Source organism: Amblyomma mixtum, chromosome 3, assembly GCF_055824585.1.
Source record: "Amblyomma mixtum isolate Tamu chromosome 3, ASM5582458v1, whole genome shotgun sequence".
In the NCBI taxonomy this organism is placed as follows: Eukaryota; Metazoa; Arthropoda; class Arachnida; order Ixodida; family Ixodidae; genus Amblyomma; species Amblyomma mixtum.
Window position 1 is genome coordinate 197,287,610 of NC_143014.1, and position 288,358 is coordinate 197,575,967.

A 288,358-nucleotide genomic window follows, 5' to 3' on the forward strand; every position below is an offset into this window, starting at 1 on the left:
CCTCTTTCTCTCTTCGTTATTTCATTCCCTCCTTCATCCTTTCCCTCCTGGTAAGGTTGAGGTGCCCACCCAGAGAGACAATTACTGCGCCTTTCCTTTTGTCAAAAGCAATTCGAAGCGTTTGGTGGCGTTTTACGGCCGCGCGTCCCACCCGGCGACAGCAAAGGTTGCACGAGCTACAAGGCATGCGCTGCGAGGCAGCGTGTTAGCCAGATCACGGGAATGAAACAGGTGTGGACAACGGGAACCATAGACAGGGCGTTTCACGTAACTTGAACCGAGCCTGCTAAAATAGTCGCGCACTGGAGCTGGGTGAAACCAGTGACATATTGTTTCCAGTCGTGTGGCGCTGCTCCGAGTAGTTTTTTATTTTACGTAATTTGTGAATTACCTAAAATTATTTATGCAAGCTTTATAATTTTCCCTTTAGAGTCAAATGCGCTTCGTTAAGTTGTAGAGGGGATTATGAAAGGACCGATCCAGTTTTTTATAGCAACGAACCTCTTTCTTGGCCCTTTTTTTTTTCGGCATTTAAAGAAAGGCCGCGAAATATGAAAAAAAAAAAAAAACCGTGACTGCGCTCATGCGCGATCATATTCCAGCGCTCCCAGCCGCGTTTCGAACTAACGAAACGTGCGCGCTGGCTGTGCCCAAGTTAGCCGCCGCCGCTCAGCTTGGCGGGATGAAAAATGATCAAAATAAAATAAATAAAAAAACGAAGGCTACCTTCAAGTATACGCGAAAAGTGGCGTACCGGAGCTTTTCCTTCCATTTCGTTTCCTCTGTGCGATATCTCAATAGAAGCTCCACCTGTATTGCCTGTCGATAGCGTGCCTATCCCTTATCGCAGACCACGGCGCGCGCTTTTCATGTTCTAGATGAATGTGCTGTCGAACTTTCAAACTATGCCGAGAGTGGCGTCGGCCGCCCACTCCGAGACGGTAGGCGCGCGCGCTTCGCTCACTCAGGCCGCCCTTGGGCACGCACTCGCGTGTTTATTTTTATTTTTTTTTTTCGTATTTGGCGGACTTTCTTTAAATGCTGGAAAAAAAAAAAGGACAACGTAGCAGACACGTTGCTACAAAAAACTGGATCTGGGGCCGTATTCTGCACCGCTCTCAATACTAAACGGTCACAATGCTGCCATATGCAACGCTCCCATTGGTCGGCCTTGGCCGGCGGTTCTTGCGTCAACGGCGACTTTGTGAACACGGCTGGAGTGGTGACGTTGCGCACCTAATTATGCGGGCTGAAACTCGAGAGCGAAAAAGGTAGCCCATAAACCGCTCACAATCTTTGTGATCGAAAATGGCGGCTGTTCCGAGCGAGCAACGGTTTAGGAGGGTGCCTGGAGGCGGTTTTGAAGTGCGAGACGGGTTGTTTCGACGCTTCAAGGAGACTGCACAATGGATGTGCGACGACTTCGCCGTTGAACTGGGAGTGTGCGGGTGAGTGCGCTGTCGCTGGATCGGCAAGTGTGCTGTGCGCGCTGCGCTTCTTCGCCACTGGTGGGTTTCAAGGCACTGTAGGAAACGAAGCAAACGTCTGCGTAGCCCAACCGACTGTGAGCAAGTGTTTGCGGTGGGTTGCGGAGACTATTTTGAACGTTGGGTCGCAGAAGGGGATGTGTTCGCTTTCCGGCGAGACCCGAAGAGAAGGCGGCGGCGAAGGAGGGCCGCGGCAGTATCCACGGCTTCGTCGGGTGTGTGGATGACATACTTATCGCCATCAAGAAGCCGCGGGCCAGCGCTAGGAGCAAGTCCCAAGGGGTTCTACGCTGCGAACATGAGTGAGTAGACCTCGGCCTCTGTTATCGACCGCATGAGTTCGGCTACAAGTGCGGGCCTCGGCAAAGAGAGTAAGTTCGTTCTATGCGTGTTTTTTCTCAGATCTGTGGTGCGAACATGCGCATTCTGAACGTGGACACGCGCTGGCCCGAATCCTTCCACGACGCGGTCGTCTGGCGCCACTCCGAGGCGGAGGAAGGCCTGCTGGACGACGGTGAAGTTTATTCTGGGTAAGCAGTAACAAGGCCCTGTCAGCCGTCGGGCGGCCTCAATCACATATGCTGAGCTCCAGCGCACTGCATTTGCCCTGATATGCTAAAGCTACACGAATGAGCCTGACCAACCACAAACAACGGGGAGTTTGTGGCTGTGCAGCCACAAACAACGGGGAGAAAAAAAAGAGCGCCCCTTGAGACCTCTTGAGAGGCTTGGATTGGGAACAGTAAGGGATAAAAGTTAATGCAGAATACCTTAGTAATCTGCGATTCGCTGATGACATTGCCTTGCTACGTCACTCAGGAGATGAATTTCAAATCATGGTCAATGACGTGGTCAGGCAGAGCAGAACGGTTGGTCTAAAAATTAATATGCATTAGCCATCCTCATCGTTAACCTTTCTTCATACCAGTTGAATACGTGCCTGCACTGTGTGGTTTTGGCACGCTACATGCAGTGCTGTCACTGTGCCATTCTGGCACTACTGTTTTATTGGTGTGTCATTTATTTCACCGTGCTGTTTTGCCGCGCGCCCCATTTTCGTGTGCTGTCTCCTCTCCGTATCATTTTTTTTTGGTGCTGTTCTGACGTGTGCTATTTTGTCGTTTCGCGTTTAGATGTGCACCCCCAAAAAGGTTTGAAAGAAAAAATAAAACAGGTATTTGCTTCGCTGTAGCTTACTGATGCAGAAATGCAGTGTGCAGATTTTTTTTGCGCGAGACTGTGCAAAGTCGAATAGCAAGCGTGAACGTTCTCTCACTTGTTTTAATCTCTGTCCGTCTCACCTCTTTTTTAGACCTATTATTCAGGGTATGATCGAGGTGCATGCCGACCCATTTCTGTACCGCACCTTTCTTTTCAAGTACACTGTAACCCCCACGCAGACGCACTCAGAGAGCCCGAGAGGGGTCCCCACTGCGCACGAGTGCCGTATGCATTTCCCCTCAATCGAAACGGGCCAGCCGGGTTTCGATGTAAGCGAAATGCATAAGGCGACCGTGTGCTGTGTGATGCATGTGGAAGAGCCTAAAGTAGTCGAAATTATTTCGGAGTGCTTACGGCACCTCTTTCTCTCTTCGTTATTTCATTCCCTCCTTCATCCTTTCCCTCCTGGTGTGGTGAGCGCGCTGCGCTTCTTCGCCACTGGTGGGTTTCAAGGCACCGTAGGAAATAAAGCAAACGTCTCCGTAGCCCAACCGATTGTGAGCAAAGTCTCTGCGGCGGTTGGCGGAGACTATTTTGAACGTTTGGTCGCAGAAGGGGATGTGTTCGCTTTCCGGCGAGACCCGAAGAGAAGGCGGCGGCGAAGGAGGGCTTCCTTCGCTTAAAATTTCGCCGCGGCAGTATCCACGGCTTCGTCGGGTGTGTGGATGACATACTCATCGCCATCAAGAAGCCGCGGGCCAGCGCTACGAGCAAGTCCCAAGGGGTTCTACGCTGCGCACATGAGTGAGTAGACCTCGGCCTCTGTTATCGACCGCATGAGTTCGGCTACAAGTGCGGGCCTCGGCAATGAGAGTAAGTTCGTTCTATGCGTGTTTTTTCTCAGATCTGTGGTGCGAACATGCGCATTCTGAACGTGGACACGCGCTGGCCCGAATCCTTCCACGACGCGGTCGTCTGGCGCCACTCCGAGGCGGAAGAAGGCCTGCTGGACGACGGTGAAGTTTTTTCTGGGTAAGCAGGAAAAAGGCCCTGTCAGCCGTCGGGCGACCTCAATCACATATGCTGAGCTCCAGCACACTGCATTTGCCCTGATCTGCTAAAGCTACAAGAGTGAGCCTGGCTAGTTACACCAATGCAGACACTTTACACTATGATGCAGTGTAATTTCACCATTTTGTTATTTATAATTGCACCAGAAACACAGCACTCATATAACGTTGTTGAAATACATGATATTTTCTGTCTAAGAAACCAAGGCAAAATGCACCTGACAGCATTTGTGTTGTGTAGGCAATCATAATGCATGATTTCTATCAGTACGATGGTAGAAAACTGACCTTATAGCGGTGCTCACTTATATATCACCATCCTGTGTTGTCTGTATGCTCATGAATATCATATTGTGCAGAGCCTGGCTGAGGGCTACATGGCATGAGTCTTGAATTGTATAGCAGACCGTCGTGTAAGGCTGTTGAAATCACCGAGAAATCTTTTGTAATTTTTTTCTTATGCAGGAGACAGTGTCTACGCATTGGAGCTAGCCATGGCTGCTTGCATCAGTGGCGTGGCATCACAGACCGGACCCAGCTGAAGACCTGTACAACATGCCACATTCTTTCGTGCTATTTGTGGTTGAGCGCCGCATCGATGGGCCGAATAGCTACTTCCAGTGCTTTCAAAGGCACTGGACGCACGACCACCTGTGGGAGTGGACACTGTGCATCATCATTGCGCGTGCCGCACTTCACAACCTCACCTTGGATGCATCCATGTCTGCAGAGGGCTCAGGGGACACTGCCACTGACCTAGATAACAACGGGCTACCTCTACGTGCTGGCTGCCTAGTAGAGACAGGATTCCTCCTCACCTACCTCCAGGGGAGAGAAATGCACAACTCCCAGTAAACCATAAAATGTCACATGGTCATCAGCGATATATTTACGCTGGACATTAGACACCTCCACTAGACATTCATTTTAGTACCGTTTACGAAAAATCTACGTACCTACAACACGAAAATTGCGGTCCAGTCCACGGTATAAGTACGTAGTGCAGGCATCCAGCTCGACATTTATCAGATATTTGTAAACGGTGCAAGTACGCCCAGTCTACGTAGTCTAGACGTCTATATAGAGAGAATATGACTATACATAGATCTATATCAAGGTGAAAATTTGTAACTGGTTCCAGTCCAACTGTTTTATGGGACACATTTCCAGTTGTTGCAGCTGGAAATTTGTTCCTTAAACCAGTTGCGACTGGAACCAGTTGCAATACGAGATGCAGCTGACACCTGTTACAATTCCGGATGGAACGGAGACCTACTGCATCCCAGCCACAGACTTTCCTATGGAATCTTTGGGACGTCCAAGTACGCCAGCTAGCTCAAATACAGTTGAGTAAGCGAGTACATGGCCATCACGGGAGCCAACACTGCAGATGACTCTTGAGTGCGTCAGTGTTTAATTGTGCTCGGCGCTTTCACTGAATCTTGAATCTTCTCGTTGAGCATAACCGTCGGGTTTACAGCTGCGGTGGCATCAATACTCTTCTGCCGAGCCCAGTAAGTCAGTCAGGGTTGCTGCAAAAGAAAGCATAATTGTTCACTTTTACAGGTGACAAGAGAATAGCACAGCAACCGCAACAAACAAGCCCAGTAATTTACGCCATTTTTACCGACGCAAGTCTATGAAGCGTCAAAGGTCGCCCTTGCGGCCCTAAAAGGCAGTCGTGCTGAGCGGATTGTGCTTGCACACGCACTTCGGTACACCATCCGAACGCATGTCCACATTTCGCTTGTAGAGGCCAGTTGCATACATCACCAGCCTTTGTTTCAATGCACAGCGAGCTTTGCAAAGCAGCCAAACAAGTGAGCGTAAAAATATAACGTGCCGATAAATGCGTTAGAATTTTTATGCGAAGCATGTTACTAGAGGTACACTACAGCCCTTCGCCGTGGTTACGCGCCGTGCACACTACGTGGTACAGTGACGTCACACCACGTGACATACCACGTGACACATGACGTCACGACAGAGGAAGACGGGGGTCCACCTCGCGCCGTCGCTGTGGTTGCACGCCGTGCAGACCACGTGGTACAGTGACGTCACACCACGTGACACATGACATACCACGTGACACATGACGTCAGAACAGATCGACGTCACGCGCTGGGAGAGGGAGAACGATGCCATCGCACAGACGCCGGAATGTCCTCGAGCGGCATTCCCGCGCATTTCGAACGCGCGTTCACACTCGGTGTAGGTGAAACGCTCGCTCCACCGGGGAGGCAGACGCGGCTTCCGTGGCAATCCAGGCGCTCACCCAACGCGCGTCTCGGGGTTAGTCGGCGTTCCGCTGTAGCCATGCCGTTCTCTTCCCCCACGACGAAGGCTTCTAGTGGTTGTATTAAAATGACCAAGTATTCAACCAAGGAAAGCCATGTATTACCAAGCCTAGCCACCAATATGCTTCGCATCTGACTAGGCTTAACCTTAGCTAAGCCTCAGGCATTTTGTTTCATTACGAACGCAAAAATAGCATAAAATACACTTCAGTGAGTGAACGGAGACTGAGTACGCACCAGGAAAGGTCACGATTTCAGCCGGGTCCACTTCGCTGAGTAGTAAAAGCAGGCAAACTGTCTTTCTTCAGCTCCATCAAGGAAAGAACTGTTGAACAATCTCGCCAGCAATAATAAGCGAATAATTAATTCTAAGTCGAGGTTCTTGAAACACAACGTTCCCACGGAACACGATGAGAAATCGCTCACGCCGTGCGCCTTGGAGGAGCCGTGCGCTCAACCACTGCCGCCATGGCTGACCCTCATGCGGAGTGTGCGAAAGTGACACATGTTTGTATCGTCTCTTTTTTATACTTAGTAGTCTGCTTGCTGTGGCACAAAAAGTAAGTTAATAATTTTTAAATTGTAGCATATTACTTTTTTCACAGCTGTAATCGCCATGCGCAGTTCGCGCTAGTATTGATAAAATACGATACGAACGTCAACGCGATGGCGGCGTTAACAATTTCATCGCGGTTTCCGAACACCCGCTGGTCCGCAGCAGTCACGGCATGGAGGAAAGAACTCATGAGTCACGGCATGTCTCTGTAATCACGGTCTCAGCATTAGAAGTTCGTTTCGGTGGTTGGACAGTTATAAATAAATAATGATAATGTTACCCTGCCCGAAACGCTTATGTTACAACGGGCTGGAGATAGAAAGAGAGCGGGCCTAATAAAAAGCAGAAAAATAGCATTGCTATCAAAGGGACATTGAGGAGAAAGTGAAGTTGGCTTGTATCGACAGAATACCAGCTCCTGATTACAAAAACGTCACTCACACTGACAACAAAGCTCTTTTAACGTAGAAAAGTCCAAGAATCAAAATACAGGTATCGCCGACACAGGCCAAACTCGCAAGTACAAGCGTGATGACGTCGTAGGACAAGACAGTGTTGCTGGAACCAATGGTTCTAGAAACACTGCGATACGAAAAGTCATGAATCACTGAAGCGCAGCCAATCCATGCGCAAATCTCTTTGGCGTCGTCAGATGGCGCCACGTACCCGACAGCTACGCGCGTGCCTGCTGCATCGCCGGCGGTAGGCGGGCTCCCGGTATTGGTACACGGTATGCTAAAGGGAATGCGCGCGCTGCCTGCGAATCCCCCCCCCCCCCCATCCCCACCCCGCTCCAAGCAGTGCCCCCGTTCAAAAGGGTGGCAGAATGCGAGCGTACCCCCCCCCCCCCCCCCCCGTAGCCACAAGTAGTAGTAGTAGTGCTAAAGGTGTCTATTTGCGAGAACTTCGTTAATGACTTCGAGAACGGGATCGATCGTAACGCTTGCTAAACGCCGGTGCAAACGTAAACAAAGCGACAGTAGCGACGGCCGCAATAGCCGATAGATGCCTTCAACGTGCGGCCGGCGGTAGCTTTCTTTTCGGCTGCTGCTAGGCCGCACTGCTGGCTGCCGGAAATCACGCAGTCTGCGTTACGTCATGTGCACGTCATGTTTCACGTCACTTAGTCCTGTGTCGTCATAAGAGAGTCCCAAGTTTGAATCAGAGCGGCGGGAAAAACTTTTTCAACTTCGAATCCAAATTTCTTAGAAATAAATGCATCTTTCGCTGCCGGCCTAGTGGCAGCAAAACCATGAAATGCCGAACTATCGGATTTTGCTATAAAAAATATTAATAGAGCTCTCCTCACTGTCCCTTTGACGCGGGCACACGATATGTTCGCTGCAGTGCGACCCGTGCTAAACTCGCAATGCAGAGTTTTGAGGGAAGTGGCGTTATTCGCCAGGAGAGCGCTTACCGGCATTTTCGCATGCAGTGCACACAGTGCTATCGGATTGATATTCGCCGATAAGCTAGATTCAATCTAATTTCACAGTACGTACATTTCTGCGCCTAATGACTGCTGAGCCACAGCAGCATTTATTTCCTTCTCATCGTCCCTCCAAGCCGTAAAAAAACTTCCCATTTGGTTTTTGCCCACGACTAGTTCTGCCCAGTTGGCCCTCAATTGGGAATTTTTGCTTCCCACTTGACCCACAAATGGAACCACTTACTTCTCAGTTGGTCCCCAGTTCCTCCCCTTTGGCCCTCGACTGGGGAACGATGTTTCCCAACCCAGTTTTCCGATGTTTCCCACTTGCTGGAAAATTGGAACAATTTGCCTCCCCCTTGGCTCCAACTGGGACCAGTTGAATTCCAACTGAGTTTCAAAGGGGTACCATGTTGGCTTCCAATTGCGTTTTTTTTCCTTAACCCATGCCGGCTTTGTTATTTCAACTACGATGTTATTAACCTAAGTTAAAAACATCATAGTCGAAATATGGGCAGCGCATGTAAAATGAAGGCAAGACAACTAATTACCATTAGGGTAACGGGCTGTATTCAGAAAGAATGCAAGCACAGCAGAGCGAATCAGGTCAGGTGGGCAGATGAGGTTCGGAAGTTTGCTGGGATAAGGTGGCCGCCGCTGGCACAGGACAGGGTTAACTAAAGAAATTTTTGGCCAGCAGTGGACATAGGCTGGTGATGATAAAAAGTTGGACTCAAGAAGTTTGTTCCAAAAAAAATATCAGGTCACACATTCAGCTGCACAAATGCCAAACAAAGCTTTCCTCAATTCAACATTCCAATAGTTAGTTATCATTGCTAGCGCGATTAACAGATTTAACCCATTTTTGAGAAAAATTAACTCCCAAAAAATGAACTGAACCACTTTTTGTACTTTAAATAGTTGGATAAGTTAAATAAAACATGCGTAATCACAAAAAATGGTTATTATAGTCCTGGCTGCTGATTAACAAAAGTTTTTCAGTGTGTCCTCACTTTTCAGTGTGGTTGAGATAGCTTGCATTGGCTGTAGCACAAGGTATAAATTGAATGTAAGAATAGCAATGAAATAACAATGCGAATCCTGACCAAAGTGACTGGCATTTTAAACCAACTGCGTACAGTTGAGTCAGAAACCTGATGGGTGTGCATTCAGATGTGTCTTTACTACTTCCCGTATTTTTCTTCTTTTTAGGTAGGATAATGTTGCCGTGAAGCGAGCACGAAAACACTCAAAAAACACGGGCAACACTGGTCATGCCTCCAATTTCTAGTCAACGGCAATTTCCAACTGTAAATGCAGTAAGGCAACACGAAATACTGAACGATTGAAAAATATGGAATTCTTAAATTATATATCTCACTTACATTCCCAGGACGTGACAACTTATATCTACGAGGAAACTAGGTTACGGCAGATATAATGTCGTGGGTACGTCTCCAGCTTTTCCACGAAAAAAGGTTGGTAAATAAGACGTCTGAGAGATTTTGCTTCGGTACATAGACGTTCAGACTTAATCTGTACACCTCTTGGAGGTTTGTGGTTTGCTGGGCTGTATTTTCGGCCTCTTAGGACGACCCGTCTACAGAGGCAGGCGTACTTAGGGATGGTGCAGGGACAGTTGCGGTGGCAACTCTAGCGTAAGGCAATAACTCACCATGCTGGCTGGCGTGGAGAGTCATATCACAGCCACTGTTCCTGTTGCCACTGTCATTGCCTCGTGTAGGTGCACAACACACATCTGCAAGTGTGTGAGCAACTCTGTGATGTGGTTGTGCCCTTGCTCACAGCCAGCCTCGTGGTCTGAATGGATTGCCAAATACAAGCCTTTATAACTGTGTTCAAAGAAGTGCCCCACCAGCTGCCACTTTATTGACAGTGTATTTGCCAGTATACTTACCAGTCCCTCAGCAACGTGTTGCAGTCTCTCTGAAAGCGGCACAGGTGTTGAAACAGCTCGCTCTGTGTGTTAAACGCATCAGAGCGCACTCTCTTTTGCCAATACTTAAGTCGACCGACCTGCCCCTTCCCTGCTATCTCTTTCCGCCTTGGTACAGTTCCTGTGGTCATTACCCGTGTGATGAATAGGCATAAAACCAAACGTGTAGTGCTGAGTTAAGGCATAAATGTTCGTGATGGTTGTTGGAATCAGAAAGCGCCACCAATGCTTTTTTTTTTTTGCCCAACATACATTCAGTAAGTGCGTTTACTGTTTTAGCCAGCATTTCACATGACCGTTCTTATTGCAGAAGAAGCAGTGTATATACAAGCATGCTTTACCTTGATGTACAATGATCATACGGAATTTTCAAGTGCAATTAAGGAAAATATGTTGAGATCAAAGTGCCTCTTTTCTTTCATACAGAGGCTGTCTGTTCAATAAGTACTGCATGGTGCAGTGTACACAATGCATTTTCAGGAGTAGAAAACATTTTGACCGGTATAAAATGCGTTAATAGCAAAGATAAGCTTTTAGCTTGATGGTATGTGACTAGGCGTTCTGCTCTGTGGTAAAAGCGAACTACAGCAAGGAGAATGCTGTACATATAACAATTCATAATAAATATTGTGAGGTGCAGTGGCCACAGTGAGCGTTGAATGATTAGAAAATCCTCACTGATAGAAAAAGATGTGTAAACATCACAGATACATCACTGAGGAGATGGTGTGTGAGTCGAGGTTATTTTACAATAACAAAACACGCAACCATTACTGGGAATGCTCTACAGCTCGAAGATTATACAGACAGCTCCATTATGGGAAAGTTTCAGCACTCAATAATTGCCCCCATAACTGACACTTAGCTTAGTTTGTGATAGGGCAAAGCTATCAAGCCTTACCCTTGATGACACGATACTGTGACACTGCCAGATGGCCTGACAAGCTCCTTATGCTGTTGCATAACGTGTGCAGCAAGTACACCTGTGACTGTTTTCAAGTTACTTTTCCTCTTGGTATTTAATATCCTTTTTCAACTTTAATGCTTGTCTTTTGTACAAACTAGTTGTTCCTTTTTCTATTGGAGGGGCCTATATACAACGCGCCTCAGCTACAAGAAACCAAGATATATAAAAAGAAACCAAGTGTTCTTCTGAGCTGAAAGAAAGTGCATGTTAGAAGCTATGAGAAGTATTTAAAGCCCTTCAGACACTGCCCCCACCAAACCCAGCGATACCAACACGATCACTCCGCCAGTGCTGAAACATGCAATTACATAATGCACACCACTGCACCGTCTCACCTTTATCGCCTCCGCACTACCTCACTGTCCTGGATCATATGCGAACTTGAACATTGCCTCTACACAGTCATTGTGGAAAATTCAGATTACAGTGTACCAGCCAACGCTCAAGAGGCTCAACTTTCTGCCCTGAAATTGGCCTTCACACAAGTCATAGAACCAACCTACTTCTTCCATGGTTGTCCCCTGACCAGTTAGAAGATCAGCAAATGACCTTTTTGGAACAAGGTCGTTGCACCCTAGGTGACAATAGCAAATTTACCAAATCAAGTACTGTCTGCCTCTCTAAACAAACTAAATGGAGCATAAAACATCACAATTTCTGCATCTCGCGCACGCGAGATGCGCGCGCGCGCGCGCACACACACACACACACACACACACACACACACACACACACACACACACACACACACACACACACGCGCGCGCACGCACGCACGCACGCACGCACACACACACACACACACACACAAAATATTCCGCAGCAACTGAACATCAACCGAACGGAACAGCCACAACACCAACGGAACATCAAGTGCTTAGCCCGAGGTGAGCGGCATCACTTGGTTACGAGGCAGACGAGTGATTGTTGCACCGGCCGTCTGCCATGTCAGACCCAGGTGCACCTGCCTGCTCCCGTCTACCGGCAGTTGCTGCATTGTAATGATTCATGGCCGTCCGGTATTTTCTAAACAAAAATAAACAGAACCTCACGTCACCCTTAGAGCACATTTGTCATCGATAGTAGGTGCCGACCGAGAACAGGGGCTAAAGTTGTCTTCGTCTCTTTTCGAGACGAGCGCTCCTTGCAAGTCAATCTTGGCAGACCCGCGGCAATCACTGCCTTCAAACAGATTTTTCCGCGCACTTGAGACATCCGGTCAGTACCTTGATTCCAGACGATGTGTAAAAAAGCGGCACAGCCGTGAAATCAGCTGTTTTTCATTCTGGCTGCCATGCAGTGCTGCCAACCTCCAGCGCCGCTTCTCCACAAATATGCCATAAAAAATTCCATAGATTTCTGTAGATACGAAATATAGCGTTCAATTGCGAAAAACTGTACATTTATACGTAGTTCAGTAGCAAGTTTTAGCCTGTAGCTACCCAATTACCAGATGTTGATAAGCAAATTGATAAGATGTTGATAAGGATCTAAAATGAAGAGCTTCTAAATGAAGCTACAAGAAGCTACAAATAGTTCTTTGGAAATTACAAATTAAAGGCTCTTTATCGTGTATGTGTTTTTTTCACTGTGCGGAAGATATTAGTAAACATGCATCAGCATGTGGAATTAACTGAATTTTATTCCAGTGGCTATGGTGCTCGGCTGCTGACCCGAAAGACGCGGGTTCGATCCCGGCCGATGCGGCTGGAATTTCTTTGGAGGAGAAATTCTAGAGGCCCGGGTACTCTGCGATGTCAGTGCATGTTAAAGAACCCCAGGTGGTCGAAATTTCCGGAGCCCTCCACTACGGCGTCTCTCATAGCCTTAGTCGCTTTGGGACGTTAAACCCCATAAACCAAACCAAACCAATTTGATTCCCTCATGTTGTGTCGGTTTCGACTTCAGCCGAAGGATACCGCATGCAAAATGACTGGAGGTCACTTGAGGAGTGTACGGAAACTGCGATATAAAAGCTGCCTGTCGATTTGCTGCGATTGCTCTAGAAGGTGGCTGACGTAACAGTTTGCGTCAATTAAAACAATGAAGCAGTGATTGTTGCAGCTTTTGTGCGCCTCATGTGACCTCGACTCACTTTGTTGAGTTGTTGAGTTGTCAACTCATTTTGGACATCTCGAAAAGCTCTAATTTCACCTGCATGTTACCCTCACTCATTCTTCAGGCAGTCAACTTTGTTCGCCCATTTTTCGGACTACGCACTTCATCATCATTAGTCGCCGATGCACTATACCATGGTACTCATTTAGTGGCCGCATTTGATCTCCTCCCCTTTTCTATTTCTTTCATTTTACCTTTTCTGCACCGCTCTCCTTCGGTCTTTGTCTCCCAAATTTCCTTTCCCATGCAGAGTAGCATGCCAGCGATTTTTAGACGCCTGATAAATTATCTCTGGTGGTGGTGGAAATAATTGTTGCGGGCGGAGCCCCCTACATGGCACTTGGGACCCCTCTCCGTGTAGGGAGGGCTCCCTTACAAAGCAAAGGATAGACCTTGGAGGGCTATCCTAGAGAGCGCTAGTAATGACCTTGCCCTGGTCCTAAGTTGCCACTGATCTCCACTAGGTGGCTGGATGTCGCATTTCCACTTTCCGAGACGAGCGCGAGTGAAGCCACCGGAAGTTGGACGGCTTGTCCCAGAAGTCGGGTGTCTGCTGTATATTTCAATGGAAAAAGTCGCGTCTTTCGCCCTTTTGTTCTCAGTTTTTTGCGTTGTTCTCGTGTAATCTCTCCTGTTATATGAAAGTAACAAGCACGCTGAACGCGAGAATTGTGAGCGTTGTGTGCAGAACCCTGTTATTTCAGAGAAACCGAAGAAAACAGGCACGCAGGTTTCACCCTGCCGCGGCAAAGGAGTACGTGCATTAAACACTATGTTCTTGTTGGGTTCTTGTCTTCCGAGCGTGAGGGAGAAGTAGTGGAATGACGATGAGGCTAGGTCATCATAAAACTGAATTTTCGTGCAGCAAAGAAAAGTCACAGCGCGAGAGGAACGACTGGCAAGAAAAACGAAGGCTGCAGTGCGCGTGAGAAGCGCTGTTAGAACTGCACTAAGCACCACGAATTAAAGCCCATTCGGGCTTAACTTGCTACAATACGAAACAGTACATGACACGCTCCGTCGAAAAAGCAGTATCATACCTTTTGGAGGCGCTAATGTGAACCAACCGAACACCGTCGACACCTCACCAGATAGTAGCCTAGCCCTCGCAACGGTTCGGTCTAATTATAATTTGGTAAAAAGGTCACTGCAAAGTCGGCTGCTTGGTGAAGGTTTCCACCTATTCGTTCTTAAATTTATCCCCATTGATAGAATCATTTGGGCATGAGTGCGGAAACGTGCAGCACAGTTAAGAGCAGAGTTGGCACGGGACGACACAGAGCTGAGCATACGAGGCTTCATACTTGCTGTGTGTAGCGACGTCCTGTCGTCTGCTAGTGTCATCCCATTGAGATGCAATGGACCGTTATTTTTTAAACGTCTTTCCCGAAGACTTTGCTGTTGTTCTCGCTCAGTTGACGGCGCAACAGGTACGCATTGTCGTGGGAAAAGACGAGAGCGGAGAAAAGACAAAGTGGGAAAACAAAAACTAAAGAACCGTGCTGAGGTCCGATTTCGTGCACTGCCAAAGGCTGACTTCCGCGACAAGGTCGATTACTTTCGGTGGCTTCACTTTCTGCCGCTCCATGCGCCATCCAGCCCCCTAGTGGAGATCAGTGTAAGTTACCAATGGCCAGGTTTCCGAGTGATATCGTCACGAGCATGGAGGTAAAAAAAAAACTTTTTCCTCCATGGTCACGAGCACGACTAGTTGCTGAATACTTTCCTTTGCTGCCATGGCGTCTTTGCGGAGATCACGGTGTCTCCATCCGCCAATGTTGTGTCGATTTACAAGCGATCCTCGTGCCTCAGCCCATCGTTAGTACTAGTTGAAATAACAGATACCTTCAAGATAAGTCGATTTTTTTGATAAGATGTATGATGCTGCGTGAGTGAAAGCTGGTGATTGTGCTTTTTCTTTTAGACTGTGCGCGTACCTGGTACTACCTGGTGGGTCGGCTGGGAGGAGGTCTGGGTCGGCCGTGTGCCAGGCATAACCGTGTATCTGCTTGAACATTCAATGTCCTTTGTAGGGGACATGTTCTCTGCGTCATCATGCCCCTTTAGGGGACATACGCAGAGTTCTCTGCGTCATCATGCCCCTTTAGGGGACCTACTCTCTGCGTCATCATGCCCCTTATAGGGGGATATGGTAAGCAAAAGTCAGATATACACTTACGCGAAGCTTTCGGTGGACTTATGTGGCTGCGCGAAAGGAGTACAAAGAAACTCATCGGCAACGAAATCCGGCAGCGCTAAACACCAAGGGGCTTTAGAGAATTTCTACTCTAGAGAATTTGGACGTCGCTTAAGGGAGAAGGGTATTTTTCTGCAATCTAGGGAAATTTCATTTGCTCGGAGAGTATGTTTTTCTCTCTCAAGTTGGGAAGACAGTATAAGCTTTTCGTTTTTTTCTCTGCAACTAACGGAGGCGGGCCCGTACAAAACCGGACGCGCGCTCGAAGCCTGTTTCACTTGCAAGTTAAAACGCTTTGTTGCTGCGGCGCAAAAGCTATTTAGAGCCATCGGGGCGACTCCAGCAGTCAGAGTGGCGATGTTCAAACAAGTTACATATTTCTCGCAGCAGCACGCTGCTCAATTTTCAGTCGCTTGCATGTCAACCAGTCTTTACACCGACGTAATCGGACGTGTATGGTCCCTGACGTGGCCAGTGGCACCCGCTGCTGTGATCTGGCGTACCACCTCCTTCCCTCAACACGCGGAGCCCTTTCCTCACGCTGTATTTGGAGCTCGCTGCACGACGTGAAATTCCTGTTTAGTAAGCATACCTGCATGTTTGTTTTGATAACTAGGAAAGAACAAGGGCGTCATTATTTTTAGAAAGGAGCGCCTTGCTGGAAACCTTAGCTATAGTCTAACTAGGGGAACGATTCCCAGTTCTGCTGCCGCGGTGGCTCAGTTGGCTATGGTGCTCGGCTGCTGACCCGAAAGACGATCGAGGCTTCGATCCCGGCCTCGGCGGTCGAATTTCGATGGAGGTGAAATTCTAGAGGCCCATGTACTGTGTGATGTCAGTGCACGTTGAAGAACCCCAGGTGGTCCAAATTTCCGGAGCCCTTTACTATTTCATCCCTCATAGCCTGGGTCACTTTGCGACGTTAGACGCCCCAGAACCATAAACCATAATTCCCAGTTCCACCATGATGAACAAATTGAGTTGAGGTCACATGAGGCGTACAAAAGCTGTAACAATCACTGCTTCTTTGTTTTAATTGACTCAAACTGTTACGTCAGCCACCCTGTAGAGCAATCGCAGCAAATGGACAAGCAGCTTTTATATCGCAGTTTCCGTACACTCCTCAAGCGACATCCAGTCACTTTGCATGTGGTATCCTTCGGCTGAAGTCGAAACCGACACAACATGAGGAAAGAGAATTCAGTTAATTCCTCATGCCTATGCATGTTTAATAATATATTGCGTACAGTGAAAAAAAACACACATACACGATATAGAGCATTTAATTTCTAATTTCCAAATAACTCTTTATGGTTTATCTTGTAGCTTCATTTAGAAGTTCTTCATTTTAGATCCTTCAATTCAAATTAACAGCTAATTTGATTATTAACGTCTGGTAATAGAGTAGCTGCACGATAAAACTAGCTACTGAACTGCGCATAAATATACATTTTTTCAAAATTTTCAAAATCTAGGGAATTTTTATGGCTAATTTGGGGAGAAGCGACGCTGGAGGTTGGCAGCGCTGCTGTGTATTCAGGCCCGTCGTAACCATGTGGTTACATGCAAAGGAGGGGTGCGCGGCAGCCTCATTTGACTGGGGGTGAAAGTAGGCTTAGGGCCAATAGGAATACATGGAAGTAAAAGTTTTAAAAGCATTTTTTTTTATTTCAATGCACCTATGATGTCGTCCCTTCGTGAAGAACAGCCAAGTTCATCCTAGAACAGGTTATGGAAGTAGGAAACATCATTTTGAAGGCAATGTATATTTAAAGACCGTGTTAAGTGTACGTGGAGGGGATTCCCTACATGTAAGTAAAACTTTCAGAAATATTTTTCTCGTTTCACAGACTACCCATGGAGGCGGCTGATTGCCAGCAGTTGCCGAGTGCTTTGAAGAAGAAGAGTGTGTGAAAGTATGCTACATTATTTAGAAGAAATTTTTTGTTGCGGAAGCAACACTACTCTAGGTGTGAGCGATTTTGTGAAGCCCCGGAGAGCCACAACTGCGCATGCGCGAGGAGCGAGTGTGAAAGTAACTGCGCAATTTCCTTTCCTCAAATACAATTTTCATTTTCTTCATTACGGCCCCACTTTCTCTTTCTTCTTTCACTCCCACTTCCTCCCTTCCTCTACAAACGGATGACGGGTGTCCACCGAGATATGTGAGACAGTTACTGCGTAATTTCCTTTAATCAAATACAATTTTCATTTTCTTCATTACGGACCCTCTTTCTCTTTCTTCCTTCACTCCGACTTCCTCCCTTCCTGTACTGTGCGGTTTAGGTGTCCACCGAGATGACAGAGAATTACTGCGCTATTACATTTCCTCAAAAACCGTTGCGTTCAAAGGGCAAGGGATCGCGCCGAATGGGCGGTGGCGTTCCGTGGACTCCCTGGCAGCGCTACAACACGCTGTCGAGGTCCACTCCTAAAGGCGAAGCAATTAGTCATTAATTATGTGGGACGTCGTCCAGTGGTGACGTCACCAGTGCCACAGAGGCAGTCAAAGTGGTGCGGAAACGCTTTCGCCTCTACGCACTTCAGACAGTCAAAGTGCCCCCTGAGATGCCGCCGCCGCTGCGATTGCCGCGCCGTTGCTTCCGCACTTCTACTCGGGATGGCCATGGGACAAACCACAGCCAATTATTTTTTAAACGCCACAATAAATGCGTGTTCTGAATCCGGACATACCCCCCAAAGGCGCTCTTCTATAATCAGGGTGGTTCCTGAATCACGCAAGCTTCTGGTGTAGTCCCACATTTCTGCCACGCACGCTACATTCCCTCGCAAATACTCCTTTTCAAAAGACAGCAAGGCTTATATTCAGGACAGTCCTCAAACAGCATGATAAACGAAACTCGCACTGTAGCAGACGACTAGCCTCGTGATTACAGACATAGATGGCGCTGGCGGACGCTGAAGCAGGAGGCGGCCTGGGGGCATTAATAAGCACGTTATAAGCAAATTAGCTGTAAATTTGAATTGGACGATCTAAAATGAAGAACTTCTAAATGAAGCTACAAGATAAACCGTAAAGAGGGCTTTGGAAATTACAAATTAAAGGCTTTATATCGTGTATGTGTTTTTTTTTTTTCACTGCACGCAAGATATTAGTAAACATGCATAGGCATGCGGAATTAACTGAATTTTCTTTCCTCATGTTGTGTCGGTTTCGAGTTCAACCAAAGGATACCACATGCAAAGTGACTGGAGGTCTCCAGAGGAGTGTACGGGAACTGCGATATAAAAGCTGCCTGTCCATTTGCTGCGATTGCTCTAGAGGGTGGCTGACGTAACAGTTTGAGTCAATTAAAACAATAAAGCAGTGATTGTTAGAGCTTCTGTACGCCTCATGTGACCTCAACTCAGTTTGTTCATCGTGGTGGAACTGGGAATTATGGTTTATGGTTTTGGGGCACTTAACGTCCCAAAGCGACCCAGGCTATGAGGGATGAAATAGTGAAGGGCTCCGGAAATTTCGACCACCTGGGGTTCTTTAACGTGCACTGACATCGCACAGTACACTGACCTCTAGAATTTCTCCTCCATCGAAATTGGACCGCTGTGGCCGGGATCGAAGCCTCCATCGTCTGCCGGGTCAGCAGCCGAGCACTATAACCACTGAGCAACTGTGGCAGCAGAAATGGGAATTGTTCCCCTAGTTAGACTATAACTAAGGTTTCCAGAAATGCGCTCCTTTCTAAAAAAAATGACGCTCTTGTTCTTTCCTAGTTATCAAAACAAACACGCAGATATACTTCCTAAACAGGAATTTCACGTCGAGCAGTGAGCTCCAAATACAGCGTGAGGGAAGGGCTGCGCGTGTTGAGGGAAGGAGGTGGTACGCCAGATCACAGCAGCGGATGCCACTGGCCACGTTAGGGACCATACACGTCCGTGTAAAGGCTGGTTGGCATGGAAGCGATGGAAAATTGAGCAGCGCAGTGCTGCGAAAAATTTGTAACTTGTTGGAACATCGCCGCTCTGACTGCTGGAGCCGCCGCGATGGCTCTAAACAACCTTTGCGCCGCAGCAATAAAGCGTTTTCACTTGCATGGGAAACAGGCTTTACTCGAGCGCGCAGCGCTCTCTCGCGACATCCCGAAAAGCTCTAATTTCGCCTGCATGTTACCCTCACTCATTCTTCACGCAGTCAACTTGTTGTTGTTATTGTTGTTTACCTTCTAGAATAGCGCATACCCTCACAGGGGATCGACCATGAAGAGGGGTGCATAGAGAATTTTTGTGATGTTTTTTTGTTATTTTCTTTGGAAAATAAATAAATAAATTAAGTAATAAATTGAAATAACAGAATGCTGGGGAAGAGAAAAGTCAACAGAAGACAGAAAGACCAAAAGGAAACTGGAAATGCATAACGCACGCAGGAGATGGACTCTGTAAGATCTGTAGCAGAGGGAGTTGAAAAATAAATAAATAAATAAATAAATAATAATTATAGTAACAGCAAAAAAATTGAAATGTTGAGAAAAAAAGAAAGAATATTAGCAAGGTAAGCGATTAAATTCCAGTAAAAAATTTTGAATGGCGGTAAAAACAGACCTGCGGCTGTGACCAAGAATGGTGGCACCAAATGACAATATGATCGGGCTCCTCAAACTAAGGCCAAGCTGTTGCAGTGGTTGCTCTAAAGATCGTCGTCTCATCATGGTGAAGCGTCGACAAAACAACAAAAAATGGTCTATTGATTCTTGTTCACCACAGAATGAGCAGACGGGAGAAAGCCCCAAATAAAAATTTAAGAGGGGGATCAGGCAGCGTAGCCTAGTTAAAGAGGCTAGTGCACTGCACGGGCTCGGGCCGGCCCGAAAGCCCGGACCGGGCCGGGACACGATCTGTTTTGCCGGGCCTGAGCCGGGCCCGGGCCTGAAGTTGAGGGCCTGGGCCGGGCTCGGGCTTAAAGCTGCGGACGCGAGTGGGGCTTGGGTCCGTACAGAAACGGCTGGTGTCCGACTATTCATTCAGTATTGCAGAGTGAAGTACACAACTGCGACATTGAAGCAGCGACATGGATGAGCTATGGGTTATAGTACGCGCTGAGAAAGAAACTAAGCTTTATTCATTGACTTATTTATTTCCTTATTTCCACGCCGTGGTGGCTTAGTGGTCAAGGCCCTTGATTACTGAGCCGGGGAACCAGGGTTTGCTCCTAGCCTCAGCGGCCGCATTTCTGTTTAGGCGGCAAGCATGACAGCCATGTACTTTGTAGTATCATTGCTCGTTGAGGAAACCCAGGTGGTCGAAATGATCCGGAGCCCTTTGCTTCGGTATCTCTCACAGCCTGACTCCCCTTAGGCCCTTAAGCCCCAAAAACATAGCCTTAATTTTATAGCTATATTTTTCTCATGTGAGAAAATTCACAAACTAAAGCGCGTTTTGTTTTCTTTTTGATGAGCTGACCGGAACGTCTCGTAAATGAAATAGCCACAAAAGCTCGCGAGAGTTTGTAAATGTCATCGAATAAGCACATCTATCTCTCCTCGCTTCTTCAGCCTGGTTGTCATGACAAGGGTTTTGCCCTGTAAGTTATCACGTCGTTCGCACGTTATCTTCTGCTCCACCAGTAAGAGTAAAATTCAACCGGTCTTAATTGGCCATTGATCATTCGTCATCCCAAAGTTTAGGACCCTTATAGTCTTCAAAACACACACCATGAAATACTCAGGTCATTTAACTTTTCGTTTCTGCTGAAAGGCGACCAGTTCGGCTATGATTTCAACCTGTGAGATCGCGTTCACTAAGAAATGTCATCCCACTGCTTGCTAGGCAGCTTTATTGTTTATTCCTCCAGGCGGCAAAATATAACTGATTAAAATCATGGGGGAGTGTAAAGTAGTCTATTACGCGCGTATGCAGCCCTTTTTATTTCGCTTTCGGAACTTCCGAGTTTATCTTTGCGCACCTACACGAGGTCACTGTCCAAAAGAGGGCCTGGCGAGCACTACTCTTAATCACTTCCTTCTGGGTTAAAAAGAACCAACTTTCTGCAAGCCAAACTGTGGTTTCAGAACCTTTGTCGGCCAGTTCCTTATCGGTCTAGTAGCAGTCTACTTGCTCAGAGTGAGCAGTGTACCTCAAGCGTTACTGTGAAACGGGCCGGGCCGGCCGGGCCCGGGCTGGGCTTCACTCCGGGATTCACGGGCCGGGTCGGGCTCGCTAGAGCGATAATTTTGCGGGGCCTGGGCCGGGCCCGGGCTTGAAGCCGCGGGCCCGGGCCGGGCTCGGGCCCCAGATTGAGGCCCGTGCAGTGCTCTAAAAGAGACTTCAAGCTGTCGTGAATGGCATGATTTCCTGATGCACGAATACTGAAGATGCATGAAATCATCAGATCTTAAAATTGATCCAGATGTCATGCCTAACCAAATACTTCTCCGAAACCTCGCTGCTGTGATGTACGCCGTAGCGGGGAGGATAGGTAGCACGGGACCATTGAGGGACACTTTTGCCAGGCTATCAGCCACTTCATTGACTGTCACACTGCTATGACCTGGTACCCATACCATATGTAAAAGCCTCAAATGTGGAGGAAGTAATGATAAGAAGGTGTTTAGGATTGGAGAATCCGTAGCTGAAGCAAGGGACGAGCACAAAGAAATCGAGTCTGTAATGACAGCCACTGCGGAGAAAGAAGGGTCTAGTTTGCGAAGAGCAAACACCGCCGTCAGAAACTCCGCTTGGAAAATTGGGGTGAAATCCAGAAAACGCACCGAAAAAGACCAATCTAGAAGCGGGCAATATATCCCCACGCCTGCCTTTTCATTACATTGTGAGGCGTCAGTAGCAATCATGATGGTAACAGGTAGGCTTTGTAAATGGTCTTCTAATAATCCATTTAAAATGCGTGATGGTAAATGCTTTGCATTCTTCGGGAAAATGTCGTCATAGGCAATTTTCACGGAAGGCCCACTGTTTGGTGTCGGAACTGTCAGACAGGAGTACATTTAACGGGGGAAGTAAATTTTGTACCAGTACTACCTGCGGGGTATGAAATCGAGGCCAGTGGATTCCAAAAAAGAAGGTCGGCTGGCAACAAAGCACAGACGAGGAACGATAGAAACATGAGTCATATGTCGTGAGGTACGTCTGAACAATGAGAAACTTAAATCTTGATACTAAAGGTGGAATTCGTGCTTCAAGGTAAAGCACGCTGTTAGCTACAAATTTAGGGAGGCCAAGGCACAACCGAAGAGCTTCCCGCTCTAAAAGAACGAGCGGGCGAATTTTGTAAGAAGCTGAACCAGAAAACAGCACTGATCCAAATTCTAACATTGGTCGGACGTACATAACATAAATCATTAAAAGTGCATCTCTGCGCATTCCAGACCGGGGATTACTTAATCTACGCAACATACCCACAGCACGAGTGCCTTTCGCTGCAACATGATCAATGTCAGAGCGCCATGTGAGCTTGTCGTCATAAATGACACCAAGATATTTTAAAGATTGAACTTGGGGAATAATTTGTCGCTGGTAAGTTAGAGACAGAGCAACCGTATCTTGGAGACAAAAAACAAGGATAGCGCATTTGTTTACATTTAAGGTGAGTCGTAGGCCACACAACCAACTCTCAAGCAAGTTCAGGTACGATTGCAGACGCACGTAAAGAAATTGAATGTCAGGAGCAGCCGAGAAAAATGCAATGTCGTCCGCATAGACGTACGTGCGAATTTGGTGATGGCTGGGAATAGAGCTCAGTAGAATGTTGAAGAGTATGGGCGAAATGATTGCCCCCTGAGGAACACCTCTTGTTTGTTTATACCTTCCAGAGTTGACACCATGGAGTGTACAATAAAACTGGCTGTTATCTAGGAACGCCGATATCCAAGCAATTAAGTACTGTGGAAACTGCATAGTCTGCAGTCTTTGCAATAATATGGTGTGTTCCACACTGTCGTAAGCTTTGGCTACATTTAATGTAAGTAAAGCAGCATGCATTTTTTGACGCCGCGCAAGGAGAATTCGACTCTCGAGGTCGACATGAGCATTCCATATGGAACATTTACGACGGAAATCGATTTGACAGTGACTGAGGATATTTTTCACGGTCCACAAACTCCGAAACACGTAGGAGCAATACCCTTTCAATTAATTTAACCACATTGGATGTCAATGAAATAGGTCTAATATTTTCCAGAGAATAGCTGCCGCCATTATTTTTAGGTAAAGGAATCACTTTGGCGAGTTTCCATTCAGGAGGAATCCAAGCATGTTTGATGGAATTATTTACCAGCTGTAATAAAGAGTTAGGACACTCCTCAAAGAGGATCTTTATCATTTTTGACGTTACCCTATCAGGTCCAGGAGCAGCTGATGGTAACCTCATCACTATAGGGGAAAGTTCTGAAAGGGTAACCTGTGGGTCATGTTTATTCTGATCCACTGACGCTACAAACACGGAGCGCAAAGGAAGTACAGACGAGAAACGCTTCTCTAATTCATTGGCAATGGTTTCAACGGATTCGATTGCTTCTTGCGGAGTCAGAACACATGAGGGAAATTTACCTGGAGCCGGTATTTTTTTCCGTGAATTTAAAAATCTGAAAAGGGCACGTCGGTTTCCCGATTTCGTTAGGAAATCGAAATACTCAGATTCATAATCGTATTTCGCTCGTGAAATCGTGCGTTTAAAAGTGGCTGCAAAAAACTTATAATCACGCCAATTTTTCGGGCACTGATTGTGGAGGAGCTTCTTCCATGCAGCCTTTCTGCGTCTGTAGTCCCGCGAACCATCTGCATTCCACCACCTAGTTGAATTGGTCCCTTTTGATGTACGCACCAGGAATTCGGACTTTTTACGGCAATCCTCAATAGCCAAGCAAATGCCTTTCGAATTATGTTCGTAGTCAGAACTAATCGCTGATGCAAGAGTAGAGCGCAAAGTAAACTGGAACTGGTTATAATTAATATATGACCTCAACTGTGAAGACGCTGGAGTTAAGCAGCAATTAACCTCAAAAACAATAGGTATGTGATCACTAGATGTACCACAGTCAACTGCCGACCAATTTTGAACAGGAACACAAGAGCTGGAGAAAGTTAAATCAAATACAGATACGGTTTGAGCACGAAGAAAGGTGGCCAAACCCGAATTCATGCACGTAAGGTTGTTATCTGTAACCCAATCCCAAAGGCGTTTGCCACAGGGATCTGTTTTATATCCCCACAATACATGGTGCGAATTGAAGTCACCTGCCAACAGAACTGACTTCTGGCAATTGACTAGTAGAAGATCTAGAGGCCTGGTATCCTGAAGACCACATGGAAAATAAACATTCACCAATGAGAAGGGATAACACCCTGGAATTACAAAGTCTAAAGCCATCATCTCACAGTCTAGAGAAGAGGACTGAAAAACAACTTTAGCCCTGTGACAAAATTTTGTAGAAACCAGAATGAGCAACCCCCTCCTCTTGACTGTAGGTCTTTGCGAAATGAGGATTAATTTTGTAAATGGAAATGTTTTTCAGGTGAAAGCCAAGTTTCTTGCAAAATGATTATGTCTGGAGTATGTTGTGATAAGAGGTGAAGTAAATCCGTTGAAGCTGAAATAAGTGACCGACAGTTCCACTGGAGTATTCGTAACACCCCTATGGTTGCGTAATCTGGGCAGCAGCAACTGCCTGCCCCAAAATATTTTGGTTTGGCTTAGAGCCCAGCTGTTGTTTCTTTGATTTCGGATTTAGCCCATTTTTAGGACTGCGCACTTCATCATCATTAGTCGCTGATGCACTATACCATAGTACGCATTTAGTGGCCGCATTTGATCTTCTCCCCTTTTCTATTTCTTTCATTTTGCCTTTTCTGCACCGCTCTCCTTCGGTCTTTGTCTCCCAAATTTCCTTTCCCATGCAGAGTAGCATGCCAGCGATTTTTAGACGCCTGATAAATTATCTCTGGTGGTGGTGGAAATAATTGTTGCGGGCGGAGCCCCCTACATGGCACTTGGGACCCCTCTCCGTGTAGGGAGGGCTCCCTTACAAAGCAAAGGATAGACCTTGGACGGCTATCCTAGAGAGAGCGAGTGAAGCCACTTCTGCTGTGTATTTCAATGCAAAAAGTCGCGTCTTTCGCCCTTTTGTTCTCAGTTTTTTGCGTTGTTCTCGTGTAATCTCTCCTGTTATATGAAAGCAACAAGCACGCTGAAAGCGAGAATTGTGCGCGTTGTGTGCAGAACCCTGTTATTTCAGAGAAACCGAAGAAAACAGGCATGCAGGTTTCACCCTGCCGCGGCAAAGGAGTACGTGCATTAAACACTATGTTCTTGTTGGGTTCTTGTCTTCCGAGCGTGAAGGAGAAGTAGTGGAATGACGATGAGGCTAGGTCATCATAAAAGCGAATTTTCGTGCAGCAAAGAAAAGGCACAGCGCGAGAAGAACGACTGGCAAGAAAAACGAAGGCTGCAGTGCGCGTGAGAAGCGCTTTTAGAAGTGAACTGCACTAAGCACCACGAATTAAAGCCCATTCGGGCTTAACTTGCTACAATACGAAACAGTACATGACACGCTCCGTCGAAAAAGCAGTATCATACCTTTTGGAGGCGCTAATGTGAACCAACCGAACACCGTCGACACCTCACCAGATAGTAGCCTAGCCCTCGGTACGGTTCGATCCAAACATAATTTGGTAAAATGGTCACTGCAAAGTCGGCTCCCTGGTGAAGGTTTCCACCTATTCTTTCTTAAATTTATCCCCATTGATAGCATCATTTGGGCCTGAGTGCGGAAACGTGCAACACAGTAAAGAGCAGAGTTGGCACGGGACGACAGAGAGCTGAGCATACGAGGCTTCATACTTGCTGTGTGTAGCGACGTCCTGTCGTCTGCTAGTGTCATCCCATTGAGATGCAATGGACCGTTATTTTTTAAACGTCTTTCCCGAAGACTTTGCTGTTCTTCTCGCTCAGTTGACGGCGCATCAGGTACGCATTGTCGTGGGAAAAGACGAGAACGAAGAAAAGACAAAGTGGGAAAACAAAACTGGAACTAAAAAACCGTGCTGAGGTCCGATTTCGTGCACTGCCAAAGGTTGACATCCGGGACAAGGCCGCTTACATCCGTTAGCTTCACTTTCGGGCGCTCAATGCTCAATGCGCCATCCAGCATGCCATCCAGCCCCCTAGTGGCGATCAATGTAAAGTTACCCGAGCGAGCGCGCCCCTCTCGAGACCGACCGTGGGCCAGGTTTCCGAAGTGATATCGTCAAAACCGCGACTAGTGGCAGAATAGTTTCCTTTGCTGCCACCAGGTGCCGCCACTATTCCGTCTCCACAAAGATGGTGTCTCCGCGGAGATCGCGGTGTTTCCGGCCGACGATGTTGTGTCGATTTATAAGCGATCCTCGTGGCTCAGGCCATCGTTAGTGTTTGAAATAACAGATACCTTCAAGATAGGTCGCTTTTTTTGACAAGATGTATGATGCTGCGTTAGTGAGAGTAGGTGATTCTCCTTTTTCTTTTATTCTGTGCGCGTACCTGGCACTACCTTGTAGGTCTGCTGGGAGGAGGTCTGGGTCGGAGGTCAATATAGGGTATTATGAGCCCATATACCTTCAGAAAATTTTTGAAAAGTGGCGTCCTGTAGCGCTGCGGGTTGTCCCGATATAGCACTACATTCGGGTACACATCATGCCCCTTCCCAGGGGCAATATTGTAATCAAATGGCAGATATACTGTATTGTGCGTTTTAATAGCGAAGACTTTCAATGTTTTTTTTTTACCTCTATCGGCGCCTCGTTTGCGGTGAAACTGCACACAGAGCTAGCGTATTAAACTAACGGTACTTAGTTGAGCCCTGCATGATGCAAAAGCGTAATCGTCTGCGTCGAGATCGGCGAACCGAAACCCAAAACACCGAGTTTTTGCTGAAGGGCGTCAGTAGCGCCATCCTCCACAACGAAATTAAACAAGAAAAAGACCCGCCGCGCGCGCGTGATTGAGACGGCTGTGGAAAAACACAGCTCAGGACTTCGCGACGTCGTCCTCGGACGCTTTAGGAGAGCCACGACAGCAGACGATATAACCTGAATTGGATAAAGTCAGTAGAAGAAAAAAAAAGACGTCAAACAATATTCTTTTAATGGCACAGCCTCGTTAAAATAGTTGTTTCTTGCATTTTTTCCGCTGAGTTGGCCGAAAATGTTCGAAGCGCTTCAGTTGAAGCACACGAAAAGGGCGGAACGGCGTATTAAAAGGGCCCGCGCTCCTTGCAACGCCCGCCTTGGATCCTTGTGACGCTTTCCACCGCAGAAGACAGATGGCGCTACTGCCGCCCTTCAGGAGACAAATTTTGTGCCCGCCCGCTACAAAGGGCAATGCCACAATATTGACGCGAATCTTTCTAGCGTTTGTTTGTTGTGTTTATTTGTTCATGCTTCAAGGCTGCCGGCACGCCGCTTTATCACTTCGTTTGTGACGCAAGACGCGCCTAGAATTATCTCGATTCATCGCATCCGGACGGAACCGATTCTAGTTTGCGCCAGAATGTTCTAGTAACTTCTAAAGCTTTATCTCGAAGATTCGCTATCAGCTTTAAAAAGAGCACGGCCGACAGCGGCGGTCATTCTGTTCGACGACCGCCGAGCACGCTTGTTGCTACGCCGCCGCCGAGTGATTCAGTTCTTTGCGGGCGCAAGTCAGCCCGAATAAAGAGTTTCGTTTCGAAGACGTTGTCGCTGTTTTCCTGTTCGGCGTACTGCAGTTACGTGACATCTGGTGGAGGTGCTAACGGATGTCCCTGTCGCCCTCACCCCCTGGGAGCCGTCAGAGCAGCCCGAGCCGTCTCGATGAAGATCACGCGAAAGCCGCCGGCGCCGTCCCCCCCGAAGGCGAAGGGCGAAGCAGCCGTCGTCTCCAGAGGTGTCCACCAGAATTCGGACTGCTACCGGACCGCACGCGAGCGAAAAAGTACCCATCAATTTTGACTTCAGCCATGGCTACGACACCAGCCTCCGTTATTTTACACCAGCCCCGACTGCCGCCCACGTTCCACGCTTCACCGGGCGAGGATCCTGAGGAATGGCTGGAACAGTTTGAGCGTGTCGCCGTGTTCAACAGTTGGGACGACCATACTAAAATGAGCCATGTCTTCTTCGCCTTGAAAGGACCTGCGAGAATATGGTTCGAAAACCACGAAGTTTCTCTGCCGACATGGGAATTATTCAAACAGGAGTTCCTGAAGGCCTTCACGAGCATAATCAGGAAAGAAAGAGCTCAGCTGCTTCTGCAGTCACGCATCCAACACCCGAACGAGTCCGTGACCGCATACGTAGAAGATATGAAACGCCTTTTTCGAAGAGTCGACCCTGACATAACAGAAGATAAGAAAGTGGAGCTTCTGATGCGTGGTGCCAAAGAGGCACTTTTCGGCGGTCTGACCCGCAACCCACCGAAGACGGTCGCGGAATTAACCAGTGAAGCAGCCGCCATAGAGAGAACCTTGGAAGCGAGAGCCCGTCATTTTCCTCGACAGCCCCAAGTGACCTCGACTACCCTCTCAGATGGCACAGCATTCGGTGGCAGCCTGCGGGATGTTATCCGCGAAATTGTACGGGAAGAGCTGCGTCGCCTGCTACCATCTTTCAACCAGCCTCAAGTAGCGACCCTTGAGGAAATCGTACGCGAAGAAGTGCAGCATGCGCTTGGCACCCCGTCATCTGCGCCTCCAGCTGAAGCTCCAACCTTAACCTACGCTGCTGCACTACGCACTCCTCAGCCCTAACGCGAGAGCCGCATTCCGCCTCTTCGACGTGAACCAGCTGTTCCCGAACGCCGTCCCCCTGCCCCCGCCCGCCCAGCCTACGACCGACGCCCAAGCCCCAGGAAGTGCGACGCCTGGAGGACTTCCAACAACCGCCCGCTGTGCTTCCATTGCGGCGAAGCGGGTCATGTACTTCGCCACTGCCCGTACAGACGCATCGGCCTGCGTGGATTCGCCATCGACGCCCCACGACCATTCCCCAGCCAGCGACCAGGGGAAATCGACGACTACCTGCACAGAGGGGAGCACGCGTCGACAAGCCGTCTTTCCCGCTCGCCATCGCCGTCCACCGCACGTTTTGCATCACCGGGCCGCAGCTACGCCGCGGCTGTACGCGGTAGGTCCCCTAGCCCACGTAGGGGAAACTAAACAAAGCAACGTGTGGAGGTCAGGTTGCTTGCCGAGGAAACGACGAAGATCCTCCAGTGACCACACCGTATGAAGACGTCGCACCCACTACGCCGACGCCGCATACAACGACAACCTCGGCCACAACGCGAACCACTTTCAAAACGACGCCGTCATCAGGAAAAGCTTCGATCACACGCCCCACCCACAATTCACATATCCGACGAAGCCGTGACCCGACGCCGAAGACGACGCGCAACGCTAGAGCCAGGACATCCGACTTAGAAGTGGTTATCGACGGCCAGAAATCACCGCTCTAGTCGACACAGGAGCCGATTATTCGGTGATGAGCGGACCATTCGCGGCGCAACTGAGGAAAGTAACGACCGCTTGGGGCGGTCCACAAATTCGCACCGCAGGGGGCCACCTCATCACGCCATCAGGACGATGCACAGCGCGAGTGACTCTCAAGGGACATACCTATCCCGCGACCTTCGTAGTGCTACGGCAATGTTCCCGCGAAGTGATCTTGGGCATGAATTTCCTTAATGAGCATCAAGCGATCATCGACCTGCGATCCAAGATGATCACACTTTCCACGGACGAGGCCATCCTGTCGACGAGAACTCCGGAACATCACGTTGCGCTTAGTGTCCTGGAGGAACAAGTGAGTGTCCCACCCCGCTCAAGCGTCATCGTCACCGTAGGCGCCACGGACGCGAGTGACACTGAAGCCATTATCGAGGGGAACATGCAGTTGCTTCTCGACCGAGGAATCGGCATCGCAAGAGGCATCGCACATTTCCGCAAAGGCCAAGCTGAAGTACTGCTGACTAACTTTAGCGAAGAATACCGCCACATTAACAAAGGAACGAGGATTGCTTTCCTCGACAAAATATCCGACGTACGAGACTTCTTCGCCCTCTCCGACCCATCTGCAGATTCGCCTGACCAAGAGAACTCGCCCACTTTCGACATAAATCCAGCCCTGCCCCGGAACAGACAAGACCAGAACCGCAATCTCCTTCGAAGCTACAGCGAGTGCTTCTCGTCATCGCCGAAAGTCCGACAAACGCCGATTGCCAAGCATCGCATTATAACCGACCAGCCCGCCCGACCTCTCCGCCAGAGCCCCTACCGAGTGTCGCCGCGAGAACGACAAGCCATCCGGGACCAAGTGCAAGAAATGCTGCGCGACGACGTTATCCAGCCTTCAAAGAGCCCCTGGGCTGCACCTGTTGTTCTAGTGAGAAAGAAAGACGGTGCACTTCGATTCTGCGTTGATTACCGGCGCTTGAACAACATCACAAAGAAGGACGTCTACCCCCTCCCTCGCATCGACGACACACTGGACCGGCTCTGCAACGCCAGATATTTCTCATCGATGGACGTCAAGAGCGGCTACTGGCAAATTGAGGTCGATGAAAGAGATCGCTAGAAGACCGCTTTCATCACTCCAGATGGCCTCTTCGAGTTCAAGGTGATGCCGTTTGGTCTCTGTTCCGCACCAGCGACATTTCAACGAGTAATGGATACAGTGCTGGCAGGCCTGAAGTGGCAGATTTGTCTGGTATATTTAGATGACGTCGTTGTCTTCGCCTCGAGCTTTGAGGACCACCTGAAAAGGCTTCGAACAGTACTAGACGCAATGAAATCGTCCGGGCTAACCTTGAAAGCAGAGAAGTGCCACTTTGCCTATGAAGAGCTGCTGTTTCTCGGCCACATTGTTAGCAAGGAGGGAGTACGCCCAGACCCGCAGAAAACAGCTGCTACCGCAATGTTTCCGCCACCGGCCGATAAGAAAGCTGTGCGCAGATTCCTCGGACTGTGCGCGTATTACCGACGTTTCGTCAAAAACTTTTCGCGCATCGCCGAGCCACTGACCCACCTGACAAAGGCAGATGTGCCATTTAAATGGGAAGCGCCGCAAACAGAAGCCTTCAAGGAACTTCAGCGCCGTTTACAGACCCCACCGATCCTTGCGCACTTTGATGAAAACGCCGAGACCGAAATTCATACCGACGCAAGTAGTGAGGGCCTAGGCGCTATCCTCGTTCAGAAAATTGACGGAGTGGAGAAGGTCATCGCGTACGCTAGCCGTTCCCTGTCCAAAGCCGAAGCTAATTATTCGACAACTGAGAAGGAGTGCCTTGCCATCATCTGGGCGACGTCGAAATTCCGCCCCTGCCTGTACGGACGACCGTTCAAGGTGGTCAGCGATCACCACGCACTGTGCTGGCTCGCCAGTTTGAAGGATCCCTCCGGCCGCCTCGCTCGATAGAGTCTACGGCTCCAGGAGTTTGATGTAACCGTCGTTTACAAGTCCAGACGCAAGCACTCTGACGCCGACTGCCTGTCACGAACCCCTGTAGATGCACCGCCGCCGGACGACGATGAGGGCGCCTTCCTGGGACCTATCAGCTCCAGCTCTTTTGTACAACAGCAACGCGCGGACCCCGATATAACATGCCTCATCGAATACTTGGAAGGCAAGGTTTCTTCACCCCCCGCCTCGTTCAAGCGAGGATTGTCTTCGTTCTGTTTACAGAACGATGTCCTCGTGAAGAACTTTGCAGCGAACAAGACAGCCTACCTCCTTGTTGTGCCTGTAAGTCTGCGCGGAGAAGTTCTTCAGGCCTCACACGACGAGCCGACAGCTGGACATCTCGGGTTTTCTCGCACCCTCCGCCGCATTCAAGACAAGTATTACTGGCCCCGACTGTCTGCCGATGTCGCACATTATGTGAAAACCTGCCGAGATTGTCAGCGACGAAAGACCCCTCCAACCCGACCAGCAGGATTTCTGAACCCCATGGAACCCCCCTCAAGGCCCTTTCAGCAGATTGGCATGGACTTGCTTGGCCCGTTCCCGAAATCAACATCTGGAAATAAGTGGATCATTATAGCGACCGACTACCTGACCCGCTACGCCGAGGCAAAAGCCCTACCGAACGGAACAGCAGCAGAAGTCGCCAAATTCTTCGTGGAGAACATTCTTCTGCGACACGGCGCCCCCGATGTGCTCATCACTGACAGAGGAACAGCATTCACGGCGGAACTGACGCAAGCCATCCTCCATTACAGCCAAACCAGCCACCGGAGAACAACTGCATACCACCCGCAGACCAACGGACTGACCGAGCGCCTCAACAAAACCATCGCCGATATGCTCGCCATGTATGTCGATGCCGAACACAAGACCTGGGACGTCATCTTGCCTTACGTAGTCTTCGCCTACAACACTGCAGTGCAGGAAACCACCCAGATGACGCCTTTTAGGCTCGTCCATGGCAGAGAGGCCACGACCACCCTGGACACCATGCTGCCGAACGTTACAGAGGAAGGTAACGTCGACGTCGCCGCCTACCTACAACGCGCAGAAGAAGCCCGAAGACTTGCCCGATTAAGGATCAAAGACCATCAGCGGACCGACGCCACACGCTACAACCTACGAAGACGCAACGCGGAATACAAGCCAGGAGACCGAGTCTGGGTTTGGACGCCCATTCGCCGCCGAGGATTGATCTAAAAGCTTTTGCGACGCTATTTCGGCCCGTACAAGGTTCTTCGTCGGCTAGGTGAATTGGACTACGAAGTCGTCCCTGACCAAATGACTGCATCCCAGCGACGCCGCGTACGACCCGAAGTAGTCCATGTCGTACGCCTAAAGCCCTATCATGCACGCTAAAGGACGCCGTGTTTCCACATTCGGTGTTTATTTTTGCACAATCCGTTTTTGATTGTTGATAGCCGCATTATGTTCTAAAGCATCGAGTCGATGCTTCTTTGAGAGGGGAGTAATGCCGCGAATCTTTGTAGCGTTTGTTTGTTGTGTTTATTTGTTCATGCTTCAAGGCTCCCGGCACGCCGCTTTATCACTTCGTTTGTGACGCAAGACGTGCCTAGAATTATCTCGATTCATCGCATCCGGACGGAACCGATCCTAGTTTGCGCCAGAATGTTCTAGTAACTTCTAAAGCTTTATCTCGAAGATTCGCTATCAGCTTTAAAAAGAGCACGGCCGACAGCGGCGGTCATTCTGTTCGACGACCGCCGAGCACGCTTGCTGCTACGCCGCCGCCGAGTGATTCAGTTCTTTGCGGGCGCAAGTCAGCCCGAATAAAGAGTTTCGTTTCGAAGACGTTCTCGCTGTTTTCCTGTTCGGCGTACTGCAGTCACCACTACGTGGCAATATCATCATCATCATCATCAAACACGGTGTTTTGGGTTTCGGTTCGCCAATCTCGGCGCAGACGATTAGGCTTTTGCATCATACACGGCTCAACTGTTGTGCCATAGGGGTGGTCCCGTTGCGCTCGCCACCCGTTTCGTGACTGAGCGTTGCCAGCTCTCTTAGCGGTAGCGAAGACTCCGAGTCAGGCGTCGGTGAGACTAAGAAAACGCTTTATACATTATGTACAGGACATAATAAAGTTCAACATCGGCACGGGGGCCGAGAGCTACACAACGCGACTGTTCTCGCACAGCGACGATCAGCGAGACACCAGCACGTCACACCATCCGATTCCACTCGTGAGCAGCACTCGACTCACGGTGGGTCGGTCACTCGGTCACTCACTTCCTAAGCTGCAGCGGTGGGGCTTTATAGCCTGAGGAACGGTGGCCCCTCAGAACTGGCCAATCCAAAGGCAGCACTCGACGGCAGTCCGAAAGGACCAACCAGCGACCGCGCCGGCCACCCGCTTCAAATTTTGCCGCGCGCGGTGACACCCTAGGGAAAGGGAAACGGGCGCCTCGTAGTCTGGCACCCAGCGACGTGTCCAGGCATGCTACTCACCGATGCTTCTCCTCAAGACCCTGCTGACTTACGGCACAGCATCGTGGCTTGTCAAGGGAGCGTTAGGGCGCGTTGCCTTGCGGCGCAGCACCAGGGCTTGTCAAAGGGACGTTCGCAGGAGAAAGTTTGCGGCCTGCAGATTTGGAATCTGGGCGGGTTTCCCGGCATAACAGCACCCCCGCCATCAGATAAGGCGCCGGGAAGACGAGCTGCTTCCACGTGGCTCGGATGCCAGGCGCGCATCTTCTCAGGCTCTTCCAAGTTCACGTCCAGGTAACTCGGAGGTGACTCGGAGTCTTCGCTACCGCTAAGAGAGCTGACAACGCTCAGTCACGAAACGGGTGGCGAGCGCAACGGGACCACCCCTATGGCACAACTTCACGTGCACCAGGTCCCACTCGCCGGGCCAGGAGCTGTGCTCACAGCGTTGTCGTCAAGGCACCTCGACCAGCTTCGCAGCGCTCGTTCCGATCCCCTTGCTTCTCGCCACCGGTCAGGGTTGGTCGTTCTGCAGACTGCAAAACCGACCGGCAAAAGGCAGCACCCAACAAGAGCAAGTGTCCTTTGTCTCCCGTCAAACACCAGACAAAGCCATAATCCAAATCAACCTAACTAAATTGCTGTCCCCATTTTTTCCCGCTGCAACAAGAGGCATGCGTACGATCTGGTACACAAGGTTCAAACAACCATTTTACAAAGTATCCACACACCAAATTAGGAGGAGAACTTAAGTTCCACCACGATGAACAAATTGAGTTGAGGTCACATGAGGCGTACAAAAGCTGTAACAATCACTGCTTCATTGTTTTAATTGACTAAAACAGTTACGTCAGTCACCCTCTAGAGCAATCGCAGCAAATGGACAGGCAGCTTTTATATCGCAGTTTCCGTACACTCCTCAAGCGACCTCCAGTCACTTTGCATGTGGTATCCTTCGCCTGAAGTCGAAACCGACACAACATGTGGACAGAAAATTCACTTAATTCCGCATGCCTCTGCATGTTTACTAATATCTTGCGTACAGTGAAAAAAAAAACACATCCACAATATAGCCTTTAATTTGTAATCTCCAAAGAACTCTTTACGGTTTATCTTGCCGCTTCATTTAGAAGTTCTTCAGAAGTTCGAATCAACAGCTAATTTGCTTGTTAATGTCTGGTAATAGGGTAGCTACATGAGAAAACTTGCTACTGAACTGGGCATAAATATACATGTTTTCAAAATTGAACGCTATTTTTCGTATGTAGGGAAATTTAGGGAATTTTATGGCAAATTTGGGGAGAAGCGGCTCTTGAGGTTGGAAGCACTGCTGTCTATTCAGGCCCGTCGTAACCGCGCGTTTACAAACAAAGGAGGGGTGCGCGGCTGCCTCATTTGACTGGGGGTGAAAGTAGGCTCTGGGCCAATAGGAATACACGAAAGTAAAAGTTTTAAAAGCATTTTCTTTTATTTCAATGCAGCTATGATGTCGTCCCTTTCGTGAAGAACAGACAAGTTCATCCTATAATAGGTTGTGAAAGTCCCAACATCATTTTTATGGCACTGTATTTTTAAACACCGTGTTAAGTGTACGTGGAGGGGATTCCCTACGTGTAAGGAAAACTTTCTAAAATATTTTTCTCGATTCACAGACTACCCATGGAGGCGGCTGATTGCTCGCAGTTGCAGAGTGCTTTAAAGAAGAAGAGTGTGCGAAAGTATGCTACATTATTTAGAAGCAATTTTTTGTAGCGGAAGCAACACTACGCTAGGTGTGAGCGATTTCGCGAAGCCTCGGAGAGCCCCAACTGCGCATGCGCGAGGAGCGAGAGTGAAAGTACCTGCGTAATTTCCTTTCCTCAAATACAATTTTCATTTTCTTCATTACGGCCCCACTTTCTCTTTCTTCTTTCACTCCCACTTCCTCCCTTCCTCTACAAACGGATGACGGGTGTCCACCGAGATATGTGAGACAGTTACTGCGTAATTTCCTTTAATCAAATACAATTTTCATTTTCTTCATTACGGACCCTCTTTCTTTTTCTTCCTTCACTCCGACTTCCTCCCTTCCTGTACTGTGCGGTTTAGGTGTTCACCGATATGACAGAGAATTACTGCGCCATTTCATTTCCTCAAAAAGCGTTGAGTTCAAAGGGCAAGGCATCGCTCCGAACGGGTGGTGGCGTTCCGTGGACTTCCTGGCAGCGCTACAGCACGCTGTCGCGTTCGACTCCTAAAGGCGAAGCAATTAGTGATTAATTATGTAGGACGTCATCCAGTGGTGACGTCACCAGTGCCACAAAGGCAGTCAAAGTGGTTCGGAAACGCTTTCGCCTCTACGCACTTTAGACAGTCAAAGTGCCCCCTGAGATGCCGCCGCCGCTGCGATTGCCGCGCCGTTGCTTCAGCAATTCTACTCGGGATGGCCATTGGTTAAACCACAGCCAATTATTTTTTAAACGCCGCATTAAATGCGTGTTCTGAATCCGGACCCCCCCCCCCCCCCCCCCCCCCCCCCCAAAGGCGCTTTTCTATCCTCTGGGTGGTTCCTGAATCACGAAAGCTTCTTGTGTAGTCCCACATTTCTGCCGCGCACGCTACATTCCCTCGCAAATACTTCTCTTCTAGAGACAGCAAGGCTTATATTCAGTACAGTCCTCAAACAGCACGATAAACGAACCTCGCACAGTAGCAGACGACTAGCCTCGTGATTACACACATAAATGGCGCTGGCGAACGCTGAAGCAGGAGGCGGCCTGGGGGCAATAATAAGCCCGTTAATAAGCAAATTAGCTGTAAACTTGAATTGAAGGATCTAATATGAAGAACTTCTAAATGAAACTACAAGATAAACCGTGAACAGGTCTTTGGAAATTACAAATTAAAGGCTCTATATCGTGTATGTGTTTTTTTTTCCTCACTGTAATCAAGATCTTAGTAAAGATGCATCGGCATGTGGAATTACCTGAATTTTCTTTCCTCAAGTTGTGTCGGTTTCGACTTCAGCCGAAGCATACCACATGCAAAGTGACTGGATGTCGCTTGAGGAGTGTACGGAAACTGCGATATAAAGGAAGCCTGTCCATCTGCTGCGATTGCTCTAGAGGGTGGCTGACGTAACAGTTTGAGTCAATTAAAACAATGAAGCAGTCATTGCTACAGCTTTTGTACGCCTCATGTGACCTCAACTCACTTTGTTCATCGTGATGGAACTGGGAATTATGGTTTATGGCTCCGGGGCGTCTAACGTCCCAAAGTGACCCAGGCTATGAGGGATGAAATAGTGAAGGGCTCCGGAAATTTCGACCACCTGGGGTTCTTTAACGTGCACTGACAACGCACACTACACGGGCCTCTAGAATTTCGCCTCCACCGAAATTCGACCGCCGAGGCCGGGATCGAAGCCTCGATCGTCTTCCGGGTCAGCAGCCGAGCACCATAACCACTGAACCACCGTGGCAGCAGAACTGGGAATCGTTCCCCTAGTTAGACTATAGCTAAGGTTTCCATAAATGAGCACCTTTCTAAAAAAAAATGACGCCCTTGTTCTTTCCAAGTTATCAAAACAAACATGCAGATATGCTTACTAAATAGGAATTTCACGTCATGCAGTGAGCTTCAAATATAGCGTGAGGAAGAGGCGCGCGTGTTGAGGGAAGACGGTGGCGCGCCAGATGACAGCAGCGGGTGCCACTGGCCACGTCAGGGCCCTTACATGTCCAACTACGTCCGTGTAAAGGCTGGTTCACATGCATGCAAGCGACTGAAAATTGAGCAGCGCAGCGCGGCGAAAAATTTGTAACTTGTAACATCGCCGCTCTGACTGCTGGAGCCGCCGCGATGTCTCTAACAGCCTTTGAGGAGGAGGAGGAGGAAAACTTTTATTCTCTATTTACAGTGATACGTCGATTGGGCGAGCCGAAAGGGCCCGCCCCTTACAAACACTAGTAGGGATCCCCAGCCCGGGATCCCTGTAGCTTCCGCAGCGGCCCGGGCTCTAGCTACCAATGCCTGTTGGGCTTGGAGTTCGGAGCAGCCGCGCAGGGCAGCTTCCCAGTCTTCTCGAGTGGGGTGGGGTGGGGGTGGGTAGGTAGAATTGGAAGGGCATGCCTTCATCATTGGTAGGTGTACGAAAACTCCTTATCACAGTGCGGGCACGCGCCCGAGAAACAAGAATTGAAGTGCTTAATTACTGCCGGGCACAGTACAGTATTGGTATAGAGGCGGAGAAGCCAGCGCTCTTCCCCTCTGGTGAGGCCTTTACAGGGAGGGGCATTGAGGCCATGGAAGGCTTGATAAGGTGGTGGCCGGATTGAAATTGAATTCTGGATCTGGCTGCGGATGAGGCGATGCACGGTGAGTAAGCGCGCGGGCGGCGGCGTCAGCAGCCTCGTTCCCTTCAAGACCCGCATGAGCCGGAGCCGACACGATGGTACGGTGGGTCGGAAGCCCCGCGTACTCGCATTCCTGGAAGATTTTGAAAGCACGGTCTCGAATATACCCTTGGTCAATTTTGCGGCAGGCGCCCCTGGAGTCCGTGATAATGACTCGGGACTCTGGATCTTATCCTGCCAGCGCAATGGCGATCTCTTCGTCAAATGTAATGTTTGGGGCACGGAACTGTAGTGTTTTGGTGGATGAGGGCCGCCGTGCACCAAGCACCATGGTGTGGGCCGGCCGCATCGACGTAAAAGACACCTGGCTTATGGCCATATTGTTGAGAAATAGCCTCCGCCCGCGCGAGACGGCGACCATCATGGGTGTCTGTAGTCATGCTGTTCGGAAGGGGTCGTACCTGGAGTGCAAAGCGCCAGGCTTCAGGGATGTGGACCTGTTCTTCTGTCTGTGTTGCGTAGGATATGAGTAAGCGGGTAAGAAGGCGGCAGTATTGATTATTAAGATGAGCTTCTCGTAACTCCCCAAAGGTGTTGGTCATCCCCAGACCGAGGAGACGCTTGTTGGACGTCGTTATGGGGAGGTCGAGTGCTCTCTTATAAATGTTAAGGAGAACTACTTCTAAGGCGTTCTCATCGCATTTGCGTAGGTGGAGGTGGGTAGCCGAATATAATATTCGGCTGGTTGCGAATGCATTGGCCAGCCGCAGGGTATCCTTGCATCGTGGTCCCCCCTTTTATTGGATACCCGGCGGAGCATCCGACCCACCTGGTCCCCCACCTTACGTAGCTTGTTTAAGGCAGTGTCTATCTTGCGTCTATGGCGAATGAAAAGCCCCAGTACGCGGATCTCCTCGTGTTCAGGTAGCAGTCCGCTAAGTAGGGAAAGGGCAATTTGGTCGTGCACTTTGAGTTGGGGCGCATGTGCACAAATTCCGATTTGCTCGGTGAGCATTCAAGACCACAGCGACTAGCGTATTCGTCCACAATAGCTGCCGCTTGGTGCAGGTTGGTCTCGATGTCTCCAACCGATTGCTGTGCTGCCCAGAGGTTGATGTCCGCACACAGAGCGTGCTGCACACTGGCGACGTCAGCCAACTAGATAGGGAGCTTCATCATGGCCAGATTAAATAGTAATGGTGAGAGGACAGCTCCCTGTGGGGTCCCTCGTGTGCCAAGTTGATGTGGTCCATGTTCTGTGCCTTGTAGCCAGATATAGGATTGACGATCTGTAAGGAATTGTATGATATAATGGAAAGTATTGCGCCCACAGTCTGTGTGCGATAAATGGGATAGGATGATCTCGTGGGTCACATTGTTGAAAGCCCCCCGCAGATCAAGTGCGACGACTACTTTATCATTGCTAGGGTGCTCGATATTGTCGAGAATCTCCTTGTGAAGCTGCAACAGGACATCTTGTGCGGACCGGTGTGGGCGAAAACCGTACGTGGTGTCTGCGAAAATGTTTTGCTGTTCCAGCTGCCGGCAATCTATCGCGGACCTTAGCATCCATTAGCTTCCCCACATACGAAGTGAGGGAGATGGACCGGAGGTTGTCGCTGTTAATGGCTTTACCTGGCTTGGCAATGAAAGTTACTAGTGCCGTTTTACAATCTATGGGGAGGGGTGTGCCTCCAATCCAGATAGTGTTGAAGTAATCGAGGAGAGTTTCGTAGGCGGGATCTGGGAGGTTGGCAATAATCTTTACGGTCACCTTGTCCCGGCCCGGTGCTGTACCCCGCTTCATTTTAGCTAGGGCCGCTTTTAGGTCATGGAGCTGCAACGGTTGATCCAAATTCGCGTTCTCGGAACCTGATACGAGTACGCCTGACCACGGGGATCCTGGTGTATGCTTAAATCTTTGTCGCAGAGCGCATCGGCCAGTTTGGCCGTGTCTCCAGTGAAGTTATGTATAGCCCTTTGAAGGTGTTTTTGTGTCTCAGTACGGGCTTTTGCATGATCAATAAGGGCGCGGAAGAGGCGCCACGCCGACTCGACATTTGCCGAGCTTCAGTGTTGCATCGGTACACCCAATTCGAGTCGGCGAGGTGGGCCGCGTAATGAGCCGCCTGTTGGGTGATTTCCACGATGCGAATTTTGAGTTTCCGATTGTGTTTTTGACTACGCCAGCGGCGGGCTAGGCTGTGTCGGGCCTCCCAGAGGTGGAGGAGGTGGTTATCCACCGCCGGGCTCGACTCTGAGAGCTTAACATTTTGATCGACTGATTTCAAATGGGATACTAGGTGTTGGGACCACGTTGAGTATCCTTGGTCCATTATCGACTGATGATTAGAGTAGTTGGTGCTAAATGTGGTCCAACCGGGTAGTTTTGCATTGGCCTGTAGTCTTGTGAGTGGCTTGGTATTGATTGCGGTGGTTATTATGCAGTGGTCGCTACCGAGGGATTCCTTGGTGTTGCTCCAATGTGCATAGCGAAAATTTTTCGTAAAGGTGAGGTCAGGACACGTATCGCGTGTAACGCAGTTACCTATACGAGTGGGTTGCGCGGCATCCTTGTGAACAGTGAGGCCCAGTGTGGAAACAAGCTCCGCCAACTTGTGTCCGCGTTTCTCTTCACGTGTGTACCCCCATAAGGTAAAGTCCCCAACGATTATGAGGGGATCCCGATTGGCGATCTTCAAAGCCCGGCTGAAGATGTCTGCGAATGTAACATTTGGTAGCTTTGCGGGGCAGCAAAAGTTGAGTATGTGCCCAGAACGGCGGCTCCAAGACGTGGGTGAACGTTGTCAAGCAACACTCGCCGGTGAGCGGCGCGTGCAGGGCAGCTCCCCCCCGTTTTCCCGATCCCAACCACCGGCAATCACTGCCGAACAAAAAGAAATATCTACTCTCCGCTAGCAGGTCACAAATTTTTAAAAGCGCCTCGCAATAGCGGAGGCCTACCAAAATTCCCCCAACCACACCTCCGCCCCACCTGCAGCAGAGGCGATGGAAAGCGACTCAACCCCTTCAGGACAGGCTACGGACGCCATCGCGGCACTCGATTCGAGAGTGAGCGCGCTCGAAACACAAGTTAACTCTAGAATATCCGCATTGGAGACGCAAATCAATGCCACACTTACGTCGCCCCTCAACAAAATTAGTCACCATGCGGCATCTATCCCAAACCTCATAACCGCTCAGTTCGCTCAACTCACCCGCGCTCCCAAGTACGCTGCAGCCCGCTCAAAACATTCGCGGGCCGGCAGCTCAAAGCGTCTAGGCGTCGGATCGCCTGCGTAGAGGAAGAGGTCCCCTGTGCCAACCCCAGTTTAGAGGACGCTCGTGTCCTTGGAGCCACTGGCTCTCAAACCTCCTCTCTCCGAACTCTCAACTCTACCCTTGATCATGGCGGGCGCCCATAGACATAGGAAGCATCCGCGAACCAAGATAAAGCAAGCTAAGGATTCCTTTTTCAATGTTACGCTTGGGCGCTTTCTGAGTGAAGCACCGGAGAAGTTCAGGCGATACATTAATGGCGATAAACAACGCAATGTGTCATGAATAGTTGATGGTTCAGCTGTCAAGATATTGCTGGTGTGTTTAATGAGTATTTCGAATCAGTGTATACCGATAAAACCATGCGCAAGGACCGGCGCATTAACCTGGACCACTTCTACGTGGCCCGGTACGACCTAATATTCTGGGTGCTGGAGCGTCGCAACGAGATATGGCTGTCCATGAAGTGATAGCTGCCGGCCGCCGCCACCGCTGCCACGATCTCCACCGCGGCGCAGCCGGAGTGCTGCGCGCGGCCCCCACCGCCCGGTTCCTGCCTCTTCCTCAACGGTGCCACCAGCTCGGCCACCCGCACTCCACACCCAAGCCACGAAGTCTCACGTAGTGGTGCTTATTCGTCTCCTCTTTTCTTTTTGCGCGCTGGGCACCTCCCAGTCAGGAACGCGTACACAACGTGCATTGAAATGACATCTGCGTGTCTAGGCACGTCTTCGCTGCAGGCGAGCTCTGCAAGACCTGTTCAGCCTATTTGTTTCCGGACTTTTCAAATCGGCCATTGGCCTCCCAAATACCTAATATATAACGGAAGACAAGTGCAGAAAAGCGCGCCCGTCACGAGGCACGATTCAGGAACCACTTAGCCGCGCTTTGCCGTCGTCGACCGCGACATGCTGTTGATGATAATCCCACTTTAAACCGTATTTGCTCATCCCTTCACCGCGAAAGTTTGCCTGGATACTTGTGAGTCTTGATAAGGCAGCAGATGTCTATCGTTGATTCAGTGGGCGAGCTAGGCGGTAGTGATTTTGTTAATGATGACAACAACCGCGTATTTCTGTTCTTTATTTATAGGGCTATTTTAAAAGTTTTACGCTCCAAAGCTCTGGATGTCCGCCGGCAACTACACCATGTATGCTGCTTCGCGTTGCGCTCCCTTATTTGGAAACAAAGCAAAACGAGACGGTGAGACAGTCGCTTGAAGTTTTAGTCGGCCTCTTAAACATTAATTTAGTATCCGTGCGCCAACAGTACTAGATGAAATTATCTGTCTTTCTCCGCAGCCGTGTCGCTACTGGCACAAGCACTGAACAGGATCGGAGAATGAGTGTAGGCGTTATGAAACAGAATGCTCTCCTCCGGGAGAAGAGAGGCAACGAACAAGGTCGCGGGCTTCCTGTCATCGCACAAGGGGTCAGAATTACGACGCTGCATTCAAACATCTCTGAGTGGAAGTCCGCTTTATGATGCAGATTGGTGCGAGACTTTGCGGACATGGCCAATGTACGGTGGCATTCCAATGTGGCACCCAGTTAATACCTTCTCCTACTGTCAAAGGCCTCCGCGCGAGTGATCGTTTCCTGTTGCGATGCGGTGACACACAGCGCAATTTCAAGCTCTACAATCTTCCTGTTTTCTTTTCCCACCCTTTATTTTTTTCTGCTGCTTTTTTTTTCATTTTCGCGGAGGGGTGTGCCAACAAGAGTGCAACGCCGTGCTATACATTATATATAGGTCTATGTGCAATACTTTACGTGCCGGTCACGATTATTTTATTTATTATTTATTTCTTCGCAACGCCGAAGAGAGAAAAGTCGCACACTATGTGCCTCTTTCATGCACGGGCGTACGGTAGTACCTCGTGTTTTTGCGCCTCATTCCAAAGAATAGTGATAACTCCGTGTTCGTCATGTGCACATATAGTGTGCAAAGTATGTGGCGTTCGCCTTCTCGGAGAGCACCTCAAGTACCACGTTATACGAGTGCTGAACGCAAGCGGAACGCCGTCCGCATCGTATACAGTGTTCCTCGGCGTTTCCTTATGTCATATTTCGGGTCACTGCAGACAATAAAGTGATCACAAAAGCAGTGTCTTGTAGTTGCAACAGCACCAGTCTGTCGTATACGCTGCTGCGTGCTCAGCCAAGCGCGGGTCGCATTTCCGAAACTTCCTTTACGGAATTTCTTTACGCATTAACTTACATACGGTCTATAGAAAAGATACTGTCTATTGAAAACTTTGCAAGGGATTGTAAGGGCCCGAAAACGATAGTTGGCCGATAATGACAGCAATAACTACAAGAAAGATGGCAGCCGATCATAACTGCCATTAAAAGGGTCGCTGTGAATAGACGCCCCCCGACGTTCATCTCAGACCGGCGGCAGAACAGTATGAGAGTCCCGAGTTTGAGAAATTATATGCGAAGTACCGCCAAACAGACCGCGATTGCCCGGGGTGTTCGGAACAAGTTTACGTACTGCTCCCCCTTTAACCAGTACTACAAATGCAAATTGGTGCGGGTCAGCGACGCCACAGTTGTTTAAGTCGACAGAAGAGAAGATCGTTATTCCTAGCGCAATCATCATCAGTTTTCGGACATTTAAACTGCAGGGTACAAGTGTAAAAAAAAAATTGGCTGGTGGTTTAGCATTGCTAAGCACGGAGTATTGCGCGAAAGCACGTTTTTTGGGATATGGACATCCCCACTACGTATCTGAAAGCGCGATTAAGGTGTCCGCTGACCCAGGGGGCCAGTTATGCGCCTTTATTTTCCTCAAAATCATCGGAGTCTGCAACGTTGTCGATGCCAATGCGAATTCTCTACCTCCTTTCACATATACCAATATACCCAATGAGCAGTCAAGGGAAGGGAAATGAGGGGGTCGTTTGACATACATAATGAAGGAAGCCAACAGCCACCGAACCCAAGGTGTTCAGGGGAATGTTTCAATTTTTTTTATCTGTGGTGTTGATGAATGGGAGAATAATACTGTGATTAATCTGTCGCTTAAAGCAGAAGAAAAACAACCATGCCAGCGGTGCGATCCGAACTCACGACTTCCGAATTTCGCATCCGGTGCTCTACCAACTGAGCTACGGCGACGGCTGTCCAACCTTCTACATTCGGGGGTATTTCTGTTTGCGTGCAACCGAACCTTGAGAGTGGTCACCAGGGCCACCCTCGTCCATAGCGGCGGACGTGGTACGTTCTGTATTAGCGCGAGTGCCACGTGGGAACGTGGTCGAACGGTGAGGGCGCAAGCTGCGCGAGAACCCTCTTACGCTATAGACCTGTGGCATCAAGACGGCCAGAACCGTGACCCTCCCTTCCCTTGCCTGCTAAATAGCTTAACGGGCATAAAATAGCTTAACAAAGGCCCCTCACGTCTATGACCAGTGGGCGCAAATAGAATAGGCAAATGGCCACTAAATCGTCTGCTAAGCACGGCGACGAGCAAGTGATGGTTTGCCGTTTTAAAAAAGAAAACCATTGAAACAAGCTGATGCACAAACAAGGGCAGGAGACAAGCTCCACCCGACTCCAGAGGATAGACAAATTGTCTGGACGCATAGGCTCCCAATGAGAGCACCACAAAAAAACCACGAAAATTCTATGCATCGCCTGTACGTTTTTCTTGCACAATGCAACTCTTGCATTGCGTGATGAAATCCTAAACCAATAAGGTATCGCATACATGTGCTAGTGCAAACACAGACAGCTCCCTGCCCATCCAAGCGTGTGTTTGCCGCCTGAGGGACGAAATTTGAGAATCCCAGTGAGGCCCACTATTGCGATACTGATTTAAGGGAACCAGTACCAGCAACCTGGCACTGTCTCCGATACCGAATGTGCGATATGGATATGGATTCAGATACTACGGGCTTTGATTTTACACACTTGGTGCGGCTCTAATAAGTCTAAAGCCACAAGCTGCAGACGAGAAAAAAGAACCTTCGCAGATATCTTGTAATGCACGTTGCACAAGGATATTGGACGATACCATTCAAGAGGTTTACACCAGTCTCCCTCTGTTTTTTGGGTTTAGTATGGTGTGACCAGTGTGGAACGAGGGAGGTAAAAAGCCAACATCATAGGCAGGACTGAAAACTTCCAACAAGGTAGGTGCTAGGCAAGGCATACACGTATTATAGAACTCAATACTTAGGCCACCCGGGCCAGGATACTTCTGGCCCTGTAGTGCCACCGTCACGAAGGCAGTGCGTGTCAGCCGAAGACACCATAAGTTACCCATGGCCAGGTTTCCGAAGTGATATCGTCAGGACCGCGACCACGGAGATAGAAGCATTTAGGAGGCGAAAGTCGCCTCTCTCCCGCGACCGCAGAAAGTCACAGGCGCTGTCTGCTTCCTTCGACCGCCGCCGGATGCCGCCCTCGTCAGGTTCCCGAGGACGACGCGCGCTCGCGCCGTCGCGCGCATTTCAGTGCTTCCGCGGGAGAGCATTTGCGCGGCCAACATTTTCTTCACAATAATGTCATGCTGCCCTGAGTTATCGTGCGGTAAAACGTGGCTTCGTAGTACGGGAGGCAATCGACATTCGAATTCTAACCGTTGATGTTTCCTGCGGCTTGGCGCTCTTCCGCCTATTGGCGGGCACTGCCGCGCGCGATGGCTGCCCTTTTTTACTTGATGGTCCTGAAAGAAATTCGTTGGATACACATCGCTGCTGGTCACTGGGAGCCTTGAAGGAGATGACACTTTCTTTGCAGGACTTGTATCCGCTATTACAGTTCGGAACAAAGCACTTACGTCCCATCGTATGCTATAACGAGGCAGTAAGACGTACCAGGTCCACGGAGATATATATAGACCAGGACTCGAGCGCGAGCACTCTACCACGCCGGTCACACAGATTCTGGAGACTAGAACACACGACCCCACTCGCTGTTTCGAGGGTGTTACGTGTTACAGTGTATTCCTTATTTTTTATTTTTTCTTGGTTTCTTGTCTTCCGCCAGTTTGTGTCCGAAGCTGCTAAAAGATTTGGCGGAGCTCCTCTGCAGGGAGTGAGGGGGGGGGGGGGGGGGCGTTTCCCAGCCGTCACTGTGCACAAGCAGGGCTGTCTTGCTCGCCATTCTCAGGACAGTCTGACCGGGGCAGCGACGCATTGTGTTAGCCCATTTTGACCCGAATACCCAAATAGAAGAGCTCAAGCATGACTAGCTACAATGGACCGCTCCACAACAAGATGAAAGAGGCCGCTCGGTGACACGAAGCCGTATCGATACGTGCAGTGCCCAATTAGCAGTGACAGCGTTGTGATGCCCTTGCAGCTAAAGAGGCAGGGGAGATAAGGAGCCAGCTGGGCTCGTTCATCGTGGGATTCGACCCGCCTTACAGGGAAAGTACAGCGTTTGGAAGCCCACTTCGGCGTCCCTCTGACCGCAGGGGATGAAAAGGGAGCGGTGCAATGTTAAAAAAAAAATGTGAGCCCGTCCGTGAGCTGGCTAGTTTAGCCACAGCTACAAGCACGGCGTCTACAACTACTTAGCCGCCGTTCTCCGTGCAAGCCGGCTGGAATGGTAACATTCTTGATACCCCATCAGCGGCCCCAGACCACAAACGGAGGGGTTCCCTGTAACACCCCGCCAATATATTCCCGCACTGCTTTTTTTTTTTGCACGCTCCGCCGTCCCCACGGAGATAGAATCGTCCCGAAACCGCGCCATGCACCGCGCAGCGCGGTACCTCGCGCTGCCCAAGCGGGCACAGCGGGCACCGCGCGTGAGCGCCATCCACCGCGCGCCACGGAAACCGACCTCCCTTCCTCTCCTCCACGTGACGTTTTCTGGCCGCCCGCGCCGGCCGCGGGGGCCTGGAGTTGCGCCTCCTAAAAGCCTTCTATCTCCGTGACCGCGACTAGTGGCCGAATAGTTTCCTTTGCTGCCACCAGGTGCCGCCACTGTCCCGTCTACACATAGATGGCGTCTTTGCGGAGATTGCGGTGTCTCCGGCCGACGATGTTGTGTCGATTGATAAGCGATCCTCGTGTCTCAGGCCATCGTTAGTGTTTGAAATAACAGATACCTTCAAGATCTGTCGCTTTTTTCGACAAGATGTATGATGCTGTGTTAGAGAGAGCAGGTGATCCTCCTTTTTCTTTTAGACTCTGCGCGTAACTGGTACTACCTTGCGGGTCAACTGGGAGGAGGTCTGGGTCGGAGGCCAACAGTAGGCATTATGTGTCCATATACCTTAAGAAAATTTTTGGAAAGTGGCGTCCTGTAGCGCTGCGGGTTGTCCCGATATAGCACTACATTCGGGTACGGCCCATGCCCCTTACCAGGGGCAATATTGTAATCAAAAGTCAGATATACAGCATTGTGCGTTTTTGTCGTAAAGACTTTCAATTTTTTTATACCTCTACTGGGGGCACGATTGCGGTGAAACAGCACGAGAGCCAGCGTATTAAACTAACGGTACTTCGCTGAGCCCTGCATGATGCAAAAGCGTAATCGTCTGCGTCGAGATCGGCCAACCGAAACCCAAAACACCGAGTTTTTGCTGAACGGCGGCGGTAGCGCCATCTGCCTTCCACAACGAAATTAAACAAGAAAAAGCCCCGCCGCGCGCGCGTGATCGAGGCGGCCGTGGAAAAACACAACTCAGGACTTCGCGACGTCGTCCTCCGACGCTTTAGGAGAGCCACGAAAGCAGACGATATGAGCTGAATTGGATAAAGTCATTACAAGAAAAAAAAAGACGTCAAACAATATTCTTTTAATGGCACAGCCCCGTTAAAATAGTTGTTTCTGGCATTTTTTCTGTTCAGTTGGCCGAAAATGTTCGAAGCGCTTCAGTTGAAGCACACGAAAAATGCGGAACGGCGTATTCAAAGGGCCCGCGCTCCTTGCAAAGCTTGCCTTGGCGCCTTGTGACGCTTTCCACTGCAGAAGACAGATGGCGCTACTGCCGCCCTTCAGAAAAACTCGGTGTTTTGGGTTTCGGTTCGCCAATCACGGCTCAGACGATTAGTCTTTTGCATCATGCACGGCTCAGCTAAGAAAGTACCGTTGTAAAACTTGCTACGGTACAATAGTTACCATAATACGCAAGCTCTGTGTACAGTTTCACCGCAAACGAGCCAGCGGTTGAGGTAAGAAAAATTTTGAAAGTCTTTACGATAAAAACGCAGAATACTGTACACTTATGCGAAATATTCGCTGGTCCTATGTGGCTGCGCGGAAGGAGTACGACGACACTCATATTGATTGCGCGCCTTAAATACTTTTACGAATGCAGATGTCTTTAACGGCCAATTGACAACCAAATCCGGCGGCGCTGTTCAGAATAAATGGCTGGCGGTTTAGGATTGTGCGAAAGCATGGTTTTTGTGGTGGACACCCAGTGCTACCTAAACATCAAGGCGCTTTAGTGCTACCAACCCTAGAGAATTTGGGCGTCGTTTAAAGGAAAAGGGTATTTTTGTGCGGAAATTTCATTTGCTCGGAGAGCATTTTTTTCTCTCTCAAATTGAGAAGACAGCATAACCTTTTCATTGTTTTTTTTTTCTCTGCAACTGACGGAGGCCTGTACAACACGGACGCGAGCTCGAAGTCTGTTTCACATGCAAGTGAAAACGCTTTGTTGCTGCGGCGCAAAAGCTGTTTAGAGCCATCGGGGTGGCTCCAGCAGTCACAGCGGCGATGTTCAAACAAGTTACATATTTTTCGCAGCAGTGCGCTGCTCAATTTTCAGTCGCTTGCATGCCAACCAGCCTTTACACAGACGTAATCGGTACGTGCATGGTCCCTGACGTGGTCAGTGGAACCCGCTGCTGTGATCTGGCGTACCACCTCCTTCCCTCAACACGCGCAGCTCTTTCCTCACGCTGTATTTGGAGGTCGCTGCACGACGTGAAATTCCTTTTTAGTAAGCATATCTGCATGTTTGTTTTGATAACTGGGAAAGAACAAGGGCGTCATTTTTTTTAGAAAGGAGCGCATTTCTGGACACCTTAGCTATAGTCTAACTAGTGGAACAATACCCAGTTCTGCTGCCACAGTGGCTCAGTGGTTATGGTGCTCGGCTGTTGACCCGAAAGACGATCAAGGCTTCGATCCCGGCCTCTGCGGTCGAATTTTGATGGAGGCGAAATTCTAGAGGCCTGTGTACTGTGCGATATCAGTGCACGTTGAAGAACCCCAGGTGGTAGAAATTTACGGAGCCCTTCACTATTTCATCCCTCATAGCCTGGGTCACTTTGGGACGTTAGACGCCCCAAAACCATAAACCATAATTACCAGTTCCATGACGATGAACAAAGTGAGTTGAGGTCACATGAGGGGTACAAAAGCTGTAACAATCACTGAATCGTAGCAAATGAACAGGCAGCTTTATATCGCAGTTTCCGTACACTCCTCAAGCGACATCCAGTCCCTTGCACGTGGCATCCTGCGGCTGAAGTCGAAACCGACACAACGAAAGGGAATAAAATTCAGTTAATTCCACATGCCGATGCTTGTTGACTAATATCTTCCGCAAAGTAAAAAAAAACACATACACGATGTAGAGCCTTTAATTTGTAATTTCCAAAGAACTATTTGTAGCTTCTTGTAGCTTCATTTAGAAGCTCTTCATTTTAGATCCTTCAATTCAAAATTACCGCTACTATGCTTATGGACATCTGGTAATAGGGTAGCTGCATGATAAAACTAGCTACTGAACTTCGCATGAATATACATTTTTTCAGAATTGAACGCTATTTTTCGTATCTAGGAAAATCTAGGGAATTTTTATGGCAAATTTGGGGAGAAGCGGCGCTGGAGGTTGGCAGTACTGCTGTCTATTCACGCCCGTCGTAACCGCGCGTTTAAAAGCAAAGGAGGGGTGCGCGGCAGCCGCATTTGACTGGGGGTGAGAGTAGGCTTAGGGCCAATAGGAATACATGGAAGTAAAAGTTTTAAAAGCATTTGTTTTTATTTCAATCTACCTATGATGTCGTCCCCTCGTGAAGAACAGCCAAGTTCATCCTAGAACAGGTTGTGAAAGTAGGAAACACCATTTTGAAGGCAATGTATTTTTAAACACCATGTTAAGTGTACCGGGAGGGGTATCCCTACATGTAAGTAAAACTTTCAGAAATATTTTTCTCGTTTCACAGACTACCCATAGAGGCGCCTGATTGCTAGCAGTTGCCGAGTGCTTTGAAGAAGAAGAGTGTGTGAAAATATCCTACATTATTTAGAAGCAATTTTTTGTAGCGGAAGAAACACTACGCTAGGTGTGTGCGATTTCGCGAAGCCCCGGAGAGCCCCTACTGAGCATGCGCGAGGAGCGAATGTGAAAGTAACTGCGTAATTTCCTTTCCTCAAATACAATTTTCATTTTCTTCATTACGGCCCCACTTTCTCTTTCTTCTTTCACTCCCACTTCCTCCTCTACAAACGGATGACGGGTGTCCACCGAAATATGTGAGACAGTTACTGCGTAATTTCCTTTAATCAAATACAATTTTCATTTTATTCATTACGGCCCCACTTTCTCTTTCTTCTTTCCATCCGATTTGCTCCCTTCGTGTACTGTGAGGTTTAGGTGTCCACCGAGATGACAGAGAATTACTGCGCCATTTTATTTCCTCAAAAAGCGTTGCGATCAAAGGGCAAGGCATCGCGCCGAACGAGTGGTGGCGTTCCGTGGACTCCCTGACAGCGCTACAACACGCTGGCGCGTTCCACTCCTCAAGGGGAAGCAATTAGTCATGAATTATGCGTGACGTCATCCAGTGGTGTCGTCACCAGTGCCACAGAGGCAGTCAAAGTGGCGCGGAAACGCTTTCGCCTCTACGCACTTCAGACAGTCAAAGTGCCCCCTGAGATGCCGCCGCCGCTGCGATTGCCGCACCGTTGCTTCTGCACTTCTAATCGGTATGGCCATGGGTGAAACCACAGCCAATTATTTTTTAAACGCCACAATAAATGCGTGTTCTGAATCCGGACATACCCCTAAAAGGTAATTTCTATCCTCTGGGTGGTTCCTGAATCACGCAAGCTTCTGGTGTAGTCTCACATTTCTGCCACGCACGCTACATTCCCTCGCAAATACTCCTCTTCAAAAGACAGCAAGGTTTATATTCAGGACAGTGCTCAAACAGCACGATAAACGAAACTCGCACAGTAGCAGACGACTAGCCTCGTAATTATAAAGACATAGATGGCGTTGGCGGACCCTGAGGCAGGAGGCGTCCACATTAATAAGCACGTTAGTAAGCAAATTAGCTGTAAACTTTAATTGAAGGATCTAAAATGAAGAACTTCGAAATGAGCTACAAAATAAACCGTAAAGAGTTCTTTGGAAATTACAAACTAAAGGCTCTATATTGTGTATTCGTTTTTTTTTTTTTCACTGTACACAAGATATTAGTAAACATGCATCGGCATGTGGAATTAACTGAATTTTCTTTCCTCGTGTTGTGTTGGTTTTGACTTCAGCCGAAGGATACCACGTGCAAAGTGACTGGATGTCGCTTGAGGAGTGTACGGAAACTGCGATATAAAAGCTGCCTGTCCGTTTGCTGCGATTGCTCTAGAGGGTGGCTGACGTAACATTTTGAGTCAATTAAAACAATGAAGCAGTGATTGTTACAGCTTTTGTACGCCTCGTGTGACCTCAACTCACTTTGTTCATCGTGGTGGAACTAGGAATTATGGTTTATGGTTTTGGGGCGTCTAACGTCCCAAAGTGACCCAGGCTATGAGGGATAAATAGTGAAGGCCTCCGGAAATTTCGACCACCTGAGGTTCTTTAACATGCACTGATATCGCACAGTAGTGGGTCCTCTAAAATTTCATCTCCATCGAAATTCGGTTTCAGATACTACGGGCTTTGATTCCACACACTTGGTGCGGCCCTAATAAGTCTAAAGCCACAAGCTGCAGACGAGGAGAAAGAACCTTCGCAAATATCTTGTAATGCACGTTGCATAAGGATAGTGGACGGTACCCTTCCACAGGTTTCAACCAAGCTCCAGCTGTGTTTTTCGGGATTAGTATGGTGTGACCAGTGTGGAACGTGGGAGGTAAAAAGCCAAATTCATAGGCAGAACTGAAAACTTTCCCACAATGCAGGTGCTAGGCAAGACATAAACGTATATGTCGCTACTTAGACCATCCAGGCCAAGATACTTCTGGCCATGTAGTGCAGAAATAGCCGATTTGAACCTGATTCAAGCAATAGGCCCCTCAGTGACCGCACGTTGCTATCTTCAAGTCGAGGAAATTCTTCTTGAAGTGGCTGAACTCTGACCCACTAATCCGGTTTCTACTACCCTCAAAGAGTTGTATATAATAGTAAAAAAAAGCACCAATAATACCTGGCGTGTCAGCGTATGTATGGCTTTCGTATCAAATTTCTAAAATCTTCTTGGAAACAGCAGCCTGCCTTTCATAATCAAACGCGTGGCCAGATAGTGTCTCATTAACGAACCTCCGTGTCCGCGACCTTATCAAGCCACCCTGATATTTTTCTGCGTTAAACTGTTGCAACTTTGCTTTAATATTGTTGACGCCATCAAGATATGATCCCGGTGCAATATTTTCGAGCACATGGAGTACATTTATTCACTAATTCTCGAGGGTGAAGACGCTTCAGGAATGAGATCCGCGATGATGATTCAATAGCAAAATTTTTCAAATCCTACTTAAATAGATCCCACCTTTGAAACACTGAAAGATCTGCGTGTTCCCACGTATCTTGGAAGCAAGCAGCTACAGCGCGCTGAAACGTTTCATCTAAGAGGAGAGAATTATTTAGCTTCCATAGCTTCAACCATGGTAAGGAGTACGCGCTGAGTGTACCTTCCTGTCTGAGCAGACACCGTGCAGTGGTCGATGAAAAATATCGGCCTTAACGAATAGCTATGCACACTATAGTTAATGTGCCAGCAGAAACGTAGATCCTGTAAAGTCGAGAATTCAAAGAGGTCTGCATAGCAGGATGCTGGTGTGACTACGTATGACGAGTTCGCGGAATGCGGCCTGGCTAAGCAAGGCTTGAAGCCTGTGGGTATCGTACTCCCATACAAAAAAAAAGAAGAAAAAAAAGGGCCTGCCTCGGAACCTAAGGGTGAGTGTTTCGATTCCCGACTACTTATCCCAATTTTCTTCTTAGAGAAATTCATTTACTTTAAATACTAACACGACGTAATGACGTTTGAGTCACGTTGCGACGCCTTGTAATCACCAGATTTCGAATATTTTAATCACTTTTCTAATCCGCCGCTTCACGTGTGGCGTAGCCACATTTTCGATCAATCCATATTTTTTCCTGACGGCAGCCACGAAGGAAGCTGCCAGATTTTCTGCAGAACAGCTGCAGGACAGCAGCTATCGCTTTAATGAGGGTTAGGACGCCATGTAAAAACTGTGTCAGCCTTCCTGTCAGAAATTACGGTGTGTGTGTGTGTGTGTGTGTGCGTGTGTGTGTGTGTGTGTGTGTGTGTGTGTGTGTGTGTGTGTGCGTGCGTGTGTGTGTGTGCGTGTGTGTGCGTGCGTGCGTGTGCGTGCGTGCGTGTGTGTGTGTTTGTGTGTGTGTGTGTGTGTGTGCGTGCGTGCGTGTGTGTGTGTGTGTGTGTGTGTGCGCGCGCGTGCGTGTGTGTGTGTGTATGCGCCTGCGTGTGTGTGCGTGCGTGCGCAGCGTTGAATCCGCCAGTAGTTTTCAAAAGTACAGTAAGCTCCGCTAAGGATTATCTCGTGTGCGAGCTGGCTAGAACTGACTTAAACTTGTCTGAGTCGTTTGTTTCGTGCTATGCAGCCACAAACAATGGGGGGAAAAAAAAGAGCGGCCCTTGAGACCTCTTGAGAGGCTTGGATTGGGAACAGTAAGGGATAAGAGTTAATGCAGAATACCTTAGTAATCTGCGATTCGCTGATGACATTGCCTTGCTACGTCACTCAGGAGATGAATTTCAAATCATGATCAATGACGTGGGCAGGCAGAGCAGTACGGTTGGTCTAAAAATCAATATGCATTAGCCATCCTCATCGTTAACCTTTCTTCATACCAGTTGAATACGTGCTTGCACTGCGTGGTTTTGACACGCTACATGCAGTGCTGTCACTGTGCCATTCTGGCACTACTGTTTTATTGCTGTGTCATTTATTTCACCGTGCTGTTTTGCCGCGCGCCCCATTTTCGTGTGCTGTCTCGTCTCCGTATCATTTCTTTAGTGCTGTTCTAACGTGTGCTATTTTGTCGTTCCGCGTTTAGTTGTGCACTTTACCGCGTTTAGGTATTTGCTTCGCTGAAGCTTACTGATGCAGAAATGCAGTGTGCAGATTTTTTTTGCGCGAGACTGTGCAAAGTCGAATAGCAAGCGTGAACGTTCTCTCACTTGTTTTCAATTTCTGTCCGTCTCACCTCTTGTTTAGACATATTATTCAGGGTATGATCGAGGTGCATGCCGACCCGCTTCTGTACCACACCTTTCCTTTCAAGTACACTGTAACCCCCACGCAGACGCACTCAGAGAGTCCGAGAGGGGTCCGCACTGCGCACGAGTGCCGTATGCATTTCGCCTCCATCGAAATGGGTTAGCTGAGTTTCGATGTAAGCGAAATGCATAAGGCGACCGTGTGCTGTGTGATGCATGTGGAAGAGCCTAAGGTAGTCGACATTATTTCGGAGTGCTTACGGCACCTCTTTCTCTCTTCGTTATTTCATTCCCTCCATCATCCTTTCCCTCCTGGTGTGCTGTGCGCGCTGCGCTTCTTCGCCACTGGTGGGTTTCAAGCCACTGTAGGAAATGAAGCAAACGTCTCCGTAGCCGAACCGACTGTGAGCAAGTGTCTGCGGCGGTTGGCGGAGACGATTTTGAACGTTGGGTCGCAGAAGGGGGTGTGTTCGCTTTCCGGCGATACCCGAAGAGAAGGCGGCGGCGAAGGAGGGCTTCCTTCGCTTAAAATTTCGCCGCGGCAGTATCCACGGCTTCGTCCGGTGTATGGATGACATACTCATCGCCATCAAGAACCCGCGGGCCAGCGCTACGGGCAAGTCCCAAGGGGTTCTACGCTGAGCACATGAGTGAGTAGACCTCGGCCTCTGTTTTCGACCGCATGAGTTCGGCTACAAGTGCGGGCCTCGGCAAAGAGAGTAAGTTTGTTCTATGCGTGTTTTTTCTCAGATCTGTGGTGCGAACATGCGCTTTCTGACCGTGGACACGCGTTGGCCCGAATCCTTCCACGACGCGGTCGTCTGGCGCCACTCAGAGGCGGAGGAAGGCCTGCGTGACGATGGTGAAGTTTTTTCTGGGTAAGCAGTAAAAAGGCCCTGTCAGCCGTCGGGCGACCTCAGTCACATATACTGAGCTCCAGCACACTGCATTTGCCCTGATCTGCTAAAGCTGCAAGAATGAGCCTGGCTAGTTGCACCAATGCAGGCACTTTACACTATGATGCAGTGTATTTTCACCCTTTTGTTATTTATAATTGCACCAGAAACACAGCACTCATATAACGTTGTTGAAATACATGATATTTCCTGTCTAAGAAACCAAGGAAAAATGCACCTGACAGCATTTGTGTTGTGTAGGCCATCATAATGCATAATTTCTATCAGTACGATGGTAGAAAACTGACCTTATAGCGGTGCTCACTTATATATCACCATCCTGTGTTGTCTGGATGCTCATGAATATCATATTGTGCAAAGCCTGGCTGTGGGATACATGGCATGAGTCGAATTGTATAGCACACCGTCGTGGAAGGCTGTTGAAATCCCCGAGAAATTTTTTGTAATTTTTTTCTTATGCCGGAGACAGTGTGTACGCATTGGAGCTAGGCATATGGCTGCTTGCATCAGTGGCGTGGTATCATAGACACGACCCAGATTAAGACCTGTACAACATGCCACATTCTTTCGTGCTATTTGTGGTTGAGCGCTGCATCGATGGGCCCAATAGCTACTTAAAGTGCTTTCAAAGGCACTGGACACACGACCACCAGTGGGAGTGGACACTGTGCATCATCATTGCATGTGCCGCACTTCACAACCTCACCTTGGATGCATCCATGTCAGCAGAGGGCACAGGGGACACTGCCACTGACCTAGATAACAACGGGCTACCTCTACATGCTGGCTGCCTAGTAGAGACCGGATTCCTCCTCACCTACCTCCAGGGGAGAGAAATACACAACTGTATTTTCTGCCTCTTAGGACGACCCGTCTCCAGAGACAGGCGTACTTAGGGATGGTGCATGGACAGTTGCGGTGGCAACTCTAGCGTCAGGCAATGACTCACCATGCTGGCTGGCGTGGAGAGTCATATCACAGCCACTGGTTCTGTTGCCACTGTCATTGCCTCGTGTAGGTGCACAGCACACATCTGCAAGTGTGTGAGGAACTGTGTGATGCGGTTGTGCCGTTGCGCACAGCCAGCCTCGTGGTCTGAATGGATTGCCAAATACAAGCCTTTATAGCTGTGTACAAACAAGTGCCCCACCAGCTGCCACTTTATTGACAGTGTGTTTGCCAGTATACTTCCCAGTCCCTCAGCAGCGTGTTGCAGTCTCTCTCTGAAAGCGGCACAGGCGTTGCAACAGCTCACCCTGTGTGTTAAACGCATCAGAGTGCACTCTCTTTTGCCAATGCTTAAGTCGACCGACCTGCCCCTTCCCTGCTATCTCTCTCCGCCTTGGTACAGTGTCTGTGGTAATTACCCGTGTGATGAACAGGCATAAAACCAAACGTGTAGTGCTGAGTTAAGGCACTAAATGTTCGTGATGGTTGTTGGAATCAGAACGCACCACCAATGCTTTTTTTTTAGTGCAACCTACATTCAGTAAGTGCGTTTATTGTTTTAGCCACAGCGTTTCGTATGACCGTTCTTATTGCAGAAGAAGGAGTGTATATACAAGCATGCTTTACCTTGATGTACAACGATCATAATTTTCAAGTGCAATTAAGAAAAATATGTTGAGATCAATGTGCCTGTTTTCTTTCATACAGAGGCTGCCTGTTCAATAAGTACTCCTTGGTGCAGTGTACATGATGCATTTTCAGGACTAGAAAACATTTTGACCGGTATAAAATGCGTTAATAGCAAAGTTAAGCTTTTAGCTTGATGGTATGTGACTAGGGGTTCTGCTCTGTGGTAAAAGCGAACTACCGCAAGGAGAATGCTGTATAACAATTCATAATAAATATTGTGAGGTGCAGTGGCCACAGTGAATATTGAATGACTAGAAATTCCTCACTAATAGAAAAAGATGTGTAAACATCACAGATACATCACTCAGGAGATGGTGTGTGAGTAACAAAACACGCAACCATTACTGGGAATGCTCTACAGCTCGAAGAATATACAGACAGCTCCATTATGGGAAAGTTTCCGCACTCAGTGATTGCCCCCATAACTGACACCTAGCTTAGTTTGTGATAGGGCAACGCTATGAAGCCTTGCCCTTGACGACACGATACTGTGACACTGCCAAATGGCCTGACAAGCTCCTTATGCTGTTGCATAATGCGTGCAGCAAGTACACCTGTGACTGTTTTCAAGTTACTTCTCCTCTTGGTATTTAATATCCTTTTTTAACTTTAATGCTTCGTCTTTTGTACAAACTAGTTGTTCCTTTTTCTATTGGAGGGGCCTATATACAACGCGCCTCAGCTACAAGGGACCAAGATATAAAAAAACCCAAGTGTTCTTCTGAGCTGAAAGAAAGTGAGAGTTAGAAGCTAGGAGAAGTATTTAAAGCCCTTAAAACAACGCCCCCACCAAACCCAGCTATACCAACACGATCACTCCGCCAGTGCTGCAACATGCGATAACATATTGCACACCACTGCACCGTCTTACCTTTAGCGCCGCCGCACTACCTCACTGCCCTGGATCATATGCGAAATTGAACACTGCCTCTACAGAGTCATTGTGGAAAATTCAGATTACTGTGTACAAGCCAACGCTCGCAGCCGGGTCAGCAGCCGAGCACCATAACCACTGAACCACCGTGGCAGCAGAACTGGGAATTGTTCCCCTAGTTAGACTATAGCTAAGATTTCCAGAAATGCGCTCATTTCTAGAAAAAAAAAGAAATGACGTTTTTGTTCTTTTCTAGTTATCAATACAAACAAGCAGGTATGCTTACTAAACAGGAATTTCACGTCGCGCAGCGAGCTGCAAATACAGCGTGAGGAAAGGGCTGCGCTTGTTGAGGTAAGGAGGTGGTACGCCAGATCACAGCAGCGGGTACCACTGGCCATGTCAGGGACCATACACGCCCGTGTAAAAGATTGAAAATTGAGCAGCGCAGTGCTGCGAAAAATTTGTACCTTGTTGCAACATCGCCGCTCTCTGACTGCTGGAGCCGCCGCGATGGCTCTTAACAACTTTTGCGCCGCAGCAACAAAGCGTTTTCACTTGCATGGGAAACAAGGTTTACTCGAGCGCACGGCGGGCTTGTGCGGGCCTCCGTCAGTTGCAGAAAAAAACAACGAAAAGCTTTTACTGTCTACCCAAATTGATGGTTTGGTTTATTGAAGTTTAACGTCTCAAAGCGACTCAGGCTATGAGGGACGCCGTAGTGAAGGGCTCCGGAAATTTCGACCACCTGGGGTTCTTTAACGTGCACTGACATCGCACAGTACACGGGCCTCTAGAATTTCGCCTTCATCGAAATTCAGCCGCCGCGGCCGGGATCGAACCCGCGTCTTTCGGGCCAGTAGCCGAGCGCCGTAACCACTGAGCCACTGCGGCGGGGGCTATCCAAATTGAGAGAGAGAAAAACAAACTCTTCGAACAAGTGAAATTTCCCTACATTACGCAAAAAAGAAACCTTTTTCCCGTAAACGACGTCCAGATTCTCTAGAGCTAGGGAAAAATCTCTAGGGTTGACAGAACGGACTGGCGTAATGCTACTGGTGGCATCTGGCCGCCTTTGGATATGCTTGCAGTTCCTAGCAGTTTTCTTGGGTTTGGGCTCTAGGTTAGACAGAAGTCAGTCTCTTTGGGGAGGAACTGGGGAGAAGTTGGTGCCTTTAACAATGAACAGTGTTTTAGGTCCTTTAGCCTGCCCTGTGCAACAGAGACATGGAAAGAACTTTTTGTTTGCGTATCTAAATGACATTGGACATCTCGAAAAGCTCTAATTTCACCTGCATGTTACCCTCACTCATTCTTCACGCAGTTAACTTTGTTAGCCCATTTTTCGGACTACGCACTTCATGATCATTACTCGCCAATGCACGATACCATAGTACGCATTTAATGGCCACATTTTATCTTCTCCCATTTTCTATTTCTTTCATTTTACCTTTTCTGCACCGCTCGCCTTCCGTCTTTGTCTCCCAAATTTCCTTTTCCAAGCAGAGTAGCATGCCAGCGATTTTTAGACGGCTGATAAATTATCTCTGGTGGTGGTGGAAATAATTATTGCGGGCGGAGCTCCATACATGGCACTTGGGACCCCTCTCTGTGTAGGGAGGGCTCCCTTACAAAGCAAAGGATAGACCTTGGAGGGCTATCCTAGAGAGAGCGCTAGTAATGACCTTGCGCTGGTCCTAAGTTACCCATGGCCAGGTTTCCGAGTGGTATCGTCAGGGGTGGTATTCTCCCGGTGTCGCCTTTTGCGACATGTCGCATTAGGGCGGGGCCTAAAGAAGTGCGCACAGTTGCTCGAAGAAACGGAAAACGCCGCCAGCACTTTCGTCGGTGGTGCTTTCATTCACTCCGAGAAGCGACAATTTACCACTGCTGATTCACTAAGAGCAGTAGTTTCGTATCTTTGATTAGTAGTTGTTAATTATAGCAGAGATTATTATTTTTATTTCAAGCAGCATAATGTACATATTACAATCAAGGGGTACTTATGATGTCATCTCGTCGCTGCGGGCAACGTCTGCTTCGTCGTCTGTTTACGACGGTGCTAAATAAGTTCGCATGGCGAGCGTTAGCCCGGCTCAGCAGACGGTAATTTGGCCGTGCCGCAAGAATTCCAGCTTCACTGCTGCTAGAGTGTACTAGAATAGGTTGTACACTCTACTGCCGCTCGCTCCGATGGAGTGCGAGGAAAGGAGACCCAGTGTTGTCGTGTGCCGAATCGCACGATAGCCGCGGCGACACTGAAAAGCTTCGTCGGTCAAAGCAAACGCGGCGCGGTGTCCGCCGACACAGCACTCTTCGCGGCTCAAAAACCAGGCAAGGAGAGTGGTATCCATGGCGTCTAGTATCAATTTCCTAGCCCGTCGCCCGCACGAATCGCTTCAGCGCATTCCGTTGTTCGACTAAGAGTAGTAAATTGGGGCGACGTCACGATGACGTAGCAGGAAGGCGGATCCGTGTCGTCACGCCGCCGTCACCGCGGCTCGAGCCAATCAGCGAAGAGCGAAGGCGACATGTCGCAAAAGCAGTGTTGTCGGTAATGTGTTACAAGTAACGGCGTTACCGGTGATGCGTTACTTTTTTCGGTAACTTAGTAACGTACTCGATACCATTTAGGAACTGTAACGGGTAACGTTCTTACGGTAACATTTTTCGGTAACGTGAGGTGTCACGTTACTAGTTACTTTTTATTTGAATTGTCCCCTTCCGCCTCTTTTGCAAAAAAAAAGCCACCGAAAATGATGTTGCAAATAAACAAAATCGACCGGCGTTCTCGACCACCCTTCTTGCGGCTCGCATTCATGCCAAAAAACACCTGCCCTTGACGACGCACTCAACTAAAAAAAAAGCACGAACACGCAGTCATGCACTTGTCTTCACTCCCAAACCACTCACACACACACACCTCTCCAAAGAGTGGACGCATGCCGAGCCACCAATGGACCATTTGCAGAAATCTGTAAGTCAGTTTCTGCATAAGCTTGTTTTCCAACCAAAAGGTCTCGTTCCCAGGCGACACTCTCGCATTCTTGGTGGAAGCAGTTCCCTCTTCTGAGCAAACTCAGGAATGTCGCCAGTTTCCTTCAAGATGGTCCCGAGATAGCCGTGGAAGGAGTATAATAGTACAGCACAGAAAACGGGATTGCAGTCAACAGGGCTGTTTCCAACTGCAACTGCGGCTACGTTTCTGGTTATTGAGTTCCTCATCGAGCGAAGCTGACCTTGAACACCCTGACGTAAACACTCGAATTTTTGCGATAATTATGAAGGTTCAAGTAAAAAAAAATTGTTTATGTGCGCAAATATATCTTTTCTGGAACTATGACATTTAAGCATTTCTTTATTGCTACACAATTTCCGCGTAATCTCGTAAGCAAAAGCACACCAGAATGACAGTAAATTCGTTGAGTTCAGCTGTGTTTTCTTTCTGAAGTTATATGAAGTATGAGCTTTATAAAATTGTTATTTTGAGTTCTTACAGCGAAGACGCACTGATTAAAATTTATGGCGATTGAGTAACGGCAAAGTAACGTGCGTTACTTTTTTTCGGTAACGGCTACGGTAACGCGTTACCTTTTTTGTAGGTAACGTAGGGCGGTAACGCGTTCTTTTTTTTTTAGTGTAACGAGTAACGTATTTAGTTACCTTTTTTTGGTAACGCCTGCTACACTGCGCAAAAGGCAGTGTAAAGGCCTTTAGAGTACCTTCGATTAAAAATCGATGACGTTGACAACATTGATGAGAATACCTTACAACACCGGGAGAATACCACCCCAGGAGCGCGACTAGGGGCAGAATAGTTTCCACTGCTGCCACCAGGCGCTGCCACTGTTCCGTCTCCACTGAGATGGCGTCTCTACTCAGATCACGGTGTCTCCCGCCGACAATGTTGTGTCCATTTATAAGCGATCCTCGTGCCTCAGGCCATAGTTAGTAGACGAAATAACAGATACCTTGGGGATAGCCTCTTATTTTCGACAAAATGTATGTTGCCGCGTTTGTGAAAATTGCTGGTTCTCCTTTTTCTTTTAGACTGCGCGCCTAACTGGTACTACATAGGGTGTCAGCTGGGAGGAGGTCTGGGTCGGAGGCCGTGGAAGTTTGACCTCGCGCGGCGCACTCAACGCTTAATTTTTGGAAAATGGCATAGCTACCGCTGTGCCGCGGGTTGTCCCGATATTGCACTATATTCGGGTACAGCCCTTGCCCCTTACCGGGGGCAATATTGGAATCAAAAGACAGTTATACACTTATGCGAAGTGTTCGCTCGTCTAATGTGGCTGCGTGGCAGGAGTACGAAGAAACTCATATTGATTGCGCGCCTTAACTACGTGTACGCATGCGGATATCATTTACAGAAAAGTGACAACCGGATCGGGCGGCGTAGTTGAAAAGCATCGTTTTTGTGGAGGTGGACACCGAGTGCTACCTAAACATCAAGGGGCTTTAGTGCTACCAACCCTAGAGAATTTGGGCGTCGTTTAGGGGAAAAGGGTATGTTTGTGCAATCTAGGGAAATTTCATTTGCTCGGAGAGTATTTTTTTTCTCTCTCAAATTGGGAAGACAGTATAAGCTTTTCGTAGCTTTTTTTCTCTGCAACTGACGGAGGCCGGTACAACACGGACGCGCGCTCGAAGCCTGTTTCACTTGCAAGTGAAAACACTTTGTTGCTGCGGCGCAAAAGCTGTTTAGAGCCATCGGGGCGGCTCCAGCAGTGAGAGCGGCGATGTTCAAACAAGTTACATATTTTTCGCAGCACTGCGCGCTCAATGTTCAGTCGCTTGCATGCCAACCAGCCTTTACACGGACGTAATCGAAAGTGTATCTTCCACGACCTGACCAGTGGCACCCGCTGCTGTGATCTGGCGTACCACCTCCTTCCCTCAACACGCGCAGCCCTTTCCTCACGCTGTATTTGGAGCTCGCTGCACGACGTGAAATTCCTGTTTAGTAAGCATACCTGAATGTTTGTTTTGATAACTAGGAAAGAACAAGGGCGTCATTTTTTTTTTTAGAAAGGAGCGCATTTCTGGAAACCTTAGCTATAGTCTAACTAGGGGAACAGTTCCCAGTTCTGCTGCCACGGTGGTTCAGTGGTTATGGTGCTCGGCTGCTGACCCGAAACACGATCGAGGCTTCGATCCCGACCTCGGCGGTCGAATTTCGATGGAGGCGAAATTCTAGAGGCCCGTGTACTGTGCGATGTCAGTGCACGTTGAAGAAACCCAGGTGGTCGAAATTTCCGGAGCCCTTAACTATTTCATTTCTCATAGCCTGGCTCACTTTGGGACGTTAGACGCCCCGGAGCCATAAACCATAATTCCCAGTTCCACCATGATGAACAAAGTTAGTTGAGGTCACATGAAGCGTACAAAAGCTGTAATAATCACTGCTTCATTGTTTTAATTGACTCAAACTGTTACGTCACCCACCCTCTAGAGCAATCGCAGCAAATGGACAAGCAGCTTTTATATCGCAGTTTCCGTACACTCCTCAAGCGACATCCGGTCACTTTGCACGTGGTATCCTTCGGCTGAAGTCGAAACCGACACAACGTAAGGGAATAAAATTCAGTCAATTCCACATGCCGATGCTTGTTTACTAACATCTTCCGCAAAGTAAAAAAAAAACACATACATGATGTAGAGCCTTTAATTTGTAATTTCCAAAGAACTCTTTGTAGCTCCTTGTGGCTTCATTTAGATGCTCTTCATTTTAGATCCTTCAATTAAAAATTACCGCTACTCTGCTTATGGACATCTGGTAATAGGGTAGCTGCATGATAAAACTAGCTACTGAACTACGCATAAATATACATTTTTTCAAAATTGAACGCTATTTTTCGTATCTAAAGAAATGTAGGGAATTTTTAAGGCAAATTTGGGGAGAAGCGGCGCTGGAGGTTGGCAGCGCTGCTGTGTATTCAGGCCCGTCGTAACCGTGTGGTTACATGCAAAGGAGGGGTGCGCGGCAGCCGCATCTGACTGGGGGTGAAAGTAGGCTTAAGACCATAGGAATACATGGAAGTAAAAGTTTTAAAAGCATTTTTTTTTATTTCAATGCACCTATGATGTCGTCCCTTCGTGAAGAACAGCCAAGTTCATCCAAGAACAGGTTGTGAAAGCAGGAAACATCATTTTGAAGTCATTGTATTTTTAAACAACGTGTTAAGTGTATGTGGAGGGGTATCCCTACATGTAAATAAAACTTTCAGAAATATTTTTCTCGTTTCACATAGTATAACCATGGAGGCGGCTGATTGCTAGCAGATGCCAAGTGCTTTGAAGACGAAGAGTGTGAGAAAGTATGCTATATTTTTTAGAGGCAATTTTTTGTTGCGGAAGCAACTCTACGCTAGGTGTGTGCGATTTCGCGAAGCCCCGGAGAGCCCCATCTGCGCATGCGCGAGGAGCGAGTGTGAAAGTAACTGCGTAATTTCCTTTCCTCAAATACAACCTTCATTTTTTTCATTACGGCCCCAATTTCTCTTTCTTCTTTCACTCCCACTTCCTCCCTTCCTCTACAAACGGATGACGGGTGTCCAACGAGATAAGTGAGACAGTTACTGCGTAATTTCCTTTAATAAGATACAATTTTCATTTTCTGCATTACGGCAATTCTTTCTATTTCTTCTTTCACTCCCACTTCCTCCCTTCCTGTAAGGTGCGCTTCAGGTGTCCACCGAGATGACAGATAATTACTGCGCCATTTTATTTCCTCAAAAAGCATTGCGTTCAAAGGGCAAGGCATCGCGCCGGACGGGTGGTGGTGGTGTTCCGTGGAGTCCCTGGCAGCGCTACAACACGCTGGCGCGTTCCAAAAGCGAAGCCATTAGTCATTAATTATGTGGGACGTCATCCAGTGGTGACGTCATCAGTGCCACAGAGGCAGTCAAAGTGGTGCGCAAACGCTTTCGTCTCTACGCACTGCAGACAGTCAAAGTGCCCCCTGAGATGCCGCCGCCGCTGCGATTGCCGCACCGTTGCTTCCGCACTTCTACTCGGTATGGCCATGGGTCAAACCACAGCCAATTATTTTTTAAACGCCACAATAAATGCGTGTTCTCAATCCGGACATACCCTCCAAAGGCGCTCTTCTATCCCCTGGGTGGTTCCTGAATCACGCAAGCTTCTGGTGTAGTCTCACATTTCTGCCACGCACGCTACATTCCCTCGCAAATACTTCCCTTCAAAAGACAGCAAGGTTTATATTCAGGACAGTCCTCAAGCAGCACGATAAACGAACCTCGCACTGTAGCAGACGACTAGCCTCGTGATTACACACATAGATGGCGCTGGCGAACGCTGAAGGAGGGGGCGGCCTGGGGGCATTAATAAGGACGTTAATAAGCAAGTTAGCTGTAAATTTGAATTGAAGGATCTAAAATGAAGAACTTCTAAATGAAGCTACAAAATAAAGCGTAAAAAGTTATTTAGAAATTACAAATTAAAGGCTCTATATCGTGTATGTGTTTTTTTTTCACTGTACGCTGGATATTAGTAAACATGCATCGGCATGTGGAATTAACTGAATTTTCTGTCCTCATGTTGTGTCGGTTTCGACTTCAACCGAAGGAGAACACATGCAAAGTGACTGGATGTCGCTTGAGGAGTGTACGGAAACTGCGATATAAAAGCTGCCTGTCCATTTGCTGAGATTGCTCTAGAGGGTGGCTGACGTAACTGTTTTAGTCAATTAAAACACTGAAGCAGTGTTTGTTACAGCTTTTGTACGCCTCATGGGACCTCTACTCACTTTATTCATCGTGGTGGAACTGGGAATTATGGTTTATGGTTTTGGGGCATCTAACGTCCCAAGGTGACCTAGGCTATGAGGGATGAAATAGTAAAGGGCTCCGGAAATTTCGACCACCTGGGGTTCTTCAACGTGCACTGACATGGCACAGTACATGGTCCTCTAGAATTTCACCTGCACCGAAATTCGACCGCCGAGGCCGGTATCAAAGGCTCGATCGTCTTCCGGGTCAGCAGCCGAGCACCATAACCACTGAGCCACCGTGGCAGCAGAACTGGGAATCGTTCCCCTAGTTAGACTATAGCTAAGATTTCCAGCAAGGCGCTCCTTTCTAAAAAAAAATGACACCCTTGTTCTTTTCTAGTTATCAAAATAAGCATGCAGATATGCTTACTAAATAGGAATTTCACATCATGCAGTGAGCTCCAAATATAGCTTGAGGAAGAGGCGCGCGAGTTGCGGGAAGGCGGTGGAGCGCCAGATCACAGCAGCGGGTGCAACTGGCCACGTCAGGGCTCATACATGTCCAACTACATCCGTGTAAAGGCTGGTTCACATGCATGCAAACAACTGAAAATTGAGCAGCACAGCGCGGCGAAAAATTTGTAACTTGTTGTAACATCGCCGCTCTGACTGCTGGAGCCGCCGCGATGGCTCTAACAGCCTTTGAGGAGGAGGAGCAGGAAAACTTTTATTCTCAATTTACAGTGAGAGGTCGATGGGGCGGGCCGGAAGGGCCCGCCCCTTACAAACACTAGGAGGGATCCCTAGTCCGGGATTCCTATAGCTTTCGCAGCGGACCGGGCTCTAGCTACCAATGCGTGTTGGGCTTGGAGTTCGGAGCAGCCGCGCAAGACAGCTTCCCAGTTCTCTCGAGTGGGGTGGAGGTGGGGTAGGTAGGTAGAATTGGAAAGGCATGCCTACACCATGTTGTAGGTGTACGAAAACTCCTCATCACAGTGCGGGCACGCGCCCGAGAAACAAGAATTGAAGTGCTTAATTACTGCAGGGCACAGTACAGTATTGGTATAGAGGCGGAGAAGCCAGCGCTCTTCCCCCCTGGTGAGGCCTTTACAGGGAGGGGGTGCATTGAGGCCATGAAAGGTTTGATAAGGAGAGGTGATCTCTCTAAAGGTGGTGGCCGGATTGAAATTGAATTCTGGATATTGCTGCGGATGAGGCGATGCCCGGTGAGTAAGCGCGCGGGCGGCAGCGTCAACTGCCTCGTTCCCTTCAAGACCCGCGTGAGCCGGAGCCCACACGATGGTACTGTGAGTCGGAAGGCCTGTGTACTCGTATTAATGGAGGATTGTGAAAGCACGGTTTGGAATATACCCTTGCTCAATTTTGCGACAGGCGCCCCTGGAGTCCGTGATAATGACTCGGGACTCTGGATCTTGGCTTGCCAGTGGAATGGCGATCTCTTCCTCAAATGTAATGTTTGGGGCACGGAACGTAAGGCCCTGAACTGTGGTGTTTTGTTGGATGAGGGCCGCCGTGTACCAACTACCATGGTGTGGGCCGGCCGCATCGACGTAGAAGACACCTGGCTTATGGCCATATTGTTGAGAAATAGCCTCCGCCCGCGCGAGACGGCGACCATCATGGGTGTCTGTAGTCATGCTGTTCGGAAGGGATCGTACCTGGAGTGCAAAGCGCCAGGCTTCAGGGATGTGGACCCGTTTTTCTGTCTGTGTTGCGTAGGATATGTGTAAGCGGGTAAGAAGGCGGCTCCCCGCAGGTGCTTTGCTCAGGCGCAAGTATTGATTATTAAGATAAGCTTCTCGTAACTGCCCAAAGGTGTTGGTCATCCCCAGACCGAGGAGACGCTTGTTGGATGTCGTTATGGGGAGGTCGAGCGCTCTCTTATAAATCTTAATGAGAACTACTTCTAAGGCGTTCTCATCGCAATTGCGTAGGTGGAGGTAGGGAGCCGAATGTAAAATCCGGCTGGTTGCGAATGGTTTGGCCAGCCGCAGGGCATCTTTGCATCGTGGTCCTCCCCTTTTATTGGATTCCCGGCGGAGCATCCGACCCACCTGGTCCCGCACCTTACGTAGCTTGATTAGGGCAGTGTCTATCTTGCGCCAATGATGAATGAAAAGCCCCAGTACCCGGATCTCCTCGTGTTAAGGTATCGGTCTGCAAAGTAGGGAAAGGGCAGTTTTTGTCGTGCACTTTGTGTTGGGGCATATGTGCACAAATTCCGATTTGCTCGGTGAGCATTTAAGACCACAGCGACGAGCGTATTCGTCCAAAATAGCTGCCTCTTGTTGCAGGTTGGTCTCGATGTCTCCAACCGATTGTTGTGCTCCCCAGAGGTTGATGTCGTCCGCATACAGAGCGTGCTGCACACCGGCGACCTCAGCCAACTATGTAGGGAGCTTCATGATGGCCAGATTAAATAGTAATGGCGAGAGGACAGCTCCCTGAGGGGTCCCCCGTGTGCCAAGTTGATATGGGCCATGTTCTGTGTCTGGTAGCCAGATATAGGATTGAAGATCTGTAAGGAATTGCTTGATATAATGGAAAGTATTGCGCCCATAGTCTATTTGCGATAAGTGGGATAGGATTATGTCGTGGTCCTCCGGCCGCGCTGCGACAGACTGCCTCCCCGGACGCCTTTGTGCGGACCCGGAGGTGGCTGCCGCGCCATATTCGGCGGAAATAAATGTTCTTCCTCCTCCTCCCCCCGCAGATCAAGTGCGACGACTACTTTATCATTGCTGGGGTGCTCGATAGGGTCGAGAATCTCCTTGTGAAGCTGCAACAGGACATCTTGTGCGGAACGGTGTGGGCGAAAACAGTACATGGTGTCTGCGAAAATGTTTTGCTGTTCCAGGAAAGCCGGCAATCTATCGCGGACCTTAGCATCCATTAGCTTCCCCACACACGAAGTGAGGGAGATAGACCGGAGGTTGTCGGTGTTAATGGCTTTACCTGGCTTGGCAATGAAAGTTACTAGTGCCGTTTTACAATCTATGGGGAGGGGTGTGCCTCCAATCCAGATAGTGTTGAAGTAATCGAGGAGAGTTTCGTAGGCGGAATCTGGGAGGTTGGCAATAATCTTTACGGTCACCTTGTCCCGGCCCGGTGCTGTACCTCGCTTCATTTTAGCCAGGGTCGCTTTTAGGTCATGGAGATGGAACGGTTGATCTAAATCCGCGTTCTCGGAACCTGTATACGAGTACGCCGGACCGCGGGGATCCTGGTGTATGCTCAAATATTTGTCGCAGAGCGCATCGGCCAGTTTGGCCGTGTCTCCAGTGAAGTTATGTATAGCCCTTTGAAGGTGTTTTTGTGTCTCAGTACGGGTTTGTGCAGGGTCAATAAGGGCGCGGAAGAGGCGCCACGCCGACTCGACATTTGCCGAGATGCAGTGTTGCATCGGTGCACCCAATTGGAGTCGGCGAAGTGGGCCGCGTAATGAGCCGCCTGTTGGCTGATTTCCGCGATGGGAATTTTGAGTTTCCGATTGTGTTTTTGACTACGCCAGCGGCGGGCTAGGCTGTGTCGGGCCTCCCAGAGGTGGAGGAGGTGGTTATCCACCGCCGGGCTCGCCTCTGAGAGCTTAACATTTTGATCGACTGATTTCAAATGGGATATTAGGTGTTGGGACCACGTTGAGTATCCTTGGTCCATTATCGACTGATGATTAGAGTAGCTGGTGCTAAATTTGGTCCAGTCGGGTAGTTTTGCATTGGCCTGTAGTCTTGTGAGTGGCTTGGTATGGATTGTGGTGGTAATTATGCAGTGGTCGCTACCGAGGGATTCCTTGGTGTTGCTCTAATCTGCATAGCGAATATTTTTCGTAAAGGTGAGGTGCGGACACGTATCGCGTGTAACGGAGTTACCTATACGAGTGGGTTGCGCGGGATCCTTGTGAAGAGTGAGGCCCAGGGTGGAAACAAGCTCCGCCAACTTGTGTCCGCGTTTCTCTTCACGTGTGTACCCCCATAAGGTAAAGTCCCCAACTATTATGAAGGGATCCCGATTCGAGAGCTTCAAAACCCGGCTGAAGATATTTGCGAATGTAACACTTGGTAGCTTTGAGGGACAGCAAAACTTGAGTATGTGGCCAGAACGGCGGCTCCAAGACGTAGGCAAACGTTGTCACGCAACACTCGCAGGTGAGCGGCGGCGCATCAGGGCAGCTCCTCCCCTCCCTCCACCTTCTCAATCCCAACCACCGGCAATCTCTGCCGAACAGAAAGAAATATCTGCTCTCCGGGAGCAGGTCACAAGTTTTTAAAAGCGCCTCGCAATAGCGGAGGCCCGCCAAAATTCCCCCAACCACACCTCTGCCCCACCCGCAGCAGAGGCGATGGAAAGCGACTCAACCCCTTCGGGACAGGCTACGGACGCCATCGCGGCACTCGAGGCGAGAGTGAGCGCGCTCGAAACACAAGTTAACTCCAGAATATCCTTAGAATATCCGCAACGTCGACACTCAACAAAATTAGCCACCGTGCGGCATCTATCCCAAACCTCATAACCGCTCAGTTCGCTCAACTCACCCGCGTTCCCAAGCACGCTGCAGCCCGCTCAAAACATTCGCGGGCCGGCAGCTCAAAGCGTCTAAGCGTCGGATCGACTGCGAAGAAGAAGAGGTCCCCTGTGCCATACCCAGTTTAGAGGATGCTCCTCTCCTTGGAGCCACTGGCTCTCAAACTTCCTCTCTCCAAACTCTCAACTCTACCCTTGATCATGGCGGGCGCCCCTAGAGATAGGAAGCATCCGTGAACCAATTCGATCAATATTCAAATTATACAGTGGAACTGTCGCAGATTCAAGGCACGCACCAAGCGAGCAGATCTACGCCTTTTCCTTACAACTTTTCCAGAATTACCTGCTGTGGTGGCCTTTCAGGAGCCAGGACACGGCGCCACCTTCGCCAACTACAGGGTGTACCAGCAGGATGCGCAGAGCTGCCTCTGCGTACATAAATAAGCATTAGACGGCTTCCCAGGTTGACCTGGATCTTAGCGCTAATTTCTCCTATGTAATGGTGTAATGGTGTAATGGTGACAAAGCGTTTTCACTTGCACGTGAAACAAGCTTTACTCGAGCGCGCGGCGGTGTTGTACGGGCCTTTGTCAGTTGTAGAGAAAAAACAACGAAAAGCTTGTACTGCCTTCCCAATTTGAGAGAGAAAAAAAAAAGAACTCTCCGAGCAAATGAAATGTCCCTAGGTTATACAAAAAATTCCTTTTCCCTAAACAACGTCCAAATTCTCTATATCTAGGGAAAAATCTCTAGAGTTGACAACACTACTGCCATGTTCCCGATGGAAGGATATGTTGGTGGATGGATAAGGCTGAATGCTTTGAATCGGGTGGCAGTTCGCGTCACCTAGCTAGCCGACGCTTTTCCGCCATTAGCGCACGCTTGCGGCAGCAAAAGCCTGAAAAGCAAATTTAATTGCAAATATAAGGACGGTTCTTGTTTTGCTTGGAGTTGTTGTGTTTTATACACAGCTTGTTATCAAAATAAAACATTGTTCATTTTATTCATTGCGTCTTTACAGCAAGATGTTAGCCTATGGTCCCTTGTTGTGCAAATAAATGCGTCCGGGGAGGATCCGTGCTACTAGCCGCTAAAGCCCATAGTTAATATGATCTAGGGACTTCACTGGCCACCGCTGATTGGTTGATTCCGCAGTTCGCATCTCGGGGTGTCGTCGTTTTGACGTCACGCTCTCAAACTTGAGTGATATTGAGAGCAGTACAGAATACGGCCCCTGTTGTTTCTTAATGCCCCTCTACAACTTAACAAAACGCACGTGACCGTAAAGTGAATATAAATTGTTTGCCTAGTTAATCTAAGTTAATTAACTATTTAAGCGGAATTAAAAAATACTTTGAGGAGCGCCAAACGAGAGGAAACAACATGTTGTATAGATTTCACCCAGCTCCCGTGCGCCACTTTCTTTTTAATCCTTGGTTCAAGTTACCTGAAACACCCTGTATAGTGCACAGAGCTGTAGCGAAGACACGGAGTTCTACACAGAGAGAAGTTTATTGTGTACAAACAAACCAAAAACAAACAAACAAACAATTCAGTGCATGATACACATATACACACTATGACTTCCGCGTCTGGTAGGAGCACATGTTACGGCGTCTTGGCGCGCATATCCAATACTCCTACACATGGGGTCGGGATCTGCGCAAGTAGTGGTCAGCCGGTCAGCAAAGTTATGTCCATTATAACTATTACTATTTATTTATTTCATGTGTAGTAGAAGTAGTCAAGTTCACGTGCAACGTTCTGTTAGTTGAAGACCTATAAACAACAAAAATAAAGCACTAATTAAGCGCCCTTTTTTACGAGCGCACATACGAATCCTCCGAAGTTGGTATGCCTGAAAGAGCATATTTCACTACTAGCACTTTTTTCTGGTCTGCATTTGTTAACTGGATTGGGTTCTTGGAATATTGCCTCTGTAAATATGAATCAACCACCTGGCGATCCCTGAGGTTTGTTTTCTGAAAATTTTTTCATGCCCATGTTATTATAAGACTGACTCCTCCATTTCCTACCAGCGACAGGTCTGGAGAGAAGACCGTCGTTAACCTGAAAAGCGACAAAATAAGTGATAAACGAATTGCGCAACTAGGCTGACTTTTATCGCTTGCTGAGAAATGGGTACAAAAACCGGCTGCGGTCGCATTGTAGCTATAGCTAAAAGTTACGAATGAATGCTATAGCCCAAGCAATTACGCATTGGCATGCCTCCCGCCATTTTTTCTTTTGTTTGTTGTTTTATTTTTTGCGAGCGCACGGAAATGAAGTTAAAGCTTCAGTGCTTTAGAACAAGTTCCAGGGCGCAAACGTCTGCTGCTAAACGGAGTCCTTTCACGAGGCGCTCAAACAGAAGCACGCGCCTCGCTCCGATGGACACCTCATTACCGCGTGGCACTAACGACGTCCACACAGTGTGTGCCTATAACTTCTTACAGCCGCATGGCGGCGGCTTTACTGCCGTAGTTTCGTCCCAGAAGAAAATAAAACCAGAGAAGAGCAAAGAGAAGGTGGCGAGACTGCTACACGTCCCACTAAACGCCAAACATAGTTAAAGGAAGGGCTCCTCCTTCACGAAATTGGGGGCGGACACATTCCGGTAAAATGAACGTTTCCCCCCGTAACGACGCATAGCGATGAGCCATGGGCAGTGGGGTGTACAAAAAACAGCAAGCTCGCTTCCTTGCGTACAGCGCCCGTTCCTTCCTCTAGCCGCACATGGGACGGGGCCCCGCTGCCCAATGTCGAATTACCTAAGCGCGCATGATGTGTGCCGCGGTGGTCAGCGTTGCGTGCCGCGTCCGAAGGCTCCTGTGCAGCGCGCGATAAAAGCTGAAATGGCAGTAGGTGGCTGGGTCATTCGTGCTTGCGGTTAGGTCGCAGGCGCTTCTTCTTCCACGAGTACGCGGTCGTCAAGGTAGGTGTATACTGATTTTTCACCGCCATCGACAAGACATGCCGAACTGTTTGGGCGTGATGTCTAAGGGTGGGAGGACTATTCACTTCCACCTATCCTGGAAAGACAGGAACTTTCTCGCTGAACAAAACCTAAGTGTGTGCCGCATTCAAGTGACATGGTGCATATGTGAGAATAGGTGCCGTGACTCACAGCGTCAGACAATGCGCGCGACGGTGCCTCGATGTTGCGAACATACGATGCTGATGATGATGATGTGTGTGTATGCGCGCGCGCGTGTGTGCGTGCGTGCGTGCGTGTGTACGTGCGTGTGTGCGTGCGCACGCGTTGAATCCGCTATAGTAGTTTTCAAAAGACCAGTAAGCTCCGCTAAAGATAATCTTGTGTCCGAGTTGGCTAGAACTGACTTGAACTTGTCTGAGTCGTTTGTTTCGTGCCATACAGCCACAAACAATTGGCAAAAAGGCGCCCCTTGAGACCTCTTGAGCCTTGGATTGGGAACAGTTGGGGATAAGAGTTATTGGAGAATACCTTAGTAATCTGCGATTCGCTGATGACATTGCCTTGGTAAGTCACTCAGGAGATGAACTGGAATGCATGATCAATGAGGTAGATAGGCAGAGCAGAACGGTTGGTCTAAAAATCAATATTCAGAAAACCAAAGTAATGCTCAACAGTCTCGGAAGGCAACAGCAGTTTGCAACTGGTAGCGAGGTGCTGGAAGTGGTAAGGGAATACTACTTTTGGCAGGTAGTGACCGCAGATCCGGTTCACGAACTAGAAGAATAACAATGGGGTTGAACGCACCTGGCAAGTTCTCTCAGATAATGCATGGCAGTTTACCAATATCCATCAAGAGAAAAGCATATAACAGCTGCATCTTACCGGTACTCGCCTATGGGGCAGAAACGTGATGGATAACGAAAAAGGTTCAGCTTAAACTGAGGACAACGCAGCGAGCCATCGAAAGGAAAATAATAGGTGTAACGTTTAAAGACAGGGAGAGGTAAGAGTGGGTCATTAAACTAACGAGGTGTAATGACATCCTGGTAGAAATCAAGAGGAAGAAATGGGCTTGGGCAGGGCATGTAATGCGAAGGCAAGCGTGGCAGGGGGCGGCAGAAAGTTAGGCGGGCGGATGTGACTAAGTTTGCAGGGATAAGGTGGCCGCGGCTGGCAAAGTACAGGGTTAATTCGAGAGATATGGGAAGGCCCTTGCTGTGCAGTGGGCGTAGTCAGGCTGATGATGATGATGAGCCGATAATGATATCACTTCGCCTCGGGCTCAAGCTGTCGGCGTTTTCACTAACTTGAGTTCGGATCTTGTGCGGCGTGGTTATTCTTTTCTTCGGGCCTGTTCAGCAAGAAGCGTTGTCTCTACATGACTCATGCTGCAGCCTCACTCAAATGACGCACTCTTTCACCACTCCCGAGTAAATCAAACATATGGCTGTTTTTGAGATGCGCGTTTAATCCCATTTTTGAATCTGACTTACGGCGTCGCGTATAACCCATGTGAAAACAGCCAGCGTTACGCGGTTGAGTCGTTAGCGAGCGATCTTACCTCACGTACCGATTCGCATCCAGCGCGGCCTGCGTGCCCGCTCATATGGCATGTAACGTGCCGGCTTTTCAGGCTCCTTTCTTTAGGAATTTGGGCTGCATGCAGCTTCATCCACCTCTGTCGTTTCGTTCCATTTTTTGTCATCATTCTGCCAATTCTGCTGCAACCACCCTGAAGTATGAAAGAACTAGCTCAGTTAACCAGTTTTCAGCCATTGCGTATTTTACAATGTCGCGTTGAATCTGTTACACGCTCTGTATAAGTGTGAGGGCTCTGAGTAAAAAATGGGTACATAGGGCAAAACACTTGTCTAGAATGACCGAACTGTGTGTTACGTAGCTCCCAAAGACGCTGCGACCATGGAGGCGAAAAATAAGAATGAAATCCTATGAGTTTGTAATAAGGGAGTAATTACTCATTGACATCCACCCAAGCGCAGCCATACGGCTACAAAGGAAAGCTATACAGCTTTCTCAGAAACTTCGCAGTTAAAGAAAAATTCGTCCTGGTCCGGGGTTCGAATCCGGGACCACCGCTTCACCGGAGCAGTCGCTCTACCAATTGAGCTAACCGGGACGGCAAGCTTATGGTAGGGCGAGAGCGAATTGATCAATAACTCGAAGTGGGAACAGTGTTGGTCAAATGTTTAGGGGAATCCCCCAAGGTGGAGTAGATTTGTAATAAGGGAGTAATTACTCCCTTATTCGCTCTCGCCCTACCATAAGCTTGCCTACCACAAGGCCACCGCTTGGGATTTCTTTTTAAGAAAAATGGCCACAAATTACTGCACGGAGGGGGATTTAAGTTGTGTGACGGCCGAACGAATCACTGACTCGTCAGCGCAACTGTTTGGTCCGAGACCCTTTTTCCAAGCATTTTACTCCAGAAAAGCCGAGTACCAGGCCGAGCACACACTACTGGGTGTTTGCAGCACCACATGAACGCGACGTTGCGGCAATAAAGTGTGAATACTCGTTGCCTGTTGAAGCAGATGTAGCCCGCGAATTGCATCCGCAGTGGACCTACTTTTTTTCTTTACTTGAATACTCAGTGGCAGTCTCAGAATGTCCAAGAGAATATCTATGCTAAAACATCAACCCAACAGTATTCTCTATGAAATTTCAACTGTATTTCAGTGGCCACTATTTTAAAATTCTCAATGCACCCTCAATGCTGTATCAACAGAAAAGCAATGTAATTTCAACGTGATTTGTCAACACTGACGAAAAATATTTAAATTATTTTTCAACAAAAATTTTTTTAAGGGCAGGGATGGCAAGGTGTTTCCTTAATGCCCTTGCGAAGGCACCGTTATTTATTTCGTATGCTGGTCGCCATCACTACACATAAATATTCAGTGTGCGGCAAGACTTAAAAATGTTGATTCCCAAGGCTGTACTTGATCGGTCCAAATCGAAATAATGCACCCTTCTAAATGAACGGGGTCGACGTGCACGCCCGTTTTCCGCAGTTACCGCGCGTGCGACCGCGCCAGTCGGGTTCCGAGACCGCAGCGGACAGCATGCGGCTCGGCTGGAGTCTGCTGTGCGCCTCGACCTGCGCGGCGCTGGTTTGTTGGGCGTCGGCGGCCCCTCAACAGCTCGGAGACAACCCGCTGCTCGAGCGCCAGGCCGAACCGACGCCCCAGCCGCCGCAGGCGCCGCAACCGCCGCCGGGATGGTTCAACTTTCCCGGCATCACTGTGGTGGTGCCGGCCTTCCAGGTTCCAAACTTCCAGGTCGCGGTGGTCAACTGGACGTTTCCCGGATTTCAGGTGGGCCCCTCAGTGTCGTTGCCTTAGTACGGCCTCAGAAACGACCGTCGTGCGATATTTTATCACGTAACAAACCCCGTCATGCCTTGCGAAAATTTCCTCGTAGCTGCACTTCTTACTAGCCTTCAACAACCACATCAGTTGTTCCATTCGTGCACACGTGATAAAAAAACTGTATTTTAGTGATTCATAATTATAATACTTCATTTTTACTGCGATAGCGTTACGGGTCCCGTTCAGCGGCAACCCCAGCGTCGTCGGCGTAGGCGTGTCGAGAAAAGCGGGTGGCCCACCTGTCACCTTGGTCACGTGGCCTTGTGACGTCATCAGGACCTTCCCACCGTTTCAGGTGGAAACTTGAACATCGGAGTGTGAGCAAACTGCCAACCGTGGCAGGCAGCAGTTCAATTAATGATTGGTCGCGAGAGGTTGCTCGGCAAGAGCAATCTGCAGGGTCTCACAAGCGCATCGCTTAAACGCTGCACCACTGCGTCAGTTGTGGTATGAGGACTCCCCGCGACCTATGAACGTAGAGAATGACTATTTCCGCATATATGGGCATGTAGGCAGAACCTAGGCGACAGAGAAGGAGTACTTGCGCGAAAAGGATCTCTAATGATATCGCACTATACTCTTAAAGGTAGGTTAAGCGTTATGTGAAGGTGAAAGAAAGAACAGTATCCTATCCATGTCTGCGAAGTGATACGCGAAGGGAACCTCAGGCCGCAGGAGGGACCTAGCTATTAAAGCTATCGCGCCTTACCCCTAGGACGGAGCTTAATTGTCCCCTCAAGTTTTTCTCCGTGCAGCTCAGCGCTTATGAAGCCGAGAGGCAAATTCTCGTGGCGTATAGTAGGCGCCTGGTTTTTCGCTTACTTTAATTCTTCAATTATCCTCCGCAGCATGCGCACATTGTCTTCAGGGGTCAATATTGGCTAAAACAGATTCCTGTTAAATAATTCGCACTTGGAGTAGTCCTTACAAGTAAGGGGAGAGGATTTGTGCGTAAAAATTTCTTGCTTGCGCGGCAGAGCAGTAAACTATGACACCAACTACCAGATGCTGGCGTTATTAGTAAGGTTATTACCATGCTATCTTGAAGCCAGAGAACAATGATTAACCGCATGCTTTGTTAACTTAGCGACAAGAAGCGCAAGAGTATACTACAAAATCTATATTACAGCCAATGGCCATCAGTCACCCGCGCGATGGCAGCGGAAGGGCAGTAACCGTATACGCTGACACAGATCGTCGTGACAGTAGTGCACTGCGCCTGCCAGGAATTAACGGCTTCGAAAATATATATCCGTCCCTCTGGGTAACCCGCGGACTGTATGCCGGAAAATACTGTGCCAAAATTATATTGCTAATGATGGCCAGGTGCTATGAAAATGTGAATAGGATGTCAAAAGCGCAGCAGAACAATGATAAAAGGACGAGATGTGGGAGCAGTCGTGGGAAGTCTGATGATGATGATGATGATGATGTCCTCGGGCTGAATGGCACATACCCACGGCGGGGGATTGGCCAGGGTGCATAGCGGACACAAACGTTTTTTTGCTTCATTAATCTCTCTCTTTGTCTTTCACCTGAGCACCAAAATTATCACAGCTTTTTTTTTTATCGAGTATTAGAGGCTTAGTTACTTACACCGCCTGCTAACGGTACTGTGAGTTCTTAAGCCCCTCTACAAAGACTTAACAGGGTTCAAAAACACACATGGTAAAGAATGGTACGCAGTTGCGTACTCGCCGCTTAACTTTAGTCATGCAAAATATTACATTTACTTGAGAGAGTAAATACCAGGCTCCTGTACCAGCTTAGATGTGAGTTCGTGGTCTTCGCATGCAGAAGCAGAAGAAAGGTTGGTAGGCATTAACCAACTATCAAGAAAACTAAATTTCGGTTTATTACAAAGTTCGAACAAAAACGAAACTACTTGAAGTAGCAGCGCTACTGCAGTAAGACACACACTACACACATCTTTTGGGCAGAAGGATGAGACAACCACAAGTGCTTCTGCACCACAAAAACTCTTAGGCGATCCTCGGTGGATCGTTTCAATGCTTAGCAGCCAAGCGTACCGTCTTTGCCAAACGTAACCGAGAAGCCGCGTCGGCGGCCGGAGTGGGCTTGCAGCCCAGCGGCGGTGCTAGCTGCGTTCTCTGGCGCTGGCCGTTGTTGCCCGGCTGTGAGCGTAAAGTGGCTGACGTAAGCCTTCACCCTCACTCTCCCTCCTTAGATAAGTGAGCGGGTAGCATTTGCAGCAAGCTGTTTCACTTTTTCGGAGCGCTGTCATACTAAGCGAGGGTGCAAGCTTACGTCAACCAGTTCACACAGCCGGGGAGCAGCGGGCAGCGCAGCAAACCGCAGCGACGTTGCTCGGCTGCGAGTCCGCTCCGGCCGCTGACGCGACTGTTCGGTTACTTTTGGCCAGGACGGTACCTAATAACCGCGGTTGACACACAGAAGTTCGTTATATCCGAGGTGGTACAGTTAGGTTCATTATATCTGAGGTCAACACAGGAAAGGCCGTTAAATCCGAGGTCCAGACACGAAAGTTAGTTATATTCGAGGTGGCATACTAAGGTTTGCTATATCCGAGGTTACCAGAGGAAAGGCTGTTATATCCGAGGTGGCGTACTTAATTTCACTATAACCGAGGTAGCATACTAAGTTCATATAAGTTGTATACTAAGTTCGTTCGTAGCCCGGCGGGCAGGTTTACCACTGACTACTGGCAGACGGCGCTCGCCATTTCCGCTAGCACAGTTCTAATGCTAACGCATAATAAAAAAAGCTCTACTGCTTATGTTTCCACAGCAGCGCTGATACTTGAGAAATACAAAATTTATTCACAGCAATGAAATTACAACATTACGTTATCTAACGAAACTGTTCTTTAAGACCGCACATCCAATAGAATTTAAAGACCCAGAGTGTAATTACATACATGCAGGATGTTCTGCAGCTTTATGGAACCGCTGTTTGAGAATATACAAAGCATGAACATCCCTGGCTTGCTTGGCCAATTACTAAACCATCGAGAGGCTACACCTCTTTTAAATATTACCACTAGGGTAGCGGTTTATTCAATAAAGTTTGTCCTCCTCTCTCCAAGACAACAAGGAGGCTTCACATTATCTCAATGAGACTTTTGCAAGTGAGTGGTACGGAAGCCCCTAGAATGTCCACCCTCTGGACTATACCATGGCCCCCAAGGCTAGTTGCTCAAGCATTTACCGCACAGTCAACAGCAACAAAAACATGCAGAATGGTTTAGATGGCATGCCATGAAGGCGGTATCAGAAGTTTGTAGGACACTGCGAGCAGCCACCTTGTCGTGTAGCGGGGCTCCTACGACCTCCATGCCACTGAGCAGTGAGGACAGTCCTCTCTGCAAATAAAAGCGCAAGAAGATCTGTTGTTCCCTTACACGGTCCAGCTATTATTCGAGCAACGCGTGCAGAAGCCTACAAGCTTTTGACGCAAAGGGCACACCAAAGGGCTAGAAGCTTGGCTAGATGGTTCGTGCCGGGGAAAGTCCAGCCGGTAGAAAACACAAAACACGGAAGAACGAAAAATGCGGGCACTAGGGAACGAGGGGAAGGGGGGAGGGGGAAGGGGGGGGGGGGTGAGGTATAGCTCTACCCTCGTCTTTGATGCGCTTCCGTTTCATACGTGCTGGCCATATGATGAGGATCGATAAACTAGTCCCTTTTTATGGACCTACTGGCATGTGTTACAGACCGTTTCGTGCGTTTTAATATCAGTTTTCGTCACCGTACGGAGAGCAGTTAGAAGGGCATTCTACAGCTATAGTACGATAGCATTGTATTCCACCCACAGTGACTTCAATGACTTCTCATTTAACTGCGAACTGTACTAGCCCGTTTTACAATGTTAGCAAGCACCGGCCAAACCTGCTAGATACGCCTGAAGGCGAGGGAAGCGTCCTACCGAGCGTGTTATATTAGCACGGAATGCTTTTAGCTCTCGTTGTCAGCGCACCGAGGGTGACCTTGGCCCGAGAACCGAGAAGACGGAGCCGAACCTGAACGAACATTTCACCCCGTGCCGTCTACGTGCTGCGCCGCCACCGAACCGGCGCTTGCGTCAACACAGCATCTTCATGGTCCCGTGGTGGGCGAATCCAGCGAGCGGCGCGTTATGGTGGCTGGAATAGACTTGGTGGGCAACGAAGAGGAGGAGGCGGCGGCAGCGTCGTCTGGCCGAGGGCAGATTGCCAGTGTTCTGTGCAGCACGCACTGGCACCCTCTCCTCTTCTTCAGAACTGGCGAACGCTTATCGCGTTTGTCGTCTTCGTAAAAAGCGGAAAAGAAAGCCGAACACACAGTCGCTCGCGAAGAAAAGCTAATGAAAGAAAAGCGGCTGACGAGGGACGCTCCCCAAGAAATCGAGTGCGGCTATATCAACATCTAATAAGAGTCGTCCCACGCTGTGACTTTCCTGCAAAGCGTTTCATGCTTGAATCTATACTCTCGACGACGAGATATACTCTGTGCATTTTACTTTTATTGCAGCAGAGACACCTTCAGCTCATCAATCTCTTCCAAGAGAAAGAATCTTAATAATGCTTTATTTTAAATAAAATGAACGCAAGGAGGAGGCCGAAATGGGTCATAGTTTTTGCCTCGTGCCAGCTCCAGTTTTAGACTGGCGAAAATTATAACTTGAGCAATGATGGAGTTATTAGGGTATTTTTATTGATCTGTAGCACTATTAGCTGTGCAGCGCGTCATTTATAGGGCAACTTCCACTTTCGCGACGATGCTATTGTGATGACAAAACTGCACTAATTTTATTTTTAACCTTATGTGGCGCAGATAACCTTAGTCCATGCGCCAGTAAACCCAACATAGCTTTTCTCAGTTCTTGCTTGATACCACGAGAAGGGACACGATGCATCCTTATATTATGCAGATGATATCACTTCTTCTCTGCAAGTATAAGTTTCGGATGTATCATTCAATGCGAGCTGACGAAACGAAGAGGCATTCTGACAGCTGTAAGGATGCCATCCGCCGCATGCGTGTACTGCCGCGATGGACAGAAACGCGAACAACGCGGCGCCTATTGGAGTCGTCCGTGATGCATTCTACGACGACTCTAACACCTTTTTCTTACCATCCAGGTAAAAGAGCGATTTAAAAAAAATTCGAACAACGTGGCGCCTACGCGCCCCGCTGTTCGAATTCCTTTTGATCACGCTTTTACCTGGGTAGCAAGCAAAATATGTTATAGTCGCCCTAGAATGCGTCACGGACGACTATAGCGTCTTTTTGCTACCACAGTAAAAGCGTGACGAAAAGAAATGCGAACAGCGGGGCGCCCACGCTCCGCTCTGTTCACGCTTGTTTCCACCGCCCGTGTACAGGCGCGGACAAAAGTAAACGGAGCACGCAACTGTCTTCGAATATTTTTCACGCGTCACCTAATTGAAATTTCCAGAAGTGGTACGCGCATGCTGGTAGAGGACGTTGGTGGGCTTTCTTGTGGACAAACAACGCTTCTTCATTGCCAATGGAGAAAGCGTGATTGCACTTCGAACGCAATAGCATGCTCCGTTTACTTATGGCCACGCCTGTACATATTAAAACGCTTAAAGATTCGCTCAAATTATTGGTCGCAAGCCACGCCAACATCTCGGGTTGAAATTTCGCCCTAGGCCCGGGGGGAATTCGCCTCCCGCTCTCCCCACGCCTTCCTCGAGAAGATAAAAAATGTGGCATCTTCGTAAACTGTGCGCCATAAGAAGTCATTAAACGCGCGCTCTCAGTTCGTCGATCGTGAAGCATGGCCTGAAGCATGGCCCACTCGCGATGAGTTGTAACACAAAGATGCAAAGCGATTGTTTTTTTTTTTGTCAACGCACTTATTGCTCCATTTGTCCGATACCCCAGATGCCTCAGGGCCCGTGGATGCCGTGGATGCCTCAGATGCCTCAGATGCCACAGATGCCTCAGATGCCTCAATTCAACTTCACTGTTCCCGGGTTCGGCAGCTTCCCAGGTCTGCCCAGCCTTCCAAGCCTTCCCTCCGTGCCTGCCATGCCTGCAATGCCAAGCTTCGTAGACCTGTCCGGAGATATCCCCGACGTGCCTGATATCCCCGACGTTCCCGATATCCCAGACGTGCCAGATGTCCCTGATGTCATCGGGGGCACGGGGGCCTCACGGACGATGTCCGTACCTCAAGACCTACCCCCGTCGGCGCCAATATCAAGCGACAAAATTACAGCCGCAAGTTCGATGGCCAGTGACAGCGGGAAGTCGTAGTGAGCGAGCAGAATATGGACGGAGCCGGTAATACCTCTCTAAAACGCGATGTCTGCATTGCAGGATTTCTGAGAAGAATAAGAAAGGCTGCGCTGTATAAGCGAAGTGTTCGAAGCCGTATGACTCCCATTCGCAGTTTAGCTTTAACGGTGATCGACAGTTAAACTCGCAGGAAAGGGGTTTAATTGTGTTGTGAACAAGTGGGCGACTAGTAGCACAACGCAACCAGCGTAGCAACGAATCTATGCAGAGGGGTTGTGTTCTGGATAAAGGGGGCCCAGTGCTGCAGAAAAGCAGGAAAAGCAGGCCATCCAGGTCCCGAAGCGCAGTCTACTAAGAAGGCTCGATCGGTGACGGCTTTCACTGCCATTATAAGTGCACCAGCATAGCATCCAGCACGCGAGAGATTTCGTAACCCCCTCAACTTTGGTCTCCCGCAAAAAGCTCAGCGACAACGAGCTCTGTGAACAGACGGTCAATAAACTAGCATACCGCGTTTTTTTTTGTCCTCACTGATTTCCTGCCTGCATAGCAATGAATAATGAAAAGTCTTCTGTCGAATGCACCGACTTTTGGGCCATCCTTGCGTGCTGGCAGATCCCGTGTGTTGCGAAAAGTTTGGCATCGCATGCTTTCTCTTTGGTTTCGAGGTAAGTCGTTTTCTAGTTTACAATCTTCTGCCTGCAGATATTCCTATATTCGGTTCAGAGCTAAGGCGGCCCGGCTTCCTTGGCGGAACCAAAATATCTGCCGCGACACGAGCGCCCGTGGAGGCCTGTTTGCTGCCGCTTCCAAGCTTGCGCTTCGAGCAAGCGCTGCCGTACTCCCTATCAGCGTGTGTGAATGACAGGAATATCAGGCGATTCTACAGTTTTGCACGTTTGGTTCGAAACGTGTAAGAAAGATGCAGAACAAATATTTCATTATGTGCACTTTTTTTCTTTGACGTGCGTCTTGTCTATTAAATCTTTTTCATACATCAAACAATTAACAGTTTAATAAACGTTTATAAATTAATTAGCTGGTGCAGAATTAAAAAAACGTACATTTTTTGGCTAACACATCGATGTGTGTATACGGCAGCATTTGTGACAATTCCTTTTTGGTATTTTGGACTAGAGTGAGTGAGAAAAGCGTTTAATGGAAGAATAAATCGTTGTTAGTTGGGTGGGCTCTCATTCGAGGAGCGCATTGGCTTCTGCCTTCGCTCTCGCCCGGTTCCCCAGCGAAAGCTGGTCTTCCGAATGTGGGCTGGACAGCGCCACCTCCCAGTCCTCACTTGCTGGGTTGTTGATTCTTGGAATACCTGATTGTTCTTGCATGCCCATACCATGTGCAATAAGTTAGCCACTTATCCGCAGAAGGTGCAATGCGGATCGTACGGATTTGGAAATATACAGCTGAATTTGACGGGGTTTATATAAGTATTTTATTGCAATTTCCTTAGGATGACCCCTAGCTCCTTGTTTAGATTTCTGTGCGGTTCGGCGTATACTTTCCTCGTTAATCTCAAATGTTGGAGTAATTCCCTATGACTTAATAGCGGTTCTGAATAATTATGTCCCGGCGAATGTTAGGGGACCCGGGTATAAAAGCGAGCGGGCAGCGGCGTGAGCACCTTCGTTTCCAACATCCGCAGAGCGTCCTGGAGTCCATATGACTACGGACTTAAAGTCTGTTTTCTTTAGTTTTGAGTATTATGCTTGCGTGCTTACCAATCCTACCTCTTGTATAGTTTCGACATGCAGTCTGGGAGTCCGCAATAACACACGAGACGTTCCGGGAGCGGTTTATTTATTGCCTTGCCTATCCACCTCAGATAGGCAAGGCAATCTAAGCTAAGCAATCGAGCTAAGCTAGACCAACACACAAAGAGCAGCTGTCCATTCTAAGAATACGAATTTCTGAAGCATTGCATTCGATGCTCAATTACTGATCCAAAGATGTTCACCACATTTCTAAATTACTAGACGAGAAAAGTAACGCATTACGTTACAAAATACCGCAAAAGGAGAATAAATTACTGTAATTGCTTTGCAGTAATTTAGTGATTGTCACGTCTGTTTTCTTGAAACAATTTGATATAGCTGACTTTGTCCGGTAAATCGCCTTCTTTTTCCTCCGTCGAAGTAAACCATAAAACGTTTACGAAATGTGCTTGTTTTAGGTCAGAATGATCAAGAGCAACTAGGCTCCTGAATGGAAGCCTTAATACGAGCACACCGGTTCGGTGCAATGAGAGAAAACTGTACGGCTGAAGCAAAGGTAGTCTCTTGTTTGCGCATGGGTTGTCTTATGTTTAGTCTCACGCTATATGCAACAGCTTTCCTGTGGGCTCTTATAGCTACCACTATCAGTTAGGCACGCATGTGCACAGACAGAACAGCTTGAAAGGAACAGGCAACAAAGGGCATTGAGCAACATTGTAATAGACAAAGAGCAAAGCGCACATCACTTTGCAGCTTCCTTACGTTCTTAGGGCAAACAACTGTCGCACCATTTTCCCAGTCGATCGTCTAGCTTGGAAAAACAAGCCGGTCAATAGCACCGATGTGATACAACACTGATTCATTAAAATATTCAGCTAAGCAAAACTAAAAATAACAAAAGCTAGAATAAGTGAGAAATTTAATCAGTGTTTACCAACTTTAAGCAGCCGGACGAGTTTAGACTGAACGCGTGCCTTGAGCTTGCACCCAACCCTCGCTCTCACATTTCGCGTTAACAATCCTGTGTAGGCAAAAACAAGTCGTCGTTGTTGTCGGCGTCCGTTTTGTGTGCGAAAAATCGGACGGTGTAGGGGGGTCCAGGTGGCCACCCTATGCCTACCTTGAAGCACAAGATTCTGCTCGGCTTCGCGCAAGCCGCCGTGGTTGAAAAATGGCAGGTGGCAGTTCAGTTAATGACTGGTCGCAAGAGGTTGCTCAGAAAGAGCAACCTTCTTCTGACAAGCTCCACCGGTGGCAGCACCTGCCATCGCAGATCACTGGTGCATCGTTTAACCGCTGCACCACTGCGCCAGGAGTGGTATGACTCTCGGTGATCTATGAATGTAAAGTAGAGAATGTCTAATTTCGCGTATAATCCCTAAGGCGAAGCTTAAGTGTTCTCTCCAGTTCTTGATTACAGCCCTTGGCATTCGCATTTTACCGGAACTTGAAAGTTCGGAGTCCACTAGAGTTCTTGCAAAGGCACTGAGCATTACTGGCACTGTATCCGCATCAGTTGGTGTGTGTTCTGATATGGCCTTGGTGACGCTGCTCGCTATTCGTTGCTGCTTCAGAGCTAGTTTGGTCCAGTGTTGGTAGGGCTCCCTAATGTCGATGCTTCATTGAGGCGTCCTCATCCGGGACACCTTAGGATGCAGAAGGAACTGGGGTGGTACTTGAGCACAAACCTGAAGACTACTAATGTATCCCAGCTACCACTGAAGACTACTAATGACCTTCTGGCGACCACACATGCCATTGTGCCTCTCTCCACATGCTTTCACATACCTCTGCGTGCGCTCTTGCACTGAATCACCTTTCTTGGCGGGGCGTTGCTGTCTGTGGAGTTTTTCTATGTGTGTCAGAGCAGACAGCTTTTTCACTCTTGAGCAACAACCACATTGCCTAGACGAGTGTTTCAGCGGCCAGTGGTCTCCCTGCAGGGGGGCACGCAAGGCCAGGTGAATATTTTGTGGTGTTCAGAAAATTTGTTAGCCAGATGAATATGGGTTGCAAATTCCGAGAGAGACAGAAATTTCACCTTGGGTAAGTCCGCCTTGGTCAGGAGAGACATTCCTTTCCACCGCCGAGGTTTTTTCACGAAAATTAAAGGGGGGCACTTAAGCCCCGCCTTAAGGGTATTACGCGATAGCGTTAATGTGTTAATGACCATATATGCAGAAATGGTCAGTCTCAACTTTACATTCATATATCCCTAGGAGCCATGTCACATGCCGCAGTGGGATGCGCCACTGCACTGCGATGGCTGGTGCTGCCACCGGTGGGGCTTGTGCGACTCAAGTTGCTCTTCCTGAGCAACCTCTCGTGATCAATCATTAAGTTAACTGTCACTTGTCGCGGTGGCAAGTTATTTCACAATCCGCTGGGAAGATTGTGATGACGTCACAAGGACACGTGATCTATACTCCGTCTCACACGATGTTTGCAGCACTACGAAAGGTGGAGCTCTCTCGACCAATCAGGATGGCGCGCGCTACATTAGTGTGTTCCTACGCGCCTGTGGCTCGATCCACCTGATGTCCAGGTGGCTCGATCCACATGAAAGAAGGCGCACTAGTAGTTAGCTTCTTTCTACCTCTAGCAGGTGGCGCTTGATGTCTTTTTATTCTTTCTTTGGTTTGTTTTTGCACAGGCGGACGCCCGTTCCAAAGGGACTAGCCCCACTTTTTTTTTTCTCACGACCTGTTCTCATCAGTTCCTCTGTTGTCACGTCACAGCAAATTTCAGTGATCGTGTCATGTGCATATAAATTTATTTACTCCAGCGCGCCGAGGCAGCCGAATGTCGATGGTGGCGAAATGCAAAACAAGCCCATATGTGCTGCGCGAAAGTCAACGCACGTTAAACGGGCTCGACCATATCATCGTCCTCATCACAACTGAATTCATCACTGCTGGTTGTGTCTTCCTCCAGGCTGACAACAATGGCCGGTCCATGGTCAACAACATCGTCGATGATGTGGTCCAGTTTTCTCATCACATCTTCCTCACTGATAATATGTTGCACGTAATTCTTCCATTTCTCAACAGTAACTTGCGTGATGCCTCGCCAAACCAGAGGCTCGACGTCTTGAAGCTTAAACGTCTTGTTTTGGCCGGCCACGAAACCCTTGACGTCGCTCCAGACAAGCTCTATCGGGTTCAGTTGGCAGCGGTACGGTGGCAGGCGCACAACGAGATGGCCAGCAGCTTCAGCAATGCAGTCCACACGATATCGCTCCCCACCACCTGTGTTCACACTGCTGACAAGCTGCATGAGCTCGGGCTTCACCATGCCGCTGCTCCACGCGACACCTTTTCGGGACAGCCAAGCTTGTACGTCCTTTTTGAGGCTACTCATCCGCGGCACTTTATCCTGCTTCACAGAATGATATGGCGCGTTGTCCATCACTATAACGCTGCCGGGTCTCTTGGAGAACCAGTTTTCGTAGCGTTCCCCGTTCATTTACTCGTGGTAATCGCCCGAGTTTTTCTTAGCTCGGAAAACTCCGCTGCGCCTTCGACAAAACCTTGCTCACTTCCGCAATGCGTCACAATAAGCCTGCCACCTTTGCCACTGGGGTTTTGTAGACCAGTCGACAGTCCGGATCGATGCGCTTGGTGTGCAGATTGGATGGTACAGACAGTCCACACTCGACTTCGCGTGTGGCCGGCGTTAACCCACGTTTCGTCGGTGAAGAAAATAGGCCGACCCTGGCGTCGCAGCTCCGCTATCTGGCGCAGGTATACCGGCGGCGACACTGCAAAATGTGCGTCGCTTCGGTTAACATCGCATTCCGAGAGCGCTTCTTGTATCGGAAGCCAAGTTTCTTCAACATCCTCTGCATTGTCGGTGTGGACACGGTCGGTAGCGTGTCGTCCTCTTCGAAATGCGCAACCACCTCCGCGGTAGTTGGAATTTCCCCTCTCTGGAAAAAGCTGTGTACCACCCTTCGCAACACGCTCAGGTCAAAATTGTCCAGCTTCTTCGTCCGGTCGCGGCCTCTTCCGCCAGCACGCTTCTTCGGTGACAACACTCGGCCCGCCTTCAACGTCTCCGTTGTCCACTTGTAAAGCGTTCGCTCGCTCACCTGCGTGAGTTTTGCCGTCCTCTTGATGAGCGCATTCGTACTCGAACTGCCCCCGCACTCGACGCGAAGCGCTTCAAGAACATTTAGAGCCACCTGCTTCGCCTGCTTGGGGAAACAGCGCACTGTAGGTGTAGAGCACACAGGAGACACAACACAATCGACCGACGCCATGTTGGAAAATGGCGACGCATCACTACCTCGCAGCAGGCCTCCGCAGAGCTGTGTCCGTACGGGCTTTGTCTGGTAATATCACCAGTGATTGAAACACTCTCTACCATTTAAATATACCTGTCCAAACCATGTTTAAAGTTGCTATGCTTATTGTTTTTATTAATAGTCATACACTCCTCAAATATTTGAGAGACTAGTTTTTGTGTTTCTGCAGTCCTGATTTAACGAGAGAGCTCTACCTTCCGTAGTGCTGCAAACATCTTGTGAGACGAAGTACTTCGTCTCACAAGATGTTTGCAGCACTACGGAAGGTAGAGCTCTCTCGTCCAATCAGACACGAGGAGAGACACGGGTCGCGGGGTTTGTTTCGCGACAGGGCCGCGTCGCGCCAGACGTACAAGGGGCTATAAAAATGTTAGCAATGACACTGCGTCGCACGCCGACGGCTCACCAGGTCCTGACGGATACTAGATGCTGTTCAGTCAAGCTGCGAACGCTTCGATCAGAGGTTCGACAGCTTTTCTTTGAAAAGGGAATACTGGCAGACGAAGCGGGGTCAGGATAAATGGGAGTTGTCGGTGACAGTGCGGCTAGTTGGTATTGAAGAAGCGTAGCTTGTTGGGCCAGTTGATTCTTGGGTGTTCGCTATGGCGCCAAAGCCGAAAAGCTAAAGTCGGAACATAGCGGTTCCCGAGAAACGGGCGTGCGCGGGAGACGCCACCAGAGAGAAGGCCGCCGCTTGCTTAAAGACAGTGAAGACCAGTTGAGTTATGACACCGCCCAGACCCCGGGGGGCGGCCGCTGGGTCAGCAGTCCAGGGTAATCCGACTCGCATGGGACGCGGTTCGGTGCTCCCGGTTGTTGTGCGCGATGGTCGTGGCTCGCGTTTGGGACCGATAATTACCCTAATTCTGAGAGCCGTCAAAGTCAAGGGTCCTGTGGAGACCAGCGCACCCGTGGAAGTGTTTTGCTTTTTTGTTTTTATGTGTTTTGCTTTTTCTTCCATAGGGGAGAGAGTCTGTCTAGCACAGTGGAAGTGTTGGGCGTGGCACGTAACCCAGGGCGCCAATCCGCTTGTGTGTCCATTCTCGGAATGTACGAAAAAACACGAAAAGATGTGCGAATGAAAAAAATAAAAGATCTGCCTTGAGATTAACACAGAAGAACAGCACAGAAAGATGGAACAAGAGGAAAAAAGGGCAACACGAGCGCTAACTGGCAAGTTCAAGTTTAAATTCGAAGTAACGTATGACGGCAGTATGCCCGACTGCCAGTATGCCCGACTGAGTGGATAGAAGAAAGAATTGTTGTCTCGCTCCGTTCGACAAGCTGCTCAAGAGTAAGAGCCGAGTATAAAAATGAACAGTGAAAAATGATCTTTAACGATTTACGCATTTTGTATGACATTCGCGATTGAAAGTTGACAAAACGCATGAAAGCAAGCGGTTCGCTCTGGTTTATTGTTGCCCTACTTGGCGGCGGCGGCAGCGGCGACCGGCACGTCCCCGGCCCGCTCCACGACACCGTCCTGGCCGGCCACTTCAGCGGCGTAGTTGGAAGGCGGGATGTTGTCGCCCACCTCGGCCATGCCGGGAGCCTCCTCGCGGGCGTAGAACCTGGACGGGTCTTTCCTCGGGTAGGCAGCGGCCGCCTGGCCGTAGTCGTACTGCGGGTAGCGCACGTTCCACGTCTGCTGCACCTGGCCGCCGTAGTCCTGTTGCCACGAACCCCACTGTTTGGGCGGCTGCCGCAGCGGAGGCATAGCCGCGCGCCGCTTCTGGTAGCCCTGGCGCTGGTAGCCGGACCTGTAGTCGTAGCCGGCGGCTGCGTAGTCTGCCTCCCTGTGGCCTTCGTTAGCCTTGAAGTGCTCCGCTTGCGGCTCGAGCGGAGCCGCGTAAGAGGCCTGGTAGGAGTCCGGCCGCCTGGCCGCCTCAGCCGACTCACGCGCGGCTTGCCGGTGGTAGTTGTCCCAGCTGATCTCGGTGTCTGCCGAGTAGTCCCCATTCGGGTAGTAGTAGCGCGGGTTGTCCAGACGCCGCCGCCGCCGGTGCCTCAGAGCGGTTCGGCGGGGCCTGTTGCGCGGCACTGCGTCGTAGGTGGCCGCGGGCTGCGCAGCGACGTACTCCTGGTGACTGGCCGGCGCCAGTGCAGGGCTGTCCAGCAGAGGCCCGCCGGCCGATTCGGCCACGACGACGGACCTTGCCGCGGGCTGGGCCTGCTGGTTGTCTTCGGCGGCCTGCTCCTGTGCTCTGGTCGTTATGACACTCAGCCTAGCAATCAGTACCACCAGGAAGAGCCGCAATGTTAGCTTTCTGACCAGCGCCATGGCGTTCCTCTTTTTTTCCTCTCTGTCCGCAGCACGCGCAAGCCGCGGGACGCAGGAAGATGCTGGCGCCAGAGGCGCTTTGCACAACGTGCACAGACGCACGAAGAAAAACAGCCGAAACGAAAAGCGAAGGAAATGGTCAGGGACCACAGTAGGTGCATTTTGCACAGACGTTGAAAGCAAGGCGTGGCTCTAATCCGAGCATCTGCTGGTACACTTGGTACGTACAAGCCTCGAGCTATACTGCGTCCTGCTCGGCTTGCAAGACGGCGCTCTGACTTTACACGCTCCTGTTCAAACATAAGTCAGGGACCAAGCGAATGCTAATCGGTTTGAATACGATGGTTTGGTTTGGTTTTATGGGGTTTAACGTCCCAAAGCGACTAAGGCTATGAGAGACGCCGTAGTGGAGGGCTCCGGAAATTTCGACCACCTGGGGTTCTTTAACGTGCACTGACATCGCACAGCACACGGGCCTCTAGAATTTCTCCTCCAAAGGAATTCAAACGCCGCGGCCGGATCGAACCCGCGTCTTTCGGGTCAGCAGCCGAGCACCATAGCCATTGAGCCACCGCGGTAGCCCCGGTTTGAATATGACAACTTCGCAATCTCAAATCTGCAAAGTGACCTTCAGTGTAGAACGCGCCGCACTGAAGACGACGAAGACGGCCGAATACTGGCACGCTCTTACCAAGATGTTTTAAGTCTAAATAAAGCTTGTTCATTCACTATCAGCTATCGCTTTCACCATTTTTTGTGGAATGAACCTTTGACAGCCTGCGGGACTGCCGCAATCTCAACTTCGCTGTTCAACTTTATATGGCACCCTTTGCGAGAACAAGCGGCATATAACCGCCGGAGTTCCGTGCGTGTTGTGAGGGGAGGGGGGGGGGGGGATAATATGACTGCGTTGCTAACAGGGCGGATACCACCAACCCCAAAAAGGGCTTCACTAAGCAGGTCGCCTGCTGCTTAAAAGGAGAGTGTTCATGCAGGCTACATTGACGAGGTACCATTGGCCCATTAAGTTCTAATTTTTTTGGAACCCTTTGCAGAAATCGAGATGCCTGCACAGTTCGCTGAAGCGTTACACAAAAAAACGTGAATCGTCGATAGAGGCTTCAAAGCCCATCGGCGCCAAGCCAAGGAAAATCAAGCAAAGAGAAAAAAAAAGAAAGGCAGAGAAGATAGAAGGGTGAGAAAATGGAGGGACGCCACCGTGAACAGAGAAATGGAAAGAAGGGAAAAACATTACTTGCCAAATAAGACTATGGATTATTTACAGCACAACGGCTCTCGCCGAGTTTTTCAACTAAGCTGTAGCCTAATTTGCGCAATTTTTTGCTCAGTTTTCCTTTCCCGCGATCACAGAAGGGTGGCGTAGCGTCAGTGCTATTTTAATAGTTTAGTTTCGGTTTTAAGCATTGTATCTCTATTTATTCGCACTCTATTTAAGCACTTCCTCTATATTTTATTGCTAAAAAATGTTATGAAACAAAAAGAAAAATAACTACCCTCTCTTTGATGATCTAACTATTTTACAGCCCAAAATTAATTGCTATTCAACACGTAACGACGTCCGTCAAATGCTTAAGTTCAATATCCCTAACCTTCTTAATTTGCGCAGTAAGTCCTGAGGGCATGATTATGCAGCTTAGTCAGCCGCGCACTTTCTGCAGTTTTTATTATTATTATTGTTATTATTATTTGTTCCGCATTTTCAGTTTTTGTGCATTTAAGTCATGTTATTCTTACCGTTATCACTTAATTTTTTCAAAGCAATGTTTAGCTATGAACTATAGTCATTTTGTTATTATTGATCTGTCTGTACTCTGTTGCTGCTACTTTTTCTTCCGACTTACCCATCGATTACGTCAATGGCAAGCTCCATTTCTGCAAGACAGTCATGGCATCTAAGGTAAACTATTAAACGTTAAGAAATATTTTTGTTAATTAGCTAGGTGAATTGCCATAATATACGTTTGGCTGGCTAGTTGGCTGTGCATACTGAAGACTACAGCGTAGTAGCAACACAGACAAGCCAAGGACGCGAACACAGGCGCTAACAACTGCTTTATTGCCTCGACCTGGCTTATATATGCGCCAGGCTCGTGGAGACATGGGAAGCAAAACAGCTCACGCATCTATGGCAAGATTATTTCATGCTTGTCTTTGCAACAAGTTTTTGCTCAGACGTATGGAAGCCTTGCTGACACATCTATCAGGGCATTCAGAAATGGCATGAGCTTCAAATATCAACCTTGCGGTGGTGTCCCGGCACTTGCGCAGAATAGCTGTTCTTCCGAAGTAAAGGTCGCAGTCTTTTTTGCACTGGTTACAGTGTTTACAAGATGCGGACAGTGTCTCGCCATACAGTCGGGTTCTCTAGGGGTGTCAGAATTAACCCTTTTACATAACTGGTGCAATTTTTTTGGGGGCCAAAAAGACAAAATCAATTCCTGCTCTATTTCCTATCTTCTTCAGGTTGTGTGATACAGCATGCAGATATAGGGTATCACCGAGACATTCCTTCTACAGCCACTTGCACAGGATTCTTCCCTTGGCTTTCTTCTTTCCGCTACAGCAATTAGCCCATGTGCTGAGTAACTGGCTTCCACAAGGCGATGAGCTTCGCTTCCACACATCAGATAGCACAAATTTTGTGTTATCTCATATGTGGAAGCAAGCATATTGCGGCGCCACTCTGTGCAGCTGCACCTCACGGGACAAAAGCTGCGAAAGGAATGAAAGCACAACAGAACAAAAGTGATTTCTAGCATATGGCCAGCGCGAGAGAAAGAATGATTCATTAGAATATGTCCAGATTGACACAGATGTTTCGGAAGAAATCAACCCAGCCTTCGATGCGCACCAATTTACCAGACCAGGGCGAACAAGAGCTGATTAATATAACACAGACAATGTGAAGGTGCGTTGCAGGTTGCGTGAACTATGCTCCATCTCACAGGCGTTTGGCAGTACTGTGGAAGATCCCTCTCGTCCAATCTGGGCTGCAGGAACACGGCAAAGAGACCCACAAACATTTAAGCAGTGTTGTGGCTATATTTCAAACAGCTATTGCAGTAAGTGAAACGGTAGTTCAGGCTGCTGTTTTGAAAGTACAGCGAGCATCTCATTCACTGGTTAAATTAGGTTAAATTAATAGAAAAAGTCCGCCCGAACAAACCACTGCGGAAGCCTGCTGCGTAGTGGTGCGCCGCCATTCGTAAACGTGGCGTCTGCCGAGTAGACTGAGCCTCCTGCGCGCAACAGCTGTACACTGGTGCTCTTTCCTTCGCAGTGATGGAGTCACCAGCCGTGGGGTGACTGGTGTGGAGGAACACATTTATGCAGCGCGCGCCGTTCCGATAGGCTGACATGAACCGTAGCCTCCACAGCGCTGCAAGCAAATTGTGGGATTGAGTATCCGGTATGGGCGCGAGATAAGTGGCTATTCATGACTTGAGTACTAAGCGCAACACTGAAAAAAAAAAGAAGCACAATACCACTTGAGTCTCACTCTGGCATTTTTTTAAGTGTTGCGCTGTCGTACTTTTAGTGACGTTCCGTGAAGTTAACGCAGTTACCGTGCAAACGCTATCCGCGGAGAACTTGCACAGGTCTGTGTGTTTACTTACGCCAAGAAGCCCCTGCACTGGCTTGAACGAATCGCGGTACTCTCGGGAGTAAGAGAAGGTTCCAGTGCGACGCAGACGATGACGCTTAGCCACGAAAGTCGTAATCTGCAGTCATTTCCGCCAGCTGGACGAGTCTGTTGCGGAGTTGCTCTGTGCGTCGCGATTCAAGAATGCTATCGCGGGCGCGCTCTTCTTCGAGCTTCTCAATAAACTGTGCTTGCTCCTTGTTTCTGAAGTCGTATGTCCGTCTCGAAGGAAAAGAATGCGAGTTGTGCTTGTGATGATTATCGCTACTCAAAGAAGGAAGGGGGGGGGGGGGCTTAATGTTACCAGGGCGACGCAGAAGTTGTTGAAGCCATTGTGGGCTTCATTCACGCAAATGGTGAAGAGTGCAGAGAACTTGCCATGCACCTCACCGAAGTGCACTTGGTAGAGATTAGGGAGAATTACCATTACATTTTGTGTAATAGCTGACGTACTTAGGTTCACCGTAACGCAAGTAAATTTTGAGTGAGGACAAAGAGAACTTCGAATTGTATCGTGCTCGATATTTTGCACTAACCGTGGACAGGTCCAGAGACGTCAGCAAAACAGAGCAGCTCCCCGTGACAACAAGATGTATTTCCTTTATAAATCGGGCATGTCAAGAGTTCCTCGATCGGATTCCGCACAGCGGGACAACGGGATTCCGCACAGTGGGACTAAGACTGATAACTGCATCGCACTGATTGATGGTAGCGCAACCGTCATGTTCAAGCTCTTCTCAGAAACGAGGTGCCTCAAGTCTTGTATACAGGGTCTTCCAATATATGAAAGGGGACAACCAGTTTGCACAAAAATTTGTTATTTCTCCACAACAGTTGAAAATAACTTTTACATATTATAAGCCAAGAGGAAAACTAGTTATAAAACAGGAAAAAGTGTGTTTGTCACAGATAATCACGAAGTAATCATTAATGACTTGTTCCCTATCATACTGAGGACCCTGTGCCGCCACTGTCTCGACCACCAAATCAATTTGGTAATGGTTGACGCCTGCAACAGTTTAGGCTCTACGAAAAACCCTCATTAATAGAGATGCCGTATGCATCATTGGGCGGGCCTGCAACACGCCCAACGGTATCGTCCAGAGACGTGCATATGTGGCTCAACGATTCAGCGAGAAAATGTGGACATGCCACGCTGACAGAGATTGTCGAAAGCGCGAAAGCAAGGACGGTAGCTGGACACGGAATTGCGCGAGAATTAGATTTAACATTTAGTGCACATTTGCGCAACGTCAGTTAGGTGATAGGCGAGATACATGCCCTTTCTCATTACTTACAGGATAAGAAAAATGAACTTGCTCCATGTTGAACGCCGAGTACACGAGCAGCTTAAAGAACACCAAAGTCAAATTGGCCAGCATCCGTAGATAACCGCGTTCTAATGACAAAGAGGCTGCTTTCACTGAAAACGAAGCAGGTCAGTAAACTAAATACAGTTGACGCCACCAGTGGCTGTTTTCGCAAGCAAACCACGGTGACGTAAAGAGCGATTTTTTTTTCTCTTCGCGCGGCCTCCATGATCCCTTGAGGCCTCTTCATCAGGGACATCGTCACGAGTTTTGAATCGAATGGCGGGGAAAAATAATGTTCCATTTATAAATCCAAATTTCTTCAACGATAAATGCGTCTTTCGCAGCCGAGCAAGCCACCAATATAGCCAGAAAGAGCCACACAGTCAAATTTTAACAAGAACAAAAGTTGGATTTGCTAGAATTTAGAGGAGGTGCGAAAGCATCTGCGGGAACCTGTTGGTAAGAATGCGAAGACGAGACCACAGAAAAAAACACACCACAAGCGCTGACTGACAACTGGCATTTTATTTCAGAAGGGCACGAATATATGCACTGCATCGCCGCAACCAGTAACGCAAACAGATTCAAGGCGCACAACACTGAATGGTGAAATGGTAGGCACGTGCCTCGCTATGTTGAGATGAAATAAAGTGACTGTAGATTTGCTAAAAAACCCAGGAAAACAAAAACAAGTGTGAACGATGAAACAGGCAAAAAAGCGTAAACGGGGACAACAACGAAACAAGATTAAGAAACGTTTAACTTGCAGCTTGGCGCGCGTCATGGTTATGATGATCAAGAAATGCCACTTCTTTAGGAAGCAACGTGATGGATGACGCACTCACACAGCTCTGGTCTTTCTTCTTGATGACAAAGGCTTCTCAGATTTCTCTGGAATTCTGGCTAAGATAACGCCTTGTAACGCGGGTTTGATCAAAGAGGGGGAAGCAATCTTTGAGTGAGCAGAGAATAACGGCAGCAAGCTCTTCTGCGAACAGGGCGCATAATGCCAGATGTGGCTTGGCGTTACCTGCAGTATCAAATCGAGGAAGCGCAGCTTATTATCAGAGGGCTGTTCTACAGTTATTACGAGGCCTTCCAGCTGCGCGGAAAATTCAGTGAGCTGGCGCTCTCTTTCTTCTGACGCGTATTGGGATGGGGAGCGCTTGAACATGACGAGATTATCATCAACGTATCTGCAGATCTTGCAAACAGCTGAAGTAATGAGGCTGGCTGCCAGGTTCCTATCGTAGCGAGCAAGTAACAAATCGCTTAGTGCAGGAACCTCACACACAGTCGTCGTCTCCTATGTGCATGGTGCGTCTCACAGGTTGAAGAAGGTAGAGCAAAGGTTGGAGTACGCGTCGTATTTCCGGCTCCCCAAAAAAACTTGCTGCCCTGTGCAAGCGGGTAATCAGTGATGACTGTCAACGTGTAGAACGCGCGAAAAAAAACATCACAACCAATTCACAGAGTGCAAGAAAGGCGTTGTCTATGAAATTCCGCTTTCCTGCGGCATGTCCTACGTAGGGCAGACTGGAAGGTGTTTTAACGATAGGCTGCGCGAGCACGCAAATACTCAGAATGCGACAACCGGCTTCAACAAGGTAATTCACGGTGCGAACTGCATACTTGCTTCCCCCTCCATGATCAAACCCGCGTTACAAGGCGTTATCTTAGCCAGAATTTCAGAGAAATCTGGGAAGCCTCTGTCATCAAGACGAAAGACCAGAACTGTGTCAGTGCGGCATCCATCCCGTTGCTTCTTAATAGCATTTCTTGATCATCATATCCACGATGCGCGCGAAGCCGCAAGTTGAACGTTCCATAATTGTTGTCACCGTTTACACTTGTTTGCCTGTTGTCCTCTGCTTACACTTGTTGGATTGTTGGCATCATTTACACTTGTTTTTGTTTTCCTGGGTAATTTGGCAAATGTACAGTTACTTTATATCATCTCATCATGGCGAGACGCGCGCCTATCATTTCGCCATTTAGTGTTGCGCGCCTTGAATGTGTTTGCGTTATTGGTTACGGCGATGCGGTGTATATATACATCTCCTTCCGAAATAAAAATTCCAGTTTTCAGCGCTTGTGTTGTGTTTTTTTCTGTCGTCCCGTCTTCGCACTTTACTAACATGATCGTGAACCAACAAGCCCAACTCACCACTCTTACCTGTGAGAAGAGCAGAATCCTTCTCTAAACAATAGACCGATGAGCTATGGACTGCCAGCCATCTGGGAAAATGCATCACAGAAGGTCAGCTAGGCGTTTGAAGATGGCAGGTACAGTCTGTCAAAAGTAACCAGGCTGCATGGTTTGCTTCTCATTTGTATAGTAGAGCCTTTACAGCTTTCCCTAAGGTCGAAAAGTTCTTTGAAGGTGAGGACAGGGGTTTTCCTTACCATGCAGAGATTTAGAGCTTGAGGGCTGGCATAGTTTAAATATGCGACTGAGAAGCAAAACCATGCAGCCTGGTTACTTTTGACAAAGACTGTACATGCACCGAAGATGACTATCGCATCTACATTCTTCTATTCACTCTGAAGAGAATGTATGATGAACTGGAGCTGACTATTTTTGCAAGACGTAAACGCGCAGTCAGGTGATTCAATGGTGATGTAGCGTGTACGTCGTGTCTGCGTGCAATCGGCAGTTTTAGTTTGTTTATTTCCATTTTTTTTTTCCCGCGGACTGCAAAGTAAAAGCCCGATCGCTCATTCGGTGAACCGAGTGCGCGGGAAAGAAGAATGTCGGAGCTGGTGGGCTTCGAAGGCAGTGCTATACGTACAGCTGTGCTGCCGCATACATCAATGCACGGCCCAGCGCCTCAGGGTAAGTCTTCACACACGACCTGTGTTGCCGAGGGGAGCGCGTGGCACGCCCGCCCCGCGGAAGAGTTTCCAATGACGGCTTCCAGCTATCGAATCTGCGCTCGCTTCTGGGGAGTTGACGCACTGTCATCGGGCGCAAATCCCAGTGCAGCAGTGAACGCTTATGCTTTATTTCTCGTCTTCCATTCGAAATGACATATTTCTCGGGTGTCGAGACATATTTTTAAAACGAAACGTCGCCAGCAGAAGTATTCGCAGCCATACGGCTACAAAGGAAAGCTATACAGCTTTCTCAGAAACTTCGTAGTTAAAGAAAAATTCGTCCTGGTCCGGGGTTCGAACCCGGGACCACCGCTACACCGGAGCAGTCGCTCTACCAACTGAGCTAACCGGGACGGCAAGCTTATGGTAGGGCGAGAGCGAATTGATCAATAACTCGAAGTGGGAACAGTGTTGGTCAAATGTTTAGGGGAATCCCCCAAGGTGGAGTAAATTTGTAGTAAGGGAGTAATTACTCATTGGCATCCACCCAAGCGCAGCCATACGGCTACAAAGGAAAGCTACACAGCTTCCTCAGAAACTTCGTAGTTACAGAAAAATTCGTCCTGGTCCGGGGTTCGAACCCGGGACCACCGCTAAACCGGAGCAGTCGCTCTACCAACTGAGCTATCCGGGACGGCAAGCTTATGGTAGGGCGAGAGCGAATTGATCAATAACTCGTAGTGGGAACAGTGTTGGTCAAATGTTTAGGGGAATCCCCCAAGGTGGAGTAAATTTGTAGTAAGGGAGTAATTACTCATTGGCATCCACCCAAGCGCAGCCATACGGCTACAAAGGAAAGCTACACAGCTTTCTCAGAAACTTCGTAGTTAAAGAAAAATTCGTCCTGGTCCGGGGTTCGAACCCGGGGATTCCCCTAAAAATCCCCTTGAGGGATTCCCCTAAAAATCCCCTTGGGGGATTCCCCTAAACATTTGACCAACACTGTTCCCACTTCGAGTTATTGATCAATTCGCTCTCGCCCTACCATAAGCTTGCCGTCCCGGTTAGCTCAGTTGGTAGAGCGACTGCTCCGGTGTAGCGGTGGTCCCGGGTTCAAACCCCGGACCAGGACGAATTTTTCTTTAACTGCGAAGTTTCTGAGAAAGCTGTATAGCTTTCCTTTGTAGCCGTATGGCTGCGCTTGGGTGGATGCCAATGAGTAATTACTCCCTTACTACAAATTTACTCCACCTTGGGGGATTCCCCTAAACATTTGACCAACACTGTTCCCACTTCGAGTTATTGATCAATTCGCTCTCGCCCTACCGTAAGCTTGCCGTCCCGGTTAGCTCAGTTGGTAGAGCGACTGCTCCGGTGTAGCGGTGGTCCCGGGTTCGAATCCCGGACCAAGACGAATTTTTCTACGAAGTTTCTACTACGAAGTTTCTGAGAAAGCTGTATAGCTTTCCTTTGTAGCCGTATGGTTGCGCTTGGGTGGTTGCCAATGAGTAATTATTCCCTTACCAGAAGTATTCGCGCGTGGAATTTGGGACGCGCCCGAAGCGCCGGCTTTTGCACCTTTTTCTTTTTGCTTCTGTGCATCGTTTATTAATGTTTGAAGTGTTCGATGAGTTAATGATCAGAATGTACCGCTCCCTCTCCTTGTGAGGGCATTTATGGGTAACATGGATAATAAACATGTCACAAGTTTCCTACTTAGCAATGCTAGATCGACGATTCGCTGCCAGCATTGTTCGCATTGCAAGACACAAAAGCGTCCCGAAAGAAGTTCTGTTCAAGGGTGTTGAACCGGAACCGAATCCGTATTTTCGCCTGGAACCGGAACCGAATTGAACCCATATTTTTTTCGCCGTCTTGGAACTGAGCCCGAATTGGAACGATTCGAAGGAACCGTTCCGAACCGGTTCGGGACTCGGTTCCGCCCCAAGTTTTTTGCAACTCGGCATACTTTTTTTTTTTAGACAAAAAGAGAAGTGCTAGCGTGTACATTTGCCCACAGAAAGTTGCAGCGAAAATGGCACCTAGTCCATGCGGCAACAAAATTGAAGGAAGTCTAGTGTCCAGGAAGGAACTTAACTAGCATTTCTGTAATGTGTTTCCGGCAATTCTAAAGCACTGTACGCCAGATTGATGCGAAATCTTGAGTTTATTACAGCATCCCCTCTTCACATGTTCGAGTATGGTTTTCATCGAATTGTTAGAACTGCTCTAACACATAAAGCACCGTGCGAGAATAGCTACCCCTTCTTTGTGTAATGTGCCACAAATATGCGAAACATAGGCGAAACACACAACCTCCTTGTGCAACATTTACTTTCGGAGGTCGCGGGTTCGATATGGGCACACGGTGGCCGCGATTCGATGGCGGCGAAATGCTAAAACACGCGCGTGCTGGGCGATGTCGGCGCACGTTGAAGAACCTCAGCCGCTCTACGTTAATCTGGAGCCGTCCACCACAGCGCCCCTGATAGCCTCGTGTCGCTTCGACCCGTTAAACCCCAAATATTGCGGTTATTATTACAAAATTATTATCTTTGCCTGCACTTCTATACTACTAACCAAGATTTTTCAGCTATCTCTCGATACCTCAACATTGCCCACAAAATGGAAAATCGGGTAGGTGGTTCCATTCTACAAATCAAAAACTAAAACGTCACCTGTGAATTATCGTCCCACCTCGCTTACCAGTATGTGCTGCAAATTATTAGAACACGTAATTTTTACAAACTTTGTTAATTTTCCTGAGACTAATTCTTTCTTCACTCCCTAGCAGCATGGTTTTCGAAAATCATATTCAAATCCGGGTCACGAGAGGGAAATAACCAGAAGATTGCGAATTGGGTGGAGCGCATATGGCAGGTTCTCTCAGATCATGAATGGCAGTTTACCGATATCCCTCAAGAGAAATTCCTCCCTCAAGAGAGATATCCCTCACGAGGAATTCCTTTCCATTCTCTTTATGAACCACAGTTGAACAGTGACGAGGTCGCGGCCGCACACCGCCGGGGAAAATTCTGAATTTTAGTGACATTCAAAGCGGGCATGAGCAATTTGTATTTCTAGCAAGACCATGAAAACGCCTCTTCACGTCGTCGGTACTGGAGTACCGTGCACGTACAGCGCACAGCATGATGAATGAGTTAGACAGGCAGAGCAGAACGATGGGACTAAAAACTAACATGCAGAAAACCAAAGTAATGTTCAACAGCCTAGCAAGGGAACAGCAGTTCGCGGTAGCGAGGTGCTGGAAGTAGTATGAGAATACGTCTACTTAGGGCAGGTATAGTGACCGCAGATCCGGATCATGAGAGGGAAATAACTAGAATAAGAATGGGGTGGAGCGCATATGACAGGTTCTCTCAGATCATGAATGGTAGTTTATCAATATCCCTGAAGAGAAAAGTACACAACAGCTGTATCTTACCGGTACTCACTTATATGGGTCAGAAACCTGGTCTAAATCAAGAGGAAGAAATGGGCTTGGGCAAGGCATGTAATGCGAAGGCAAGATAACCGCTGGTCCTTAAGGGTAACGGAATGGATTCCAAGAGAAGGCAAGCGTAGCAAGGTTCGGCAGAAAGTTAGGTGGGCGGAAAAGATTAAGACGTTTGCAGGGATAGGGTGGCTGCAGCTTGCAAAGGACAGGGTTAATTGGAGAGACATGGGAGAGGCCTTTGCCCTGCAGTGGGCGCAGTCAGGCTGATGATGATGATGACCCAAATTGTCCGTTTCACTAATAAGCGTCACCTTATTTTAGACTGCGCATCAGAGGTTGACTGCCTTTTACTCGACTTCTCTAAAGCTTTCGAAAAGGTATGTCACCATTTATTGCTTTTTAAACTAAATCAACCGAACATTGATCCTAACGTTTTGAAATGGATCGAATGCTTTCTTCACAACCGATCAGTTTGTTTCCGCTAACAACTACGATTCACCTTTCAGTGATGTTCATTCGGACGTGCCTCAAGGATCAGTTATTGGACCGCTTGTTTCTCATTTACATCAATGATCTTCCTTCCAAAGTAGCATCTAACAATCATCTGTTTGCTGACGACTGCGTTGTTTTTCGCGAAATAAAATCACCCGATGATGCTAACCATCTTCAGAGCGATGTTACCTATATTTCTACTTGGTGCACGCGCACAACATCCCGGGCCAAGCGCGAACTACAGTACGCGAACCTCGCGGAGCGGAAATGAGCCGTCACGTGACGCCTGGTCCGCGGTGGTAGCGAACCCATATCGTACTGCGCCCGTACAGCGACCGTATCCGTACCTGGCGCGAAGCGCATCTAGTTCTGCAGAGCGCCAGCACGTAGCCCCCACCAAACCTTATAAGCCCTCCGTTACCGAAAATCAGAACACCTTTCTTTTATTTTCCGGCTCAGCTCCACAACCAAGGCAAAAGCAATATTTTCTCTGCGGCGGTGGAGCGGCAGCGCCGAAGGCGAAGTAAGTTAATTGGCGTGCCTACTTAGGCGTGGACAGACCACGGGGGGAGGGCTAATATGACAAACCGCAAGCGTACGGCCAGTGGGGATTTGATTCGCTAATCGCGCAAGGCGTTTCGGACAATGAGTGAAACTTTGGGGGGAACCCAAAACCGAACGACGAGGGCTCTGTTCGCGACACGGGCAAAACATTTCGCGTGACGGCACCGCTCGCTGCCATTACTTGGCCCTAAAGGCTGGTTCACATGCAAGCGACTGAGCGAATTGAGCGGCGCGTCGCAGCGAAAAATTTTAAACTTTTTGGAACCTCGCCGCTCGAGTCGCCGCTACGACTCAAAACAGGTTTTTGCGCCGCGGCGGCAGGATTCGCTAGCGTTTTCGCTTCCACGTGAAAAAGGCTTCAGCGTGAAATTTTGCAGTCTTTCAATAACAGCGTATTTTCCCATAATGACGAGCTTTCCGAACAGGAACTGTTGCATTCTGTCGTTATGCTGCCAGTTCCAAGTTGACAGCATGTTCGCGAGCGATACTTGACGCCTCCCTAGGAATTTGTTGGGATCCCACACCTCTCTAGCGAAGACTGCATTCTGTCGCGTCCTCACCCATGCCCAGGTAGCAGGCGTCGGGCATTTGCAACTTACGAAGCTAGGGTTACGGTTGCAGGTGAGATCCGTGTGAATGAGTGAACTGATACAGACATAGCTTGACTTCCAGGCCCACGTACGAATCTGAAAGGACCATCCGTAAGAGCTCCAACGCAATGTGTGTGCAAGACCAGGACTTCTGGTGATGGTGGGCCGCGGGCCAGACGCCATTGTGGAGGTAGGTCAAACGTTTAGGAGAATCCCCCAAGGTGGAGTAGATTTGTAATATGGGAGTAATTATTCATTAGCATCCATCCAAGCGCAGACATAAGGCCATAAAGGACAACTACATAGCTTTCAGAAACTTCACAGTTGGAACAAAAATTCGTCCTGATCTGGCCTCCCGGTCAAAGACGGATTTAATGCGTTAGCATTAGAACTCTCATGTTGAAAAAAAATCTGTCCGTCCGTCTCAAGTCTCGGCTGGCAGATTGCAGAGTGGGAGAGGGAGGCAATGGGCAGAAAAGAGAATAGAAAATCCCCCTCCACTTTCAGGGGAGTAGGGAGAGGGACGGCGACGTGTGGAGAGGGGGTAAGGTGTTTCTCACGGTAATTAACGTACTGGATCACGCCACCCGCTCGCACAGTCTGAACCAGTAAGCAGCCATGGCTGCTTCGTCCAGGCGAACACTACAGTAGGATACAACTTACCACTGAGCCGCTTAGCTGTTGTCTGTGCAGTCCCTCTGCGACAGCTGGGTGCGCATGGGTGGCAGGTCGGTCACGTATGTCACGTGAAATTGCGACGTCACAACAACCTGCCCACCGTGGCAGTTCAATTAATGATTAGTCATGAGAGGTTGCTCGGGAAAAGCAACCTTTTGTCTAACAAGCTCCATCGTGGCAGCACCTGCCATCACAGGGCAGTAGTGCATCACTGCGCCAAGAGTGGTATGAGGACCCCCCAGCCATTTACGAATGTAAAGAAAAGAAGCAAGAAGGACCCACTCTACGATTTCACGCAGACAGCCTGTTACACATGCAAGCGAAAACACTTGCAATTTCTGTCACCACCGCACAAAAACCTGTGTCAAGCCATCGCGGCAGCTGGAGCGACAGGTTCCAACAAGTTGAAAATTTTTCACCGTGACGCGCCGCTCAATCACTCGAACGTTATCATCAGCAGCGTCATCAGCTTGACTACGCCCACTGCAGGGCAAAGGTCTCTCCAACGGTTATCTTGCCTTCACATTACATGCCCTGCCCAAGCCCACTTCTTCCTCTTGATTTCGACTAGGATGTCATTAATCCGCGTTTGTTCCCTCACCCACTCTGCCCGCTCACATGTGAATCAGCCTTATTTGACTGACGCCTGCTTGACCTTCAAAACCAAGCCTCGACCCGATACTGAAGTGAAAACCGAAGTGCTAGCGCACCTACAGGCTGGTTCACATACAAGCGACAGAGTGATTGAGCAGCGCGTTGCAGCAAAATTTCCAACTTGTTGGAACCTTGCCACTCACCACTGCGACGACTCAAAACAGGTTTTTGTGCCACAGCGGAAATATTCGCTAGTGTTTTCCCTTGCATGTGAAATTGGCTTAATTTGCATTTGGCCTAACCATGCTAAATTGTTTGTCATTTTCTGTTCAACAACTTAGTTTCTGTGACCCTGGACCAAGATGAATTTCTTTCAACTACGAAGTTCCTGCTTGGGTCGATGCTAATGAGAAATTGCTTTCTTTATTACACTGCGGGGGTTGCATCCTGCCGTGAGCCATATTTTGCAGACCATTGTTCTAAACCATCAAACAATACCAAGCCCAAGTCAAGGATACTCAACACTGTGTCATGCCCCTTCACGTCATGTCTACACTGCTGACCAAGAAAACAAAACTGGTGCACTGTATTAAAAATTAATACAAGCAAAATGGCTAGAGATTCATGTCTGCAGTTTATGCACATAAAAATGAAATAAACCCATTGATTTCATTACCTAACAAGTGCATTAAATGTCTAACCCCGTATTCCTGTATTCACGAACGAACCTCTCACTTGTCCCTTTTCTTGCCAGTGCCTTAACGTGTCTCAGAAACCAACCTTACACTTAAAAGACCTTTTGAGGACCTCATTGCATCGAAAAGGAAGCTGTATCCTCTATATCCAGCATTCAGTTGCGAGTGGCAAGCAAATATGTGTAGCTCTCATCTCACCATTGTGATTTCATATTTACAAGGACATGCCATGCTCCACAAAATTTGACTTGGCCTGCATTTCATGGACCCACTCTTGAAACACACTGAAAAGCTCACTCAGACAACAATTAAGAACAGACAACTTTTTAAACTCTCACATATATGGTCATGTGCTGAGTACATTGACACATGGCCGGGGAAGATAGGAGGCTACTGGATTAATTTCAACTACCTGAAGTTCTTTAAAGCACACGGTCACCTGCTGCATTGCAGCTCATCTAACTGCAGTCACTGGGGCTGCATTTCAATCCCTCGATCTTGGCTCAGCAACCTCAAAGCCACAGAATATGTGGACTTCAGTCGGTAATTTGGTGGGAATGAATTACCGCAGCAGTTGCATCTAGCATATTTGACAAGTGCATGTTCACTTCTTTTTTTATTGTACTTCCCAGGTTCAGAAATCCGCTTGTACAAGCTCACGCTCACATGAACAGAATCCTGTTCCAGCCTTTCATTCTTTTGCTTAGTGGCATAAATCTTTGCACTGTACCAAACCCCGAAAATTCTGCAAGCTTCTTTTTAACCTTAAGTGTGGAGCATTTACTATTGTTAGGATCACTTACTATTGTTACTTATTTGGTGAATGATTCCTGGTCAGATACGGTATGTTACTGCCATCACATGTGCAGCGACTTATTTAGCTGTTTCCTACGCTTATTTGTGCACTTGTATAATTCAAATGCATTTGAAAAATGTTTTATGCTTTAACCTATCAAAAGGAACACATCTCAAAGACAGGGGAGCAACAATGTAAACAAGCACGTTGCACTATGAGCCTTATGCTTACAAAACGAAAACCAAGTCATACACCAACATTTTGTGGGGGTTGGCCTGTGCATTGCAGATACTCGTGGTAGTGGCAGTGAGGACGAAAGATAAAATGCAGGTGACACAGCAGGCATTTTGTAGAGGAGGCCGAATTTCAGCATGCCTCACTAAGCAATGCCTAAAGTCCCTTTAGTGAGGTCATGCACTTCCATGCTCACGCTAAACGAGATGAACAGTCTGTGCACATATGCAATCCACTATATTTGAGCTCAAATATGATGTAAGCTAAAAGGGACATTGGGACAAGTCATTTTCATTCCGTACATCTGCTGGTCTTCATGTACCCGCAATTACCCATATCACAAAAAAAGAGAAGCCGAATTTCAAAACAACATAGTTTTTTACTGAGCAATAATCCCTTGGGCACAATATGTTGTACAAGTAAATGGCACATTCATCCTGGCAACTCATCGGCCAGGTCAACAGTACCAGCCACACACTGGAACAGACAATGCACAAAAATTAAACCAGCTGTTTGAGCACCCCGCACAACAATGCACTGCCAAACCCAAACAGCACTCCCACACATCACTTGCAACAAAACATCCCAAATAATTTCAACCCTGCGATTACTGTCAAGCCATTGCACTTTCTTGTAATGACATAATACAATGCTTTCTTGAGACTATATATGCCTTAGATTGCCAGTAACCTTGTGTTGATTAAAAAAAGCTTGGTCTGCAGAATATTGAACGCAAAATAGAACCAAACAAAAAAAGTTCATCCATGGCATCAAACAAAAAAGAGCATGTCTGCTCTCATGAGAACCAAAGTCGAATTGTGCCTCAAATGATGTGCAAGGCAGTCACTAGCAGGACAAGTACGCCAATAATTTGTGTAAATGAGAATATCGCTATGAAATATTTAGACAGGTACGAAGAGAAAGACAGGCACGCTTAGATGCAAACATTCTTTCAAGCGGCCACGGCTTCAAAGATATGAACTATTACACTATTTCTCTTAAACATGTTCACTAATTACTAATTAAACAAGTGTATCTCTCCATTCCTTGGCATGCCAATTGAAGCTCCAAGGAATAAAACCACCACAGCGGTCAAATTATTAAAATACTCACTCAAAGACTCTCTATCAGGGAAAACAAGATTCAGAGTCTTCACGCACGAGCACAACGTTGCCTGTGACCCTGCTAATGATGGCAAACCTTTGGTTGGAGTCCATAGACTCCCAAGCACTGTTAAGTGCAGTCTCAGCAAGGCGATCATACTCAGTTCGTTCTCTTTTGCCAGATACATCTTCGTGCTTTGTGAACACAGTCAAAATGTATGTCACATTTTTGTACCGAGCATTTTCCTGGTCACATAAAGGATGCAACATCATTGCTGCATCAGGGTTCCACTGTTCAAGGTGTGACGCTACCATCACATGTCGCTGCCTTTTCTCTACCACTTCTTTGCACCGATTGTCAATAATATGCCGTGCTACATCTTCAGAGACTAATAACTCATCAGCATCTATAGTACCATAATCTCCACCATCATCGAATGTATACGACAAGGCTGTTGCTACTTTTTTGGAAAGGCATGTTGCAAAACGTTCATTTTTGACAGACGCAAGAAATGTGATCACAGCAGGGCCTGTATAAAAACCGGTGTCATTGAGCATGTCCACAACCGAGCTACGTATGATCTGCCAGCTATATTCTGGCTGCGCTGTATAGGTGTCCTTGAGCCTACGAAGGTGTTCTCGTAATGTCAGAAGCCGCCCATCTGCCAATGGTACTGGTGCTGACGTTTCATTAAACAGATACTGCACAAGTAGTATCAGTCCACAGAAAACGGCTGCAGCACAAAATATATAGTATGATTGCTGGCCTTGTGGTGGTACTTTTTTCTTGAGCTGGGCCGGTGAGGGACTCCTGGGTGTAGATCTCCTCCCTTCAGGTCTCTTCCTGTAGATTTCTTCCTTTCTTCGGCCAGGGTAAGATGGTTTTGTATCACTTGGTCTACATGCCTAAAAGAGAATGAATAATAAATGAGTAAAAAATTAGCAGGAAAATAGATGCCTCTTTAATGAAGACCAACTGAATTCCTATCAAACAGATGAAAAAGTAGAATTAATCCGAACCTATAAGGTTCCTCAAAAAGGCTGCAACTTCCACAATGTTCCCCATACACAATCTATATCTTTATATGGTCCATTTCTTTGCTATCCATAATAACTGGTAAAAGATTTCTATGTTTCCTTGCTAAAGGTGTTTAACAAATAATAAATAGTTGACAAATCAGTTGCTATTTTCTTAATGCACCTGCTGTGAGCAGCACACAAACAGTATAACTGCTATGTCACAACAATATCATCTATTAAATAATGCCAGTTTAAACAAGTTAGCAAGCAGCACTTCAAAAAAATTCTCTGCCAACACTGCCTCAGTGTTCGACTTTTGAGTGTTAGCTAGGGGAGTTCGAATGTTTACACCAGTGTGCTCAGCAAACATGGAGAAGACCAAACCCAAACCTCCGCGGATGTCTCCTTTCCAGAAACATCCCTTCTAAGACACAAGCAGCACCATCTACCCCATGGATTTCGCACTGCTATTGCGATTTACTGCCACCTTTGCTACACCCAGTATATTTCCTTGTTATATCACTCGAGGAATCATTTGACATCACCCCGGACCCCCTGCGACAAATGATTCAGCCATAATGGCTACCTGAAAGTCCTCGGAGTGCACAGTTTGGGGGCAGAAAGGTTTTCATTGCGAATCCTACACATATTATGGGCTTAACCTCAATTGTTAATTTTATCCTCAGGAACATGCCAAGTCATTTAACACCACCTGGAACATTCTGCGTCAAACGATTAAATTTGGCCCCAAATTTTATGCAAATGATGGTCCCAGAAGGATCCAACTTCAATGGCCACTATACTGGCACATATATAACGAATCAAAAGTATAGGTATGAATTGAGGCGCTATGTGCCCACTGTTGCTCTGATATAGTGTGGTCACGTGGTTGCTATTTGATCAATTTGACCTTCATTGCAGACAGATGCATTCTTGACAAACATAAGCAGTAAGAGCTAATGCTCTTAAAAGAATAACTGAACAAATAGCAAGTCACAGACATAAGAATGTCACAGTACTACTCCCTTTGACAAAAACCTAACATACAATCTGCATGTTTCAGAGTCATTAGTGCACCAATCCTTAAAGGGCAATTTTTGGAGTTCCTCCCACATTTTGAGTTAATTATTGCATCATAATCATATTCCTTGAAGTCTCTTGCTTCCAGCAAAAGAAACCATTTCTTCGAAACACCAAGTAGAGTGAGCAAGTAAAAACTTTATTAAGGAGAAGGCCTTTAATGCCTCATCGTTGTCGACAGAAGGTTGTCACCAGAGGTGTCACGCTTTTTTCAGTCAGACCAGATGATTAAAACATTTATTGAAAGCCACAATGCCTGAGTTGAAGGGAAGGCTGATCGGGTCCCTAGACCGGGACGCCGTTGGCAAGAGCCGCTGCCCGTGCTCTGGCGACGAGACCAGAAAAAAAATCTTTCTGCACGATGGGATTCGAACCACCATCCTTCCGTTCCGTAGCCGAGCGTGCTAACGGCTACGCTACTTCCTGCCAACGCATATGTAGCTCTCCTTGCCTAGGGCGCTGGACGCTACTTCCTGCCAACGCATATGTAGCTCTCCTTGCCTAGGGCGCTGGAGAGTGTTTGCAGAAAGGCGTTGAATCAGACGGATGCCTCCCAAACACCCTCCAGTGTCTCCAGCATTTAAGATTCCCAAACAATTGTGTACTTAATTAACATCTTAACCACACATCAGCAACACCATGCTAAAGGCTTTCGCCTCACTGCACTTTAGGTCAACAAAGAGCCCCCCTGAATTTTTGTCAGCTTTGGGGGGTGGGGTTATTGGGTTATTCTAGCTGCTCCAGTTTTCTTCTGGCGACGACCTCTTGTGCCCTCATTGTCGCCGGATCTGGATGGTGGGATACGAGCTGGCGAGAACAGCTTGCCATTCTTTCAGGGTAGAAGATGTTTCTAGTTCTAGTGGAGGTGGATCCTCTGGGCAGTCCCAGATCATGTGATCTAACGTGGCAGGGTTTCCACATAGATGAAAGTACGGATTAATTAGTTCTAGAAAGATGTTCGCATACGCCTACTGGTTGGGTTGCGATTTATTTTGTAGTCTTCTCCAAGTCGTAGCTTGTACTTAGTGAGTCATGTGGAGGGGGCAGACACACTCTTAGGTTTTGTGTAACCTCCTGATGAGAGTCCAGAGTCTCGCTTCTAGAGGTGCCCGGTTCAGAAGTCGACTCATCTGCTCGGCTGACAAATCCTCGAACATACTGATGAGTGGCTTCGTTCCCTGGGTTACCTGAGGGAGCCAGAACCCATACAAAGTTTACTTCTCTAGTGCTTTTTGGGCATTTGCTTAGGCCACAGCGAAGATATGGCGTTTCACGTAGTTGCGTAGGGCTGTTTTAGAGTTTCTAAGCATAGTCTTAGCTCCTGCTTGCATGATCCCTAGGGCAATGATGGCCTCTTTGGCTGTTGCTGCACTGTTCGTTATTATTGTGACTGCAGTCGTGCGGGAGGTTCTCACCGGACAGATGGCAAAAGCCATTTTTCTACCTATAGTCGGGTACAACTTAAGAAGGCAGCGGCTTTTCCTCGTCTAAGAACCTCCCTCCAGCCAATGGCATCGGCCGATTCTCATGACCCTGCTAGGGTGACAATACAGGGAGTGGTGTCACAATGGAGAGAGGGGTTTATCCCCGACTATGGAGGGAGAGGACTATCCCCTTTCGTCTGCCACTCCTTGCATTGTCAGGCTAGCAGGACAATGAGAATCGGCCGATGCCATCGGCTGGGAGGGGATCCTTTGAAGGGGAAAAGCCGCTGCCTTCTTAAGTTGTATCCGACTACAGTTGATATTCCACCGCGTCTAAGTAAACGGCATTTTTGTGTCTGTCGTACTGTTTGCTAAGCACTTTTGACCTGGCCCCTCTCCTGGCATCATGTTGCCCCACGAGCATGTTTTTTGGGAGCGGTTTTAAGCGAATGAGCTTTCCTATTTCCTAAGTATTGTTATTAGTGCAGAAGCAGGGGAGTGTCCTATCTGCATATCTAGAGTGTTTAAAATTTTGAGTCCCGCCTTGGTTTGTCTGAGGCGTTGTTTTTCTGCCATGAGTGAGGCTCGTGGCCAGGGACAATGCTCTGGTTGATGCAGTGAAGACATCACAGACATTATAGGGAAAACACTTGTACGCGCGTTCAGTGGCTGAAATAGCGACTGGAAACATCTGCTCGGTTTATAAAATGCCTAAGATGACCTAACAGAAGGCTCAAAATTTGTTCCTCCCATGGCGAGCGGGTAATAACCTGCGATTAATGTTTGTGATGCTGCCAACACAGTGTTGTCCACAGAAATCGCCTGAACTAATGCTACAGAAACAGCAAATTTTGAAATCGATTCCTGCAGGAATGAATTGCTGTATGGCCGTCAAACTTGGTGAAATTATCAGTACGAGGTGAAAATGATCAGGACGGGGAGGAAAACCTACAGTAAAAGTTTTCATAAGAACACGTGAAACTCGAAAAACTCCCCAGACTTGTTAATGTTTGTGACATGCTTACGTAAACAATTATTAAAAAAGTCGAGCAGATGCCTGCACTAAGTGAAGGCGACGTACCATTTTCTGCTGAAGCACACGGTTTTCAAGCATTTAATGTACTGGGTGTTACGAACTATTCAATACAGATCTTTTTTTTTTAAAAGCGACAAATGATATGCTGGTGCAGTCTGTGCAGATGGATTAAACAGCAAGGTGGGCATAATTTACATGAGAAAGTGTAAGTGAAAGAGGATTAATAAAAACGTAACGAATAACTTTTTGAAGTTTTGGTTTTAGGGTACAAGATTATTTTGGGAAGTTGAAAAGTGTCAACAAAGAAAGAGAACCCGCTTTTTTTTTTAATTTATAAATCAGCAATGTGAACATGCAGCGCTGGCAGACGAGGGACGAAGAAGAGACGACAAACGTCCTGTGTGTGTCGTCTCTTCTTCGTCCCTCGTCTGCCAGCACTGCATGTTCAGGCAGCAAAAAAAGATGTCTTTGAATGCTCCTGAAGTCAGCTTTCCCACATTGCACATTCATCAAATGACCCTGCTGCCTGTGGTGTCATCATGGAAACAGCATCAACCTCTTCTATGTCAAAGTAGAGGTTGGACTTCTCAGTTTTTATTTTTCGAAAATTCAGTGGACTTTTTCTGATACTGACTTACTGATTTACCAGTAATTAACGTACAAATAGTAGTATATTTGGAGCTGTGCTTGTAGAAGAGTAACTCAAGATAAATGAGATAGCCGGCAGACAAAAACGGAAGTGTAACTTTACTTCTAAGAACTAGGCCGACATGTTATCATCGGGTTGTCGCGCTAGGTTGTGAGCAAGGGTGGGGCATCACATGGTTTACGAGTTAATTGCAGTGATGGAACTGCCGCTCATTGTCCGCGATAGCCAGAACTTACTTTTTTGTGACATCCATGCACAGTTTGCTGTTAGTGTCCTACATGCAGTTGATTAACTTACTTTACTGACTAACTGCTTTGCCGGTGATGACAGTGAACAAACACTTCTCAGAAGGCAGCGAGCAGTTGGTGCTTACCGGTCTGCAGAGGCGTGTAAGCTCGAACCACACAACTGCGCTGCTTATCCAACTATACCACCATCACATCATGCCCCTAGCTTCCACACATAGTTAATTTTCAACTCTGACTGAGTGTAATTTGCATTACAGCCAGCTAGCTATGCCTTGCACGCCAAGAATACTGACATTTGTAAGCTAAAACTGAATTTCGACAACTGAATTCAGCGTACTTTTATTGTGTCTCAGTTTAAACCGAAAAGTCCAACTCATAGTCATAAGACACACAAACTGCATAAGTATTTCCTGCATTAAATATTCGAGTGATGCCACAGATCAACGCGCAAAGTGGGAAGGCCAATCAACAAGTTTTATAAACCGCGCATTTCATGTTAGGTACCTTGAGCCAAAATGCCAATTCCAGCACTTTAAACTGAGCTTGCCATCTGTCTTGATGATCGTCAATATTGCAATATAACGTTCCACACTAAGACCGAAAATGAGAATGATTAGCAAATTTCAGTTAACTGATGGCCAGTACTGCTGCACACTCCACCTGTACAGTCGACACCGAAGTAACTTTCATGGCTTCCAAAGAAAAATTTGTACTGAATAACTTAAAGCGTTTGGTACACCCAAGCACTTTGCACAAAAGAAAAAACTAGGTCACGTTTAGACAAACATTGGAAATGAGAAATCCAAGCAACCTTTCCAGCAGTAATGTAACTTTTTCAAGGCCTCAAGCGTCTTTCAAGAACAGCTTAATTGCCATAACATCCGTCTTCCAACAGAGTTAAGACTATGCCAAAATGAGTGCCAAGGGCAGAATTATCACACTGTGATGGGAAGGTTAAAGCCACTCAGAATAGCAGTCTTATCTTAGTACATTAAGCTATCATACACTTTTATTTTAAAGGTGCACTAAAGAGGATTCTGAGCTTGTTTTCTTTACCGTGGGAACTCGATCTGCATACTCCGAGCATTCTCAGAAACTTCCGAATTATTGTCCTGTGTGACCAAGTTCCCTATTAAATTGAATTAAATGCCCCGTTCCTGCTTATATTTTCAACTGACCTCCGAAAAGAGGAGGAGTCAGCCAACACGTGAAGAGCAAGTTTCTGGGCTAGTGGCTTCCAGCCAGTCGCATGGCGGCTCGCCGCTCCGCCATCGGCGGAGTGATACATAGCGATTGGCGAAAGCAAAGAGTCCACATGTATTTTTTTCCATGGACCTAATTTGTGGCTATGTAGCCTGCGACTGAAACTATTTATTCATGGAAACCTTAAAAACAAAACAAAAGCGAAAGAGAAGCCACCATGCAACTGGCTGAAAGGAACTCAATGCGTTGGTCGACTCCTCCTCCTCTCAGCGGTCAGTTAAAAAAAAGGCGGGGGTACGACGTTTAATCCGATTTAATCGGGAAATAGGCCGCACATGACAATAATTCGAAGTTTCTATCACCGCTCACAACGTGTAGATCGAGTTCCCACGGTAGAAAGACGATTTCAGATTCCGCCTTAGTGCACCTTTAAAGGGTCCCTGCAATGGTCTGCACAGAGGGTAAAAAAAAAAAAAAAGTGACTAACAGTTACTGAATCGTCCACAATACTCCCGCAAAAATTTTTGATCCAGCTTATGCAGTTCGAGAGATATCGGTGATTAAATGACCCTCTACCCTTTCCTTCTCAACTCACACACTGGTGTGAGCCAGAAGAATGAAAATAAAGATTACAGGCCGGAATCAGGCTCCACCCATGAATGCATCACCCGGCTTGGTTGTTTTTTTCTTTTCCCCACTCACTGTCCTGCCACGCCATGCAACAGAGGGGAAAGTGGAAGGGTGCCGGCGCCATGTATCGCCGTCTCCAGCCGGCTGTGCACCCCACTTCTGTCATCTACAAACGCTGTTGCACTTTTTGGAGCACCAATGAAAGCCCCTTGCAACCGATATCACGCAAGCCCAGGGGTGGAAGCAGGCTCCAGCTTTCTGGAGCAGGCACGGGAGCAGCAAAAGCGTCATTTTGGAGCAACTTTGGAGCAGCAAAAGGCCCATTTTGGAGCAGCTTTGAGCAATTTGTAGGCTATTTCGGAGCACTTTTGGAGCAGACTTGAGACATTCAAATGCGACTGAAAGCAATTTTGTTTGCAACTAGTCCAAAAACTGCATAAATATTGATCATCAATCCTACAGGCCAGAATTCATTTAAAGGTCTGCAATTGTTTTAAAGATATTTGCTAGAGTTCATAAAAAAAATAATAGACACGTGGCAGCTGCTAAAAACAGTAGTTGCAGTAAATTAGCTGTTCTCAATTTCAGTTCAGAAAAAAAAGAAAACAACATAATGGTGACAGTTCGTCAAAACTGTCAAAAGAGTGCAGCAGAATCTCGAATATACTATGCCAGGTCCGAAAAAAAAAAAAAGAATCAATACCCGCCAACCGGTGGATTTTAAAATTCGGAAAACTGCCGCAGCCAAACCAACAAGAAGGTACTCACATAATTTGCGCTCTTGCGTAAATGCGCACCAAAATTTATTACCCAAGCGTATATGAAAACAAATGCACCATCGTGCACGCGGGTGCACGCTAGGCAGGCTGTGGAAAATCTGCACGATCGCGTTGCTGTGTACGGCTGTGAAAGGTGGAGTAGCGAGGGGACGCCGGCCGCGCCGCTGTGAAGCTGTAACCCCGTAATTGGCCAGGCCAAGCCAAAGCAACGTCAACTGCGTGCGAGGTACGAGCACGACGGTACCTCCCATGACGGGTAGTAAGCCCGGTGTCCATTCCCTGGCAGCTCCACGCGTAAGAAGTTCGTAATTCGTGTTAAATTAGCTCCGGTAAATAAAATTATATTCGCGTGCAGTTTACCCGTCCCACTCGCGCTGGCAGTCGCTTTCCAGGACAAGGTGTCCGGAATCCTAAACAACCGAACCGTTGTCGGTTCGGTCTGCAGCTAGTCAGCCGGGCCTATCGTGAGGATGCCGTTTTAGCATCGTTTATCTCCATAGGAGGAGGCGGAAGAACACTTATTTCCGCCGAATATGGCGCGGCAGCCACCTCCGGGTCCGCACGCAAGCGTACGGGGAGACAGTCTGTCGCACCGCGGCCGGAGGACATCCGATCCCGTCTAGAAGAAGAGGTCTTCAGCCTCGGCCGCCAGGCGGACGCGAAGCGCTGAGTTTTTTCGTCGGAGCTTCTTAGCGTGGTCTCCCATTCATTACTAGTTTCAATCGTGTTGCGCTCTGGGGTACGAACGCACTCCATATTATGTGATCTAATGTTGCCACGTGGCCGCAAAATTTACAAATTTCGGTTTCTGCACCTGTCCCCAGAGTTTTTCCTTCCAAGAGCGAACCAAGGAGCGAACCCAACTGTCGATGCCAATGCGGTTGCGTCCATTTCGTAGTGAGCGCCCAGTGTTGCCCAGCCGACAATAACACTCGGCTAAATTTGGCCCTGTATACTTGCAATGGGCGTAAATTGCCGTTTAGGCGCAGCTTGGCGCAGGAGTTCAAATTGGCGCAGCATGGCGCAGCACTTCCACCCCTGCAAGCCTCATCATGTCGCGAGGAAAGATTTTTGCACGAGAAACTGGCACTAGACGTCGCTGCGAGGGACATGAATGGGAATTAAAACAAATTATTTGAAAATTATTGGCTCGCTTTTTATAACTTGCACGCGGTATGAATGCACGATTGCCTTTACTCTACGTAACACATGCATCTTATAGCCACCTTTGAAAACATTACAGGAAACCTTAAAAGGGACCCTGAACCATCTTTTGAACATGGTTTTACAAGACACAATGCACTTTTGTACGAAGCACAACGTTCTGCTTTGCTCTATATGGTTTATGCCAACAATCCCCAAGGTAATGGTGACAGCAGGGTGACCAGCATGCTGCAGCCTTACACAACACATCACTCTCACAGGTGCAGGTCAGGGGAGAACGGAAAAATTAATTTCCCTGCTCTTTTTGCGCATAGGAGAAATAGCCTTGAAACAACTCTGTTCATGATGAACCCTCTCAATCCAAGGCAATTCTCAAGGTCAACAAACAGGTGCTTTTATCTCCTTTGAGTGTAGCACCCTCTCCTGTAACGTAAGCAATCCTCCCCTATAACTATTTGCATGTACAGATTTTATGCATGCAGCCTGCTTTCTCGAACAAGTTTGACATTCTTTGCACTGATTAGTGTAAATTCATTTTTTTCATTATATCAATTAGCCTGATTCCACGACGAAATTTTGGGACAATCTGCAAACTTCATAGCAGTGATGGCCAATATATTTACGACTGTACCAATTGACAAGTGAGAATAAAGCCGTTCAGATAACTATCAAATCTGAATTTCACATTATTATAATAGAAACTGCATGGCCATGATATAATAATATTCAAATATGTCTTTTAGTGAACTACAATTATGCTGGCTAGTAAATAATGACCAGAAGTTGTGGGGACGCCTTCGTCCCCTGCGTTCGCTTTCCCGCAACGCACTGGTTCCCTGTGGTTTGCTTCCACGCAACGCACTCCCCTTAGTTGTGTTACTTTAACTAAAAGGGGAGGGCGCTCGCGTCGCAGCGACACCAGCGCCACGGATGGTGTTTTGCTGCACGCGTGCGGGGAGAGACGGGTCTCTTCTCCTTGGGATCGGGAAAGCTCGCGGACGTATCGCGTGCGGCTCCACTCTTCGCCGGCGGGCGACATCGTGTGGAAACATGTTCCCCTCAGCTCGTCCCGTCCGGCCTCGGAGTTTTTCCCCTTGCCCTAGCGTGGGCGAATGTTCGCTCGTAACCGTGCTGGTGAGTCGGACGTCCTCGATTCCTCAGTGTATTTTGTTGCTAGCGGCGTTATTGTTGTTATAGCAATAAATGCCTTGTTTGTGTCAGCCAGTGTCGTTCCTTTGTTCCCGCAGAGCAAGGCCCGCCGTGGTCGGCGAGCGCTCAGTAGCATACACGACCACGGGGTGGGGTCCGCGCGGTTTTGAACTGGGTCAGTCGCGGTTACACGGGGAGAACGGATCTATCTCCCCATTTTAAACGCCATAAAGTTCACTGGAAAGACTGTGATTAGGACCCTAGAGAGAGTTAGAGCATGTGAGGACTCGCCTCGCTCAGTCCCCTTCGGTTTGCTTCTTCAAGATGAGCTCTTTGTGTGAGCCAGAGGGTCGTTCCTTTGTTTCCCTCAGAGCTAAGCCTGCCCTGGTTGACGTTTCTGGACCGTCAGTCATGGTAAGTGGGGAGAATGTATTTATCCCTCTATACGAGGGGGTACCCAAAAGAAACCGGACTAAATTTTTGGTCGGCAAAGCTTCTGTGGTACCGCGTTTTGCCACTAGGAACGCATAGAACGAACATTCCAGAGTCAGTGCCGTCGTTGAAGGAGGTCAGACTAGTTTAGGCAGAGTTTAGGCAGAGTGACGACTGTTTTGTGTGAATGTCGTTTTTGCAATGGCTGATTTTCGTGAACAGCATGCGCCGGTGAAATTCTGATTTTTGCTCGGAAAAAGTTGAATGGAAACTCTTGAAATATTAAGAAAGACGCACAAGGACGATGTTATGGGGACAACTCAAGTGTTCCTGAATCGAATCCTGAATCAAAGCAACAATCATGCCAATGGAAAACTTCAAGTTCACCTCGCCTCAAGAAAGCTCGTCAGGTGAAACCAAACCTCAAAACAATGCTGATTTGTTTTTTCAACGTGAGAAGAGTCGTCCATTGAGAATTTGTTCCGCAGGGTCAGACAGTTAGCCAGGCTTTCTATTTGGATGTTTTGAAAAGATTGGGCAACAATGTGCGGTGGAAGCGGCCAGATTTGTGGCGGTTGGGCGACTGGTTTTTCCATCATGGCAATGCCCCTGCTCACACAGCCCTGTCTCTACGACAATTTTGGACCAAGAATGGCATGACCCCTATTCCTCAACCCTCATACTCTCCCGACCTTGCCCCGTGTTACTTTCTTTGTTTCCTAGAATGAAAAAAATAGGTGAATGGAAAGCGTTTCGCTGATGTTGCTGAGGTGAAGAAAAAAACGACGGAGGCACTGTCAAGCATCACAAAAGATGAATTTAAACAATGTTTTGAAAAATGGAATGAAAGATTCGACAAGCGTATCATTGCAAGTGGGGAATACTTTGAAGGAGATTGAAGGTGTGCTTAAAATGTGAACAAATAAGTTCAAACAAAAATAAGTCCGGTTTCTTTTGGGTACCCCCTCATACAGCCCCACAAGTATAGCCAAACAAATGTATATATAAATAAGTATGCTACTTAGTCCTGTGTGGTCCTCTCTTGTGTTCGTCTTGGTTGCGCTACTGTTCTTTTCTTACATAGATATCCAAGTTTTATTTGTGGCAGCGTGCACTGTACAAAGTACAATTTTTCACACATCATGCATTTCTGTTAAAATTCTGAAAATTTAGTCCTGAAAAAAAATTCAGTGATTTAGAGCATTCCTTCAATAAAGTTCATAAACTCGTCTTTACAATTTTTGACATTCTCCTAAATTCAGCCATTTGGGGCACTTAACCCCAGTGAACTTAAATTCTTCAAAATTCCTGGAACTTACCATATCTGAAACATTTCTCACAAATAACTGCTCTGGTCACACATGCGACGTCAGAAAGTCCTCTATCTCAGGACTGATAAGAATAGAGATAAAAAATTACATTTGGAGCTCCTTTAGGGGAATGCTGATTGATGAGTCAACTTTTTAACCGCTCTGCTGTCTTCAATGGCACTTTCAGGGATTCTTTATATCCTTAAGCCATTAGAACAATCAAAATTTTAATACTGTACTTTATTTTAAAAAAAGGTATGCCCATCACTATGGGTGTTTAAGGAAAATTATCACTTTAAATTTTTCAACATAGGCAGCCCCAGGAAAGGCCGCCATATAGGGTAACGGTAAGAGTGCTGTTTTATGTCATACCATTCGAAATTCATACACATTTTTTTTCCATCACTGCCATTTAAAAATTTTATGTATTTTGCTGTACAGACTTAACAACTGAAAGCTTTAAGTAGATAGCCTTGTTCCTCAAAAAGTATTGGCCCAGAAAACACTTTCAAACTAAGTTTTGGCTATATAACATGAAAATGATAGCTGTCCTAAATGTGCTCTTTGGCCCAAAAAACGCAAAAGAGAAAAACAAGTTCAATGATGTGATGTCCTTTCATTTTATTTCACAAGCTTTTTTTCCTCAATGAAAAGTTCCTCCTGAGTAGGCAGGACCTCCTCCTTTGAACCAATGCTGCTATGAGAGAAATGCTTGAAGTTTTTGCCTCTTAATTTTTTGCTTTTGAACTGCTGAGCGACCTTGTTCGTGCTTGGAAACTGAGACATAAGCTGAAAAGTAAGAACTGTTGTAGACAGCAGTAAAAGCAAGGACCAGTAAATAAAGGCAGCAAACTGCTCACAAAATATCCCTTGATCCATTTCTGTCAACCACAGCCTCAATTTTGTTTTGCGCCCAAAGTTAAGATTACGCATTATTTCCTCAAGTTTTTAAGCATTTCTGCTGTAGTCTCTACACAAAGCCTGAACAGGACACAAAGAACAAAAAAACCAACTGCGATATTACTTTTTCTCACTGTGCCACGCATTGAGAATGACGTTTTTGGGCCACTGCAACATCCGGCATATTCAATCCCACCACATGCCAGTGCTGACTAACCAGGGAAACAGCACCTCGTGGCCACATTTCGGCAAAGCGCAAAAGGCACCCATGTGCTGTGTGGATGTCAGCACGCGTTAGAGAAGCTCAGGTAGTCCACATCAATCTGGAGACCTCCACTACGATGACACTCATGGCCCGTGTGTCGATTCCGGATGTTGCACCTCACAATCCTTCGCACCAAAACAAAGTGGCAAGAAGAGTGAAGGTATGCGCACACACACAGAAGATGTGAAAGTGCAAGCATTATTTGTAAAGCTGTGTCCTTCATCACGACATGGCTTTTTCCTTGTAGCTGTTCATCACTACCAGCTCATATGCTTATATGCTACTTATATGCTGCTGGCGCATGTACTTGCAGAATGCAGTTGCAATAGTGTACTACCAAATGCCACACCTTCTGCAGAAGGTGTAGACGCCACAAAGGTCAGCCCTCATGCTCCAGGCCTGCCTTTAGCGATAAGGTACCCCGTATTGCACGACTTTCAAAGCAGGCACACAGCCACAACCCTCCTGGCACTGCTCACAGAGGTGGTACTGAGCAGTTGGCTTTGTTCAATACAATATTTACATGCAATATGTGGCAATTAAGAGTGTGCCATAATATTTCACAGCCCAGAGAGCAGTGACAGCATGCTGCTACAAACACAGAAATCTTGCCAAAACACAATGCAAAATTGGAGGGGACACTTAGGCTCAGCCTTAAAAGTATGACACGATAGCATTAATGGGTTAATGTCCATATATGTGAAACTGGTCATTCTCGAGTATACATTTATAAATTCCTGAGAATCTCATACCACTCCTGGCGCAAGGGTGTAGCGGTTCAGCGATGTGCCGCTGCACTGCAATGGCAGGTGACGCCACCTGTGGGGCTTGTGCAACCCAGGTTGCTGGGCTAGCAACCAATCTTTAAAGTATAGACACCTAATTTTGGTGGCATGTTTTATTCTTCCCAATGTTGTGGAAGACACTACTATGCATGGATTACCATGTGGTATTCTCCGACGACCACTAAATAATTTATAATCGAATTTTTCTGTCATGCTGTTTCGATTTTGGTTTCAACAGTCGAACGATGGCTGTGACGTCAAAGTGTAGTTATATGTCACGTGAGGCATGGAAAAACGTCGATATAATTGCTGCTTCATCGTTTTAATTCATTACAGTGCTAAAGCCAGCCTTCCTCAAGAGCCGGAATAACAACAAATGTAGAAGCAGCGTTTACATTGCAGCTTTTTCATGCCTCACCTGACCTAAAACCACACTTTGATGTCACAGTCATCGTTCAGCTGCTGAAACCGAAACCGAAACAGCACAAGAAAGAAATTCAATTAGAAATTATTTAGTGATCGCAGGAGAATACCACGTGGTAATCCATATATAATAACGCCTTACGCATCATTGCAAACAAGAAAAATGCACCTAAAACTTAAGCGTCTAAATTCCTTTAATTTAACTGTCAACTGTCAAGGTGATTAGCTTGCACACGATCCGGTAGGCAGGTAGTGAGGACACTACAAGGTCACGTGACTTATAGGTGGCCCACGTAGGTTGCTTCTTCGGGGATTTTCAACTCACAACACCAATGACGCTGCCGCCGCATCTTGTGCAGAACGACATCTTTAATGCTATCGCGTTCAAAGTGACGAATTTAACGCAATGCATGCCTTTGTGACAGGCGGTTTGCACTGCTGGTGAACGATGGTGCAACCACTCTTTGTGCAGTGAAATTCTGCTTTTTTGGAGTCTTATCACCATAGGTTACAGTATACTTCAATCTGTTTAAGACACAGCAGGAAAATATTACAAGTAAACGTGGCATTAAACAATACCATGCCACACCAGAAAATTGTGTTCTGTACATAACAGTAACCCATCACATTTGTAAAGGTTAAGATAAAGCATAGCTGCATGTGCGCGAGTGCAGTGTGTTTATTCATGGGTAAAACATTTTGTGCCCACCACATATAAGCAGGCAGGGCTGATGTATAGCACTGAAGGGGTGAGGTTGTACAGGGGCGATGGAAAGAAATGTGAACAGAGCGAGGACTAGGCGCTCCACTGTTAGCACTTCCTTTCATCACGCTTGTACTTTGGTGGCAGCAAAAAGAAGCTAGAGTCGTCCGTGATGCATTCTAGGACGACTCTTACATCTTTTTCTTGCCACCCAGATAAAAGTGCGATGAAAAGATATTCGAACAGCGGAGCACGTAGACGCCGCATTGCTTGCGTTTCTTTTTATCACGATAGTACATTAATGAGGACAGCCTTGCAGGAGACCTTTGCACCCACCCATGCTACCTACATATGTACTCAACCCATGCTGCCATAAGGCGCTGCCCCACTGGTTGGCCAATGTTTGTGGAATTCAGGAGGCTATAGCTCGCTAGGTACAAGAAACTTACATGTAATTCCTGGTCAGATGGCTCCACGCTGGCTGTGTCAGACGATATATGCTGGGCTCTGTCCGTCTCGTCTTCAGATTCATCACACACTTCCCCTGTATTAGAGCCACCAGCGGGAATCTTGTTTCTGATGTCATGAATGCCTGTCCTCACCAGGTCGTCGTCCTCACTCATTGCGTCCAGGCTGAAACACAAGGTAAAGCAAACACATGAAAATACATGCCAGCTGGCCACACTTTTTTTTATTTGACAATTAGTTTTTCCAGGAAACAAGCCCCACTTGTGGTTGTCAAAAAAAAAAAAAAACTAACTAAAAGTAAGCTTCCTGCCTTTCACCAAACAAGCTGTACAGTAAAAGCCACACACAAAGGAATATATCAAGTGTTGATGATTACAGTGATGCAAGTGCTCGTGTTGTGTTGTGTTGTCGTCTTCTTCTCTGCGTCTTTTTTGCGCTCGTCAACCATAGATGCTCATAGCACTCTTGACAAAATATGCACATTTTTACACATTGCGAGAATAAATTTAGTTTAGTTTACGGGGGTTCAACGTACCAAAGTGACTCAGGCTATGAGGGACGCCGTAGTGAAGGGCTCCAGAAATTTCGACCACCTGGGGTTCTTTAACGTGCACTGACATCGGGCAGCACACGGGCCTCTAGAATTTTGCCTGCATCGAAATTCGACCGCCGTGCCTGTGATTGAACCTGCATCTTTCGAGTCAACAGCCGAACGCCATAACCAATGAGCCACCATGGTGGCTTACACTGTGAGAATGAAGACAGCAAAAAAGTGTTAAAGGCACACAAAGGACAACTGCTTCTAAATACTGCTCTCAGTAAAAATTTATTCTCTGGCTTTTTCTGGCCACGTTGATGTTTCCCGGCAGCAAAACACACACTTATCAAAGAGAAAATTGTATATAAAAATATTCCTGCCAGTCAATTCAAACTCGTGATATCCTTACTGTGAAGGATGGGTTACTACAGTTTTGAAGTGAATGGTGGTGTAGCCTAGCCTCTGGGATTTGCGCCCAGAAATCGGTGTCGACACAAGCAGTTTACTTGCGAAATCGGGCCAGTGATGCAGACACTTGTATTTCTATTTCAATCTTTTCTATCTTATAGAAGCTCTGTTTTCAGTGATAGTGGTCTCTTTGCGATTAGAAGGCGGTACCTTATCGATACAGGTTGACTTGAATTTGTCCTCGCTGTCCAAGAAAAAAAGAGGTGCAGCAGTTATGCAGCCCATCCCTCCTCTATCACTGGCCTACTAAGGATGTTGCGGGCCAGCTGGTGGTTTTTTTATGCTACCACAGAACTTATGCCAGTGGTGCACTAAAAAAATAAGGGGGACACTTAAGCTCTGCCTTAAGGGTATGACGCAACAGCGTTAATGGTTATTACTTACTTTCTTAATTGGTACCTCTCTCCGATTAAACACACTCATTAGTATACATCAGCAGGCATGCTAGACCATGTGATACATTACAAAACACACAAGGTCTCCTTTTAACCATGTCGAACGAACGTGCCTCGGTGGTCTAGGGGTAGCATGTCCGACTCTCAACCCCAGGGTCATAGGTTCGATTCCCAACAAATTACCCCAATTCTCTTTCCAGCGTAATTAATTTACTGCACATCCTTACATGTCATAATGACATTTGAGTAGTGCTACGGCCTCAAAATCAGAATTTAAAGTTTTTCATTTTCATTCCACAGCTGAACGTGTGACGTCCAGACCCTCTTTACCAATCAGGATTTTCTCGATAAAATCAACGGTGGTTTCTCCGCTGAACGGGAGCTTAACGCTGTTGCATACCGCATTGTTCCCATCACTCGATGTGCTAAGAGATCAAATGCACCAGAGCCAAACAAGAAGTCACTTTTTAGAAGAAGCAGGTCGCAACAACCGTGACCATTAACAGGAGACCAGGGGTAAAAGGTGAAAACTTTAACCACTTCTCTGACAAATATAATTTTCAGCATTATAGCACATTAGTGCTCTTACTTGCAGCGAAAGTAAGTACACCCTGCTAGGAAACCTGTCATTCTGAAAATACCAGATATTTTTTAATTTTAATTTTAAGAGGCGAGTCCAGATAAGCCATCAGTATTTAACAGTGGAAAGAAGTCATAGTAAATAAATAAAATAAATACTGTCAATTTTGTTGTATGCATGGTGCGTCTATGTATGATGTAAATTCTATTCACAACTCAACACAAACATTCCCACCGCCTATATATTGCCCCTAACTCTACTGTTCTTACAACTGCTGGCCAAACAATCTTTGTTAGCGTCACTACTGATAATCAAATTTCGGCAGTATGTTTTCTCTCCAATAAAAAAAACGGGCAACAATCAAGATCTGAACAAAAATCTACCTCTTAGTGCAAGGCCAAAGCAGAAATGAAGGCAAAACACAATAAAAGCACCAAAAAACATAAAAGGACAGCAATTCCTACAACTCTCAGTTCCGATGCAAAAATACAACTTCCTGCTCCATTAATGTGACACAAGGCTAGGTTACGCACCTGGCCTGGTTGCTGCAAGGCATGAGAAAGGCATCGACTATTTTCCGAGTGGCCCTGTCACTTTAAGAAAAGAAAACTGACCGATGCTTACTGTACTCCCTAATGCGAAATTTGGGAACAGCTTGACTTTGCGATATACTGAAGCAGAAAACTTGGGACGACGCTTAACCTTTTCAGGCATTTTCGTATACAATTGTGTACACATTGAATTCCCAGCTTTTTCTCAATGTGTGCTGCCCCCTGCTGCGATTTCATTCATTGAGGTGAATTTAGCTCACTCCTTGTCGCGATTAAGATGGTTTTTTAAATCATATAGTGAACGCAGTAAATAACATTTCACTAAACAGTGAGCGAAGTAGGGCGCCGTCCGCCATTTTTTGTGCAGCCACATTTTTGTCACCAGTAATATTAAATTCTTTTTCATAATTCCATGTCTAATGCACATCTTCGAAACAAATTTATTTGGCGATTCTTCGGATGTTTACATAAAATTCATGGCGTTTCTATGCAGCAATTTTCATCAAATATGACACTTCATACGCAAATCTGCACATCCTTGTAAATTAATAACCTCTGATAACCTGCGCTGGAAAACTAAATAATTACCTTTCTTGAGGTCTCAATATAATATTTAGGCACAAAAATATTTGTTCCCGATGGAAACAAAAAATGGTGGCCGAAAGAGTTAAGCTACCCTTGAGCACATTGAGAAGCATTACCACTTTGCCGCACAAGGTTTTTAAGCTATCGCACTAAAACAAATGCTCCTGACGTGGTGCAAACTTTGCCCAGTTGTGGTGTAGTCTCCTGCATCTGCTGCTCCCTGCGAGACCGCGTTGCAATGTGCTTGTCTCACTGATTCGAGGAAGAAAACTTAAGACCTCAAAGGACGCGTATTCAGGTGCAGCAGGCCACGAAGTGCATGGCCCACACATTCAGTGCAGCGCGTGCCCTTTCCCATGGTAAACGGCGTATACTCCCCAAATAGCCTCCTTAGACGCCCATGTACAGGGTCTGTCCTGAAAGTAATGAGACAAGTCGCGGCGTGACGCGCGCATGCACTAGATTGGGAAAGCGCTTTTGAGGGAGGGAGGGGGCGCCTTCAGCTTCACACTGCGACGAGCTTAGTTGGCTGCGAGCAGGCGAAGCGAGTGGACGTCTTCGAGTGGGTACCCATGTTTCGTCGCTGCGTCGCGGAAACCATGGAGTGAACGTTCGAACAGCGCTACGCAGTGAAGCTTTGCAATAAACTGAGCAAGTCCCTTACCGAGTCAATCAACGTGATCAAGACAGCATGTGGGAACGATGCGATGTCCAGGTCGCATGTTCTAATGGCACAAAGCATTTACAAACGGTCGTGGAGACCAGTACTGTCAAATGTCTCAGTAGGTGATTTACTTAGTTTATTGCAAAGCTTCACCGTGTAGCGCTGTTCCAACGTTCCCTCCATGGTTTCCTCGACGCAGCGACGAAACAGGGCTCCACGCTCGAAGACGTCCACTCACTTCACCTGCTCGAAGCCAACTGAGCTCATTGCACTGTGAAGCTGAAGGTTTCCCCCTCCTTCCCCCAAAAGCGGTTTCCCAATCTAGGGCATGCACGCGCCATGCCGCGACTTGTCTCATTACTTTCAGGACAGACCCTGTATATGCTGGCTGATGGCTTGATTGCCGATTCATGGCTGACTCGAGTTGCGACTAGCAGATCTTGCACTGATTTGAACATAATCAGCCATGCACCAGTGCTACAATTAAGGGGCCCACAACCTTTACACAGGGAATCACCTCACTCGGGCAAGGCAGTGTCATTTTTCACAAACCCTCAGATGTGTGATGCCTGAAATGAAGGGGCTACAGGGGTATCTGCATGCTACCACATCCACTGCAATCACTTTTGCGCAGGTGGTAGAAGTGCATGTTCTAAGCATGACTTCCATCTGTAAATGCATTTACGAAGTCATTATGCAACAGCCGGCGCAAACTGAGCACGGCCCCTCCTGTCTACCACTGCTGTACCCTCCTCCTCCACTTTCCACCTTACACTTCCGCCTTTCTCTCTTCCACTGCTACCCCCTCCTCTGCCTTTTTTATTTCGCCCTCCCTTCGCCTCCTCCCTACTTTCCCCCTTCGCTATACTCTTCGCTGTGCTATAGCTCTGCCGGTTATGCCGACAAAGACGAAGCGCAAGCCAGGATCGGGTACTAAGAGCTGCGCTCTAAAAATACATCAGTACGGTCAGTGGCACACTTGTCGATGCCATCCTGTCGCACAAAGGAAGTGAAATTTTTAAGCGTACTCGGTTCCTGAGACAATGCTTGTGCTGGAGTGAAGGCACAAAGACCAAAATTTGCTCTGGAAATTGCACTGTGCCAATTATATAGAGCACCTATGCCAAGATTTAACTTTCTTTGTTCTGCAACAAACTGCTCCAACGCTTCAGAAAGCGTGCAGACGACCGTAGCACCGTAAAACTTGATAGCATCCACACATCTCACAATGCGCAAAAAAAAAGAGAAAAAGATACAAGTAGTGGAAGCATTCTTTCAAATTTCTGTGGTTACATGGGATTATGTTGACACACATTATGTTGTCTGTCCAAAGTATTTGCACTTAACAGCTCTTATAGGTGGCACAGTGGCAGTTCAACATGGAGGACGCAGCGGTGATAGAATTGTTACAAAAACATGTGCATCTAGAAAAGCAAGGCACACTAAGTCCAGTAATTTCCCTGTCAGCAATTTCTGGTCTTGATAAAGGAACGCAGACTTCTGTTGTTGAAGGGTAGGCAGCACTAAATACTGCCAGTGCACTCTGGCATCAAAGCAGTGATGCACACACCACACTCAGCATCACTTTTCCTTAAGACAAGTACTGTAAAAGGCCAACAGAGCTGTGAAAATGTCGAAATATGCAGGATGACTGGCCCTCTATTAGAATGGGAACATTGGTGCTACTTTCATTCTATCACTCTTTAATAAAAAGAACTATATAAGACAGCAGTTCTTCGCGTCTGTGTTTTTGCTGCCCCCGTAGCCCCATGAAGTGTGGTTCGAAGGCTCTCGCATTGATGTCCAACTGATATAAATGAAACCTGAGTGTAATATTCATTACTTCAGGTGCTTATATTGCGACTTGGAGCTCGTAGACACACTAGGGGGCCCCATTTATGTCTGCACAGTTCTAGTACACAACGTGTGGTGTTCAGCAAACTGAGCCACTTTAAAAAAAAGATAGCTAGTTAAAGTAGCCTGAAGCTGCATAGCTAACTAGGGCTTACATTTGTTTAGCTCGCAGCCGCGCCGAGACCACAACATGCAGACGTCAGCATACTGTTTTTGTTGTCACTCTTGAAGAGCCGCTGCTTGGCTACAGCCATGATACAATATGCATTTAAGGCAGAAAGGAAATCCTTGCAGAGGGAAGTGCGGTGTTCCTAACAAGATAGAAGGCACAGCTGTGCTGGTAACCGGATATTTCTGTAGATTTTTCAGAATATGTTCCACTATTACTGCAAATGAAGGCTCCATGTATTTCACAACGCTCAGGAAAAAAAGAAAGTAAAAGAAAAATAAAAGAAAAGCGCCAACAAAAATTGTACTCATGAACGTTCCTGATGAAAATACTAGACTGCAAGTTACAAAAAATGTATGAGGTATTTATGATTCTTACACAATCGGCAGTCGACCGGCAACACGCGGACGGTTCGTCCTTGTAATTAAATGAGGCCCACTGTCTGCATGGTTCTCTTTTCCAGTAATCAATTTCTATGCAGTCATGCTTATACGCAGTACAACTGTATGCGTGACCAAATTACGCTGGTGCGGTCCGCTATACTGGTGCGTTTCGTGCAGTACAAAAGGCCACCGTGACAACACTGTCACTTTCTGCTCAGACCGCGGATCACGACCTACTGTTATTGTAGGTCGTACTCCGGTATTAGCACGCTCTCTTTGCACTATAATTAGCTGAACTAACGTTCAGCTAAAAGGCAGCCAACCTAGTTAACTTTCGCTAACGATCAGGAGTTGGTTAACCTTTCGTAGTCATTTTCTTCGCAGTCTGTTCTCACCACGCGCTGCGTTTTCCCCACGAACCAAAACAAACTTGCTCAGTTATCCGTCATTCTGCAGACCTTCGACACGCGCGCGGGGCCCACCCGGTTTCACTCAAATTCCTCGTTTTCTGAAACTTTCTGGGCAGATGTTTGAACATTTGAGGGAATTGAATGCAGCAAAGGAACAGCGACCTGTGGCCCGCATCCGCTCACATTTACGGCGATAACGTATCGAAATTATATTCTTTTTGCGTTAAGACGAACTGCCAGATTTCTGAAGGAGCAGCAAACAAAGATTCTTCACATAACGCGGAAAACGTTAGTACCACCCAAGCGAGCAAGCATGTATTTATCGGCAAGCTCAATCTCTTTCTGTGCCTCCTACAGCGCGAAACTATTTTTTCTGGCGCGGTCTAACTGCCTACTGGATTTCGTACTACAATCCGCTGAAGAGTGGGCATTAGAGCAAAACAGGAAACAGAATACCTACATTAATGCAGAAGCACTGTTCAGGCAGTTACATTGGTGCGATAAAACCAGCGCGGCAGAGAGAAAATGATAAATTGATACTGCGATACCGCAGATACAGCCTCGAACACCTCTGTGCCCTCTCTTCTTCGTCAATGGCTGCACTTGGATTGGGTTGGATCGCGGAGTTGGATTTGCACTGACACCATAACCATGCTAGAGTTAAAAAAAAATACAACAGTATTTGTTAAAGTAGTAAATTGTAGTTCACTTGCACAAGATTGTAAAATCAGCTTTTGGCCAGTAACATTGCTCACCTTGCTTATGACACGATTTTTGCCGATCGTCGCAATCGTCACCAGCATCATCGAAGTTAAGAAAACGAAGCAAGTGGAAGCAACGCACGTTGACTCACGTGTTCGGTGTTTAGCGTGCCTACTGTTAGCTAGAAGTCAGGCGCTCACTGATCGCTATGAAAACGAAAAAAGGCGGGTTGAAAGTGAATGAGCTATCTTTGAAGTCCCCCGACAGATCAAAGATTCCGAAGCAAAAGTACAAGGATGCCGAGGCGAAATCTGAACAATCGCCGAAGACCTATCAGGCAGGTGACAAAATCAGAGGCAAGTACGCAAAAGGAAACGCTCGGAAGACCTTTCCACCCACGGCCGGCAAACTTGGAAAGCACGGAAAACTAGGCAAACCCAAGCCCAAACAACCGCAAGCGGCGAACGATACAACGAGCTCGGTTATTGGAACACAGGCAACAGCAACCGAGTGTTCAGCGGAACGACCGTTTGGCGTGGCTGCGTCTAGAAAGCGTGGCTTGGAAGTGGATAATGACGACGCAGAGGAGCCTAAGAAAGTGAAATTGGTTGAAATGAAGAAGAAGCAGCGGAAGCAAGAGCGAAAAAAACACGAGAGCAAATTTTACGAGATATCCAAAGCTGCAAAACGTATCTGGGAAGAACTGCGGTGCAGGGCGTGCACACCGGTAAGACGTGAAGAATTGCTAGCCCAATTGACTAACGTAGTTAGGGGCAACATAAAGCAGCTGATTTTTGCTCATGACACCTCTCGTGTTATTGAATGCATGGAGCATTTGGGTACTGCTGTTCATCGTAACATGATCTTTGATGAAGTTAAAGATATCATTGTACCGATGACCAAATCAAAATATGCCAAGTTCATGGTGAAGCAGATCCTTCGGAATGGCACAAGTGAGCAGAAACAGCACGTCATCAAGGCATTCAGTACACACGTCGTCACCCTCCTGCACCATGCAGATGCAGCGGCCATCCTGGAGGTTATCTACAACGAGTATGCCAATGCATTGCAGCGTTCCTGGTTACTGCAGGAGTTCTACAGCCGAGACTTGGCTCTTTTCAAGAAGGATAAAGTGATGACATTTGCGGATGCACTATATGAGTCAGAAGACCGCGCCAGAATGATTGAGAATTTAAAGGAAACACTAATGAAAATCATTGGCAAGCCAGTCATTCGCCACAGTATCATACACCATGTCATGCTGGAATTTTTTAAGAACGCCGACGCTAGTTCAAGGTCTGAAATGATTCATGCGTTAGGAGCGTCACTGGTAGAAATGCTGCACACTAAAGATGGCTCACGTGTGGCTATGCACTGCATCTGGCACAGCTCTGCAAAGGACCGAAAGGCAATAATCAAATCGTTCAAGACATATGTTGCTAAAATTGCACGAGAAGAGCATGGCCACATGGTGCTGCTGTCCATCTTTGACTGTGTGGATGATACAAAGTTGATTGAAGGAGCCATCATTGCAGAGTTGTTGAAAGAGCCTCTTGATCTACTGATTGATCCACATGGGCAGAGAGTGTTAGCTTACCTGGTTGCTCCGAGGGATGCTCGCATCTTTCACCCCCACATTGTGGAAATCCTCAAGGAAGGTGACAGCAGCACCACAAGCAAAAAAGACCCCGAGGTGAGCCTTTAGCTTAGTCCTTCTACTTTATGGCGTCTTCAGTTCACTAGCACAACCAGTGCATTGCATTTCAGTGCCAGTTCCACCCTTGCGTAAATGTCTGTATGAAGTCCGCTTGGACGGAAGGTGTTAATTTATTTGCTACATGTGCAGTCATTCGAGTCACTTGGAATTGTGCATATGTTGCGTGCTACACTGGTAAAATGAATAGGGGTGTTTGGCACCTTATGGGCTAATTTAGGAAATGCAGGTAAATTGAAAGCCCTGTTTGCATGCAGTCTAAATTACCAATTCTCTCATTTCCAGAAGTTTCACAGATATTCACTGCCATGTGATTTTAATGTATTTGTGCCGAAATTCGTTATTAAGCTTTGTAAAACGTGACAGACGTAATTTTTGTGCCTCTCTCATTGCAGTATAGATAGTTTGCATGTGATGTCACTGGCATCATCTTTGAGTGTAGAGACAAGCTTTCGCAGTGTATGCCAGAGAAGGGGTAATAAGCGGATTAGCAAAACACCCTAGTTTTCATTGCGCTTTCTGGTCCCAAACATTGTGGCTGCTATGACCTTGGTGCAAACTGTGTTTAGTATCATGCTCTTGTGTACTGATGTCTGCTTTCATTGTTTTAGGTACGCAAGCAGCAACTTCACAATGCAGCTGCTGGTACACTTGGCTCGGCAATCAGTGACAACATAGAGGAGCTGGTGACCTCTAGTGGGCCTACATCTGTCGCCCTTCACGTTATCCTGACAAGCCTCAGCACTACTGAAGCAGCCCCTGCATACAAAAGCCTAGCCAAGCTTCTTGATGCATCACCCTACAAAGTAGGAAAGGATCAAGGCACTCATCTTTTTGACCAAGCCCCTGCTCGGTTCTTCCTGAAGAAATTAGCTGCCCACGATAAGAATATTGGTGACAATGGAGAGGATTCATTCTGTGGAGTGATTGCTGAAGAAGTGTCCCAGGAGACCATGTCAACCTGGATTGGATGCAACTTCGGGGCGTTCTTCCTTGTGCAGCTATTGGAAACAGGCATTACCAAAGCAATTGCACGTGTTAAGGCTGCACTAGAAGGAAAGCACAGCATTCTAAAGAAGAGTGACCTAAAAGGTGCTGAGATCCTGAGCAGAAAACTTCACGAGGTGTGACCAGCGCACTGATAACAATAAATGTGTTACTCTTGTACTCATGTTGCCTCATATATGAAGGCATAGCATATTTTTGATTTCTGGGTTGGGTTACCTTGAAAGTACGTAGCGGAATTACAAAAAGACCGTTTTTACCAGAGACCAGTTTGTTATGCAGTGAATAAGATGTTTTCTTTAACATGGCTTTTGTTTGCTGTCACCTTATGGCAGTGAATTCTGAAACACAACTAAGAAGTGGAATCTCTCTTGTGACTGTGTCGACACCAAAAATAGTAAAGCTTTGAGTGCTTTTGTGTTGTTGGGTGACAAACAGTGAAGATTGGTCCCAGAGTAAAGCCCAACAGCTAATATTGCCTTGTTGGCACACTTCTTGCTACAGGAGGAGGAAAGGTAGTGGTTGATAACTGCAGGCATACCCTGCACTTGAACCCTTGCTGCCCTAACCTTTTACGTCCTCTTTGCAAATTTGTCTACCCCTGTTGGCATGTGTAAATTCATGCTGAAAAGAACTGTCTTCACTCAGTCTTAGTGTCTGCCAAATGTTTAAAACGAGGCGACTGGGTGCAGGGTAAATCTTTTCATCATGATGGGCAAGGGTAAAGCTTACCCTTGCCCATCATACCCTAAAATAGAACCTGCTGCTGTCTGGTTGCTGGTGTGGCTGTACAAAAGAAAATTGTATGTCCAGGCATGACATATGAGGTTTTTTGGATTTTTTTTAACCATTACAAAAAAATATTTGCATTATGTACAGTCACGCCTTGTTAATATCAACACTTTGGTTCCCGAGCAAAACTGTCCATAAATCGAGTCCATAGTAAAAAATCATGAAGGAAAAAACGTAAAAAAAAATATCATTATGGACAATTTCTGCATATCAGCAGGCAGTGAAATGAAAATCTGGCAGTAATGGAAGCTAAAGGGGATTTTTTGGGTCTTAATAGTATTTAAAATCGTGCAGTGCAGGTTTTAACCCGTTTGGAGCATCTAGTGATCTACGAGGTGCTTTATGGTACCTCCTGGTGTGATGAAGTATCTCCTATTGCGACTGTAGACATCCAAAGGATTCTGTACTCACTTGGCTGACAGCTGTTGATTGTGGTTTTCAGTGTAGCACCCAGAAAGAATTTTCTGTTTGCAGCCAGTCATGCAATGTGGCAAATTTGTTAACTGGGCACCTTGCCGCTGCAAATCACCACACATGCACAAAAAGGCATTTGCACTTTTGCACTGCCTTTCGCTGGTATTGTACCACTAAAATACAAGGGCCGGAACGTCTGGCACAGGCACTTGGGATTTGTTCTCATCGCTGTTCATGTCAACGGCATAAAAATATGTGGGTCCCAATAGGCTTCGTACATTTTTACCCTGTCCATTGTCCGGACAATGAGTTTCCATATTAACGAGGCTTAAATGCATTGAGAAAGTTTGGCCCCAGAAAAACTGTCTATAATTCGAGTTGTCCATATTAACGGGGATCATAATGACGGTGTGACTGTATTGCCATGGTGGAATTGGGTTGCAAGCAGGTTTCCTTGTGTAGTGGTGGAAAATTTTAAACAAAATGGTGTTGTGTTGTGTTTGGTTTAGTGGTGCATAAGCATCTAAGGCTATCATGCACCAAGCTCGAGGTGTAAGAAAATTGTTCTCTGCAGAATATTACAAAAAAGCGAAAAACATGGATGGTGTAAAGGGCCTAAAAAGTCAGTTGCTATTAGCTCGTCATGCTGGGAAAAAAATTTTAGAAATGTCCAGCATTAAAACCTTTAAAGAAGGTAGAATAACCTCAGTGGCAATCCTTGACTGGGCAAGGATCCCGAGGCTCCCAACCAATCAAGTAAAGACCTGAGCATTCTTCTCAGGAATGAGAAGGCTGCTGAGGTGCATAAAAAAGTGAAGCAAAGAAGTGGATCAGAATTTATAGTCTCTCGAGAAAACATGCTTTTCTTAAAAAGCTAGTGGTAGTAGTAGAAGATTTTTATTCAGCCATAATTTACAGGTCGAGCATGTCGACCGCCTGGGCGACCAGAAGTCGCTGTTCTTCCTCTCCTTCAGCGCCAAGCCAGTTGAGCCAGGTAGTGATTGATGAAGAAGGTGGTGGGGGGTAGGAGCAAAAGCTAAAAACACAAGATGTGTCAACAATTGCATTGTTGCTTAAGGCCAGTGTTGGGTGGAAAGGAATGCGTTCATTGTAAAATTGAATGAAGTGCTTTTTTCTTGTTTTTTTTTTTCAAGTTTTGTTCATGAGAATAAAATGTGATTAATTGTAAGTTCATCTCCACATATTTCCCAAACTGGTTTCTCTTGTTTTGTCAGTAGGAAGTTGTGTGTAAGGTGTGTGTGTACGATGCAGACATGACATATTACTTTTATGAAAACCCTGCCGTGGTGGCTCAATGGTTATTGCGCTCAGCTGCTGGCCCGAAAGACACAGGTTCAATCTCGGCCGCAGCGGCTGAATTTCGATGGAGGCGAAATTCTAGAGGCCCATGTACTGTGCGATGTCATTGCACGTTAAAGAACCCCAGGTGGCCGAAATTTCCTGAGCACTTCACTGCGGCGTCCCTCATAGCCTGAGTCGCTTTGGGATGTTAAACCCCAATAAACCAAACCAACTTCTATGAAACGTTCATGGTGCCTACAGGTCTTCCATTTACCCCGTACGGGCTAAACAAAATAGCATTCAGTCAGACCTAGGCAGTTGATACAGGTGCTGCTGACAAAGTGGAAGGTGATGCCAATTCATATGCTAAAACTGCTACACTATTTTGTAGAGAGCTACTAATGTGATGAAATGACCATAGACAGATATTTGGCTATATTAGGTGACAGACTAAAATAAAGCATACCTATTTCCAAACAATATTGTAGTGGCATGTATTTATATAGTGGGCTGCAGATATTTGACAGCTTGCAGCTCTGATAAGCATAACTACAAGAGCAAAATTACAATAACCCAGTTTGTATTTTTTGGATAATGGTAGAAATATATTGGTCCTGTCCTTTGCTATGGTCGGGTACCACATAAATCTACAGTGAAGTTCTGCTCACATTCATGACCGTTTTCACAGATTTCATCCGCGACAGAAAAGTAGTTTTTCTTGTTGCCTAAACAAGGAGCATATCGCAAGAAAAAGCTGTAAGCTCAACAATTTTGATGCCTGTGGCTTGTTTGATATAGTAGTGGAACATTAAAAAGCTGATTTCGTTTACCACTGTCATTGATTGGCCCGCAGAGTAATACAGGATTAGATGGGCTCAACGTTGGGCTGGCTGTGGCCTATAATTACCAACTGCTGTTTATTTAAAACATGCTGCATTCTGCAGCTGGTTTACAGATGTAAATTGTTGCCCACTCATCCCAGCTTTAACCTCTTGTGGCCGGGTGTCTGAATTCGCGACAAACCGTTTATGAGCTCCTGCATAGAGCTAGAATGCACAAACAGCAATACCCATTTCAGACAATATTTGAAGGTGTCTGGGACCCACATAACAGCGAAGTGTCAACAAACTCCTCATACAAAGTTCTATATGCTGTTGTTTCCACAGAAGAAACCACAGAAGCCCTGCTAGTTTTCGTTCACCTTCATAGTCATCATAGAAATGCGGTAAGCTGGTGAGTAGCAAAAAAAATGTATTTCACTCCATTCGCTTCCATATAATAGCCCTGGTTTGTAAAAAATGCTGCTGTTGCAACATCAGGGCTAAATTACGTTGGGAACAATATGTCGCGTTTTTTCATAAACGGGCTATAAGGGATCATTTAGCGGCAGTCTTTTTTCTACCTGAATTACCAGTCAAGATTAAGAAATCGCATTATATTAGCTAAAAGGCAATTTTTTAGGTTTCCAGATAGACCAGAAGACATTAATAGAATAAGTGTGAAGACAGCTGAGAGACAGTGAAAGCAGCTGTCTTCGCAATAGCGCCAGCAGTTCGGACCAATCCTGATCGTGAAGCAGATGCGGCTGGTGGGCGAGCATCACACCTGGAGCCTTTGAGAGCAAATTCCTAACTACAGTTTGGTCAGCGGTGCTGAGATGAAGAAAGGAGGGGGAAGTTACGAACAGAAAGAGGACTGCCAATGGAGCAGATGCAACAGTCGCAAAGTGGTATGGCAACCAAGAGGGAACAATGGCCAGTACAGGCGATAGGGCTGTGGCAATAGGACAGCGCAAGAGGTATGACAGGACGGAAAAGAATATCTGGGATGTGCTTGAGCCAGCAATTTTCACATACAACTCATTTACTGGTGGTGTTGATTTACTTAGTGGACTGATGGCATATTACAGGATTTCTCTGAAGTGATGGTGGTGGAAACAGTCACTGAGAGACATACTAGAGCAAAGTTGCCAAAGACGGGCCTTAGCCCAGGGCTCCAGTGCTGAAGGCCACAGTGTAGGACAGCAGCTAGCCATAAATGAGAAACAGCAGCGCTTCAAGCTGCCATGATGCAAAGGTTAGCCAGGGTTCATTTGTGCAAAATGCAGTCGCCGCCTTTATACTAATAACAACTGTTTTACAAGTTTCTGCACAACTGTGAGTAGCTACTCTGTACTGCAGTAAGTGAAAGCCATTGAATAGATGTATTTTTGGGACTTGACACATGTTGTTTTTTTGCGACGAACTTACAAAATGCACACCATGGCAGCAAATGGTCTGAAAGCTTTTTGCATGTCCCCAGAATAGAAACAAGGAGTTCCTGGTAGAAATCAATTCTTTTCGCTGAAGTGAAAAAATTCAGGTCATAAGAGGTTAACAAATTCTATGCACCATGACAACATTTTTTGGCGAAGGTGCGGAAGCTACATAGGGAAAGCATGCCTTCTCTTTCTACACAGCAGAATATAGTCCCTAGCTTCAGTGAATAGTTTTTTCTTAAAACATTATGTATTGGCAATATTTGTTATTTAATGCATATGTCTGACATGACTACCAACTTTTAATGCTTGCAAGTCCAAGGCAAAAACAGTTTCTTTGATTACGATGAATTTGCTCAGCACGTCTTGTTACAAGAAGCTTCCCTAGATGGTGCCAGCTAACCAGCAATGGAATGCAGCGACCGTAAAGAGAGCAATGCAGTTAGGCGCACCGTCGTGTGGCTCAACTAGTTGACGGAATGACACAGTTATGGACGCTCCGCACCCTAGGCCATCTCCTCAATGCTAAGAAATGCTGCCCCTGAGTATAAAACGCATACATTATTTAATGTGACATTTCTAGTGTGTCTTGTTACACAGTTGCAAAAATATGCTGGAAAAGCAGTTTTACAAAGCTTCACATGCTCGCCCATCATTTGACCTTGCCTACAACAAAGTATGAAAGCAATGCACATCTTTTTGAGCAGACGAATTGAGAGGGTAAAAAGTCCTTTATTTATCTTACATTTGCAGAACACTCCCTTTACAAACTGCTGAGAATAGCGTTCATCTGTTCCTGAAGGCGAGAAAGGCGTGGCTTCATTGCACCTATGTTTTCTGCGTGCAGCAACTTTGAAACTGCAGTCTCAATAGTTGCAATGAGCTTTTCTGTTTCATCCTGTGGAGAGAAAAGGATGAAGTGCAGTCTGATCAAGGAATGAGCTCTCGCAAGTAATTTTAAAATGAAATGCAGCTGCCATGGCTGAGATTCGAACCTGCAACCTGCTCAACCCCAGGCCATGGGATCGAATCCAGGCGATGGAAGTTGCATATTGATGGAGGTAAAATGCCCATGCGCCGCGATGTTGGTGCACATGAAAAAACCCCAGCTGATCAAAATTAAACCGGAGTCCTATCTTCCAATAAAACATATCGCATAGTCCATGTGCAGTTTCGGGACATTAAACCCCACCTACTATACCATACCATACCAAAAATCCCATTGCAGTCACATGTTACTTTCTTGTTAAGGTTGCACTTTTTAATTTAACTCGAAGACTTGCCATCTGGTATAAAAAGAGGCTGTCAATAAACTAAAGTAGGTCGTTAATTTATCGTCTGAGTAACGTTTTGTTAAAGAAGTTCACTGCTAATAGTAAAAAAAATACACAAGAATTTGCAGTCTATTATCACTAAAACTTGTATAAACAGGATGGAGAAAAACTTTTTCTCTTTGTTTTTGTGAGATTAATCAAATGCTTGGTGCACTTGGTGCCCAGTCCGCCGACAGAGGTAGAGTCTGCCTTGCCAACCCTCTTTGTCCAGCACCTGGGCATGTTGTTTGTTGCTGCATCAGTGAAGTAAACTGACTTGTCCAAATTTTTACACGCACATTGACTGAAAAGCATAAAGTGGAAACTGAATACTGTGCGCATATAAATGAAGGCTTTATTAGAAGAAACAAGTTTTATCATAATGTTTAAAGGCAAGAAGTGGCAATAAAGTACCCATTCATCCCGAAATAATGTATGATGGTAAAGATAGCATAATGCCAAACTCAAATTGCAAGCCACACACTTCTAGGTTCACTAATCCTAGAAGTTACTTTTTGTTCTGTACTTAGAGCACCACAAGTGACCATGTCTACGTAAATCTCCTCATGAGCAAAACCGTAAAAGGCTTGATCTTTGTTGCATTTAACCAGATAGGAGCTGGTTTAGTACCTGAAGAACAGAATGCAGGTAGCATGGAGTAGGTGATAAATGTAGATGAAAAACGATTCTGCTACTACTCGAGTTGACAGAATAAAATTTTCAATCAGTTTGCAGTGTTAAGAACAAATAAATGCGAAGTAGCATACTGGGCACCTTTGCAGTAGTTTGACATGTGACAAAAAAAAAAAAAACATCTCTCTTTGTCCGAAAATATCAGTGCTGTGCACATTTTTTTTTATCAGACCATGTGGAATGACACTAGGTCAGTTCTCAGTATAAACAAAGAAAAAAAATTTCAAGTGCACAATGCAGAGCAATGATCTGCATTTGTCTGTTTTTCTTTATCCAATACTGAAGCTGGCTTTAGCATGGTAAACCAACTAGACCAAATCTACACATTGTCAAGGTACCTTGAGGAGCGAGTCCAAGTAAGACTTCCTTATTTTCGCCCATTTTCATCGGAGTTGCAAAACAAAAAGTTAAAGGACTATAGACACCAAATTTATGCTTGCACTCTTCCCATTCAAATGGCACGTTATGCATTAGCACACATAGATCACCCCGTGGTATTCTCTTACGACAGCTAAATAACTTATAATTCAATCTCTTGATGCGTTTTCAGTTTTGGTTTCAACAACCGGACGATGGCTGTGACATGTGAGGAATGGTTAGGTCACATGAAGCATGAAAAAACTGCAATATAACCACTGATACATTGTTTTTTGTTATTGCAGATATTGAAGCAGGTTGGCTTAAGCGTTGTAGCGAATTACAACTACGTATAAGCTATTATACTGGTTATCATACTGGTTATCAAGTGCTTTAAAGTTTTAAACGTGCAAACAATACTAGAAATTAGCCATTTTAAAGAAGCCAAGTTCAATACCTCACACTTCCTGCGCTTTTCAGGAATCACTTCTTCTGCCACATGGCTGGCACTGTTGCCTCGGGAATCCTTGGCAGCACCCTTCCAAGAGCAAGACAACATTTTCTCCTGGCAGCTCACAAAACTGGGCCAGCAAAAGGGCTTTTGCAGGTCCTCCTGGAGTGACACAGGCACATTTGCTAATAAATTCAAGGCACAAGTTATCAGACCTACAGGCTGTTTAAGGTGAAAGGTGCTCAAGAAATGTTCTTAGTGCATAAAGATTCTCAATTATACAAGTGAGGACAATCATCTAACATAGGTAGCAATGCAACTTTACTGTCACATGGTAAGACAGGAACATTTTCATTTTTTATTGTCCCAACATAGTATTTACCACATGGTGAGAAAAAAAACTGTTTATGAGGCCTGTGTAAACTTACGCCCGAAAGAAGAAAAGAAAGCTCAGAAGTGGCAGTGATAATGCAAAAACTTGGCCATCATCAGTCAGTCAGCTTTGCTGTGGCCCTTAGCCTCACTTCATTTAAACTCTTTACAATTTTCAAAAGCATGCACGGTGGAGAACAGTCTTGAGCACTTCAGGATTGGGCTGTGTGACCATGATCTTTGGGAGAATATGGGAGATTCTTGCAGCTAGATTAACACAGCTGTGCTGACTCTATATACTAATTGTAGGTTCATAAGATGGTTAATTGGAGAGATATGGGAGAGGCATTTGTCCTGCAGTGGGCGCAGTCCGGCTGATGATATGACGGCGTTCATAAATGACAAATATTTTTGGTTGGTTTACTGGTTTATTGGGGTTTAACGTCACAAAGCGACTGAGGCTATGAGAGATGCCGTAGTGAAGGGCTCAGGAAATTTCGACCACCTGGGGTTCTTTAACGTGCACTGACATTGCAGAGCACACAGGCCTCTAGAATTTCGCCTCCATCGAAATTCGATTGCCGCGGCCGGGATCGAACCTGCGTCTTTCGGGTCAGCAGCCGAGCGCCGTAAACACTGAGCCACCGCGGCGCTGACAAATATTTTTGGTCGACGGTTGTGTCACAGGCTCTAATGGGAGGGTCAGCTACATGGCTTATAGGATAACTCAGTATCTGGATGTGTATGCACCATGATGTTGATGAATGATCATTTCCAGTCCATATAACGCATGGCTTTCAATATGTCATTTGCTCAGTTCACTCCTTGTATTCGACAGTTTGTGTTGTGATGGCTGTTCTGGCTTCATCTTGCATACGTTGTTAATGTTGTAGTGCGGCAGCGCCATCTGTGCTCTTGAATGAAAACAAAAACAAGAAAAGCCTGTGCTGAAAGGGACAGTTGATAATCGTGGCTCACTCTGCTGGACCACAGCACAGGCTTTTTTTTGTTTAAAATTTTTATTAAACAGCACAGGTTGGAAAATTATACGAACTCCGCTGGGTGCTTGGTACCATCGGATCAGTGAGGACTCGCTGGTGGGCTACCAGTACCGCTACACTGACTCCAACGGTCCAAGGTAAGCTTAGGGAAGGGAGGTTAATTAGCACCAACACTTTCCTGCAGCTAGGGGAACTACTGCCTGCCTTTGCTCCTGCTTGCCTTTTTTATACCCTTCAGACTGCACTACCCTTGCACCAAGGGGTTGAAAAGGACAGCAAGAGATTGTGGCACCCAACTGTCAGGCCTGAGTGCAGGTTTCTTGTTTTTATTTTTCATTCAAGAACACAGATGGCGCTGCCGCTATAGAATGCTATGCAGGCATTCTAAAGGATTGTCCATTTTCTTTTATGCTTCAACTATATTGCAAGCAACAAAGCATTTTCAATAGTGGTAACAGCAGTGGGGGCTTGCAGCATTAGATGATGGCTATAGTGCCAAGGGCAGCATACTGACTGGTGCTCATAGGGCTTTCCACAAGAAAAACATTTCATGGCTAGTGAAGTCTGCTTCACTGCTCTGCACGCCCAAGCATTGTAGCAGATACGGCACCTCAGTGCGTGCTCCCTTGAGGGAGAACGTGCCACACCAAGGTGCCATAACATGAACTGCCTCTCCAATCCCTCTTCCTTTGCCTGCAGTAGTTGGCTTCATTGCATGCTAGCACTGCTGGCTGCAGTACACGGAGATACACAGACCACAGTCGCACACTACCACACCATACCGCAAAAGTGGACATGATACTGTATATAAATCAGTAAAGCCCCGGCCATAACAACACGGAGCACGCTTCGACGATCAAAGTATTCTTACGCCCTATTTAGCGAAAATTGCGAAGTAATTCTTGCATATGTTAGCACCTGCCGCTGATGCACTTGCACATGAGAACAAGAAACCATCATATCTTCTCTATGAAACGTGTGAGAAAATTTCAAACGCGAAGCATGCATCATAATATTTTGGTTGCCCCTGTACGTACAGGTTTTGACTACCAAATTTTAAAGCTGATTCTTCAGCACTTCTAGCAGCAAGGAGAAAAACTAACTAAACAAGAGTTATGCAATCATTTATCCGTGACACATATTAGCTTAAGAGTCAATGTTCACTGGAGCACACAAAAACACAGTAATACGTATTATTTATTCAGTATTTCTTGAATACAGGACTGTTGTTTGCCTGTTTTATCTATTAGGGCTCATTATGACTTCAAATTCTGAATATCAAAGGTGCCCAACTTACCTTCATAAGAAACGATGTCACTGCTTGTTTTAGTGGCGGACATTCAACTGCTTTAGTAATGACACTGTTGTACTCTGTGACTTGTGCAAACTGAGCGAATGAAAGCATTGCCATGTGCTGCACAATGTAGTTCTCAGATGACAAAACCAGGGCAAATGACCTTGACAGCCTTTCGCAAACATCAGTTTTCTGAAAGTGAATAGAAAGCTTGGCTAAGTTGTGACATTGCAAGTCTTGCAAAATAAGAAACAAAATTGACCTGATGATTCAATTTTTGAGGTTAGAAGTTGTCATGCAGACAAAGATCTGCTTAGTAGCACTTAATGCTGATGGCAAAACTGCTTTGATGAAATATTAAACTTGGACAAAAGCCCACATAGACAAGGCTACTCAACTTATCATACTGTCCGTGGGCAATGCAGTGACAGAAAAACAGTACCGCACTCCACCCCACGCCCTAACGAGCGAAATCACTTCAAGATCCATTTAGATCACATGACTGCTGACCACACTTTTTCGAGAGCACATATTCCAAAGCTCACGTGCCTCTTGTGGCCCACTGGACACAACATTCTGGGAAACAAAAAACAACACAATATAACAACAACCAGCTGAGAAACATTCTCTTTGGGTCACAGCTAGATGAACTGATGATTTGTGGTTTATGGTTTATGGGGGTTTAAGTAAGGCTTTTTGACGGGCTAGTTGGTACGTATTCACATTTGATAGGCTGTGCGCTAAACAGACATTCACAGGAAAACGGATAGAGACGACAGGAAAGAAGCGCAACTTTCAACTTTAATGACGACAAAAGAAGCCAGGCGCACTTATATATCCGCTGGTAACCAGAGATGACCTGCGTGGTGGAGCGTGAACCCAACAACCAAACAAAAGAGAGAGTAAAAAAGGCATATCTAAGTGAGATTATAACAGCTGAGGTATGTTAAAATAGGGGGATTCATATCGGCTGACAACAATGCATAACAACATGAGAAAACAGAGCTGTATGAAAGATGACACTGAAAAAGAAGGGAATAACACCATAAAAATATGCCTGACAACATGACGAAATTTATAACAAAGAAAAGAAACAAGTGAAAGATGGAGATAAAAACCATGTAAAGGGCGGCAAATAAAATACAAGCACATTAAAAGTTCTAAAAGGAAACAAACACAGAGAAGAAAAAAAAAACGGGTTAAGAGTCTAGATGTAACCATCCAAAAAGGCAAGTTCTTTCCTAGAAAGGTTAATAGAAGGCGTGCTAATGCACTTGTCTTTCCTTATGTCAATAAAAAAGGCCTCAATCACTTCTCTTTCAGTCTTGTCCTGAGCCTTGGCTAGAAATTTAGTTTCATTAAACTTGGGGTAGCAGTTTTGGCAACTGCTGCAGTGTAACGAAAGGTTACCTCCAGATTTGTTCTTCAGGGTGACGTTGTGCCTGCGGGCGCGCTCATTGAAACATTTCCCGGTCTGACCCACATACACTTTGCCGCATGTCAAGGCAATCTCGTACACAACATTGGCAGTGCATTGTGTGTACGCGGTTTGATGCTTGATATTATAGGCCTTCTTAACACGATTCTTGGTCACCATCGGACATAATTTCACCAGTTTGCAAGGAGCCGAAAAAGCCAGCTTAACCTCGTGACGAGACGCAACTTTCTTCAAATTGTGCGAAAGACCGTGCAGGTAAGGCATAACCTGCTCAGGTTTCTGTTCTGTCTGATGTTTAGCATGGTCCAATTTTTTAATTTTTTGCAAAAGGTTTTCAGACATATTGGTGACCAGATGTGCAGGGTAACCTGCAGAGGAAATTCGGTCGATCTGGCACTGGAAACTTTCACCTATCTTGTGGGTGCTGGATTTTTCTAATGCAGATTTCATGCAAAGAGATACTATGCCACGCTTTAGCAGTTTGGAGTGGGCACTATCATAGGGCACAAGTGACCTCTTTGAGCGCGGCTGATAAGCCTAACACACATGAGCATTTGTAAAAATAAGCTGTAGGTCAAGAAACTGGAGTCAATCACGATCTGCACGTTCATGCGTGAATTTTAGCTAGGTGAAAGTTTCCAGTGCCAGATCGACCGAATTTCCTCTGCAGGTTACCCTGCACATCTGGTCACCAATATGTCTGAAAACCTTTTGCAAAAAATTAAAAAATCGGACCATGCTAAACATCAGACAGAACAGCAACCTGTGCACGTTATGCCTTACCTGCACGGTCTTTCACACAACTTGAAGAAAGTTGTGTCTCGTCACGGGGTTAAGCTGGTTTCTTCAGCTCCTTGCAAACTGGCGAAATTATGTCCGATGGTGACCAAGAAGTGTGTTAAGAAGGCCTGCAATATCAAGCATCAAACCGTGTACACACAATGCACTGCCAATGTTGTGTACGAGATTGCCTTGACATGCGGCAAAGTGTATGTGGGTCAGACCGGGAAATGTTTCAATGAGCGCGCCCGCAGGCACAACATCACCCTGAAGAACAAATCTGGAGGTAACCTTTCGTTACACTGCAGCAGTTGCCAAAACTGCTACCCCAAGTTTAATGAAACTAAGTTTCTAGCCAAGGCTCAGGACAAGACTGAAATAGAAGTGATTGAGGCCTTTTTTATTGACATAAGGAAAGACAAGTGCGTTAGCACGCCTTCTATTAACCTTTCTAGGAAAGAACTTGCTTTTTTGGATGGTTACATCTAGACTCTTAACTCGTTTTTTTTTCTTCTCTGTGTTTGTTTCCTTTTAGAACTTTTAATGTGCTTGTATTTTATTTGCCGCCCTTTACATGGTTTTTATCTCCATCTTTCACTTGTTTCTTTTCTTTGTTATAAATTTCGTCATGTTGTCAGGCATATTTTTATGGTGTTATGCCCTTCTTTTTCAGTGTCATCTTTCATACAGCTCTGTTTTCTCATGTTGTTATGCACTGTTGTCAGCCGATATGAATCCCCCTATTTTAACATACCTCAGCTGTTATAATCTCACTTAGATATGCCTTTTTTACTCTCTCTTTTGTTTGGTTGTTGGGTTCACGCTCCACCACGCAGGTCATCTCCGGTTATCAGCGGATATATAAGTGCGCCTGGCTTCTTTTGTCGTCATTAAAGTTGAAAGTTGTGCTTCATTCCTGTCGTCTCTATCCGTTTTCCTGTGAATGTCTCTTTAGCGCACAACCTATCAAATGGGGGTTGAACATCCCAAAGTGCCTCAGGCTATGAGGGACGCCTTAGAGACGGGCTCCGGGAATTTATACCACCATGGGGTTCTTATGTGCACCGATACAGCACATGGGTATCTAGAATTCCTCCTCCGTCAAAATGCGACCACTGCTGTTGGGATCGAACCCACATCGTCTTTCAGGTCAGCAGTCAAGTGCCATAACAATTGAGCCACCGCACCGCCACTAGATGGTTTGACAATGCCACAGTACTACAACAGTGACACCGACCCCAGTAAGAGCAAGGAAAGTTCCTCATAGAGCTATTGCTTTAAAATATTGCAAAAGCAAAAAAAAAGCAGACAATTACAATGTGACAAGAGTGCATTATGCATAGTGATGGCAAGTGAACACACCTGTGAGCCGGAAAGATTGCGCATTGCTCCAAATGAAGAAAGATGCAACGTAATGATTGTCTGTAGAGAGTCAACTCCACTATCATGCAACGATTCAATGTTGCTTAGTACCTGTGGGATGCAAAAAGTTAGTATTTATTTCTTTTCACATAGTGTACGCCACAGTGCTTCTATAACGCTTCGACATCAGGTTTGTACCAGGTGCAATAACCAAGCAGTGCAATGTCTCCATGATTTAAATAAAAAGCTGCCCATGACTCCTAACTAACTGAAAACTTGACACAAGTCCAAAGTTTGAAACCAAATCGAAGGGAAACAGAGTACTAAGGTAGGATAATACATGCTACATTTGAATTTTCACTTCTAAAGAAAAAAAAAATGGCCATCTGTGAGGCACAAAACTTTAGTAAACAAACAGTGCTGCAGACAGTAGAAGCATTTCAGTGAAACTCAACAGTCAAAAGGGCACTACTCAAAAATAAAAGTGTCTACTAATCAGACAGCCGTGAATAAATTATATCAGAATAAGGTGTTAACAATGAAAGACACTGTGCCTAAGCAATGAAATATTAATAACAAGACACGTTTCAAACCGTAGATTAAGAAAAGCAGTATACTATGCAGTTGAGAGTGTGCAGTAGATGGATTAATCAGTACAGAAATATGCCAGCCTGTGGAATACACAAATGATGGTCTGCAAAGTGAAACATAGTAAGAGAAAAAGGTTTCACTGTGTTACCTTGGATGCAAATAAGCAGGTTAGTTCCAAACATTCCAGTAGTTTTTGTACCTTTAAATGCATGTTAATATTTAACCTTTACAAGATAATTCTTGGCCATTTTCGTTTAATTGGACCCTAGAATATTCCCCATGAGTTCCTCTTCCTAACAAATGCTTTGACCACGATAAAATTGGAACAACCTGCCTTTTATGTGTCCAATAAAATCAGGCATCTACAACATCATTCCGCAGGAAAATGCAATTCACTCATCTTTGACAGAAAATCATTGAAGTTCATTTTTATGCAGAATAAACAAAATTGTCTGAATGTACCTAGCTGGCAATCGAGTGAATGCATTCCATGTAATGCTGCTGCTTTCCTGATATTGTTCTTTTGCCTTAGTACACATCTGCACCCATGAAGCAAAGTAAGGGATCATTTGTTTTAAACAGAATTTCTTGGCCAGTGAGCAGAACTGTTGGCATTATTTGCTGCTAATGATTCGGTTCACTTCCTAAATAGTGCACTGAACAACAAAAAGCATCTTTATATGGGTGTGAATGCAGTTCAAGGTGGGGTAGGGACCTCTTACTTAGATGCTACTGGGTGCACACGGTGGTTTCCGAAGGGCTCAAGGAACATTAAGAAAGGCTTTATAATATAGTATATCTGAACAATCAGACACTTGCGAACTATGCTGGCAAAGGACAAAATATATTTCTTGGCCATATGTTAGAATGGGCAAGAAAAAGAAAGAAAAATAAATGTGCCCAGCCCGCGCCTCTGGTTGGCACAACGGGGTACTTTTTGGACCGTGGAAATATGCATTACTGCTACTCCGAAGGTACAGCTAGAAATGCATTATGCTCAATTCACGTTGTATCAGTCCCCAGATAGAGCCACTTCACTGCACATGGTTTATGGGGGTTTAACATTCCAAAGCGACTCAGGCTATGAGGGACGCCATAGTGAAAGCCTCCGGAAATTTCGACCACCTGGGGTTCTTAAACGTGCACTGACATTGCATCGCAACCGGGCCTTTCGACTTCACTACACAGTACTGCCTCAAAATAGAAATACTGTTCCCTGTTGCTTTCAACACAACTGGGCTAAGGTTCTGGTTTGTTTGCCCCTTGGCCCACTCCTATCCAGCAGCCTTGAAATTTGGCTGAACTTGGTATTTAAACGGCAGTAGCCAGTTCACAAGGGCCAACAAATTTCCAGTAGAAATAAGCTGAAAACTAGTTGAATTTCTAACAAGAATATTATATGGGATGACTTCAACCAGTGAAGTGTGCTAACTTTACTCCTCTTTCCTCCCTCAACTGTATGCCCTTTTTGAAAAGTTGTTTAAATTTCTTCCCACGCAAGGCTATGGGGCAAAGTCCTATATGTGCTACCATGTTTAAAGAACAATTTTCTAGGAGCTGCCAATGATCAGCTTTGCAGTGTCACTTAGGTCAATGAGAAATGTGCTAATGTAGGTGACATGCAATGAAAACGCTGCACTAGCTGTGAAGAGATAGTAGAATATGCAATGCAATGTATGAACTGCTGACCTCAGACTTAACCCAAATGCATGAGTGCATGGCTAGCATAAGTGCCAGTTGTGCCATCAACCACTATGAACACTTCACAAACATATGCAATAAAAGACAAAAGACTGGCCAAATAATTTCAACTCAGTAAGATGACCAAGTATCTGCCTACAGATGGTTGCACAATTGCAATTATGCTTGCAAATGCTTACAAAAAAGGGGCGAAACTGCATGCAGAAGGAAGGAATAAAAGCCTTACATCAGCAATGGAACTGGCACTCAGGTGAGGTACTTGCGACACAATTAGTGAGATGAGACATTCAGTCAGAGTGCTGCAAATCAAAGACTGGTCATACGGAATGCTCCTGAGGGCTTTCAAGAGGACGGAAACAGGCAGGTGGTCACTCTTTGTTTTGGAGCTAATTTTGAGATACTGAAGGCAGTGCTCCTGAAAAATAAATACAATCCATCTTCAACATGGCTCCAAGTGGCCTTTACCCGACAAGAATCACTGCAGTCACCCGCCACACAAAAGGGCAGATGCGTAGGATCAAAAGCCATACCAACGCTTTCAACTCCACGGATGTTATGGTCTTGAACAGGAACTTAGTGAAAAGTTGCATTGCATTAGCCTTAGCTGTAGGCATCACTTTGGAAAATGGCAAAAAACTCAAGACCTGCAAGTCCTCAGAGTGTAACTGCATCAGCAGTGCCTGAAAAGACAAAAAGACACAAAACTGGGATAAACAAGCAAACTGAATCTGCATCCAGCCACATTCGTTTGCTTCATGCAACTGCACACAGTGCTGGCTCAGTGGCCATCATGCTGGGATCCAGAGTTCAAGGCCCAGGAACCAAATCCCAGTTGCAGCAGTCACATTTCGTTGAAGGCAAAATGCAAAAACGCCCATGTGCTGTGTGATGTCAGTTCACAATCAGAGCCCCAGGTGGTCGGAATTAATCCCGAGCCTTCCACTACGGTCGCCATTTCTCTTTCCCCCATTTTACCCCCCCTTCAACCCTTCCCTCATGGCACAGTTAAGACATACACCATGAGTGATAGTTACTTTGCCTTTCCTTTTCTCATAACCATCCCACTCTACCATCACTCAATCTGCTACAATTGCACCTACTTAAAAGATATGAGGTGCACACTGCACCTCCAATTTTGGTTCCTTTCGGTAAGGATGCACTTGAACGGTGGTCACAGCAGCTTTCACACAGCTGGCTGCATAGCTGAGCAATGCAAATAGAATCATTTACAATTTCAAAATAAAATAAACTTAAGAATGACTAAAAAATCAATGTTACATTTCTTTGTTCTCACTTGCCTTTAAAGCAATATGTTAAAAGCACGCAAAGCTACACAGCTGTCACCTAAACACCCTGCAGACAAACACAGATAGCAACATATTCTGGGTGCTGCATACGCATAAAAGCCATAGCACGACCACGCTTAAGACAACAGTGAATAACTTTTCATCGTATCTCCATTTACTTATCAAATGTTCAATGTTCAAAAAGCTGACGAAACCTAGGATGCACACATATTCACGACATAATCACCTTGTGTTCATCAGCCATGAAGTCAAAAAGGCGTGCCAAAAGCTGCTTCACATGAGCACTGACTGTCACGTGCTTCCTGGTAGTAAGCTTGACAAGCCGTACAAGAAGCTGGACATGATCATAACAAAGCTGTGGAGAGCCATACCTAAAAAGGTAATTTAAAGGACCAAGGAAGAAAAAAGCTGATTACCGAGTGAACACAACCTTGGTATAAAAAAAAAAGAAATATTGTAAAGAAGGATATGCACATCACCTAGCAACAAAACACCACACATCAGCTGCCAGGAAAGCCCTCCAGTGGCTTTCAGAAAGAGCATTTGCGAGCAGTGTACGTTCCTGGCAGAAATAAAAGCATGAAAATACAATGCTCAGGCAGTTAGGACATTAACATTATTAACTAAGCATGTATAGCACTGTTAGCCTTTCCATGAAAAAGAAACAAAGTTTAAGCACCTTATTCTCCCTTCAGAATAACAGCATAATAAACAAACAAAAAGGAAAACAAAATGTTGCATACCAAAGTTGGAAAATATTTTGCAGGAAGTGTGGCCACAAATCGGCACATGTGGATGCAAACGTTTTCATAGAGTCCTACTTTTCTGTAACACGGAAGTCAGTAACATGTCATACAAAACTTCTATGCTTGTTTATTAAGCTATGAAGCTTAATCTGCAAATGCTTTCACTGCTCATTGCAATTACCTTGGTGCTCTGCCATCGCCTGTTGAATACTCCAGAAACACAGGGCACTGCAGCTCAACTATGCCTAGAGGTGCACGCAAGAACCAGAGTTGCAATTAAAGTAAGTCAGAACCAGTGAATATTGCAGCATAAAACTTCAAAAGTGCTCCACAAAACAAAGCAATAACAGTTAAGGCACCACAGCAGCTCAAAAGATTAGCCGCAAATGTTGTGGCTTGCCTGATAGAGTTCGAATCAGTGAAAAAGAAACACTGAAGCATGCATATTGAAGTGCTGCTCATTGAAACATGTTGTTCTCCCTGCCACAACAAAATATTGATAGACAGTCCCATGCCAAGCTGCCTCTAAGAATGATTCCTAATCTGCAAACAACCTTCAGCTGGGTTAGAATGGTCACAAAAATAAAGCACAAAAACTCGCGGTATTTTCAAAATATTTGTGCTAGCCTTACAGAATGGTCTACCAGCCAAAAGAAACAAGTTTGGCAGTAATAGTAAAATGAGTTTAACTGGTAACCTTTCCAATGTTGTTTACAAATTTTTGTGGGCACCACATGCCCATGCTTTACATCTAGAATGCAAGGTGTGAGTAAACTCAGACTTCATGAAGTAGGCCTGGAAGTGTGCACAAAACATTTATTTAACAATTTTAACAGCAGTCATTTGGCCCATACAAACTAGCATACTAACACGGAGCAATGAATTTATTTGAGCATGGCTTATACTGCCTCCAAACTTGTTTTTAATTCATACTTAGATATGCTACAGTGCTATGCAGTTGCCATATTTCCTTGTTGCAATTTTGAAAAAAGCAACTCGGGGCACAAAAATCAAACATCCTATGACTGCTACACCTCATCCCCAGCAAACATACAGATTCATTACCACTGTCAATGACTGGGTTAGTCACTTTGTGATGCTCAGATTTATAGTCCTAGGCTGCAATACAAATGAAAGAAAGCATCCAGAATGTTGCATGTGCTCATCTCCTTTTTTTTGTGCTCTTATAACACATAACATTCACACAGAGGTCCTCATTGTCTAGAAATGAGTTACGTCAATTTGCATAACAGGTTTCTGTTAGTACAAAGTTTTATGCACAGAAAGTGACATTTAATTAAATCTTAATTATGGCTGTATGTTCTGGAATCAGCTGCACAAGATGCTATTAGATCATTCAAGCTATGTTCCATAGCTTCCATTTGTTTAAGAAACACAGGAACAGAGACCATTTATTGCAGCACCACTGGGAGTAGCATTAACTATGTGCGTTACTTAATAATGGATTGTGCATCATTTCTGTGACCTTGGCTTGGGTGTGCTTATTTAACCAGTGGTGAATGTTGCTAGCTGAGCCAATATGGCCCCTTTCAAGCTTTATATAAACCAAAATTTGCTGATGAGTACTTTCATAATGATGTCACAGACAACAACCACTGCTTCAACTGCCTAATGCAAAAACATAAACAATGATCATTTGGAATAATATAAACATGCACAGACAGCTGTAATTCATTATAAATTTAAACATGCGAGGCACTATTAAAAACAGATAAACTCACATTTGTCAATACAGCTGAAGATAAGGTCAAGAATATTTGTTTGGCTTGGTGGCTGTAACCACATGTCTTGACCATCAGAGAATGGAAAGATATTAGTAAAGCATAACAGCATCATAATTCCGTAATTAATATCAAGATTAATATCTAATCATCACAAATATTGAGACAGCCGAAGAAAAGCCGCAACTGCAGCCAGAGAGAAGACATACCACTAACATAAACAGTGTGATCCAGGATCGTTGTCAGCAGGAGCAGGTTCCCACATGAGAACCTTTCACACAGATCTGCAGAAAAATTGAAGCACCTTACAATGAAAAATAATAAGACTGAAATAATGAGCAAGGATCTCAATTTTCTCCTGATTGCTTAAGATTACAAAAGTAAGTAGCAAGGAAATGCAAACTGAAATAAAGTCATATTTGACCACCTTTTCTTTTTGAATGTGAATTTGCCCATACCGCCATTTTCACTTCAAAAAGAAAAGAAAGGAATCCATCTTTATAACCACGTCTGTATTCTCCATTATCTTGGCATGACGCTTTAGCAATTAATCAACAACCAGCTCTCTTATGAATTTATTGACCGTCACTTGATGAAAAATAATAATCCAACTAGGTTTGCTGCAAATAACCAGTGCTTTTTTCGAGAGGTTCAGACAACTCTGATCAAATGACACTTTCCTGGTACTAAATTTTGGAACTGCTTGCCACTTCAATAAAATCCTGCCAATGTTTTTCTAATTTAAAAACATTACTGAAAGATTTAATTTCAGACAGTAAACTTTTTCAGTGCACTTTGTTTTACCACTGTTTTTCATTTCTATATACTTTGTTTATGTCACTGCCACAATATCATTTTAATAAGGGAGTAATTACTCATTGGCATCCACCCAAGCGCAGCCATACGGCTACAAAGGAAAGCTATACAGCGTTCTCAGAAATTTCGTAGTTAAAGAAAAATTCGTCCTTGTCCAGGGTTCGAACCCGGGACCACCGCTTCACCGGAGCATATATATATATTTGTGCACGAGAATAATCCCACTGGTGGCTATTCACTAATCTGATACTAATGCTGTCAATCCGCATAGGTTTCCAAACGGCATAATAAATGTTTCCACACACCCACTTAATTAGAATTAGCTTGCATAAATATGCTATCCTCCAATTCATGACTGCTACAAAAGAATACTTATTTAGAGGTTAAGCCAAATTCCTTTAAGGAAAGCTCCAGTGGTTCTAAAGGCTGAAATATGCAGCCAATAATGTAACTTCCTGGCTTAGTATGAGTGCAGTAGCAATACACCAGCTTTATTTTCCTTACGCAGTCTTGCATATCCACACCAAACCGCTTCAATACACCCGACATCAGACAGGCACCCCAGAACACAAAAGAGGAGCACAGCTGACTGTAACCAAGGTTACGCACATGACATAATTGTGGGAGCAAAACTCCTGAATTTCATTGGCTCACAGGTATCCTTGATAGCTGCAGCAGCTATAATGATGTCATCACCATGAGATGCATAAAACAACAAGCACTGAATTTGAACGTGGCATTTGCTAGTGGTCTGAAAGAGTATGAATATGTTTTGCTGTCCATAGGCGCATGAAACAAGACAACAGCCATCAGCTTTTGGAGACCATACTCACATAAAAGTTTCTGAAACCCAACTTCCCTTTAAGACTCAACTACTGTTACACAGCAACTTTATGTATACAGTGACATGGGACCTCACATGCATAACAAAGCTCAGGTATACACGTCACCACTTAAAGCAAGAGGTAACCTACCTATTTCAGCATTTAAGCATGCTTTACACAGAAAAACTGAACAGAAATTAGAGGAAAAAAAGAAAAATGAAGTGACTGTAATTATTTCTTTTGCCAAATTTAATAAAAAAGTACTGGCACAGTTATAAGGTGGAGGGAAGTAACAATGTTCCTGTACAAGTTCTTTCACACAGCTGCATGCAGCAGAAGTGTCTATATCTCAGTAGAGGTAAGTGCCTTTTTGAGGTTCTCAGTAGATACACCACAGTGGCAGAAACACCGATGCAATGCAACACATGCACTCCTAGCATTCACCATATACAAAAGGACTTACAACAGGGCGCAGGATACACAATTAAGGCAAAAATGTTCTCTGGAATATAGATCCAGTTAGTAAAAATATAAGGTTAAAAATAATCACATGTGGTGTGTGCTGTTTAATGTTCCGAAACGACCCATAGGCATGGGCTACAAGGGACACCGTAGTGGAGGGCTCCGGATTAATATAGACCCCTTCGGATCTTTTAACGTGCCCTGACATTGCACGGCACACACGGATGTTGTGAACTTTGCCTCCACTGAAATGCAGCTGACACAGCCAGGTTTGATTCCACATCCTTGTAAGCAGCCGAACGCCAAACCCACTGAGCCACCACAGCTAGTTAGAGAGCAATAATAAAGTAGCAGTCAGCTGGCAACACTGGGGAGGGCTGAATAACTCATTCACTTGAGCCAACAAATGCACACACAGTGAGACTCCCTACAACATGTCAAATGACCATACCAAAGCCAAGAACAGCTCCACAAAAGTCAGCATTGGCTGCAAGGACTGCCACAAGGTGTTCTGCTGCTATCCAGACATGCAGCATCAGACTGCTCCTATGGGATGCTAGGAGGCTGGCAGCATAAACCTCGAGAGCAGGCAATCTGCACACAGAGAGGCAGTACATTGGTGCAAGGTGTGTGCACTAGAAGCCTGGCAACACAGTTGCCTCACTCACTAAAGACGAAAATTAAATGAGTGCATCTGATAACTTCCCACTAAAATAAACTTCCACGAAGAACACAATTAATAGCTAGCATCAAAGTGTCAACACCACTAAAGGTCTGCATTCACCACAGTGGCATAGGCAACACTAAATTCATTGTGCAGCATGCATAGAATCTGCACATCTGCTAAGCTAGATTCCATTAGTAGAACTCACATGCAGTCACTTCCTTAGCAGAAGAGAAAACAACTTTTAAAATGCTGATGTCATGTGCACAAACATAAGACTTGCCTTGAGAGGATGACAATCATCTCAACAATGTTCTTCATGCTGCTGCTGTAATAGCCTTCATATTTAGAAAGGAGGGAGTCCAACAAGCGCAGGTGAAAAGCGACAGCTTTCATCTCCACCAAAAAACTTCCTTCCTAAAAAAAAGAAGAGCAGCATGCAATATAAACAGTTTTAGCATATGCACGAGCACAAAGCTAGCAAATATCACGAATGCTGTTCACATAGCAGTGATTTCTTTATATAGGCTCATGATTAAGTCAAACATGCGCAACCTTTCATTTCCAATCAGCTGTCACAGAAAACAACAGCTGAAGAATGCAAAATATTTCCTTGCAGCTTGTTCATTGTTTCAACCGCCACACTTGAGCAATTAGATGCTTCTGATCAGGCTTTTCTGGCTGAGTTAAAACGAGATGTTGCAAAGAGATTCCCAACTAAAACATAGAGAATGATAAAAACAATGCTGATAGTAGTAGTTATGAGTGCAACATCAACAAACATTGAAAACAAATCAGGCAGAGTGCAAATTTTCTTACCTTTCTTTGTTCCACCTTCTCCAGCTCCAATAGCCATTCAGTCACATATCTACAGAGGTCACTTACAGCAGAATCAATGCTAAATTTGTGTTTCAAGCCATCCCTGAACTGAAGAAGGGTCCTGGCATAGCAAAAAGGAGAAAAAAATGGATCCTTATATGACTATCAGAAAGCCATCGTATGTTTGTCAGTTCATTCATAACACTGCTTTATACAGTCTTTTGTCTTTGTGAACAATGATTACCCCCTTGAATCACTTCAGACGAAGTATTTCAGCTCATTCATGCAGTTCATATAATGTGATTAGCAGAAAGAGTAAATTATGAAGCACAACTAGAAAGAATAATTAGGCCATTGAGCTTGCATATGTTCATGTGCTATGATCAGTAGTTGGCACTAAGTGATGTTATGTGCAGGTGATCACAATGTGGTTTAGCTAACACCTCGTGTTTTTTGCAAAAGCTTTTTCCACTTATTGTCTTATGCTGACAATTACATTTCCAGCTTTCAGTTTTTAGTTGCAGTCATTGAAAAGCTTGGCTAACTAACTAAAAGCTTGGTTGGTAAATAAAGGAAGAGTTATTGTCACAACAAGACAACAGAATCATTAAGGCTGCATGCAAGAGTATTCAAAAGCAAATAACAGCCAAGATTTGTAATGTAAATCGTAGACCTTTTGGTTCTTCACCTATTACTGATGGTCTTTCTGCCAGTACAAACAGCGCTAGAATACAGGACTGCTTGCTGTGGACTGATGGAACTCGACAATGCTAGGAAAAATAATTTAACCAATGCAAAGCAATTGCAGAACAACTGAAATCGAAAGCAAATGATTCCATTCCACAGTTGAAAGAAGGAACTGCAGTTAGGAAATGTGAGGTACCACCTACTTGACTAAGATCTTGCGAGCTGAAATGAGCATCTTGAGATCTAGGCCTTCAAGCAGCAGTGCGAGTTGGCTCAACTTCTCACATACATTAGCGAGACTAGCAAGCTGCTTCTCATGAGATTCTCCAATGTGGAGCTTTTCAAGGCACTGAAGCAAAAGCTATACAAAGAAAAAAACAGTAATTACAGTACACAACTAATTAAGTACAACATATATATATATAGCTATAGCCACATGATATGTAAAATAGCCAGCTTAAAAGCCACATTCTATGCAAAATAGTCAGCTTACAAATAACTACACAATGGTGCTGGCACTTCTGATGAAGTAAAAAATGCTGGCCTATCGCATTTGTGCAATTTCTGAGCTGTCATTCAGTGCACGTGATACCACAGTTACTCAGTAGCAGATGAGAGTGTAATGGTATATTCCAGCTAGATGGCATTCCGGAGCATCCCTCTCAATCCCTGAAGGAACAGAAAACCCGTGGCAGTGTTGAAAAATCCACATTGGCGATTAGTATAAGAAAACGCATGCTCCTGGGTGCATGGGGCAAAGCAGGTCAATCCACTGCGGAGAAAGTTGCTCATGATCCATGAATCCTAGATTTCAATCCAAACCAGCCACTGAAACCTGAGTTTTGGTTTGCGGAGCAAGAAAACGTGCTTCAGATCACCAACCGAAATGCACCATAATGCTTTCCAAATCAATGTTATAACAAATTTTCTCCATACCTGCTTGACATTTAAAAATAAAGACGAAGTTAACGCTGTCAGAGAGCAACAGAAGCAGGGTATGATGCAAAGTTTCTGAAACGAGGTTAGCAAAACAAACCACAGCATACAATTTTCAAAAGATTGACCGAAGCATTTTCAGTACATTACTTTGCATTTTTCTTTTTAAGAATTCACATTCACTTTGCCAACCACTGTCATTATCTGTTTTCATGCCATTATCAACAATTCTATGTTATAATCAGAAAACCACTCCCATGCACCAAAGTCTTGTTTCTTGGCACCCTGTAGAAGAGGCTGCAGTCTTCGGTGCATGGTGTGCTGTGACACCACTGACTTGGACGCGTGGTTTAGCTCCACCTTTACCTGGGTCAGTCATGTGTGTTGGAGTTTCGAAAAATTATTGTTAGTTCATAGAACATGAAGTGCTTGGGTTCTCAGCAACAGCACAGCATAGCACATATTTTTTTTCTTTAATTTTATTAGCCCACTTTGCCCAGGCTTCTCACAGCTAGCATTCCTATTATTACCCACCAAGCAAAAGTTTACTTCTATATTCTTCTCTACTCTCAAATTCTGTACTTCTCTATACACTTCCTTTATTCTTCTGTGCTGCAAAATAATTTAGACGTTAGAAGTTTTTACAGACGGTTACTATACAGGCCACAAATTTTCCCCTTTCAATTCCATCCTCCTGTAGTGTCTTCTGGGTTAATCCGAAAGGACAACCCTCTACAAAATTCAATAGATGTATTCTATAGCACCTGGATCATTTTCTTTATGTCCCTTGTCCAATTTTGCGCTGGTCGTCAGAATGAGCACCAACCAACTCGTCCAGCATAGCGTGATCATTGCAGAGTCTGGACGCAGTGCACAAGCATGTGTTGTTTTCCATTCTCTCTGCCCACTTGGCTCCAGGTTTACAGTTACCTGGTTTTGAGTTTCACATTACCAAGTGACACCACAGGGAACAACAAGGTTGTCCCCAGCACAGCTTCTCTTTGGTCTAAACGCAGCAGCACAAATTTTCCAAATTGCCATTCGACAAGTTCTTCAGGATGACAAGGGAATCATCAACATAAGTGATGACATTTTAGTGTCTGGACACTCTCTCAATAGTGTAACGCTCTACACCATCCACGCTTAAACACAATGCACATGTAAAGGCATATACACACATGAACATGCTATAAGCACGCTTTTGCTTTGCAGAGAGCATAGTTCTGTGCACTGATCAAGATTTTCTAGGTCCTGCAAATGCAACTTGTGTGCCATGAAAGGAAGGAGGCCTTCATACTAAATTAGCATGCTTACATGGCATGTCATGCTGGCACCATTAAAGGAGGTGGGTGTGAATATTTTCGCTGTCCACTGACCCATTTACACTCAAAGGACATGCATTTGGATTTGCTCTAAGTTTTGTTGTTCCTGACACCCACTTCATCCATAATGTACCGCTGTCAACAGGCAGGGCTAACCAAAGATACACCATTTCACAAAACAAGGAATACCAGTGAAAACTGATGAATGAGGAAAAATGTCTGTCATAGCGTAAAGCCAAGGCAATGAGTGCCTAATCCTTCAAGTAGCGGACGGCACTCTTGTTGCTGAGCTGTGAAATTCCATGCTTTTGGCTTGGCATTGCCAAAGATTACTTGGCAGTTTATTTATACTGGATGAGCCACACAAGTGTAACCAAACGTGGTAAATTAAAATATCCTCCCACATAATGCAACACCTGTGCTGCCTCCCTCTGTGCGAGATTTTCAACCATAAAAAATGTTTATAACTGTTTTGTACAAGTGGCACAATATTTGGCATGGAATGTGAGTATAAAAAAACAATGTTCTTACAGCTTCACATCTATGTTTCTAACTGTAATGCACATGACAAGGCAGAGAGTCTGCAAAAATTCCAAAAGTGTGCTAATGCTTAGTGAGCTTCATGAGCTGGATTCTGAAATACTAGCCACAACTGCTAGCGCACAAATGGTAGGGATATTTTATGGAGCTATACCTAACAAAGTGATTATGGTACAAACTTTCAAACTGTGAAGCCAGTTGAAGTGTCAATTCTTACACGGAGTAGCTCAGTGACAGATTAAAGTGTCACTCTTGGAGGGGGTAGTTGAAGGGGGTGATCCCATTTGAACCATGTATTTCTTAGACTTGGGGTTCAGCACGGTTTTCTTATGTAAAATTTCATGCTTAGGTCGCCTCTCCCCCACCCCTGTTCTTGCAATAAATCCGCCCCTGGAGCACACCTGCTGAACTTACTGCTCTTGCAAGTGACCTCTGTTATTGGTGAAGTGTACTAAAAGAGCACAGTGACATTATCATGGCCACATGCTGGAACTTCTAATCTCTCTATTGTTTCAATGAAATGTCGCATATAAGATGTGGTACATAAAACCAGGGAAAGCTTCTGTGAGCTGTTTGTACTGTTTTAGTAACAAAATATGCTTGTATTTGCACTGCAGTGCAAATATTTTGTTGCTAAAGAGTACAAACAGCACAAAAAACTATCCCTGGGTTATGTAAGGGTTTGCGCTTATCACACTCAGTGCTTCACTGTTCAGAAATGTCAGCTGGCTTTTCAAGTACTCACCGCCTGCAACTGCACTGTATGGCTGGAAAGGTTGGAAAGGGCGTCTTCCACACTACGAAGGTGTTCTCCATACAGACTCTTCTCCTGCGAGTTTACAAAAGACAGCTGTGTCACACAGTGTATGACTATGTCTGCTTGCAAATGCGTGCATAAAACGATGGTTAAAAGGCTCCTGATTGATCCTGCAGTTTTTTTTGCTTCTGAAGCTTCTTCACTCATCTACAGTGCATTAGTAATGAGGAAACAGCCAAGACATGCTCAGTGTAGCAAGCACATTTCCACCAATGCAGCATATGTGACATACCCACAGCACTGGGCCAATTACACAACACAGTCATCACTTGCCATTCTGATTTCTGTGAAAGCTTCACCACTCATGTTGTGCAAAAATAACATGAAATCTTGTTCTTCAGTTTATATTAACTAAACCCTTATGTAATACCCCCCAACAAGGGTTCTCAGGATAATAAAATGAAACGAAATGAAAAGGAGAGGGTTTAAAGAAACAAATAAATGAGTTGTGAAGGTCAGTCAGGGGCCTTTAATCAAACACCCTTCCATAAGGTCCCAGATATCACTACTACAAAAACCAATGTTTCTGTTACACAAGACAGAACTACCCTAGTTGAAAGCAACATCAACATTGAAGCTATTTTAGGTTATTTAAAGCACAAATAAATTTCCATTAAATGACAATATCCCTCCCCCCCAAATGTGCCAAACTGCTTTGAACACCTAACAGATGTCCAAAGGCCAATTAAATAAATAAGAATGTGAGATTAAGAAGCTCGATATGCAACTGTTTCTGCCTGGGCCCTACTGAGCACTGCAAATAATTTAGTGACTTTTTTAAACCTAAAGATTCTCTACTACACAAAACAAGGTTCAATTTCAGTGCCTGTGCTACATTTTGCTGAATGAAAAAATGTGGCAGCAGAAATTTTCAGATCCTCCAACATGTGTCAAAGAATGCTATTATAATTTGATAAGAATGACTCAGGCATATGTCACAATCAATGAGTTTTGTGCCCTAAAGCAGTTCTGTCAAGTAATCACGCAAGGATGTAATCTACATGAAGCTCAGTTTTTGCAATACACTTTTGTTTCTACCCACACACGAAAGCATAATGAGCAATAGCAACCAGTAAACCTCGCAGCTTGCTATGTTTGTTTACCTTCAAGTGAGCATAGGAGGAATGAAGCACATCAAGTCCCAAGGAAAGGGCCACAAGGATGCCTTGATTTTTTGTGTCGTCATCAAAAGATATCCGCTCAAACAGTGCTTTTGTAGATTGCACTGAAGTTACTGCCACCTAGAAATATGCAAAGAAATCAAGAAAGGGTTGAGCTTTTATGGTGTAAATAAGGTTTGATGTAAAAATCGCCAAAGAAGAATGCACAAATGAGACAAGTACGAATGTGTATATTACAAACCCAAAGTTTACAGTTGCCAGTTCCTTGTGCAACTTGCACATCATTAGACCTAGAATGAAGCTTTCACCCAAACTTGGAGCCCAAAGACCCCTTTATAATGCACTTTTCTGACACGAAACAATTATTAAGGCATGGTAAACAAAAAAACAGGAACTCATTTTGTGTATCACAATTTGAATTAAAATGTTGCCAAAACACTCGTCGTCCTTCAGAGTTCTGCTATGCTTGTCAAAGGCTTCTCTGTAAAAAAAAGATTAAACATGAACCCGCTAGGCAAAATGTCATACATAAATGCCTATCATAATCACCGAAAGCTAAAACCAGAAACACGATAAAAGTGCCACTTGATGCATTTCGACTGAATAAACTTGATATTCTTTTCACAACCCAAAACCAGACTCCGCTTTTGAGCAGTCACCCACGATAACTGGGCTATAATGCGCAATTCTTCATGAGCCATCAGCGCCAAATGAAACGCGAACAGGGTAACTGAAACACGAACACACAACACATACATATCTGCTAAGAGACCACACAAGTGGCGTCTAATAATACTTCCACGCAGCGGTCCTCGCAACGTCGACGAGAAAATCTACTGCGCTAGTATTCATTCGCCCTCAATTAAAATCTTGCAGTTTTCCTGTTCCCGGCCGTTTAAGTCGTTTTGTTCACGTTTCATTTGATGCTGCTAGAACGTAAAAAGGGTTGCGTTACACACTTGCCTCTAGTAGACTGACTAGCTCCTTGTCATCTGAATCATACGAGGCTTCACGTTTTTCAACCAACCTTTGGCACGTAGAGTCAAATTTCTTGTGTATCTGAAAAAAAAAAAAAAAGAGATCAAGCCAACCTATACATGTACGAGTGTGACGGTCGCATAGTACGGTCATCTACCGTCAAAAAATGTGACCCTACAATGGATAAAATCTTGTTGGCGACGGTGTGGCCAGCCACTGGCTCCCCTGCACCAAGGATGCATATGTCCCTCAGCAGCCCTGTAGGAAGAATGATGCCAGCAATCTACTGTCAACGAAGAACGCAGTGTAGAAACAGCACACAGAAAAGCCGGTCGGACAGGACGGGCCCGTGCTGAGCAGTATGCTTTGTTAACGTTCATAGCGTCGACGCGACAAGTTTTTGCTGGTCACGCTAAACTAAAAAACCTTCGCCACAGTGCTCTTCTAATGCAGACGCGTCGGATAGCACATGTTCTCACCTGCATATGACTGCTCGTCGGATCCGTTTTCGGCGCTCGCCTGCAAAATAGCTAAGGAGGTGAAGATGAGAAGTCCTATATACTTCACCTCGATGAAGATATACTACAGCTGTGGGTCTTAAAGCAGAGAAAAATAACAAATCAATGCACAAGGATACGGTCAAAGCAGACAGATTTTGTGTCAGCCGATCCTGGTTATCCTCAGACATGTTTCTTGATGTCGCAGTCCAATGGGAGGAAAAGGAACGCCGCTACCGCTTCAAACAGAATGTAGGGACACGACAGTCAGACTGTTGGTTTCGTTTAAATACAGGCTGGCTTCGAAATTCCATCAGCGCGGATCTCAAAACAAGTACCCCGCCAAATCGTCGTGCCGTCCCGCGCACCACACATTGTTGCTCAGTGTCATAGAGCTATTATAGCTAAGTGTAATGATTTCCTGCCACAAGCTCAGGTTTAAAGAAACAACTTGATGAAAGTTTACAATTTTTGCCGTCTTATTGTTGTTTATAAATGAACCTTAAAAACATTATTGCGGATATATTACCAAGTTGAATATGATAAATTTTGTTGACGTTACCATAGAAACAAACCGTCAACAATTCGTGCGTAAACGGCGGGCAAATTTTTGCCGCTGCTGTCGCGTGCGTGGTGTGTCGTTGGTGATACCTGAGCCTCTGTAACAGTGGCAAGCAGTTTTCGCCATGCAGATAAAATACTTGAAAACGCTGATGCACCCACAAGTAAGTAAAAGTTTCCGCGAAACCAATGGTCAGATAGACTCTGTATACTGTCACAAGCGAAACATTTCTTTCAGGTAAAACCAGAATAATTTTTCCTATTGCCGCATTCTTTATTTACCACGTTCGGAGAAGATTTTCGTGCAGTCACCCTTTATTGATATTGATTTAAATGATATAATACTGTTGCAAATGTTTTACAAATTGAAAACACTGTACAGCCGTCTTCACACCTGTCTAAAGCGGCACGCTCTGCTGTGCATTTATGACAAATCACCGCAGCCTGGCGGGCCAATATAGCATTTAAAGATATAAAGAGCTAAACACAATCCATGTGAATGTGCATGCAGGATAGGGTCTCGTTTCGAGCCCTAGGCGACTCGTAAATGAGCTCGAGTGCTTTAGACAGATCTGGAGGACGACTGTACAAACCAAACACATATGACACAAAGGCGCAAAGAAGGCAATGTGCTAGCAGGTTTACAAATCCAAAGAATAGCATATTCAACACCCGACAAGCTGAAAAAAAAAAAGGAAACAAGCGTAGACAGGCAAAAGTGAACTGTGGGCAATTGTATCTTCGGTTTCGGAATCACAATCGTTTTTACGTGCGCGTAATCTCGACATGACGCTGAAATCACGCCCGAGATTTTTTATGGAACGAGGGAAACTTGTGCTTTACTGGGAACAACTTTTGTTCACTTCGTATGGTACCAACTGAACCGCTATTGAGGAGCAAATTTTCGCAGCAGACGTCCACGATGAATAATAGGGGGGTGATTCCAACGGAAGCTAAGGGCTAAACGCCCTGTTACTGTACGATGTCAGTGCTTGCTGATCCACTGCATAGGAGAGCGGGTCACACATGTGTGCCACTTAATTACGTCAAGTGCCGGCAAACGAACAACCGTGCACCTATGTACAGTCGTCCACACACTTGTCACTGCCTGGCGGGCATAGGTTTTAAAGACATTAGGAGTTAAACACGGTGCATGGGAGCGTGCATATGCACGGTAAGACCTTGTTTCGAGCCCTAGGCCACTCGTAAATGACGCAAGTGTTCTGGTGCAGCGTTCGAGCGAACAAGAGGGCGGAAATGCCAACACAGAAACACACACATTATCTCGCGTAGAGAAAATTCTGGACAAGCGCATTTTTCGAAGGGAAGTTGTTCATAAACGCAATTTTTTTCATTTAACGTAAGATTCCACAGTAAGAAAAATCAATATATTCGCAGATGTCTCCTCGGCACTCTTCCATTTTTTTTTTTTTTTTTTTTTGCTATCGTCAAAAACGTCTCGCATTGGTTTTCTATGGCAGTCTTTACTACTTGATGCGAGTGATGGAAAAACTTTAGAAGAAAAATTTTGCTACGAATCGGAAGATTGGACCACTACCTTCAATATTTTCATAACAGTGCCTTACAATATTGCTCCACAATTAAAATTTAAAATTGGTGCCGAAGACTTTTTGTCTTAGAAAAACCCACGGCATCCACGAATTCACTGTGGGTTTCTTTTCATCTATGTTTTTGGCTGACTTTCTTAACTGCCATCACATACACGCGACAGCGCTAAGTTGTGTTATTTGCCAGACAGAGCTCAATCGACATGCTGCTTTATGTTTTCTGTTTTGTTTTTTTTTTTGCAGTCTGTAACGTTCTTCAATACTAGTAATATATTAACGAAATGGAAAGAACGATGCAACTCCAGTTAAAGGTTTGACAACACATTTTTCCCAGTGTACTCAGTAAAGTGTCGCGATGGTCGCTTCCCCTCCAATAAAAATGATGGGCGCAGGATGGAAGAACCAAGCGGCTACCCAAGCTCGAGCATTTCCGTTCAGTTTTCCTTCGAGGCTAAACTGCGTTGGAGAATTTTAATTCGAGTCGGTTAAGTCTGGAGCAATCACCTTCAAACCGCGTCAGACTGTACGGCGAAGAAGGCTGGTGGAGCAAATATAGCCTGGCGAAATTCGCGCAGGATGGGGCAGCCAAGGTGGTGGCGATGGCCTGGTCGCCCAACAACGTCAAGCTGGCCGCATGCACGGCAGACAGAGTGGTTCTACTCTTCGACGAGATGGGAGAGCGCCGCGACAAGTTCTCCACCAAGCCGATCGACTCCAAGGTATATATACGCGCGGGCACTGCACCATGCGTCCTGCCCCTAGTCACTGCATGCACGTGAGACTTGCAAAACTGTGCACTGAACCTGATGCAGTGCGGTTAGGCTTCAAAGGATCGCAGAACCCGTTTGTCACGTCAGATGAAAAAGAGCTCGTATCATATACAGGGTGATTTTTTTTTAATTTTTACAGATTTGTATAACGGTGTATATGAGATATATCTCTTCGCGGTCTCTGCAGGTGTAGTGTACAGCAAGGCGGACATCATATACATGATAGAGTATAGCGATTAAACGATTAATTAACTATAATGAACTAATAAACTGTTTATTTTTTATTTTAAGGGGCATTATCATATTGCGAAATTGAAGGATGTCAGCATCACAGATGAGCCGTCTTTTCAAATTTTCTGAATCGACATTGGGGATCGAAATATCGCACGTCAAAAATATGTATTCGAAAGCTCGTTGGGTTGGCTTTCTCGCATTCCATATTTATAAATTGGCATCGCTCGCATTTCCTGTACATCAAATACGGGCACCGTTCGTGTATTTGATGATATAAAACAAGTGAACATTATTTGGGCGACAATACCACGTGCAACGACGCCATTTTCGTAATACGCAATGCTGGAAACTCGACTTAACGAACTGTCAGATGCCTATTTTTGACGTGCGATATTTCGAACCACATTGCCACATCAGTAATATTCTAAATTTATCAACAGCACAAAATAAATAAATTAAAAAAAATCCCCTGTGGCCCCTTGGTTTCTTTGGCTGTTGGCTTCTCTCATTGCCTATTAAGAACATTTAAAAAGGGTTCTCACCTTTATCGGCCTTAAATTTCGCAATATAATATTGCTCTTAAGATCAAAAATAAAAACGTTGATCAGTTAACTCTAGTTAATTAATCGTTTAATCATTCCGCTCTATCGCATACATGATGTCCGCCGTGCTGTACAACCCACCTGCACAGACCGCAGAGGCGTACGTATCCCTCATAGTTTTTAAAATAAGAATGTGTAAATATTAAAAAAAGTCACCCGGTATATCATCTTGAGAAAAACAGCGCTTGCAGACAAAGGACCAGAACGAGAAGGACACACAGCTGCGCTGACTAACAACTTTATTTCGGAAGGCAGCCGATCCGCACCTTTTGTACAGAACCGGAGGGAGTGATGCGCACGCGCAAAGATCAGCAAAGTGGAAGCACGGAACGAGCCAACAGATAGGCCAACTACTCTTATCGTCACTGATAACCAATAGCGCAGCCCAAACAAGCGAGAAAAAAAAAGGGGGGGGGGGGATGAAAAAAAGCGGTGAGAAACAAAGGCAGAGAGGGTAAACAAACAATTCTGAAAAGATCCCGAAGAGGCCAACAACCAACACGGCTAAACGAATGACGATGAAAAGTGACAAAGATAAAGGCGCTAAAAGCTGAACAGACTGAAGCATAAAAGGTGCAGGAAAAGCCTGCGGAAGATGTAAAAAATCGGCACGGCTAAAAGCTAAAACAAGAAGGGAAGGGGGTCACGAAAATGAAATTGAGCAGACAACATATCCCTAAAACGAAGCAATTGATGATAAAAACGTGAGGGCGATAAAACCTAAGATGAGATAACAGAGAAGTTTTTGCAGAAAATTTAACATGGGAAACATCGTAAAAAGTGGACGCCAACAAAACATCACGGGATGAAACCAAAAGAATGCACTGAATCAAATCGAGGCAAAGAGGAATGAACACTCTTTGTCGAACAGGGCAACTTACGGTGTGCTAACGCAGTCCTCTTTTAGCTTGTTAATAGTGGCTGCTTCAATGATCACTTGGGTCAGTTGATTAATATTTTTCGCCAGAATTTCTGTTTCCTTGAAAGTGGGAGAGACTCGTCGGCCCCCACTTTCAAGGAAACAGAAATTCCCATCATCATCTGGCCAGAGTGGGGCAGCTTTATAAGTATGGACCTCCTAGATTACGGTTAAAACTTGATTTTATTCAATTTTTACGCCCAGAGCAGATTTCATAAATAAAATGGGGGTTAAAAACGGAAGGCGTCTTCAAGAAAATGTGACCTGCCAGTGCGAAAAGGTGAAGGTGTCATACGGAAACAAGCGGATATCTCAAACGTGCTCCAGAGCTGTGTAATAAGGGAGTAATTACTCATTGACATCCACCCGAGCGCAGCCATACAGCTACAAAGGAAAGCTATAGAGCTTTCTCAGAAACTCCTCAGTTAAAAGAAAAATTCCTCCTGGTCCGGGGTTCGAACAAGGGACCACTGCTTCACCGGAGCAGTCGCTCTACCAACTGAGGTAACCGTGACGGCAAGCTTATGGTAGGGCGAGAGCGAATTGCTCAATAACTCGAAGTGGGAACTGTGTTGGTCAAATCTGAGAAAGCTGTATAGCTTTCCTTTGTAGCCGTGTGGCTGCGCTCGGGTGGATGTCAATGAGTTATTATAATACTCCCGTATTATATATCTACTCCACCTTGAGGGATTCCCCTAAACATTGGACCAACGCAGTCACGACTAGCCACGACTAGTTATGTCTTGTGCTTAAAGCAGCACAACTGTGGGCACTTACGGCTGGGGCGAGGAACATAAAATATGACCGCTTTTGAAGGCTTAAAAAGCGTCGGGTTCCGACGCGCATAACGAACTGTTGTAAGAAATCAACGTCAGTTTCGTTGCACTTCGCATTTCTGGCTGTAAAATGAAAAGTACACTTACTACGAACCTCGAATACAACGAACACAATCCGCGCAACCGTCGGGTTTGTTCGATGTGGGCTCAACGGTACTTGTAAGCGCAACCATATACGAGCAAACTACTGAGTGAGGTAGTATATTGTTGAGCTTTTTAGTTTACCACAAATCTTCTAACTGCCCACCTATTCATTTCTTCCGTAGAATATAGCTGCCTAATCTTGCTAGATTATACTGCATACATTTCTATGTATATGTCGCAACCCTAGAAAGACAGGGCCGAGCCGGCAACGTGAGCCCACATATTGTTGTGAAATTGTGCGCACTGGGTTGCACCCATTATCTTAGTTCGCTGTGCTGGTGTAGCAAATAGCATAACGAATTCCATTAAAAAAGTATTTTATTTTAGGCAGCTACGATTGCTAAGGATTCGCTTTTTCTCTTCCTTTTTTCATTAGTGCCCCCTCCTCCCTCATTTCATCCCTAATTTTTTTTATCTCTTGTAATTTCCGCTCTACCTTCGAGAACATAGGTTTCGCTGCTTCCTTCCTATAAAGAAAGCGTGTGCAGTCCAGCTGTACCGCAGGGCTACGCTCTTCCTAATCTCGACTGCACACCAGCGAGTGTCCTCTAGAGAGGCACTCCAGGTATAAACGAGAAACACAGCCAGTGCCCAAAACCTCTGTGTTCCTGTCTGAGCTTCCGTCTGCCCCTTCACTCGCAGTACGGGAAGAAGAGCTACGTGGTCAAAGCCATCTGCTTTTCTCCGGACTCAACCAAGCTGGCCGTGGCTCAAACGGACAACATAATCTACGTCTACAAAATCGGCGAAGATTGGTGACTCCACTCCCTCTTAGCGCACCCTTTCATGCTCCATGTTTTGCACCATTTGCGTATCCCAAGAGCACGCGGTCGGCACGCTGCCCTCAGCATGCGCTTCACTTTGCTTGACGACCCGAGGAAAAACATTCCAGACATTTGCGCCTTTTGCTCACTGTTGAGTCACATTGGAGGATTAAGGTCGTTTTCAATCACTGCTAACACCCTGTTACGGACACCGATTAGCGTGTTCCGCGAGTTCGTTCTGAGGAATCGCTGGGCTACTTCGTTCAGTCGCACACACAGTGCACATTCTCAAATGGACACAAGCCATTTTGGGTATGTTCGCCTTTAAAGCAGCGCGAAAAGAACGGCAAGAAAGAATTGAACAAGCAGCGTGGTGCTGCCCGCTTCTTTCTTCTAGCTGTGCTTTCTGCGACGTCTTAAAGAGCTGGAGTTCGCGGTACATTCCGCGCAAATAACAGCACCAGAAAATTTCGGCCGGCTGCTCTCTCCACACCGCGAACAATTCGCTTTCACGGTGGTTCTTTCATTCATTTCAGGGGAGAAAAGAAGGTCATATGCAACAAGTTCATCCAGCAAAGCGCCGTCACGTGCATGGCTTGGCCCCACCACGGTCCCATCGCCTTCGGACTCGCCGACGGAAAAGTGAGCGCGGGTGTTTCGCTTCGCCATGACTCACGATACCTGATGCGGTGGGGCGCGTGCGCGCGTCAGGACATGCTGTGCCTCAACCGTTAGATACGACTGGCGTGTACCTCGCAGGCCACAACACAAGGCAGCGTTTCTTCGGCGTCGCGTGAGCGTCTCGGCTACTGGCGTCGCCACGGAGGCGAAATTCCGGCGCTTGCAGCCAGGCGACGTAGGGAGACGCAGATATCTGACTGGGCCAGAACTCACCGTTGGCACCGGAAATACGTCGTAGGTGGGGATTGATGGGAACCAATGACCAGCTCCGCATTGGCAGCAATTTCCGGATTACTCTACGCCGCTGCTGTAACCGCGCGGCCCATTTATGCGAAGGCAGCAGCGCTCTTTCTGCCCCCGCGTTATTGTCCCCTTTGCCCCTGCAGTAGGTTCCCGTCGCATCTGAATAGGACGATTAGCTACGGACAAGGGATAACTGGGGGCCTTTATCCACGATCTCTCCCCACCCCCGTCTGGAGACTCCGGTCCGTCGCTCTCGTGTGTCCGGCTTCCCTCTCCAGCTGCTCCAGCCAGAGCTGAGCGTCGATGTAGCTAGACGAGACGCTCAGCGCGACGCCGAATAAACGCTTCCTTGTGATCGGGGCCTTTTAAGCACCTGCAGCGCCCACCTGTGCCCAACATCACCGTTGACCTTGGAACTGATCCCCACGTCTCGAAAGCTTGAAATGTCGTTAAGAGCTGGCGGCGCGCCATTTGATACGAGTACGCACCTGCATTGCAAAAATAGCGAAGTGAAGAAATAAGAAAAACCTAACGCGCAGGAACGAAGCAGAGATGAAAAGAGTTATTACCGCAGAGGGGTGCGTACATGTGAGCGCAGCTTTGTAAAAGTAAGCTGCGAGAACGTAATCAAGTGCTTATTTTCTTATGACAAGTGGAGCTGCTGATTCCGCAATGACTGCGTTTCTAACGTCGGATGCGAATGAGGCGCTTGGGCTTGGCTGCTGGAGTACAGAATACCGCAGTACTAAGGCATGTTACGCGGGAGCACGAGATTGTACGGAGTCAGTCGTTCGTAAGCACGAATTCATTTGTGCGCTTTCACTTTCGTTCAACTGAAGTTTTACTAGTACTTACTTGTGATTCTCATGTTTTTATTTTCTTTTTCATCTCTACAATGGCACGGATGAGTGCTGAACACCCGCGTTCCTGCCCGCAGGTGCGGAGCGCCAACGTAAAAAGCAACAAATCGTCCACATTGTACGGCACAGAATCTTACGTCGTCTCCGTGGTCAGCAGGTGAGGGCGCATCTTATATTTCACGTTGCAGTTTTGCTCGAGCGTACTGAGTATTCCGGCGGTGGATTAGCGGCATAATATGAGGATATATTCTCTTCTTATGTGATTTTTTTCGTATCCTGTTGCGGGAATGCACGCACAGGAGCCTAAAGCCAGGATGCGAGTTGCACAACTGTTCGGCTGTCTACTACAGATGGTTCGTTTCTTTGAGCTCTTCGCGCTCATATGCATATCGCGGGTACTGCATTTTAGTATGCCCTGGTACTGGCAGCGTGTTTGGCGACAACGCATGTCGCTTTTTTTTTCTTTTTTTTTATCTATCATCTAATACTGGCTTCAATATTAAGCCACGTAGTTTGTCGTAGATAGTAGCTAGTTTCTGGAATGGGAAACGATTTCATTGCTGTAACAGAAGTCATTACGATTAAGGTATTTCTCCATTTTTCTCTCTCTGGTTTTAGACTGGGGCTTTAGCCTGGTCTAGAGCATTTAGAAAAAATTCCCAAATGAAGAGTTGATGTCAGAAAAGTAAATCTACTCCACATAGGTGGACAGACGTGAAAACATTGGGCGACGCCGTTCCTGCTTTGAGCTGCTGATCCTTTCGACCTCGCCCTGTCGCCTCTAGCCATCCTACTTGACTCGTTTGACGGAGCGACTTCATGAACAGCATGACGGTGGTACTCTGTTGGGACGCCGGACAAGCACGGATTTTTCTTCTTTGCTGCGAGGAGACTTCAGTCAGCTTTACAGCCTTCCCTTGTAGCCGTAGCAGTGCGTTGAGATTAATGTTAAATCTGTTTTTTTTTTTATGCGTGACCGTCAGGGCTGAAGAAGTGATGAATTTAGCTACCAATCGAAAATGTAGCGTGTCCTGCAGTTTCCGCCCATGCTTCTTGCAATGCTCACGGCACATTCATTTTCATAAAGTCTGAGCCACAGAGCTGTGTCCTCCGGCGTGCTCCAGGTTATATTAAGTGCAGCCGTGTACGAAACAGGTTATGTATGCTTTTATATTCCGCCAGATTTCTTTCTTTTCTTTCGCTTTCCTTTCGGTTCTTTTGACATTGAGTTCCTTTGACTTTCACTGACTTTTATTTGCTCTGTTGTTTGGTTTTTGATTAATTCGTTTGGGCTGCATCGAATTTGATAGCAAGAAACACCGGGTCGCGCATTCATTCATTCATTCATTCATTCATTCATTCATTCATTCATTCATTCATTCATTCATTCATTCATTCATTCATTCATTCATTCATTCATTCATTCATTCATTCATTCATTCATTCATTCATTCATTAAAAATACCTTACAGGGTCCAGAAGAGCATTGAGTAAGGGAGAAAAGTGACGTAAGTACAAGATGAACAACTAGTAAAATACAACGCGAAATGCAAGGCAAAAAAGATAAGCAAAAATATTGTACAGGCAAAATGTTAAGGCAAAAACTTACATAGGTGCAAGGTACATAGTGTCATAACATAGGAAGCAGCATGGATGCAACACATATGGCAAATACACATCTGAAGAGAAAGCAGTGATCAAGCTAGAAATGTGAGTGGTAGTAAAATGCACAGGAAACTAACACATAACTCAACAGTAACGAAAAAAAAAGAACATCACGAAATGGGGTGTCATTCGAAAAAAATGTTTGAGCAGGTCATCTTGGAATAGTTGGTGGTTGCAGATGGATGCGATAATGTCGGGAAGATCGTTCCAAAGAAATATGGCACGTGGAAGCGCGGATGAATTAAAAGCTAGAGTATATCCGCGTATGCGCTTGATGCTCTACTCTTTATATAGAAGGAGTATATATCAAGTATGACCTTTGTTATGCTGGAATGGGTACTGTAGTCACGTGTAATGAAACAATAAGCTCTGTTTCCTACGGCTTCTAGCATTATAATTAGGTAGTTTTGATATAGGAACGATGTAAGAGAAGCAAATTCTGACATATGCAGGTATTAGTAACTGCTACTCTTGCTCCAGTTCATGCACGCACAGTAGTTGCAAAATTTGCGAACCTGATCACTTGATGAATGATTCTTTGTCGTACCATGCCATCATTAAATCGAATGGCGGCCGGTAACCACGGCCAATCTTCCACATGCGCGCCACATTGTCCTTTTCACGAAGAGGTCTGTGCCAGCAGCGCCGAAGCAGTAGTCTCTTCTGCGATGTAAACTGATGATGTACGCTGTATCGCCAGCTGGGCGCTCGCTCGAGTGCTGTGTTCTCTCACGAGCATTGTGCTCTATTGTATTGCACAGTGGCGAGCTTTTTATGATCAGGCTTCAGATATGCACCCTCGGGCACCACCTTCTATTTGAAGCCTGCTTTTTACAGCGAGAACTATTACACTTACGTGTAGCGACGCTCAACTGAGCGACTGACGGGTCGGCTACGCGCTTGGTTTCAGCGCTTCAGCAGAACGTAACGCTTAGTTTGACAGCCAGTTCCGGCGGCCAGAGCGCGCAGTCGGCCGCGCGAAGCAGGCCAATCGAAGCGCCGAGCGTTCGCCATAGTTGGCCAATCGGAGCGCGCTCACCGCAACTGGCCAGTCGCCATAGGGGATAGACGGCTCTCTCAGCGAACGAACAGTCAGTCGCCTCTTCGCTGTTGTGCCGAGTGCATGGCCTGTCAGGTCTGTAGTGCCGCTCGCCGAGCGGCATTCAGTCGCTTCTCTTCTGTTGTGCCGATACCGTCTTGAAAATTTGTGTGCTGTGTCTTCAGTTTCAAACTTTCTTGCTTACAGGCGACTGCTAGGTTAGTCGCCTCACAGGCAGACGCGGTTTGGCAGACTCTCGGCTGGGTCTTATCAACTAAAAAACTCACAGGGCGGTTACCACTGAGTAACGGGACATCTAATGACAGCTATCAAAGCATTCATATTTCACGATATATTCAGGTAGAGAATAAAAGAGCGACTTCATATCTGCATAATTATAATGCGCAAAAGGCGTCAGTGTGCTGTGCGATGTCAGTGCACGTTAAAGATCCTGAGGTGGTCGAAATTGTTCCAGAGCTCTCCACTACGGCCCCTTCTTGTCTCTTTCTTCTTTCACGGCCAGCTTTCTCCCTTCCTTCATGGCGCTGTTGAGGTGTCCACCAAGAAGTTAGACAGTTACCGCGCCTTTTGTTCTTTTTTTCCTCCTCAGAAACAATCAACAGAGCTCTCTTTTTAGTATTCCACACGTACTCATTCTTCGATTAGCAGTCTCCAGACCCTCGTTCTAGGACCGCGGGGTCACCGCCGCTGACCTTTGTGGGTTTCTAAGTGGACACAGGCCACCAACCACCGCGGGTTCGAGCTTCGCGCGAGCCAAGGGCCCCGATCAGCCGTCACCACACACACGCACTGGGACACCGACGCGGTGCACTCAACCTCCGCTGGGAGGAGAGCGATTCGCCGCAAAGAAACAGGCCTCCAAGCTCACAAAGGAGACGTTTATTCACGTCGTCCTTCAGCAGATACACAAACACTCAATAGTCACCCCGTCCCGGGGGCGCGCGAGGAGCAAGGCTCCGCTGCGCGCACGAAGCGACCAGGGTAATGCGCGCCGCTAGCACGCCGCTGCAGGAGAATGTCCCCGCGGCAGTGCTGTGATCTTTCTCTCGTGTCGACCGTTGGGCAGGTTGCGAGAGAGAGTGGGCAATCAACGCAAGGTACGCCTGTCGTAGGTCGCTGGACCCCGCTGGACAGGCTCGAGCCGCTGCAGGTCAGAGGACACGTGCGGGCGAGCTCGAGTATATGCACTGGTCCAAGCGGCAAAGGCCGGCAGGGACAAACAGTAGCGTACACACCTTACGCTGTCTCCGAGGGATCTCTCTCTGGGCCCCGCTCGAACGGTCGCGCGGTGCGCGGCCGCCAAAGCGGGTCCCGAAATCCCGCCAAAAGGCACCAATGGCAAAGGCCGTTTGGGAGCCGGGGTGGAGCTGTGGCCAAATGACAGTGATCAGTCACCTAGCCGCCTCTCCAGCGCCTGAGGCGGGAGCAAGGGAAAGAGGAGAAACAACGCGGGAAGCCGGCACAGCCGCGCAAAGGCAACGGCGGAAAGCCAGGATTCCCACACCTTCTCTTCGGGCGGCGCGTTTCGTAGCAGCTGCCGTATATTGACCGTGCTGCATTTCTCCCATTCTCACCACACCTCACCACCTCTTTCCAAGGTAACCAGTCTTCGAATGATTTCCATGACAGCCACCCTCCGGTTGCTCATTCCTCGAACTACATAGCAGAAGAATGGACCATTACCTTCAGTATTTCCATGAGAGTGTCTTACAGTTTTCCAATTTTCAGAATTTCCGTCCGAGAATGTTGGACAAGCTTCCACGGTAACCACACTTCGGATGGTTCTGGTCGTAACTACCTTCCGGTTAAGCATTCCTCCGCTCTCGTCAAACGTTCTTTTTCCACGGTAACTACTCTCTGAGCTTTTATGGCAACCATACTCCGGCTGCGCCGACTACGTACTACTACTGCACCGACGCGAGACCCAGAAATGGTGCCTGTCGCTATTAAACGTAAAGTTTGCTTCACCTGACAAAGAGCCCAAATGTGGCAGAGCACGCTCTGTAGGAGCGGGCGACTGTAGGCGTTCTATTTTGTCTGCTGCTTGCGTTTGCGAAAAGTGCGTACTCTTTCAGTACGGGTACAATGCGAAACCATAGTGACTCTTGTCTTCCGCCTGCTAATTAGCGTTAAACGAGCGTATGTCGAAATTTCACTTTTCATTTTGTGCATGCGCGCATATCATTGTGCGCTAGATAAATTGAACTTTGTATTTATTCAATAATGTGATAACATTTAAAATATAGTCATGAAGTTTCCGGTTTCGCCGTAACGCGACCACGTGAGAGGTCACGTGACCTTGTGACGTCGTCGCAACCTGCCCTGATGGGCCATCCTCATTGGTTGAGTGAGGTGACGCGGCCTTTTGACGTTATCACAACCTGCCCACCATGGCAGGTGGCACCTGCCCGCCATAGCAGGTGGACCCTCAAAGTTTAGAAGGTGGCCGACCGCCGAAAATTCTAAAGGACTCCCGAAATTTTGGAAGTAGGCCTAGAGCAGAAAGTGGAGTAAGGTGGATTAGTGGGGGTTAGTTGGTGGATTAGTATAATTTCATATGATACGACGCCGGGAAAGCCTCATTTCATGTGTTTGGCCGTAGCATGTTTATAATGCTGCGTTTTCATGTATCATCGTATGCGCATATCCCGTGTAACAAGTCGCTCGCAAGTGCGCCTAGGAGCGCATGTAAATTCAGTACACTGGGCATTCCCCCAGTGCTCCTACAGTATCTAGTCACACTGTCCAACAATGTACCATCAATGACTCATGCATACCATATAAGGGCGATAGAATCGGTTCCAACCGGAATTTGGCAGGAATATCGGAAATAGAACATTGCACACTCATTGTGGACACCATAGCAGGCAACCTAAAGGCTTTCGCATTTTCTTCTTTAAGAATACATGGTTAAGGAGGACTCCAAATTTTTAGTTTATATATTTATTTGTTTCCTATCCAGCGTCTCAGGCAAAGGTATCCTGTCTGGGCATGCTGATGGCAGCGTGGTTCGATACTTCCTCACTGACGACGACAGCGGCGAGGTCCAGGTAAGTAACCTACACTTGGTTGTGAATAAAATGTAACGTTCCGAAGCGACATAGGGGCTGTGAGGGACGCCGTGCGCCACTTCGGGTTCTTTAGTATGCGCTGACATCGCACAGCACACGGGCGCCTTTTGCGTTGTACCTCCATCTAAACGCTTCCGCCGAGGTCAGATTGAACCTGGGCCCGACGTATAGTTTCCGCGTGACAGTTTATCTACTTACATTTTCATCGTGGGGTTCTCACGCGTGCGGGCCCTTGGCGCATATGCGTCGCCATCTCTCAAACCAACTACAAATACAAAACTTTAACATTTAAAGAATGCATGCAAATGTACTTGACATATCTGAAAACGGAAGCAATAAAACTATGGCGCCGATTACGCTGTCGCGTCATATGTGGGGCGACGACAATGCTTGGGAATGGATTGCTGAGTGTGCTGCTGGCCGTTGCGCTTAGGTAAGTATGTCCGTGCCCGGCCGCCAGCCGCCGCGCAACCTTCGCAGATATTGTCGCAAAGAGAACGTGTGTCAGTCGTGGGATGCCGCGGAGACTGAATAACACACTGCGTAGATAGGCCCGCTCGACGATGAGCTCTGAAAATATCGTGCTGCTAAGCAGGTAGTCTGTGAATATGAGAAACATTACGCGACCGTTTTCGCGACAGTGCCAAAACCGGATACGCAGTGCGTCGTCACGGCAGTTCGCGATGCGTAGAGCAGCTTCGAATGTGGGGTCCAAAGGGAATGCTGGACGAATAACGACGCGCAGGGCTATGTATCCCGGAGAAAACGCTTTCATGGGCAGAGGAGCCCCGAAAGGGGTGTTTAAAAAAAAAAAAAAGCGCCAAGCGCAGCACACTGTGAGCACGCGGCTGCAATGCTAGCCTTGTGTTCAGGTTCATTCGATGGATCTCACACGGCGATATACTTCGGTAAAATATTCTTAAAGCGGCTCTGCGAGCACCGGCGACAGTGCAACCTAGCTACTACCGGCCCTGATGAGAATGCGAGGAAGCAAAAGGGTGAGGGCGAGAAACCTGCCCCCTCCGTTGCCGCGCAAGGCATCCAGAGTTCTTTTAAGTGCTGCCGATTAAAACAAAGAACTTGCCGATACGAACTTGATTTTACCACGCAGTAAGTTCATCAGGGTATCTTGCTTCCATGAATTTTCATTTTAAGTACATGAAGATCAATTTCCGGCATGGATAAAGCTGAATGAGCTCGTGGTGACTGCGGAATTCATTCAGTGCTAACCGCACTCTACGTGTGAAAGTCTAACTTTCGGAAAGCGGTCGTAGATTCCCTCCTTGTTTCGCCGAGTTCGTTCGATGTACGAACTCCTTAGTAAGCTTAGTGAACTGAACTCCTTTTCTTTGTTACCTTACAGCAATTTGTGACCCATTTTTATAAATGTTTATACTCTGCCAGTTTAAATGCAGTTTCACGAAGCTTGCAGTGTTTTATTTTCGTGCTAGCTGCCTGCCCTTTTACTGTGCTTTGAGTTATCCCGCTGTTCCAGCTAGTACCCATTTAGAGTGTTCAGGAATTGTTGTCAATAAAGGAAGAAGTCAACAAATATGACAACTAGCAACCAGAAGGCGAACTAGGGGAGGCAGCAGCTTTACAAAAACGCTAGAGAGGAGCCGACCTTTCCTTAGCGTTTGTTTTCTTTTTAAAGCGCTGCTGTTGTGGAGACTTCTACAGTGAGTTCATGTACCTGTGTTACCCCGACCTTCCCCTTCGCAGGGCAAGGTGCTGACGCACCCGTGCCCGCCGTACGCGCTGTGCTGGACGGAGCAGTCCATCATGGCGGCCGGCTGCGACAAGCGCATCATCTTCTACGCACCCCGCGAGGGACGCGTGCAGCAGCAGTTCGACTTCAGCCGGCAGCCGGACGAGCGCGAGTTCGCCGTCGCCGGATGCAGCCCCGGCGGCCACGCGCTGGCCGTCGGCAGCTACGACAGGCGAGTGCGCCGCCATTCTCGCCACTCTCGTCCCGGCAGGATTCCTTTGCCCCCGCGTCAGAACGTCCACGGTAGCCGCCCTCTGGGTTCTTCCCTTGGCAGCCACCTTCCGGCCTCCCCCTCCTCTCTCCTACAGGTGGAAAGAGGGGAAGCACCCTCTCCACTTGGCCACCTGCCAACTATGGCACACAGACGCTTCAGAGAACGATGGGCACTTTTTTCCGACGTAAGGGTTCTAATGCTATGGCGATAAAAGACGAAATAGGCACAGATACACAAGAGCATCTGCAGCACAGGTGATCTGGAGAAGAAAAGGAAGAGAAGTAAACTTGTTCGAGTAGTGCAGAAGCGTTACAAGGACAAGCTAGATGCGTTGTGTATTAACTGACTCTTTGATGATGGCTGCGATGATAATAAACTGCCCGACTTTTCGGCATCCTCCAGGCAGCAACAGCAAAGCTGTATCGCGAACAGGGTTGTCATCGCTGATGCGCACTGAGAGCCACTGTGGCCGTGTAATTCAAAATTAAGCACACCTTGTCAATGGTCGGCAGGGATACGCTACTCTGCTGCCGTAATAAAATGATGACCCATTTCATACCAGCTCGTGTTCTAAAATCTCTTTTTGTTTTCGTGTGTTTTGGGCTCAGGTCATTATCTGGAACTAATCAGTCGAATTACCGTTACCCAAAAAAGACTCCGGCTTGCTTTGAGCAATTACAAACAATGCCGTGTCGGTTCAATACCAGCAACCCACACCACTGGTTTTTATCTTTATTTTAGTGCTTGGTTCACGTTAGCTGGAACATATCGATGTTACTTCAGAATTTAAGCCAGCTTTGTTCCCCTGACGTCGTTTGAAAAAAAAAAATCCGACGCTGGCCGTGTGTGTAACTTTGAGTGATGTGGCGGCATTTGTTGGTCGAACACAGAGTTCGGGTGTTCACGTGGAGCAGCAGCAAGCGGGCGTGGGACGAAGCGAAGCCGAAGGAACTCCACAACGCCTACACCATATCCAGTTTGGCCTGGAAGCGTGATGGATCCAGGCTTGCCGTGGTACGCACAGCAGTGGACATGGCGCACGTTGGGGTGCGCTGTGTGCCACATTTACTTAAAGGATCATAGCCAGGTCACATGTCAGAATGGAGCTATATTAGCCTCTGTTTTCATTTAGGCTACTTTCGAGTTGTGCTGAGTACTAAGTTTCTCCCCCCACCCAATCATTTGCTGCGAGGCGTAACGGTAGAAATACTTTTTTTTCTTCTCGAAGTAAAGGATGCCTCTATTCAATCAATCACATCATCTCTCCTTCCTACGCTACCTTTCAGCGTTGTCCATTAACACTTTCCTGTTAAAGATGAGCTAAAAATAAAAAAAGGTGAAAGACCATTACAGTGCTGCTTTTGGAGTGGAATTACTTACCGTGCATTTTGCACATGCCAGAAAGTATACAAGGCCCTAAGACGAAAGCAAACCAAATATCCGATTCATATCCCGCGCCCTTTCCAGTCTACTCGCGCTGAAATGGAAAGTCAGTCATTTACGCTCTAGACCAAGTTTTCCGACTACTCAGGTGGGACAGTGTGCTTAACTCGGCGTTATCGTTATACCACGTATTTCAGGAACTAGGTTTTCTGAAGTAAAAATATGGCTTTTTTCAGCGTAGTACTACCAGTGTTGCCGGACATAGAAAATCGGTGAATCGTTTTAAGTATTAAACTGGTTAACTAATTTTTAATTATCTTCTTAACTATTACCGTTAGGCGCCTAGTTGAAATCAGACATTTGTAACTGGTTATTAGTAATAGTCATATCAGTTTTTATAATTTAGAAAACGTGATTACCCTTGGCGCTGTGGCTCGGCAAAATTTGGCTTTTGTGACTAGTTACGTGCACTGGAAAGGTTGCTTTGCCTGCATGCTTTTCGAAAGCGCATGTATTTTGGCACGATGTAGCCAAATTTTGTCGAGCCACAGCGCCGAAGGTAATCACGTTTTCTAATTTCTAGAAACTGATATGGCCTTTACTAACGACCGGCTACAAATCTCTAATTGCAATCACTTGCCTATCTGTGATAGTTAAAAATTTAATTATCAGAAATTAGTTAACCAGCCTACTACTTACGACAGTTTACCGGCTTTCCGATGTCCGATAACACTGGTAATACTATGCCTCAAAAACCATATTTTTACCCGAAAAGACTTCTTTTTGAGAATTACTGAAAGTCTTCCCTGAAACACTTGGTATGTGCACCTTTCCGGTGGCTGGCTTTCCTGGCTTCTTCAGCATTGGGCCGGGTACGAAAGGATTTGTAGACAGTGATGTCCTACAGGTTTATAACTGAATCTATAATCGTCTGCATTCAAATAAAAAATAAACTCCCCAGAAGCTCTTTAAAACTTTCATACTGAGTGACTGCCTTTCAGGGCGTTGGAGAGACCGATACGCGTTCGCATGCTCTAGAGATACGCGTAACACGCAGATTCGCGTAGCACATCGCTTTTGCCGTCTTTGGAATTGTTTGGCATGTCTGTTCTCAGCCCCGAACGCAAGGACAAGCACTGACTCCCGAAACGTCTCTCCTTGCAGGGGACTCTTTGCGGAGCCATTCTGAGTTACGATTGCAGCTTACGCAAGACGCTTTACAACAACAAGTTTGAAATTACCTTCGTGGGGCCAAGCCAGGTCAGCCCCTCTTTAGGCACTTCGGTTTTGTCATGCATCACTGAAGCGAAACGCATGTGGGTATATTGTGGAATAACCTTGCGTTGCAATTGTCAGCCAACCTCCAAATTCGTATGCGCAATGTAGAGCTCACTTAAGCGACAAGACAGTCATCTTGCACCCGGTTTCACGGACAAGCCTGCGGCTTACAAGATAAGGTCTTACTCTGCAAAATTGGCGACTGATAGCCGTCTATACTCACCTTACGAGCCACTCTCAACGCCATTCGGTGACGCAATGCAAGATGCAGGTGGAATAGAAGGGAGGTCTCAAACTCATCTAGCCGCGGAGCTGCCTGGTGAGGAATTTCTGCCTCCCGCTGGCCAGTAACCGGAGAAAGAAGAGGAGGGGAGGGGGAGAGGCAGTACACCCCTCCTTACGCCGATTTCAATTCTTCGGGACGTAGTGAAAGTCAGACGGTGACACACACCCGAGCGTCCGAAGGACGAAGATAAATATCCCACGATTTTAGCACAAGGTATGTCTAACTTACATACAAGTAAGACGCGGTGAGCAACTGGCCGGTATCACACTGAGAACAGCGATGAAGAAGTGCGATAGTAGTGAAAAAAACAAACAAAAAACGACTAAGTCGTTAGTCGTACAGCGCCTCTAGCGCCAGTACAAGGCTTTAAATATTTTGGGTGAGTCGGCCGCACGGAAAGTCCTAGAGGGCCGCAGGTGGTCCGCGTGTTTGGTCGACGGGTATAAAACTTGTTATAGAAACTGCTGGTTTAAAAAAAGTCTTTCTGGTGTAGGAAGTTCAGCCTACAGACCAGCATGAGTATGCAGAAGCCGTAGCCGCATTCGCTTGTTAGAGGCAGCTAACAATGCTAGCAAAACCTGTATGACTTGGAGACCAGTAATCGCCAAAGGCACAGTGTTTTTCAAGGAGTATGTGGGCATTGCGCGCAGGCCCTGATCGTGAACCTGGCGACGAAAACGAAGAGCACGCTCAAGTCTCAGTACGGCCACGAGATCCAGGACATCAAGATCCTGGGCCGGGACCGCTACCTGGTAGCGTACACGGCGGCCACGCTGCTGCTGGGTGACTTGCTGCAAGACAAGTTCTGCGAGGTTTGCCCCAGCTCACGAGCCGCGCGTTTCGCCCCGCGCTGCTAAGCGCGCGCTCTGACCGACACATTTGCCTTTTGCAGGTCTTCTGGGAGGGGACGTCGAGGAACGAGAAGTTCTACTTCGAAACCGAAAACGTGCGTGCCATGTGAGCATTTTAGCGCATTCGCACAAGACAAAAGGAAGGGCTCAGTAAGACCCGCAGGAGCTTAGCAAGAGCGAGCACCTTTTTAAGCATGAAATGCTTTTAGCCCCCGTTGTCGGCAGTGTGGTGACGTCACGCCGAGACCGAGAGCCATCATCCGGGCACTGAAATCCACTCATCCGGGCACTGAAATCCACTCATCCGGGCATTGAAATCCACTCATCCGGGCATTGAAATCCACTCATCCGGGCACTGAATTCCAGTCATGCGGGCACTGAATTCCAGTCATCCGGGCACTGAATTCCAGTCATCCGGGCTCTGAAACGAGAACATCCGGGCACCGTACGAGACTTAACGAGATTTAACGAGACTCTGTAAGCCCTCCTACGCGACCGGCATGCAAGCGCCGGTTGGTCTCCAAAGGAGTCACAAAAAATAACTGCTGCCAGCGCCTTCTCAATGTTTATCAAGATATCAGTCGCTGTGCGTTTGATAATGCACGGAATTATAATTTCCGATTTCTAAGAACGCGTGCAAAAAGCACATAAATGCCACGTTACACTTCGTTGTCATACGTGATCCGGGGGAGAAGCGCTGCGTTCAAAGGGCAAGGCATCGCGCCGAACGGGTGGTGGCGTTCCTCCCTTCCTTTACGGTGCGGTTCGGGTGTCCACCGAGATGGCAGAGAATTACTGCGCCATTTCCTTTCCTTAAAAAAAAAACCTTGCGTCCAAATGGCAAGGCATCGCGCTGAACGGGTGGTGGTGTTCCTCCCTTCCTGTACGGTGCGGTTCGGGTGTCCACCGAGATGACATTAGGCCCGTAAACATTTCATGCTTACTCTACTCTCGGTTACGGGAGAGGCAGAGTTTTCCTTTCTCTCTTTCCTCTGATCTCTTAACTCTCCTCTATCTGCACGTGGCAGCGGTGGTGGCTTGGCTCGAGCCAGTAGCAGGCCCGTGCAATTTTAAGCATGAAATGCTTTTAGCTCCCGTTGTCGGCAGTGTGGTGACGTCACGCCGAGACCGAGAGCCATCATCCGGGCACTGAAATCCACTCATCCGGGCACTGAAATCCACTCATCCGGGCACTGAATTCCAGTCATCCGGGCACTGAATTCCAGTCATCCGGGCACTGAAATCCACTCATCCGGGCACTGAATTCCAGTCATCCGGGCACTGAAATCCACTCATCCGGGCACTGAATTCCAGTCATCCGGGCTCTAAAACGAGAACATCCGGGCACCGTACGAGACTTAACGAGATTTAACGAGACTCTCTAAGCCCTCCTACGCGACCGGCATGCAAGCGCCGGTTGGTCTCCAAACGAGACAAAAAATAACTGCTGCCAGTGCCTTCTCAATGTTTATCAAGATATCAGTTGAGCTGTGGGTTTGATAATGCACGGAATTATAATTTCCGATTTCTAATAACGCGTGCAAAAAGCACATAAATGCCATGTTACACTTCGTTGTCATACGTGATCCGGGGGAGAAGCTCTGCGTTCAAAGGGCAAGGCATCGCGCCGAACGGGTGGTGGCGTTCCTCCCTTCCTTTACGGTGCGGTTCGGGTGTCCACCGAGATGGCAGAGAATTACTGCGCCATTTCCTTTCCTCTAAAAACCTTGCGTTCAAATGGCAAGGCATCGCGCTGAACGGGTGGTGGCGTTCCTCCCTTCCTGTACGGTGCGGTTCGGGTGTCCACCGAGATGACATTAGGCCCGTAAACATTTCATGCTTACTCTACTCTCGTTTACGGGAGAGGCAGAGATTTTTTTATCCCCTCTCGTAGAGATGTAAGACCGACCAACAAGATCAGACGCTGGGTGTCGTGCATTGTAACAACAACCGATTCTATTGCAGCGCGGCATTGTTAAGTTATTTTATTTCGCAGGTCTGCATGATTTTCAACGCTGGCGAACTGTCGCTAGTCGAGTATGGGCACAATGAGATCCTCGGATCGGTGCGCACCGAGTTCATGAATCCGCATCTGTTAAGGTAAGTTGTCTAGCAAAGTTTCGTGAAAGCATGTCATACTGTTGCTTTTCGTCAGAGGGAAAGATCGCTTTATTATATAGCGACAGGTTAAGCGCGTAGAAGATCCTGGGCAGTCGTCCAACTGTTTCGACGCCAGCCCTGTACTCCAAGTATGAGGAGTTGGGGTGTTGGCGCTGGGGAGAAGGGATTTCGGAGGGCTACTGGGCGCTGAAAGAGAGAGTGCTGCAGATTGTCATAGGTTGAGGGGCAGCTGGGGCCGGACAGGTCAGACCCTACGCGAAGTAGGTGCAGGCGAGCTGGGATGAGAAGGGTGTTTTTTTTATTTATTTCATACTGCAGATCATGTTACAGATTCAAGCAGGACAAATACATATTCGATAACACAGATACACAGGCAACAAGTAAAATAAAAATAAAAACAAAAATAAAAAGGCATGCAGGATGACTATGCGCTTACATTTTATCGTGTCAGAGAATTCCACACACTTATGGCACGCGGGAAAAAGGAAAATTTAAAAATGTCAGTTCTAGCAAAGTACGGGGTAAGTGAACCGGGATGAAGGCGACGTGTGATGCGTATAGCTAAAAAAAATGGCTGAGGCTTAACTTGGTTAAGCCTGGAGAATGCGAAGCATCATCGTGTCGCGTAATTTGGAGGCGCACAACCACAGCGACGGCGCGAGGTGGGCCCCCGTTTCTCCACTGTCGTGACGTCATCGTGTCACGTGGTGTGACGTCATGTATCACGTGATTTGGAGGCGCACAACCACAGCGACGGCGCGAGGTGGGCCCCCGTTTCTCCACTGTCGTGACGTCATCGTGTCACGTGGTGTGACGTGATGTATCACGTGATTTGGAGGCGCACAACCACAGCGACGGCGCGAAGTGGGCCCCCGTTTCTCCACTGTCGTGACGTCATCATGTCATGTGGTGTGACGTCATGTATCACGTGATTTGGAGGCGCACAACCACAGCGACGGCGCGAGGTGGGCCCCCGTTTCTCTACTGTCATGACGTCATCGTGTCACGTGGTGTGACGTCATGTATCACGTGATTTGGAGGCGCATAACCACGGTGAAGGGCTGAAGTGGTAGCTAAAGTAGTATGCTTCGCATAAAATGATAAATAGGGTGCAGGATCAAGCGCCAGTTTGTTATTTATGAGCAAGGAAAGAAATTCTCGTCGAATATTTTTTCTTCTTGCCTCAAGAGGTTGGATACGGTTACATATCATTAGTTCAGACGGAGAATCAAAAGGTGAAAATTTAATATAAATAAATCTTATGGCTTTTCTTTGGATTCTTTCAATTTTCTTAATATTGGTATTAGCATAAGGATCCCACACCACGCATGCATATTCGAGCTTAGGCCTGATTAGTGAGTTAAACCCGAGAAGTTTAACCTGAGGGGAGGCTTTGGAAAGTTTATTTCTTAAAAAACATAGTTTGTGAAAGGCGTATGAACAGATATTTTCCGCATGTGAATTTCAGGGCAGATTGTTAGTTAATGTTACACCCAGGTATTTAAAAGTGGAAACTTCCTGTAGTGGTGTTTGTTCGAGATGATACCTGTGGTCAAAAATATTTTTTTTACGTGTCACGCGAAAGAAGTTTGTTTTTTTCTTTGTTTAATGCCATGTCCCATTTCTGGCACCTTGCAAGGATGTTGGTGTTTAGGTCAATCTGGTGATTAGAACATGTAATATCTCGGTACAGCAAGCAATCATACGCAAACAACCGAATATCTACGATGTGAAGCTGGTCGAAATGTAAACGCTTTTGACGTGTTCTTTCAAACGTCTTCATTTATTCCTTTTTGCAGTGTGCGTCTCAACGAGCGCAGGCGACCAGGCGCACCGGACAACAAGAAACTGGCATATTTAATCGACCTGAAGACTATTTTTGTCGGTGCGTGCATTTTTCCTATCAGTTGACGCAAGTGTTCTCATAGGCGCAAAATAAGCGGTACAAAAATCAAGGTCGGCGCAGGACATAACTTTCTGCTGTTAAGTAAGTTTCCTGTCCTAATAAAACTTATATAACAGCCTCTGAGACGTTGGAGGTACCTGGTAAAAGAATGCACGTTCTCTCCTTAGCGATGTGCATTTTAGAAGGCCCAGAGTAGAGGCTGCTACGCCTTGGCTTCATGTATGGCGAGAATCGGATCAGGAACGACTGCCGCTTATCGAGGCAACACTGTATGGCAACAAAGGCTTGCGTGGGACGCCGATTCTAATAGTACTAGATCACAGCGATAACAGGGATAACGGCGCTTAAACATACTCCAGTTTTAACTACGCCTGCCTTAGTATTCCGAATGAAATGTTTCTTTCAGTCCGAGCGATATTAAAAAAAAGTCATAACACCGCAAGAACACTATCTACAGGGTCTGTTCTGAAAGTAGTAGGACTGGTTTTTTCCTGGGCGAACGGGCGGACGAGAGGCGGTCTGCGCGTGCAGGATCGTTGAAGGAGGATATTGGGAATGCTGGGAAAAATCGGCAGTCGGCTCTCGGCCGTTGAAGAGAGCAGGTCGCTTGTACTGTCAACCCCTGTCGAAACGTCTCGTCACGCAGAATCATAGAGCGTTTACTGGATCTGCGATGCGCGATAATATTTTGTGTAAATCTTGGTAAAATGGGCAAAGAGACTCACAACATGATTAAGGAGGCCTACGGTGACGCTACGCTCAAGGGGAAACATCACGGATCGGTAGAGGCGGTTCAGCAGGCCGTGACGAGGGAGCTAAATAGCATTCCGGTCCAGGCGTTCCTGGAGGCGTACGAAAACTGGGAAACTCATTGGCAGCAGCGTGTAGGTGCGGAAGGGTGCTACTTTGAAAAATTCTAATCGTTTGTACTATTCTCTTGAGTAAATTTTATACAAAAAAATTAGTCCTACTACTTTCAGAACAGACCCTGTATATCTTAGTGTTTTTCTCTCCTTTCCTCTCAACGAATTCGGCAACAATGGTGTTAGCAACTTCAATTAGTAATACAGCAAGTAAACTTTTTATGTTTTCATTTGCCGCTGGTCGCTTTAGAGTCGACTGAAAATTTGCGTAGTTTATCGTGGAAGAAATAAATTGTACCTGCGCCTGGCTGAAGGAGCAGCTGCTCATCGTAACAGCGCAAAGTGTAGCGGAATCGGGATCGTTTCAACGTAAAGCGTTCTTCTAAAATCGTGCAAAGTGACCTGGATAGGCGTGGCGACCTCATGTGTCCCGTGGCGGCCCTTGCTCGCGCGCAGTGGACCTGGTGACGGGCATGACGCTGGCCCAAGTGCCGCACGACTCCAAGATCGACTGGCTGGAGCTCAATGAGACGGGCCAGAAGCTACTCTTCCGCGATAGGCGCCAGAGAGTAAGTCCTCAATGGCTGATTGCAGCCGGATGATACTACACCCGGCAGATGAAACGCTCGTAACAGCGTCAGGACTGGACATTGTGAGCAAGACGGACGCATAACGAGGCGTTTCCTTGCAGTAGAACGCTGTGTCTGCATCAACTGGATCGTTTCTGAGAAAACTGCCGAGGCGGCGACAGTTGCATGAAAGAAAAATTGCCCCTTCTGCTTAACTGCAGCCTTGCGATCTCTGGAGAAACTAGCCCTGCTATTCGAAAGCGAGCTGCATTCCTAAGCCAAAATTCACCGTGATCGGAAGGTTGAACTCGCGGTTATCGCTAGACTAGGACAGTCGCTGTAAAGGAATAGAGCATTTGCGTCTTGCCGGTATTCCTTCTCTACAACTGTCGAATAAACCCTCGAACTATGCCTTCGGAGACTCGAAATGGAGCCTCGGGGTTGTAGCATTACCCTACGCCCTTCGTTTATTAAGCTGTCTGTTAGCGAGCAAAAAAAAAAAAAATGACGGGCGATTTAGCGTGGTTAGACCAAATGCGAATTAGGTGCGCTCGCACTTATGTTTTCACTTCGTTTTCGCTTTCGGCTCGAGGCTCGGTTTAAGAGGGCAAGGCGATAGCGGCGTGTTCAGGATCCATTGCGCACGAATGGAAGTTGATAAAGATGACATCATCCAAAGCACAACGCGAGAGACTGGCGGGATGTTCGGCTGCGGTGATGACGTAGTGGCCTAATACAGTAACCAGCGAAGCCGATCTGTTCGCTCCGCCGAATATGATTTTGTTTCGTGGAGATAGTTAACAGGACGTTTAGTTCCCACCTGCGAACAGCGGTCATTGTGTGCGACGTAGGTGAAAAGCCACCAACTTCTTATCTAGCCTGCAACAATTAATCCTGGTCTTCATAGTTCGTTATCGTTTGTATTGTTCACTCGTGATTTGATCGCCCACAATTTACGTTTCCTGAAATTTGTCGCTGCGTTATCCGGGCGCAACGCTTCTTCTCTGTTCAGTTGGCGCTTGAAGTTGAGCAGTGCATAGGGGTCGCCATCGGAAGAGTCCGCTGTCACATTTGTTGAGAAAGTACCTATACTTGGCGATGAATCAAGCAGCAGTGGTCGGCGCATGGCCATGGAATAGCAAGGCATTCACAGGCCCATGCCGACGACCAGCTGTATCAGTCACATGCGTCGATACAGGAAGCTCACACTTGAAGAGCGCCCAGCCCCGAAAACGTAATCGTAACGCGTACGTGCACAGAGGCAATGTCACGCGTAAAACGTTCATGTTCTTACAACCGCATGTGGCTCTTAAATGGTTAAGGCGTTTGGTAACGCTTTTGTCCTCCTGACCCTTCGGTGTCTCGAAAAGGCGTCCACGGTTCGTTGTGCAAGTTGTGGCCATCGGAATGCCGTAGAACACTGCGACCAGGCGGCTTGAAATTATCCGTGCTTTCCTTATATGCCTTCCTGTAAAGTGAGCTTTACTCTCTACGCTTCGATCTTGTTTATTCTAATCCGCCGTTGTGTAATAGCCTGCATTTATAACTTAATCCTGCTCCGAACAATGACTCATACCCAAATTTTCAGGCTCTCTCAAGGTTTTTACGTAAGAAATGGATAGTAGGAGTATCCTTGGTGCACAGGATAAGAAAAAATTGGCAGTGTTCTAGCTCTATAAACCTGGAGGATTGCGAAAGCAACGAGGAGAGAGAGAGAGAGAGGCGGTGGAGAGCGCGCGGCAGCGGCGGCGGCTCCGGCACGCTAGCTATGCGCCGCTACTGCGCATGCGCAACTGGCGAGCGCGGCGGCGGCACCTCTGAGTCATCCACGCAGCGACGGCGGCGACGCGCCAGCTGTGCGCCTTGTGACGTCACTGCTCCTCGCACATGCGCAGTAGGGCCTTTCCTCGGCTCCGCGAAATGGCTCGGCGACTAGCGTAGTGTTACTTTCGCAACAACAAAAAAAAATTATCTTGCAACCCCAGGGAAGTGGAAGGATCTTGCATGGATACTCTTATTGCGCATTATAAGGCAATGTTTGTGCCGTAGGCGAGCGCACCCTGAGTCTGGCAGTGAAGTCATTTAACGCAGGGTTATTTCGTGAGTATTTAAAAGCGTGTCTTCATGGAATTTCCTCTTTCTATTCCAGCTAAGCCTGTTCGACATTGCGACCCAAGACAAAGTGACGCTTCTCAACAACTGCACGTTCGTTCAGGTCGGTGCTGCTGCAAGCAAACGCTGTTGTGCCTCCCGGGCAAGCCCCTATACCACAACTTGTCAAGGCCGACTTGTCGGCCAAGATGATTCTGAGCACGTTTTTAGCGTATTACTCAATCTCCTGGTAAGGAAAAACAGTCCGAAATTTTTTTCGTTGTAAAAGAGGCGTTGAACGCAAAAGTAAGTGGAGCTAATTTCTGTGCTCTTATTATTTCCTTCTCGCACGACGCGACGCTCGGCGGCGATATGAAAGCTTACAGGGAACAGATATCTGATATGAGATTTAAAAAAAAAGAGGCCAAACGAAATGATAGAAAGCACCTGAATGGAAACGAGAGGTTAGTGCACGTTGAGCTCTGAGCAGTCATCAAGAGCGGCAGCGCAAGCCAAAAGACAGTGCCGCCCTCTTTTACTGCGAAAAAGCCCGGCAATGTGCACTGCTTACTCACAGAGGTGCTGCCCGAGCTACAGCTACTGCGAGATCGTCACATTTCAGGATATTTACTTACCCAATATGTAGGCAGGGAAGAATATGGAGTAACACACTATTAAAACCTTAACGATGAAGTCATCATCATCATCATCTTCTTCATATCTCGTTTTTTTTCTCTCTCTCTCTCAACCACCCACGAGCACGCGCTCAATTCTGCCGGTCCAAAGCTCATGAACAACAAGATGTCTTGCTATTTTTTTTATTCCTTTATCGCAGTAGAATCGCTGCAAGCATCGCAGCCACGTGATGTCGAAGCCTTTCGTTAACAAAGTCGCTCTTTCAGTCTGGAGTCAGATGTGAGACCCGAAACTTATCCAATGATAAAAAAAAAAGCTTGGTTCATACTTCGAGATAATTCGAAGCAACATTGACGTAGTACGTGCCAGCTGTACCATAGCTGCAGATACTTAGCGTCGCGCGTCACGTATTACTTGCGCGAGAAGAATTCACGAAATAGTCAGGTTGCAAATTATAGTAATTTAGCTGTAAAGTAAATGCTTCTTAATTACCTGCTGCTGCTGTTTCGTCTCTGCAAACCTGGTGGCTGGTGAGCTAAAGCGCGCCTGTCGCAAGTGCATACCGGGCGACCGTGTGTGCACGCACTGAACACGCGATTGTTTCGCAGTGGGTGCCTGACAGCGACGTGGTGGTGGCGCAAAGCCGCAGCGTGCTCTATGTCTGGTACAACGTGGACGCCCCAGAGAGGACCACCAACATCCCCATCAAGGTATGTGGCTGCAGTGTGCTCTCTGGCGATCGGGAAGGCTGTTTCTACGGCAACTTGAGTAAGCCATAAGCTCATATGCGACCTCAACCCAAACGGCGCACTTACGGTCGCTCATTTTTTCTAAACGGTCCACTTGCGTGGCAATATGGCGCCGATTAGAAAAGATAGATTTTGCAGGTTATCTCTGAAGAAAGAATAAAACCAAAATCCAAAGGGAAGGGGGTATGTGCCTAACAAGGCGTCTTTCTCACGAAGCGACATGAATCCACGCTCATGCTCCAAAAATCTTTTAAAACGTCCCTTTCTTGTGCCTTTTAAGGGGGACGTCGTGGACATCGAACGTGAAGATGGCAAGACTGAAGTCATCGTCAACGAGGGTCTCACAACAGTCGGCTACCCACTCAAAGAAGGCCTTATCGAATTCGGCACAGCGATCACCGACGGCGACTTTGGACGGTAAGATCAAGGATGCGGCTATTCAAACCTATTGCCAGATTACCAGAGTATCACAATAGCTTTTGTAAGAGGCTCTGAAACACTTTCTGTGGAGAGCACATAAACTCGCTTAATCACTATGTGGTCATAAATACCTGAGCCAAATCATACGCTTCTACACGCAGCAGAGAACCCACTATTGTGCGCAAAATTTGGCGAGCTCTTTCCGGCCACTTTTTCTCTCTCGCGCCTTCTTTCGTTCCATTCTACTGCGTATGTCGCTTAAGAGATGGCTATTAGTTATATTCTTTCAGACTTCTACCATGGCTGCGGCCAATCAGCCGCGTCGCTCAGGCGGGTCAGGAAGCTCCGGCCTCCGGGGAATTCCCGCGCGCATCGGCAGCCGGCGGTGGGGCTGCCGATGGAGAGGGAAAGACGCGAAAACGCTGAAATTCAACATCTGACTACAAATCACTCAGCCTCTAACAAACGCATTAAAAAAAATTCTTGCTGGGGGATATTCCCGAAGCGGCGTCCTCTAACATTCCAGGCTTACTGCGACTTTATTGACAGTGACTTTTAGAGCCCCTTTAAGCGGTGTTTTTTTCCCGAGGGAATAAAAGGGGTTGGCTAAATTAATAAGTGTTTGCTCGTCCCTTAGCCTGCTTCAGGCAACAGAGACTTGCAATGAACTTTCTTTTTACATATTTAAAAGACTTTGGTCATCTCGACAAGCTCTAAAATCACTTGCACGTTACCTTCATGCATTCTTCATGAAGTGAACTTCGTCAGTCCATTTGTCGGACTATGCACTCCATCATTCCATAGGTTACATCAATACTCGCCATTGCATCCTTAGTACCCATTTCATGGCCGCATTTTATCTTCGTTTTTTTTTTTGCTTTTACCTTTTCCACGCTGCTGTCCTTCTGTCTTTATCTCCCAAATTCCCCTCCCTACGCAGAGTAGCATGCCAGCGATGTTGAAACGCCGTCTAAATTCTCTGTATTTCATTAAAGGGCAACTGAAGCGGTTTTAGAATTCCACGATTTTAAGGTTGCCGAATGTCCGAAATGTGCAGGTAAAGCCTGCGAAATTGTTTTGCTCTAGCATATGAAATGGTGGCGTAATAGCCGATTAAAGTCGTCGTCGGCGTTCAGGCTTCTCTGAAGTGCACAGCGACAGGCAGAGGCCCCGATAATGACGTCACGTATGACGGCACTACGTTTCCAGCGAAGAAAGGGTTATTTCATGGAAGAAAACCGACGCCATGGAAGGTGAAGCTCACAATGCGTTGTTTGGCGCCATCTGACGACGCACAGCAGCATGCAGGTGTAAGCAGCGGACATCTGAAGTTTCGGCGATAATGACGTCACTGCCGAGTTTCCTCGCACTCCTTCAGCGTAGTGAGGAGAAGCCTGAACATCGTCGCGGTTTTAATTGACGATTATGTCACCATTTTAAATCCTAGTGCAAAAATACATTGCATGGTCTATCTAGAAGCCTGATAGATTTGAATTCTTGAATAACCTCGAATTCTCAAAAAACTGCTTCAGCTTCCCTTTAAAGAGTCTCTCTCTCTCTCTCTAACGAAGTCCAGAAAAGGCCTATGATGGAGTCCCTGTCTCCCAGCAGCGATGGACACTGCGCTGTCTAGCACGACACTCGTTAATGCCAGGTGCCGGATTCTGCTTAGTTAGTCTGCCTAGGCAGATCCCCAGCAGGCGATGGATGTCCACTTCGGCTTCTCGGGAAATGCAGACAGGACCCCCTAAGGCATTTTCGCGTTACATTGACGCGTTCATATCCAAGCGGACCGTATTGTGCGGCCGGTGGGTGCGCGTGTCGCCGAGTCGAAGAGTGCGCCGACATCGGTGCCCACGTGCGCAGCGCGGTGGCCTACCTGGAGAGCCTGGAGCTGACCGAGGAGACGGAGACCATGTGGCGCACGCTGGGACAGATGGCACTCGAGGAACGCCTGGTGGCCGTGGCCGAGCGCTCGTACGCTGCCCTCGGCGACCTGGCTCGGGCGCGTTTCCTGGCGCACGTCATGCGCCTACAGGAGGACGCCGCGAGGGCCACGGTACGTGCCGGCTTCTCGACACACTCGCGCATGTGCCACTGTCCCCCCCTCTCATCTCTCGTTGCTTGCCAGGGTCAGGACGGCAACGACCACTACGAGGTGAGGGCGCGAATGGCCATGCTGGAGAAACAGTTCAAGCTCGCCGAGAACATCTACCTCGAGCAGGTACAGCCCCGCCGGTGCACTTCGTGAGTCTGCGCCGAGGTGGCGACAAAGGAAATATGTTTTTGGCCAAGTACTTCGATGTACTAAAGCTTGTCGTAATGGCACTGGGTACGTACTTTTACTAATATCAGCTACGCAGTCGAGTAAGTGCGTGAGAAAAGTGTGCCAGCTCTTCAGCGAAGTGAAATTTAACACGATCACGAGTGCTATGGGCGGCAGCAGACTGCGCTCCAAGTGCACATCTGACTAAAGTTTCATTCAAAGACGACAGATTGTCACAAGCGTTAGCGTGAGCTTTCTTCCGACACGTGGAATATTTGTGAGCGAATTATGCTTAGTCTTTCAGCTGTGAAGCTAGGCTCGTGGAAGTGAAAACGCGTGCAGATCGCACTGCGAATAACCGTCAAGCCTGGTGATGGTTCCCGCTCTGATAAAATGTCTTCGAGCCTCGCTGATAGGGCAACCTGTGTCTCTTTTTGTCTCTTTTTATCCCCATCGGCGTGACTTCAACAGAACAAGGTTGAAGAGGCAATGGAGATGTACAAAAATATGCACAAGTGGGACGATATGATCCAGCTTGCTGAATCGAGAGTAAGACAACGTTTTCGTTACCCCGGAGACGCGTCTGGCTGCAAATTTTAATGACTGATTCCCGTGCCCTGCTTCATTTCAGAGCTACCACAATGTCGAGAAGCTGCGCGAGGACTATTTCGAGTGGCTCCTCAACAACGGCATGGAAGGGAGAGCGGCTGAGGTAAGCGCGTTGTTACGCTTTCGTTCGATATTTACGAACATGTTGATTTTGATGGAAACAAATGGACATACCGTCAGTAGATCCGTACAAAAGGCGCCCTCGCATGGTTAGATTTTCGTGGGAAAATGTTACCACTTTTCGTGTAACCCATTGTTGTTCCTCTGTCCGTCGAAGAAGGGCAAACAAATTGGCTATGTCACCGACAGTTATCACCGAACCGAATAAATGAAACGAAGAGACCAGTGAAAAGTCTACCCTACGCTTGTCTGTAAATCATAATTTTAGAACATTAAAGAATTGACGCTTGTTGGGCCACACTTGAGCCGTCCTCCAAGACGGGGCTGCTCGATACATAACGTATACGAGTCCTTCCTAGCTATCAGTAATTCATACGTATCGGTGTCTCTACACGATGTAACCGCCCGGGCTACGCTTCAAAACAAGCTTTTGTTGAATTAAGCGAACAAACCTTATATGCCCACATTCTGTGTCGTTTAAAAGATGCCCAAGTACAGGATTTTTGGACACCAACTTTAATTGTGAGGCAACTGTAGAATATTCTGAGCTACTGTTGTGAAAATATTGAAGGTAATGGTCCATGCGTAGCAAAATCTTTCTTTCAAAGTTTGTCCATCGCTCGCATGGACTAGTTAAGAATGTCATGGAAAACCAATGGGGAACGCTTTTAACAATGGCAAAACGTTAATATAAAAAAGTGCAAGCCTGCCGAGGGGAGATCTGCAGATATATTGATTAATAACGTTCGGTTTAAAATGCGCATTCTGGGTATGACGATGCACAACGCATTGCGAGACATTTATCACAGCTGGAAAGTGCATAGTATCGCTGTAAGGAAACAGGAACAGAATTTTTTTCTCTTCCTTGATTTTGTTGTTCAGGGTGACAGAGAAAAAAAAAAAAACTTCTAGAGACTTCATGCCTTGTGCGTTTTTGCTTTCCCGAACTGCGACTGTATGGACAGATGTTTTATGTTGATAACGTATTGTTTATTTTACACATAGACAAGAACATGCAGCATTGTTCTGACCATTGTCTCCGCGTCCCTAATCACCACTAAACAGACGCTGTGGAGGACGCCTTTTCAGAATTACACGTAGACAGCGATCACCATAGCGGAATAGAAATCGGTATTTTATTACTATAGGAAGAATTGTGAAGTCAAGAAAAAAAAAAGGAAAACGAAATCTGGCAAAATTCAGCGCGACGCCTAAGGTTTCTTTCTTTTCTTTTAAGTCTGCATTTTCTGGACAAAATACCTTTGTTCATTTCAGTTAGAACTTGCTTCATTTCATTCTGTGCCACGTTTTATAATTTGTTATCAAAATGCTTCTTTCCTCTGTGCATTGATTACTTCGCAGTTCCTCTTTACCAGCTTTGCCAATTCGAGGTAGGCAGCACACAGCTCAGAAGTAGCGACTTTAATTCACCCATAGCTGAGTACATTCAGCTTTGCCAATAAAACACACAAAAAAAGCCGAAATCCTTAATGAAAAGTCACAGACAAAACGGAAGGCATTATTTATAGCCTAAGGGATGAACACAAGCCCCCATGTGGTCACAGGCAGTCTGAGAGAATGCACACCACTGACACGTATACGACGAACGAGGCACTATGTCTCGCAGCTCAGGGAGAGGGAGGGCGACGCGGAGGAGGCGGTCTCCCTGTACCTCAAGTCGGGGCTGCCGGCCAAGGCCGCCCTGGTGCTGCGCTCGGTGCCGGGCCTGGTGCAGCAGCGGCACCTGGCAGAGCGCGTCATCGCGGCGCTCACCCAGTCCGAGCTGTACGAGCACGCCGGCGGACTGCACGAGCTGCTCGGCGAGCACGCCAAGGCTCTGCAGTGCTATCGCGCGGGACACCACTACGCCAAAGGTGCGTGGCTGCCGGCATGATTGGGGGAGGGGGGAGGGGGGAACGACCGCCAAAATTATGGTTGCTGTCACCAGTGAACCTTAATTTCCGATACATCGGTACCTGAGGCAGCAATACATAGAAACTCTGAACCCTGTGCAACGCTCAATAGGAGATATTCAAAATTCCGCAAGTGCGCTTTCTCACATAACTATGTTGCCCCAAACAAGATGGCCGACTTCGCTATAAAGGAACTACGTTGGCTACAGGACAGGTGCTAAAGGCGTGGATAGAATGTAAGAAACGTGTTTTGGAAGAATCAAACAAAAAAGCAGTCTTTCTTGCTTTGTTTCAGCTGGAAACGCACGGTCAGCCATCTTGTTTGGGACAACATTGTTATGCGGGAAAGCGCACTTGCGGAATTTTGAATATCCCCTATTGGATTTCATACGCGTGGTTTAGGCGCGTATTATAGGACGCGAAAAGTTTCCTTTAAAACGCTTACAGCGCTGCCCTTCATTATCAACTTCATACGCGCTTCTAAGTTATCTGGGCAGGGCGACCAGTGAGACAGAACTGGCGACCCACTTGCGTAGCTTGATATAGAACGGCCTCATTCCAGCGCCCTTGGTCGCAATTTGTATCTCTGCAGCGACAATTAAGCTTCGTTGGTGACCGCAGTGTTTAGACGCGTGCTTTGGTTATTTTTGTATATTTATTTATTTTACAAGAACCATACCTTCAGGGAAATTATTCGCACCCCTTTCGTTCTTCACGCACTGGTTTTGTGACCGATGCATAATTTAGAAAACTTAAGTTTCGGGGGATATTCATTGTGGTACAAGCCTTACACTTGACTCGGCGGGGTCATGCTTGCTTAGGCGGCGGCGTGGACTGCTAGGAAAGTCAGCGTGCTCAAGTCAGCATCAGGTAAATTGCATGCAGTCCATTATTATTAAATTGAATTGAATTCATTTCTCCAGAACAACTGGAAGGATTTCCAGGCAAAAACCTGCTTTCGCAGCTTGACTGGGCCCGGAAAACCGTCAGATAGCAGTGGCTTCGACATATAAGGTGGTGCAAATAAACATAAGAAAGATACAGCAAAAGGAGAACAAAAGTACACGCTATGGAATGCAAACAATTAAATACACTTAATAAATACAATTGTGTGGATAAAACAATAGCTTCTAGGCTCGTCTATAGCAAAATGATACGTAATCAAGAAATACACATGTAATAGAATCACAAAGACGTACTTAATATTTACTAATACATATTTTGAACATATATACATACATTAAAGCAGAATATACACGTAAAGTTGTATGAAATAATCAAAATTTTAGAGAAATGCACAAAATTGTCTCTGTAGGTCACAGTGGACCTAGATAATCAGAAGTAATTAATGTAAAAAAATACATCACCTATCAACAAAATACCTTCGCAATTGTTTGAATCTGAAATTTGTGGTATGTTTATATTTGTTGAGTACATGCGGAAGATGTCACGCGACACCTGTACGTTGCGTCGAGAGGTAATTTCTTTATTTCCAAGCTTTATGAAGAAGAGAAAGCTTACAGTGCGCCGAATGCTCTGATCGTATCTTAAACAGCTTATTTTGCAAAGTATACAAACATAACTGAAACCTTAGTAAGTATCCCTTTAATCTAAGCTACAATCAAATGTTAAAGAGCCGTATCATATGAAACAATCATACTCAAGGGGCACCGCAAAACAATCGCCGCGTTACTGTAAGGGTCAAGTGCATGCCTCTTTGGCGCAAGTTTCGCTGTATACCATTCATTGGGTGCGGCATCAGCGCTGCGTCTCTCGTGGACTGAGCCCGCCTCCTGCTTCTTCTTCCGCACCTCGCGTGTTGGCCTGCCGAAGTTTTTGTGCCGAAGGTCTCCGAACTGTTGAAGAGACGACCTTATGGCAACAGCGGCCATCCATGCACTGGTCTTTTGAGGCACCACTTTCGAGGGCTCACATGGGGCTCTCCTCGTGGTGATAATCGCAACATGTGCGGTGTTCTCTGACCAGCCTACGTGGTGAGCACCCGCAGACAAAATTTTCGAAGCCAAAGGTTTTGAGAGAAAAAAAAATGAAACACTATTTGTCGTGGTCGAGAGTAGACGTAAGCATTAAATGCTTTTCAGTAGCAGTGTAGCACATTCTAGAGGCTGAACCTCGTTGCAAGGCAACGTCTCGTCTAGGCTATAAACACAACCATCCCTCCGCAGCGTCACTCCGGCGGCAGAGTGCAATGCCCTCACTACATCGCGGCCGCCTGGTTCGAGCGCGCAGAGAAATCCCCTACGCGCGCTCGATCCAGGCGACCGTGGCAATTTACAAGGTTTCGCGCAGCGGGCGCGCGAATTGCGCAACGCATGTGGCGCTCTTGGTTCGTTCACATGTCGCGAGGACTGCGCGTGCGCAGCTCGGGCTGTTGGAGACAGCGTAGGCGTGGCTTCCGCGGAGGCCACGGCGTAGGCTTCTTAGCGCCGGCTTCGCCCACCACGGGGCTATGAAGACGCTATAGTTGCCGCATGCGCTGCTCCGGCGATAGCGCAGCACATACACACCATCAGGCAGACGGAAAGGCTCGGCGAAGTTTGTTTTTTATCGCCTCCGTGTTCTCCTTCCGTTCTGGCGCCAAGGTCAACCGCAACGCGCCGACAACACAAGCTGAAAGCATTTCATGCTTAAAAACTAAATATACTCAACGTCCAGGCCCCAGGGTTTTAAATTAAAACTTTGAGTGAACTTCGATGTGTCAACATTGCAGTCCACCAGTGAGGTTCAGGCTAATTCAGCTATATGGTAGTGGCCGTACAACCTATGTCACTCGGTGTGGAGAAGCCACAACTTGGGAAAAAGCGGGGAGAGGGGGGGGGGCGGCAACTTCGGTGTTTGTTTTGAGTAAAATTACCAATTTTGTTTGGGAAGGGGGCGGGGGGGGGGGGTGCTCTCAAGAGCAATTATGTGGAAATCAGGCGCCACATGCGACTCAGCGCGCTCTCAGTGAAACCAGGCAGGGGGCGCCTCACGCACACTTAAAAACACCGTACTTAAGCGACTATCGACCTGCCAAAGCCTGGCTGTAGAATTCCTGCAGAAGCGTGCGGTTCCTTGAGCGTCACTCACAACTTTTCTTTGAGCCATACGTCGTGTGCGCGTGCCCGGCGGCGGTTGACGCAGTCAGTGCGAAAGAGGCGAGCGGGTGGCCGTTCTTGCGCAGCCGTGGATCTTTCTCGCCAGCGGAACCCCGGAGACGTCGTCGCCCTGGAGGAGGAATGGGGCGAATACCTCGTCTCGCAGAGGCAGCTGGACGCGGCCATCAACCACTTCATTGAGGCAGGGTGGGTGCATTGACTGCCGTCTGCGCGAATAGAAGGCGGATATGCCTAATGGCTGCTAAGCAGAGATAGCTGTAACTCGTATGGAAAATATCTCAACCAAATTTCTCCACTTTCAGCTACCTCTTGCACCATCTCAATGTGTGCCTGAAAGAAATTTCGATTAAATACCAATACTGTATAGCCACGCGAGCAGTTTCTTTCCTGCCTACAACTTTCGTGTGCACATCGTTTCGGCTCTCACTAACGCTGCAGTGTCAACTACGCGGAGAGTAATATTCTCACATATTCTCGATACTTGAGCGATGCACAAATGCATTATGTCATAAAAAAATGATTGCTAATGGAAGCACAAACACCTGTTATTGAGCATAGAAGGGATGATCGAGTAACCGCAGCAGCTATGCTCCGTCTCACAAGTGGCTTACAGCACTGTGGAAGGTGCATCCCTCTCTTCCAATCAGAGGCACGGGAACACGACAAATAGTCCCTCAAATATTTGAGCAGGGTTGTGACGATTTTTCAGCAGTAATTGAAAAGGTATATAGTTCAGGCTGGTGTTTTGAAAGTAGTAAAACGGAGAGTTCAGCTAGATGGTGCGTCGTATTACGTCAAAGCTGAGCAACTTAGTATGTCATCGTCTCGTCTACTTGCTTGTCCTTGTGTTTCGCGCTGTTTTATGCCAATTTTGAAAGTATACAGTGAGTGCTTCGTTCACTAAATGAATTGGCAGAGAAAGTCCATCAGAACAAACCACTGCGGAAGCCTGCTGCGCAGTGGTGCGCCGCCATTCGTAAACGTGGCATCTGCTGAGTCAACAGCTGGACACTGGTTCTCTTTCCTTCCCCGGGATGGAGCCACCAGTTGCGGTGTGAGAGGGGCGGCGGAGCACATTCATGCAGCGCGCTACGTTCTGATAGGCGCAGATCCTTGTAGCATCCACAGCGCTGCAACAAATTGTGGGATGGAGTAGAGAACTTCGCTGCACGTCCTGTTTTCGAGTTACGGATTATAGAAGGATCACACTGGGGATCCTTGAGCATCGTGTCCTAATGGCGCCAACAGCAAGACGGCGAACAACGCGCGCGAACTCTAGGGACATTCGCAGCGTCTCGTACGCGCCGACTGTCGCAGGAAAACGGTGAAGGCGCTGGACGCAGCTATCAACGCGCGCCAGTGGAAGAAGGCGGTGCAGATCATCGAGGTGATCGACGACACGCCAGAGCTGAACCAATACCAGAGCAAGCTGGCCCAGCACTTCCACTCGACTGGAGACCTAGAGGTCAGAGCTCACCCCCCCCCTCCCCCTACCGTTTTTTTGTTGTTTTTTTTTTTGCCTGGCGAACACTTCTTGATTATGCGAGGTCTGTCGCGAATGTGCTGACTCACAAAACTCAGTGCATCCAGCAGCCAGGGCGTTAGAGGTGCAAGCTGCGCAAGTTTGCTCTGTGATCACGCTGGCTTCAAACGTCATTTCTAGAGAATCATCATCATCATCATCATCATCAGCCTGACTACACCCACTGCAGGGCAAAGGCCTCTCCCATGTCTCTCCAATTAACCCTGTCCTTTGCTAGTTGCCGCCACTGTATCCCCGCAAACTTCTTAATCTCATCCGCCCACCTAACTTTCTGCCGTCTCCTGCTATAAATATCTCTCCCCTGAGAATAGGGGAGAGATATTTGCTGTCGCTCGAATTCGAATGATCTAGGCTCTCTTCTTACGTCCTGGCAGCCGCAAGCAGACTTGACCGCCTCTAAAACTGCGCTACGAGCTATGAGCCGTGGATGTTGTAGGGATTAAAAAGAAACAGTCTCACAAAAAATTCGTTGTCAGACATATAGTTGAGAAGATTCACTGCCATTGCGCGCAGTGACCTCCAGCACGGGGCGAAGACGGATGCTTCCACGCAGAGAAAATTACGACCTGGCCATTGCTGTAGTATCGAGACCGTCGCATTGAAGCTCAAACGAACATGTCGGTGCTCTCTGCATAACGAGAACGACAGTGGCTAGGCATGCATGACACAGGCCTTCTGAGAGAAACCCGCATTAGCTGTCTATTTACATTAGGCCACCGAAATACCTTTCTTGCTTTCAAGACCGACAATATTTGGTCATGAGTTGTGAATTGAAGCGATGGCGTTAAGGCTCTCGTTCTGCAGAAAATACGGTGTCGTTGGCGGTGTCGTTATCGGCGGCGGCGACGACGACGTGAGCAAAAAAAGTAGGCGGCGCACCTGCCGCCTAAGTAACGCGACCTAGTGACGTAATCACAACCAGCCCACCGTGGCAGGTGGCAGTTAAATGAATGATTGGCCGCGAGAGGTTGCTCGGGAGGATCAACCTTCCAGTGACTGTGTCAACCTTGGTCTCACAAGCACCACCGGTGGCTGGGTTTGAAAAAGCCACATGCCGGACGGTGGCGCCATCGCTTAACCATGCAGTGCACCACTGCGCCAGGAGTGGTATGAGGACTCCCCGCGATCTATGCATGTGAAGTAGAGAATTACCATATCCGCATGTATGGACCCATTAATGCTATCGCGTCATACCCTTAAAGGGGAGCTTAAGTGTCCCCTCCAGTTTTTTTTTCTTAATATTCGTTCATCGTAGCCTCAAATCCTGAGAACAAAACATCCACTGATATTATCCATCGAAATGCTTCACTGATTCTGCCAAGGACATATAATTTTTCTTGCGAAATTAAGCAACACTACGCTAGTCACCGAGCCATTTCGCGGAACCGAGGAAGGGCCATACTGCGCATGCGCGAGGAGCAGTGACGTCACAGCTGCGCGCCGCCTCCTTCGCTGCGCGGTTGACTCATAGGTGCCGCCGCCGCGCTCGCCAGCGGCGCACAGCTAGCGTGCCGGGGCCGCCGGCACGCTAGCTGTGCGTAGTGACGTCACTTGCTCCTCGCGCATGCGCAGTATGGTCGTGCAAGAGCACTCGAAACGGCGAGACTGTGGGCAATCTAGCTCACGCAACAGTGTATGGATACGCGCAGATGTTCCTTTCGCAATCCTCCAGGTTTAACCAGAGCTAAACCACAGCCAATTTTTTTTCAGCTAGTAACAATCAACTGGAGTTTACATGCAAAGACCAGAAACGTTTCTTTGCGCTCCCCGCACGTGTGTCCCTGATCAGTACATGGTAAAATTTTATTTAAGTGAACCTACTTCGTGTTGGGTACTTATTTTTGCCTTCTGCTGACACTTACTGGCTTTCCGGTGGATGCGATCAATGCCACTGGTACCTTACAGTGAATTCTGCAGAGAAGACGACTCACACAAACGCAGCTGCCTTCTTGGCGGCACGGACAGCTGGTGCGCATGAGTTCTCCGTGTCATCGTGTTACCTCACGTTCCAAGCAGTCCGCTAAAAGAGTGAGCCTGACTTCTAGAGATTCTCTCACGGTGTCCAACGACTTCGTTTCAGATGGCAGAGCACTTTTATGTGGAAGCCGGAAAGGTAAAGGAGGCCATCGAAATGTACAACAGTGCCGGGAAATGGGAGAAGGCGCTCAAGGTGAGAGCCTTCAATAGTGTCGTTGATTTTGCACTGGCGCCGAACGGTAGCTAGCGCCGAAGAGTCGCCGTTAGTGACAGCATGCGTCCCCCGCTGATTCGCTTAATTGCCTTCTACGTTTTGTCCTTCGAAAACGGCCCACTTCTGGTACCGCTTACAGTCACCAGCGAAAGCCCCTGGTGTAGGTGTCATATCCGTACAAGCGAGGCACATCAGCGAAAGCGCATAGCGACGCTGATATCACTCTGTTGCCGCTTTGTTCTGTTGCAAGTAATGTGTGCAGCCGCTGCATGCAGTTCTTCTTTTTAGCCATTCCGTATTTCCCAAAAAGACATTTCCTTTCTAATTTTCCTTTCATTAAGTGTCCGGGGAGCTGACTGACGCAATTCTGATGGACTGGAAATAACCATTAAGATTCTTCGATCTAAACTCCACTGTTTGAGAATAATATCGCCGCTGTTTACGTGTTGGGGAACTGTGCCCTGTATAACCATGTGCCAAATGATTTGGGGCGCACGCAGCTTGCAAAGCTCCACCTCAGGCCGGAGGATGTGACCAGCATGTACACGGAACAGGCTTCGGAACTCGAGAAACAAGGGAAGCTCAAAGAGGCTGAAAAGTGAGTAACCCCTTCGCCAGGCGACGCGAAAGAAACTCTCGGAGAAACGTGAGAGCGCAGTGAAAAGCTACTGTGTCCAAATAAGCAGGTATGCGCAATAACTTACGTGCGTCACAAAGCGCTCGCAACACGACTGGTGACGTCATCTATGATGTCATCGTAAAGGCCCTGATGGAGGAGTTTTGGGTGGTATTTGTCGTGATAGAAGCCGTATTTTTTGGCTCTAGATGGTCGTGTTAACTTAGCTAACAGCATGTGTCACTGGTTAAGCCATTGTACTTAAGCCAACATGACGAAAATGGCACGGTCTCCCATTACGCCACATAAAATTAGAACAAGCGAGAGCCGGTGGCGTCGCCAAAGGTTTTCACTATTTCTGAATTTTGTAAACAAATGAAAACTCTTGAGCCAGCCCATTGGTCTAGCATTTTCTAATGCAGCTTATTTTACACTCTTCATAACCGTAATTTACTTCATAACGCCCAGTGCTGGCTTTTTGAGATGACTGAATTTTTTTCTTCTAGCGCGTATGCCTTTGGACGTGCTGCCATTGTTTCTTTTCCACCATGCTATGTTTTTTTTGTAGGCTGTACCTGTTCATCGAAGAGCCCGACTTGGCCATCGCAATGTATAAGAAGTGGCGTCAGTACGACAACATGATGCGTGTGGTGAAAGAGTTTCACCCTGACCTTCTTTCCGACACCCACATGCATCTGGCAAAGGTAGGTGACAGGCCGCGGGTTTGGTACGCCTAACCTTCTTTCGGATTTTTGTTTTTTGTCCTAATTGTGCGAGTGCGGTATAAGCAATGGGGCCGTTTATGATTCATTTCAAAGCGCGACAGGAAGCTTCTGGTTCTACTTCGAGACTAGCAGGCGCTAAGGCCTGAGACGTGAGACGTGAGTATTCCCCTAGCGTTTGGAGCAGATTTTGTTTCTTATTCACAGAGTTGTTTGCTGTTAGACTTCTTCCGCCTGACTTCTTCGTACTTTTCTTCCACAATAAAGGAGCGATGTGCACACAACTTTTCCCAGGTGATTGCTGTTCGCGACTGGCCTACATCTTGGCTGGGCTACAGTCTGATAGGCTATCATTGATATCCCGCGCTTTTGCATTGGCGAAGCGTGCAGCGCTCTCCAGCAAGAGTACTTTTGTAGATTAAGCCCGTTCCGCGCCAAAATAGAAAATGAACTGCCGTAAGCCAACACGCATCAGGAGTGAGGAGGCTCTGCTTCAAACGTTTGTGCAAACTTTCTCTCTAATTCTGTGCAAAAGGGAATGCAAAAGATCCAGGCGCTGGTTTTGTGAGGTCACCGAACTCTCTTTCCCATTTACCGGCAAGCACATGCCGCTCTTGACGCTGCAAATCCGTGACTTGCTGGGTTAGGGGGTAGCCTTACCGTAGGTGGGAAATAATGGTATACCAAAAGTTCTCTCTTTCTTCCTCGATTGATCTAAACTCTTGACAAGTTTATCCGGTGAAATGGTTGTCACCATTTGCTATGTACTTCAAGGGAATCGCTCCCCAGTAACCCTCTGAACGCTTTGAGGCGCCGCGTACGTATGAGTGAGTAGGCAAGTAACCGACGTGCAAAAGGAAGTCGCTCAGGAACTCGGCGCAGAAAGAGAATAAATGTGTAGTAGCGCGCCAGGGATATCCCCTTCCACTTTCTTGTTTCCGAAACATCCTGCAGCTACGTCGCATTGTCGCTTTGAAATGAATGGGTGTTTACACGAATGGTTGTTTTTGGTTTTGCGGTCAGCACCTCGAACGAGATACAGCCCTGGCTGCACAAATTGATTTTGGCGAAAGGTACGTCTAGGAGCCTGTAACTAGTGGCACCCACGTAGTTCTCTTGAGAATTTTCACTTAATCAAATTAGGAAACAATGTTCATGAACATACTGATGCTTAGTAGTAGGCGTTACAAGCGCAATCATGAAATATAGTTTTGGCGTAAACAGCCAGAAACAGTGCAATCAAGACACAGCGATGCATGGGCTTGGGCGTTTTGAGAGTGGCACACAACGCTGCGAACGTTTCAGTCCTCGCTACGTTTGGGATAGAGATAGTCTAGCAACGCGCTTACTTTAAGGAATGTGTTCCGGAAAGAGGTGTTTTACTGTAACACCACGATAATTTCATCGACACAGACCACATAGCATGCCAAACAGAGCAGTCGCACTCGACTTAAGTGTTTTACACCGCCAGGTTACCTTGCAACGTCAACTACTCTCACACGGCCTGAGCAGATATTCATTGATAGTCATCATCGCGGATGCCGTTTAAAAGCCAAACATCATCCGTAAATGGCTTGCGGGCCCTCGCTGGCATCATGGGGGCAGCATAGATGTCATGAAGTGCCCGTACTTCGGCTGTATATGACGTGCCGATTTTGTACCATCTACCCTAGTTTGGCATTGCTCAGACTTTCACAAGGGACGCGAGAACCTCGTCGCCAAGCATGGTTTTTCCACCGATGACAAGAAATTTCGCGCATTTACCAGAACCGAAGCTAACGCATCTGGGAATATATTGGCAAATATGCTAAGATAAATGGCCCCTGCAAAGCAGTGTAGAGCGTGGCTAGACCACCCAAGACGTCCCCCCATGTATTAATAGGTCCATAGTTTTCTCTTCCCTGGCAACCCAATTCCCCAACAAACGGCATTGAGCCTCCCCTTTTAAATAAACAGCTCATTCTGTCATCGACATCGCCTGTGCTGAAAGTAAGTGAACCAGTGCAGAGAGCTACTGAACGTTCATTCGAGAGAGCGAGAGAGAGAGAGAGACAGATAGATAAACAGAATAACGAAAAAGCAGAGAGGTTAACTGGGCAATGCCCGTTTTCTACGCTACAAGTGAGGAGGGCATGAAGGAAGCGAAAGAAAGAGGTAAGAGGAACGGGAGATCAGATCACAGTGGGGAACGTGTACGCGGCGGCCATTATTCCGTCAGAACACCAGGCGCACGCAGAGAGCCTGTAGTCTGCAGCTCAGGCCTGTGTCCTTTAAATATTTGAAGAGTGCCTTGTTGGCCTTCTTTTCAGACAAAGGTTGATTCGGCTTCCTTTAGGGCGCGAGAGTTCTGAATGGAAAGTGTTCCTTTCATTCTGCAGCATGTCGCGTCACGAAAAACTTGCTGGAATGCAACATTAGTTCGTAGCAATTCGCTGATCTCTATGGGGCGTCTTGGCGTTGTTTCCATAGCTACAGCTTTCAGCAGAAGGAAGTTCCCGCACTCATTGCATGCAGGAGTTGGAGAGCGAGGGCAACTACTTGCAAGCGGAGGCTCATTACCTGGCAGCGAGCGACTGGAAGGCTGCCGTCAACATGTACCGGGCGAACGACATGTGGGAGGAGGCGTACGCCGTGAGTAGCGCGCAGTGTGTTTCTGCGTTCGCTTCTGTGGGTGCGGGCTTCCTCTGCCCGTCCCTACGGCGGGCGCCGTGCTGCAGACCTTTATCCCACCAATCGGCGGCAGGTGGCGAAGAAGCACGGCGGCCCCGTGGCCTGCAAGCAGGTGGCCTACCTGTGGGCCAAGAGCCTCGGCGGCGACTCGGCCGTGCGGCTGCTCAGCAAGCTCGGCCTACTCGACAGCACCATCGACTACGCCGCCGAGAACTGGTGCGTACGCGTCCCACCCGTGTCACTGCGCATGTGTGATAACCACTTCGTGCATTTTTGGCAGCTAGCTCCTCCGCAACCTCGATATCATGAGATGGCCAGTGAGTTCAACCTGTTACGGATATGTGGTGCCGGGACTTGCCGTACCGTTACTTGCCGGGACTTGCCCTGACTTGCCCGTGACTTGCCCGTGACTTGCCCGTGACCTTGACTTGCCCACTCTGTATGAAGCTTATATAGCTATTTTTTTAACATCGAAACGTGGGAAGGTAGTGATGTTCGTAATGCCATCGGAAATTTCAACTGCGAAACTATGAAACCGAGAGCCAAATCTGAAATTTAAATGCGTCCAATTTGTGCTTTGGAATGAAATGCAATTGGGCAATTTGTTGGATATTTATAGTTTGATCTCGAAACGCAACAACAAGGACAGAGGAAGACGACTTGTGTCGTCATCCTCTGTCCTCGTTGCGCTTAGCAATCCATTGAATAATAATTTGTGCGTACTGGGTGGCGGTGTAATGCGCGAATGCTACGGAGATGCCCTTCTTCCTTGAGCGAGACGTGTAGTCGTTTTCGTGTAAATCACGTGCCTCGGAAGCAGCAACAGAGCCCAACTTTGGCGCTATTTCAGCTGCTTCACGTCTTCAGTGGCTCACTTATTACGATTTTATATTACTCCTCTTTCACTGCTCGATAGTGGCGACAGGTGCCACAGTCTGTCGCGGTAAAGGTGCCAGCACCTTTGCAGAGCGCGTGCGCTAGCTTACTGCTGTTTCGACGTACTGTGCATCGCGTCACGGGCTGAGCACGATCTTCACTCGGCCGTCTACCTTACTGCAGTGCCTTCGACTTCGCTTTTGAGCTGGCGCAAGCAACGGCCAAGCACAAGCTGCCAGACATCCACCTCAAGTACGCCATGTTTCTCGAGGATGAGGGCAAGTTCCACGAAGCGGAACTCGAGTTCATCAAGGCCAACAAGCCGAAGGAAGCGGTGCTCATGTAAGTCATAGGCAAGGATACCCGCTGCCAATAGCATGCCTGCGCGTGTTCCGAAGAGCGATAGCCAGGCAGAGTGTTCCTCCCCACTCAAAAGGTACGTGCACAACAAGGACTGGGACAGCGCCAGGCGCGTCGCCGAGGCTCACGACCCGGAGTCCGTGGCGGACGTGTCCATAGGACAGGCGAGAGTTGCCTTCCAGGCCGGCCACTACCAGCAGGCCGAGTCCCTGGCGCTGAGAGCAGAAAGACCGGACCTCGTCATCAAAATGTACAAGGTATGCGACCTATATAATGTCCCTGTTTACAACTAAAAGGGTTGGATGGAAAGAGACCATTCGTGCGGGCAGGGCGAGGTTTCTTGCGGCCTCCTAGCCCAGGTTACGCGTACTCGCGTGATTCACTTAGCACACACATTCGATGTTGCGCTCTTGATTGAACCACTACAGCTTGGAGTGAAACGGGACTATGCTGAAGACCGACTTCAAAGCGGTTTAAGACCGACTTCACAGCGGCAATGTTTCAGCGAAACATTAAAAAAAAATGCAAGATTTTTCTTTCATGCGCTGCATTCGACGCGAAGGTGGGGGCTGTCGAAAGTTAGTGAGGTGTGCAACCACGTTGATCCTTTTTTTTTAATTATTATTATGCGCTTCTCGAGAAAATCGGCATTAAAAAATTTATCCGAAAATTATAGTGGTGAAAAAACGCAAGGCGTTGCCAATGTAGCTTCGCAACGTTAGCGCAGAGCACATGGCATGAAAGACAGGGGAAAACAAGAAAACAAACACGGGCAAGGGCGAGAAAAGTGCCGTGGCGCCGATATCTCTGTGCAGGATGCAGGCATGTGGAACGATGCTCTTCGCATCTGCCGAGAGTACACGCCGTCGAAACTGATGGAAGTCCAAGAGGAGTACGACAACCACATGGACACCAAAGGATCTCGGTAAGAAGATTCACCCCCATCCTCCTTCAATTCCCATTTTATCCCAACACACGTGTCTTGGACAGAAACGGAGCTGGACCGGTGGCGACGGCAGCCGCAAATCGCTCTGCCCGCTTGTGTCCATGCGACTTGCGGATACTGTTTACTTGAGCGTCATTGTGTCGCAGTATACGTGCGCTATTTTAGAAATTCGGTTCTTTGCCTAAAGAGAGAGCAATTTCCACTAGTGCTACTGGTGGATAGTCGCACTGGTACTCTTTGTGCAGTTTTTCAGTGCTCGATAGTCAGGCGCAAGCCATCTGGCCATCCAGAACGCCTTCAGCGATTGCAGCCAAATGTAATTCATATCCGCTTCCGCAATACCTTTGCCGACTAAGCACGATTTGTGCCAAGCCGAACATTGTTTTCAACGTGGTCTCGATGGGAGCATGTCCTCACGGTTCTTACGATGACCCCATTCGCAGGGACGTTGACGCCCTCCTCGAACAGGCCCAGGAGTGGGAGCGCAACGGCCAGTATGACCGGGCAGTGGACTGCTACATGCGTATGTCGCCTGAAAACGTGACAAATGTCGACATGCTCGAAAAGTGCTGGGTGAAGGTAAGGAAGCAATGCGGGCACGCATACCTGTGTAAGGAATATATAAAATGCGATACGTTTATACAAGCAGATAGTCAACGCCGAGGCAAGCTACTGCGATAGATGGAAGAGATGCTGCTTTAACTGCGTACTCGATACACACAGGCGGCCGACCTGGCCCTCAAGTTTCTAGATGAGCAGAAAGCGGACAGGATTCTCAAGAATGCCGCGCGGATGCTGCTGGACATCAAAAAGCACAGTTCGGTAGGTGCTCTTCCAGTAACGCGCGCTTTAAATGTACCAATGCAAGCGCGACAACGCTATGTTTCTCACCCGTCACCACGCAGGCAGCGCAGTTGTTCCTCAGCATGGAGCTGGTCAAAGAGGCCGTAGAAGCTCTGATCGCGGGAGGAGAATGGAGCAAAGCGAAGAAGGTGGCGCAAGAGTTTGACCCCAGGTGCGTAGAAGCTATGGTTGCTCGAGTGTATCACACGTTAAGTGCTTATTAATTACAGTTGCCCAGGATGCACATTAATATGAGCAAGCCTAAGGTTAAAGGGTGCAAATGCACGCAGCCTGTTAAGTGCAATCAGACTAAGCCGGTCGTTGATGTGTCCATCAGCGATAGACTCTCGCAGAAGTTCGTGCAGAAAGATGCAAGACCAAGAACGCCGTCGAAATTTCACGTAAATGATAAATTCAGAACACCACAGGATAGCGAAGCACTAAAGAACAAGCAGAAAAGGCAATGTAAATGGTGCAAGCATAACAACCAGGTCAAATCAGTAGTTCTGGGAATGAGATCTGGGACTTTCTTTCACGCTTTTATTTTCTTCAAATAAACGTTGATTACTATTAAATTTCTGCCCGCTGAAATGAACCAATGTCGCATTTTCTCTTGCTAGTTATCGATGATGGTGAATTTAATTCTTTCGAAATAGACTGATAAAATAAAATAAGTTGCATTAATATATTATTTAATGGTCTTTCAACATTCTGTTAAGAGAGATGAACCGGCTTCTTAACTGAAGCAACGCGGTGCTGTCGAATCTTCGAGTATACTAGTGTAGCTATGCAGTGAAAGGTACGAACGCTCGCTGCCAGCTTGCACTCCTGTGTATTTCGCTCGTGAGCGCGTACAGAGAACACGCTAGTGGAAGCCGGCGTCTCGCGCTCGTAGCTTCCACTGCATAGCCACAGAAAGCTGTCCCTCAGTGCAACCACGTCACCCTCACAACTTTTTTTTTTTTTTTTTACATTTCGCCTGTAAAGCGTGCACCACAGAATGAAGGCTAACACTGCGGAGAAGCTACTCAAAATCTTACAGTGGACCCCTTTCAGAATTTGTTTCACGGCACTCTTTTCTCCCGTTGCGCAGGCTAGAGGAGCACGTGGACAGGGAGTACAAGAACTTTCTGCGCAGCCGTGGCCAGACAGACCAGCTGGCCAACGTGGACATCATCGCTGCTCTCGACCTGTACGCCGAGAAGCAGCAGTGGAAGAAGTGCCTGGAGATGGCCGAGCAGCAGGGCACGCAGGTGAAAAATGACAGCCCCAGGCATGGGCAACCGATTCCCCCAGAGGTGCCTGGTAGTAGCTGCCGCGCTGCAAGTCGCCACAAAATGCCCTCGAAAGCGCACAGCAATGCCGCACGCGCTTTTACTGCCCCTTTATTTTTTTACTTTTTAGGGCACGCTGTCGGCTATATATGACCGAAAAAAAAAATATTGTCTTTCTGTGTCTGTGAAAAGCAGGGTTCCTACCACTACCACTACTTCCGAGAACACTCTTCGTGATTAATTTCGGCACGAAGATAAAAATACATGCGCGGCGACAAAAGAAAAATGCTTACACAGAAATCATTTATTACTTATTTGTGATGTCTTATGCCTTCATCTGGCAAAAATTCCTTTCAGTGCCTCACTCCTCACCACTTATGTTTAGCATGTGAGGAAAGATGTGATGTTAATTATAAAATACATAAGCAGTGACAAATTATTTAATTCTTCGTCTCGAATTGCTTGAGTTCTCTGAGGGGATGTTTTTGTTCGGGAAAGATAGTGGCGTGAAAGATATCGATAATTCATAGTACGTACTGTCGGCATGAAATGAAGCGCGAACAACACACAGCAAAGCAAGACATTGCTTGAGGTGAGGCATACCGACCATTAGTGCACTTGAGTTTCACTTTGATGGCGCGATTACCACCGCGAGGAAATGTAGAACAGACCGCGCGTGTAATTCTTTTCCGGCAGATAATATTTTGGGATTCTGGTTTAGGCGGTAACGTTTTCCTGTTCGCATTTTTGGCTGGCGCTGATGGTACAGTCGGGGTCAAAAGAGCCTGGACCACGTGATCGGCAAACGAAGCCTTTATCTATATTATTAACCGCCACCTTGAGTCCAGACTTGTGGAGGCGAAACAAGAGGATTTTCGACTTTCACCTTCACAAGTGTGGTCTCTGACCAGCGGCTAATAATAGAGCTATTGGCTTCGTTTGCCGATCACGCGGTCCAGGCACTTTTGCCCCCACTGTACGTCAAATGTATATGTGCATACCGATGGCTCAAAACTAGGTATACATGCAATGCCGCTTGAAAATCTGAGATTTATTAAGACTTTCTGGTGTACACGAACATCGTGTGGCGGAAACCAAATGGTTATATGTTTATAAACAAAGTCCCCGACCTAATACACTTTTGCATTTCTCCAGTCGGCTGCAAAAAAAAAAAAAATTAAAAATTGCGCAGTCACGCAGTATTCGACCAATCCATGATTGCAGCAGTATTCAAGCGCGTGCGCAGCGAAGTATCGAAGTACTTTTTTCGAAGGCTTGAAAACATTAAGGTTTGTTTGCTTCATTTTAGGGTTACGAAAAAAAAAACTTTTTTGGTCAATTGGATTTGATTTCAGAATCTTCTTTTTAAGATCTTGTGGGATCTTGTGGCATGCTTGTGGGTGCGTGGCTCTGCGGAAGTCACGGTGGGCTAGGCGGACGTTCATTTGGTAGTTGTCTATTCACGCAAAACATTCTGCTCGGCCCCTGGGTAGATTAGAAACGCCTTTCATACTGCAGCTGATAGTAATGCAACGTTAGGGTGCCTCGACGGGCCACTGGAGGCGCTGGCATCGAGGCGCCCTATGCCGCGTGGCATCACACCCCAACCTGTAACACAACTCACAGTTATGCCACCGCGTAGTATTTACACACAGAAACAAGCGGCGGCGAGAGGGCTTCACATATAAAGCTTCAGTGTCTGTTTCATTACGAGTGAAATTTGGGTGCTTCGTGGTTACGACCGATGGTCGACGCTGAAGAGGCGCGCTCGAGGACTGTAGTTCCAGAGTGCACTTCGCAGCACGCATGCGCAGTGCCCCCGTTGTCCCGCAGGTGCTGCACAAGTACGTGGCATTGTGCGCCAGCCAGCGGATCCGCGACGGGTCGCCGCTGGACGCCCTGCGCCTGTACGCCGACTACGGAGCGCCGGCCCTGTCGCAGAACCTGAACATCTACCGGCACATCGCTGCCAGCGTGTTCGGGCTGCCGGGCCTCTACGGTGCGCAGGCCTACCGAACCTGGTCCGAGCTCAGGGACGTCCTCCATGACCTCGTAAGCAGGGAGGGGAACTGCGCTCCATAAACCTACTCGGAAACTGGAAAGCTCCAGCAATTGCCTATGCGGAGCGTATGAGTTCGATGGTGATGCTATAAACTTTACTGTAGACACCCTTTATCCGGGGCTGTACAGGGTAGAGGAGACGGGACTGCTAGGACCAGACACTGTCGGCACGGCCCAGCTAGGTAGCCGGGCGCACTAGTGCTCGCATGGTGGCCGCAGAGGGCGAGAAGTGCGTCAACCGCTCTTTGAGCCCAGTGCGATGTGCGTGCAGAGATGTTCATGTAGACTATCGAAGTGAGGCACCATGCGGACAGCATCACAAGGTGTGTAGAGTGTTCGGTGCTAATGTACGACGCACGCAAAGCAAAGGTTTGTAGCCGACTCGAGACTCTGTGCTGGGTTTTTAACCAATGGTTTTGTGCCTGCGTCGCCCAGCTACAACCTAATCGGAACAAAAAATCGCAAGGTCGCTGCAGCGTAACAAAAGTGGTGATATTTTCTCTAGTCTGAGTTTTCGCTACAAATGGAAAGAAAATGATCAGGCGATGTTTGAACACAAAGGCCTGCGTGACAGAAGACAGAAAAAAAAGGTGCCGCGTTTTCGCATGTGTATACGCTCGCGATGTCCTCAGCAATTGTACCCACTCGTGCAGGTGAAGAACCTCGAGGCCAGCGGTCAGGACGTTGGCGACTTCGACAAGCTGCTGCTCATCAGCAACTATTACGCCACCCGATCTGCGTGCCAGGGTCAGGAGACCCTCGCCGAGCATGCCATGAAGATCTCCGTGTCGCTGCTGCGCTACACGGAGTACATCCCTCCGGACAAGGCCTTCTACGAGGCGGGACTCGCCTGCAAGGCACGCTGTTCGCGCAATTTTAAGGCGGAAGCCTTTAATGCCTCATCGTTGTAAGCAGAAGTTGTCGACAGAAACTGTCACGCTTTTCAATTGGTCGAATTGGTCGTGACGTCAGAGTGCGCGAATTTCAAACGGGGCCAATTGTACTTTGGCTACTAACCATGCAACCAATTAAAGGGATTGTATAGTGATTCTCCAAGTTAGTGGGACTTCCTTAACCAATTAGCTTAATTAACCTTCCTAGTCAGACCAGATAAATAAATAAAACCGAGTAGGAAATTGGCCGAGCTCGGGAATCGAACCCCGGTCTCCGGAGTGCGAGACGAGCACGCTACCACTTAGCCATGCTAGTTCGATGGCTTGGAATCAACAAAGGCGCGTCTAATGAATACGGTGTCTTCGTTCACTCCCATCTTCCTCCCTTCCCGTTACGGCGAGGTTTAGGTGACCACCGAGATATGAGACACTGATACATTTGCTTTCCTCAAAAACCAATTATCGACGAGCAAGGCGTAGAACCTTTCCTCAAAAAGCGTTGCATTCAAAGGGCAACGCATTGCGCCTAACGGGTGGTAGCGTTCCGTGGACCGCCTGGCAGCGGTACAACAGGCTGTCGCGTTCCACTTCTAAAGCCGAAGCTAAAGCGTCATTAATTTGCAGTTAATTAATGCACCAACACAATGTGAAGTGAACAATCGCGTAGCAGAATGCAGCACTCAGGCTTTCGCCTTTCACCACTTTATCCGCTAAATTTCCTTGTAATTTTTCCACCGTGCACGTACCCGTGTAGGCGAGAAAACGTCTGCACATGATAAAGAAACTGTAAAACGTCGCAAGTAGGGCTATGCGAATATTCTAAAGTTTTGAATATTGAATCGGATATCGTCCTATTTGTTTCGCTGAACGAATGAAATAGTGCGCATTCAAAAATATTCCAAACAAATCGAACGCAATCTAAAGTGTTCGAATGGTTTTCGAACAGCAGATGCAATTTTTGAATCGGACACGTCATACTCCTCTTCAACGGCTGTTTCAAAAACAGGGCCCCCTTCGCTGATGTAGTACAGCTCTGCCCTGGTTGGTGTGCAGGTTCAGCGCCACGACGCGGTGCATTCGTGTGGCCACGCTCGCGGTGCTGAAATATATGGCCTTCAAGACTGGGTGACGTGTGACAGGGTTCAGCCAGGCCCAGCAAACCCTGCTTTCATGCCTGACATCGTAGGCCATGGCTCATAACTCCCGTCCCTGTCATCAAATGAGATGTGGCGCTAGTTCGTTCGCCGTCGTCGTCAGTAGCAAAGGGTAATTTCCTGAGGCGCATGAAGTGACGACCACAGAGTGAAAATGCTGACTTCGTGCTGCGTGCCTCTCAGTTGAAATCACTGTTGCGTCCTTCGATAGCTACAGCTTTAACTTCAAGAGTTACAGCGCCGCCGCTAGCTCTTCTCTGTTTCGCATGGATATTCGTCTTCTTCGAATATTCGCACAAGTAGCGAATGATCATACAAATATTTGATTCGTATCCAGTTCGGTTCTTTCATTATTCGATTCTAATTCGATATATAAACTATTCGTATTCGATTCGGTTTCGAAAAAAAAAGTATTCGCACACCCCTACTCATAGGACAGAAGCTCTACAGGAGAACATGCCGGTGGAACTTGTCATTCCTACTTGCGCGCTGCCACCTGCAGACAGAAGCAGAGCAAGAGGAATCGTGGCGAGGGAGACCACTGTGTGCTAGAACTGTCACTGAGAGCGGACAGCAGGAACCCTTTCCTTCTTTTTTTATCGCTTCGCTCTTTGTCACGCACTTTATAGATGATTGGCAGGCGGCAGTGTGGCCTCTGTTGCCAAACCCGCTGTGAGGCGGCGTGGAAGGTGACATATGCACTCTCTTTTCTTTCCAGGCAATGAACAGAGAGGGAATGGCCTTCGTTTTCTGGAACCATTACCTGGACATATGCGAAGTACGTTGCCCTCGGAGCATCAGATGCGCAGTGCACGCCTGTTTCTTATAAAAGTGCCATACGCACGCATCTAGTAGGGATTCCCTATGAAATGGTATTGGGGAGTGGGGGGACTTCACTGCCAGCCGAACACGCAACGCAGCATGCTGTATCTTTGGTAGCCTTCTGTTTTGTTTTTCTACTTTTCTAGTATTCGCTACTTCAGTGCAGGGCATTTTACCGTGTTCGCCAACGAAAAATAATTTTGGTTCGAAAACATTGAAGCGCGGCGTTCTATGTATTCTGAAGCTCAAAACTTAATTGGTATTGGCAATTGGTATTGCATGGGCTATTAGGGAGAGTCGTGGTGGAGGGCTCCGGATTATTCAGAGCACCGGAGGCGCGCTGACAACGCACAACACACGGGAATTTTTGCAATTCGCCTCCATCGAAGTGCTGACGCCGTGGCAGGGATTCGATCTCCCGACATTGGAATCAGCAGCCGAACGTTAGAGCCACTCAGTCGCCGCGGCGAGTCTCAAAGCTTAATAAACGTCAGAACGGCACATTGAAGAGGAGGCTCCATTCGCGACAGCGAGGCACATGCTTTTTCGAGTGCGGTATTACGCTTACGTTCACGATATCGCGAATGCCACGCCACCCTGCGAGTATTTCGAGATGGAAACTTCAGTTTACATTGAAGTGCATGCGCTTTAGCTTACTGCTACCACGCCGGGGAAATGACTGTGCCAGCGCCCAACGGTAGTGGTACACGGTGTTGAGACGCGGGCTCTCAGTTGCCGTCGGGACGCGGGTCCGCTGTCGCCGACCGGCCGGAGCAATGAATAGAGGTGGGTTGATAAGGAGCAGCGTGAAAAAAAGGTATATGCATTCACATATCTACAAGCAACGAGAAGCACGATACATGGCACGATGTAACACAACAGGAAAAGACACAGACAAAGGAAACGCGAGCCCTTAAATAGAGTCGGCACAGACTCCCGCCCCTTTTCGTCCAATCAGGAGCGTCCTGGTGGGTGATTGGCATGCAAGGCTTGAACGCCAAACCCGGTAGCGTCTCGGTAGCTGACCGGCCGAACGCGCAACACTCTCCACGAAGACGACGCGCAGGCTCGTTGAGACGCAGGTCTGGACGCCATCCTTGGGAGCGTTCCGGTGTTGGAAATTCACGTTCATAACAACGGTAACGTTATGCTAAAAAAGCTCTGAAAACGCCGCATACCGTTTCTTTCTACTTCGTGATTCCAAAAGCATTATCAATGCTTATATACCTACGAAAGACACCGCGTTAACACCGCATTTTTTTCGACTTGAGGTCGTATGTTGTGACGACTGTTTTCTTGATCTATTCTTTTTCGTCGCCGCCGTTCATCGCTGCCGCCTGTGATGTCAGGGCCGACAGTTGCAGCAAGCAGTGCCAGTCGCATGTGCTCGTATCGAAGGCAAGATTAAACGCTGACATCGAGGCAGGAGAATGGATCGAGAAAAGATGACCTCCTCTCGCAACGCGTGTGGCGAGTCGAAGTGCCATTGAAGAGGCCTTGCAACGCTTCCTTCGCTTGAATCGTGCGATTTCATTCAACTCATCGCTACACTGGCGACGCACATTGGCGCCAGGATGGCCTCTGCACGCCGTTGAAAACTAAACGACTTCAATGGCCGGTGTTTTAGGTCAGAAGGACGTTAGAGCCTGTTGTCGAGCGTACAACCAAATAATGCGGCTACGTCTAACGCTGAACGGAAGGCTGCACAAAGGTGTATCCAAACGACGGACCACGGACCTGCTTTGGCCCGTGGACTAGCGGTCACGTGGGGTCTAGCTTCCGGTCTACGAGGTCCGCGCATGGTTCGCGGACCGAATCGTGCGAGAAATGCGAGAACATTTTTTCTGGCGGCGGAACACGGACTTTTTAGCCCACTGGCTCACTTCAAGTCTGGCAACCACGTCGCACTTGTCTCTCCAGGCAGGCGATTCACCACTGCTATCATTCTGTGCGGCAAGGCGACACTAGCGAAAGTAGTAGTCTTGCGCGCACTGTCAACATGTCAGCGTAGTCGGGCGATGCTACGTTTTACTTTTTAGGCTCACTACAGCTTTGTGGCTCGTTTACACTTGGGCATTAAAGCGAGCGAAATCCGCCGCCTCCGGAGTGCTTCCTAGTACGCGCTTCAAAGCCGCCACGACGTCGCTTACGGCGTACACAGATATGGTTAGAAAATAACATAAATTGACGCTGTCTACGCACCGCTAAACTGAGTATTCTACGCACTGCTAAACCTACACACCGCTAAACCAATTCTCACATTTCCCACGTTTATTTCAGCGCATGAAAACATAGACATAGCGATAAGCTCAGCCTAGTAGCGCCATCTAGTTGTTAAGACGGGAACCATTTCTGTCAACAAACCTACGCTCCTCTTAAGCCTAGAAGCGGGAGAATCGTCACTCTAAATAAAAAATAACGCAAATTTTTCACTCATAAGTTTTCTTATAGGCGAGATGGCACCAAGCGAAAGATAGGTGCCCCATTTATGGCCAGTGAAGGCAATGAAAAAGGCAGTAACAACGAAGAATTGACTCCGAAGCGAGCGGTCCTGCTTCTAAGCGCGCCGCCATGTATGTTGACTGCAACTTCCTCCTGGCCGCAGCAGAAATCGGTCCCGGACTGATCGGGCTTTCCGCTAGGCATTCAGAGGGAACCGCTGCCGCGACGGCGAATTCCGCTTGCCCTCGCCGCCGAATGCCGAAGCTTGAATGCGCCATGAAACGAGCGCTGCTGCAAGCGGATCCCACAGCTTTTCGCTTGGCCCGCCTGATCGCCTGCTCCTTTGGGCCGTCATGTGAATGCTGTCGCCGGACGGGCCCGGCCGGGCCAGGCGCGGTAGACCCCACGTGACCGGTCCGCGGACCAGTCCGTGGCCCGCCGTCTGGATGGCTGCGCGCGTTTCCCATGAGTCGCCAGTCTAGCGTGCATAGCTTCCAGTATGCCAGTGCTACCAATAGGACGAAAACGCGTCAGAGGCTGGAAACAGGGCTGTCAGCGAAGTGTTTTGCAGGACCTTTTTTATGTTAAGCGCGGCAAACACTCCCCGTCATACTTTGGCGGTCAAAGGTCCGTGCGACGCGTTCGAAAACTAGCACAAAACGGTCGCGAGTGTGTACCGCGAAGGTTTGAGCGTTTGCTGTGATGTGAGAGCAAAGAACCTTTCAGAAACACGCTGTGCTGCTGCTGGCCCCGCAGATCCTTGGCGCGCTGCCAAGTCCGCCGGGTGAACCATCGCAGCCGGCGCTGGCCAAAACAAAATCACTGGACGGTAGCGAGTTCGTAATGCGAATGATCCATCTTGCGATGGCTTGTGACTGCGAAGAAATAGAGACATATTAGAGTTGATATACTGGTGCATCCGCCTCGTATTCGGCACCTGGTAAGGGCTGCAGGAGGTGCTGCTCATATGTCGAAGATGCATTTTTGCTATGGGTGCCCGAAGGCGGAGTTTTACCAGTGAGTGCTTGGCGGACGCCTATGCCAACGGCGCAAGACTAAAGAAAGGGCTAAGAACAGGTAACGGTGTCGCCGCCAGACCACCACTCTGAAATAGAAATGCAGACGTCAGGTACAGAACAAATTTTACGTCACAGAATGAACCAAAGGTTTATTCGGAATTTTGATTTGAGGGGAACGTTGTGGTAATTTCTGGTGGGAATGGGGGTTTAAAATTATAGTACGGGGCAGTTATGCCAACCACACCGTATAATATACAAGGGGGCATGGTTGCACGCTAAAAGGAAAAAAAGATATGAGAAAAGGGGTATAAACCTTTCGAAACAAGTGATACCTTTCCATTATTAATTTCTACTTTACAACTTGCTTGCAATTTCAGGCCATTGAAGAGGGGTCACTGGACACATTAGATCATTCCGATTTCCAAAACACCGACATCCCGTTCGAGGTACCTCTTCCGGAAAAAATGTTCCTCGATGTAAGTAACACCTTCGCTACACTGCGTCAAATGCGACTCTCTCTGTTTTTTTATGCTCTATTTGCATGATAATGAAGAATACTATGTGTTATCTCTTGCCGACGCCGGAGGTACGCATGGCCATTGTACTGTATGCCTGGTGAAGCCGTAGACTCCCATGCAGGAACCTGTCTCTCTTTTACGGTGGGAGCCGTTGATGGGAGCCCACCATGAGTCGTCGTGTAACTGAAGCCCTTGTAGCTGTAGAAATCCGCAAGCCAAGACGAGGCAATCCGAAAGCCAAGCCAAGAGAGAGGCGAAGGTACGAAAGAACGAAAAAAAAAGCGAAAGGAGAATAACAAAGAAAGAAGAAGGGAGAGAAAGTGGAAGGACATGACGGCTGTCTCCGAATGTTTTAATTAAACCGTAACCCATTTTAACCAATTTTTTTTTTCAGCACAAACCTTGTTTTCTCGTTTGAATTAGCTTCCGACGCAAGCCTCTTGATGCTGAGCAACCATGAAGAGAGATGGGAAAAAACACCGTGGAGGAATACATCCAAATGGGCTATTGGCGGGGTAGTTGGTCCTTGAAGTCAAGTGAAGGAAACAGCGCAAAAGACAAGGACGTGACACAACAACACAGGCGCCAAAATAAATTTAAGTAAAAAAGAACAAGGCTGACTCCATCGAAAATATAGAATCGTCTGTTTATATCTTGGACGTCATAACAACAAAAAACGACGCTTAAAAATTGAAGGAAAGGATGGTAAAACTAGCTGGTACGTATATTCGCCGCAGATATATTCTATAGCTGTTCGCAACATATGTTACGAATAGATATAGAATTAACGTGCTATCTTATTTTTTGTACTCCTCATTCCATTAATTGCAGTCGACATCAGGTAAGACGTGTTTCAAACGAAGGCGCCCCGTTCGTTCGAAAGAAATGACAGCGTATACGCGGCTTATCCGGCTCTCCAATGCTTTCCCTCGCATGCTAACGAAAAAGGAGTACCACTGTGGGCCCCATGCGTGCACAACTTACTCAATCGGATTCACCCGTGGCGTAGTTGATCGGGGTGCGATTACAAGCGCCGCAGAAATAAAAAAAAATATCATTATTTTCTGCTTGGAAGTCATCAATTCAATGCCGCAGAGTTGTTGCGAGTATAAATCACGTAAAGTATATATGTAAAATTGCGCTCATCACAACCCGCAAAGCGATGACGGTGGCCCCGTCGCGCGCAATGCTTTGCAGCACTAAACGCACAGTCATATGCACCAAACACGCAACGGCTTATTTATGGAGTCCTTCTCTTTCGGTCTGCTGCCAACTGTATCACTTTTCTGCCCCATCTGGTGCTCTTTGCCTCGCAAAATGGACTCCCATCGCTCCAGGCACGCGTGTTGCAGGTCACATTAAGCGTGACTGCGAACAAACAGAATCCATTATGTGACCAGTTACTCGTCTGTCGGGCAGTCTCCGGCTTGTTTTCGTCTTCGTGAGAGCTGCTTTTTCCCACATGAGGTGTACGTTGTTCTACGCATACTCAGGTGCGCATGGCTACTACATGGCCATGCGCATGAGCAAGCGAGCTGTCCTCGGTGTTCACCGAGGGAGTCTTAAACCATGGCCGCGGTCGCCACCCCGCAGGAGGCGCAGCACGAGGAGGTCAAGGAGTGGGTGCTGGCCGTCAGCATGAACCAGAGCGTGGAGCAGGCGCTGCCCACGGACGAACAGGGGTTCTACGAAGCTTCGCTCCAGGGCCCGAAGGGAACCTTGCGCGCACTGCCCTGCCTCATCACCGGTACGCACGCCTCTCCGTGTTCGTCGCGCGTCTGTATATGTCTCGACGGAGAAGCGTGCTGGAGAAACGGGCGACGGCGAGACACGGTGGTGTGATGAGTGCTCGCTATTGTCCCACTAACTTTACACTAGCCACGAGCCATGTGGATTACTACAGCCCGCGTCCACAGGATTCATGCATACAACGAATTTCGGATACGCAGAAAAAAAAAAAACCTACCAACATACAGCCATGAAACCCACGAGCTGCGAGCAAAAATCCTAGTAAGGCGGGCTCGTCAACGCATGAAAACTCTCATTCCAGAATTTCAATGCTGCCAGCAGACGACTTAACACGTCAAAATCTCATAAACGATCAGTGCTTGAACTGCAGCCGCCTATCACTGTTCGAGTAGAGAAACTGAACAAGTCAGGGCTGTTTTCCAGGGGAGAGCGGCTGAAACGTCTTGCTGTCTTGGAACAGAGCAATTACCAGGTGCAATATTTATAGACGCAAAGAAATAATTTTTTCGATTTTTATAGCGTTTAATTGTGTTGTTTGATGTGCCTAAGAGACATTCGAACGTAGCTAGCTGCTGACGAAGCATCCAGGGCCAACAAGTGTCTAAGGTCTTTGAAGCCTGTTAAAAAGATTTCACGGGCTAATTACGCGCCATTCTGCTACATACATATCACGTGAGCCTCAGTGTGCAATATTTACCGTATTTACTTGCCTAATGAACGTGCTCGCGTAATGAACGCATCCCCGACTTCGGCTGACAAAAAGCACAATTTTTTTTCTTCTCGCGTATTAAACACTCTCCTTTCTTTTGGCGCACAGTGTGCTGATTATGATAGGACTTCGAACGTCCCTCTTTTGAACGCAGAAACAACTACGCAATGACATGAAGTTCTATCCGTCGAATGTCAATACTTGTGCACCGTATCCTACGGTACGAACAGCCAATAAGAATGTTCCGCGAGGAGTCTGAGAACCAATTGAAACCGCTTCTAACTACAAATGGTTCGATATGTTCTTTGTTCAATCTGCCATAATAAGGATCATAACAACTTGCTGCGGCGGGGCTTCGCACCTAATGCTGTGAGTTGTTCTATAGTGGGCTCCGATTTGGCTCTCTTTAGAAGCAGTGCGGGCCGCTACACGAGATATACAAGCGGGTTTAGGATAAAAGTTGTTTCACGATGCTCCCGAGCACGAAGGGAGTGCTGAAGAGTGTATTTTGTTTTATTTTAAAGGTGAATATCACCGCATGAAGTATTTCTGCTATCAGTATACTCACATTATGTTTACTGAATATTTTACCTCTGATAATGAACGCATCCTCCCAAATTTTCTTTTTTTTTAAGAAAGGTTCGTCCATTGTGCGAGTAAATAGGGTATGTGCAGCGCATCTTTTCAAGGCGCGCACATTATTTCCTGCAAAACACTTATAATGCGACACAAATGTCGATACGTTTGAAAAAGTAACGTACACCCTCAAAATGAAACAATGTTTCAACAATTATGTCCTTTTTCAGTACATGTTTTGGAGGATTTCGAAAGAATTTCGCACCTAACTGCTACTAAAGCTTACACTAAAACAGTGCATCGCATTTATCAGTGTCTTGCAAAAAAGGCACGGTCAAAACATCCACAGCGCTTCCCCGTAACCGCGAGAAACGAGTAACAAACGTCGTTATTCAGCCATTCAAATTTTGTGATTTATTCACAACCAGTAACGTGTATCATGTTTCTTTTGTGTTTTTTTTTTCAGGTCGTAGAGTTTAGCGCCATCTCCGGGTGCAGCTCTACTGTGAGAATAAAAACGGCTGCACTAAATAAAAGGGGAGGGGAGGGGGTAAAGAAAACATGCTGCTTCGTACCCAATCGCTGTGATTGCAAACAGTGAAGACAAACAATTGCGTTTAGCTCTGTTACCGCACCTGCAATAATTAAACGCTAATTATTGACCGTTTATTGCCGAATTTTTGAGCAGATTGTAGGCTTGTAGTAAACGTTTTAAACAGATTTCTTGATTTCGGCTGGTTGCAGAATTGTGGCGTTATAATAAAGGAGTAATTATTCATTATAATCCGCCCAAACTCAGTTATAAGGCTACAAAGAAAAGCTATACAGCTTTCACAGAAACTTCGTATTTTAAGAATTCGTCCCGATCCGGAGATCGAACCCGGAACAACCACCTGTCCGGGGAAGTCACTCGACCAACTGTGCTAACCAGAGCCGCTGCAGATGACAGGTCGAGGCCGAATTTATAAACAATTTGAAGTGGGAACAGTGTTTTTAGCCGCATGGCTACGCTCAGGTGGACTACGAGTAATTACTCCCTTATAAAACGCACTCCTATTTGTCGATGAATTAGCTCTCACCCTCTGCTAGCCGCCCTAGTTAGCGCTGTTGGTAGAGCGACTGCCCCCTAACAGGCGGTAGTTCCGGTTTCAATCCCTGGACCAGGACAAATGTTTGTTCCAACTACAAAGTTTGGATGAAAGCTTTATAGCTTTCTTTTGTAGCCGTATGGTTGCGCTTAGGTGGATGCTAATAAGTAATTACTCCCTTATTACAAATTTACTCCACCTTGCGGGTTTTCCCTAAACATCAGATTAATGTGGCGTTATGCAAACCGTTCCTGTGGCATGCTTCACAATGCTTACGTGAAGTCCTCTTCTCTTTCTACTGGAAAGGGCTTCCTAAAAGAGCATCGCTTAATTCCTATCGATTATTTTATGTGTTTCAGGGTACCCTGTGTTGCAAAACAAGCTGCAGTTCCAAAAACCAGGGATAGTTTGCAACAAAGACGACTGGAACAAATTTCTTCTGGCCACAAAAGTGAGTGACAACGGAAGCACAAGAATGGCCTGCCCTTTTATGCATTCGTCATTTTACAGGTACAGCTAAGCGTAATTACAGCGAAACGTTCCATGAAGTAATAGTAGATATACCAAACGAAACGAAACTGTTCTTGACATCGCCGCATACACCGACACGTTTGATTGCAAACGTGATAATAACGAAAAATCCTTCATGAAAAGAAAAAGAAAAGATCAGAGCCGGCCATATCGCGCTGCTTGTTCGCCTTGCGGCAGTGCGCAAAGTTGGTACGCTTTCACTCATTCGGTGCAGCTCCTGTTGCCATTTCGTCGCCGCCGAGGAAGGCTTTACACGTTCTTGATGGCCAAACAATTGTCGACCTCAGTCTGACACTGGTTGATATTGATAACGCTCTCTGTATGTAATCGCACCTGTTCTGCTGCTTTGTGACAGCGGGCCAGTTACACACCGATGCCGCCAGTTCATGTGCGAGAAGGCAGTGCCACTCTAGGAGATCCAGAGCGGGGGAGCGGCGTGTGGAGAAGAGATCACTCTATAGACACGCCCTCCGCAGGCTGCGAGAGCAAGTGGGTGCGGCTGCTCGCGCTCCTCAGCCCCGCGGTTTCGATTTCAGGGGATTTTCGAGGCCCTTTCAATGCAGAATGAAGGCCACAAATGCGTGACTGCTGCTCCCCAAGTACTGCCACCCAAAGAGATGCATGACGCCTCTCCTGTTGCTTCACGTTCCTTCTTGTCCTCGTCCCATTTGTGCCTTTGTTTCCAATATGGCTACGAACCAACAAGCCCAAACCAAAGTACTTCTAGAGCCTGACACGTGCGCTGAGTTTCTGCGTGGGTTTCCCTCTTTCCTTTTTTTTTCTGCCGCCTTTTGCATGCTTTCTGGCTTGTTTTTGGTTTGACACGTACTTCGCACGGATTGTGCCCACGACAGCTAAAAGCAAAACAAAAAAAAGTCTGGAAGATCTTATATCAGTTAACTGTTTTCTTTTGAATTTTTTTGTTTTCCTTGGTGCTTTTTCTCTTACCTGCTTTTGATGCGCCGCTTTGAAACTCTTTTCCTGGACTCGCTTAACTGCTCCTTGGTCGGAAACAGTGACTGCGCCCAAACGCGGACAAAGGGAACTATCGGTTGGAGCTTAGCTTTCGTCCGGTGCGAGCGCCTTTGTCCTACGTGTTAGTTATGTTGAACTGACCTGCTCGCAAGGCTCTAGTTAATGGCGCAGTGAGAATTCCTTCTTCCCTATCTTGTCTTGCTTCCGTTTCTGCCATTGCAGTGCCGTTCGGCCACGATGCAGCATTTTTGCGTGCTGTTTCTTTTGTTTTCGTCGCTCTGCCTTTACGTATATGCTGTTCTAGTTAGTGTGTGCTGTTTCGTTGTAATCTCTGTAAGCTGAACGCATGAAACCTATTCAGCTTATCATATACGACGCCGATCAAGCACTCTTTTCTCTATCATATAGGAAGGGGCTGCTGTAGAGGTAGAACTTCTTCAAAACTAATAGTCCAATGCTCCTTTCCGTGTTAACGCAGTAGCTTTAAAGGCCCCGTTGCCCAGAAAATCAGGCGTCGGCGTTGTGAGCGAAAAATCACGAGCATGATTCTGGCAGGTGTTGCCCAGAGAGCAACCTACAAGGCAGGTGGGCCACCTAGGTCATGTGACCTTGCAGCGTGATAAAACCTGACCACCGGATAGGGAGCAAACTTCCCACCGTGGCAGGCGGCAGTTTAATTAATGGCTGGTCGCTCGGGAAAAGCAACCTGGGCCGCACAAGGCCCACCGCTGGGAGCACCTGCCTTCACAGGGCAGTGGCCCATCGCTTAACCACTGCACCACTGCGCTAGGAGGGGTACGAGGACTCCCAGGCATCTATGAATCAAGAATTACCTTCTGCATATTCGGGAATTAACCCATAACGCTAACGCGTCATACCCAATTAAGGCGGAGCTTAAGTGTCCCCTCCCTTTTTTTTTGGGGGGGGGGGGAGGCGATTACTAACTGACGCTTAAATTTGCGCAGAGTAGCCAACAAAAAGGGCAGAACTGATGATATATGACACATTCATTATTCAGGCAGTCATTATTCTTCCAGAAGATTTGTGAATTGTGAATTTGGTGTTTAGCGTCCTGAAGCGATATGGGCTGTGAGAGACGCTGTAATGGAGGTCTACTGATTAATTTAGACCACGTAGGGTTCCTTAACGTACGCCCTCATCGCACAGCACACATGCGTTTTTTATTTCGTCTCCACCTAAATACGGCCGCCACGGCCAGGATCGAACCCTTAACCTTGGGATGCAGCGTATTTGTGAGCACACAGTTTCTGGCTGGAATGACCATAAACCGTGATAGTCTGACCACAAGAGGAATGATTTGTGCTAAATTAAAATAAATACAGCGCATCTGTTTGCGGAATCTGGAAGGAATGCAGTGTCGCGTATAAATCGTCCCACTCTGTTTCTTGCAGCTGTCACGCAGCGCCGAATGTCAAGACGTCCTGAAGTTCATCACAGAATGGGCTGGTGGCGCACCAAACCTGAGCTATTCTTTTCAGTAGATAAATTCCGTGCACAATTAGAACGTTACCACGGGCTTAGATCATGGACAAGAGGTGAGAGGGCCTCGTGTTCGCCCAGTGAGTCTGCCACATCGCACATATGGATCTACAGAAAATGTTTTGAAGAGTAAATCAGTGCAACCTTAGAATAAAACCACTTCGTGGGATGCAGGTTTTGTTCTCATTCTAAAACAGTGCAGACAAAACAAGGACGACGGGAAGAAACTTACAAAACGAGCGGTGGCTTACAACTGAACTTTATTGAGTTAACAACTCGCCCAGGCTTCTACTTTGGCAGGTTTTGTGTTAGCTAGTAAAGGTTCGATTTCAAACAGCTGGGTCACATTGCATTGTCTTTCTTCTTTTTCAACAGGATTTTTTAGTTTGATTTAAAAATGAACTAAAATTTGCACACCGGTCTTCCATTGTATTTCTCATGTTAAGGTGTTAGACCTCTCCATATGCTCATTACCCACACATAGCTCATTTTAAGAGATACAAGCGATTATTTCTATAAATTTAGATATAATGCTGCAACTAAGAATGCATTTTTGCAATGATCCTCTCAGCTTGCCCTAACTTCCGCTACTGCGGCAGATCTCAGTACAAGCACCCACAAATGTGGCTTGATTAAGGGCTTGGAAATGGTTATGCATGTGCAGTTCGAGCTAGAACTCTGCAGGGCACTGCCGGAAGAGTCTCTGGATCATAAGGTTAAATAAAGCTCAGCAAGTAACGTTTATTATCCTCTCTCACACACGCGCACGCTTCTGGGGTTTTTGAAACACTCGACAGCGAAGAGGCTAAAGAGACCAGCCCAGGGTGAACAGCCCAGGGTGTTGTTGTTCTGGTAGCCATCCTGTGAAGGGCTACAACAACAACAACAAAGGAGACTGTGCTGCCGGGTCTGAAAGAGAAGAGCCAGAAGATTAATAATGAATGTACGGTCTTCCAAACGTTTAACAGCGTCAGAATATTACTCTAGCGCAGCCGATGGCAGGATTGAAGCATGTGGATCACGCTGAACGTGCTGTGGAACTCGCAAGGTGAGCTGTTTTTCTCGGCCAGCGACGTGCAAGACAACGCCCAAAATGATTTAACGAAGGGAATCACGATGCTTTGTCTGATAACTCTAGTCGCTGAGAAGTGCAAACTGGCACCTGAGTAATTCAGTGCTCGTCCATTCGTGAAAGAGCCATTCTGAGTTCAGGAACTATTTGTTTATGGTGCATGCCACAGGTGAAGATCACAGACGAGGGATTCTTGGACGCAAGTGCTTGTGCAGCGGACTCGCGCTTTGAGATGTTGCAACATCAGCACGCGGAACGACAGCAGCAACTCATGTAGAGCCATGTTGCTGCTCTGCGAGCTCAACAAAAGCAATCTAAGGTAATGTAGGAAGCTCTGACTCGGAGCTATGGCTGAATGTTATGGCCATGCATACGAAAATAGTTGGCATTACAGTGGTCGCCACCTTTCAGTAGCCTAGCAGGGCCCTCAGGGCTCAAGTGGCCTGAGGCACCCACCTGGGGTGGTTGTTGTCATTAAAGCATGTTATTTTTAATTGCGCAAATATGCCCTTCAGCATAAAAGAGTCATATATACATATGTAGACCTGTGTCGGCTATAAATGCCAACGAGACCCGGTGTTGGGGTCCATGGGTCCAGATTTGTGTGTCTGGTTGTCGGTTGGGGTGGTAAACCCGAAGGCTGAGGTGTCGCTTGCGTGCCGCTCCAAGTCCGGGGCAAGTTAGCTTGAAGTGAGCTAACTTCGCCTCTGTAGCGGCAGGGGGCAGAAGGGGCAGCCCAGAAGAGGAGTCTGTGATGTCGAGGAGGCCCTGACCGCAGGCGTCAACGCAGCACCCATCCCGAATTCTCATCAGTGCCGCCTCCTCATGGCGAGTTAAACCGCCAAGAAAGGTTGCATCCAAGCGGCGGAATTGAAGTAGGCGCCACTTGCAGTGGATGGGACGCGTTGTCCGCTTCCTCAAGATGGTGCTTAATGCGTCGAGCCCACACAACTCGGACAGGGCATGTATATGATTGCTGCACACACCGACAACGATGTCCAGGGGACTGATTACTCGCCGTAGAGCCGAAACTACTTGTATGGAGTCGTTATATAGGAAAAGATGGGTCGGCGGTATTTTAAACTGTACAGTCCGTCACGAATGGCAACGAGCTCTGCTAACACAGAGAGAAGCGGTGCTTGCATTACATATGAACATGTCTCGCGTACATCAGGGAGAGTTGGACAGAGGAGAATGATGTGCAAAATGTGATAATTTGTTCTTATGTCCACGTAAAGTTGAAGCGCGCCTATGGAGTCTGCTGGCAGAGGAGGCTCTGTTTCTCTCACTGAACGGTGAGATTTGCGCATGACACTTAGGGTTCGGTTGTCGGTGACCTGGGGGCGCTGCCAAGGAGGGCGTTCGGAAGGTGTTGCATGAAGAAGCGGATGAGTAGGGTCAGAGTAACTTGCTATGAGAGGTGCTGCAGGGACTGCTTGTAGTTTCAGGCTGCGCGCACTACGACGCTGCTCCACGAGCTCATCAATGGCATTCAGCTGAGCTTCCGCTTGCAGTGTGTGAATGGGGGTCAAGTGAGGAAGACCAGTGATAAGCCGCATGGCTTCCCTGTTGACTGTTTGTAAGTGGTCCCAACCTGTTAGGGTAAGGCGTTGTAATTTGGCTTCAAAAACAAGCTGAGGCTGCAACAGAGAGCGGAATAACGTGCGAGCCATATTAGAGCATGCACCACCTGCTTTCTGAGCGATTCGGCGAAATGGGCGCACCATAATAGCGACCTTCTGTCGCGTAGGTCAAACCGACGCTGCTGCAGATCCAGTGCTGTCCAGGTTGACGCCTAGAACCCGCATCGGCGAGGCTGTAGTGAGGAGTTGGCCGTTCAAGGAAAGCTGCATAAGTGTTAGCAAAAAGCGGCGTCTACCCCATTGGTTTGTGACAGACATCTGTTCAAACGACAGTGCCAGGCCATTCTTGGTGCACCACTGAGAGATTTTCTCCAGAGCGGTCTGAAGGCGTACTTCTTGGCGACTAAAGTCCGTGTGTACTGACCGAACCGTTACATCATCCGCATACATCAAATAGAAGATAACCGAAATGCCAGTTGCCATGGCAAAGGAAGGAATGCCATGTCAAACAATACAGGGGCCAGCACGGATCCTTGAGGTACACCCCCCTTTACGGTGAAGTGACCAACACTTCTTTGACGATGCGGAAGGCGATGGACCAGTCTTTCAAGAACGAACTCAAAAAGTTGCATAATCGGGGTGGGAGATGAAGCCAACGTAGAATGCCCAAGATCGCCGAGTGGCTGACATAGTCGTACGCCTTGTGAACGTCCATGGTCAGAGGCGTGCGGATCCTGTGAGATTTGCCTCCTAGTAGCACTATACTTGATAGGTGGTCCAACCTGTCCTTAGTGCCCAAGTGAGGGCGAAAGCCAATCTGAGCTAGGTGATACCAGTGACACCGTTCTAGCCACCATGAGAGCCGCGTAGCAGCATCCGTTATAGTAGCTTACATCATGTGCACGTGTAAGCGCTATCAGGCGAAGGTTGCTTAACTTGCCGGGATGCTTTCCGAGCTTAGGGAGCGTTAAATCGTCCACAAGAGTAGCGGTCAGATCTAAATGTGTTTGAAGAGTCCTTTCATAACAGCTTCAAACAGCGAGGTTCAGAAACTCAGGGAAGTTCTGAAGTTATACTCCATGTGCTTCCATGCGGCTTGAATTTTATTACTGCTGCGCTGATGCAGTTCCACGCTCACAGTGAGACGAGTGCACACAACCGAACTCACGAAATCGAGAGAGAGAGTGCGAGAGAGAGCGTACGGGCAGCGCTCTGCGAGATGCTCCGCGCGGCCTAACTCCGAGGCTTTTGTTTCCGTCTGTGGCTTTTTAATGCGATGACATCACAAACTCAATTCGCCGACTGGTTAGAGGGAAGTGACGTCATGAGACCACCGGAGCGTTTCCATTGGCTGCAGGGCAATGACGTCACCAGACCGGAAGTGACGTGCTTCTGGTAAAGGCATCGCAAAACACAATGTAATTAGAGTTCTTGTGAATTTCTCTTACCCCACATGGGCTAAAAGACCGTTTTAATAGACGAAAATTGTGCAGAGTGAGAGCGGTAACCGCTAATACCCCGCTGGAGTGCACGTGTGCCTCAGCTTCGCTTGCCCCACTATCTACTGGAAGTCCTGTTTCCATGAGCATCGTATAGATTGCAAACCGAAGGTGCACTGGCAGGTGTTCACATTACTCGTTACCACTTCCACGGTCAAAAGTCGGCTGCGCCGCGTGGTGGACCGACGATCTGTGTACCACTGGTACCACCCACTGGTCCCACTTGAACTCCTCCCAGCCAGACAGCAGTATATACAGGGGAACGAAGGTATACTGCCATATGTGGGGTGCCGCGCTGTTGGACTAGGTTTCATTGACAGCTCGCGTGACTTGGCATGACGTCGACTACATGTTTGACAAGCTCGCGCGGACGGACATGCTGGAGAGTCATGCGCCTATAAAGGCTTTCGCCTTAAAAACACGGTCACGGTACATCAAGCGCCCATTGTTCGGAGTCTTCGCGACATTTACCGCGAAGATAGGGGTGGGGTGTGAACGCGGCAGTCAGTGACCATCATTGAGATGAAGCGCCGAAGCTCAAGGTCAAGCAGTTTCCTAACGAAACCAACAAAATGATCCCACGGAAGCTCTCGCGGCAAGATATCCTGAACTTCGTGTACAGAGCGTGGGCGGCCGTATTGGAATGTGTAATACGGGAATCCTTTAAGTGCTGCGGCATTACACTTGCCTCGACGGCGGCGAAGACGGAATGCTCCATCAACGCCTATCTGGAATGGGATCGCCATTGCCCGAGGATCGCGGCGCCCTTAAGGCCGATTCACACGGCGGTTCGTTCGCCCGCGGCCCGCGCATCACGTGTTCATGCGTCAGCACATTGAGAGGCGCGCTGACCAGGCCGCGGGCCGACAGCGCGCCTCTCAATGTGCTGACGCATGTACACGTAGTGAGCGGGCCGCGGGCGAACGGACCGTCGTGTGAATCGGCCTTTACGGGCCAGTGCCTGGAACTAAAATTTTGTTCCAAGGAGGAAAGAGTTGCTCGAAGGATTCGGTGACGAAGATTAGCCCTGTTTTAATCACTCGGTTTTTCATATCGTCTAATAAACTGTTCAAATTTTTCCTCTCGCATTTCCTGTGTTCACGTAATACCCCCCCCCCTACCAAAGACCGCCATCTTGAATTTAATGATCAGTCGTCGGACCAAGTAAGGCCCCATTCCACAATGTCCCCGTTCCGGATTTTCACGCCTGGACCAAGCGCCTATTCCCTGATATTTCGCAATAATTTTGAAATTTTAGATGGGCGCGCTTCCTCGGTGTTTTATGGTATATTACGACGTCCCAAAAGTTGAGCTTGTCGTCTGCTCCCGAGGACGATGACGTTCCTTGTCCCGCTAATGGGTGACGATCGTGCAGACGAGCGCAGCGCCATCACGTCATAGCTTTAGCCCCGCCCTTCAATCGCCTACACTAGAGTTCATGAAGTGTAGCCCAGTGTAGCTTAAAAAAATAGCCCAAAGAGATTAGAGTAGCTCGTTAGTTTTCTTGGTTTTCACTTCACTGCCGCAACGCCCATTGCCTGGTCACGTGACAGTTTGCTGCATAATTGTTCCACGCCGGCTCGTTCCTTACATCGTCTGCGCTGGGCGCGAATGTTTGTAGAGCGGGTCGCTACTGATACTCACTTCTTGGATTTCGACGACGTATTTCAAAGTTCGCGTGCGCTCCACGCCTGGGGTACGAGAGGGCAGGATGCTCGGGGTTGAATTTTTGATCTCGGCCTAAACTGAAGGCCCTTCTTTCCGGGGTTCCACAGGGCAAAACTGAAGAAACACGACGGGCCCCTTGACCCTCGTAGTTTGGCTTGATCAAATTCTTCACGTTGGTAATATTCGGCTGTGCAAAGTGGTTTTGCAGGTCCACTTCGTCAGCAGTGAACAGGCCGCATACCTGTTGACCGTTAATGCTGACCTTCCTTGTCTTACTGGGGATTTGAAGCGAAGCGCAAAAACGTTTACACTTCGCTTAGAACACCTCTAAAACTGCGGCTGAAGTCGCAGTAAGAACACTAATTCTCGCGAAGTGTGGGACCCTTAGTGTTCACCTCGTAGCACCGACTGCAGAAGAAGGGCACTCTACTAAGGAGATTTTCCATTGGTTTCATTTAACAGTAGTGCTAAGGATGAAAGATTGACTGATTGGCATTTTCAGAAGTAATTCAAACACCTACTGAGCTCCGCAGCCTTCCATCTACTTCGTAAAATCACCTCGTTCATTACGAAATCTGACATTTAGAAGCCGCCACAACCGGCTTCTAGGCGGTTAAAGAAGCGTACTTGCCTCGGCATGCATGCAGCTACGGTTAATGAATCCCTAGGAAGAAGCTTTAAGTTTCCATGACGGAACACACCATTCCCTCAATATATCTGCACCCTGAAGGTTTGACTAGATGGGAAGTCACGACGAGCTTTTTTTGCGGCGTTTCAAACTCAAAGCCCGCCTTGAAATCTCAGGTGGTATAGTATGCTCGTCTCGCAAGGAAGTAGACCGCGATTGTTAAGAGTCTGACAATAAAAGGGCATAAGGGAAAGGTTTCTCACAAAATGGATAAGAATACGCTTCTACACGCAGCAGAGAACCGACAATCACGCACGAAAGTTGCCGAGCCCTTCCCGACGACTTTTTTGTGATCGTACTCTCATCCGTCGCTCGCACCTGCGTATGCAAGTTGAGAGATGGCTATTGGTTAGATTATTTCGGACGTCAGGCAGCTACCACGGCTGCGGCCAATAAGCCGCGTAGCTCCGGTGAGTCAGGAAGCTCCGCTCCCTGAGGTTGGGCCGGCGGAGGAGCGCCTACCTTCCAACGTGTAAAAAGTGTTGAGAGGAGAGGGAAAGGCGTGAAGAGGCTGAAATTTAAATTTGGTTACAGCTAACTCAGCTACTACTAAGCGCACTAAAAAAGTTCTTCCTGCACAATATTCGTGCAGCGGCGTGTTTTAACATCCCAGGCATACGGTAACTTTATTAAGCACCCCTTTCAGAGCCCCTGTAAGAGTTCGTTTCCTTCCCAATAAACCAGTTGTGAAAACGGCGCCTGTCCTGTGGTCTTCTGTGTCTTCGTAACGTTTGCGCCTACTTATTCATCACGAAATAACTACAAAAGAGGAAGAAGCTCGGATGGAGGAAGAAGGAGGGTGGCGCTCGGCTGCTGATCCGAAAGACGCGGGTTCGATCCCGGCTGCGGCAGTAGAACTTCGATGAAGGCGAAATTCTAGAGGTCCGTGTACTGTATGATGTCAGTGCACGTTAAAGAAGCCCAGGTGGTGCAAATTTCCGGAGCCCTCCACTACGGCGTCCCTCGTAGCCTGAGTCGCTTTGGGACGTTAAACCTTAATAAACCAAACCAAATATTACAGTTAAGCACGTGGTTGCGATTAAGAGATTTGTAGCTGCTTGCTATTGCAACTATGCCAATTTCTACAATTTCGAGAGCGCGATTACTCTAGGCGCTGGTGTTAAAAAAAAAAAAAATGCCCATCGCGCGCTCCTTTCGAAACCGTCGCACGCAAAGCGGCGCCCAACGGTACTATGACGAACCACTGCGAACATGACACGTGCGGCAGGGGGTGGCGTGTACTGGTGGGTCTTGCCGTAATAACTCATCAACAACCTATCTGAGCGCAGTCGTGCTGCTACGAAACTGGGGTTCATGTGAATGCTGATATTTATTAGGCTCACACGTGGAGCCGTATCCTGACGAGGTCGACGTAGACGGGCTTGAGGTCCGCCGGCAGCCTGTCCCAGCCCAGCTCGACGCCATCCAAATTGAACTCTCCGAGCCAGCGGGCCACACTGCCGGCAAGCAGGGCGCTCCTCGAGGCGGCGTCAGTGCCTTCGGTCAGGTTCTGCGGGCCGGAGCCCACGAGCCGCACAGAGAGCACCAGCTTCAGCTGCGGGTGGCTCGTCTTCACGGAGTCCATGTCGCGCACGGACTGGAGCCCTGCGTAGCAGCGCGCCAGACGCCAAGCTTTCGATACTATGAGAACATTCCCATTTTTAGAGCGAAATCCTTCTGACTTCCGTTGTCGACAAAGTGAGGTGAGCATCGCCCGGGAACAGGAGAGAGAACATGACGCCAAAGCTGACGCGAACCTTGCAAAACTTTTCGTCCGCGTATGAAAGCAACCGGCGTGCCACGAGTGGAAGGGAGCCATGCGGGACTTCGAAGCCTCTGCTATCACTGCGAAGACCGGGTTGCCAGTGGCAGCATGTAGCACAGCGATTCCTTATCCTCCTCACTGGCAATCCGCGACGCCCACGGGCGTGGTTAGGTTAGGTTAGGTTAGGTTAGGTTAGGTTTATGGGGTATTACGTCCCAAAGCGACTCAGGCTATGAGGGACGACGCAGTAAAGGGCACCGTAAATTTCGATCACTGGGGTTCTGACATAGCACAGTACACGGGCCCACGGGCGTCGTAGTGACTGAAATGTCAAAAAATTGCGTTTGTGGGCGCCCCAGCTTGCGGCTAAACAGCGAACAGACGCAGGACGCATGTAAAAAAGAACGGTGAGGGCGCCGGAAGTTCGGTGGTCCAGGGCGCGGACTCTATTCCATAAGCAGCTTCGCAGATGTTATGGGTGTGTTTTTGTCGGTTGCGAGAACCTGAAACAGCTTCAGTTAGGCTCGAGACAGAGTAAGCTTAAGGGCCCCTGTCGTTGACTTGTCAGCGTTTATCATAAGCGGTTTGTCTCTGGCTCGTTATGCGCTACAACAAAGTCGGGGGCAGACGTGCTTTGTGTTGTGGTTTGGCACGACTGGTTCGAGACCTATTCCAATTCCCCCATCATCCATATCCTATAGTAGACAGCGCAACACCTGTACTTCAAAGCATGCAATTCATGCTTACAGAAAAAAATTATCTAGTTACTGCCGGACAATAAACCCGGACTGAATAAAGAATATGAATTTTACTGACTCAACTCGCCGCGCTTTTCGAAGTGGCAAACTGTGGTCATTTGCAACCCGGCGCTGTCAAGTAAGATGCATAGTTTTCTCACAAGAATACTCTACAGAGGGATATCTGGCATTAAGATCATCAGGAGCAGCCATTATGGGAAGAGTTAATCCACCATGAAATGACGGTACATAAACCTACCTAAACAATCACCGACTCAACTCGTTGTGCGTATGGACGTAGCGAGCTCTGGTCTTTTACAACCCGGTGCTGTCAAGTAAGATACAAGGTTTTGTCTCAAGAATATTATGCGGAGGAAGATCTGGCATTCCGATCTTCAGGAGCAGCCATTATGGGAGAGTTAATCCACCATGAAAATGACGGTACATAAAGCTACCTTAACAATCACCGACTCAACTCGTTGTGCGTATGGACGTAGCGAGCTCTGGTCCTTTACAACTCGGTGCTGTCAAGTAAGATATAAGGTTTTGACTCAAGAATATTATACGGAGGGAGATCTGGCATTCCGATCTTCAGGAGCAGCCATTATGGGAAGAGTTAATCCACCATGAAAATGACGGTACATAAAGCTACCTTAACAATCACCGACTCAACTCGTTGTGCGTATGGACGTAGCGAGCTCTGGTCCTTTACAACTCGGTGCTGTCAAGTAAGATATAAGGTTTTGACTCAAGAATATTATACGGAGGGAGATCTGGCATTCCGATCTTCAGGAGCAGCCATTATGGGAAGAGTTAATCCACCATGAAAATGACGGTACATAAAGCTACCTAAACAATCACCGACTCAACTCGTTGTGCGTATGGACGTAGCGAGCTCTGGTCCTTTACAACCCGGTGCTGTCAAGTAAGATACAAGGTTTTGTCTCAAGAATATTATACGGATGGAGATCTGGCACTCCGCTCTTCAGGAGCAACCATTAAGGGAAGAGTTCATCCACCATGGGAATCATGGTACATAAAACTACCTAAAAAAATTAGAGAACACTGCGGCGACCCGCATTGGGAGAATGCAAAAGCATTGACGCCTCCTCGGCACTCGTCGCCTCTCTTTATCATTTTCTTTCCCTATGTTCATTAACCTAACTACTGAATTAGCGTAATTATCTTATGACTTAATTAAAGATCGAATTATTTACTCTGATTATACCTTCTTTTATCTCAATCAACCATTTTGGTTTTTGAAATTCGGCGCCATGGTTGCTTTCCCGTCCACTTACTATATCCCCATCCAGCCTATTCAACCATCCAATGGTTTTTACTCATAATTAATTAACTAATTATTCTATGTCAATGAAACCTTTTTCTTCAGAAAATTATCACTCTTCAAATACATTTCAATTGATTTCATACTTCATTTTCCTTCATTTGCCTATTTTCCACTATTTTGCCATCCACGGCTGTTTTCCATCCACTCACTATATCGATGTCCGCGCTATTTCGACGTTTTTGTTGCGAAAGCAACACTACGCTAGTAGCCGAGCCATTTCGCGGAGCAGAGGGAAGGACATCCTGCGCATGCGCGAGGAGCAGTGCCGTCACACGGCGCACAGCTGGTGCACCGCCGCCGTCGCTGCGCGGCTGACTCAGAGGTGCCGCCGCCGCACTCGCCAGTTGCGCATGCGCAGTAGCGGCGCATAGCTAGAGTTCCAGGGCCGCCGCCGCTGCCGCGCGCTCTCCATCGCCTCTCTCTCTCCTCGTTGCTTTCGCAATCCTCCAGGTTTAACCAGGGCAAAACCACTGCCAATTTTTTCGACATTTGTGGCTCTTATAAATGCCTAATCCTCCTATCACAATGTTTTCTTTTTTTTATAGCATTCGCGCATCATCCTCTTTCGATTACAACCCTTCGTTTGATGCTACCTCTTCTGATAACGTCACTACTGCTGCGGACACGTTTTTCGGACGCCTTTTGCGGACACGACCTCGCCGACATAGCCTATGAATGCTTTCGCATTAATAAAACAGACAGCACTGATTTTGGTGGCATGAGCTACTTGAACGCATCAAGTCGAATAGTTTCGTGTGGCCAGGCAGCTGCGCATTTGTATTGCTCATCGCTTGTTGGTAGTCTATGGCATTGAACCGAAGTCTCGCTATGCCTGCTTTTACGCAGGCGCAGAAAATACGATTGCATATACCGGTGTCGTCCTCTTGGAACTGCAACCGGAGTCCGTTAGGGTCCTCGCGCGCGCCCATGTAGACGAGGTGCGTGAAACAGGGGGCGCACAGCTTGCTCAGGTCGTAGTCTTTGGGCGCGGCCCTCAGAAGGCTGGACGAGTTCCAGTAGCACACCACCGCGGTCCGGCCGCCGCTCATACCGGTAACGACCGCGTTGGCGCCCAACCAGCTAGAACCTGCGACGTTGGAACAGCAGCCATAATACGGAGGGGGAATAATTGAAGGGGATAAATCAGCTCCGTCTTAAGGGTATGACGCAATAGCGTAATGGGTTAAGTCCTATATATGCAGAACATCATTCTCTATTTCACATTCCTAGATGAGTCCTCATACTCCTCCTGGCGCAGTGGTGCAGCGGTTAAGCGATGCACAACTGCCCTGTGATTGCAGGTGCCCCCAGCGGTGGGACTTGTGGGGCCCAGGTTGCTCTTCCCAAGCGACCAATCAATAATTTGACTGCCACCTGCCACGGTGACCAGTTTTCGTACTACCCGATGGGCAGGTTGTGATGACGCCGCAAGGTCACGTGACCTAGGTGGCCCCCCTGCCTCCTAGGTTGCTCTCTGGGGACCACCTTCCAGAGCCATGCCCGGAGATTTTTCGCTCACAACGACAACGCCGACGCGGGATTATCTGACTGAAAAGTAAGAATCATTAAGTATGGACCTCGGAATGAGTCCGCATTACGAGATAGGGGATTATTTCAAGCTGGAATTTGGAACAGGAATAGGATGAGGATGGAGTGGAATGCACGGATGCTGCGAGGGTATCTGTAGCGGGTTTACCAGTGCAGCTTAGCGCACGCAGTGGTCACTGCTGATGCACCAAGTTTTGGTGACAGGGCCATACATGTCGGCGAACACGCGCTCCCAGCGCGATTCGCCAGAGCGCTCTAAACTGAGTGGAATAAATTTTGGGAAGTGCACATTTTACGAAGCGATTCCTTCAGGTGTTAAAAAGAGAAGAAGAGATAAGTTTAATGAAAAGAAAGGCAAAGAGGTCGGCCGGAAAGATGGATATCTGTTCTCTGCACTGGGGAAGGGGAAGAGGAGAAGAAAGAGGGTCGTGATGGGTGACGACGTGGTGAGAAGAGAGATGGGAATACGTGCACGCACATTTGACGGCAATACAAACGTGAGTCAAGGCGCGTGTGGACAAGGCTTCCTTACGGTAGACGAAACGTCTAACATTTTAACAGCAAGCTTTGGTCGGCGCTCCTTTTTCCTTCCGCGTGAGCCTACTACCTGTACCTGGCCAGACGAGCTGTCGTGAAGCCTTAGATTGCATCGTCTGGTCGCGGTTGGATGCACGTATCATCCTTAGAAGCGCGCATGTGCGCCCGCCTCCTCAAACGTACCTTATGACTGCTTGTGATGTCGTTCCGCTTCACCTGGGCAGTGGGGCACAGATGTACACGGTCAGCTCTTATTCTCTATAGTTACTACAGACAAAAGTAGTTTATCTTTCATGATTCATCGTCACAAACTTACCGACGGTTTCGAGGTGGTGGTCGTCAGTGGCTAACAAGTAAGAAAAGGGGGGGGGGGGGATGCGTCCATTAACGCGATGACGTTAAGGGCCCCGTGTCGCAGAAAAGCCGGTGTCGGCGTCGGCGGCATTGACCGTGAGCGAAAAATCCCAGAAGCATTAATAAATAAAATTATTTCGGGTCGTAGCCTGGATTAGTCTACAATGTTTTAACTGATCTAGTGTATTGACTACTGCAAGTTTCTAAGCATAATGGGGGTGGGGGAGGCGATGCAAGCCCACGACCGAACAAACTTGACACACTGCTGCTTCAACCAGTTGCTTTCCCACACTCGCGACCCTCCGCCATGATGTAAAACACGCGTGAGTGCCTCGGCCGTGTTTTAATTTCTACTTCCACTGCTCATCTGCATCCTAGCGACCAAAGGCTAGCACTCCACGGCCGCGTGTGATGCCTCACACCTGCACACCTCTTACTCTGGAGTTAAGGTTAAAAAACAATTAACATGATGGCCACCACGTGTCAACGCGATATTCAGCGGCAGCTGTTAATGCGATATGTTGTGGTTGAGAATATGAGCGCGACCTCTTATCTGTATAGTTGTATGGCGCTGTTTTCAGTATCCCGCACACAGTCGTTTAGGCACCAGCGTATACAGCTCGTTCGGTCGAAAAGCCGTCGACGTCGTGGTTGCCGGCACCGCTCGTCGGAAAAAATTGTATCATACCAATCGTTTCCCGCGTAATATTCAAGATGGTGTAATACGATTCAGCCTTCCGAGCAGCATAAACTTACTAGTCAAGTTAGAGAGCTTGCAGCAAGAATTCGAACCGGCAACCTATAATCGGGGCTGCGTGTGTCCACCGGGGCAAAGGGGCCGCGGGTGCCCACGGTTACTGCAACTTCCTTTCCTCAAATCCAATTTTCGTTTCCTTCATTACGGCGCCTCCTTCTCGCTCTCTCTTCTTTCACTCCCACCTACCTCCCTTTCCTTACGGCGGGGTTCGGGTGTCTACCGAGATGCGAGAGAATTACCGAGCCATTTCTTTTCCTCAAAAATGCGTTGCGTTCAAAGCTGTTTCCAACGGGCGAGGCGTCACGCTGAACGGGCGATGGCGTTCCGTGGACTCCCTGGCAGCGCTCCAACACGCTGCCGCGTTCCACTTCTTAAGGCGAGGCTTAAACGTCTTCCAATTTTGTTTCCGTAGCTTTAAAGGTGTGAAAGTAGTTTCATTGTCACATGCTCAAAACAAAAATTTCACCAGATTTGCGGAACAAGCTACAAACTACTCTTAGCAAAAGTGAACACCTATAAATAAAGCAGCTGAAGTTTTCGTGCTGTGTTATAATTTTATTGAATACCTACAGCTGTTAAATCAGCGCAAAGAACAATTTAAAAAAACAATTTGAAAAGGCACCTGCCTACAGCCAGAATTCAACACATGTGTACTGCAAATATCAAACTTAACTGTCTGTCTAACCTGGAATAAATGTTCAAAGAAAGAGATCAATAAGAGCAAGAAGTCGAGACGAGGATACTCTCTACACAGGAATGCGGTGTGTTATAATTTTATTGAATACCTACAGCTGTTAAATCAGCGCAAAGAACAATTTAAAAAAAAATAATTTGAAAAGGCACCTGCCTACAGCCAGAATTCAACAAATGTGTACTGCAAATATCAAACTTAACTGTCTGTCTAACCTGGAATAAATGTTCAAAGAAAGAGATCAATAAGAGCAAGAAGTCGAGACGAGGATACTCTCTACACAGGAATGCGGTGTGTTATAATTTTATTGAATACCTACAGCTGTTAAATCAGCGCAAAGAACAATTTAAAAAAAATAATTTGAAAAGGCACCTGCCTACAGCCAGAATTCAACACATGTGTACTGCAAATATCAAACTTAACTGTCTGTCTAACCTGGAATAAATGTTCAAAGAAAGAGATCAATAAGAGCAAGAAGTCGAGACGAGGATACTCTCTACACAGGAATGCGGTGTGTTATAATTTTATTGAATACCTACAGCTGTTAAATCAGCGCAAAGAACAATTTAAAAAAAATAATTTGAAAAGGCACCTGCCTACAGCCAGAATTCAACACATGTGTACTGCAAATATCAAACTTAACTGTCTGTCTAACCTGGAATAAATGTTCAAAGAAAGAGATCAATAAGAGCAAGAAGTCGAGACGAGGATACTCTCTACACAGGAATGCGGTGTGTTATAATTTTATTGAATACCTACAGCTGTTAAATCAGCGCAAAGAACAATTTAAAAAAAATAATTTGAAAAGGCACCTGCCTACAGCCAGAATTCAACACATGTGTACTGCAAATATCAAACTTAACTGTCTGTCTAACCTGGAATAAATGTTCAAAGAAAGAGATCAATAAGAGCAAGAAGTCGAGACGAGGATACTCTCTACACAGGAATGCGGTGTGTTATAATTTTATTGAATACCTACAGCTGTTAAATCAGCGCAAAGAACAATTTAAAAAAAATAATTTGAAAAGGCACCTGCCTACAGCCAGAATTCAACAAATGTGTACTGCAAATATCAAACTTAACTGTCTGTCTAACCTGGAATAAATGTTCAAAGAAAGAGATCAATAAGAGCAAGAAGTCGAGACGAGGATACTCTCTACACAGGAATGCGGTGTGTTATAATTTTATTGAATACCTACAGCTGTTAAATCAGCGCAAAGAACAATTTAAAAAAAAATAATTTGAAAAGGCACCTGCCTACAGCCAGAATTCAACACATGTGTACTGCAAATATCAAACTTAACTGTCTGTCTAACCTGGAATAAATGTTCAAAGAAAGAGATCAATAAGAGCAAGAAGTCGAGACGAGGATACTCTCTACACAGGAATGCGGTGTGTTATAATTTTATTGAATACCTACAGCTGTTAAATCAGCGCAAGAACAAATTAAAAAAAATAATTTGAAAAGGCACCTGCCTACAGCCAGAATTCAACACATGTGTACTGCAAATATCAAACTTGACTGTCTGTCTAACCTGGAATAAATGTTCAAAGAAAGAGATCAATAAGAGCAAGAAGTCGAGACGAGGATACTCTCTACACAGGAATGCGGTGTGTTATAATTTTATTGAATACCTACAGCTGTTAAATCAGCGCAAAGAACAATTTAAAAAAAAATAATTTGAAAAGGCACCTGCCTACAGCCAGAATTCAACACATGTGTACAGCAAATATCAAACTTAACTGTCTGTCTAACCTGGAATAAATGTTCAAAGAAAGAGATCAATAAGAGCAAGAAGTCGAGACGAGGATACTCTCTACACAGGAATGCGGTGTGTTATAATTTTATTGAATACCTACAGCTGTTAAATCAGCGCAAAGAACAATTTAAAAAAAATAATTTGAAAAGGCACCTGCCTACAGCCAGAATTCAACACATGTGTACTGCAAATATCAAACTTAACTGTCTGTCTAACCTGGAATAAATGTTCAAAGAAAGAGATCAATAAGAGCAAGAAGTCGAGACGAGGATACTCTCTACACAGGAATGCGGTGTGTTATAATTTTATTGAATACCTACAGCTGTTAAATCAGCGCAAAGAACAATTTAAAAAAAATAATTTGAAAAGGCACCTGCCTACAGCCAGAATTCAACACATGTGTACTGCAAATATCAAACTTAACTGTCTGTCTAACCTGGAATAAATGTTCAAAGAAAGAGATCAATAAGAGCAAGAAGTCGAGACGAGGATACTCTCTACACAGGAATGCGGTGTGTTATAATTTTATTGAATACCTACAGCTATTAAATCAGCGCAAAGAACAATTTAAAAAAAATAATTTGAAAAGGCACCTGCCTACAGCCAGAATTCAACACATGTGTACTGCAAATATCAAACTTAACTGTCTGTCTAACCTGGAATAAATGTTCAAAGAAAGAGATCAATAAGAGCAAGAAGTCGAGACGAGGATACTCTCTACACAGGAATGCGGTGTGTTATAATTTTATTGAATACCTACAGCTGTTAAATCAGCGCAAAGAACAATTTAAAAAAAATAATTTGAAAAGGCACCTGCCTACAGCCAGAATTCAACACATGTGTACTGCAAATATCAAACTTAACTGTCTGTCTAACCTGGAATAAATGTTCAAAGAAAGAGATCAATAAGAGCAAGAAGTCGAGACGAGGATACTCTCTACACAGGAATGCGGTGTGTTATAATTTTATTGAATACCTACAGCTGTTAAATCAGCGCAAAGAACAATTTAAAAAAAAATAATTTGAAAAGGCACCTGCCTACAGCCAGAATTCAACACATGTGTACTGCAAATATCAAACTTAACTGTCTGTCTAACCTGGAATAAATGTTCAAAGAAAGAGATCAATAAGAGCAAGAAGTCGAGACGAGGATACTCTCTACACAGGAATGCGGTGTGTTATAATTTTATTGAATACCTACAGCTGTTAAATCAGCGCAAAGAACAATTTAAAAAAAATAATTTGAAAAGGCACCTGCCTACAGCCAGAATTCAACACATGTGTACTGCAAATATCAAACTTAACTGTCTGTCTAACCTGGAATAAATGTTCAAAGAAAGAGATCAATAAGAGCAAGAAGTCGAGACGAGGATACTCTCTACACAGGAATGCGGTGTGTTATAATTTTTTTGAATACCTACAGCTGTTAAATCAGCGCAAAGAACAATTTAAAAAAAATAATTTGAAAAGGCACCTGCCTACAGCCAGAATTCAACACATGTGTACTGCAAATATCAAACTTAACTGTCTGTCTAACCTGGAATAAATGTTGAAAGAAAGAGATCAATAAGAGCAAGAAGTCGAGACGAGGATACTCTCTACACAGGAATGCGGTGTGTTATAATTTTATTGAATACCTACAGCTGTTAAATCAGCGCAAAGAACAATTTAAAAAAAAAAATTTGAAAAGGCACCTGCCTACAGCCAGAATTCAACACATGTGTACTGCAAATATCAAACTTAACTGTCTGTCTAACCTGGAATAAATGTTCAAAGAAAGAGATCAATAAGAGCAAGAAGTCGAGACGAGGATACTCTCTACACAGGAATGCGGTGTGTTATAATTTTATTGAATACCTACAGCTGTTAAATCAGCGCAAAGAACAATTTAAAAAAAATAATTTGAAAAGGCACCTGCCTACAGCCAGAATTCAACACATGTGTACTGCAAATATCAAACTTAACTGTCTGTCTAACCTGGAATAAATGTTCGAAGAAAGAGATCAATAAGAGCAAGAAGTCGAGACGAGGATACTCTCTACACAGGAATGCGGTGTGTTATAATTTTATTGAATACCTACAGCTGTTAAATCAGCGCAAAGAACAATTTAAAAAAAAATAATTTGAAAAGGCACCTGCCTACAGCCAGAATTCAACACATGTGTACTGCAAATATCAAACTTAACTGTCTGTCTAACCTGGAATAAATGTTCAAAGAAAGAGATCAATAAGAGCAAGAAGTCGAGACGAGGATACTCTCTACACAGGAATGCGGTGTGTTATAATTTTATTGAATACCTACAGCTGTTAAATCAGCGCAAAGAACAATTTAAAAAAAAATAATTTGAAAAGGCACCTGCCTACAGCCAGAATTCAACACATGTGTACTGCAAATATCAAACTTAACTGTCTGTCTAACCTGGAATAAATGTTCAAAGAAAGAGATCAATAAGAGCAAGAAGTCGAGACGAGGATACTCTCTACAGAGGAATGCGGTGTGTTATAATTTTATTGAATACCTACAGCTGTTAAATCAGCGCAAAGAACAATTTAAAAAAAATAATTTGAAAAGGCACCTGCCTACAGCCAGAATTCAACACATGTGTACTGCAAATATCAAACTTAACTGTCTGTCTAACCTGGAATAAATGTTCAAAGAAAGAGATCAATAAGAGCAAGAAGTCGAGACGAGGATACTCTCTACACAGGAATGCGGTGTGTTATAATTTTATTGAATACCTACAGCTGTTAAATCAGCGCAAAGAACAATTTAAAAAAAAATAATTTGAAAAGGCACCTGCCTACAGCCAGAATTCAACACATGTGTACTGCAAATATCAAACTTAACTGTCTGTCTAACCTGGAATATATGTTCAAAGAAAGAGATCAATAAGAGCAAGAAGTCGAGACGAGGATACTCTCTACACAGGAATGCGGTGTGTTATAATTTTATTGAATACCTACAGCTGTTAAATCAGCGCCAAGAACAATTTAAAAAAAAATAATTTGAAAAGGCACCTGCCTACAGCCAGAATTCAACACATGTGTACTGCAAATATCAAACTTAACTGTCTGTCTAACCTGGAATAAATGTTCAAAGAAAGAGATCAATAAGAGCAAGAAGTCGAGACGAGGATACTCTCTACACAGGAATGCGGTGTGTTATAATTTTATTGAATACCTACAGCTGTTAAATCAGCGCAAAGAACAATTTTAAAAAAAATAATTTGAAAAGGCACCTGCCTACAGCCAGAATTCAACACATGTGTACTGCAAATATCAAACTTAACTGTCTGTCTAACCTGGAATAAATGTTCAAAGAAAGAGATCAATAAGAGCAAGAAGTCGAGACGAGGATACTCTCTACACAGGAATGCGGTGTGTTATAATTTTATTGAATACCTACAGCTGTTAAATCAGCGCAAAGAACAATTTAAAAAAAATAATTTGAAAAGGCACCTGCCTACAGCCAGAATTCAACACATGTGTACTGCAAATATCAAACTTAACTGTCTGTCTAACCTGGAATAAATGTTCAAAGAAAGAGATCAATAAGAGCAAGAAGTCGAGACGAGGATACTCTCTACACAGGAATGCGGTGTGTTATAATTTTATTGAATACCTACAGCTGTTAAATCAGCGCAAAGAACAATTTAAAAAAAATAATTTGAAAAGGCACCTGCCTACAGCCAGAATTCAACACATGTGTACTGCAAATATCAAACTTAACTGTCTGTCTAACCTGGAATAAATGTTCAAAGAAAGAGATCAATAAGAGCAAGAAGTCGAGACGAGGATACTCTCTACACAGGAATGCGGTGTGTTATAATTTTATTGAATACCTACAGCTGTTAAATCAGCGCAAAGAACAATTTAAAAAAAATAATTTGAAAAGGCACCTGCCTACAGCCAGAATTCAACACATGTGTACTGCAAATATCAAACTTAACTGTCTGTCTAACCTGGAATAAATGTTCAAAGAAAGAGATCAATAAGAGCAAGAAGTCGAGACGAGGATACTCTCTACACAGGAATGCGGTGTGTTATAATTTTATTGAATACCTACAGCTGTTAAATCAGCGCAAAGAACAATTTAAAAAAAATAATTTGAAAAGGCACCTGCCTACAGCCAGAATTCAACACATGTGTACTGCAAATATCAAACTTAACTGTCTGTCTAACCTGGAATAAATGTTCAAAGAAAGAGATCAATAAGAGCAAGAAGTCGAGACGAGGATACTCTCTACACAGGAATGCGGTGTGTTATAATTTTATTGAATACCTACAGCTGTTAAATCAGCGCAAAGAACAATTTAAAAAAAAATAATTTGAAAAGGCACCTGCCTACAGCCAGAATTCAACACATGTGTACTGCAAATATCAAACTTAACTGTCTGTCTAACCTGGAATAAATGTTCAAAGAAAGAGATCAATAAGAGCAAGAAGTCGAGACGAGGATACTCTCTACACAGGAATGCGGTGTGTTATAATTTTATTGAATACCTACAGCTGTTAAATCAGCGCAAAGAACAATTTAAAAAAAATAATTTGAAAAGGCACCTGCCTACAGCCAGAATTCAACACATGTGTACTGCAAATATCAAACTTAACTGTCTGTCTAACCTGGAATAAATGTTCAAAGAAAGAGATCAATAAGAGCAAGAAGTCGAGACGAGGATACTCTCTACACAGGAATGCGGTGTGTTATAATTTTATTGAATACCTACAGCTGTTAAATCAGCGCAAAGAACAATTTAAAAAAAAATAATTTGAAAAGGCACCTGCCTACAGCCAGAATTCAACACATGTGTACTGCAAATATCAAACTTAACTGTCTGTCTAACCTGGAATAAATGTTCAAAGAAAGAGATCAATAAGAGCAAGAAGTCGAGACGAGGATACTCTCTACACAGGAATGCGGTGTGTTATAATTTTATTGAATACCTACAGCTGTTAAATCAGCGCAAAGAACAATTTAAAAAAAATAATTTGAAAAGGCACCTGCCTACAGCCAGAATTCAACACATGTGTACTGCAAATATCAAACTTAACTGTCTGTCTAACCTGGAATAAATGTTCAAAGAAAGAGATCAATAAGAGCAAGAAGTCGAGACGAGGATACTCTCTACACAGGAATGCGGTGTGTTATAATTTTATTGAATACCTACAGCTGTTAAATCAGCGCAAAGAACAATTTAAAAAAAAATAATTTGAAAAGGCACCTGCCTACAGCCAGAATTCAACACATGTGTACTGCAAATATCAAACTTAACTGTCTGTCTAACCTGGAATAAATGTTCAAAGAAAGAGATCAATAAGAGCAAGAAGTCGAGACGAGGATACTCTCTACACAGGAATGCGGTGTGTTATAATTTTATTGAATACCTACAGCTGTTAAATCAGCGCAAAGAACAATTTAAAAAAAAATAATTTGAAAAGGCACCTGCCTACAGCCAGAATTCAACACATGTGTACTGCAAATATCAAACTTAACTGTCTGTCTAACCTGGAATAAATGTTCAAAGAAAGAGATCAATAAGAGCAAGAAGTCGAGACGAGGATACTCTCTACACAGGAATGCGGTGTGTTATAATTTTATTGAATACCTACAGCTGTTAAATCAGCGCAAAGAACAATTTAAAAAAAATAATTTGAAAAGGCACCTGCCTACAGCCAGAATTCAACACATGTGTACTGCAAATATCAAACTTAACTGTCTGTCTAACCTGGAATAAATGTTCAAAGAAAGAGATCAATAAGAGCAAGAAGTCGAGACGAGGATACTCTCTACACAGGAATGCGGTGTGTTATAATTTTATTGAATACCTACAGCTGTTAAATCAGCGCAAAGAACAATTTAAAAAAAATAATTTGAAAAGGCACCTGCCTACAGCCAGAATTCAACACATGTGTACTGCAAATATCAAACTTAACTGTCTGTCTAACCTGGAATAAATGTTCAAAGAAAGAGATCAATAAGAGCAAGAAGTCGAGACGAGGATACTCTCTACACAGGAATGCGGTGTGTTATAATTTTATTGAATACCTACAGCTGTTAAATCAGCGCAAAGAACAATTTAAAAAAAATAATTTGAAAAGGCACCTGCCTACAGCCAGAATTCAACACATGTGTACTGCAAATATCAAACTTAACTGTCTGTCTAACCTGGAATAAATGTTCAAAGAAAGAGATCAATAAGAGCAAGAAGTCGAGACGAGGATACTCTCTACACAGGAATGCGGTGTGTTATAATTTTATTGAATACCTACAGCTGTTAAATCAGCGCAAAGAACAATTTAAAAAAAAATAATTTGAAAAGGCACCTGCCTACAGCCAGAATTCAACACATGTGTACTGCAAATATCAAACTTAACTGTCTGTCTAACCTGGAATAAATGTTCAAAGAAAGAGATCAATAAGAGCAAGAAGTCGAGACGAGGATACTCTCTACACAGGAATGCGGTGTGTTATAATTTTATTGAATACCTACAGCTGTTAAATCAGCGCAAAGAACAATTTAAAAAAAATAATTTGAAAAGGCACCTGCCTACAGCCAGAATTCAACACATGTGTACTGCAAATATCAAACTTAACTGTCTGTCTAACCTGGAATAAATGTTCAAAGAAAGAGATCAATAAGAGCAAGAAGTCGAGACGAGGATACTCTCTACACAGGAATGCGGTGTGTTATAATTTTATTGAATACCTACAGCTGTTAAATCAGCGCAAAGAACAATTTAAAAAAAATAATTTGAAAAGGCACCTGCCTACAGCCAGAATTCAACACATGTGTACTGCAAATATCAAACTTAACTGTCTGTCTAACCTGGAATAAATGTTCAAAGAAAGAGATCAATAAGAGCAAGAAGTCGAGACGAGGATACTCTCTACACAGGAATGCGGTGTGTTATAATTTTATTGAATACCTACAGCTGTTAAATCAGCGCAAAGAACAATTTAAAAAAAATAATTTGAAAAGGCACCTGCCTACAGCCAGAATTCAACACATGTGTACTGCAAATATCAAACTTAACTGTCTGTCTAACCTGGAATAAATGTTCAAAGAAAGAGATCAATAAGAGCAAGAAGTCGAGACGAGGATACTCTCTACACAGGAATGCGGTGTGTTATAATTTTATTGAATACCTACAGCTGTTAAATCAGCGCAAAGAACAATTTAAAAAAAAATAATTTGAAAAGGCACCTGCCTACAGCCAGAATTCAACACATGTGTACTGCAAATATCAAACTTAACTGTCTGTCTAACCTGGAATAAATGTTCAAAGAAAGAGATCAATAAGAGCAAGAAGTCGAGACGAGGATACTCTCTACACAGGAATGCGGTGTGTTATAATTTTATTGAATACCTACAGCTGTTAAATCAGCGCAAAGAACAATTTAAAAAAAATAATTTGAAAAGGCACCTGCCTACAGCCAGAATTCAACACATGTGTACTGCAAATATCAAACTTAACTGTCTGTCTAACCTGGAATAAATGTTCAAAGAAAGAGATCAATAAGAGCAAGAAGTCGAGACGAGGATACTCTCTACACAGGAATGCGGTGTGTTATAATTTTATTGAATACCTACAGCTGTTAAATCAGCGCAAAGAACAATTTAAAAAAAATAATTTGAAAAGGCACCTGCCTACAGCCAGAATTCAACACATGTGTACTGCAAATATCAAACTTAACTGTCTGTCTAACCTGGAATAAATGTTCAAAGAAAGAGATCAATAAGAGCAAGAAGTCGAGACGAGGATACTCTCTACACAGGAATGCGGTGTGTTATAATTTTATTGAATACCTACAGCTGTTAAATCAGCGCAAAGAACAATTTAAAAAAAATAATTTGAAAAGGCACCTGCCTACAGCCAGAATTCAACACATGTGTACTGCAAATATCAAACTTAACTGTCTGTCTAACCTGGAATAAATGTTCAAAGAAAGAGATCAATAAGAGCAAGAAGTCGAGACGAGGATACTCTCTACACAGGAATGCGGTGTGTTATAATTTTATTGAATACCTACAGCTGTTAAATCAGCGCAAAGAACAATTTAAAAAAAATAATTTGAAAAGGCACCTGCCTACAGCCAGAATTCAACACATGTGTACTGCAAATATCAAACTTAACTGTCTGTCTAACCTGGAATAAATGTTCAAAGAAAGAGATCAATAAGAGCAAGAAGTCGAGACGAGGATACTCTCTACACAGGAATGCGGTGTGTTATAATTTTATTGAATACCTACAGCTGTTAAATCAGCGCAAAGAACAATTTAAAAAAAATAATTTGAAAAGGCACCTGCCTACAGCCAGAATTCAACACATGTGTACTGCAAATATCAAACTTAACTGTCTGTCTAACCTGGAATAAATGTTCAAAGAAAGAGATCAATAAGAGCAAGAAGTCGAGACGAGGATACTCTCTACACAGGAATGCGGTGTGTTATAATTTTATTGAATACCTACAGCTGTTAAATCAGCGCAAAGAACAATTTAAAAAAAATAATTTGAAAAGGCACCTGCCTACAGCCAGAATTCAACACATGTGTACTGCAAATATCAAACTTAACTGTCTGTCTAACCTGGAATAAATGTTCAAAGAAAGAGATCAATAAGAGCAAGAAGTCGAGACGAGGATACTCTCTACACAGGAATGCGGTGTGTTATAATTTTATTGAATACCTACAGCTGTTAAATCAGCGCAAAGAACAATTTAAAAAAAATAATTTGAAAAGGCACCTGCCTACAGCCAGAATTCAACACATGTGTACTGCAAATATCAAACTTAACTGTCTGTCTAACCTGGAATAAATGTTCAAAGAAAGAGATCAATAAGAGCAAGAAGTCGAGACGAGGATACTCTCTACACAGGAATGCGGTGTGTTATAATTTTATTGAATACCTACAGCTGTTAAATCAGCGCAAAGAACAATTTAAAAAAAATAATTTGAAAAGGCACCTGCCTACAGCCAGAATTCAACACATGTGTACTGCAAATATCAAACTTAACTGTCTGTCTAACCTGGAATAAATGTTCAAAGAAAGAGATCAATAAGAGCAAGAAGTCGAGACGAGGATACTCTCTACACAGGAATGCGGTGTGTTATAATTTTATTGAATACCTACAGCTGTTAAATCAGCGCAAAGAACAATTTAAAAAAAATAATTTGAAAAGGCACCTGCCTACAGCCAGAATTCAACACATGTGTACTGCAAATATCAAACTTAACTGTCTGTCTAACCTGGAATAAATGTTCAAAGAAAGAGATCAATAAGAGCAAGAAGTCGAGACGAGGATACTCTCTACACAGGAATGCGGTGTGTTATAATTTTATTGAATACCTACAGCTGTTAAATCAGCGCAAAGAACAATTTAAAAAAAATAATTTGAAAAGGCACCTGCCTACAGCCAGAATTCAACACATGTGTACTGCAAATATCAAACTTAACTGTCTGTCTAACCTGGAATAAATGTTCAAAGAAAGAGATCAATAAGAGCAAGAAGTCGAGACGAGGATACTCTCTACACAGGAATGCGGTGTGTTATAATTTTATTGAATACCTACAGCTGTTAAATCAGCGCAAAGAACAATTTAAAAAAAATAATTTGAAAAGGCACCTGCCTACAGCCAGAATTCAACACATGTGTACTGCAAATATCAAACTTAACTGTCTGTCTAACCTGGAATAAATGTTCAAAGAAAGAGATCAATAAGAGCAAGAAGTCGAGACGAGGATACTCTCTACACAGGAATGCGGTGTGTTATAATTTTATTGAATACCTACAGCTGTTAAATCAGCGCAAAGAACAATTTAAAAAAAATAATTTGAAAAGGCACCTGCCTACAGCCAGAATTCAACACATGTGTACTGCAAATATCAAACTTAACTGTCTGTCTAACCTGGAATAAATGTTCAAAGAAAGAGATCAATAAGAGCAAGAAGTCGAGACGAGGATACTCTCTACACAGGAATGCGGTGTGTTATAATTTTATTGAATACCTACAGCTGTTAAATCAGCGCAAAGAACAATTTAAAAAAAAATAATTTGAAAAGGCACCTGCCTACAGCCAGAATTCAACACATGTGTACTGCAAATATCAAACTTAACTGTCTGTCTAACCTGGAATAAATGTTCAAAGAAAGAGATCAATAAGAGCAAGAAGTCGAGACGAGGATACTCTCTACACAGGAATGCGGTGTGTTATAATTTTATTGAATACCTACAGCTGTTAAATCAGCGCAAAGAACAATTTAAAAAAAATAATTTGAAAAGGCACCTGCCTACAGCCAGAATTCAACACATGTGTACTGCAAATATCAAACTTAACTGTCTGTCTAACCTGGAATAAATGTTCAAAGAAAGAGATCAATAAGAGCAAGAAGTCGAGACGAGGATACTCTCTACACAGGAATGCGGTGTGTTATAATTTTATTGAATACCTACAGCTGTTAAATCAGCGCAAAGAACAATTTAAAAAAAAATAATTTGAAAAGGCACCTGCCTACAGCCAGAATTCAACACATGTGTACTGCAAATATCAAACTTAACTGTCTGTCTAACCTGGAATAAATGTTCAAAGAAAGAGATCAATAAGAGCAAGAAGTCGAGACGAGGATACTCTCTACACAGGAATGCGGTGTGTTATAATTTTATTGAATACCTACAGCTGTTAAATCAGCGCAAAGAACAATTTAAAAAAAAATAATTTGAAAAGGCACCTGCCTACAGCCAGAATTCAACACATGTGTACTGCAAATATCAAACTTAACTGTCTGTCTAACCTGGAATAAATGTTCAAAGAAAGAGATCAATAAGAGCAAGAAGTCGAGACGAGGATACTCTCTACACAGGAATGCGGTGTGTTATAATTTTATTGAATACCTACAGCTGTTAAATCAGCGCAAAGAACAATTTAAAAAAAAATAATTTGAAAAGGCACCTGCCTACAGCCAGAATTCAACACATGTGTACTGCAAATATCAAACTTAACTGTCTGTCTAACCTGGAATAAATGTTCAAAGAAAGAGATCAATAAGAGCAAGAAGTCGAGACGAGGATACTCTCTACACAGGAATGCGGTGTGTTATAATTTTATTGAATACCTACAGCTGTTAAATCAGCGCAAAGAACAATTTAAAAAAAATAATTTGAAAAGGCACCTGCCTACAGCCAGAATTCAACACATGTGTACTGCAAATATCAAACTTAACTGTCTGTCTAACCTGGAATAAATGTTCAAAGAAAGAGATCAATAAGAGCAAGAAGTCGAGACGAGGATACTCTCTACACAGGAATGCGGTGTGTTATAATTTTATTGAATACCTACAGCTGTTAAATCAGCGCAAAGAACAATTTAAAAAAAATAATTTGAAAAGGCACCTGCCTACAGCCAGAATTCAACACATGTGTACTGCAAATATCAAACTTAACTGTCTGTCTAACCTGGAATAAATGTTCAAAGAAAGAGATCAATAAGAGCAAGAAGTCGAGACGAGGATACTCTCTACACAGGAATGCGGTGTGTTATAATTTTATTGAATACCTACAGCTGTTAAATCAGCGCAAAGAACAATTTAAAAAAAATAATTTGAAAAGGCACCTGCCTACAGCCAGAATTCAACACATGTGTACTGCAAATATCAAACTTAACTGTCTGTCTAACCTGGAATAAATGTTCAAAGAAAGAGATCAATAAGAGCAAGAAGTCGAGACGAGGATACTCTCTACACAGGAATGCGGTGTGTTATAATTTTATTGAATACCTACAGCTGTTAAATCAGCGCAAAGAACAATTTAAAAAAAATAATTTGAAAAGGCACCTGCCTACAGCCAGAATTCAACACATGTGTACTGCAAATATCAAACTTAACTGTCTGTCTAACCTGGAATAAATGTTCAAAGAAAGAGATCAATAAGAGCAAGAAGTCGAGACGAGGATACTCTCTACACAGGAATGCGGTGTGTTATAATTTTATTGAATACCTACAGCTGTTAAATCAGCGCAAAGAACAATTTAAAAAAAATAATTTGAAAAGGCACCTGCCTACAGCCAGAATTCAACACATGTGTACTGCAAATATCAAACTTAACTGTCTGTCTAACCTGGAATAAATGTTCAAAGAAAGAGATCAATAAGAGCAAGAAGTCGAGACGAGGATACTCTCTACACAGGAATGCGGTGTGTTATAATTTTATTGAATACCTACAGCTGTTAAATCAGCGCAAAGAACAATTTAAAAAAAATAATTTGAAAAGGCACCTGCCTACAGCCAGAATTCAACACATGTGTACTGCAAATATCAAACTTAACTGTCTGTCTAACCTGGAATAAATGTTCAAAGAAAGAGATCAATAAGAGCAAGAAGTCGAGACGAGGATACTCTCTACACAGGAATGCGGTGTGTTATAATTTTATTGAATACCTACAGCTGTTAAATCAGCGCAAAGAACAATTTAAAAAAAATAATTTGAAAAGGCACCTGCCTACAGCCAGAATTCAACACATGTGTACTGCAAATATCAAACTTAACTGTCTGTCTAACCTGGAATAAATGTTCAAAGAAAGAGATCAATAAGAGCAAGAAGTCGAGACGAGGATACTCTCTACACAGGAATGCGGTGTGTTATAATTTTATTGAATACCTACAGCTGTTAAATCAGCGCAAAGAACAATTTAAAAAAAATAATTTGAAAAGGCACCTGCCTACAGCCAGAATTCAACACATGTGTACTGCAAATATCAAACTTAACTGTCTGTCTAACCTGGAATAAATGTTCAAAGAAAGAGATCAATAAGAGCAAGAAGTCGAGACGAGGATACTCTCTACACAGGAATGCGGTGTGTTATAATTTTATTGAATACCTACAGCTGTTAAATCAGCGCAAAGAACAATTTAAAAAAAATAATTTGAAAAGGCACCTGCCTACAGCCAGAATTCAACACATGTGTACTGCAAATATCAAACTTAACTGTCTGTCTAACCTGGAATAAATGTTCAAAGAAAGAGATCAATAAGAGCAAGAAGTCGAGACGAGGATACTCTCTACACAGGAATGCGGTGTGTTATAATTTTATTGAATACCTACAGCTGTTAAATCAGCGCAAAGAACAATTTAAAAAAAAATAATTTGAAAAGGCACCTGCCTACAGCCAGAATTCAACACATGTGTACTGCAAATATCAAACTTAACTGTCTGTCTAACCTGGAATAAATGTTCAAAGAAAGAGATCAATAAGAGCAAGAAGTCGAGACGAGGATACTCTCTACACAGGAATGCGGTGTGTTATAATTTTATTGAATACCTACAGCTGTTAAATCAGCGCAAAGAACAATTTAAAAAAAATAATTTGAAAAGGCACCTGCCTACAGCCAGAATTCAACACATGTGTACTGCAAATATCAAACTTAACTGTCTGTCTAACCTGGAATAAATGTTCAAAGAAAGAGATCAATAAGAGCAAGAAGTCGAGACGAGGATACTCTCTACACAGGAATGCGGTGTGTTATAATTTTATTGAATACCTACAGCTGTTAAATCAGCGCAAAGAACAATTTAAAAAAAATAATTTGAAAAGGCACCTGCCTACAGCCAGAATTCAACACATGTGTACTGCAAATATCAAACTTAACTGTCTGTCTAACCTGGAATAAATGTTCAAAGAAAGAGATCAATAAGAGCAAGAAGTCGAGACGAGGATACTCTCTACACAGGAATGCGGTGTGTTATAATTTTATTGAATACCTACAGCTGTTAAATCAGCGCAAAGAACAATTTAAAAAAAAATAATTTGAAAAGGCACCTGCCTACAGCCAGAATTCAACACATGTGTACTGCAAATATCAAACTTAACTGTCTGTCTAACCTGGAATAAATGTTCAAAGAAAGAGATCAATAAGAGCAAGAAGTCGAGACGAGGATACTCTCTACACAGGAATGCGGTGTGTTATAATTTTATTGAATACCTACAGCTGTTAAATCAGCGCAAAGAACAATTTAAAAAAAAATAATTTGAAAAGGCACCTGCCTACAGCCAGAATTCAACACATGTGTACTGCAAATATCAAACTTAACTGTCTGTCTAACCTGGAATAAATGTTCAAAGAAAGAGATCAATAAGAGCAAGAAGTCGAGACGAGGATACTCTCTACACAGGAATGCGGTGTGTTATAATTTTATTGAATACCTACAGCTGTTAAATCAGCGCAAAGAACAATTTAAAAAAAAATAATTTGAAAAGGCACCTGCCTACAGCCAGAATTCAACACATGTGTACTGCAAATATCAAACTTAACTGTCTGTCTAACCTGGAATAAATGTTCAAAGAAAGAGATCAATAAGAGCAAGAAGTCGAGACGAGGATACTCTCTACACAGGAATGCGGTGTGTTATAATTTTATTGAATACCTACAGCTGTTAAATCAGCGCAAAGAACAATTTAAAAAAAAATAATTTGAAAAGGCACCTGCCTACAGCCAGAATTCAACACATGTGTACTGCAAATATCAAACTTAACTGTCTGTCTAACCTGGAATAAATGTTCAAAGAAAGAGATCAATAAGAGCAAGAAGTCGAGACGAGGATACTCTCTACACAGGAATGCGGTGTGTTATAATTTTATTGAATACCTACAGCTGTTAAATCAGCGCAAAGAACAATTTAAAAAAAATAATTTGAAAAGGCACCTGCCTACAGCCAGAATTCAACACATGTGTACTGCAAATATCAAACTTAACTGTCTGTCTAACCTGGAATAAATGTTCAAAGAAAGAGATCAATAAGAGCAAGAAGTCGAGACGAGGATACTCTCTACACAGGAATGCGGTGTGTTATAATTTTATTGAATACCTACAGCTGTTAAATCAGCGCAAAGAACAATTTAAAAAAAAATAATTTGAAAAGGCACCTGCCTACAGCCAGAATTCAACACATGTGTACTGCAAATATCAAACTTAACTGTCTGTCTAACCTGGAATAAATGTTCAAAGAAAGAGATCAATAAGAGCAAGAAGTCGAGACGAGGATACTCTCTACACAGGAATGCGGTGTGTTATAATTTTATTGAATACCTACAGCTGTTAAATAAGCGCAAAGAACAATTTAAAAAAAATAATTTGAAAAGGCACCTGCCTACAGCCAGAATTCAACACATGTGTACTGCAAATATCAAACTTAACTGTCTGTCTAACCTGGAATAAATGTTCAAAGAAAGAGATCAATAAGAGCAAGAAGTCGAGACGAGGATACTCTCTACACAGGAATGCGGTGTGTTATAATTTTATTGAATACCTACAGCTGTTAAATCAGCGCAAAGAACAATTAAAAAAAAATAATTTGAAAAGGCACCTGCCTACAGCCAGAATTCAACACATGTGTACTGCAAATATCAAACTTAACTGTCTGTCTAACCTGGAATAAATGTTCAAAGAAAGAGATCAATAAGAGCAAGAAGTCGAGACGAGGATACTCTCTACACAGGAATGCGGTGTGTTATAATTTTATTGAATACCTACAGCTGTTAAATCAGCGCAAAGAACAATTTAAAAAAAATAATTTGAAAAGGCACCTGCCTACAGCCAGAATTCAACACATGTGTACTGCAAATATCAAACTTAACTGTCTGTCTAACCTGGAATAAATGTTCAAAGAAAGAGATCAATAAGAGCAAGAAGTCGAGACGAGGATACTCTCTACACAGGAATGCGGTGTGTTATAATTTTATTGAATACCTACAGCTGTTAAATCAGCGCAAAGAACAATTTAAAAAAAATAATTTGAAAAGGCACCTGCCTACAGCCAGAATTCAACACATGTGTACTGCAAATATCAAACTTAACTGTCTGTCTAACCTGGAATAAATGTTCAAAGAAAGAGATCAATAAGAGCAAGAAGTCGAGACGAGGATACTCTCTACACAGGAATGCGGTGTGTTATAATTTTATTGAATACCTACAGCTGTTAAATCAGCGCAAAGAACAATTTAAAAAAAATAATTTGAAAAGGCACCTGCCTACAGCCAGAATTCAACACATGTGTACTGCAAATATCAAACTTAACTGTCTGTCTAACCTGGAATAAATGTTCAAAGAAAGAGATCAATAAGAGCAAGAAGTCGAGACGAGGATACTCTCTACACAGGAATGCGGTGTGTTATAATTTTATTGAATACCTACAGCTGTTAAATCAGCGCAAAGAACAATTTAAAAAAAATAATTTGAAAAGGCACCTGCCTACAGCCAGAATTCAACACATGTGTACTGCAAATATCAAACTTAACTGTCTGTCTAACCTGGAATAAATGTTCAAAGAAAGAGATCAATAAGAGCAAGAAGTCGAGACGAGGATACTCTCTACACAGGAATGCGGTGTGTTATAATTTTATTGAATACCTACAGCTGTTAAATCAGCGCAAAGAACAATTTAAAAAAAATAATTTGAAAAGGCACCTGCCTACAGCCAGAATTCAACACATGTGTACTGCAAATATCAAACTTAACTGTCTGTCTAACCTGGAATAAATGTTCAAAGAAAGAGATCAATAAGAGCAAGAAGTCGAGACGAGGATACTCTCTACACAGGAATGCGGTGTGTTATAATTTTATTGAATACCTACAGCTGTTAAATCAGCGCAAAGAACAATTTAAAAAAAATAATTTGAAAAGGCACCTGCCTACAGCCAGAATTCAACACATGTGTACTGCAAATATCAAACTTAACTGTCTGTCTAACCTGGAATAAATGTTCAAAGAAAGAGATCAATAAGAGCAAGAAGTCGAGACGAGGATACTCTCTACACAGGAATGCGGTGTGTTATAATTTTATTGAATACCTACAGCTGTTAAATCAGTGCAAAGAACAATTTAAAAAAAAATAATTTGAAAAGGCACCTGCCTACAGCCAGAATTCAACACATGTGTACTGCAAATATCAAACTTAACTGTCTGTCTAACCTGGAATAAATGTTCAAAGAAAGAGATCAATAAGAGCAAGAAGTCGAGACGAGGATACTCTCTACACAGGAATGCGGTGTAGAGAAACGTGAAAAGGGCGTAAAAAGGGAGTAAACTGTCCTCTTGTGCCCTCCCAACTTAGTCCCCTTTTTACACTGTTATGTTTCGAGTGTACGCACGCATGTTGAGCACGAAGAAGCCGACGACACCGATGAGGATGGATACGGTGACGAAGGCACCGGCCAGTGAGGACAGCGCCCACGTGAAGCCCGGGGCGCTGCTGGACGCGCCGAGGCAAGGTCGAGGGTCCATGCCTGCCTCGACCACGCGGGGAAGACCCTGAAACGCAGGACGCGGCGCTGTGAACGACAGCGCAGACTTTTTGAATTTTAGCCTCAGCCTTTCAAAAGCTAGCTGTCTAGGCATTACATGTACCCTTCTGTTCTTAATCTTCGTGTCTTACACATGGGCAGCCTTCACTGTCAAGCAGTTCCACTGTGCCGCTCGCATGTCTTAGTAACATCATATACTGATAACAGCAGTGTTGTAGCTCTCGCACCTTAAGAACGTTTACTGAGCACAATGACAAGTATCATATTAAGGATCATGGCGGCAACATAGGGGGATACCAGCCCCATGCGGTTTATGCAGAAAGTGAAGTCGCCAGGCTGAAACTCACTCAAAATCATAATATCACCTCTTCAGTTGAGGATTAGTTAATTCCGAGACCCTCGGCCGGGCTTCTTTAAGCGGTAATAACACGTTACGTCGTATACTCTCAGCAGACAGACGCTTGCCCTGCTGCTAGTTCCGTGGCACCCTCCCAACACATCATCAGTTCCTGACTGTCCCTCTGCATAGGGTTATAAGCAAGAGCGAAAGGATCCGATCCTTTCATGCAATAAAACGTTTTCAGTCAATCTCACACTGTACACAGTGGATCTTCAGATGACCAACGATTCCAGTTATGAGGTGAGAGCCTATGGCTAATTTGGCCATGCCCTCACTCCTCGCAATCGCCAAACGACGGAACAGACGCAAAAGACGCTAAGGAGGCGTCAAAAACGGGCCAGTGATTGAACGAAGCACAGAGAGGTACCAAGTAGAGTTGTATAGGAGCATTGCAAGGCAAAGCGCTGGCGCAGTACCATGTCTCCCGCTTGCAGCTGCCGCCGTATGTCGTGGCGGTGGGCGAAGCGGGTGGCCTGCTTGCGCACGCGGTGCTGCTGCTGCGGCGCTGCAGGTGGGTGGGAGACAGGAGCAGGCGCAGGTGCGATCACCACCACGGGAGCATCCGGTACTCCCTCGGGACCGAGTCTTTCTTCCTTTCTCTCGACGACGACAGCGCCACCCTCACTGTACATGAGAACAAAGAGAAATAAACTGAGGTAAGATTGCACAGGCTGCGGTACATTACTCAAACTCTCGCAGAGGAAGTGTTCGCTATATTGGTCTGTTGGAGAAGCAAAGCGGACATCAAAAGAAGGGGAACTTAGCCTGTGATGGAAAGTGCGGAAAAGAGAGAAGGAAGGCAGGGCTAACTGTGGAGTTTTGTTTCCGAAATGAGTCCAGTTTACCTTGACAGAAACTGAAAAAAACGGGAAGTTTTTCTATCCACACTAACGCACTCGTTGCTGTAACGTGCACGTACCAACTCCAGGTGGTCCAAATTTCCGGAGCCCTTCACTACGGCGACCCTCATAGTCCGAGTCGTTTCTGGACGTCAAACGTCCATAAGCCATATATAATAACTAGAAATGCTTTAAAATGCTAGTTATTTGGCAAATTTAATATTCACCAGTTTTTGATGGGAAACTCCGTGGAAGCAAAGCCGAAAGTTGGGCAAGTTGGATAACGTTCATGATGTAACAATAGCGCAAAAGAAACACGAGCGACGGAAAGGAAACGACGCCGACAAGCGCTTGTCTGCGTCGTTTCCTTTCCGTCCCTCGCGCTTCTTTTGCGCTATTCTGCGTCGTTTCCTTTCCGTCCCTCGTGTTTATTTTGCGCTATTGTTACATCAACTCCGTGGGAGAACCTACAATTACAGCTGAACATATCCAACTCCCCGCTCTAAATTAACTAAGGAACAAAGTGTAATTTTGCGCCAGCTTCTAACGTGCACGCACCGGTGCCCCTATACGCTCAGTAAAATGCACCCAACCTCGTATGTAGGCAGTTGTCCAGCATGCGGGCACACAAAAACATGGGCCTGCCAAAATAAATACGGTGGTACCCAACATACATAATCCAACACTGGAGCAGTGCGGGCATCAATCAATCCTGAGGCTCCACATCGGCTATGAGACTCCGCACCGGAGGGTTCCGGACAAATATCGACCACCTGAGGCTCTTTAACGTGCGCTGACATTGCACAGCACAAAAACATCCGCATGCAGTGCACGTTAACGATCCCCAGGACGTCGAAATTTACCCGGAGCCCTCCACTGCGACTCCTCTCTCTGCCTTGTTTTTCTCCCTTCTTCATCCCTCGTCCACAGAGAGTCGTTCATCCTTCATCCCATAGAGTGTTAAACTATTACGACGCATTTCCATAGTACTATGGATTCAGGCCTATCTAAGTAACCGCTGTCAAGTCGTCAAAATAGAAAGTGCAGTATCGAATAGGCGTGAAGTTCTGTCGGGGGTGCCACAGGGCTCCGTTTTAGGTCCGCTTTTGTTTTTATTGTATATAAATGATATTTCTGCTATCGTCGAATCACCTGTCAGAATGAAACTTTTTGCCGATGATTGTTTAATTTACTCTCCTGTGGCTTCCCCGGCAGATCAGATGAACATAAATAGATGTCTTCAGTCGTTAAACTCGTGGTGCCTGAAATGGGGTATGGAAATAAACTACCAAAAATCTAATTACATGCAAGTAACAAGAAAGCAGAATGTTATGATGTTTCGATACAATATCGGTGAAAATTCCTTAGATCAAGTAAAGTGTCTCAAGTACTTGGGAGTGACATTAACAAATAATCTTGACTGGCGCACCCATATTGAAAATGTCTATTTAAAAGCCTACCAGAAGGTCTGTTTCCTGAGGAGGAAGTAGCCGAATGCGACTAGAGAAATTAAATTGATTGCGTACAAGACGTTCGTGCGGCCAATCATAGAGTACGCAAGTGCAGTGTGGAGTCCTCATCAAAAGGGTTTAAAACGGAAACTGGAAAGATTGCAAAGGATGTCAGCACGTTTTATATGCTCTAAATACCGCCGCACTGATTCAGTCACAGCAATGCTAAAAGAGTGTCAGTTAGAATCACTAGAAGTAAGAAGACTAAAGCAGAAATTGAAACTTTTTTTTCTGATAATGAATGATAAAGTCAAATTTAATAAACATCACTATGTTACACCTCCCCTGAAGCGTTTCCCTCGGAAAAATCCCAGTAAGGTATTACAACCTATTATTACACGTACTGATGTCTATCGCTACTCCTTTTTTCCCGATGCTGTAGAAATTTGGAATCAACTACTAAGTGAAGTTGTGGACCAAACAGATGTAGACAAATTTGTGATAGGTGTAAACGCGTTCCTGGAAGATCGCTGTGCAAATCTGTAATTCTGTGCATTTGAGTGTTTCTTTTTTTAGCGCAGAGAATTGCACTTGTGTCTGTATATTTTTCCCTCCCTGTAATGACCCTCATGCAGAGGGTTAACAGTATGAATAAATAAATAAATAAATAAAATAAATTTCCCTTTCTTTATGAACCGCCGGGGTGGCTCAGTGGTTACAGTGCTCGGCTGCTGACCCGAAAGACGCGGGTTCGATCCCGACCACGGCGGCCTAGTTTAGATGGAAATTAAATTCTCAAGGCCGTGTACTGCGCGATGTCAGTGCACGTGAAAGAACTCGAGGTGGTCGAAATTTCCAGAGCCCTTCACTGCGGCGTCCCTCATAGCCGGAGTTGCTTTGGGGTGTAAATCCCCATAAACCAATCCCTTTCATTATAACACTGAATTTCCCTTTTTTTCCTCGCGAGAATAATCTGCCCCATATTTTCTTTTCTTTTTTTTTTGCTTTGGTTTCGTTTGTAGAGGTTTAACGTCCCAAAGCGACTAAGGTGATGAGGGACGCCATAGTGAAAGGCTCCAGAATTTTCGACCTCCTGGGGTTCTTTAACGCGCACTGACATCGCGATCTCGCGCGAACAAACACGAATTACGATATTGTCGTAATCCGTTCTTCGACTGAAGGTAGGAAATACAGTGACGTTAGTTAGCACAACAGAAGTGCGACTTCGAAAAAGAGGACTTCTCTCCGCAAGCTGTAATGCTTAGGTGCACAAGGCGTAAGGGCTTATGCGCTTCGGCGCTAAGTTCTTAGGTGCTCCGCTGCTTAGGTGCTTAGGTAATGCACTCTCTGCTTACCTGATCTCCCGCTCGCTCGGCTGCCGCACCGGCGGTGTCCGAGTAGCAATGCTCGGAGACCGCGTCTTACGGACGTCTGTGCCACGGGCGGGGCGTCGGCCCGCGGCGCCTACTGCAGGACGACGCTCCATGATTGGCCGGGAAGCTGGCTCTTCTTTGATGCTCCTTGGCTGTGGTGCGTCCTCACGAAAAGCAGATGCTTCGCAAGCAGGGCTGCGACAAGCGGCTGCACTTCTCTTTCTTCGCCTTCGAAAAGTGAAATTGACGCGAGAAGGATAAGGCTATTGACACGTGACTGGAGCTCTTGGGATATGTATCAGAGAAGAACGCCATTTGATTTTCTCATACGGGCACAAAACTTAGAGTTTAGCGCTTTTAATCATTCGTTTCTTTTCTGCGTAGATATTTAAATCATTTTGTTCAATGCACTGTCTCCAGTTTACGTCACTACTGCTAACAACAAACGGTTCGCATCATCGCTGCAAATTGCTTTCTTAATTAAAACACGTTTTTGGGCAAGTTGGTAACATTCTTGATTCATATTGCAGCGAACAAGCACAAACACACGAAGAAGGAACACACAAAAAACAAAAAAAAAACACGGACGAACGCTGCTGCAGCGTTCGTCCGTGTTTTTTGTGTGTTCCTTCTACGTGTGTTTGTGCTTCTTCGCTTTCTTAATCTACACTAAAAGCAGATGCAGTCGTAGACGGCGACTTGAGCTAGTTAATGGATAGTTAGGACAATTAGAGAACATTGAGGGAATAATTATAGAACACTGAGATCAGATAGGGGACACTGAAGACAATCAGAATTTGGTCTGCATCAACAGGGAACCACATTCTTAACATGAAAGGAGCTCTTTCACCGGAAACGGAAATTTTATAAGCAATAAAGGACCAAGAAACGAAATATAGATGTCGCCACCACCGACCGATTTCGCGAGTAAAATGAATGCGTCGACACTGAGCTTTTGCGACACATCTACTATCGGAAGAAAGAGAGCGTCGTAAGAATGAGTTTGCCAACCAGCTTTTGCTGATAAAGGCGCTAAAACGGAAAGTCTTAGCTCCAGAATTTTTTTTATACACATGCACATTAAGGAAGAGGCTGGTGCCTGTCAGGGGCACCAGCTACTTCTTTTCGCCTAAGATAACAAACACGTTAACTGCCGACTTGCTATGGCTCGGCTGGTGATGTATAGTGGCGGTGCATTCATGAACCCATTCCCGGGCTACACCTTTGTAGTATGGCCGAGGCGGCCGAGTGACGAGACCATGCTACACGCGAACTGTGACCAAAGACTCAATTTATTCGACACGCACAAGTATTTATAGAAAGCAGGCACGTGACACAGACAGCCGATCCACAAGTGCCCAAACACAAACAAGCAAATAGAAAAACCCACCAAATCGAAACCGAGACTAATACCAATGAATACAACCTACTCCGTTTCTTCGGGAGAGAGCATTTTGTAAACTTTTAAATGCAAATGAAAATTTTCAAAAACATTCACACTCCCTTCCTTCGGGAAGTAAGTTTTGCAAACTTTTAAGTGCAAAATAAAATTCTGAAAAACATTCAAGCAATCACAGTAATCCCAAAGATTTCGCATTCAAAAATATCAAAAATACATAAAATCATATACCAGGTGTCCCAGCTAAATGTAACCAAGCTTTTAAAAAACACGGGATGCCCTAGCCGTCTGAAACCAACTGAGGGTTCTTTAGAGTCGCGTGACCTAGTCTGCAGTATTTTTTTCGTTCTTCAAGGTTAAGTAATTAGTTACGCTTAATTAACTAACATTTTAATTATTGACTTGATGAACACAGTGTCAATGGAAAAGTTGTAGATCGCTTTGAAAAACGGCTGACTGAAACATTTGCAGCAACGTACTATTTACGTAAAGTAGTTTTTTTCCCGGCCTTTAACCGTAATTCGGACAATAAGAAAAAGCTTCCACGTGACAACGGTGCCACTAAACGTCCGAAGATGCGCCTTATAGAATAAAATCCTGTTTTTCCTGAAGTCCTCTCCTCGATGAGACTTCGGGTGCACATTGGGATAGAGATGGGAGCGAGCAGCTGGTCACGTGATAACTTTCTTTGAAGGCCAATAAATAAAGCTACGTAAATTGTACCGTGATGAAAACAGCACTACTAGCGGTTTTTCGAGGCGATCTAAAACATTTTCGTTTACACTTTTTTCCTGAAGTCAATAATTAAAAAGTTAGATAATTAAAGTTAACTAATTAAGTAACTTTGAAGAATGAGAAAAATACTCGAGACTAGGCCATGCGACTCTGAACAACCTTCAGTTGGTATCCCTGCACTAGGACACTTCGTCTTTTTAAAGGTTGGTTACATTTAGCTGGGACACGCGGTATACAGTATAGGCGTTGTTTCTGAAGAAAAAACAAGGGCGAAGGTAATAAATGTGCGCAGGCATTGCATATCATTAATTTACTCTCCTTGTCAGGAAATGCATATAGGCGAGTTTCGATAAACATTGCATCCACCTTTGCCAACAAATTCACAAAGTGGTTTTTAATGGCGGCGGCGAAGGAGTGCTTCCTTCGCTTGAACTTTCGCGCAGTGCTGCGAACAAGCCGCAAGGAGTTCTACGCTGCGTACATGATAGTGAGTAGACCTCGGCCACTGTTTTTGCCTGCATGAATTCGACCACAAGTGCGGGCCTCGGCAACGAGAGTAAGTTGGTGCTGTGCATGTTTTTCTCAGATCTATGCGCGAACATGCGCATTCTTGCCGCGGACATGCGCTGACCCGGATCCTTCCACGAAGCTGTCGTCTGGCGGCACTCCGAGACGGAGGATGGCCTGCTGGACGACGGCCAGTTTTTTTTCTGGGTAAGCAGTAAAAGAGCCGTGTCAGCCGTCGGGCGACCTGTGACATACATTGAGCTCCTGCACTATGCCTTTGCCCGGATCTGCTAAAGCTACAAGAATGAGTCTGGCTAGTTAAACCAATGCAGACACGTTACACTATATATGATACAGTGTACTGTCACCCTTTTGCTCCTTATAATTACAGCAGAAACAAAGGGCGCATATAACATTCTTGAAATACGTGGTATTTCGGGCCTAAGAACCAAGACAAAGTGCACCTGATGGCGTTTGTGCAGTGTAGGCAATCATAGCGCATCATTTATATCAGTATGATGGTAAAAGACTGACCTCACAGCAGTGATCACTTATACATCTCAATTCTGCGTTTCTGTATGCTCATGAGTGTCATGTTCAGCACTGCCTGGCTGTGGGCTACTTGGCATGAGTCTTCCACTGTAGAGTAGAGCGTCCTCTAAGGCTGTTGAGATCATTGAGGAAGGACATGCTTAGCTGCGTCATTTTTTGTTATGCAGGAGACAATGTCTACCCACTGGAGCCATGGCTGCTTGCACCAGTCGCGTGGCATCGCAAATGCGGCTCAGCAGAAGACCTGTACAAACACTCCACATGCTTTCACGCAATTTGTGGTCGAGCGCTATATCGATGCACCGAAGAGCTGCTTCCGGTGCTTTCAAAGACACCGGACGCACCACTGCCAGTGGGAGTGAACAGGCGACACTTCCACTGAGCCAGATAACAACGGACCACCTCTACATGCTGGCTACCTAGTAGAGACAGGATACCTCCTCGCCTACCTCCAGGGGAGAGCAATGCGCTACTATATCTTCGGCCTCTTTAGGACGACCCGTCTACAGAGGCAGGCATACTTAGGAATGGTGTGGTGACAGTTGTGGTGGCAACTCGTGTGACGGCTCACCATGCTGGCATATAGCGAGTCATCCCAGCCACTGTTTCTATTGCCACTGTTATCGCCTCGTGTCGGTGCAGAACCACATCTGCACGTGTGTGAGCAACTCGAGGTCTGAATGAATTGCCAAGTACAAGCCTGTGTAACTGTTTTTTTTTTTTTTTGCTGTGTGCGGCCACAAGCCTGCACTGACAAAGTTCGCCCACCAGCTGCCACTTCACTGACGGTGTGTTTGCCAGTGTACAGCCGGCCAAATCGTTAGCTGGAGCGCGCGACGGCCGCTTTTTCTGTGTTCCTGCACTTTGGGATGAAGGAAATTTGCGGAAAGCTCAATACTAGGCACGGGCTTAGTGAGCCAGTGCTTAAATTTGATACTTTCGCAAGTTTGCTCCGTCAACAGCTACAGGACAACGGAAAACTGGGCCGTCACGCACGACAGCTGAAGATTTGGCCGACTGTAACTCCCAGCCCTTCAGCAACGTGTTGCACAGTCTCCTTTTGAAGGCGGAACAGGTGTTGAAACAGCTCGCCCTATGTGTTAAGTGCATCAGTGTACACTCTCTTTTGCCAATGCTTACGTCGACCTACCTGCCCCTTTACTGCTATCCCTTTCCGTCTTGGTACGGTGCCTGTGGTCATTACCAGTGTGATGAACATGCATAAACCAAAAGTGTAGTGTTAGGTTAAGGCACTACAAGTTCATGACGCTTGTGGGAATCAGAAAGCAACACCGAAGCTTTTTTTTAGTGCGACATACATTCAGTGAGCGCATTTATTTTTTTGGCCACAGCATTTCACACGACTGTTCTTATTGCAAAATAAGCGGTGTAGATGCAAGCATGCTTTACCTTGGCGTACAATGATCATATGGCATTTTCAAGCGCAATTAAGAAAAAAAAAGTTGCGTTCAAAGTTCCTGTTTTCTTTCATAAAGAGGCTGCCTGCATATTAAGTACTGCATGGTACAGTGTACATAACGCATTTTCAGGGCTAGAAAACATTTTGGCATGTATACCAAAGATAATCTCTTAGCTTGATGGTATGTGACTAGGGGTTTTGCTCGGTGCTAGAAGCTGTAACTAAAGCAAGGAGAATGCTGTACAACAATTCATAATATTGTAAGGTGTAGTGGCCACAATGAATGCTGAATGACTAGAAAATCCTCACTCATTGACAAACGTGTAAACATCACAGATACATCATCGATGAGATGGCGTATGAGTGGAGGTTATTTTACAATAACAAAACATGCAACACCATTACTGGGAATGCTCTACAGCTCGAAGAATATACAGTTAGCTCCATTATGGGAAAGTTTCAGCCCTGAGTTACTGCCCCCGTAACTGACGCCTAGCTTGGTTTGCGAGAGCACAAGGCTATGAAGCCTTTTCGATGATGACACGAGACTGTGCACATCAGCCCCAACAATTTCTAGAAAACGCGAGCAAGTTATGCCTTCCAATTGTTCGGGCATGGTCCTTTGCGAGCCTTTTTTCTTTACCGCACTCAGTTGGAGCAGAGCTGCGTTAACCTTGAAGCCACGGAAAAGTTTTTCAGCAGAATGAAGTCCTTCATTGCTGTGATGACTGCCAGGTATACAGCTGATGCCCTCAGGCCTGCTTTTGATGGTGTGAACAGCATAAAGGAAACCTTTGGTTTCCTGGACACCTGGGAGCACCACGCTGATAAAAAAAAAATTCTCAGCGAATCTACTGCGGATGGCCTAAGAGTCACGCTAACAAGCACTCTTGAGCTCCTTCAGTACTTGCGCGACCAAGTTGGCTACAGCTACTTGTTGACATCACGATTTAGCCAGGACGAAGTGGAGAACTTCTTCGGATTGGTCAGGCTTTCATCTGGCCGCAGCTCCCATCCAACACAACAGTTTGTTCCCACGGTTCACTGCCTGTCTTTTTACAACTTGGCACACAGCGTTGCAGGTAGCGATATATTAAGTCCTCTTCTTGACGCTGGGGACAGAGGAAACTGCAAAGCAGCAGCTGATCGACAAAGTGAAGGTTTGCACTGATAAAGAGTGATCCTCAGCTTCATGTGGCATGGCAGCTGTGCAACATGACTACCACGTCCAAAGAAGTGATTCAAGGTTAATCTATCATATCTCTGGGTATGCGGCGAAAAAGTGCGTGCTACCGACCAAAGGCCCTGCATGTATCGATTGCCTCTTGCTGCCAGCAGAGCAAGGGCTCCGCATTCATGCTGCAGAATTTGTGAAGCACATTGATGAAGGAGGTTTACTCTACCCTTCGGTTGAATTGTTTGGGTTCATCACCAGGCTGGAGGACATTTTTACTAATTGCTTTAGTGCATGCAAAGTTCATTCTGAAAGTGCCATGGACATCTCACACATGATCCATTGTTCTGCTCCTTTAAATGTGGGATGCAATGCGCATTCTGAGAGTATCACTCCTCGCATAGTGAGCTGTTTTGTTACGACACGGCTTCATTTTTTTTTTATCAAAAAACTGAACAAGTCAAACATGCTGCCGAAACGCAAGGCAGCGCAGCATCTCGAGCTATGCAGATGGAATTGGCTGCATTTGTACACTGCTTGCTTCGTGCATTGACGCTTTCAAGTTGGCTTGAGTGAAAATTACAATCACCTGCATTAAAATCTTAAGAAGCAGTAAACATTGTTTCAAATATTTTTTGCGTCATGCGTTTTTGCTGTGTTTACCGCATGTGTTGACTGAAGTGCATTCCCCTGTCAATATGAAATCATTAGTTTCACACACTATAATATTCTGTGAATTTGTCCCTCGGTAAATTATGAAAACGGTCTATTTTTAATATTATCGCGTATATCCCGTGATATATGGCCCCACGAATAACCGTTAATTCTCGAAATTTGGTTTCTCTAAATATATTGGTGCTGCGACAGCTTGTAATCCTTAGCTCGCAAAAAAAAGAGAAAGTTTACAGTGCACCGAAAGGCCTTGCTCTGCTTTTAGTTTCGCTTGCTATGGCAGCGTCGACATCGTGCACTTAATTCACTAAACATCCACGCATGTAAAATATTTTCAAATATTAAAAATAAACAGCATGCGCTAAACAAGATTACGTTAAAAGCGCAGCTACATAACCAAAACAATCTCCTGTGCCGGCATTGGCACGTTGCGGACGCAGAGGCGAACGTTCAAGTGTGGTCAATCGCAGCGCCACCGCTGCAGGGGTCACAGCGTGTATAGTGCCTAGAATTACACAGCGTGCGTCAGGCGGACAGGTGCAGTCGCGCCACAGGAAAGTATTCTATTTCACTGTAACCTTCATTCTAAACAATGTGTAAAAAAAGCAGGGCAGCCGTCGAATTAGCTTTTTTTTTATTCTGGCTGCCATGTTCACGATGGTTGAATATGTGAGTGGATGGATAAGGCTGAATCCTTTTAACATGGAGGAAGGAAAATTTTCTCCTCCTTGCTCGGCATGGAGGAAGGAAAAAACTCAGGAGAGGCACTTCCCACACACCACCCTGGGAGAAATGTGTGGAGGAAATCAGGTGGTTTTTCTCATGGAGGAAAAAAAAACTAGGAGGAGCGTGACGTTACGCGCTCAGCCTCTGCAAGCCATCCTCCTCTGACGCCGCTGCCGGGGGCCCTTTTGCGCACTGACTTGGGAAATAGACCCTCCACAGTTACCAGACTGCCGACCAGCTTGGACTGCGGTGCTTTTTAGTGAACATCCGTGCTCCGATGTAGCGCAGAAGCGCAGCGCTTGCCTTGCAGCTTTGGCGGAATACGCACCGAGCTCGAGGTTGTTTGAAGGCTCCGCGTCTCAACACTTCTATTTATTACGCTCTTGAGTTTTTGGGTGCCCTGTAGAAAACTGCTGGTATACTTTTCATCAGAGGGTTGAATGAATGAATGAACTTTATTTCCGTCTTCGTCGGTTGGCACTGCGCATTTGAACTAACGTCGCTGTACGCTATCATCATCATCATCAGCCTGACTACACCCACTGCAGGGCAAAGGCCTCTCCCATGTCTCTCCAATTAACCCTGTCCTTTGCCAGTTGCGGCCACTGTATCTCCGCAAACTTCTTAATCTCATCCGCCCACCGAACTTTTAGAACCAAAAAACCGTGGTGATGGTGTTGCCTTTTTTTCTCAAAAATGGTCTACCTTTCTCGCTTTTGGCACTAGTCACCCTCACCCATACAGACATAGAAACACTGTTCATAAAACTGTCCCATTCATTCACTGTTGGAGTTATTTACCGTTCACCAAATTCAAGCCTTTCGTCCTTTCTTGATAGACTTGAAGGAATTTTTGAAACATTTACTACACACTCAGAACGCATAATTATTGTTGGCGATTTCAACAAAGATACAAGTACTGAATGCCACAAAGACTACGTTAACCTGTTAACGTCGTACAATTTCCGAAACATGATTAATACATCCACGTGTGTAACTACCTCCTCTTCGTCTATTATTGATCACGCGTTAACAAATATACCGACTTGGATACGCGCTGGTGTTTACAGCGAACCCATCTCCGATCACTTTCCACTTTTTGTTACTGTCGACACTGATATAAAAACAGAGCGTGAGAGCAAGAAGTATGTATCTAAAATAGATTATGCACTACTGCATGAAAATCTATTGGCCGTCGACCCTAGTCTAACATACCATGATGATGTCGATACAGAATTTAGTAACCTAATAGACACGCTTTCTCAAATGGTTACTAAATGCAGCAGAAATATTAGTGTTCGCTCTTACGAAGTGCCACGATTCCCTTGGATGACTGAGCCAATCCTGGCCGTTCTAAAAGAAAAGGATACATGGTACCACAAGTGGAGGCAGCACAAAGATAATGTTTACTATCTAAACCAATTTAAGAGCTTGCGCAATAGATCCGTGTCGATGATGAGGGCACATAAAAAAGCATATTACACGCGTCTCGTTGAACAGGCTTCCGGCAATACACATAAGGTCTGGAAAATAATAAATGAAGTCTCTGGCAAACCAAGTTTGCGGCGAGTTCTTCCGGAGAGAATAGATCGCAATACTACAGAAATATTCAATTCCTTTTTCACCAATATCGGCCTGTCATTAGCTGCTCAACTTTCTGAATCGCGACAACAATATATTGCATCCAATCCAGTTCTCAATACTTTTGGAATGTTTGAGATCGAACCCGATGAAATTACATCCATTATCTTACCAGGCAATAAATCTACCGGACTGGACGGAATTTACCCACACTTGCTTAAGGAAAACACTCACGTCTTGGTACCCATATTATGTAAACTTTTTAATCATTCATTAAAATGTGCAAAATACCCCTCCGTACTAAAGATCGCCAAAGTTGTCCCGGTATACAAGGATGGAGACCGATCCAACCCGTCAGCGTATTCGCCAACTGCAGCCTGTACAGCCACAAGGCTTGAAACCATGGTGAATTGATCACGGTCACTGAAGATTGTCACAACGGCTTACCTAAAAGGGATAATTGTTCCCTAAATAATGTTTAAAAGTCTATACCAACCTATTGTTACTAACCATGCAATGTTTAGTTTAAAATCAAAACTGATATTCCAGCGGTGTGAATAATCTGTGTAAAAGTATGCAGAAAATGTTTTTAAAATCTTAAATGAAGTTATATGCCATTAAGCATCACGATTTGCGACCTAAAAGGGAAAAAAAATTGAGAAATGAAATAGAAAAAAACAATAAAATTATAGTACAGAGAGCGGAGTCGAACGGCCGACCTTCCATACGCAACACGTGCCACTAATCCACTGCGCCGTAGCGGCGATGTCAAGCCGTCGTTCTGAATGAATATTTATAACCAGCCTTAATGGTGGCGGCTACCTGCCGGTGGGCGGCGCTGTCATCGCTGGCTGTACCGGCTGCATGTGGCGAACACGCAACCCGTCAAGCTACAGACCCATTTCTGTCTTAAGTGTTATTAATAATATTTACGAAAAGATTCTATCTAACAATATTTGCAAATTTTTAGAAAAGTATAACTTACTCTCTCAGCAGGAAAATGGATTTCGAAAACACTATTCAACGGCATCTGCAGTGTTAAGTTTGACTCAGTTAATTACTACAGCATTACATGAAAACAAACTGGCCGCCGTTGAATTTGTTGATTTAAAGAAAGCGTTTGATACCGTGGATCAAGCTGTTATGCTCAACAAGCTAAACCATTATGGATTCCGCGGTGAAGTCTACCGCTTACTTTCCAATTACATCGAAAACCGTCAACAAGCTGTAATTATGAATAACATTATACCAAGCCTTCAATATTTAAAGACCGGGGTCCCTCAAGGATCTGTTTCAGGGCCTATGTTATTTTCGTTATATTTGAATGACTTGCCGAAGGTCCTAAGTTGCTCTGATATTTTAATGTATGCAGATGACACGGCGATCATAGTTACAGCTGACAACCATGAGGATCTAGAAGCAAAAACAAACACTGAATTAGAAAAAATTTCAAGCTGTTTTTTTACCAGCAAGCTAACAATTAATTCAAGCAAAACCAAATATATAGTATTTAGCTCAAGAGGAAAAGTCATTCATAGCAACCAAATTAACATTTTTATTAATGACCACTCACTTGAACGAACACACTCATTTAAGTATCTCGGAGTCATTCTAGATGAACATCTTCACTGGAAAAATCAGATTAACGCCGTCTGTTCGAAGCTGGCTTCAGGCTGTTACGCCTTACTACAGGCCCGCGATTGTTTTAACACACAAACACTGCGTACCCTTTATTTTGCACTTATTAATAGCCATTTAACGTACTGTGTAGAAACATGGTGTCTCACATAAAATACTTACCTTGATCCTATCCGGCGATTACAAAAACGGGCTATCCGAATTATAACACAAAGCAAGCATACCGAGCCAAGTAAACCACTTTTCCAGTTATTAAATATCCTTCCTTTTCACCTTTTGCGCTCTTTAAAGATAGCGGTGTGTGTAAACAACATAGTAAAATATAATCAACCTTTCAATGCCTCCCTGTTTCGCTCATCTTCTCGACTCACAAGAAACCTTACACACAGTAACTTTAATCTGCCACCGAATTATAACATCTACAGCGAAAGATTGGCGCAGTTTTCGGGAGCCAAGGTTTGGAATGCTTTACCCCCAGAAATAAAACAGTCCCATGAAACAAATAGAGCATTGCGAATATACTTTATGAGCCTTATTTGACATATGTGACAGTTGCTTTCGGTTTTTGTCTGTTGTACCATGTTGTTCATGAAATATTTTTTTCATTCTGCTGTAACATGCACATTATTGTTTTTCCTCGTTGTATGATGTATTTTAGTCTTTCGCCGTGATTTTGTGCTTTTCAATTTACACAAGTGCTGTGTCATTGCCATCATGTATTTTGTTTCTGAACCCCACACCAGCCTCTGGCTATGGATTCAGTAAGTGTTTTGGTAATTTGTATATCAAGAGTAGACATAAAAATGAATGAATGAATGAACGAATGAATGAATGAATGAATGAACTTTCTGCCGACCCCTGCTACGTTTGCCTTCTCTTGGAATCCACTCCGTTACCCTTAAGGACGAGCGGTTATCTTGCCTTCGCACTACATGCCCTGCCCAAGCCCATTTCTTCCTCTTGATTTCAACTAGGATGTCATTAACCCGCGTTTGTTCCCTCACCCACTCCGCCCTCTTCCGATCTCTTAACGTTACACCTATTAATTTCCTTTCCATAGCTCGCTGCGTTGTCCTTAACTTAAGCTGAACCCTCTTTGTTAGCCTCCACGTTTCTGCCCCATAGGTGAGTACCGGTAAGATACAGCTGTTGCATACTTTTTCTCTTGAGGGATATTGGTAAACTACCATTCATGATCTGAGAGAACCTGCCATATGCGCTCCATCCCATTCTTATTCTTCTAGTTATTTCCCTCTCATGATCCGGATCTGCGGTCACTACCTGCCCTAAGTAGACATATTCTCTTACTTCCTGCACCTCGCTACCAATTGCGAACTGCTGTTTCCTTGCTAGGCTGTTGAACAGTATACTTTGGTTTTCTGCATGTTAGTTTTTAGCCCCACCGTTCTGCTCTGCCTGTCTAACTCATTGATCATACTGTGCGCATACGTGCACGGTATTCCAGTACAGACGACGTGAACAGGCGTTTTCATGGGCTTGCTAGAAATACAAATTGCTCATGCCCGCTTTGAATGTCACTAGAATTCAGAATTTTTCCCGGCGGTGTGCAGCTGCGACCTCGTCACTGTTCAACTGCGGTTCATAAAGAGAATGGAGCGGAATTCCTTTCGTCGTTATACATACATACGGAACGTTTATTTCAGCGCATGCTATAAGCGGAGAACTCGAGAATAGGCGAAGAAAAAGGGCCTCTGAAAAAAGGCGCAGTGGCTTCCAGAGTGCTCACGGCGGACGGACGTGTTTAACGACTGCTCCGGCGCGCTGCGCAAGATTCTATTTCTCGGGCAGGCGGACTTCGGCCCGCCCATGGGCCCGCCGTTCTCCGTTATTCTTGCGGCAAAAGTCGCGCCGAATACGCTCGCGCACATACGCGGTTCCGACGTGAAATGCAGCAGTAAAGTATTTCTCTCTTCCGCTGTCGAGAGAGTGTGCCGGCGGCTTTACGTCTGCCCTGCGCGGGGTCTCCCGTCCCTCGGCGTTAGCTTGTTCGTCGGTTTCGGAGCCGATGATCGGAGTTGACGCGGTGCTGTGGGCTCACGCCGTTGCTCGAGAACTGGTTGCCCTTGTCGGCAGATACCGTCCTATAGAATAATGCAGCTTTCGTTACTGCGACCTGACAGGCGCTGCCATTAGTGACAGTAGCAAGAGTTTTCTGCTTGTGATTGTGATGAGGCCCCCAGGACGGCGTTCTTCCGTCCGGATCCTGCATCCCGGCACGCAGCATTTTATTGCGCAGCTCAGACGACCCAGCCGCACTTCGCGAAACACACGGGCGCACTGACGCACTGGCCTCTCGGCACATACAAATCTCCAAGCTCTATGACCTGTGTGCGCTTCTCAAATTTCAAGCGCAGCCCTGTTGGTCGTCTGACAAAACACAGCGAGAGAGCGAAACCGAAACCGAAATCCGGCTAAGAGCTACCGCTGCCTTGTCACGTGAGGGCCTATTTCCCATGACTAGGCTTCAAGATTCTGACGTCACGCCCCCTCCTAGCTTTCTTTTTTTCTCCAAGATTTTCTCGATCGGGAGGCCATCTTGTCCGGGCGGCTTAGCAACGGCGTTGTAGTTGCTGTTTACAAACCGGGCAGTAGCAGACGGCCGCGGCGTAGGCTTTCCTCAACTGCTCGAGTTTGTTTTTGATCGTGCTCACATGCTGTCGTTGGCGCCGTTCACTCATATCTCAGGTGAAATTCACTGCAAAACTCTCGTTGTTGCGTGCATAGATTTAAACGTGCTCGGCGACCACGATCGCACGGGCATTTCGTCTACTGCGTCACTCCTCGGAGCTGTCGGGAGACCGCCGCTGCTCACTGAGGAGCACTCGCGCTGTTCGTTCACCAGTAATTCAACACGGCATGCGCTTGAGAGGTCGTCGGCGTATTGTGCGGACGTTTCGCGTCCTATGCGTTCGGTGTGCGTGTGCCATTCGCGCTCTCGTTTCCATCGGCAGTGAAACCTCGTTGCTACGTATGCGTGTTCTTGCAACGCTCCAGCGATTGTCACTGGTGTTGGTATAACTGTCATTTTCGTTTTTCGGCGATTGCACTTGTGTGAGCGGCGGGGGCCATGACATGGGCAGAGAGCGATATTGTGGAGGAAGCAGCTGCGCTCGATGTTTCAAAAACATTGACAACCTCGAACACCCCGCCGCAGTCCTTGCGCGTTGCAAGAAACCGGGGATGCGGTTAAGCTCACGGGCTATAACACTTTTCAACGAGACCCATTCACCTGTATCCTAGTCCATAAGGGTTACACAGCGCAGAAGGTTGATCTCGACCTAAATTTGGAATATTCGTACGTGATGGTCTCTGTCCTCCCCCTGCGGCGAACAGATAGCCCCGCAGACATACTTAATATCTACTGCCCCCGAAACTCACAAACATCACTTTTTCTAACATCTTTAGCGCAGCGCTAAGGAACGCGGGTCGCGACCCCTTCATGATAGTGGGCGATTTTAACGCGCCCTGTCTCATGTGGGGGTATTGCACGGAAGAGACGCGTGGTCGTAAGTTGGCGGAACTTATATCTACGCTGGGCATCACTCTTCTAACCGACCCGGTCCACCCAACACGTGTAGGGAACACCGTCACTCGGGACACCTGCCCCGACCTTACCCTCGTGAAACACATCCAACACGCACAGTGGATCAACACCGAGGACACCCTCGGTAGCGACCACTGCATACTGAAAACTGTCATTTACACTCGGCCCTTACATCCCAACAAACACAAAACCTCCTGAAAATCTCCCAAAAATGACCCATCGGCACATTTGGAATCTCCCCAGGAGGTGCTCATTTTTCCCGAACACATCTAAAAAACGTCCCCACAACTAGCAATGTCCAAAAAGTTGTGCATCCCATGGAAAGCCCCAAAAGGTTAATGCTCGATTTCTCGGCTCTGGTTCAATAAAATTATTCCTCCTTTTTCATACAGCCTGCAGGCATCCAAGCGCACATATGTGCCAAATTTCAGGCGCATACTTACGTTACAGGTGGTGTAATACACCTTTCCACTCGTGTGAATGCGTGCTGGCTCGGCCGTTCTGAACTTATCCATTCATGTGAAATGGCCTAGCATTTTACACACAAAGGAAATATTAATTCAAAAAGTCACCCGATTTGGCCCATATAAGAGCAAATAGCAGCGCCATACAGAAGTCATGTCAGTTTACTAGCTGTGCTCTTAGCACGAATTGCATCCTGTCGTCCATATCGGCTACCGCACCATACGCCACCACAATCAAATTGCAGTCATGTTTCAGTCAAAGAAAAGCAATGCAGACCGAATTGAAAGTCCGTGCCGAACAAAACTTGCGCGTAACGGCGCAAATCTCAATGAATACAAACAGCAGACGCAAACGTATGCACCATTTAATACACAGAGTACATAGCACTACGTACGGCACCATGCATATAATGATGGCCACTTTTTTCTCCAGCGCTGAGAAATCTGCGAAATGAAGCAAGTAAAACAGAATACAGGCTGAAAGTTGATGCACCTTAAACGAGCAGTCTAAGGGCTACAAAAGCAGATATGCGCACGCAAAAGCAAACGTATGTAAATAGCAACTTGCGTGACAAAAGAAAAGACGAGATGGGCGTGCTCTGCAGACACGCAATTTCAGGTCACAGATTTACTTCAAGTTGAAACCCCCCTCAAGCATAGAAACTCGCAGGAAGCTTCAGCGCCGTATTATCAAAACAGAAAAAAAAATATTAGTTCTACTAGGCGAAAATAAAAAAAGTGCGAAAAGGACTTAATAAATAAAATAAATAAATAAAATAAACCAACATACCTTGACGACGTTGCCTACGGAAACGCAGGGATGAAACAGAAGGCTGCAACAGCTTTAACCATGAATTAAACGCAGCCTTCTGTCCTGCGCCTTCTCACAGCACAGCAAACGCTCAAACATACGCGTTACACCCCCGTAACGATCCTGGGAGCTTTATTTTCTTGTGACTAAGTGTGGGGATAAGACTGCTTGGAGCCAGGCGGGAAGGTGAACGTGCTCAGGTATACGTGCGGTGGCGCGCTGCATCCATGGTGCGGCAGACCGCGCATGCGGCACAGTCCAGCGTGGGAGTCGAGATCAAGGCACAATTAATCCGGCGGGGGAGAGTCAATACAACCACGCGAACACTGCACAAACTATACCGTTGCAACACGATGGCTAGGCGGTGGCGAAGTAGGTAGAGCAGGCTAATCCATGGGCACTCGCAGAAAGGGAGTGGTGGTTCTCCGAAGGTCCTTCCCGCCTCGACCGTAGTAGACGGCCACGCTTCCACCACCAACGCGCTGCAGTCGTCGGAGGCGCTGAGGAATGCAGGGTGCGAGCGAGGAGTCGCCTATTGCCACGAACTCCGCTGCCGCGAACGTCGCCTCGCACAGCGGCATCAGTACGGCCGTGAAGCTGCGCAAAGGACTTGCGATGCGCCGCCGTGGCATCAGTTCCAAAAGGAATGGTATGAGCACGCCGAGGTGCGCGGGAAAACTGCCGTGAATCCGTAGCTACGATGTCCACGACAGCCCAGTTGGCGCAGTGACGAGAGCAAGAACTGCCGCGCTCTGGGGCTTGTGCTCGAACGTCTGGGGCAGCGCGAATAAACGCGCGCAAAATGGCTTCCGTCCAGCGAGGAAGCCGGGCGAGCGGCGGGAGGTCATTACTGCACTTCTGGTAGACAGCGGCGCAGCGAGGAGTGCCGATTTAAGAGCGTACGTTGTTGGGCTAGTCGGTCAATCATGGTGAATACAAGGGGGGGGGGGGGGGGGGGGGGTACTGCGCACAAAAAGACAAGGACAAGAAGATAACACAACGAGCGCAGTTTTTTTTTCTTTTTTTTCTTTTTGGCATCGGCCAGTACTGACACGGAACCACCGTTATCCTGCGCTCGTTGTGTTATCTTCTTGTCCTTGTCTTTTTGTGCGCAGTACCCCCCCCCCCCCCTTGTATTCACCAGGAGTGCCGATAGTCGGAGACGCCTGGAAGGACCACCACACAATGTTGAAGTTGGGCGGAAGCTGGGAAAACTCTAGAAGACGGGAAAGCTGGTGACCGCCGCTGCCCTCGGCGCGAAGAAAATGCAGACCGCCGTCGCCTGCCTGCAGCATGGAGCCGACGGCCACGTGCGAGAAACGCATGCGCCGAGAGAGATGCGGGCCGGTTTACCGTTTCCTTCGGCTGTTCGAATGAAACTGCTGTTTCATCTCTCAAAGCGACGAGTGCAAAAGCAAAACCTTCTCCCCCGCAGCTTGTGGCGAGAGGGAGAGAGAAAAGAGAGCGAGGAGTCGATTTTTTTTTTGCTTGTTTCTTGTTGAAAACCATTGGTCCCGAAAACGTTATACCCAGTTGCCTTTCTGGGACCAAACTGCATTATTTCGTTTTTGTTGTTGCTTAAAACTCTCGAAAAAACGTTTCTAGACCTTTAGTGGGCGCACTGCCTTTTTGCTTGTGTTTCTATGTCTTGCCTCTATGGTCTGGAAACGTCTGATAAATGCTGTACTGGGACTGTGACATTCCATCCTTTTTTGGAGTTAGTGAGGAGGTTTCGTGTTTGTTGGGATTGCCCCCTTGCGCAAGCCAAACTTCCCGACTGGAACGCTTTCCGCCAGGCCCTCCCAGTAACTTCTCTCATGGAACAGGACTACTCCACTTGGGCACACGGACTCATGCAAACACTCCGTTCACACGAAAAGCATATCCAGTTTACGGAGCGTGCGCCTGACGTAGATAACCACCTAATGCACCTCTGGGAAGCTCGCCGCAGCCTCACTAAGCGATGGCGGCGGCAGAAACACAACCGTAAACTCCGCGCTCGCATCTCTGAGCTCACCCAGCAAGCTGCCGAGTATGCTGCCCAGCTCGCAGACACTAGCTGGGTAGATCGATGCAACAGCGCAGCAAGACAGATGTCCAGCCGCAACACTTGGCGGCTCTTCAGGAGTCTCATAGACCCCACACAAACACGCTCGGAGACCCAGAAACACACCAATCGCGCAATACACAACTTTCAAGGAAACACGAAGCAGCTAGCGAACACCTTGCGCTCACAATACCTCAATCAGGAGCAAGACCCACGCGGGCAGGATTATTAGTATGCAGGCTGCGATAATCCGGAACTGGATCAACTTTTCCAGCTTCACGACCTTCGCGCGGCTCTTGCCAAAATGCGCAGGGGGACGGCGCCCGGGAAGGATAAGTACGTCACAGTCAAATTATTGGCGAACCTTCCTGATCGGGCATACGAAACCCTACTCGAATATATTAACGCCATTTGGACCGGGGACACTTCGTTGCCACCGGATTGGAAGACATCATTGGTAACCTTTACCCCAAAGGCGGGGAAACCGGTAAACACAGACAACCTCCGGCCCATCTCCTTCACTTCATGCGTAGGAAAACTGATGGAAACGATGGTCCGTGACCGCCTCTCAGAATATCTCGAAAGCAAGAACTCCTTTGCCAACACCATGTTCGGTTTCCGACCCAGTAAGTCCGCACAAGACATCCTTTTACAGCTTCATCACGAGGTTCTCGAACCCATAGAACACCCACACAACGACAAAATACTCCTAGCACTCGATCTCAAGGGTGCGTTTGACAATGTTAAACACGGCGTCATACTAAAGCACCTTAGCGAGACCAACTGTGGTCCTCGTACATTAAATTACATCCAAGATTTCTTAACAGACCGATTGGCTATACGTATACAAGAGACCGAGTACGGCCCGTTTGAGATGGGAACGCGGGGCACACCACAAGGCGCTGTGTTGTCCCCGCTTCTCTTTAACATTGCTGTGATGTATCTCCCGGCACAGCTGGCGGCTGTCGGCGGTGTTCAGCATGCGCTGTACGCCGATGACATCACCATCTGGGCCACTACGGGAAACATAGGAGAGATGGACGAATGCCTGCAAGCAGCGGCGAGCATAGTTGACCACTATGCCACGTACTGCGGCCTCCAGTGCTCCCCGTCCAAGTCTGAATTTGTGCATATTCGATCTTCTCCGAAATGCAAAATCTCCGTTCAGCTTTCTCTCGCAAGCGGCCCCATCCGTGAAGCGAAGGAGCTACGAATACTCGGTCTCTTCATTAATCAACAGAGAGTTTTAGAATAGCGTCGTGGCGAATAGGGTGACCCTATCCGCATGCGCTTAGCGCCATGACGGCGGGAAAGAGAAGCTTTCAGAACAAATAAGTTGATATATATGCTGCACTTTTTTTACTGTGTAAATAAAATGACGCGCAAACTGTTTCAGTTACCAATTGCTAATTAGGAAAAGCGAAAAATGATGCAAATATTTTTTTATAATGCGGACATGTTCAATCCAAGCCAAGGCTATTCACACAGGAAGAGTAGTAGTAGTAATGGTTTTTTTAATATTTTGCATTGAATATGGAAGGTAGAAGAATTTTTTCTACCCCTGCATCTGCTATCGCTGCTGGAAGCACCTGAGCTGGGGCAGCGGAAATAAAGGATAGCAGGCAGTGTGTAGAAGTGAAAAGAACGAGGGGAGGGGATAGTAGAAAGGACAGGGGGAGGAGTACACTGAAAATAAATATATTTACATATATACATGATAAATATAAATATATACAGGTCGCACGCGCGTGAAGGTCTGGTAAAAAATTGCAAACCTGTTTGTGGAGATCAGTAGTTCAAACCTCCCGCGCTTTATGACGTCAGTCGACGAGTTCTCGCTAAGCCTAGCAGCTCTGTAAACACGGAAGCAATCTGAAAATTAGGCGTTTTTTATCGCTAAAATTTTGTTGTTCAGGCAACTTCAGCCAAAGCGAAAGCCTCGTGCGCCTTTAGTTTGATGTGAGCGTGAGCCACAGAGCAGCGGCAACGACGAATCGGTGATGAAGCGAGAGGGCCCGCTTCGGCGGGCGCCGCCATGTTGTCCCAACGTAAAGCGGCTTAGGGGCGCAAGGGGCGCACGCTATTTCGCCGATTTAGCGTTAGCGTCGCCCGCTCACCCAAACACCCAAGGGCCGATAGCGTTCTGCGCATGCGCAGTAGCATCCCGCTATTCCCCTATGACCCAAAGCGATAGGGTGACGCTATACTAAAACTCTGGCAGACACAACTCTTGCCAAACTCCGCAAAGTCGGCGACCAGGTGGGCCGAATGGTTCGCCGCGTTTCCAACAAGCGAGGAGGGTTGCGAAGTAAGGATGCGATGCGGCTCGCGCATGCCTTCGTAGTCGAGTACTGTACTCGACTCCTTACCTCCGCTTACGGAAACATGACGAAGATCACCTGAGATTGTACTCCGCAAAATTTTCAAGAGAGCCCTCGACCCCCCGATATCCACTTCCAACGCGCGACTCCTCGCGTTGGGGGTGGTGTACACCTATCGAGAACTCCGCGAGGCGCATCTCGTTAACCAATACACGCGTCTCGCCCAGACCGTGTCCGGTCGCCGCCTCTTGGACCGGTTACATATCAGACATGATCACCATACCATGGAACGGGTTCGAGTGCCAGAACTGTGGAGAAGTGCCCTCTACGTTCGACCCCTTCCGACTAAGATGAACAAGGAGGACCATAATGGCCGGCGCCAGGCGCGGGCGAATGCCCTGCACCGCCACTATGGCTCAAAGAAACACGTCTTCTACGTCGACATTGCAGGCCCCTACCGCTCCAGGGGGGAATGGTACACGGCTGCAGTCATACACGAGGGAAAACAGGTGGACGGCCTCTCGTTCAGAGCGCCCAACTCAATGCATGCGGAGGAAGTGGCGATCGCCCTCGCAGCCTCCCATCCTTGACTCTAAATTCATCCTCACAGACTCTCGCGGAGCCTGTCGTAACTTTGAGTTCGGTTGGATCACTCCGCTCGCTCGCCAAATTTTACACCGCAGTACTCGCGACGGCGATCCAACTCATCGCTCAATCATATGGGTCCCCGGCCACCAAGGCATGCCAGGTAACGAAGCCGCCTATGAGGCAGCCCGCGCACTCACTCACCGGGCACCAGGCGTTCCTTGGGAGGAGCTTAACCCAGATCACAGCCCTCTCCTTTCTTTTAAAGAAATTACTGAGCACTATCATGCCGAACACCGGCGATACCCAGTTCCTATGAAAGGACTGGGTAAAGCTGGCGAACGAATTCTCCTCAGGCTCTTTACAAACACCCTGCTGTGCCCGGTGGTTCTCAAGCACTTTAATCTTTCTTTTGACGGCCGCTGCTCATTCTGTGGGGAGGTGGCCGACACCTTCCACATGGTTTGGGCATGCAGAAAAAATCCTTCTCTCCCCCCAATCACCCCTTCCCCTACCCGAGAGGACTGGGAGGCGGCCCTGCTCAGCTGCCAGGAACTATCGGCCCAACAGGCCCTGGTTCGGCGGACTTGTGTAGCGGTCTCGACCAACGGGATCCCGGAATGAGGGACTCCGCCTAGTATTGTAAGGGGTCAGACCCATTAGGGGCCTCTCCCCGAGCACCTCTCTGTAAATTACTAAATAAATGCTTTTCACCACCACCACCACCGCTCGATTTGCTCTTAGTATACTGAAACTTTGTTACATTC

The 288,358-nt window shown here is 46.5% G+C and overlaps 6 protein-coding genes and 1 pseudogene across 7 annotated transcripts; 3 read left to right on the forward strand and 4 right to left on the reverse strand.

The window, feature by feature from the left end:
- Window positions 1-67,130: 67,130 nt before the first annotated feature.
- Window positions 67,131-68,753, reverse strand: LOC149353217 (uncharacterized; annotated as a pseudogene).
- Window positions 68,754-73,724: 4,971 nt separating this feature from the next.
- Window positions 73,725-83,889, forward strand: LOC149353218 (uncharacterized). Its single transcript, XM_089577299.1, has 3 exons — window positions 73,725-73,804; window positions 76,840-77,142; window positions 83,067-83,889. The coding sequence occupies exons 2-3, from the start codon at window positions 76,891-76,893 to the stop codon at window positions 83,439-83,441; spliced, it is 627 nt and encodes a 208-aa protein (XP_089433425.1). The 5' UTR covers window positions 73,725-73,804; window positions 76,840-76,890; the 3' UTR covers window positions 83,442-83,889.
- A 6,395-nt stretch (window positions 83,890-90,284) lies between these two features.
- LOC149353219 (uncharacterized) lies at window positions 90,285-91,740 on the reverse strand. The gene has a single exon (XM_089577300.1). It carries the CDS (start codon window positions 91,735-91,737, stop codon window positions 90,880-90,882), a length of 858 nt encoding a protein of 285 aa, XP_089433426.1. The 5' UTR covers window positions 91,738-91,740; the 3' UTR covers window positions 90,285-90,879.
- A 15,464-nt stretch (window positions 91,741-107,204) lies between these two features.
- LOC149353220 (torsin-1A-interacting protein 2-like) lies at window positions 107,205-131,583 on the reverse strand. The gene is made up of 3 exons (XM_089582420.1): window positions 131,460-131,583; window positions 124,384-124,567; window positions 107,205-109,640 (listed from the first exon to the last, which is right to left on the reverse strand). The coding sequence occupies exons 2-3, from the start codon at window positions 124,555-124,557 to the stop codon at window positions 108,759-108,761; spliced, it is 1,056 nt and encodes a 351-aa protein (XP_089438546.1). The 5' UTR covers window positions 124,558-124,567; window positions 131,460-131,583; the 3' UTR covers window positions 107,205-108,758.
- A 236-nt stretch (window positions 131,584-131,819) lies between these two features.
- peng (Pumilio and CPL domain-containing protein penguin) lies at window positions 131,820-134,582 on the forward strand. The gene is made up of 2 exons (XM_089582421.1): window positions 131,820-133,394; window positions 134,027-134,582. Exons 1-2 carry the CDS (start codon window positions 131,910-131,912, stop codon window positions 134,543-134,545), a joined length of 2,004 nt encoding a protein of 667 aa, XP_089438547.1. The 5' UTR covers window positions 131,820-131,909; the 3' UTR covers window positions 134,546-134,582.
- Window positions 134,583-139,897: 5,315 nt separating this feature from the next.
- LOC149353222 (FIGNL1-interacting regulator of recombination and mitosis-like) lies at window positions 139,898-165,178 on the reverse strand. Of its 2 annotated transcripts, XM_089582422.1 has the most exons (22): window positions 164,957-165,178; window positions 164,799-164,838; window positions 164,498-164,577; window positions 164,305-164,400; window positions 163,324-163,461; window positions 162,149-162,232; window positions 158,809-158,966; window positions 157,919-158,039; window positions 157,383-157,516; window positions 156,887-157,029; window positions 154,543-154,617; window positions 154,334-154,399; window positions 152,773-152,836; window positions 152,589-152,670; window positions 152,325-152,407; window positions 152,072-152,216; window positions 151,069-151,218; window positions 150,765-150,953; window positions 148,247-148,357; window positions 144,670-144,858; window positions 142,006-142,161; window positions 139,898-140,083 (listed from the first exon to the last, which is right to left on the reverse strand). In XM_089582422.1, exons 1-22 carry the CDS (start codon window positions 165,005-165,007, stop codon window positions 139,949-139,951), a joined length of 2,490 nt encoding a protein of 829 aa, XP_089438548.1. In that variant the 5' UTR covers window positions 165,008-165,178; the 3' UTR covers window positions 139,898-139,948. The 2 variants fall into 2 exon arrangements, with proteins under 2 accessions (XP_089438548.1, XP_089438549.1); XM_089582423.1 differs by lacking the exon at window positions 154,334-154,399.
- Window positions 165,179-165,425: 247 nt separating this feature from the next.
- On the forward strand, window positions 165,426-230,265 carry Oseg2 (intraflagellar transport protein Oseg2). Its single transcript, XM_089577301.1, has 43 exons — window positions 165,426-165,541; window positions 167,521-167,664; window positions 171,093-171,205; window positions 171,751-171,856; window positions 173,076-173,155; window positions 178,686-178,773; window positions 180,517-180,734; window positions 181,667-181,790; window positions 183,324-183,419; window positions 184,374-184,535; window positions 184,616-184,669; window positions 186,571-186,674; window positions 188,495-188,580; window positions 189,921-190,033; window positions 192,183-192,248; window positions 193,369-193,470; window positions 193,790-193,926; window positions 195,796-195,988; window positions 196,061-196,153; window positions 196,667-196,744; window positions 196,827-196,907; window positions 198,552-198,798; window positions 202,022-202,142; window positions 203,274-203,421; window positions 205,580-205,669; window positions 206,191-206,288; window positions 206,875-207,010; window positions 209,543-209,659; window positions 209,772-209,914; window positions 210,758-210,916; window positions 211,011-211,191; window positions 211,750-211,859; window positions 212,324-212,459; window positions 212,604-212,702; window positions 212,786-212,895; window positions 213,817-213,976; window positions 215,831-216,049; window positions 216,712-216,915; window positions 218,824-218,883; window positions 222,766-222,864; window positions 224,500-224,653; window positions 227,388-227,479; window positions 229,947-230,265. The coding sequence occupies exons 1-43, from the start codon at window positions 165,503-165,505 to the stop codon at window positions 230,034-230,036; spliced, it is 5,250 nt and encodes a 1,749-aa protein (XP_089433427.1). The 5' UTR covers window positions 165,426-165,502; the 3' UTR covers window positions 230,037-230,265.
- Window positions 230,266-288,358: the final 58,093 nt, after the last annotated feature.

Excerpts from the sequence above, each read along its gene's own strand:
- LOC149353218 (XM_089577299.1), top strand. The coding sequence starts at position 76,891 with ATGCGGCTCGGCTGGAGTCTGCTGTGCGCCTCGACCTGCGCGGCGCTG. Across the intron at positions 77,143-83,066 it reads GGACGTTTCCCGGATTTCAG|ATGCCTCAGGGCCCGTGGAT; the intron begins GTGGGCCCCTCA and ends CCGATACCCCAG.
- LOC149353219 (XM_089577300.1), bottom strand. The coding sequence starts at position 91,737 with ATGGCGCTGGTCAGAAAGCTAACATTGCGGCTCTTCCTGGTGGTACTG.
- LOC149353220 (XM_089582420.1), bottom strand. The coding sequence starts at position 124,557 with ATGAGTGAGGACGACGACCTGGTGAGGACAGGCATTCATGACATCAGA. Across the intron at positions 109,641-124,383 it reads CATCTGACCAGGAATTACAT|GCATGTAGACCAAGTGATAC; the intron begins GTAAGTTTCTTG and ends ATTCTCTTTTAG.
- peng (XM_089582421.1), top strand. The coding sequence starts at position 131,910 with ATGAAAACGAAAAAAGGCGGGTTGAAAGTGAATGAGCTATCTTTGAAG. Across the intron at positions 133,395-134,026 it reads CAAGCAAAAAAGACCCCGAG|GTACGCAAGCAGCAACTTCA; the intron begins GTGAGCCTTTAG and ends TCATTGTTTTAG.
- LOC149353222 (XM_089582422.1), bottom strand. The coding sequence starts at position 165,007 with ATGTCTGAGGATAACCAGGATCGGCTGACACAAAATCTGTCTGCTTTG. Across the intron at positions 157,030-157,382 it reads ATGATTGTCATCCTCTCAAG|ATTGCCTGCTCTCGAGGTTT; the intron begins GCAAGTCTTATG and ends CTCTGTGTGCAG. Across the intron at positions 152,408-152,588 it reads CAAAATATTTTCCAACTTTG|GAACGTACACTGCTCGCAAA; the intron begins GTATGCAACATT and ends TATTTCTGCCAG.
- Oseg2 (XM_089577301.1), top strand. The coding sequence starts at position 165,503 with ATGCAGATAAAATACTTGAAAACGCTGATGCACCCACAA. Across the intron at positions 193,927-195,795 it reads ACCGACGGCGACTTTGGACG|CGCGGTGGCCTACCTGGAGA; the intron begins GTAAGATCAAGG and ends CCACGTGCGCAG. Across the intron at positions 212,896-213,816 it reads GCGCAAGAGTTTGACCCCAG|GCTAGAGGAGCACGTGGACA; the intron begins GTGCGTAGAAGC and ends CCCGTTGCGCAG.